At 37.0% G+C, this 288,358-nt stretch overlaps 1 protein-coding gene across 1 annotated transcript; it reads right to left on the reverse strand.

Moving 5' to 3' along the window:
• Window positions 1-47,221: 47,221 nt before the first annotated feature.
• Window positions 47,222-203,823, reverse strand: LOC131038050 (protein kinase and PP2C-like domain-containing protein). The gene is made up of 12 exons (XM_057970335.2): window positions 203,531-203,823; window positions 190,018-190,135; window positions 189,645-189,811; window positions 137,972-138,039; window positions 137,626-137,849; window positions 79,854-79,905; window positions 78,916-79,468; window positions 78,760-78,829; window positions 78,344-78,563; window positions 78,107-78,211; window positions 47,865-47,960; window positions 47,222-47,691 (listed from the first exon to the last, which is right to left on the reverse strand). Exons 1-12 carry the CDS (start codon window positions 203,643-203,645, stop codon window positions 47,497-47,499), a joined length of 1,983 nt encoding a protein of 660 aa, XP_057826318.2. The 5' UTR covers window positions 203,646-203,823; the 3' UTR covers window positions 47,222-47,496.
• Window positions 203,824-288,358: the final 84,535 nt, after the last annotated feature.

Below are 288,358 nucleotides of genomic sequence, written 5' to 3' on the forward strand. Positions count from 1 at the left end.
GAGACTAAGAAAGATAGTGGAAAGTGAAAATGTGAAGGTTGATGAGAACTATGGAAAAGAGATCAGAGAATGCAGATATGATGATGGTTAGCATGTTGATCTAATGCCTATTCAGACTGAAGAATTGAAGTAGAATGATCTGGTAAAGACAGTTAATCCGGATATTGCTTCTGCCGATGGAGAGGTACAGGAACCTAAAAATCAGAATACTCCAAGGTATGTAAGATTGAATCATTCTAAAAATTAGATTATTGGAGATGAAAATAAAGGTGTGATGACTAGAAGAAGGCTAGTTGCTAAAGAGGTATGTTTGATTTCTAAAATTGAACCTAAAGATGTTGTTGAAGCTTGCAAAGATGAAAACTGGATAAGGGCTATGGAAGAAGAATTGAATCAGTTTGAAAAGAATAACACATGGGAACTTGTGCCTAGACCTAAAGATAAGAATGTGATTGGTACTAAATGGGTATTCAGGAACAAATTGAATGAAGCCAGTGAAGTTGTCAGAAATAAAGAAACATTGGTATGCAAAGGATATTCACAAAAAGAAGGGATTGATTATGAGGAGACTTTTGCTCTGGTAGCTAGACTTGAAGCTATTATATTGTTGCTTGCATATGCTGCTTATAAATATTTCAAGGTATATCAGATGGATGCCAAGTCTTCCTTTCTGAATGGCGATCTTGAGGAAGAAGTCTGCATTGAGAAACCTGATGGATTTTCATTATCAGATGATGGAGACATGGTATTCAAACTGAAGAAATCTCTTTATGGACTGAAACAAGCCCCTAGAGCCTGGTACGAGTACTTGCTAAAACTAGGATTTAATAAAGGTACTATTGATAGTAATCTGTATTTTAAGATTGAGAATGATAACATATTGATTGTTGAAGTCTTTGTTGATGATATTATCTTTGGAGGAGATGATAAGTTGAGCATGAAGTTTATCGATGATATGCAGAAAGAATTTGAGATGTCTATGATAGGTGAGATGAAATTTTTCTTAGGTTTGTAGATTTCACAAACTGGAAAAGGTATTTTAATATATCAAACTAAATATGTGAAGGAATTGCTGAAGAAGTTTGGGTTAGAAGATTCTAAACTAGTTGGAACTCCTATGGTGTTTGGCTGCAAATTATCTAAAAATGATGAATCTCTGAAAGCTAATCAGACTTTGTACAGATATATGGTTGGTGGACTGCTATACTTGACTCAAACTAGTCCGGATATTTTGCATGTTGTGTGCATGGTTGCTAGATATCAAGCTTATCTGAAAGAGAGTCATGTCATTGTTGTATAGAGGATATTTAGATACTTGAAAGGAACCATGGATTATGGTTTGTGGTATCCGAGGAATGATGAATTCATGTTATGTGCTTACACCAATGCTAATTGGGTTGGTGATGTTGATGACTGGAAGAATACCTCTGGTGGTGCATTCTTTTTGGGTAAGAAATTGGTTTCATGGGCAAGTAAGAAACAAGATTCAATTTCCCTATCTACTACTGAAGCTGAGTACATTGTTGTTGCTAGTAACTGCACTCAGGTAGTTTGGATGAAGCAAATGTTGAAGGATATTAGAGTTATCTATGATGAGCCTACTGTCATATATTGTGATAATTCCAGTGCTATTAATATATCAAAGAATACGGTGCAACATTCAAAGACTAAACATATATCAATCAAATATCATTTCTTGAGAGAAAAAGTCAGTGAAGAGGAAGCGAAGCTGGAGTATGTGTCTACAAAGGAATAGATTGCTGATATTTTTACCAAGCCTTTGCCTGTAGATACATTTGTCTATTTGATAAACAAGTTAGGGGTATCTACCCCTCCTGATGAGAACTAGATGCATTGAGTTGCATCAATCTGGTGGACCTCACAGTCTTATCTTTTTGTCTGGATTGATGAGTTGGTGCTACTCCTCTGGTGGAGTAGTCTGTTGGTTTGGTTATTTGTTTAAGGGGGAGAGTTTGCGATCTTTGGCATTGCTGTCAAAGGGGGAGAGAGGCATGTGAAAAATTGTTCTATCTACCTGATCTTAGGGAGAGTTTGTTGGAGATTTTTTCTTTCTTTGCATTGATTGTTTTTCACATTCATATGTTGTCATCAATGCCAAAGGGGGAGATTGTTAGAAATTGTTGCTGCTAGGATATGTTGTTGTCATTGATGTCAACATATTCATGTGATTTACTACTCCGGTGTTTGCAAATTGGTTTATTGGGATCATGGTTTGGTGTATGGAGTATTTCTAGTGTCAACACATCTTTTTGTATTAGTTTTGGTGATCCAGGAATCTTAATTGATCATACCACATGATCTAGTTTGCAATTTGTTTTTCTGATCAATGCTTTGTAGAGTTCAGTATTTCCTCTAATATATTTTGGTCTGATCAGATCTTTAGCTGAGATTTTGGGAGATTGTTTTGGATGTTCTTGTATATCTTCATTTCATATGGTTTGTGATTTGGTGCTCCAGAAGTTATCTTTCTCTGTAACAATTGTTTTTATTTGAGTGTTTTTGAGTTTCAAATGTTAATCGATGAAGATTTGATAAGTGGTATATGAGATTGGTCATAGGTTCAAACCCCTCACTTGCGCTGGGGGGGGATTGTTGCAAGGTGTCTGCCCTTGGTCTCCTTGTGACGTGCAGCACAGTGCTTGGGTTTTTGGCATGGTCTAAGCGCTTCCTGTGGATTCTATAAGTCTAGTGGTTGTATCGGGCATTAATAGGTTTTGGTGAAACAACAACCACACTTGTAACATGTCAAGGAGCTAAATACAACTCAAACAAATATATCTAAGATAATCTTACATAGTACAAACAATCATGTTGTAAAAAAATGATCTAACTACCTAAATAGACATTTATGAATATTAATCCATATAATAAATTGAGGAGAAAGTGGAACATAAACAAAATACATAGTATACAAGGGAAAGAAAAATAATAAGATATGAGGAGAGGTTGATAGTGATTGCAAAAAAGAAAAAAGAAAAAAGGAAAAAAGAAAAAAGAAAAAAGAAAAAAGGTGGAGGTGGTAGTGACCTGCAAATATTAAAGATACTAGATAAGAAGTAGCAATGACCTACATAAACTAGATATTGGTTATGAGGTAGTAGTGATGTACAAAAACTCATAAACCTTGTTACTATGCCATTTCGTTGTGATGAGAAAGATAAGTTGAATGATTCCTCTCAAGGGTACATTCCTATCAACTCTTCCACTAAATCTAGTAACATGGTTGTTTTCAATAATCCCCTCTATGAGGAGATGTCTCCTTTTGAATCAAAAGATAAACCTTTTAATAGATATGATCATGCTTTGTTGGATGATGCTCTTGATGACTTTGTGGCTTTATCAAAATCTCTAAACAAGAACAAAACTTCTAAATTGGTTAACATGATAAACTTGAATGAGCATAAAAAGCCTCTCTTTGAAGTCCAAGGTGCTTATCCTTCTCCCACCTTTCAAGTTCCTAAATCACCTCTCCTTACTGTCCAAGGAGGGTATGGTCATGATTCCTTTATTAATCCAAATAAACCTATCATCACTGTGCAAGGAAGAAAACCTATAAGTCCTTATAATTATGCCAAGCAATTAACTAGAGAGAGTTATCATGCGGTTGCCCATACTTATCATACCAGAAATAATAGGCAGCCTAGTCCTCCTCCTGTTATTCCAGTTTCTCTTCTGAATCCTCAACCAATTCTTCCGCAAGCTCCACGTATTTCACAAGTTCTTAGTAAGGAATATGATCTCATAGAACAACTTAAAGTTACCCCTGCTAAGATATCCCTTTGGGATTTGATTCAAACTTCTTCCGCTCATCATGGAATGTTACAAGATGCCTTGAAAGATTTGAATGTTCCTCCACCGAATACATCTAGTAATATAGCATCTTTGGTTAACTCTGTGATGAATCCTAAAGCTCAAATTGTGTTTACCCAAGATGAGTTGCCTACTAGTGAAATTCAACATCAATATGATCCCTTGATGATTGTGGTTATCATGAAAGACACTTCTATAAGACGAACACTAGTAGATAATGGCTCTGGTCTTAATGTGTGTAGCATTAATCTTTTGCATAAGATGAATGTGGATACATCCCTAATTAAGCCAGACTCTCATCCTATTCGAGGCTTTGACAATGTGGCTAAGACTTCATTAGGTATTATCACCTTACCCCTCACAGTGGGGCCTGTTACTTTGCCTACTCCTATCCATGTTATGTCGGGAAATCTAACATACAACTTGCTATTAGGGAGACCTTGGATTCACAATATGCAAGCTATCCCCTCTACATTGCATAGACAAGTTAAATTTATCTATAACAATAAGCCATATACCTTGATAGGTGATACTAATTTTCAAGCTTGTTTGCAAACATCTACTTCCAGAGGGGGTTCTTCTAAGCCATCCTCGTCTAGTGATGACTCTTTAAACAAGATACCTATCGATGAATCCTCACTCTCTGATGATCAAAATTCTTTGGATGAGTCTGGAGCTCCTGAAGAAGACTCTTCTCGACTTGAAACTACACATTAGAAGGATTTTGATCTTGAGAAGGTTCTCGCAGAAGACGATTGGGGATCTCTTGATTTTAATCCCACCTTTGTAGGTGAATATAAGGTTCCTTCTAGGGAGCTTAAAGTTGAAAAGAAGGAAGAAGCTAAAAATCAATCAACACTACCTGAACCTATGAGTAATAACTTCATGGCCGCTTCTCAAACTTCTTCTCCCCGCACTTCCAATTCTGAAGGGTTTGATTCTTTGTCTTATGAAAAACCACCTTCTCTTTCTGAAATGGCTGATCGTTATGGTCGTGGTTTTCACATTTTTGCTAAGCATGGGTATCATGGAAATGGTTGTGGCACTCACGAACAAGGGATAAAGGTTCCTCTAGAGAATAATCTTCACAACTATGCCTTTGGACTTGGCTATAATCCCTGTAAGCGCACTAAAGCTTCTAGAAGACCATGTATTAGCGTTAATACTATTTATACATCTCTATCAATGCAACACCCCGAGTATATTAATGAAGATCCTTCGTGTGCCTGTGCTTTGGATGTTTTTCCTACCGATGATGCTTTAGCTGAGTTTTTAGGAGCATATGATACTCTTCCTCGTTATCATCACAATAGGGGACTCCCTTATTGTTTGAACACTGAAGCCTATTTTGGAAAAGAGATTGATAATGATGAGATTGTGAAAGAATTCCCTCAGTTAAAGGATACTCCTCAACAAAGTAATCTTCTCATAAGTGACACCACTAATGTTAAGATGGATCCTTGCAATGAAGAAAAAGTTATTAAAATTGGAAAATGTTTGGATGAAGAGGAACAAAAACAATATGAAGATTTATTGCGTGAATTCCCTGAGATCTTTGCTTGGACATACTCTGACATGCCTGGTATAGATCCTAAGATTGTTACCCATAATATTGTCTTAGTTCCTGATGCTAAGCCCGTGAAACAAAAGATTTGAAAAATGAATCCTAAGGTGGCTCTGCTTGTTAAGGCTGAGATTGAAAAGTTATTGGAGGCTGGATTTATCCGCCCTATTGATTATTCCCCATGGATTTCAAATATTGTTGCTGTGGCTAAACCAGATAATAAAATAAGAATGTGTACTGATTTCCGAGATTTAAATATGGCTTCTTTAAAAGATGATTTCCCTCTTCCAAACATTGACATGATAGTTGATTCTATGACAGGACATGCCTTGTTATCCTTCATGGATGGTTTTTCAGGATACAATCAAATTTACATTAACCCTCAAGATCAATTCAAAACTGCTTTCACCACTTCTTGGGGTACGTTTTGTTGGATAATGATGCCTTTTGGACTTAAAAATGTCGGTGCAACTTATCAATGAGCGATGACCCTTACCTTTCATGATTATATGCATAAGATTTTAGAGGATTATGTTGATGATATTTTGGCCAAATCCGTTCTTCGCATAGATCATATTAAAATCCTTCGTCAAATCTTTGAAAGAATTCGTAAATATCACATGCGCTTGAATCCCCAAAAATGTGTTTTTGGTGTGGATAGTGGAAAACTATTAGGATTCATAGTTTCGCATCGTGGGATTGAGGTGGATACTAAGAAAATAGATGCTATTGTCAACATACCACCTCCTAGAAATGTGTATCAACTCAAAAGCTTACAAGGAAAGATTCAAGCTATTCGTAGGTTTGTATCTCAACTTGCGGATCGTACTTTTCCTTTCACTCAACTTCTCAAAAAGAATATCACTTTTCAATGGAATGAAGATTGTCAGCAAGCATTTGAAGATTTAAAAATGTATTTGGCTAATCCTCCTATCCTTCAACCGGCCGAACCTTCTAAACCCACCCTTCTTTATACAGCTGCTTCCTCTCATGCTCTTGCAGCATTATTGGCACAACATGATAAAGATGGTAAGGAGTGTCCGGTTTATTATATAAGTCGTACCTTACTCAATTATGAGACCCGATATTCTGCGATAGAAAGACAATGCTTGGCCTTGGTGTTTGCGACTCAGAAATTGAGACATTATCTCTTAAATTCAGAAGTCCACGTCATGGTAAAGTTTGATCCGTTGAAGCATCTTTTCTCTAAAACTGATTTATCAGGATGCCTAGCTAAGTGGGTTATGATGTTAACTGAATTTGACCTTAAATTTGTTTCACAAAGGGCAATTAAAGGGCAAGCGTTGACTGATCACTTAGTTGAGGCCCCTTCACCTTTCTCCTTCCCTAACCCTGAGTCTTTTCCTGACGACTTCATCCTTTGTACAGAGAAAGATGAAACTTGGGAGTTATACTTTGATGGCTCTAAGTGTCGTACGGGATCGGGGGCAGGGGTTGTTTTGATTTCTCCTATGAAGAAGTCTATTCCCTTATCTTACCGTCTCAATTTCCTATGTACCAATAACATTGTTGAGTATGAGGCTCTTATAGCAGGAATAAAGGCAGCCTTGGCTTTGAATATAAAACACATACATATTTTTGGAGATTCTCAACTGATTATAAGACAAGTAACAGGTCTGTATCAAGCAAAACAAGACAAATTATCACAATATAAAGACCTTGCTATCTCTTTGTTACAAAAATTTGATTCTTACACCATAGAACCTGTTCCTCGAAAAGATAATCGACATGCCGACGCAATGGCATGTGTGGCTTCTCTTGTATCTTTAGAGGACCCTGTGGTTGATCTTAAATTCGTTATTCACAACCTCATTTCACCAGCTATTGTAGATGATTCCAGCCTGGTGACATGTTGCGACTTTATAGACTCAGATGAATGGTACTCGCATATCGTAAGATACTTGACCGATGGTACTTTTCCTAATTCTGCCAATAGGAACACCAGGGCTAGAGTTCGCAAGTTGTCTGCTAGGTATATCATTCTTTCTAATGTTCTTTACCGAAGGGGTTATAACGGTCTTCTCCTTCGCTATCTTAACAAATTGGAAATCCTTATTGCTCTTGAAGAGGCGCATTCAGGTGCCTGTGGGGGGCATTTTGGAGGTAAATCCTTGGTTCAAAGGTTGCTCCGTATGGGATATTATTGGCAAACTATGCAGCAGGATTCTTTTTCATTTGTTAAGAAATGTCATCAATGTCAACAACACAATAATTTGATTCATGCTCCTGCCCAAGAACTCCGTTCTCAGGTAGCCTCTTGGCCTTTCTCTGCATGGGGGTTGGATCTCATCGATAAAATCTCTCCTCCTTCATCTCAAGGACATACTTTCATTATAACCGCAACAGATTACTTTACAAAGTGGGTAGAAGCTGTTCCTCTTCGCTCTACTACTGCTGAAGTGATTTGTCGATTTCTTCTAGAAAACATTATTTCTCGATTCGGGATACCTTCCACTATAATCTCTGATAATGGGACATCATTTAAGAACAAGGACATGAAGAGATTTCTCAAGAAGTATCATATCAAACATTGATTTTCTACACCATACTATCCTCAATCAAATGGCCAAGCCGAATCATCCAATAAAATAATTGAACAAATTCTTCGCAAAACCGTGAATAAGCATGGTAAGGATTGGAGTACTCAGCTAATCTATGCTCTTTGGGCCTACCGAACGAGTGTACGAATTGCTACCGGAACTACACCTTATAATCTTGTTTATGGTGCTGATGCTATTATGCCTTTAGAATTAGAGATTCCATCACTTAGAGTTTCTCTCAAAGGTATAGTAGACAATGACTCTTACAGAGAACAAAGGCTTCAACAGCTTGAGATGCTTGATGAACAGCGTATAAATGCTCTTGAGCATATTCAAGCGTATCACAAAACTCTACAACGAAGCTATAATGATAAGGTTATTCAACGTTCCTTCTCAGTGGGTGACTTAGTGCTCTATGAGAATCAACGCAATGTGAATGCCTTACTTGAAGAAAAGGGAAAATTTAGTCCTAATTGGCTTGGACCGTACATTGTTATTGAAGATTATGGATCAGGTGCTTACAAAATAGCGGATGTAGACGGTACGCCTCTTAAAGACCCTATAAACGCTATGCATTTGCGCAGATACTATGCTTAATTCCTCATTCCTTATCACCCATCTATTTCCTTTTTCATTTCCTCAAAATTGGATAATATGTTAGCATATCTTTGTTAGAGCAAATAGAATTAAATGATGTTTTGTTTAATCTATGTTGCTTCGTTCCTGACAAGCGTGTTTCTTTACTTTATGATTTGTCTTGAATTCATTTATGTAAATTGCAAAAGATTTACATTTTTCATTGTGTTGACATATTATACAATATCTTTATGTGTTAAGTTGAATCGTGTCATGTTGTGTTTAAACTCAAATTAAATCACATTAGTTATATGATTCGTAGGCTTAATACATATTCTCTTCCTTATCATCAATGTAGTACTTGATCAAATATTTTAATTAAGTCACACATGTATCAATTTAATCATGGAGCATTGAGAAATCAATCACATGGAAATTAAATTCAGAATATACATGTACATCTACCAAATGTATTAACTTTAATCACAATACACATTGTTTAGGCATTAAAGATAACACGTTTGAGACAAAGAAGCATGTGTGTATATATATATATATATATATATATATATATATGTGGATCAATATACAAAGGTAGGTCACTATACATCCAAAATGTGACCTACCCTACATCATAAAATCATCTCGTATCCCTAGGGCTGGTGGCTAGAGAGTGACGACTAGAAGCTCCCTCCTGATCTGGCCGCGCAGGTGGACCCATAGGGGTATACTGTGATATAGATCGTGAATGGCTCCGAGAGGAACTCCTACGATCCCTATCCATAAGGATAGCATGATACGAGGTAGCCTCGGCCTGAGCTGATGCTAGATCACGCTGTGCCCGTTGAAGGTCCTCTAATAGAGCCCGCTCTCTCTCCCTCCATATCTCTACCTGTACTCGAAATGGGGAAAACAAATCATCATGCCGACCTGCGTTCCCTTGAGGTCTATAAGCAACCTGTGAGGAACTAGGGATTTGCGCCATCGTAGAGATATCCGTCACTGCTTGCTGGATCAGAGAACGCCACTCTTGCACATTAGCTGTAGTAGTAGAACAGATTTTGTGTTAGTACCATTTTATATCATCAAAACATCAATCAATCAATTTAAACCTACTATACCTGGATCTCCCTCACGCCAGTAGGGATCGTGATATGGTAGCATCTGTGACTGGGAACTACTAGGCTCCCCACACTCGAATGATCTGTGGGCAATGGGTACAGGTCTCCGTATCACCTCGTGTTCCCCCTTTTGGGGAATAACGGGAGGATCTAAGGCTACGGTATCATCCCCTGAATGATGGGGAGCTGCATCTGACTCCTCCTCATCATCTCTATCCTCATCTGCATCCTCATCCTCATCTGCATCCTCGTTCTCCTCATCATCATCTCTCTCCTCCTCCTCGTCATCCTCGTCCTCCTCCTCCTCGGCACTAGGCTGATCTCCTATGGGCGGATCAGGCTCTCCTACCTCCTCATGACCCTCTCCCTCCTCTGGCTCCTCCGACCTGGATCCCCGATCCTCATCTCGGTCTCCATGTCTCCATGGGCTTGGATGGCCTGTCGGGTGATCTGGTGGAAAGATAGGCCCTGGGTATGATCTCATAAACCATGAGAGATACCTGCGCTATGCCCCGGGGTCTGCAGCATAATCAGTGACCACATCCTGATCGGACCCCTCTATATCTGTGATCTCGATATCATCTATCGTGGGTCTCACTACTGCTCTGGGTCTGGGAAGGACTCGTGAGTGTCGAGTGTAGATGGGCACATCGGCTGGAACACACTGCTCTAGCCCAAACTGCCTCCGTACTCGGTCAAAGTAGAATGGGACTATGATGCGTGGCTATCGCCCTCTCAGTAGGCGGTTCCTCTGTAGGCATGCTAACTGTCTCTCCATCCCATCCCATCTGTGCATCCGCAGATATGGTCTCCACACGGTCACCTCAGCTGTCAATCTGTCAACCATCACTCTCCAATACAATAGATCTCCAAATCTCCACTCGCTGGTAAGTGGATAAGCAAATACCCTAGGTCGCTCGCTAGCCGCACTCATCGGATAGCCGACAGGCCTGGTGCATGTAAAGTGCTCAAATATCCACACCTGCAGAAGTGTGCATGTCATCAAGCTGCAACCCTGTCCGAAAACATACTCCTCGAGGTCGTGATAGAGATGTGCAAGCATACTCCGACCCCAGGCATATACTCTCCTGTGTCTCTCCATAGCCCTGATGCACCATGTGAGACCCCCATGCATGTGTGTACCTCGCCCATTAGGGCAGACAACTAGCGCAATGATGGCTATCATAAGACGTCTCATTAGGGGCACCTCTCTTGTAGGATGTAAGAGCCAGCTGACCATGATACGACCTCTCATCTCACTCGGCATGACTCTCCCTATGCAATATACCTGCTCCCTCTGATGATCCTCTACTGACCGATCGGTCGCATATGTCACGGTAGCTCCTCTGATCGGTAGGCAAAGAATGCGGTACACATCCTCAAGTGTCACCGTCATCTACCCTATTGGAAGCTGGAACGTGCATGTGTCAGGATCCCATCGCTCCATGAGTGCCATCAGCATCATGGGATGAAATCGAATGGCCGGCATAAGAATCATAGACCACAAACCTACTATCGACAATGTGTCTCTCTCTGCCTGAGTAAGTCGAGGAATCTGATCACGCAAACTGCGAAGAATCTGCCCCGTCGTGTGCTCTCTCATGTACGGAAGACCCTGCATCACAAAAACATAACTATAATCAGTACTCAATCATCAAAATCATTTATGCAAACTATCGAACATCGTATGCTAACCCTGACATCTCTCGTCAAGTCCTGATTGGGACCATGGCGCCCTGTCAGGGACCATGGTGCCCTGAAGGGACCATGGCACCCCACAGGGACCATGGTGCCCTGGGTGGGACCCAGGGTCAGATTCCAGGGCCCACAAACGATCACAGAAAGTCAAATGGAGAAAATCAAAAGTGAAGGTTCAGTCAACTCACCTCGTCTAGTAGCTCGTCGTCGATCACGGCCTGTCGCATGATCTCAATCCTCATGGGATGCTTCGATCGTCGTGAAGGCATGATGATGGCTATGTGGGCTCCACTGTAATGAACAGTACTCAGAATCAACAAAGTGACAAATGCAAATGTCACTTTCAAGGTATATACTTTCATTCCTTTACCTTTGCTTTCAAAACCCTAATTTTCCTCTATCACTCATTTCATCATAACTTGAGTTTCGGAGATGCGATTTTCGAACCGTTTGTTGCGTAGGAATCATATTTTCATTCCCCTACTCTCGGGATGTCCAAAAAGTGCTCTGATGAAGCCTTTTCAGTGAACATCCCTCATCAATACTCTCTTACACAATTTGTCATAAGTAAACATGTTACCCTGTTTCACCTCCCTAATAAGCAAGCCGAAACAGGGGGGGCATATAGCTACTCACAAATTTCATCACTTTCCTTAGTAAGCATTAGGTGATTTTGTGATCTAACATGTGTTTTGTAGGGTGCGGTTCCTAACTGTGTAGTGCAGATACCACTGGGGGCTTTGTCCGACAACTTATGGATATATCCTTTTTCAAATGATGTTTACTTTCTGTACTTTAGCTTGCATATGCACGTAGTACTCATATGACCGCTAAAGTGGGGGCTAAATGTAACATCATAAATTGTACGCACTTGCTAAAGCAGTACAATTTCACACCTAGTTTAGCACCCGCCTTGGCGCGGTTACATTTTGCATTGCATTTCCCCTTTAGCACTTAATTAATCAAATTAATTAGGTCTAAAGGTTCTATTTCATCATCTTCAACATCATAAAGTCGGGCCCTTTCATTAAAGCGTGCCCCTTTCATTTTATTCCTCCAATACATCATCTAATCAAAAACCCTAATTAGGCCCTATTCTGAGCTTGGGGGCTTGATTTCGGGGGTCAAAACATCTCGAAATCACCTATAACTTCGGGATTCTCTCTAAAATCATCATATCTGACGGCCCTCAAAATTTGGTGAAAAGTTGCGGGGACCATGGCGCCCGGAGTGCACACGGTCTCGGACATTTTTCTCGAAATTTTAGGAGCACGATCCAATCATAAAATAAAGCTTAACCCCAAGAAATTGGTGGGATATTTAATCTCTAGGTCGGCCAAAAGTTATAATTAAGACCTAGGGTTTCATACATAAGAGCTCTCTTTCTTCATTTGAAGGGATCCGAATTTTGTTTTCAGGAATCTCATATGTAGTGAAAGAGCAGATCTTTGAAGACTTCAACAACTTTCAACATCCCTCTATGAAGCATTTATCAAATCCATTCATCCATTTAGGGCTTGGAAGACATTGAAGAACAATAGGAGATTACCGACTGAAGATTGGCTTGTACCTTTCCCTTGGGGGTTGGGTATGATTTCATGTTGTTTTCATGTCTTTGCATAAGCTTCAATATATCATTTATCCATGCTTTAGATCACTTTGCATCTTGATTTAGAGCATTTACATTGTCATTTACAAGCAATTAGGGTTTACTTTCTAGGTTGCTCTAGTTTTCTTACTTGCATTTTAGATCTTGCACACACACAAGGTCTGCACACACATTACTTTTACAGTACAACTTGGCTATTCGTGGAGGTGGAAATCACCAAAGCGGGGGTTTGACTAAGGCAAAACCCTATATAGCCGCCCAAACACCTTTTTCAGATATAAGTGTAGATTTTGGGATTGAGACGACGCCGCAAGTTGCAGATCCGAAAGAAGCAGACGAAGACGGAATCACACCCCAAGTTTCAGAGCAGAAGACCAGGACAGGGGCGTGGGGCGCCCTGGTCCTGCCAGGACAGGGGCGCTAGGCACTTTGGTCCCTGGGACAGGGGCGCTGGGTGCCCTGGTCCTCCTGACAGACAGCATTTCAGACAGTTTTCCAGAGTGCAAAACAGCAGTTTCAGGTGCGGTTCCGGGACAGAATCAGGACAGTGGCGCCCGCGCCCCCGTCCCGAACATTTTCAGTCAAATTTTCACTCCGGGTACGCATCTGCATTCTTGTCTTGTCTTTGTGTTTACAGCTTTCCCTTGTTTAAGTTCAATTCTGCAATCTTGTTATTAGTTCATACTTGCATTTTAGGGTTAGGAATTGGACTTGCATAATCTTACCTTTCAATTACAACAAAGGAATAGAAACCCTAATAGGTAGCCCGTGGCTCTCTCTTTCACCAAAAAGAAGTAGCCAATTGTGCGATACCTCTAGGCTCTTTCGTATTCCGTAATGTGTGACAAAAGGTAGGACTAGGACATGTTAGCCTAGTCTCGCTTTTTCCCCCACACAAAGGGTTATAAAGGAGCCACTTGAGAATAGAGTTGGGCTATGACTATAATAAAGGTGCTAATGATAATATCAACAAAACAATAAAAATAAAAAATGGATAAAGGACTATTTAAAAGTGTTGATGTTATCAATTATTATTAGATAATAGCTCAATTGGACAAAACACTAGTGGAAGCTTAGAGTTCATAGGAAACACCAAGAAAGTAAACGTTACTAGCCCAAATGTACTTTATGTATGGAGGGGAAATACACATTTTCAATCAATACTATGTTATCATTTATTTCTAAAAATTATTAAAAAATAATCCCAACTTTCTAATTAGGGTTTAACCTAGATGATCTTTCACCACATGTTTCTAGGAGGTTGCAAATTGACATGGTTGTTGAAAATGACATATGTGCACAAAAAATGTCATATGTTACTAAAAATACCTCTTATTAAGTGCACTAGTTCCTCTTTTTCCTAACATTTGATGAAAGTTGTTATGTTGCATGTAATTGAACCATGCTAATGATCCATATAAAAAAGGTCATCCATGAATATATGAAGTGTCCCCATGCAATACGATCATTTATGCATGGTAAAGGTTGTAACATCTTGGTCATATTCTCCACATCATAGAGATGATCTAGAAAGGCCATGAAATACATTGATAATTATTAAGGTTCGTGTAGTGCCCCGCCAGAAACCCTAAAGGGAAACCACACTACAAGGCAACTAAAGGGTGAAATAATTTTTATTTTTTTTAAAAGATTAAGTGCATTAATTATCACATTGCACATTTAATATCACAAGTGGAAGTCTTAACAAAAGAAATCCTAAAGGGTTACCAATGAAGATTACTTCATAACTAAAACAAAATCATAAGGTTAATCCAATTATCCATCTAATTAGGGAAACTCAATTGCAATTAATTAAACCATACTCATAAAACTGATTTCCACATTGAAAGATTTAAAGCATTACAATATATTTACTTTCAAAGATTCATTTACACATAAGAATAAAGATAACTGAAATAACATACATTCAATTGAATTAAGATTACAATATTCAATAATTACACGAGTCCAATAGTACAAATGAAATACCTAAGTTACAATGCCAAGGTTACATAGTTTACTGATACAATGACCACATGGGTCTCAAATATACAATAATCACGAACATGAGCTGATACAAGAATCACGAACCAAGAAACACCAGTGAAGCCGATCCTCGCATGAAGGTATGAACAAAGATATCCGATGGGAAGTGGCACTACCACCCGACCATGTGATCCCAATTTGGAACCACCCCACCGTGCTAGGAGATAGCAGAAGACCCTCAAGCAAGCATAACAAGACAAGCATGACAGTACAACATGACTACACAAAACTCAAGTGACTCAACTCACAAAACACTAGTGACCCTAAAGAGAGAGTGTCATCACATGGCTTAAGATGGTTACCCTAGGTAGGTCTCCATAGGTCCCGACCCCCATCCTGGGTTATCTTGGTAACCTTTCCCGAACCCCTGGCTCCATCCAAGTATCACGCAGACCCTACCAACCCTTCGTGAAGACAAGATGGTAAGTTTGTCGTTCCAGGCCTTCCCACAACATCTTGAGCCCATACAAGCACTCAACCATGTGCGAGGTAGAATATCTTATTTAACATTACAACTACCCACTCCCTAATCATTTATTAGGTTATCACTTATTAACTGACTTTCGAAGGGTTATCCTGCCATCCTCTTCGGGTGCGGGCCCCGCTCGAAAGCGGGCCCCGCTCAAAAGCCACTCTCTCATAGGACACTAACAAGAATGGTTTCTCTACGAGAACCCTATAGCAAAACTGACAGCCATATCTAATCCTGACAAACTACAGGTGAAGGATACACAAATCAATAACCCAGGATTGACCATTTGGAACAAAACACACAATGGCTCACATCAACAGGGTTACACAACAACACCTAACCAAGGGGTATAAACAACCATTACGGCATGAGAACAACTCAAAAGCAGAGTTACAACGTAAATATGCTTTTACCAAAACTACTATTTATACTAGAGATCCTATAACAAATAATCTTTTTAAAACAATAAAAAGCATTTAATACTTACAAATACCAATATTCCAGAAAAATAGAAAATACAACTTTATTGATAAAAGAATAGTAGAGTTGTCATTTGTCCAATAAGGCTAAATTTAATCACATAAAAATTAACCCCCTAACATATATTCATGATTAAATAATAAAAGAATCTAATTATATGCTTTTATGAAGATAAAATAAATTTTGAATTATATATATATATATATATATATATATATATATATATATATATATATATATATATATATATATATATATATATATATTAAAACATAAACTAATTTCCACAATATTCTTTAATTCACAAATAATAAAATGCCATAGTTAAAAAAAAACATACACACAGACATATTTTTTTTATTAAACATAAAAAAATGAAAATCCGAATCAAACATTCTGGAGGAACGAAAAAAGGAAGGCAAATTAATTTATTTTTGCTTTGGTAGTTTTGCTACCTGTAAGGTAGCACTGCTAAGCTACCCCCCCACCCCACCCATATTTTTATATATATATATTTATTTAAATTTTTAAATTTATTTATTTATTTTAATAGAGATTAAGAAATCTCATCTCAACACTCTGAGAAAACAGAGTCTAATAAAATCACAGGGTTATATTTTTTTAATACATTTCTTTTTATAAAACTAAAGTCCAAACATAACATTTACTGGTAGAAAAATCTTACTAGAAGATTCAAATCTCTGAGACAGAAAAGAGATTGATAAAAAACCCAAATTCCTTTAAAAGGGAAAATCTTCTTACACAAACCATAAGGAATAATTTTAAACTAGATTTCTATTTTTTTTTTCACAAACAGGAAGAACACAATCAAACACACATGAAGAATTTATTTGGAACAAAAGAGGGTAAATTTGGCAAAATTTTGCCAACATAACCCCCTACAATTTCACAAATATCAAAGCTATATAAATACACATAAAGGAAATAAATAAAACATGAGAATCTCCATAGACAGAGATTGGAGATTCATCCTAAATTATTTATTTTTAAAAAACAAAACTAGGCAAAGGCTATCCAACCTGTGAAGCTTTCCTGGAAGATTCTTGTGGAAGAGCTCAACCCTGTAACCAGATTTCCAAGCCAAACCCTCTTACCAGCAATCCTCTGATTTTTATCTCTTCAACAAAAATAATGCATCCAAAAATAATTTCTCTCCAAAAATCTCCACCTCCTTCCCGTCAACTCACAGGAATAAAAAGTAAAATATATTTAACCTAAACTTTTAGGTTGAAAATCTTTTCCCCAAAAACATAATATTTAAAATAATAATAAAAAAATTTACTTTTCTAATTTTCAAAAAGTAAATGAAAAGTTATAAGCAACAATCGTTTCTTTTTGTTTTTCTTTTCTCATGCCAATTAATTAACTTTTCCAAAAAGAAATTAAGACAATAATTATACTCTATTTTATTTTATTTTTATTTTTATCTTTTTAAAATATAGAGCACAGTAAAATCAATTAATTTTATTTATTTTCCACTAAATTTAAATAAAATTATATTTCTAATATAATGTAATTTGCATACTAAATTTAATTACTTCATTTAATTAATTAAATCCATAATCATGAACACATAATAATGCAAAAAATTTATATATCAACTATGAAATGACGCCTTAAAATCAATTAAACAATCTAAATCACTAGGGCACACAAACTGAGCAAACCCATACAAAGACTCTGAAATAGTCAAACAAACAAAACTCAAAGGTCAAACAAATAGAAAGGACGACCAACTGACGACACTCACAAGAATGTAACTGGGGTAAAATTAGGGTCAACTACTATCTCCTCCACTCCCATCGGACAAATAAGGCACGCTTAGACCTGTGAAGCTAGGTGGAGATGATATCCCGTACCTACCCGGTACTTGTACCTGCAATATCCTGCATCATCGAACCACACATGTATATATACAAATATAGAATACACAGTACGCACACCGATGAAGGAGAAATGTTTTTTTTAGTCTCACCGGAGTGAGTGAAGGAAAATCATCCCCTCACATCCAATACACTTGCAAACACACAACATATAAATAGCACATCGCATATGTAAGGTAAAAGTGTCAGTCCATGACAATAATCCATAAAAATAACACTAATCACAAGTACTGAAATATGTAAATAAAGCATACATTGCATATCCAGTTAAAGCATGAAATAATATCAATAAGCCTAAATAACACATAGTAGTAATGTATCCACTGAAAGTAAACTGCAGTAAAATATGAGTCTAATAAGTTTGATCGAGGAGAGGTACTACAGTTCAGCCCAAATATCTTTCAATTTTGAATGATGACTCACCTAAAAATGATATTTTTGTTAGAAAATGTTGTTTTTGATTACGGGAAAAACAGGTTTTGAAGGGACCCTGAAACCCTTTACAAAAGAACCTTAAAAGATAAGAGCATTAAGAAACAAGACAGTACAGTCTACAAAAAAACCAACAAAGTACTAGGCAAAAACCAACACAAAAGCCCAATATAACTAGCAACATCTAGCCAAAACAAAAAATATACAAATTACTTAATGTTTTTAAGGGCATTAGCCAATGTTCCACTAATCCCTTGCATTTATTTGATATTATCCCTAAGCATTGAGATTTCCTTGGAAGAGGCCAAGACAACTTTTTTCATACTCACCCTCGTCCTTTTGGCCGCACCTCCAGGAGCACTATCCACATTCCCAGCCTCAATAGAATCATCATCAACATCAAGGTCCACAACAGGTTTGGAAGTGTTGGAGCCATCAAGGTATTTTGCAATTTCCTCCATATTCCTAGTCACAGAGTTGAGGATATCTAGAATCATAATTAGGAAGTTCTTCATGGTTGTCTTTCCTTCCTCTAGCTTGCTGATCTGAACTTCTAGCTTCTCCACTTTTTCATCCATAACCTTTTTCCACTGCTCCTGGTTACTTTCACCTTTCTGTCCCTGCTCTTCCTGCTGATTAACTATTTTTTCCATTTTATTAATTCTTTCATATACCCACCTATCAAAACCCAGACGAGCATCAGACTGATTCTTGAGCTTATCCAGAATAATCTCATCTATAGCTCTATCCTTTTCCCTTCTCGTATCCTCCTTATCCTTGTTCTGCTTAGTTTCCATTTCCCTTTCCTCCTTATTAATCTAGTTATCCTACTCCTCCATAGGTTGGTTGTTAAAATTACCAGTACTCGCGTTGTGGGTAGGGTTGTTCTGATCAGAATCATCCTCTGCTCCTCCTTCATCTTCCCCCACTTCCTCATCTTTCCATCTCTCCTCCCTGTCAGAATCATCAGTCTCCATCTCACTTCCTTCATTTCTCATATCCTCATAATCAACCTCTGTATCCTTTTATTTATCCATGTCCTCTTGAATTTTCTCCACAAAGGCTTTTTTAACCTTTTTACTCTATTTCAGTTCATCCTTACTGGGCCAAGATTCCTCAATTTTCCTCTTGCCTTTCCCCAGTGACACCGACAACCTTTTGTTTTCCTGAATTGCCAAAATCTTACAATGCTCATAAATGAGCAAAATAAGGCCATAATGTAGCACAAGAGAAGAGGGGTTCTTGTTCAATGACCGCGACAAAGACCTGAAAAGGTAATAGGGAAGAGAAATCCTCTTCTCATGCCTAAAGTGATTTAGAAGCACAAAGTGATAGGTATGGACCCTAGTGAAATGACCCTCCATAGTGATATACTCCATAATGGCATTAAGCACACAACCCCAAATTTTTTTAATATTAGACGCATCATAATACCCCCAGATGCTTTGCCTAATTTCGCTCTCTCCTTATCTTTGCACGGAAAGAGATTCACAACATTATTGGGCACTTTCAGGTCCTTAAAGAAATTGAGACCAGAATGGGGCATACCTGTGACCGTAGAGATGAGGTCCGCGTCTAGCTCGAATTTAACACCATGAATTTTGAAGGAGCCATTTTTCCAGTTTTCAGTCACTCTGGTAACCGCCAGGTTAACTCTGCTTTTGTCATAGTCCACCAGTTTTTCCATGAAATGCATCATGAAACCCTTCTCCATCTTTTTCCATACCTTAGGCATCTCCTGCCATCTGGAAATATTATCAAGTTCCTCTCTTCTAAGATCACCTCCCATTTTAGAATTCGTTCTGCAATTTCTCTACTTCTGCAACTTCAAAGCAATCTTCCAAATGACACTTGGCTTTTTGAAAGTACACACCCACAAAGTGTGTGAATTTTTTATATTCTTATTTAGCACTCTGCCCTTTAGACGAGCTAAAATTACCTTTCTAAAGATTTGATGATTAATCATTAATACTACCATGATTAACATGCGATCCTTCTTTCCCCATAATTATGTCCTTTCTAATGAGGTCTTTAATATTAAAATCAATATTATCTTCACCATTCCATATGCTTTGATTTTCGGAAATAATGCCAAGGTTAGCAAGACCGTCCGCTACGACATTTTTTTCCCTAAAAGCATGCTCAATAATAATTGATTTGAAGCTAGAAATAATTTCTCTGGCTTTAAAAATGATATTTTTGATAGACCACGAAGGCTCAACTTCACCCTTAAGGCATTTAATAATATTAAGAGAATCTCCCTCCAACCATAGATTATCATGATTGAGATTTTTAGCTATAATCAATATATTTAGGGCAGCTGAGGCTTCAACATAATGACTAGTTTGGTTACCCAAAGGGCCAGTAACAGCCACAAGGCAACTTACAACAAAATTTTTGACAATGCCCCCATAACCAACACTGTCAGGATTTCCCTTAGAGGCCCCATCAAAATTGGCCTTGATCTATCCCTGGGAAGGAAAGCACCAGAAAAGATCATCTCTACCTTTATCCTTGTTGTTTCTACTATTGGAAAGGTTCCATCTTTCATTAAAGTCTTCTTTAGTAGATAAACCAGTATCAATTCCATATAAGAATTCATGGATCCCTCTATAGATTTTATGCACCACCACTTTAGGGTTCGCACTTTTTTCCCTAAAATTTTTGTTGTTATGCTCCTTCCAGATGTTCCAGGTGACAATAGGGAGAATAAGTTTCCAAAGCTCAACATTCTTACAATTAGAACTAGGGCAATACCATTGTTGCCAGAACTCTTCTAGAGAGTTCGGGAAAACCTAGCTCAACTTCCACTTACTAAGAATAATATTCCAAATATCCTGACTAAAATTGCACTAGTAGAGGATATGGCAGGCAGACTCCTCCTCCCTGTAGAAAAGAGAGCATGTGTTAGGAAAAACAAATCCATGCTTAAAGAGATTATCAAGGGTTAGCACCTTATTTTGGATAAAAACCCAAAAGAAGATATTAATTTTGGGAGTCAACTTCTTTATCCACACTTTTGCCCACAAAGGGATCTCTTCCGAAACTTTGTAATGGATAGAAACCGTTGAAGACACAAAATATTTCCCATCAGAAGTTTCCTTCCAAATCAAAAAATCCTTAGAATGCTCCATAAAGATTTTGGAAGAAAGCAAGGTCTCCAAAAATTTTAATCCTGGACAAAACTGGCTAAACTCAATCCACTTCCCATTTCTCCAGTAGTCCCTAACAAAGTCTCCATACCTTCTTTTAAACCAGTATTTCCATTCATTAAGAATGGGGATTTCCTCCAGTGGTTTATCCATTAGCCATCTGTCCTCCCAGAATCTAATAATTCTCCCATTCCCTAGTTTCCACTTTCTTCCAGCAGTAGCCCAAACTTTGGCCATTTGAACAATGTTCCAAATTGCAGAACCTTTCACAAGAAAATATTTATCCATAAATTCTTCCTCAGACGGTTGCATGTTAAGGTATTTCTTTTTCCAAATAGAATTCTATTCCCTTTCCTCCCCTTTCATTCTCCAAATTTGTTTAGCTAACATGGCATTATTCATATTCATAATGTTCCTTATTCCCAGACCCCCAAAAGCCTTAGGAGTGCAAATATTGTTCCAAGCAATAAGGGGGATTCTATTTTTATCTTCCACTCCCGACCATGAGAATTTTATTTGAATTCTTTCAATGGCCTCAAAAAACTTCCTGGGGATTTTAAACAGACTAAGGGCATAGATAGGCATATTTTGAAGGGTAGCCTTAAGCATCGTCACCTTGCCCGCTTGGCTGAGGAGGGTTCCCTTCCACCCAACTAGTTTGGAATTGAATCTATCAACCAGCTTCATCCAGAAATTCTCTGAAGGCTTTAGGCATAGAGGAAGACCCAAATAAGTAGAAGGAAACTTATCAATTTTACATCCAAGGATCCTTTCAATCCTTCTTTGTCTATCCACAAGGGTATTGATGAAGAACAAAGAACTCTTGTCCCAATTTATTTTTTGACTAGAAGCAGCTTCATAGGAATCCATAACACTCTTCATATTTCTCGCTTCTCTTATGGTAGCTTGTCCCATGGTAATAGAGTCATCAACAAATTGTTCATGAGTACAGGTTAAGTTGGACGAGGAAGGCTTAAGGCCTTTGAGTTTCCCTTCCTCCACACTTCTCATAATAAATCTACCCAAACTTTCTACCAGAATAGTAAACAAAATAGGAGAGATAGGATCCCCCTATCTTAGACCTCTAGAACTTTTGAAGAAACTGGATGGAGTTCCATTAATAATAACTGCAGAAGAGGTAGTACCAGTCAACTGAGAACAAAGTTGTATCAACTTTTCTCCAAACCCAAAAGCTTTCATAATTCTGAAAAGGAATTGCCAATTCACTCTGTCATAGGCCTTGGACATGTCCAGCTTAAGAAAAAAGCCATGTTTTTTTGCTACAGTTAAAGAATGAATATTCTCATGCACTGAAATGATGGAATCCAGAACCTGTCTACCAGGGACAAAACCATTTTGCTAAGCCGAAATAATGCGAGGGAGGATATCTAGCATTCTAGAAGTGAGCACCTTAGATATTATCTTGTAAATAGAGTTACAAAGACTGATAGGTCTAAACTTATTGAGAGAATCAGCTCCAGGGATCTTAGGAATAAGGACGATAAAGGTAGCATTGAATTCTTTTAGAAGCCGCCTAGATCCAAAGAATTCTTTAACTCCATTACAAATATCAATTTCCACAATATGCCAAAAATTTTGAAAGAAGAACATAGGGAATCCATCTGAACCAGGAGACTTGTCTCCAAGAAAGGAAAACACAACCTTTTTGATCTCCTAATTCAAAGGGATTCGAGAGAGAGTTTTGTTGTCATCCTCATTTAAAATGGGAGGGATAGCTTGAGATAAAAGGTCTTGATTTTTGATATCCAGAGAGTCCACACCTCCCAAAAGATTACTAAAGAATTCCACAACTTCCTTTCTTATTTCATTTTCATTCGACAAAATCCCCCTATTGCTGGATAAACTGGATATCCTGTTGGTCACCCTATGCTTGAGAGAAGTCACTTGGAAAAACCAAGTGTTTTTATCACCTTCCTTCAAATACAATGCTCTTCATCTTTGTCTCCAAAAAGTTTCTTCATTAGAGATAATTTCATGGTATTTGGAGAGCAACCCATTTTCAACATTCCTCAAATCCTTAGAAAGACCTTCCACTTGAATTTTATCTTGAACTTCTTTAATATCTGTCTTAATATGATCTTTCATTTTAAAGATATCTCCAAAAGTCTCTTTATTCTAGATTTTGACTTTGGCTTTGATAATATTAAGCTTTTTGGCCACTCTAAATAAGGCAGTACCCTCAACTTCCGAATTCCACCATTCAGAAACAAAGTTTTCCAATGAAGGGTGGGACAACCAATATTTTTCAAATCTGAAAGGGAAATTACGCTTTGAGGAAGTAGAATTGGCAATGAAAGAGATAGGATAATGATCCAAACCAATCTTAATGATAGACGCCAAAGAACAATTATACTTAGAGAGTCAATCGGGAGAGATCAGGGATCTATCCAGCCTAACTTGAATGAGATCAAGGCCAGTTCTTCTATTGGTCCAAGTGTAATTAATCCCTTGGATATCCACATCCATCAAAGCTTGATCATTAATAAATTCCATAAGATCTTGTCTTCCCTCCAACTGCAAAGGAAGGCCTCCCATCTTTTCATCATCTTTTAAAGGGGTATTGAAATCTCCCATGATCATCCATCTTTTATTAGAAAAACTTTGTCTCTCTTTAGCCAGGCTCCTCCAAAATTTAGCTTTTCCAACTTTAGAATTAGGCACATAGATATTAGTGACAACCCAGACAAAGTTATCCTTAATATGCTCAAGTAAAACTAAGGTCCTATTAACCCCTGAAGCAATTTCCTTACCTTTAATAGAATTCTGATTCCAAAAGATAGTTGTACCTCTAGAGGCACCCTCCAAGCTTGTTCCAATTACCCCATTACTTTTGAAAATTCTAATTCTTTCCACTTTATCCTTGCACATCGTAGTTTCTTGAATAAGAACTACATCCGGTTTATGATCTCTAACAATATTACGCAACACATCCTGCTTGTGGGGGGCATTCAACCCTCTAATATTCCATGAAATTATCTTCATACTTTAATCGGGATAAGGTTGACTCAATGGAGCTCTGTGTTCCATCGGCATGGTTCTTCCAACTTTCTTGTTCCCTCTTATTCTTTAGAGAGGGTCTCCCCTAATTTTTGTTGTGACTTCTAGCATCTGCAACCTTCTTATTCTTGCTTCTGGTTGAAATACCTCCATTGGGTCCTCCATTATTTGACTTGCCTTCTTTAATACCGAAAATCCTAGGATTTCCCTCAAGACCCACCGTCTCCATGCTTTTAGGAGGAGTTTTGCATCAGGAGTTCAGGATCATATTTCTAGTCTGCTTAGGACTTCCATTGGTTAATAACAACAACGACCCAATTTTTGAGATATTACAGTCCTGCGCTTCATTAAAGTCTTCCTCATTTTCTTTATTATTAGATGAAGTTGAAGCATCACCATTGGAAAACTCTTCAACTTTACCCTGGATGATAGGATCAACCTTCAAATGCTCTGATTCAGTTTTTTGAACCAGTTCTTCGGTCCCATTCTCTTCCTCCTTGTTACTTCCTTTGTGACTATTAGAGTAGGCACGATAAGATTTTTCCTTGTTATTTTTCAAACCCTTCTTTTCCTTGTTTTCCATCTCGGTCACTTCCTTCTCAGGGACAACCTCTGAAGGTGGATCATCATTGTTCCCTTTCGTTTTCCATTTCTGCTTCAAGTTGCTATCAGTTTTACTATTCTTACCCTTCTTGGACGAACAAGATTTCACCCAATAACCCAACTTTTTACAATGAAAAAACACAAACAAGAGAGATTCATATTCAATCACTTGGGTCCATTTCCCCAGTTTAGACAAAATCTCAATAGATTGAGGCATATCCGTCATTTGATTAATATTAACACAAATACGAGCAAAAACCAACCTAGATTTGGCTGCAGTCATCGGGTCGATCGACAGAAGTTCACCGAATGATCCCGCAATCCCTTTAAAGGCCTCATCATTCTAGAACTCCAATGGAAGGCTAGGAAGACATGTCCACACAGGCACCGACACAAAAAAGGAATCATCCATAGGAAGGTTAGGAGCCCATTTCTGTAAAGCCAAAGTTGACTTGCCAAACATGCATGGCCCTTCACAGAGCACTTTGTTCATATATTCTTCATTATTAAAAGCAAAGGAGAAAAAACCCCTAGGCAAAGCCGCCACATCCACTTGACCTTTGAGAACCCATTTTCTCCTTAAAAAGTTCCTTACAACATCGATGTTAGGTCTAAAACCAACAAATTGTCCAACCAAAGTCATAGCTAATCCAGAAACAGTGAAATCAACCAGCTTATTTGGCACAGATATAGCGAAAACCCCTGTCGCCGGATCAGAAAGATTTTTAACTTCTGGAAGTCCAGATTGCACCAAAAGCCTGACTCCAAAAAGAGCCATCCATTTCTTTTCTTTACCTCTATCATGTGGGTCCCTAGTTTTGGAATCTTTATCTTCCACCGATTTGACTATGGCCTTGTCCCCGTCAGTACCCTGAGATGCCTGGGAACCTGCATGATCTCCAGCTCCAACCACAGAAAGACCGTCATCCCCATGAATTCCGCCATCCCCATGTTTGAAATTTGAATTTCCCGCTCGCTGCTCCCCTCCTCCCGCAAAGTGTTGTTTGTTGGAAAATGTTGTTATACAAACCATATTAGAAAATAAAAATTGAACAAGAAGTCCCTATTTATTGGAAAACATATTTTTTCACTATGATATATTTTTTTTAACGTTAATGCAACTCACTCAATGGACAATGACAAATGGCTGCAAGAATTAGAGAAATTATTATTGGACAAGCAAATTTCCTTTTCATTTAAGAGGATAATCTCCCTCATATGATGGATTTTTTAGACACTTAACCAAAAAGTACAAAAATAGGACAAAAAATGATTAAAAAAAGGAACACAAATAAACCTTGGATAGGCTCACACAAGACACTATGTAAGATTCCCTGGACAAAAGTAAGAAGAACAAAATAGAGAATACATAATGTATAACAACTAATGGAAACACATAAATTTTTTGATCCATGCGTAAAACATTGGCAAAAGAAAAAACATTTAACAATTGACCATTTCAACATTAAGGAAAAGTGAGGACTCAATTGCACATAAAAATATGAATAACATGTAATAAATAAAGAATATAATGACATCAAATTCTAGAAGTATTATTCTAATTTTAAAATTCTAGAGTACAAAGTCTCTTTCATTTTCTATACAACTAAACATGCAAGAGAAATACAAAGATACAATTATAAATTTAACATATGAAAAAAATAACCAATGAAGAATACAATGACACAACATTATAAATATTCTTCAAAATTTAAAGCACAAAGTCGTCTCACAATTTCTATTGATTATTATGTTGATTAAAAAAGTCCCTTGCAAATGATATTGTATATATAGTTCTCTTTCCACTAAATCATAATTACTTTATAACCACTTTTAAAAATAATAAATATATTTCATATTTTAAAATTTGTTTTTAAGTCATAGAAATGACAAATTACAATCTTGAAAAAGTACAATGAACAAATAGAACATAAGAAAAAGGAAACTTCATGTCTCTTTTGAAATGTTATTTTCATTTTCAACCACTTCAACAAGTTTTTTAGTATCTAAATCAAAGTCATCTTCATCATCATAATCATTTGGTACATAATCACTAGCATATGTGATTCACAAGTTTACACTTTACTTTTTATTTGTTTTTTTTAACATATAAGATTTTCAGAACATAAGAAAGATTGTCCAAAGGTTGTGATTGTTGAGGAAGAATAATCATATTTAAAATTGAGTATAATGGTAATTATAGTTTGAATGAAAAGTTGAAGGAATGACACTTTTGTTATCATTGGGATATTTCAAAAGGAGACATGAAGTTTCCTTTGGCTTTGTTCACAAGTTTACACTTTACTTTTTATCTGTTTCTTTTTACATATAAGATTTTCGGAACATAAGAAATATTGTCCAAAGGTTGTGATTGTTGAGGAGGAATAATCATATTTAAAATTGAGTATAATGGTAATTATTGTTTGAATGAGAAGTTGAAGGAATGCCACTTTTGTTATCATTGGGATATTTTAGATTCATCATTATTACTTTTTTAACATTTGGAGATGATAAATCTCAACTTGTTTTCTAGCATGAGGTCTAGCTAGTGTGTTTACCATGTTGTTCTTCAAGAAGCTTTCTCTAGCCAGGACTATAAATTTGAAACAAACATTTAAAGAAGTCAACAAATTTATCTTTTCAGTATTTAAATTATGTTATCTGTAACCTAAAATTCTCAAGTTATTAATTTTAATTTTGTATGGTATATATCTTTATTGGTTCATTCTTTGAAACATTCAAAGTATATCCTCTAATATAATCCCCCTTCAAGATAAAAAAAAATAATTAAATTATCAATTATACTTGCTTCTTTTTGTGTGACTTTAAGATCACATGTCTTGTTTTGTTTTAAAAATATTCTAACTTTCGGATCATATAGTGCAACAATAAACCTATAGAGTTGATTATCCAAATTTGGTTGATTAGCATGAGGAATCTATTTCAAAGTAAATATTGAATTGTTCCACAAATTCTCCTAGTTCACCTACACCAACTCCTAATTTGAACCTTTCTAGGAACCTAGTTTTAGCTTGTCCCAATTTCGGATGCACTCATCCTCTAAGTGGCAAAACCAATTAGCCATAAGTCTAGCAAAGGTTTCAATAAACAACTATACAAATACATTTTTTTAATTCTCCTAGAATTTTGTATGCCAATATAAATGCTAAAATATGATTTTCTAAATTTTACTAATTTTAGGAAGTTGTTTCGTGATCTTGAAATAAAATTTGCATATTGATTCAAGGCTAGAGGGCCAAAACACTTTCCTCATGGCATAGATGATTAACACCATGATGCAAATCTAAAAAATAGGGTAATGCATATATAAGTATTGACGATTGTGATGGAGCATATTTTAATAGGTTGACTGAGGTAAAACTAGAGCATCCAAGCTTGGATGGTCAATTATGACAAGTATGATAATTGCAAATGTTAAGAATATGCTAAAAATAGCCAAGCAGATTAAGGCCAAGAAGTTGGCATTAGAACTTGGACCCAAATTTGAAGGTCATACTTGTTATTTTGTTGATGGTTTTCCTAAACCATTATTATTTCCAACCTAAATTCTTGCCTATAAAATTGGTGTTGAGAGTTGTAGAATGTAGAGTTAATTTTGAGGTACCATTATGATGTTGGAATCACTCTAGTTTTGTATGTTGGTGACACTCTTGTGAAAGTTAGCTTTGCAAATGTATTATAATCTATTGATTCACTAAACAATACATTGAAATTATTTGGAGTCTAGGTTTTTTCTCCCAAAAGAGTTTTCCCAATGTACATGTGTCATGGTTATTATTTATTTCATATTTATATGTTTTTATATTTTTGTGATTCTAAAGATAGAAAAAATTGCATATTACTCTCATTAGATTAGTGTAGAAAGTGTTTTCACAAGCCTTGTTTCCTTTTAGTTGGCATAAGATCTTAATCACCTTTGATCCTAGTTTTTGGGTAGTCTAGATTTTTTCAACGAATCTTTGATTAAGTGTGAGCTTTTGATCTTATTGTAGAAAAAGATGGCAAGCATATCAAGAATTAAATGAAAATGGTCACACTAAATTTGAGTGGCAAAAAATTAATATTGATGATATGCTCATGGATAGAGATCTACATGTTGCAATATCCAATACAAGCAGACCAAAATTTGATGGACATAAAGGCTAAGGGTCTCACGAGACTCTATTTGGTGGATTCAATTTTACTAAATGTTCATGAAGAGACCATTGCAACAAACCTATGGGAATAGCTTAGTAAAATTTATCATGTTGAATTCCTGGTAAATAAAAGATTCCTAAGAAAAAAATTATACTCTTATAACGAAGGATGGTGGATCTACAGTTGATCATTTGAATTCCTTCAATATTTATTTTCTCAAATGAGCTTCATTGGAGTTAAAATAGAAGCGTGTTGAAAAAAGTAAAACACAAAACTAAACAGTAACTACATCATATTTGCATAGTCATACACACAAAAAGTAAAAATATTAAGAATTTCAAAGGTAGACATCTCTTTAAAAAAGGAATTCAAATTTTTCAAGACATATGGGACCCTTTAACTTTTAACTAGAAAACATGGCAGCAACTTAGGTCTCAATTCAGTCTTTCCTCAGAGCCCCAATCCAAGGAATCCAATAATTAGTTAAGTTTGAGTTGATAACTTCCTCAAATATTGGAAGTGGATCAACAATTAATTTTTTGGGGTTTTCTTTCTCAGGGTTGTGTATAAACAACTCATCTCGTCCATTCCCTTCTCCCACCAACTTAACCTCAAGTGGCACTACAAGTATAGTAGACAAAGATGGAACAAATTAAGCTCTTTGATTTGGAAATCAAAAGCTAATGCTTAAGCTCAATTGGTGGGATTGAAAAATTTTCCATATTAAAGTCCCTATTGGTAATCAACTTGCATTTATTTCACCCCCTTCAACCTAATCCTTCCATCTAAAAAATGAAACTATCAAACATGCTTTTTGGACTTACCCCCATGCTCAGCAGCTTTGGAACTTTCTCTTTTCCACTTCTCCTTCATTGTTTCCTCAAACTTGGTCTTGGACAACTGGTGTTGTTGGACTTTCCCCATATCATACCATTATTCCTTAGACCTTTAGACACATCATCCTTAAGAATCTTTGGAGATTCCATTGTTTGGTAGCCTTTTCTCACACTTTTCATTCTCTTCAATTGAGACCATGATTATATGTGCTAACTTATCTTTACAGATCCTTATTATTTATCTTGATATCAAAGATAATTTTGATCTCAAGAAGATCTTAGAGGATTTGTTGGTTTACCTCATAGCTTTAAGGAAAATTCTGAAATACCAAATTTTCAGAGTGGCAACAAGATTGGGCAACTTAAATACTACTGCAATGGTGCTTTGAAGGGTTGTTGAGTTGCTTCCAAAAACTACAACTGATATGGTTGAGATTGAGGATGCTTCTACGTGTTGAATCTTGGGTGAAACAATAGTTGGAGAAATCCTTATCTCCCTCCACAAATGTTTCACACAACAAGAAAATTTTAATGAAAAGCTATTGTAATTAGTTTTTTAAAAATCGATTGCTAAAAATACATAGTTTTGGTCAATGAATATGTCTCTGGAGAAATTTTACAATTCCTTCTTTGACCTAGAAGTAGTGTATAAAGGGAAGATGATGAATTATTTGGCTATAACAAAGTCAAGTCCAAATATTGAAAAAGAGTCTTCTAAGATGACCTATGGAGCCATGGAAATTTTGTGATACAAAAAAGTTTGGAACTATTCTAGATTATTTGTTACATACACATGCACATGCACACCCACATACACATACACATACACATACACATACACATTCACATACACATACACATACACAGACACAGACATAGACACAGACACAGACACATACACATACACATACACATACACATACACATACACATACACATACACATACACATACACATACACATACACATACACATACACACACACACACACACATACATACATACATACATACATACATACACAATTCATTCATTTTTGGATGATAGTTTACATTGCATGATATTACCACCCACACTTATCGACAACTAAATTTTATTGTATTTAGTAACCATAAACTAACCTATTGATTCGTTATCTAACTATTATCTACTTTATAAATTAACAACTACATAGTGATTTATTATTTAATATAATTTATACTTAACTATTGTTCTGATATTAATTTCATTAAAGGAGTCATATTAATTCATTGTTTTGTTATGTTCTTTTCTAGGTTCATGGGTCCACCTTGTGATGGCCATTAGGAGTACTAATACAAAGTTCAATATTGACAAGTTGGTTGGGTCATTACCTTTTGAAGAGATGCAAAGGAAGACTTCAAAAATGGCTAATTAGGCTCTTGCAATTTGTGGCAGATACAAAGGAAAAGGAGAAAAGAAAAAGACATGTCTTGATCCAATTTTTGTGGGATATATAAGTCTCTAAAGTCTAAGACATTATGTTGGAACTACAACAAGCCTACTCATTTCCAAAAGGATTATAACTAGGAGAAAAAAAATAAGAAAAATAAAAAGAATGATTCTAATGATGAATCTTATAGATCCTCCTAGGATTATGGTGATATCTTTGTCACAACCTTGGTTACATTTAATTCAATTAGGGTAAGTGTTCATTTAGGGTTAAGGTCAGGGTTTATTTAGGGTTACAATTTAATTAGGATTTTATTAAGGCTAGGGCTAGGGCTAGGAGTAGGATTTAATTAGGATTAGTAGAGTTCAATTAGGGTTAGGGTTTAGATTCAATAAGGGTTACAGTTATGGTTAGTATTTAATTAATGTTAGGGTTTGGATTTAATAATGATTAATGTTAGGGTTAGGGTTCAATTAGGGTTACAATTAGAGTTCAATAAGAGTAAGTATTCGCTTAGGCTTAAGGTCACAATTCATTTAGGGTTCAACTTGGCTTAGAGTTTTATGATAAATCTTGGGGTTAAGGTTCAAATAGGGTTAGGGTCAAGGTTACCATTAAACTAAGATTAGATTCAATAAGGATTCAATTAGACTAACAATTTTATTAGGATTTGATGTTAGGGTTATTATTTACTTAGGGTTAGGGTTCAATTATGGTTAGGGCTTGATTGGGTTTATGACCAGAGTTGGGCTTAGGTTTCAATTAAGATTATGATTCAAATAGAGTTACATATAAGGTTCATGTAGGGTTACTATTAAAATGAGGATTTTATTTCAATTAGGGTTAGGGTTACAGATTAATTAGAGTTAAATTTTGATTAGCATTTGATTTCTATTATGTTTAGGGTTCAAGTAGGGTTTTTGGATAAAGCTTGAAGACATTGTTATGTTCAAGGTTAGATTTAGGATGAAGATTATGATTTTTATTAGAATTGGCATTTGCATTAGGGTTATCTCTAAGATTATAATTATGATATAATTAGGGTTATGCTTATAGTTATTATTAGAGTTGATTTCTCAACCCCATAGTTCTTAAGATCACCTGCAATCAAACACCTACCATGAAACAAGAGAGAAGCAAATATCTATGGAGGCCAAAAGATTGTTGATCTAGAAAGATAAATCATATTAATTATCTAATGACTGAATGAATAATTACAAAGGGATCAATCCTTATAAAAGGAGATAAAAAAACCCTAATGCAACCCTAAAGAAACCCTAAAGGTATAATGTGTATTTAATAATTAGAATATTTATTAAATACCTACCATATTATTAAATATCTAAGTTTAGCTTAAGCGTAGAGTATAATAGACTAATAATTAAATAAATAATTATTAGCTAATACTTGACAACTCTAACACCCCCCCTTAAGATGAACTTAGGGAGAAGCTAAAAACTAAATGCATGAAGCATAATGCAACTACATGATGAAGGCAAATTTGGGTCTCGACAACAAGGCCTGATGAGGTACCCAATCACAACCAAATCTCTATGAACCGAAGAAATAGAGAAAACCTCATGGGAAAAAAATCTACTCCAAAAAGAGATGAAGACTAGTGAAGGACTGAAGAAGCCACCAAACTAGAGAATGTTCCAGAAAATAGGAACAAAGGATGAACATGAAGAGCACCATTGAAGCATGAAGCTACAAACACTATTGAAGAATAACTATCAATCTGAAGAACCTCCACTGAAATAGAAAATGATTAGGTAAATAAAACTGTAATCAACATGAGTGCCTTCAAATAACATTACTCGAATCAGACGACAAACAAAGGCAAACAACTGAACTCAAAGATACAGATGACAAAAAACACCAAAGTCTGAAGAGCTGATCAGTCGAAGATGGAAGGTTGCCTCCAAAAACAAGAATGAAAGAGTGTCCATATGGTAAATGATCCATCTCACCAAAATGCACGAGAACCCAGTTGCTGCATCCGCTTAGTACATATGAACAAATACTAAAAACATAGCTCACTCCAATGAACCAAGGAAGCATTAGCACCAACAATAGAATCACCCATAATGCTGACAAGGGAGAAGAGACATGTACACTGAAAGATAGTGCCAAAAAGAATTGGATGACGAAGAACCAGGAACATCGAGAGTGCACCAGAAAGTACAAACACATATAAAGGCTAGTGTCATGGAAGGAACACTCACTTGACACACATCATAAGGCTAATGTCATGGAAGGAACACTCGTGTAACAAAAGTAGATGGCAAACAAAGGCAAACATCAAACCCCCCCATAGAACTTTTTAATAGTTTGCGAGTACAATAAGGCACAAGATGTGCAAGATCCTAAGCATGCAAAGCATAGTAGCACTTTATCTCAATGCGTTTGCAAAATTTCATGCATGAAACAATCTTCCATGTGAAGATGTGAAGGGCCCATCAAAAAAAATTCTATAAATCACGAAAGATTGCATGCAAATAGTAAACCATGCCCATGCAGCATGCAAAAAATCACACTCTCTAAAAGTAGAATTGAATGGTCAATGCAAAAAAGCCACTAACAATCACATGCAAAGATGCGGCAAAATTTATTGGGTCGCTACTCCAATGGTAGGCCTCGTCAACTGCTTATAATTTTAGGTCGACACAGCAAAAAAATCACCACCCATAGCTGCTTCATCGACCTTGCAAACTCCCACATGCATGTGCTCCATGTAAGATAAAAAATCATGGCATGAAGGAAAAACGGTTATTAAAAGAGTGTGAGATGTTGCATAATGCATGCCCAAAATAGATGTCACCCATGCCAGCAATGAAGGAAGGTGGATGCAGCCAAAAAAGGCCGCTATCTCAGGAAAAAATAGCAATCGCCACCAGGGAATAAAGAGCTTCATTTGCCAAGCTAAGAAATAGTGCCTAAAGAAAAAATAACTCCCAGGCAAACAAATACCAAATCGACCAAACAAACTCCACCAAAGCATGTTGGGAAAAAAGATCCCGACTAGAGAATCTTTAGCAGAAAGAATGAACAACCCCTCACTGCAAAAGGAAGCCACTCCAACAAATGAACAACTCAATCAATGTCCAGTCACCAATCAACAAGAAAAACCATGGAGATAAGGGGTGGCTGATTAGAATGGAAGGCCAAAAGCTAGGAATATTGACAACCAAGCTAATAAGAGCTAGGCCCAAAAATAGCTAAGTCGCCAAACCATGTAGGCCACCAAGGAGAGGTCTCCACATGAGCTCCAAAAGAACTGAATCTCTAGCAAAAGTAAATTGTCGATGGATGCAGACAATGTGCTACAAAAATGGAAAAGATCACTGCCAAAATCTCCATTGAAAGACATCAGAGTGCATAAAAACCATTGTTCGTGCCATGAAAAGCATCTCCAACCAATAGGAAATTTTTTGTAAAAAATTCAATTTTCTAGATCTCTCAAAAACCAATCCATCACGATCCATCACTCCACTAATCTCGCCCAGCATGAAGTCAAGCACCAAAAATGCATGCAGAGAGGATACTATAAAATTCGATGTTGAAAAAGAGGTCGCTTGGAACAAAGAACAAAGTTGCAAAGACACCAATCAAATTGAGGGTCATCATGCAAGTAGACCATGCGCTAGGTTGAGAGCAAGCCGCAGATCCAAATAAAACTGTCCCAATGCATGGAATTGTTGCTTGTGAAGAGGTTCACATCCTCAAACTTGGGAAAGAGTGTTGACTCTTGATTGCCCTTGACGACAAAACAAAAGGGCGACATCTTGAAAGGCATGTTGATAAACCATTGGCATATTTTTATTAATAATGCTATCGTGCCTCATCTGCATATTATGGACTTCAAATGTTTTGAAATCCCATTTTATATTTTGGTTTCTTAAGTGGTAAAAGAAAAATAATAAACAACAATGTTTTATTTTGTTGCACAAACCCTAGAAGGTGCCACCATGGGTAATTTGAAGGCTATAACAATGATTTTTCTATTTCAGATTTTTACAGAGCAGTAAAAAATTGCAAAATGTTTTTTCTCTTTTGTAAAAAGAGATGAGTAGGAATAAAGAGTTTGATGGTTCTTTTTTTTTTTTTTTTACAGTCATGTAACTATTTTTTTTAAGATAACAAAAGTTTTACAAGGTTTTTATATGCTATAAACAAGAGATTCGTTGTTCATATGGATTTCAGTTTTCTGGAGCAGATTTATAACTATTTTTTAAATGTTAAACAAAAATCATGTTTCTGTTTAGAAACCCTAACTAATACAGTTACCCTATTTTGGAAGGTATATTTGGAAGGTTGTTTTTCGAACAGTTTTGATTTAAAAAAAAAACAGTTCATTTCAGTTTTGGAACTGATTTTACATCTTTGGGCATTTATACATATCATGGTCATGAGATTTCAAAAAAATGTGTGAATGTGAAGAAAAAAACAAGGCAGGGAAAATTGTGCGTTACTTGCTGTGATCAGTGAAAAAGATTGAAAGGGTTTTTCATTGCATATTGTGAAAACTCTGTTTTCACAAGTTCAGTGTGAATTTGATTTTGGAAATCAAGGGCAGAAAGGATTATTTTATTTCATACAAATAACAGAGTATACAGAGTATGTGATTTCTCTGCACTTTATAGCAGTATATTTGTAAAAGGAAATTGTTTCAGTTGTACTCGTATAATCTCAAAGTTGCACAAGTATATTTCTGTAATTATGATGTGGTTGTTGCTCCTTGAAGACAGTGTACAGAGTTGGTGCTCATTGTTATAATAAAAAGGATCTTTACGAGTGGTTTTTCTACCCCAAGAGGGTTTTCCACTCATGAAATCTTTGTGTCATGTGTCAAAAGTTTTCCATTAGTTTCATGCTCTGATATGTTGGATTATTTCATTTGTTTTGCATTGTGCTAATTCATACAATTGTTGTTTTATATCTGCAAGTTCCATGTTACTATGTCATTTATAAAATTAAATGTTATTTACTTCATTTCTGAAATTTCAACTTTGTTGATTTAAAGGCATTCTTTTTAGTTCATTAGTTTGATCATATCAGTATGTATACTTAAGAGAAACTATTTTGTTATGTTTGGTTTACATTCAACAAGGTTCTCTGTCAAAACTTCTTGTATGAGTTAAGTTCTTAGACTCTAATTCACCCCCCCCCTCTTAGAGTCAATTCACTTCCAACAAAGAGGTCATCTCAATTTGCTAGATACAAGGAGATCACAGAAGCCACTTTGAAAACTTCATTAAGGTTGGTGAAGAGTAACAAAATATCCCAAATGAGCGTGGTGTAATAAAAAAGCACAAATCGCTAGACACATTAAATCTCCAAACCTTACATGAAAAGATGGCAGTGAAGAGTGAACAGTGCATGCAATTCGGGACCCACGGCTAAAAGAAACCACTCCTCTAACCAAAAACCAATGCACATGAGCCAAATCCTTCAGATCAATAGAAGACTTGACCCCGCTCTCACAAGAAAGCCTCATAAAACAACAGTCCCCCAAGCTCGTAGAAAAAGTCACTATAGATATCTAAGAGGCTTCAAAGTCGATGCATGAAGACCATACGAGAAGGAAGTCGTGCATGTGAGAAGTTGATTGCATGGGTAAAGCTGAAACTCACCCCTTTAAAACAAAGAAGCTGCAATAGAATTGAAGAACAAATCACAGCTGTATCGCTACAATAATCACAAACTATATCTTAAAAGATGACAGGGAATTGCAGATTTGGCTTTGATACCATATTAGAGTTGATTGCTCAACCCCACAACTCTGAAACAAGATCACCTGCAATCAAACACCTACTATGAAACAAGAGAGAAGCAAATATCTATGGAGGCCAAAAGATTGTTGATCCAGAAAGATAAATCATATTGATTATCTAATGACTGAATGAATAATTATAAAGGGATCAATCCTTATAAAAGGAGATAAAAAAACCCTAATGCAACCCTAAAGAAACCCTAAAGGGATACTGTGTATTTAATTATAATAATAATTTTTAAATACCTACCATATTATTAAATGCCTAAGTTTAGCTTAAACATAGAGTATAATAGACTAATAATTAAATAAATAATTATTAGCTAATACATGAGAACTCTAACAGTTATAGTTAGGGTTAGGGTTTAATTAAGATTATGGTAACGGTTCAATTAGGGTTAGGTATAGGGTTAAATTAGGGTTAGGGTTAGAGTTTGATTAGGGTTATAATAGAGTTATTTATATACCATTATTATTGTTCATCTATATTTTATTGTGATCATTTATTCTCATTAAATAAATCCAATTTTGATAATCTTATAGTTATAATGAGAATTCAATTAATGTCTTACATGTTGCAAGTATAGATGCTACCAACGTATATATCTTTAGTAAATCTATATAAATAAATTGAGAGATGTCCTTCCCAAGGCGTCTATTCCACTTGTATATTACAAAATAGCGTAAAAAATAGATGCCTTGAGAAGGATATCTATCACCATATTTTATATAGATTCATTAAATATATATATGCTAGCATATTTTTTCTTGCATTGCCAAATGAGTTGTCTACAGCTCTTTTATTAAATGAATTGTGTCCATTTTTAAATTTTATATCCCAAATGAAAAATTAAATAATGAAAGCAATTTACACAAGTTTATACATAAAATTATAGCTTAATGTCATTTATAGGTTGTATATTTTGAGGAAATATAATCAAATCAACCTCCCATCATTTCTTATTGCATTATACTTGAAATGACATGCTAACTGTTGTCTTCTTACTTTATAGAGTTGAAAATAAGTTCATAATATAATTATTGTATTTTATGTCGATGGGATTTTTCTAAGGATCTCAAGTGTGGTTTTTTCTTTATATGTGCTTTTGGCCTTGTGTTGAGTGGCTCTTGAGATGATTTGAACCTGAGTTTATATTGTAACTCTTAAGATTCTATTCATATTCAAGTGATAAACAAATAAGCTAGTGGCTATCGAACTATATATTTTGCGCATCATACAAAGGAATTTTCAAAAATAATAAAGTTGTCTCCTTCGTATGATGTGCTATATATATCGTTGGATAGACATTGCCAATAAGCAAATAATATATATATATATGAATCCTATAAATTAGCGAGAAATATTAATTAATAATAGATCTATTTTCTTTTTGTCATACAACCAAATAGTCAATGAAATAAGGTTGGTTGTATTTTATAATTATATTGATAAATATTCTTTTAGTGAGGAGTATTAGGTGAAATACATATATTGATGATAGAGATTAAAGGGATTACTATCAAGTAAATCTTGACCATACAATGTGTACTGAAAACATGATATGGTATGGAATCTTGTCATGTTTTAGGAAAAGATTTTGATCTTACCTTATTACATTTTGTAAAATAAATATTATTTAAATAGTCATAAATGATGAGGAACCAATAAGATCTTGAGTTCAGATCTATTTCTCTAATCAATTCATTTATTTTTATATGGAGATAAGGGTTCTTTTGAGTCTTCACATTAATAAACACATTTTATTTAGCCAATTTTGTTGCATTTTGTCATCATTGAGAAAATGCATGAATAAAACATAATTGTTATTTTTGAATTAGTAGATGATGTCAAAACATATTAGTGTTTGTACTCTATGGAAAACTTATTCATGATTACCATATTTAGAAGAAATGCATAGTAAATAAGATAAAGCAATTTGAAAGAACATGCTTTTTTACAACTTTCATTATTGTTGTATTTAAGATTTTATTTCATAGATATGTTGTTGGGGAATTCATGATTGTTTGATCATATACACATGTCTCATATGTATTTGGATCAAAATTTATTAAATAAACATTGTTTTAAGATTATATTGCTTTGGGTTTCTAGTGTTGTGTGATTTCTTTTGGGATGTGATGAGGAGCGTTGTCGGGAGGTGGGGCTAGGGCTTGGGGGCCCTAGCTTTCTATTTGTTTCTTCTGCGCGTGGGGGCTTCTGGATCTTGGGGTCAGTGGTGTGGGGGACGAGGGTCCCTCCCTTTTTCCTTGTTTATTTCCTCTGTTAGCGTGAGGCTTGCGTTTGGGGTGTGGTGGAATGGTTGGGGCTTCAAAAAGCCTAGTGCCTGCTGGTGCGCATCCACCTTTGGGTTTCTTAGCAGATTTGCATGCACGGGTTTCAGATTCCTCTTTTGTGGGTGAGAGCTCTAAACTCAAGAAAGTGAATGCTTGTTTGCCAAGGAGTCACGATCGGCCAGTCCTAGTTATCTCTCCTGAATCGGTAGAGGAGGACTTTTATTATTGGAGCCAACATGTCTTAATTTGTAAGTTCTTTAGTATTTGTGTCCCTCTCTTGGCTTTGGAGTCTTGGATGCGTCGATCCTAGCAGATTGAGGGTGATTTTGAGATTTTGGTGGCCGAGAATGGCTATTTCTTGGTTGATTTTTCTTATGTTTCGGATAAAAATCGAGTCTTCGAAGGAGGGCCATAGTTTTATAATAATGTTGGCTTATTTATAAAGCCTTGGCATGGAGGATTTAATGTGGTAGAGGATTTGCCTTCATGGGTTACAGTGTGGGTACGTGTGCCATGGCTGTCGTTGGAATTTTGGTGGGAGGATATTCTCCAGCGAATTGTAGCTCTGTTGGGGAAGCTGACTGCCATTGCTCAGAATACTTTGGATAAAAAAGTATTTTGTTTTGCTCATATATGTATTGAGATTGATTTAAGCAAACCATTGCCAGATTCTTTGGAAATTTGTATTGGCAATGCTTCGCGGGTTCAACAGTTGGATTATGAGCCCCTCCCTTTTCGATGTCGTCTATGTCATGAGTATGGGCACCTTCAATGTCAATGTCCCCAGGCATCTAGAAAGGTTAGGGTTTCCTCTTCTCCTCCATTTGAGCCTTCAGTGGAGAAGGGTGCTAAAGGCAAATCGCCTATGGCTGAGGGGGGATCCGATAAGGATGTCTTTATTCATGTTAAGCCGAAGGCTAAGGGGAGGGAAGAGGGCCTTCAAGGATAGACAGAGTGATCCAAAATTCAATCGTTTTGAGGTCTTGGATAATTAGGCCTTGGAGGAGGGGATTCCTATTGAGATTTCATCTGGGGCTACTGGTATGGATACAGGGCTGGATCAGGCAATTGTGGTGAATGATAATTCTGGGATCTTGGAGAAGGGGTGTTTTGGGTTTTTTGCTGCTTCTGTTGCTTTAGACGATGATATTGTTTTTAGTGGACCTTGATAAGGAGGTGTTATCTTCAGCTCAAGTCCGGGGATCAGTTCCTGATCTGGGGGTGCTACAACGCCCTCTCAAGAAGGGGCATTTTGCTAATTCCTCTAAAGCTGGTCGTAAGAAGGATATGGACAAGATTAAACCTATTAGGGATTTGCTAGTGGAATTCGGGTCTATTAAGACCATTGATGCCCACTTTGCTCAACCATCATCATGATTATTCTTTCTTGGAATGCAAGGGGGTTGAATAGCACTTCTCGTCAGAAGGCTATTCAGGATTTGATTGTGGTTCATTCAACTGATATCTTTTGTGTTCAGGAGACTAAGCTTCAAGTAGACTTCATGCTTCAGTATGCTCCTCGTATTTGGTTTTCCGGTCAATGTCAATTTATTGGCTCCAAGGGAAGTTCTAGAGGTTTGGCTCTTTTTTGGGATCCATGTAAGGTTGTCCCTCGCTGGTGGATCTCCTGCCATTCCTCTATCTTTGTGGTAGCTTCTATTTTAGAATCCGGTGAGACTATTTTGATCAGTAATATTTATGCTTCGATTGACATTCGTGGAAAAATACAGCTTTGGGCCCATATCCGGTATGTTAGGTCTTGTGCGCCTTATCTACCTTGGATCTTAGCTAGATATTTCAATTCAGTTTTGTGTTTGGAGGAGAAACGAGGGGGGCTACCTAGGCTGGGTCCTACTTCAGATCTTTTTCGGGCAAACGTGGATACCCTTTCTCTTGTTGATGTTAAACCCTCTAATGGTATTTTTACTTGGACTAATAGAAGGAGTGGACTAGAAGCTATTTTTGAGCGGTTGGACAAATTTCTTGTCTCTGGTTTTTGGGTTGGGGGAAGCTTGGTCCCTTGCTCTGAGATTCTTGATTGGTGCGGCTCTAATCATTGGCCAATTAAGTTTCCAGCTTCTTCATTTCCAAATCCTAAGAATCCGCCTTTCAAATTTCAGCTTATGTGGCTTCGCGATTCTTCCTTGTATGATCTTGTAGCTCAATGGTAGCGGGATGGAGCCCATGTGTATGGTACAACTATATATTCTCTTGTCAAGAAGCTACAATATGTCAAGTATCATCTTAAGCGTTGGAATAGGTCATGTTTTGGCAATTTAAGGGCCAAGAAAAGGGAAGCACATGAGTGTCTTGCAGTTATTACTTGCCAGATTAGGGATCTGGTATTTTCAAAGGCTCTTGGGCATGCTGAGTCCCAGGCTCTGAAATTAGTGGAGGAGTGGGAGCTTTGTGAGGAGATATTTTGGAAACAAAAGGCTATAATTGATTGGCTTCAAGAGGGTGACAAGAATACTGCTTTTTTTCAACACTTTGTGCAGGCTCGACAAAATAAGTGTTATATCTCTTCTCTTGTTAATTCTGAGGGTGTTATGATTTCTTCGCAACAAGTTGTCCAGAGAGGCTCGTCAGTTCTACTCTGCTCTGTTTACGAAGGATTCTCCTCTTGCAGAGGCTGAGGAAGGTATGGTTCTTGCTTGTATTCCTTCTTTGATCTCTAATGATTTGAATGCTTCGCTTACTTGTTCGATTACTTTGTCTGAAGTGGAGGAGGTTGTGTTTGGAATGAATAAGGGGAAAGCCCCTGGCCCTGATGGTTTCCCTGTTGAATTTTTCTAAGAGTTTTGGGATATCGTGAAGCTGGATTTGTTAGAGGTTGTTCGAGAGTCTTTTCAGAATAAGAAAATGCTTTGTGCCTTGAATGCTACTTTTCTGATCCTTATTCCTAAGAAGGAAGGTGCTGATAGGCTTGAATTCTTTAGACCTATTGCGCTCTATAATGTGGCATACAAGATTATTACAAAATTGATTGCTGAGAGGCTTAAATCTTGTCTGCTAGTTATCATCTCTGAGGAGCAAGGTGGCTTTGTAGTGGGTTGTCAAATTTTGGATGGGGTGGTGGTTGTTTGTGAGGTCATTCATTCCATGACGATCTCTAAGGATAGATCTATGTTTATTAAGTTGGATATGACCAAAGCGTATGACAGAGTTAAATGGAGTTTTCTTCAGAAGATTCTGTTGGCTTTTGGGTTTTCTGCAGCTTTGGTGAGGTGGACTATGAGTTGTGTGACTTCTTCCTCTTTTTTAGTTATTGTGAATGGTGAACCTTCAGGGCTTTTTGGTGCTACCAGGGGTCTCCGTCAAGGGGACCTTCTCTCTCCTTATCTATTTATTATTATGGCGGAGTGGCTGGGTTGGTTTCTTAAATTCTAGGTTTCTGAGGGCTTGATTCATGGTTGGCAATGGAGGTTGGGTCTGCCAACGCTTTCTCATCTCCAGTTTGTGGATGACACCTCTCTCATGGGGTTGGCTCGTATTCGGGAAGTTGAATCCTTTAGGCAAGTTTTGGATTTCTACCTTCCTGCTTCGGGTCAGAAAGTGAATGAGCAAAACTCTTCTATTTTCTTCTTTAATACTCCTTAGGCTATCCAGCGGCGGATTGCAGCTATTTTGCGGTTTCAAATTGGGTCTCTTCCCTTTGTCTATTTGGGTATTCCTCTTGCCGTTGGCCACCAACCCAAGTCCTCCTGGCAGATGTTGCTTGATAATTTAAGGAAGAAGGTAACTCATTGGACTCATCGGTGTTGTCTACAGTTGCTAGAGTTACTCTTCTCAAATATGTTATCCAAGCCCTCCCCATCTATAGGTGCTTTGTTCAAGCGACCCCAATGTATTTCCTTAGGGAATTTGATGCTCTCTCTTGTCAATTTCTTTGGAGTGGCAATTTGTTGACTACTAAAAGGAGCCTTGTTAAGTGGCATTATGTGTGTAGACCGAAGCAAGAGTGTGGTCTTGGATTACGTTCTTCTCACTTGAATGGACAAGTTCTTGCTGCCAAGCTTTACTGGCATTGGTGTACTCATCAACACTAGTTATGGGCCTGTATTCTCAACCACAAATATCTTAGGGGGGTTTCTTCTTTTGAGTTTCCTCACTATCCTCTGGAGGGAAGCGGTTCTATGATTTGGCATACTCTGAAAGTGGGGGCTCAGTTGATTAAGCGTGCACTTTTTTGGATCTGTCATTCTGGGTCACATGCTCTTTTTTGGTTAGATTCTTTGGATGGTCACCCACCTATTCTCTCTTCTTGCCCTCACCTTCAGTCCCTTTGTGATGTTTTTACTGCGGCTGGTTGGGACATTGTTGAGCATTACAAGATTCTTGAGCATTGTGGTTTGGTTGTTACCTACCGCTGGAAGCATCCCTCTGAGTGGCCACCTGGGGGGTCTGAGGATGATAGGCACAAGCTTGCTCGACTTCTGGCTTCCCGTGCTTGTAATTCTTTGAGGGGCTCTGATGTTTTGGTTTGGGATGGTTCTGATGTGTCTGGGCAGTACTATGTGTGTGCTTGTTTTAAACAGCTGGATAGGCAGTTGTTTGGGGATATTGAGGTCCCGTGGTGGAAGCAAGTTTGACACAAGTTCTCTTGGCCCAAATGTAATTTCTTCATGTGGTTAGTGGCTCAAAACCAGTGTCTCACTTGGGATAATTTATGCAAGTGTGGTTTTAATGACCCCTCAATGTGTGTGCTATGTTGTGATGCTGAGGAGAGTGTCTCTCATCTCTTCTTTCAATGTTCTTATGCTAGGGAGATTTGACATTTTTGGTGGAGGGTGTGGAATATCCCCTGTAGGGATGTTTCCTCGTGGGCTGAGTTTGTGGATAGATGGGGCAGGGCCCCTGTTTCTACTTCCTTCCTTCAAGCTACTTGGGCTATTGGACCATCCTTCATTATCTGGAACCTTTGGTTAGAGAGAAATCGTCGAATTTTTCAGGATGTGCAGTTGGAGGCCCCTCGCTTGTGGTGGAGAATCTTGCATTCTCTGAGAGAAACTGTTGCGGCTAAGTGTGATATGACTGAATTGGTGGCTTCTTGTGATGTTGGGTGTTTTAATCATTTTCATCTACCTCCTCCACAATGACAGTTCATGCGCAATAGATGTAGACATCCCACTTTGAAGGTGAATAGGGAGGGAAGATGGTCTCCTCCACTTCAGGGAGTTCTAGAAATTAACACGAATGCTCTTCTCGTGGAAACCCCGGTCATGCTGGAATTGGTGGTATGGGTCGGGATAGTTTTGGAGATGTTCAGTTTATCTTTTTTGTGTATATGGGTCTTCATACTAATAATTTAATGGAGGCTCAGACCATTTTACTAGCTCTGGAGCATGCAAGTAAATTGGGGTGGCACATGATCATATGTGAGTCTGATTCTCAGGTTGTGATCAACTTGTTGAATAGGCGACATTTAGATGGGGTTAGTTGGCATTTGACTTTGATTGTTGATCAGATTCTCAACCTTTGTGCTTCTCTAGAGTCTGTTACTTTTACCCATATTCCTAGAGAATGAAATGGTGTTGTTGATTGTTTGGCCAAGTGTGCCTCTGATCATATTCATGATTGGAACGTAGTGGATTGGGGTCAGTTACCCCCAGATTTGTCTCAACAGTTGCTTCACTTAGTTGAGCTTGATAGGGCTATGTAATGCCCTTGCTTTGTTCTTCTTCTTGTTTTTAATAAATTTTTACGCCTCCTTTATGTTAAAGATTATATTGCTTCAAAAAAACCATGTTATAATTATAAACATATTATATGATATATCCATCTATTTAGACGTGTAAGAGTTTAGCATATAGACCCCACATCTACCATTTCTCATAAGTGTGAGACTAATTAAATTCTTTAACCATATAACCTATTCATTCAAGCATTACATAATAGGAAAATTACCAAGTAAATAACATATGATTTTTTTTACTAATCAAAAGGTACGAGAGAGATATATTATATAACAACATAGTCTAGTTATTCAATCATTATAAAATAGAAATTATAAGGAGATGGAATATGAATTTTTTCATGTATTTTTTTTTTTTAATGATTTATTATTGTAAAAATTGAATAATGTTATTCTATATTTAATTTCATAGTTGACATTTTTTATTTGTTTCGATTATAAAAAAAATATCTATTTATCTTTATCAAATTTTATCAGTTCTACCAAGGGCTTCAACATCTTGGATTCTAATGGAGATCTTATCTTTAAAGTGGATGTATACACCTTTTCTTCTATCCGCCTTATTCTTATGGATGCATAGGGCAAGCCACTTCTCACACTAAACCACAATGTATACACATTATTTTTGTATTACATTTTGCATATTTTTATTATTTAACTACTTATATGGTTTTATACCTTCTTTTGCACATTCTCAATATACACTAAGGATGGGAAAGCTATATTGGAGATAAGTTGGATGGTCAAAGACCCCTCTTCACTATCATGAAGTCTTTGATTATACCACCAAAAGAGTGCCTCCTTGAGTTTTCTTTGTTTCTTTCTTTACTATCTTTGCAAGAATAGGGTTTTTAATCTTCTAGTAAATGGATTTTGTGTAGGTAAAATGCAATTGTGACAAAACGGGGGCAATGCTCAATAGTGATGTTTTTGAACTATGTATTGATCTTAGGTTTGATCAACTTTTCATGATGGATTTGATTAGGGATTGAACAAATCTCCCTAATGACACTAACCTCCATGTGAGAGGATCACACAGAGAAAAAAATAACCACACCACCCTCCTTTATTGCCCAACACTAAAAGTGTGAGGCACTTTTCTCTAAATTTTCCACATTTGTACATTTCTTAACAATTAGTGGGCTGTGGTAATATTCATCAATAATTTGATAGTTAATAAATTAATCTCATTCTCAACTTTAATATTCTTTGATGTTGTACTAATTTTATTCTCAACATTAATATTCTTTAAAAATATTAAATAAGTGTATTAATTTTTGTTGTCAATTTCTGACCTCGAGATAAAAATACTACTTCTAGAAATATTTCTTTCATTTAGCCATTTCATGTTATTATACCAATCATAGTAGACTATGTAAAGAGGTTTTGTACACAAGATTTCCCACCTCTCTACACTCCTTAAACATCATGCTCTTTAACAACCAAATAGTAAATATCAATTTCACACTTCAGCCCCACCAAAACAATAGTAATTAATAAAGTCAATTTCTTTCCTAAATATTAAATAAACTAACTTTCACTAAAAGAGCTCAACTTATTGAAAAGTGCAAAGATTTAGATTCATCCTCTAGAGTTTGAAGTGTATGTACACTATCACCTACAAGAGTTTTTTTAGCTATTTTTAAATAGATTTTAATTTTAACTATTTTTCTACTACTTTGCAATAAGGATTGTATTTTGTTTCTACAAGGAATTATAGGTACATTAATGAGAATATTGGACAGCTTTTGACTAGTGAGATTTACCGTCACTAAGCCACTTACCCTTTATGAGGAAAACTTTCAAATTCTATCGAAAAATGTATTTCAATTCAAACACACCCTCTAAGGTACATTCATGTTGCGAACAGCTATGATACCAAATTCAAAGTTTCATACATAATATTTTATAATTCTAATCTAATAAATTTCAGATGGGATAAAATTTTAACTGTGATACATGATTTTCAATTTTCAATAAAAAATGTTTCACAAATTTATATCCTATTAACAATACATTTAATAAACTTCGTACATTTTATCAGTTTTAATACAATTAAAGATCGGACTAAACTTATCAGCATGGCCATTGAATCTATACACCCGTGTACAAGTTTTAATGGAACATAATATAAATAATATATAAAAAATGGGTGAGATGCGACCTCAAGAATAACATTTTTCCATGTTTAAAGGCCAACACATAGCTCATGGGAGCTGGGAAAAATTGATATCGAGTGTTCACTTAAAGACCAATCACATTCAATAGATGCGCTCCACAGTAGTGACTGGATTAAGAAAAACGACAATTACAGTGATGTTATCTTTACTACCTCTTGTTACAGCTTCTGTTGCAAGTCGTTTGGAACACATGCTAGGTTCTTTGACAGTGTCTTTGATAAGAGAAATGACATCTTCATTATTTAGTGTATCCCAAAGCCCATCACTTGCAATCACCTGAAAGATCAAAAGAAAATCATTATTAATGACTTGAGAACAGATTATGAAGAGTATTCAATTTTTTCTAAGCTTTAGTATCTTACACTTTCTTTTTCGTAAATAGCTCATGGATTTTCAGTATCTATCTCATAATTGCAATGAATGTTTAAGAAAAAGGCAAAAAAGATTACCAAGTATTCATCATCGGGCGATAATAAAGTTTCTGTGATTTCTGGCTCGGCAGTTACAGCCGGCTTCAGATCATCATCTCCGATAGAGCGAGTAACCTGAGATAAAATAGATGAAATAGTTCAAATTTTCATATTTAGCTTTGTGGAGAAGTTAGTTGATCTATAAATAGAATAATGTGTTGCTAATCTACATATTGACAGGATTAGAGATGCTGCAGTAATGCTATAATTGTGCACCAAGCTACTTCTAATTCTTATTTTTTAAAGTAAAAAAATAAATGAAATCTTATGTTGAAGAGCGAGATGGTCATCATCAATATCACTCATTAATGGATTCTAAAGGAGGTCAAAATGGAATATTATATGTTGTTTCAGAGATATTATGATCAAACTAAAGCTCTGAAAATGTCTTTACAAGTATTCATTGAAATTCAAGATTTCTTCATGTGCCTAGATCAGTGCTATACAATGTAAAAAATCTAAACATTCATGCTAGAAGGTGCGTGCTTAATTTAAAACTTGTTGAATGCAATTGCTGATTCCATTTCATTGTTGTGACAGAAGCCTCACTTAATAACAGATGTAGAGGTAAAGCCTAAAACAACTGTTTGTAAAGGAAAAAAGCCTGATAAACTCCATTACAAGATATTTTATTTAGGGAAATTCTTATGGGTGAAAAAGAAGCACGGTAAATATTTTCCTTATTGTATAAAATTCAATTGTTTGTCACCATAATAAGAAAAAATCATACTCAACCCTTAACATATATGAATATTAATAAATCTCAAAATAGTTTTACATTATGCATGAATCATACAAAAGATAAACATTAATACTTTAAAATATGAAGAAAAAAAATCTTAAATAACACTGAAAAAAGATTATTAATGCCATTCCAACTATTGAACATGGAAAATATACAACACTGTTTTCATAATAAACAGTTATTAGTCAAAAAGAAAATCATAGTAATCACTGTCGTGTGTACCCATGATGCGAAATTCTAAAATGCACTTTAAGATGACACATTTTCAAAACTGGAAGGTCTAGCAGATAGGTTGTTCTGGAAGATAAAATGCAGATCCTTGCGTTACATAAAGAAACAGCCTTCTCTTGTACCTCAAATTTCTTCTTACATGTTCATGCTCTAGTATCAAGTTCGTTTAAATTTCTGTTTACTCAAACATACATAGTTTGTTTATCCACCTGCAATATCAGTATTCGACATGTCTTCTACCTGAACTTCAATTCTAACTAGCAATATGTCTAATAACTACCCCCGATGACAACAAGAAAAACATTAGTAACATTCCACTTTCTAAAACCTCTCGAGATTTCAAAATTTTAGCATGACATCCCCCACCCCGTCTGACCAACCCAAACTCCCATTGTAGGGGAGAGGACCCAGTAGTTGAGCACCCTAATTTTGCGCTTCTCAAAATCCTACGTGCAAATTTCAAATCACTCCCAATTTTTTACAGTAGCTAATTTGGCAAGTCCCCTGCTTCTAACTAAGGTTTCAAGGCCACATCAACAAATATGATGCCCCACATCAGCATGCTTTTTTCCAAGGAATCCGAAACAGCCCCACAAAAAAGTGAGACCGATACTTGTGCAATAGTCATGTTTTATTGGTGTGCCAATGTGGCATCACATGATTCGTTGCTTTTTAGATCTAAGGGATACATTTCATTCAATTATGGGTAGTCATCATCAGCAATTACAATTTTAAAGTCACAACTATTGGTGCAATATTGTCAAAAAAAATAGGCATTAAATCAACAAGTGCAATCACAGCTATTGGAAGGCACTCAACTACTGGGTCCTCTCCCCTACTCCATACTTGTGCATGTTGATGAACATAAAGAGAAATTGACCTTTGGCCTCAAAATACTCAACGACATGATGAGTTTGAACAAAACAAATTGTCATTTGGATTTATATTTTTTTTAAATCCCTCAATCAACCAATGCAACATCAAATAATATATAGATTAAGAAATGGCCAAAAATTCATAGACCCAATGAAACGAACACAAGACCTAGCATCAAAATGAATAAAATATAATTACAAAAATTGAAGATTGCTTCAAAAAAGAATTTAAATAAAAATCAAATTATAAATGAAACCACATGTGAGCAAAATCTATCTCCAAGGAAGACAAAGTTGATGGAAACCATGGTTGGAGGTAGAAACGATGAAAGTCCAACATCCCCTTCAACCACCATGAAAGTGCCAATACAAATCCAACAATTTGCATTAGAGAATGGCCCAAACGAAGTGGGCTAGGTCGAACAATTTTGGGGATGTAAAGAATGTTCCCCAAAAACTTTCCTAATGGTCAAAGATCATCTAGGAGTAGAAAGGAAGAAGGGACAAATAAAATCAACTCAAAATTAGGACACTGGAAATGGAATGAGGATGGACTAGAAAATTTATGGGTTGGAATGGCGGGTGACACTATATTCACGAACATGAATGAGTAATGTTGGTCTATGCTTTGATTGCTTCGAAAACTAGATATTACTCCAACTCCAAGTATATAGAATGTCATTGCCATAGCATTTTGCCCACTCTCATTCTTCAAAAGCCTATTAATTCTATTCCTAAGAACTCAGTTCGCACAACTATTGCCAAGCTATAGAATCTTGTCTAAATGACTGTTAGCAATCTTCAAAACTCATTCTGCAATTTTGGAGCTCTCCAAAGTTCACTATACATGACTTTTGAAGTTACTTCTAAGGGCTTCAAAGAGGCTACCACTACATCCCTTATGCCCAAACTATTTCTCAAGCACTCAAAATAGTCTTTTGTTAGTGGCTTTGAAAAATGTCCACAAGCTGCTTCTCAGACTTTTTACAAAACTTTGATTTCACCATGTTCTACTAGCCCCCTTAATGACAGCCACTTTCAATGTTCTTGCTTTGTCCATGGAAGATTGGATTCTTCGTCAAGGCTATTGATGATATATTATCACAAAATATGGTTGACCTCCTTCCTATTCCTTTAAATCTGCTAAGATTCTCCATAGCTAAATAGCTTGACATGTTGCATTTGTTGCTGTATATTCAACTTCATCTGTGGAAAGGGAAAAATATGGATCGTTTCTTGGAAGCCCATGGAATGACTCTTGAACCCAAAGGGAACCCATATTCCGATGTGCTCTTTATATCATTTACACTTCTTGTCATATCACTATTATTATATCCAGGCAGCCCAGATTCAATTGCTGCAGTATAAAAAATACCATATCCCTTGGTGCCATTAACATACCTTAGGATTCTTTTGCCTACTTGCCAATGTGTCCTTTGGAGTCTCCGTAAATCTCGAAATTAGGCTTACTATGCGCATTATATCAGGCCTAGTTGCTATCAAATACATCAAAATTCAGACCAAATTTTTGTACAAAGTTGGATTCACATTGTTGCTGTAGTCTTCCTAAATTTCAGACCTATGGCTATTGGTGTTGGTGTAAGCATGATGTTCTACATTCTAGATCTCTTCAAAACATTTACTGCATATTTTGCTCGAGATATAAATATACAATGATCTATTTGTTTTATGTCTATGCCTAGAAAATACTTTAGCAGATCAAATCTCTTTTTATGGCCTCTTTGAAAGCACTGATGAGGAAATCATCATTTCCCATGAAAACTAAATCATCTACATACAAGACAAAAATAAAAATCTTAGCATCACTTGCCTTGATGTAAAGAGTGGGCTCATCATCACTTTTGCTAAATCAATTGCTCATCAAATATGACTCTATTCTATTCTACCATGCCCATAGTGCTTGCTTCAGTGCATAAAGAGCTTCCTTTAGCCTATAGACTTTGTTTTCTTGCTTTGGAACTTCATAATCAGGTGGTTGTTCCATGTACACTTCCTCTTTCAACACTCCTTTGTTACATCCCTCTTTCATGAATATTTTCATTTTTGCTTAAATTGCATAATTAGAGATATGATGATGTTTAGAAGTTATTGAGAACATCTGTTTGATGAATTTATGTAATGAATGATGTTAATTGAGCAATTATGCTTTGTTATATGGATACATCATAAGGTTAAAAGATTATTTCTAACTTCCTTTGTGTGTATAAGTGGATGCAAGAAATTTAATCACCCTCAGAGAAGGGAGGGGGAGCATCATCAAGGAGAGGAGTGTAGACATGGTAAAAGGTAATAGTTGCCATCATTGCCAAGATTCATGAGATAAGTAACCTTTTAGGACTTGTCAAGTTGTTCTAGAGTCGTTAGGGTAGAGTCAGTGTTATGTTATTAGTAACCTTTTAGGACTTGTCAAGTTGTTCTAGAGTTGTTAGGGTAGAGTCAGTGTTATGTTATTTTTATCGATAACATGTTTAACCTTGATGGTCAAGTCAAGTTCGTCTTCCCTATGAGCCAATGGGTAAAAACATCTTTATGATCATAATGTTTAAACAAAATTTTGGTAAAAGACTCAAGGAATAGTTGATCACAAGGTAAACGAAATTGGGAGCTCATTCCTTCAATGAATGTGATACCCAGCTGAGAGGGAACAATCACTACATTCAAATTCTATCAAATTAAATTGCAGGCATGTTTCATTACTATTTGACTATACTTTGTCGAGTTTTTATATGCATTTATCAATAGTTTTGTATCGATCTATACCTGCAATATGTCTTGCATAATGATTAAAACAATGTAATTATTTGTGGGCAGTCGCATAGACGACTTAGCTAGAAGAGTTGCATTTCATTTGTATGTATATATATATCTTGTATATGCAGAAGTAAATATAATCTTTCATGAAATTATTCCGTTTCAATAACTTAAGTATGAATAAGAGACACAATCTTTGTTTCTCCTAAGCATATAATATGCTGCATCAATCCATTAGTGTAATGTCCCCTACTTGGAAGCTATCATATTTTCAACAATTATTATACATTACTGAATGCATTACCAAGTTATTATGCCTTTTTACAATTAATTCTACATTTCATAATTCATCAGTGTTCCACAGGGACACATCTCCCCCCCAAAACCAAGTGTTTTCGAGACGAAGACGTTTCTTGGACGGGAGACGCATCCAAAACGTCTCTCTACCATCCCTTCACCACCGCCACATCTCTCAGCCACGGAAGAGACGTTTCTTCCATCTCAGTGCACGAGAGAGACGTCTCTAGGACAACTAGACGTCCCTTGACAAGGAAAGAGATGCCCAAGCCTCTCCCATGGCGGAAAGGCAAAAAAACATGTTTTTAAAATTTAAAAAAAAAAAATTGCATTGGTAAACGTAACCCTAAAACACTGATACGCTAATAAAAGAGACATTTAGTCTCATTTCAGTCATTTGCAACAACATAAAAGAATAAAACATCTGATTTTGCTTGGAAACCAAGGAGGTGGACTGCAAGTTGAATCAGCAAGCTTGGAAGAGGATTAGAGGATGCTTCTTCATTCTTGCTTCAAGATTCAAGGTAGGAATTTGTCATTCTTAATTCCTTAAAAAGAAAATTTGTTAATGGGTTAAATGTTTTGATTCAAGAACCAAATTGCAGACATTAGAAACAAAGAAATTTAGAAAAAAAAACTTAGAAACCAAAATTTTTTTGTTTGCTTGAAGTTGAATATTTAATTATCAGCATCATTAATAATGATGCTGATTATTAATATTCAACTTCAAGAAAACAAAAAAATTTAAATCTAGTTTTAGATACATTTTTAAGTTCTTTGGAAAAAAATAAAAATAGTTTGCTTAAAAAATTTCTGTTTTTTTTAACATTGTTTGTTGCAGCATCATTATCACTGTCAAAATGAGCTCTAACACCATGAGTGAAGACACAGATGTTGAGATTCATAGTGAAAATGAATCATCCGATGAACCTAGCACAAAATAAGTGGGGGCAAGTCAAACTGAAACAAGTTCTATTGGGAGTGGAAATTTCAACTGCCCTTCTGAAATCCTCAAAAAATGGGCCAAGGGTCCCTTTGATCCAAATCACCCTTAAAACAATTTGCATCTAAGGTACCAGCACAACCTGGGACAGCTGGGGGCACTAGAAAGTGGAAGTGCAACTTGTGTAATCTTGAATGGTTTGGCAGCATTACTAGAACTAATGCTCACTTCCTTCTTGTTAAGGCAAAGGTGTAGGAGTATGCGAGAAGGTGAATAAAAACTTGAAGTACAGGGCTGAAATGTTAAAGTTATGGGGCTGCAATGAAGATGAAGTGCCCAAGTCATGTACTTTGCCACACAGGAGTAGGGCTTATCACGTTTCTGCAGTTTCTTCTTCTAGTTTGCAAACTCAAAGGTCACCAATTTCATCCAGTTCAAGGGCAGTAGAGGCTAGGGGTAAACATAAGATGGCTAGTCCATCTTCACAACCATTGGCTGATTTATTTAATATGCAAGCAAAAGATGAGGCAGATGATGCTATTGGCAAACTCTTTTTTGCCAATGGCATTTCGTTCCACGTGACCCGCTCTCCTTATTATAAGGAAGTTGTGGCAAAGATAATAAGGGCAGGACCATCATATGTGCCACCTAGTGAGACTAAATTGAGGACAACAATCTTGGATCATCAAAACTATTCCAAGATTAATATTTTGATGAAGAAGACGAAGAGAACTTGGGTCTCAAGTGGTTGCAGCATAGCCATGGATGGGTTGACAGACATTAGGCATCGTCCACTCATCAATATCATGGTTACATCTACAACGGGCCCTTATATCCTTAGGGCTATTGATTGTTCAGGGCATACCAAGGATGCTCATTTTCAGATAGATGAGGCCCATGTATGTAAAGCAGTAGGGAAGATGATTGAGGCAGCCTATAGACATATTTGGTGGACTCCTTGTTGTGCGCATGCCATGAATAATGCACTTAAGTACATGGGTAAAATCTAGTGGATCAAATCAATTGTTAGTGATGCTAAAGATGTGCAGATGTTTATCTACAATCATCATACTTCACATGCACTCTTTAGGACCTTCTCCAAGAAGGAAATCCTAAAACCTGTAGAGGCTCGATATGCATCATAATTTATTCTCTTGGAGAGGATGCTTGAGTTGCAAGAGCCATTGCAACTAATGGTTATGACAGCAAAATGGAATAGGTGGCCTGCGTTGAAGACACAACAGGGGTTGAGGGTGAAGGAGGTGGTGAAGAATGATCTCTTTTGGACAGATGCCAAATATATTGTCTCCATCATTGCTCCAATCTTCACAATTATTAGATTTGGGATTCTAATGCACCTTCCCTAGCAAAGGTGTATGAGTGTATTGATTCTATGCTTGGTCAAATGAAGGTTGTTGTGCAAGAGAAGGACCCTACATTGCAATTCTACAATAAGCATATTCAGCCTATCATTCATCGTAGATGGGAGAAGCTCAACACTCCCTTACACATGGCTGCCTATGCATTGAACCCGAAATGGTACGTGCAAATGCCAGGCAGAGTTACACCTATTGAGGATCTTGAGGTGAAAGATGGTTTCATTAGTGCAGTTGACAAAATGTATGTTCCTACAGAGGCTAGCCAAATTCGTACTGAGTGGACAAAATTTGCCACTCTATGGGGATATTCAGAGGCAGCAAAGATAGATCTCGAGATTATGTCACAAGAGAACCCCAAGTTGTGGTGGACTATGCATGGGCCTAAATCTTCGATAACTACTCTAGCCATTCGTTTTTTGTCCCAGGTTTCTAGTTCTTCTGTTGCTAAGAGAAATTGGTCTACTTACAACTTCATCCACTCTATTAAGAGGAACAAGTTTATTTCTAGGAGGGCAGAGAAACTTGTGGCGGTACATAGTGCGTTGCATCTCATTGACCGCAACACATCTACGTACAAGGAGAGTCCAACAACTAGATGGGATGTAGAGCCAAAAAAGCCATCACAGATTGATGATGATGCTACAGAGATAGGGCTGGTTGGTACTGGTATAAATGAGCTTGAGGATTTGGGGTCCAGCAGTTCAAGTGATGAGGACATTGACGAGTTTGGCAAGGAGCTTGGGGATGATTAGAGTCATTAGACTCTACTTCTAGTGCTATAATGCTATTTACTATTTAGTATTTTGTTTTTGAGGTTTGAACTTTGAACATTGTTGAATCTTGATAACTTGATCAGTTGATTGTAATTTTGATGAACATTGGATCATGATTAAGATGATTATGGAAAATTCTTGTTCCAATGCCTATATTTGATATTTTGACATTTGTCATTTGAATACTAGACTCTAGTTATTATGTTATACATCTTTATCTTTTTAAAACTAATTTTTCAAGTACTATACCTATTATGTCAGCACCTCTCAACCCCCCCTCTGCCGTCCCCCTGATGTTCCCAAAATTAGGCCCCAAGTACCCTGGTGCCCCAGAGGAAACATCCCCAAACCCCGCGGAACTTTGTAATTCATAGCCATCTATATTATGATCTAACCTTGTTACTTACAAACCCTAAGGGAGGAAGGGGTGATTATGTTGCCAGGGCCCTGAGAAACCAAACTACGATAGGCTCCCTCAAGGTTTACGGATGTAGACCCTTACCCCATCTCGGGATTATACCCTCAAGGTTTACGAAATCTGATCCTTACACCATCTCAGGACTACCTAATTGGTTGGAATAAGACTGCCTTTCCCTACACACAAATCATTCTCATCCTCCATAGGTATTAGCAGAAGTCTAAGGACTGAGCTATATAGATAATAGTCTTTCATGTACTATGAATGTTTCTGAAATTGAGTATGACTGTCATACATATTGCAGTCTATATTAATATTACTACTAAATTCTGCATAAGAATATTATCAGGCTTCATATATTAAGCATACATATTCAGCACATCCCCATGCATACCACCAAGAATAAGGATGTTACTGCCTATAACTTAATAACAGTTCTGATCTGATCTGATGTGATCGATGGTGATGTCACTTGATGCTTTTGATTCCTTTCCTTTATATCTCTCAATGTGAGGGAGAGATCACACCTCTTCATCATGTATGCCCTTCAGCAAGAGACATATCCTTTCACCATTAGCACCCTTTGAACGAGTGCAACTCTTCATTATTTCTGCCCTTTGAAAGGGACACAACCTTCCGCAATCAGATCTGCACTTCTTATTTAAATCAGATTTGCATTTCTGATTCCCAAATTATCCCCCTCTCAAATGAGGTTCTCTTCTCCTTTTTATATCTCATGTTTGAGGGAGTCACAAATCTTCGTTCCATATCTTTTGATCATTCAATAACTTAATTAAATTTTAATTATATTTTATTATATTCTTTTTATATTTTTTTTTTGTTTTATTATTTTATTTTTCTTTTGAATTTTATTATTATTATTTACCATTAAATTCTATTTTAAAGTGGGGCATTACAATTAGACTGTAAGAAAACAGTGGCAATTGATCATAATCATGATATCAAACTTGAATATAAAGTCTACATCAATATACTTCTTTATGCCAAGCTGTTGTTAAGCCAAGAACGACATTCATGTTGATTGACATGTTTGATAAAGACCCATATGGGGTCAAACTGTGAATTGAAATAAGAAGATAACCTATGTTCTGCATTAACAACTCGTTGCAATTGAATATAAGAGGTTGATATACCAAGATTATATCAACGTAGTGAATCATAGCCAACTGATAAGGCTTGTAATGCCAATGATAAGTAATGTCTCAACTGATTATAGAACATTAAGGGAACATAGGATTAAAAGAATGTGTGAGAAAATAATGATAAGTGAAGACACATGCATGTATGAGCAAGGGATGCACATACATGCACTCATGTAATGTGCCAATGATGTGGGAAGACACATGCATGTATGTGCAAGGGATGCACATATATGTACACAAGCAATGTGCTAAGAAGCACCACTTGTATACATAGTTATTAATGTGAATGATTAATATGAATAATGATGAGAGTAGTAACTCTCGAATAGTCCTTTCCATGCATTATATATTAAAAGTGAAACTAACAGTTGACCTAAATGCATCCAATTCAGTCTGGAGTAACTTTCTCTAAGTAGTTGATCGAATGCAGTTTTAGCATGTAATAGTGGTTAAGTCCACCTAGTCAAGTCAACCAGAACTTGAGTAATGATGTAACAAGTCGAGTAGGGTGGTGAACATTGACAGCGTGTTAAATGTGCTTTGCAACTATATAAAACCTTTGGCCAAGGTGCCATAGTGTTCTGCATGTGGTGTCCGTTCACAAGAACCAGATACACTTCCCAGTCAGAAGGTCATACTAGTTAGGAGGTACCTATTGTATGTGACTGACTAGAATCGTGTAGGTTCTAAACAGCAAACTTAGATGACAATGAGACCTAGTCCTATGTTTGCACCCTCGTGAAGGGTAGGGCCATTTCCGTAAGGAAGGTGTGCAGGGAACAGCTAGGTCTGTGGTTGGAGTTAGAGCACCTTGATGATGCTCTCTCTCCAGCAAAATAAATCGAGACTTCTATGAGATTCCAAATTGGAAGGCAAAACATCAGTAAACTCTAACTCTTCTCATTTACTTATTGAATATTAATTCATGTTAGAAAGAAAGTTCAAGTTATCTATTTGCTAATGTAATTTATTTCAGCTAACGCTTTAATTTCATTTCATCTCATGATTCAAGATGGTAAGAAAAATTTCAAAAAAAATAAAAAAATTGATCTATGCAAAGTTGGTATTTTCTTTTTATGAAAATGACAAGTATTTTCCTTATGTTTTCTTTATGAATTAGTTAGCATTTTACGTGTGGTATTAGAGCTATTGGATTTAGTACTGAACCTAGGCGCTCGCCATCTAAACAGTTAGAATAGAAAATAGAAACAAAACTTGTCGATGTTTCACAACATGTGGATTCATCAAACATCACGGGAAAAGGTTTGAATACCGAGACCCAACGCCCATTGGTGGAACAAGATCAAATATGACTATTCTTGTTGTTCAATGCCCGTTGTCACAGAAACCATGGCCGAAGCTCTTATACGGCTTAGAAAGGAAAGGCGCAAATTGCCAACCTTGGATAAGAAAACAACTGAAATTTCTGCCATTCCTAAGCCAAACCAAAAGCCTAGAATCTATTGAAACCTCTTTTGGAAAGAGAATTGTAATGGAAGGTCAAAAAGACCACTAAGTCCCCAACCTGAGACAACAGGTTATCCCCTCCGATTGTGATGGGCAAGAAAAGCCAATCACTAGTGATGATAGTAGCTCTTAGATAGAGTTATTTTATTTGTAATAGCAATCAAAGATGTAGACATTTTGGTATGAGCATTATAAGTTAAATTTTTGTTGTGTAAAACCTACATTACCCAAGGATCAAGCCTAAATCCCCAATTCCCATCTTAGGGACGTTTCGGTGACTAGGGACGACCAAGGGACGTCCCCCCCATATACCTAAAAATTGCAATTTCACAAGAAACGTACCGAAAAATTTGGGGATGACAATGATTCTGAGAGGGGACATCCCCTTGTAGTTGGCATAAAATGCCTATTGTTATGTTTGGTAATATTTGTTATCTGGCAATGTATTAAGTGGGTTGTCACTCTCGGGTAGTTAATATGTCGGTTGGTTGATAGTTGTGTTCCTCTCATTAAGTGTCGAGTCCTTTAAATATGTTGTGTACTACCAAGGAAGGGAGTATGGAATAGGTGGGTCAATTGTAATCCTTGGCCGACCATCTCTAGTCTTCTTATTTGTAATAATTGCATGTACGAAATAAAGATATGTTTTCCTGTTGTGTCTGGTATGCATTATCATCTGTATTATTATTTCCTATACTTAATTTATCAGATATAGCAGCAAACATTTGGCGCTATTGTCTAAAAAGAAATCGAGTTATCCTTGAGTGATTAATGCCCGTAGACGCCAATAAAGGTGAGAAGAGGCCACAAGGTGGTCAAGACCAAGCGATTAGGTGAACCATTGACCCTCAGTTGGAGGGAGCACGGGGACGAGTCAGAGCCTGGAAGTACTTGAAGTGTTGGGATGTGTAATGTCCCCATTGTGGGATTTACCATAATTTAGTCATAAGACAACAATTCTAACATGAAGTGAGAATTATAAATACAATTTTATCAAATCTGAAAACATTTCATTTAAAATTCTAAGAATACTTTGGAAGATAAAACTTATCTTGATAGCCTTCCTCTGATTTGACAATGGTAAACATACTATAATATTGTCATATACGTGCTCATAATGACTGACTTGATATGTCTGATGTAAACTTTTATTCTTAAGTTTGCAGTGTCTGTTCTATTTGATATATGCTATTCTCATTTTCAATCGATGACGTTGTCTCAAATATTATACATTTGCAACCTATTTAGCCAAGTAGGTTGATGCTCACAAGAGCAGATCCAATAAAGGATAAGAGATAAATCAGTTTTTCCCTTTCCTTAATCACATCTCATCATGAATAATTGTTATTGCACTAATCACACCTTTCTGGCTGTCTTAAACCCTCTTAAACTGTTTATCTTGTATTATTGACCAACATGAAGAATGTATCCCTTCACCACAACCTTAATGCCCAAGTCTTCATCGCACCTTTTGAGTGAGTCAAGTACCGTCTTTTACTTAACTAACAATCCATTCGTTAAATGTTTTAATAATTACTTTATATGGCCGATTACAATAATTCCTTAGGCGGCATAATAGATATCTCTTTGGGTTGAGTTGACACCTAGTATGTATCAGACTTCCATCTATGTCTTGATGTCTTGCTTTGGTTTCATCCTTTAATGTGGATCATCAATATTGTATTTGATCCTTCTTATCAGCGATATGAGTCTTATAGTCTATTACTCTTGGAAGTATCGTTAGGAATCTTGCACAATTGGATTTGGAATTACTGATTATGATATTCGATCTTGTGACTTGTTATATTGCTTGTTCTTTTAGTAATAGTTCAAATCTTTAATTAAAGCTTATTCAATCGTATATTGACTCTTTAACCTTAGGTCTTAAACGGGGACATGACAGGATGCTGGAGGTGGACGTGTAGAGGACACCCACGTGATCAAGAGTGCAAAGCAAGCACTGGAACGTAGGAGTCAGAATAGTCCACCCAGGTTCGACACACCTGGAAGTACTCAGAGTGTTGGGGATGCTGGAGGTGGACTTGTAGAGGACGTGCGCGTGGCCAAGAGTGCAGGGAAAGCATTGGAACGTAGCGGTCCGAATAGTCCACCCAGGTTCGGCACGTAAGCAAGCGAGAAACCAATTTACATGAACTTGCCCCTCATCGAGGAACCAAGAATAGGGGGTTTGAGCCGAAGACTCTAGGGAGGAGAGAGTATAGAAACGAAGAAGGTGACCAAGGTGTAGAAGACGCAGAAGGTGGACGTGTAGAGAGCTCGTGTGTGGCCGAGAGTGCAAGAGAGGCACAGGAACGCGAACGAGAGCAGGACGGTCCAATCTGGTTGAATACACACAGTACTTTCAGAGTGAAAACAATGATGAACACCCAGGAGAAGCAGAAACTCCCTAAATTTACAAGGGATGGATCGGAGGATCTCGTACACCATTGCAAGACCTGCATAACAATATGGGAGGCGAATGGTCAAGATGACCAGGATTACTAGTTTAAGGCATTCCCCACCACCCTACGGGGAATTGCCATCAACTGGTATACAGATCTAGCAACTCAATACAAAGTATCATGAAATGAACTGAAGAAGACATTTCAAGAAGAGTTTAACTGTTGAGAGAGGACAATGAAACTGTTGCAAAAATTTACAACACTAGGCAAGATAAGAACGAGAACGTGCAAGCATACAATCGTAGGCTCAAAGAATTGATCAACAAGATGGAGAACCAGCCAGCCGATGGGTTGAAGAAGAGGTGTTTCATTGAACTACCTACACATTTAACTACATATGTTGGTTTTAACTACAACAAGTCTAGAAAACAATGGGATAGGTGCTGCAACATATCTGGGCAGCAAGCACAACTCAATTTCACAAACACCCAAAATGTGGTAATGCATATGAAAGTGATTATAGGTCTGCAACACTGAGATTTTCACTGAAATGAGAGGTAAATATGTCTGAGTCACTGCCAAAACCACTTAGAAATAATGAACAGCAGCCTGTTAATTAATTTCACAAACACTCAGAACTTGGTAGTGTGTAAAAAAGTTGTTGCGGGTCTGCAACATTGGACTTTTCGCTGATATGAAGGGCAAACAAGTCTGTATCATAGCCAAAAGCAATAAGAAATATGAATAACAACTTAGTGATCAATTTCACAAACACCCAGAACCTAGTAGTGCATAAAGAAGCGGTTGTAGTTCATAATGGTAATAGAATACTATCAAAATATCCTCCAACCAAAAAGAAACAATGAACTACTTGCGAAAAAGTGCTAGAATGATCAATGTCAAGTCTGGAAACCATTGTGCAAAGCTCAAACTTAATTGCAGGTCAAAACAACTACAAAATTTGTAATGTCCCTACTAGTTAGAGATCACTGTCCTGCAAAACAAATTGTTAGAATACAACATATATATATAACTTAATTTAACTTGCAATCTAACTTTAAAATTCTTAATTACATAATCATAATTTTCATCTAATAAAAAGGATAAAAATGCCATACGAAAGTATGTCCTTAGGCGGCCGTGAAGCTCGCCTTCTTGGAACCCCTTGGTTCCAAGCCCTCCAGGAAATCGAAGATGAGTTCGAATTCTGTCACACCCAAGCCATCCAAGGAAGACACTTGTCTATTCCTTGCCTTGGGTGATGCCTCCATCATCCAAGTCCTCAGAGGGAACCGGCCAGATCCGTCTCTTCTTGGTGAACTTAGTCAACCAAGCCATACATATGTATATAGGTATTCGGTATATATACTGCCCTTGGGATTTTCATAATCCATCCTTTAGACTAAGGGAGTTTCCTCCCTATAGCCTCCATCATGTAATCATATTCTTGCCATTCATTGATATACAACATTTCATAACAATTCATATTATCAATGTCATTATAATTCCTATTATCATTATTATATAAATTATAATCTTGTGACATACAACATTATGCTAAAATTCTGTACATACAACATTGTAATAATGATGACATAATTTTGTACATACATATTATAATAATTATGTCATAACTATTAAAAACACATTATAATAATAATGACATAACTATTAAAAACTACACGTATATTTATATGTGTGTGTGTGGCACACACATCCACACACATATATGTACCTGTGGCGCCTCTGTTGTTTCCTTCCTTTACTCTTACCTCTGTCTACACAGCAGTAACTCCTATCTTTTCCTATGTTCTCGAATATATTTTCCTATGTTCTGCATTTTCAACATTTTAATAATTTTCTTTTAATTCTTTAACTGCAGATCTGAATATTTATTTTATCTTCTATTCCTCACATCTTCACCACATCTACTCTTATACAGCACACCTTTTAATATGGTCTGTAGATTAAATATTTTTATCTGGTTGACTCCATACACACAACACATATGCACAGGTTGTCCTTTTTAAATCACAATTTCTGCATTACACATTATAACCTCACCTCACACATACCCTTATATATTCCTTTCTCTCCCCCTCGGAATAAGAAAAATAAAATATATATATATATCCCGTAACCTGAAAGGTTGCATCCCTTGACTATAAGAGACATGCATTTCCCTAATCGTGACTTTTCACATTTCACACAGATCGCATCTGATAATGATTATTGTATTCCCTTAATCATGATCGATATCATCATTTAAATGGAAATCGATGATCCATACTCAATGATTATTAATTGAGCCTTGACTATATACTTATCATTATCGTAGCTGTGTTTAAACACTTCATTATTATAACGATTCAAGTTGAGGATTCGTTGTTTGCCTTTAATCTTTAATAACTGCTTGGGTATTATGTTCTAGTTCGATTTGGTAGATGATGTTTTGTATTTACCTTTATCATTAGTATCGTGCCAATTCATTATTAATTTATTATTGATGAATATAATAACTTTCATTGCTATCAATATATGCCTGAACCGAAAAACGATTATATTCAATTTATGGAAGCATTGTTATCACCGGTTCTCCCTAATCATTATTTTGAGTCCTTGTTCCCTTGGGAGGCTCTTTCTTGTATACGATCTCTACCTAGCTGACTGTATTGCCACGTAGGAAGATTATGTGTCAATATGATTAATGACATTAATACCGTATTTGCCCTCACATAATATCAGAATCTCTTAAGAAATTATCGCAGACTATGGTCAACGGAGCTGGCCCCCTTAAAACAGTATTTGTGTAGCGTATCTTTTGTATGATGGGTCGTTCATGAGCCTTAGGCATTACACCCCATCTTCCCTCTTTGCTACGTAGTTTCCCTTGTGTTTTTGTTGCAAAGGCAGGCAGACAAATCTGACATGTGTGTCAGATTTGGTCTGCCACTGTGTTTCTTAAATAATTATTTAATAGTAATCAATATTAATTGCAAATTAATATTTATTTTAATAATTTATTATTATAGATATAAATGATTATTCATTATTGATAATAATAAATGGAGGATTAATCAATATTAAATAAGTGTATTGATATTTAATTTTTATGTTTATTCTTTTGTATTTCAATTGAATTATTATTTATTATTGAATATATAAATTATGTTGATAATATATGATATTTAAATCATGTTCATAAATAATATTTAATTAATGAATTTTAAATAATCATTCATTGGTAATTATTATATTAATTAATAATAATAACTTCTTCATTTAGGGTCTCTCTCTTCCTCTCCGTATATATGTAGCGATCCAGGAGGGGTCATGACAAAATTCATCAAACATCTTCCCAAAACATCAAAGAATGCCTCCCAACATTACCCAGCAGCAACATACACCACCAAATAGAAACAAAGGGGCCAAGAAATGCAACGAATCATAGCCAATAGATCACGCTAGATCTGCAAGAGGCACAACCTGTACTGGGCCGTACTTTTCAAGTTGGAAACCACTCATACTCCAAACTCACATGCTTGGGCTGGAAATGAACATCAATGTGAATGGCTAGTGTAGACTAATCAACACCATCAATATTGGTGGTCAAACAAGGGCATTAATTGAACACAAAAGTTATATGTTATGGTTATATAGTGTATATATGCATGCTTATCTATGTTTCCATATGAATATAATGTATATATGCATGTTTTATACATGTTTTCATATGAATATTTAAAACTTCCCTATATATTTTTTATTTTCCCTATATTTTATATAGCCACCCGCTTTGTCATCCCCCTAGCCATCCGCAAAATTAAAAACAATATCATACCGAAAACCCAGCTCCCTATCCCTCGTCATCCCCATCCCAAAAACTCGAGGTAATACCTTATGGTTATTTACTTTTCAGTTGTAAATGTAAAGAAATAAGAATCTAAAATAGAACATTCTTAAACATTTTCAAGGAAGAGAATGTCATAACCCCTCTTTGGACATTGGATTAAATAAATACGATAATTAAAACGTTTATTAATTAACATTTAATAATATTAAAAAATCGTCTCATTTATGAGACTTCACGATTTTCCTCTAATATATGATTATTAATGTTTATTATTTGTTATGACTATTATTTATTATTATTGTTTTATTTTAATGTAACGTTCATATTTCAATTATTAATATTATATTAACTATTAAAGAAATTTTACCATAAAATACTATTAAAACATAAAATAGATATATTGAATATATTACACTTATCATATAACGTGCTATTTAATAAATATAAAATATAACATAAATTGTCAAAATACATTATAAATAATATCATATTAATACGATACCATAAATAGAACCAATATTAAAATACAATACAAATTTTGATCAGATTATGGATAGCTGTTCAATTTCTACCAATGAATCTTAATTCAAAAGCTAATGTGTATTTAGTCTCTGATTTATGTGAGTTATTATTATTATTAATGTTTGTTTGATACTATTATTAATTTATTAATATTTATTAAAGTTTGTTTGATATTATTAGTAATTAATTAATATTTATTAATTAATTAATAATAAAGAATAAGTCAGCCTCCTTTAAATAGTGGTGACCCTTCCTTTAGTCACCACCCTCCCTTTCTCCTATAAAGCATCGAAAGGGAGGGGGCAACGGAAAGGAATAAGGGAATAAATTAGAGAAGAAGGGAATAACCAGAACTTGCACTTCATTGGAATAACCCAAGAAGTGTTCAAAGAGAGAAGAGTAAGGTGAGTGTGCTCAGCTGTACTTCCACCTAGTTATATTCATAATATGTACTTCTTCGCAAGTAAACGACTTACTCCATTTTATTTTTTATTCTTCCATTACATCACGCACAAAGTCAATTCCGTTTCCCTGTGAATTTGTCTACACACGTCAAACAGAATTCTGCGCAGAAGTGAAAACTTCGGAAAGAGTTCATTTTTATTCGCACGCAAACATAAATAATATCTGATGTGAATGGATTTATGGCTCTCAGATCACCACGTTACATAACAGAAATAGTTGTTTTAGGTTGTTGGTGAGGGTTATTGGTTATCAGTCTTATATTATTTACATTATAGGGTGAGCGCATTCTATCATCTCAATTTGCAAGGTATAAGGAAGTGATCTATCTCATTCCATGAGGATCGGAAGGAGGGAATGGGAATCCTTTTATCTCTTTATCCATATTTGAATTTGCTTAGATAGAGCGCTTGTCTGATTGGCAAATCGGGTTGTGGGCATCTAAATATACATTAGAGACAACACCATTATTGCTGCCAGAATACATATTCAGATTAGACACAGCCACTTCATCATTCTAAGCATCACCATCTTTGTTGAATACCCAAATTGTTATATCGAATATAGCAGCACCTTGTGATTGTTCAAGCATATCGACATAACAGACACAACACAAAATTACCATGCATTATCAGACCAGCAGGATAGCAAATATATTACGATCCTATCTTTGATCTGATAAATACATCAGAATTAATGTGAGAGGATCTTAATAATAAAACAGTGTTAAGTAAATTAATGCTGATTGGTGGAGAGAAGTTTTGGCTATCTATTCGATCCATAGCAGATTGCGTGGGCAGTCAAGGGAGGAAGTGAATTAAGAGGAGGCTACAGCAGATATTTATGTCCCATACATGATCAGATTTAATTATTCTATTTGACTCAAGCAGCACTCAGAAAACACATATTAATTGAGCATCATTTATAATTATCTTATGATGTGGAAGCTTGTTATAAAGGAAGGAACACCACGTGGGGAGTCTTTGTTTTGACAGAGATATCAGATTTGAGAAAAAGGGTTTTCAGTAGAAACTCAGGTTTATTAGTATTGAATTAAGTTTGCCAAGTGTTTTGTGGGCTCCACATAATAAATATTCACATGCCTATAATAAAAGAATTCTCATTCAATGTTTGCAGTAATTAGAAAAGGTTTGGAGATTTGGAGATTATTATTGTGTTTTAGTAGCAAGCTCCACTAAAAGGAATGGGACCCAATTGAAAGTCTTCTGAATATAGGTTGTGGCTCTTATTTTAACCCCACTTAAACCTTGGAGATTATTGTTTGGGATTTGAACAATCAGCATTACCAAAAGGTCAACAATGATCTAAGAGGAGTCAACAACATGTTGAAGATTGAAGATTTTTTGTTCGGGAAAATTATTTGTGTTTTCTTCATCCATTAATTGTGAGATATAAATCAGATGGTCTGAGGGGATGTCTACAATATAGTAACATATATTTCAAATAAGAGAATCTATCAAGATAAGTACCACTTTCCCAAACTAGCCTTAAAATTTTAAGTTGTATATTATAATGAAATATATCCAAAATTAATACAATTATATTTATAAATGTATTACAGTTCTCATATTAAGTTGGAATTATTGTTTCAGGACTAAATTACTGCAAATTCCAAAAGGGGACATTACAGAGAACTATAAATATGGACAACTCTAGAAATGATATTAGGGGATCTAAACCCACAGACACCCCCATGGCTAAGTTGGATCAAATTTTGACCATGATGAATCAAACTCAAGCTAGACTCATGAATATGGAACAATGGGTTATGAGTCGACATGAAACTGAGGAAGAACAAGAATCCCAGCCTAGGGAGATTCAATAGGCATGAAATACTACACATAGATAGCATTGAGGAGAACACTTAAAGCTCAAACTGAAGCTGAGATAAGGAAATAGTTGGCTCATGAGTTAACACATGATATGAAGAAGGTCACTCCACCATAATTCGAGGGCTCAATCCAAAGCCTGGTTGATGGAAATGGAGAAGTATTTTGAGATTAGAAACTATTCTGAAAACACCAAAGCAGTTTGAGGAGCCTTTCAACTATTCGAAGAGGCAACCACTTGGTGGGAATATAAAAAGGCTAAGCTAGGCCTAAAACCAACCCACATAACATGGAAGCAATTCGTGGGAATCTTTAGACAAAGATGGTTACCCCAACTATTCTTTGACCAAAAACTGATGGACTTTTAGAACCTCAAGCAAGGGGAGTTCTCGGTTAATGAGTACTGAGAGAAGTTAACACGATTGTTAAAATATGTACCTTAGTATCAAGAAGATGAAATATTTCGAATCTGGAAATTCATCATCGGTCTTAATAATCCCATCGACAAATCAATACACATCCTAGCACCTATCACTAAGGATAAGGTTTATGAGAAGGCAATGAGACAAGAACATCGGCTTAAAAGGTATGATGCTATTAAAGATAAGAGTCCAAAGAAGACTAGGCGAACTCAATCATCTCAACCTTTCAAAAAGAAGGGGAAAAAATATGAACCTGAAAAGAAGGGTGAGAAAGGATAAAATAGATAGGATAAGAAAGGAAATAATAATTCCAAAAAGGAAGGGGACATCTCTTTCAAGGGTACCGAAAGGAGAGGACAACCAAGAGTATGCTTTATATGTGGTGAAGATCATTATGCAAACCAATGTCCAACCAAGAATCAAGTTAGGCAACAGCAAAGAAATCCATTGCCATCTCAACAAACAACTTTTTAGCAAAGGATCCACACAACTTTAGATAACAAATAGGTAGAGTTTCAGATCATGCCAATTGAAACAAGTAGTATGTTATACGGAAGCCCAATAACTATTCTAATAGACACAGGTGCCACAAAATGTTTTATAGCACCCAAGTTATTAAGTAAGTTTACAAAATGGGCTGGTTATATGGCCAATTCTTGGACAGTAGAATATGCCAATCTGTCAAGAGCTCAGGTAGAGCAATGTTTGTTTGAAGTCAAGGTTGAACTTCCAGGATTTGCAACGGATGTCAATTTATATGTAGCACCCTAAGGTTCCTATGACATGATATTGGGAATGAACTGGTTATCGAAGCAAAGGGCTAAAGTAGATTGCTTTTCTAAAACTGTAGAATGTTTGGATTGTCTTGGAAACAAGGTGTATCTTCACAAAACTCAGAGAAAGGTTAAGGTGCAACAAATTTCTGCTACGAATTTGAAGCAAAGTTTGGGTGTCAAATGTTTTCAATTAGAATGGAAGAGGTAGGGGAACCATAGGAGGTTGTGTATCAAGATGAAATGATGATATATGAGTCATCCACTTCCAAAGGATTAGGGTTTGATGAGGCTAGCAAGCCAAAAGAATCGTTCATAGAAAATACCCTTACCTTCAAGCTTATCAAGATGTATTTTCCAAAGAATTACCAGGTCTACCATCGAAAAGAGTATTTGACTTTTCTATTGATTGGTGGTAGGATTTGAGCCTGTGTCTAAGGTACCTTATCGTATGACAACCATTGAGCTTATGGAATAAAACACAGTGACAAGAATTGAACAGCAAAGGGTTGATTCGACCTAGTGTGTTGCCTTAGGGAGCTCCAGTGATATTCATGAAGAAGAAAGATGGAACTTGTTGTGAGGTATTCACAGATCGCCCCATCGCAAATGGGGACCCCCACTTTTTTCCTGCTTTCTAGGGTAGTGTTAGAGTCCTTAGCTATTCGCCTTTGCATTAGAGAGGTATAGGTGGTCAAGAAGCCAGGAGTCAAGTGGATAGCCTTGTGTGAAGTGTGAAATGAGTTAGTTTGTAAAGGCTAGATATCATGAGAGTCAATCATGAGTGAAGAAGGATTGCTAGTTAGAGGGTCACTTCAAGTACTCCTCTTGAGGAGTGAACTTCACTTCATGTGCATCCCTTGTGGAACGAACTTCTTGTGCCTCTCCCATAGAGCGAAAATTTATCCTCAGACTACATGATGAGCATTGCACGATGCATCAAAATTGAGAGAGAGAGCAAAAGAGAACAAAGGTGAGTTAGAGCCTTCATTTCAGGAGCATGACCTCAAGAGCATACTTCATTACCATCACTTTTGAAGAGAATTTCCCTTAAGAGCCTTGTTTGGGTGTGAATTAGAGCATTTGAATGAAGAGAGTGAGCATGATTTTGATTTCAGATCACCTCAAGTGCTCCTTCTTTAGAGCAAACTTCACTTCATGTATCCTTTAATAGGAGCGAATTTCCCTTTTAAGCCTTCATGAGGTAAATTTGACATGTTTTTGTAGATAAAGACTTGAAAAACCTAAGGATTGAGTTGATCAAACAATGAAGTGATTGGAGAAAGTTTGTTTTGCTTTAAAATTCACTTCACCTTCAAGCCTAGGGGAGCGAACTTTACCTTCAAGCCCAGGGGAGCGAACTTCATGTTTGGAGGCAGGAGAGCGAACTTCATGTTTAGGTAGAGGGGAGCGAACTTCATCTTCAAGGGGAGGGGAGCAAACTTCATGTCTTAAGGTAGGAGAGCGAAATTCATGTGCAAGGTAGTGGACTGAATTTTACTTCATGAATTCCCAAGAGAGAGAGAGTTTCTTTCATATGCCTTGAGCTGATTCGATTTGGAGTAGAAAGCAAACTTCATCTCCAAGCCCCCAGAAGCGAACTTCAAGAATTGAGGTAGGGGAGCGAACTTCAAGAATTGAGGAAGGGGAGCGAACTTCATGTTTAGAGAAAGGAGAGCGAATTTCCCCTAAGAGCCTTGTTTGAGTGTGTGTTCAAGTTTGAGCGTTTGAATGAGATAACTTTAAAAAACCTAAAGATTGAATCAATAAAGCAACGAAGTGATTGAAGACAAGTTTGTTTGAAATTCACTTCATCTTCAAGCCCCCAAGAGGGAACCTCCTGTTTGGGCATAGGGGAGCGAATTTCATGTTTGGAAGTGGAAGAGAGAAGGATGTGAGAGCATTTACCTCAAGCTGATCCGATTTGGAGTTGAAAGATAACTTCATGAACTCAAGGAGGAGAGCGAACTTCAGGTCCAAGCATAGAGGAGCGAATTTGTACAAAACTGCTAATAGATCATTTCCTAGTGCTAATTTGATGCCTTAACATGCTTAGGAGAGAACAATTTTGAATTTAAGATGATGAAAGGCAAGTAAGAGGTTTACTTCATGATTTTGAAGGAGATGAGCGAACTTCATGTTTTGAAGAGATGAGCGAACTTCATGATTTGAAGGAGATGAGCGAACTTCATGTTTTGAAGTAGATGAGCGAACTTCATGTTTTGAAGGAGATGAGCAAACTTCAAGATTTAAGATGCAAGAGCGAACTTCACAAATCAAAACATGAGAGCGAACTTCATGTGCCTTGGTTTGAGAGTGAATTTCAAGAAAATGTCAACTAGGGCGAACTTCATGTGATGGCTGATAGGAGCGAACTTCATGAATCCAAGGAGGAGAGCGAACTTCATGAGTTGAGGTAGAGGAGCGAATTTGTCTCATTTGCCCAAAGTAACATGCAAAACTCCTAATAGGTCATTTCCTTAAATTGATTTGATGTCTGAACATGCCTAGGAGAGAACAATTTTGAATTTGAGATGATAAAGGACAAATTCAAAGATCACTTCATCTTCAAGCATAGGGGAGCGAATTTCCTTGATATTTCAATGCACTCTAAAGATTCACCAAACATTGCTTCAGCACCCAAAACAAAATTCAAATTTGATTAAGAAAAAGGGCAAGTCGGCCAGCAAGGGAAAATAAACTTAACTAAGCCAGGTTGGCCTACACAGGGAGAGACACAACCTTTCCTTTAAGCACCTATAAGAAGAATATCAAGATCATTCATTCAATCACCAATTCAAAATATTTCTCTCCTACAGCGAATCTGATCAGCAGATAGCGAATTTCACAAGCAAAGCAACAATTTCAATAACTTTGGCAACAAAGTTCATCAAGAAGAAGACAAATTAACTCAGCAAGGAAGCATATTGAGCGAATTTCATTGTAAAGATAGCAAATTCAGTCATCAAAAGGATTGATCTCCCCTAGATACACCTATAAGACCTGCAAGACATGAAAATTAGAGATCATATTAAGGTCTGTAAAAGCTATATGTCATGAGTATTTGATACCATACTTGTTTGTTTTGCAGATATGAAAGGAGGATGATACAAATTGCAAAGCAGCACCTTGAAGGAATGAGAGAGGGAAGATTGTAAGACTCCGCCATCATGCATGCTCAAGAAGAAAACTTCATCAAGCACAAGGGTATTAAGGAAGGAAGAATCTCAAGAACTCTCATCACACTAAGATGACATCAAAAAGGTCCAGATCTTGAAGCATAAGGGAGAGATTATACAATCATCTCAAAGCAGGATAAGCAAACAAGTATGGATGAATGATGCTTCCCATCATCACACCAAGCATCGAGCAAGCTTGTAATGTTAAGTATCAAATCTTCCAAGTCTACAAGCGAATTGAAGTAGCCTCCTAGTCAGCATCCTAGTCACTACCTCCACCAATCGACGGAGTTCTACATCAGCATGTCTAGATGCAATGTACCTAACCTCGTCTATGAAGGCACAAACTTCAAGGCACCTACCCCTATTATCTATTGGTCGAATATTTCAGAGGTGACATGTGTCAAAGTGTTGTAATTATTTCATTGGCCAGAATTGAGTTTGTTGTAACAAACCCTAATTAGGGTTTTCACTGTAAAATCTTAGCTGTTGATGGAGATTTGATCCTCACCGTTCATTGTAATGAGCTCTCAATATAAAGCTCAAGCTCCTCATTTTGTAAAGGTTAATAGTGATAGAACAATAGTACAAGGATAGATAGTTTTAGAGGAATAGAATAATGAATAGCAATTAGAGTAGAAGTTAGATTAGGAGAAGGCAAAGATTGCTGCCAAACCTTGTTGTAAAGAACAATTGATTTCATTGAAGTTATGGTGAATTTGATTTGTTACTTCAACAACTTGCATGATCTTTACTTCTCAATTTACTTTAATGTTGATTAGATTGAACGGAGGAATTTGTTAAATGCATTTGTGTGGAATCTGTTTAGTCCATACCACTAGCCTCTTGTTGATTGTAAGTGTGTCTTGTGTGGTCAACTGGAATGATATGAGCTTAACTTCAAATTGTTATGCGTCCATTGTTTATGCATTAACTTGAATGGTGATCAATGTTTGAAGGTAATGATTTGAACATCTTTGAAATGTCCTTAGAAGATTGCACTAAGCTTGTGTCAAATTGTTCAATTTGATGGTGCGACCTCGCCCAGTAGGATTCCATCTGATCATTCACCCATCATCTTACATTCTAGGTTTTAGAATAGACTCTCTCAACCCTTCATCTTTTGCCCTTTTCTTCAAATCAAGATAGTTTAGGATAAAAAGCATCACAAGATTGCAACATCAGATGATCAAGCTCCAGCGACTCAAGCATTCAACAATTTAACGTAAGACCCCTTGTGATACCAGCAATCACATCAACCAACTATGCTTATATACACGTCGTGACTCGACATACCAGAACCTTGGAGTTATCTCAAGTGATCCTTAAGCCAATCTTCAACATTTGAAAAGCTTTGTTCAAGAGAGGATAAGATACTTTTGGGTATTGTATTCTGTGTTCGCATGTGCGTAAAAAACACATCAACAAAACCCTACGTCTGTATATTAACTAGAGTTCCCAAACTCACCGCAAGTCAGGCGAGTTTGCCGAGTTGGCGAGTCGAGCCAAGCTCGGCGAGTTTTGACAACTCGTGACTCGGACTCGGCGATTTTTGCTCATAACTCACCTAACTCGGGCAAGTCAGGCGAGTTATGGTAAAGCTCATCGAGTCCAAGCTCCAGGACTCGCGCCGCGACATGTTAGACATGAGAGGCTGAGGCTGTGGCTATGGGAGAGGAGGATAGAGCACGATCCAACATAGGCACAACTGATGTTGATCATTGTGGCACCTCACAGGCGGAGACTATGGCTACTCAGTCATCCAGGACCTACCTTAGATGCCTTTGTAGGAGGCAGACAGACTACTCTGAGGCTGAGGATGAGCATGAGCTAGAGCTTCTATTTGATGAAGTTATAGTGTCTTTAAGCTTTATTCAATAATGGGTGCATGAAACAAGTTTTAAATCGTTAAAAATCTTTAAATTTCAAGGGTTTTTGTATTTTGCCGAGTCATTGCCGAGTTGTTGTCGAGTCATTGCTGAGTCGTTGTTGAATCATAGCCGAGTCATGAGTCGAGTTGGCCTTGCCGAGTCCGAGCCGAGTCCAAGTCTGGGAAATTTGATATTAACTATCGAATGCTTAACAAGGTCACTATAAGGAACAAGTATCCTCTACCATGTATCAATGATTTGTTTGATCAGATGCGTGGGGCTACAATATTCTTTAAGATAGACTTGTGGCTAGCATATCATCAACTAAGACTAAAAGAAGAAGACATCAATAAAACAACTTTTAGAATGTAGTGTGGGCATTACGAGTTTACAATTCTACCCTTTGGGCTCACCAAAGCCCCAAAAGCATTTATGAACCTTACAAACAATGTGTTCAGAGATTGCCTTGACAAATTTGTTATAGTATTTTTAGATGGCATCCTGATCTACTCCAAAAATGATGAAGAGCACTTCCAACATTTACAAATAGTTCTGCAACGACTTCAAGATCATAATTTGTAATAAAAATTATCTAAGTGTATCTTCTTCCAAAAGGAAGTACAATTCCTAGGGCACATCATCTTTGTTGAGAGTATAGCGGTAGATCCAGCTAAAAGCAAGGCCATACTAGAATGGCCAAAGTCGAAGAATATATAGGAAGTGAGAAGTTTCATGGGGTTGGCAAGATACTACAAGTTTGTAATGAGTTTCTCTTGAATAGACCACCCCATCACCACACTCCATAGAAAAGGAAAAAGGTTCGAATGGACTAAGAGATGTCAAAAGGCCTTTGAATATTTGAAGAAAAAGTTAACGTCAACACCCATCTTGAAAGTGCTAGATCTAGAAGGATATTTCGTGGTAGTTAAGATGCTTCAAGAGAAGAGCTAGGAGGGGTTGTCATACAGGATGGGCAAGTAATCTCCTATGAGTCAAGAAAGTTGAAAAACTATGAGCAAAACTATACACCTCATGATCTCAAGCTTGCAACAATTATGCATGCTCTTCGGATGTGGTGACATTACTTGTAAGGCAAGCCGTTCGAACTTGGATCAGATCATCAAGGGTTAAAATGCTTATTCACGCAACCCAATTTAAATGCTCATCAGAGAAGGTGTTTGGAATTGATTTCCAACTACGATTTTGAAATCAATTAAATTAAGGGAAAAGCAAACCGAGTGGTAGATGCCTTAAGCCGTTGAAGACACATATCTTCCATGGTTTCTATTTGAACAAACTTTAGGGCACGAGTCTTACAACAGCTAGAAATACTCAAGATCTAAGATATGCGGGGTTTAGTTTTGAGTCCGATGGCCTTCTAAGGTTTTGAGGCTACATGTACATACTTGAGTCTACAGAATTAAGAAAACTAGTTTGGAAAGAGGTGCATTCAGTGTTATATTCGAGACACCCAAGTGTTACCAAGCTATTAGTAGAAGTTAAACCACTTTACTTTTGGAAAGGAATGAAGAAGGATGCCACAAGATTTGTGGCAAGCTATATTGAATGCTATAGGGTGAAGGTAAAATACCAACACCCAGCACGGTTGCTACAATTTCATGTCATTGCAAATTGGAAATGGCAGATCATTAGTATGGACTTTGTTCAAGGTCTACCTATGTCAACGAATATACACAATTCCATATTAGTGATAGTAGATAGACTCACTAAGGTAGCTCACTTTAGTCCAAGTAACTTAATAGATGGAGCACCCTTAATAGCCTGTAAGTTCGTTTAGGAAATTTTCCGATTGCATGAAGATTATATTGGACAAAGATGCCAGGATGACATCAAGGTTCTGGCAAACCTTGTTTGCAGCTTTAGGAACCTAATTAAACATCAGTTCAACTTATCACCTCGAAACAGATGGTCAAATAGAAAGAGTAAACCAAGTCTTAGAAGATCTTCTAAGAATGTACTGCATGGATAAACAGTACAAGTGGGAGAATTACCTACCACTAGTGGAATTTACATATAATAATTCATACCAATCAACCATTAAGATAGCACCATTTGAGGCATTGTATGGAAGGAGGTATCAAACTCCTATTAGTTGGGATAAGCTAGAAGAGAGGATAAGTCTCAGTCCTAAGATGCTCTTAGAAATTGAGGAACAAGTTAAGCTGATCAGACAAAAGATTAGTAGAAGCTAACGATCAGCAGAAGAGCTATGCAGGTAGAAAGCGAATTCCAAAACAGTATGTGGTAGGAGAGTAAGTACTCCTAAGAATCAAACCTCAGAAAAGTTCAATCAAATTGGAAAGTCTTCTAAGCTAGCACCGAGATATGTGGGACCGTTCGAAGTCCTAGAAGTTGTCAATCCAATAGCTTATAGGATTGTTCTACCTCCATCTCTCGCCTGGGTGCATAATGTTTTTCATTTATCTTATTGAAGAAGTATATATCAAACTTTGACCACATGATTGAATGGAACTCCTTGCACATGCATAATGATTCAATACGTCTTGCATAATGATTAAAACAATGTAATCATTTGTGGCCAGTTGTATAGATGGCTTAGCTAGAAGAGTTGCATTTCAATTGTATATATATAATCAATAAAGAACACAAAATTGATAAAGAATTAGATGAATGAACACTTCATAGTTTCATGAAATAAAATTTAAATAGCTAAATTGCATATATAGATGTAATTTAGAAAGATGGATCTTGCCAATATTAGGCTTGACAGATTTGGTTACACAAATTCGTCTTGGTCTATGATTGTGTGCAATTTATAAAGTGGAATAAAATAAATTAGATAACTAAGTTATTATTAATATTTCCAGAATTATTGTGATATGTGTGTGAAATTGTGAATAGAGAAATTGTTTGACTACTGTTATTTTATAATTTGAGTTTTATGAGTGAATTCATAAGTTGCTATGCCTAGGACTTTGCATTAATAAAGATATATATTCCAAACCATATGCATAATTTAAGTGTGTCCTATATTAAGAATTTGGAAAAAACATTCAAAATGCCCAAGAAATTTGTAAGGAAACAAGTGTGAAGTTGTGAGTGGAGCAACAGTCATGGAGGATTGAATTGAAATGATGGAATTGAACCAGTTCACTCTCCCTGGACTAAGGGAAGGCTGGGAGTTTAGAACAAAGAGATCACAAAAGTATGAGGAACACACTTTTTTGGACTTCATTCTTGGCTGGAAGGAGACAAATCAGAGCAGAAAGCAAGAAGAACTAAGCTGAGACAATGGAAGAGATTCTAGAATTTCAAGAGTGTTTTTAGGAAGCTTTGAAAGGTAAAATTTGTTAAATTGTGTGTGATTTGGATTTGTAACCTGCATACATTTCTGAATGATTGAAAGGGAAAAAGAAATTGTTTAGCTATGGAATTTATAAAAATTCAGGATGCTGGATCTAGTGATTGGGAAGGGATTCTGAATGAGATCAAATTTGTTTATATGAAAATAACTTGAATAATTCTAGGGCATTATAACTATAGATTTTCACTAGTTTTCATTGGTTATTCCTTTCTTATTCTTCATTACACAGAGCTAGATGGTTTTTCTTAATAATAAGTTAAGATGTTTAAGTTACTCCCTTTAATTCAATGCAATGACCAAATTCATGTTAGACATAACATAAACGAACCACATCAAAATACTAAATGCATAGACATTGAATTTCACATCTTTTTGGATTGTACAAATGGAAGAAATGTCTCCTATCTAGTTGTTGCTTGTTAGAGAAAATTATCTTGTTTATGTATTTAATCTAAACAATTATTTTAAAAAATATTACCTGGAGAGCAGCTGAACCAACTCGCCAGGTATCTATTTGCCATCTAACCTGGCACCCGGCTTTAATGACTCGATCTCTTTCATCCACACAGCTTGCAACATGATCCTAGATAAATTTGAAATTCACAGCAGGTACACTTATGTTCATCACTGCAATAAATCCCAATCCACAGCAAACATTTGCTTTCATGTTATGTGGATTGTAGACTATAAGAAGAATTCCACAAAACATGCTCACCTTACTAAGAGCAACTGCATGACCATTCTTGCACAAAATTGTCCTACAGTCACCAGCATTTGCTACAAAGAGTCTGTTTTCTACAATCAAGGACACAGCAGCAGTGCAACCTGGGTGCCAATCCTTGGGTGTACCTTTTGTTGAACAACGTTGCAGCTCAAGTTCATTCCGAAACAAGATGTCTGTTTTGAGAAATGAATTTACCAGTGCCTCTGATGGGCTGCAATTGTCAATGTAGATCAATGAAGAGCTCTATCGAGAGGCAACTAGAAACATACAACCTTTTTCTAATAATTCCAAATTAATCAAGTAAAATATATTATCAAGTTACAGACTTTTAGCAAACCACCTTAGAAGATTGAAATTCTAAGCAAGAAAACAGGTTAATAACAGTTGAGTGAAGCAAAGATGCACACCTGTGGAATGGACCAGATGATTGCAAAAATCCTGGTATAGCTTGTGCTGCAAACTGGGCAGCTGGAGCACCTGAAATTAAGCCTACTGATCAGAGACATCTCATTATCATTGTCCAAGAAAGATTCAACTATATATGGATAGAATCTATAAACTACCTCGATGACCATCAAAGACCCCAAATGCAGAAACATATTTCTCATTTCCCAAATGAGGCAACAAAAAGTGTGTATCTTCCATTGTATCTCTTCTCCCACAAGTGGCAAATGAACCCCATGATAATGTTGGATAATACATTAACTGTCCAGGTGAAGGGTTAAGCCACTTATTAAGAGCAAATTCAGTATCAGTGCAAAGCTTTTGTGCACTAACTTCACCCTGAACTGACCAACTGACATCTACTTGTTTTTTATGGTTGTAGCAACTTGTGGCTGCATTAATATGATTTGATTCGAAAACACCACTGCTGTTTATATTCTCATTTTGAAGCACTTCATTTTTATATTGCAAAATAATTTCATCCAGGCTTTCAACCAAAGAATCAGCAGAAGGGCGCTGCTCAGGATTCCTATTCCAGCACTGTTCAATCAGTGACAATAGGCGGGATGGGACCCCTGAATTTTGGCTGGCAAGTACCGGACGCAGTCCCTCAGAAGTAATAGCTGATGTAAGCTGTTGTTCAGTGTAATTCATTTCAAGAACTGTATGAGCCTGTGAGCACAAAGCATTACCATGAACAATGTCAAATAACAAGTTATATTCTATAAGTATTTTAAGAAAGAACATATTATCTATCTATTTGAGGACATATACATATTTATGGTGAAGAGGAATCACCATCAGCATTTAGAAAAAAACAAATATGATCACCATTGAAATATTTTCAATACTACAACTTGTATTTTCATTTTAAGGATATTGTAAATCATGAGAAACTTTCAGGGGAACTGAGACACTGGAATCTAATTCTGTAAAAAGTTGATAAGGAATAAGCAAACCAATTCTCTATTAATTATGATATTATAGTAAAACTAATCACATGAATCATCTTTTCTAGTTTCCTATTGATAAAAGTCCTTCGCAACAAAACTTTTACCTGAGCCTCAGTCCGTCGATCTGTGTAAGGAACAACACCTGTAACAAGTTCACTGTTGCAGGGTAAAGGAATCAAACAGTCAGCTTTTTATTCAGCCCAAAAATGGCATGCTTAAGAAACAAAGATTATAGTTTTGTTTCTACTATTGCCCAATTCTCAATATATTGATTCCCTTTCATAAATACAGTCATTTTTTGCATTCATTCCACTTGTTTCATTTCCCTTGAGACAAGCATTGCATCGTAAATGACTAACTGCAAGAATCAATCACAATACAGTATAAAAAGCAAAATCTCATACAAGTAGCATTGACTGTAACTAAGGTGTATATTCATTGGCAAAGCATTTGCACTGAAAATAGCCATCCTATACACATTGAGGACTCAGTGGACCAGCCACTGGATACTTGATCCTTCGACAAAGGTTACTTGCAAACATACATTTCAACTAGAGCAACTGATTTCTTTATTGAAGAGTATTAATCTTACATAACATTATAAAACAAAAGGAATACATAAGATGGTAAATTTATAGCTACTTCAAATGAAAATTGGGGTCCTCTCCAAAGATGGGAAACACAAAACAACACACCAAATCCACCACTAATATCAAAGGAATCATTACCTTACTTAGAAGGTCCAGTCTGGATAAAACTGGGGAAGACAAATTCACTTCGAAACAGACAATTCTCCCTCATGAATGCTAGAGGTTGTTTCATTAAAAGAGGATTTACAGATGCATATCCATAGGAAAGGAATTTTTAGTATTTGAGCAGTGTTCTACCATTCCTTGCCATGCTTCCTAGTCATTCACAGATACCCCAACGTCACCCATTCAATGTAGAAGGACAATAAAGAGAGAAGAATGTTCTGAAGAAATCCAGCCTTAGAAGTTAGAACACCTATGCAATTTGATGATTCTAACAAATATGCCAAACTCTCAAATCATCCAACTCCACATATCCTATGATCTTGAACCATTCTGATGTAGACTGTCGATAAATAGGAGAGGATGTTCTATGAAACCCTTATTCTAGACTAAGCTAAGCTCCATTAGTCAGGCCAGATATATGAAATCTGTCTTTGCCTGCAAGAGTATGGTTGAGAAGTGATTGTCTTATTGTTATCTTAGAGCTTGGGAACAGAACTCCCTCCTAGTCAGTGTCTTTCTTGTGAAAATTGTGTAATGCCCTGTCCCCGAACTAAGAAGGGATCATCAATGGTAACAATATTTCAAAGGACGAATATGATCATACTCGGCTAAGGCGTGAATCAAAGTGATGGGAAGAATGATTGAATTAGATTAAATTAAAGATTTAAACTATTATTAATAGAAACAAGAATACAATGATCGGTTATATTAACTATAAGCCAATATATGGATGACTCGCTATCACTTATGAAATTAGTGATTTATCAGTTGAAGGACAAAGGCCTCAGCAAAGGTAACCCACGTGGGATCTCCATAAACTCAACAAGTCTACTGCAAGCATCATATCTAAATGTCATCAGCATAGCGGTGAATAACATGAGACATCGATTAGGTGAAAGATATCGATTGGAGGTAAACCTATAATGGACGACCATGAAAGTCATTGTGGCGCATGGAAACATCGACAACAACGACTGGGAGGCAGCAATAACAAATATACGATTAAGCTAAGGGGAGTGTAATCTACGAAATGAATCATGGCGGTATCAATTAGTAAGAAGACTAATCGTATGTGGGTAAGGGGACAACAATTAACAGATACGTAAATATTATCAGTGATATAATCAATGATCAGTGAGTGTGGGAAGACACGGAACTGTTTAGCAAGCATCGACTATTAAGAAGATTAATTATGGGATATAAAGTGACATTTAATTTCAAACAGCCAGATCACTTATTGGACACTGATTAGGAAGTCTAATCAATAAGCATAATCATCTTGAAGAGGTGCGATTGGTATGAGGAAGGGAGGCAATGGTGAATGGACATGACTTGTCATTCCCATTGCAACATATAAGAAGATATTCGAACTCATTTCAAGGAAAAAAGAATCGGAAAGTTATTTTCTGTATCTCTATAGTGCTCCCATGAACCAAGGGAAGAAACTGTATCAGGAACAGCATCATAGTTGCATGAACATAAATCTATATTAGGAAAAAGCAACCAAAGAATACTATTCAGATCGGATTTTGGTATTTTATTTCTTCTTCATATCCTTACGCATCTGCTCTTATCTGAGCATTGCCTTTGGTATTCCATTGTTACATTTAAGAAGCTATTAAGATCATCTTGCAGATTTATGTGGCCATATCAGGCATAACAGTAAAGATCAGATTGTCTGCACTAAGCATAATATATCTATAAGATCAATTCACTTAAGTATATATCTAATTAAGAAAGCAGTGGCATGGATGATAGTCATTATTCTTAACTTATTATTATTATCAACCAAATTACAAGTGTGAACCATTGTATTCTTACATTGTTCATCATAAGTATTATTGGTTAATTGAGGAAAGAAGTCTTTCGTACTTGATCCTAACAAGTTAATTGCCCCTATCTTAGAGGAAATAATTAAGGGGCCATTACAAATTAAAATGCATCCTAACTGATCATGAATGTACAATTTGGAATCAACATAAGAATGAGGAAGACAGACAATGCATGAAATACATAATGCTTGTATCAATATGAATTCTATCGACTCGGAATGAAAGTACAGCACAGATTTTTCATTTGATGATCCTTCTCATGCATGTTGTTTCTATTGAAATTCCCATTTATATAAACACATTTATCACGCTCCAAATGTAAAACCACCCATAAAGTTGCACTTGTTTTGATCAACTAAGTATAGGTCTAACAAAAATTTATCCGTTGATACAAACTCAAATTCAGACTATTGTCACTAAACCTCATCCAATTGAGTTATCCAATATCAAGATTGCATTGATATACGATCAAATAAGTCAAACATATCCAACTCTAAAATTGCTTCCTTTCTCTAGATATGTCCAAGTTGGATCCTGTTGTGACGTATTCACACATCCCCCCATTGCAAGTGGGGACCCCTACTTTTTTTCTTTTTGGGGTTTTCTTTCTAGGTTTTTAGGGTTTGTCTATTAGCCTTTGCATGCTGAGTGTTGCCAGAGGGATCACTAGGATGGCAGGCTCTCTTGAGCCAAGGTGAGTCCACGGGGCCCCAGAATTAGGGTTTCTTTGCGAGTCTTCCTTAGGGCTTGGTTTTGCTCTTGTTGCTAATTGTGTCTTGCTTGGTGAGTGAGTATCATCCTTGAAGGTCTGAGCTAGGTCAAGTTGGTGAGTGATGAAGTCTGGAATGTCATCCTGATCTTCAAATGCCCTGAAATTTGGCTAAGCCTAGAATGTCTTCCTGATCCTGAAATTTGACTAAGTCTGGAAAACTGAAGAATCCTCCAAAAACTAGATTTTGCATTATAACTCCTGGAGGTCCGAAACCACTCTCAAACATCCTAACAGTATAACTTAAAGTATAAGAACTTATACTTAAATGTTATATTCCATACATGAATCCTGACGAAGAGACCAAAATGTCAAATTTCGCTCCTGACCCTTCCAAAGTGTCCAAAGCGAAATTCTCCATAAGACATTCTACATTGCCCAAAGTCATGAACTAGCTCATTCCCAGGCATTTGTGAAGGCAAAACACTTATTTGGAGTGAAGAAATGTGAAAATGAAGTCAGGATTTGACCCCAAGGATGATTTTCGCTCCTGACCCTTCCAAAGGGTCCAGAGCGAAAATCCTTATAAACCTCATTTTCTCCCTTGTTTAGACCAACATTCTAGTTTTGAAGTGATGGAATGTGAAAATGTGAAGGATTTTGGCCTAGAACATGATTTTCGCTCTTGACCCTTCCAAAGGGTCCAGAGCGAAAATCCTTGTAAACCTCATTTTCTTCCTTGGTTTGGTTAACTTTTGGTGTTCTTGCCTTGAAAGGTGGTTGGACGCATGAAAAAATGAAGATTTTTTGCCTAAAGGATGAATTTCGCTCCTGACCCTTCCAAAGGGTCCAAAGCGAAATCCTTATTTTGACCCTCTATTTTGCCTTGAGCACTAGAAGGACCTTGTTTTGAGCTTATTTGGTGGTGGATTGCCTTGATTATGGTGAATGGAGGTTGGATAAATCAAGATTGAAGGAGAATTGAGACAATGGAATGTGAAATCAACCTAAATTGGAAATTTCGCTCCTGACCCTTCCAAAGGGTCCAGAGCGAAATTCCTAGATGGCACCCATTTCTTCCTTGTTTAGACCAGGATCTTAGTTTCTAAGGCATATTGTGAAAGTTTGGACATGTTCTTGCCTAAGGAAGTGATTGAAAGCATTGAAATGTGAGGGTTTTTGTCCAAGAATGAAATTTTGCTCCTAACCCTTCCAAAGGGTCCAAAGCGAAATTCTTTATTAATCTTATTTTTTACCTTGTTTGGGCTTAAAACCTTGTTCCTTGGTCTTGGAGGTGAATTGGAGTTGAAAGAATGAAGGAATATGCTAAAATCAAGAATTTCGCTCCTGACCCTTCCAAAGGGTCCAGAGCGAAATTCCTAGGATCACCTATTTTCCTTGCAAATCAAGTTAAGTTTTTTGGCTTTTTATGGCCTAGATAGGAGTGAGGCGGTGTATACCTGGTCTTGGAGGTGGATTGGAGTTGAAAGAATGAGGAAATAAACTCAAAACAAGAATTTCGCTCCTGACCCTTCCAAAGGGTCCAGAGCGAAATTCCCAAAACCCACCTACTCCTTTCATATTTGTGCCAAGCCAGGCCTAGACCAAGGTGGTAGAAGCCCTTAGGATTGCCCTTGAATGGATTGTTGCCTCCAAAAATGATGATTTTAGGCTAGAGGAAGAAATTCTCTCCTGACCCTTCCAGAGGGTCCAGGGCGGAATCCTTAATTTCACCCGACTTGCTCATGAGAAAGGTCAAAGCATGGATCCCTAGGCTTTGGAGGAAGGAAAACTATCATGTGTTTGCCTTGGGAAGAATTTTGGAGTAAACAAGTGATAGAATTATCCTGGAATGCAAAATTCGCTCCTGACCTTTCCAGAGGGTCCAGGGCGAAATTCTTATAGGGCCCATCCCTGGGAAGGATTTTGAGCGAACTTTATTTTGAGGTCTTCTTGTTGATGATTTAAGGTGGAAAATGCTTTGTTGAAATGAACATGTCATATGTACTTAATCACCTTTTGGTTTATTTTGCAGATGGAGAAAACCAAGCTAGGGCAAGGACGACTTCTTCCAGTCCATCATCATCAAGGACGACCACTTCCAGTCCAGCATCATCAAGGATGACCAATTCCAGTCCATCATTGTCAAGGACATTCCATAGGCAAAAAAGGAAGACTCGAGGTGTTCAAGGAATTGCCAGCTACCTCCAGAACCTTCACTTTGCCATACTAAGGAACCACAAGATGACAATGAAAGGCGTTGCCAGCATTTCAAGGAAAGGTACACCACCCATCCATCACGTCAAAGACAGAGGAGAATCAAATAAGGTCAGTGCAAGGGTCCATTGAAGAAGCAGATAGTCTCAGAAGAGTTAATCAAAGTTACCTTCTCAACATCATCAAATTCAACATCAACCAAGTTACAAGTGTCAGACAAGGTGGCATCCCAATCATCATTCCTCCAGTCGGATTGGTCCACCTCAACATGACCAGATTCAATGTACCTAATTTACCGGAGACTGCACAAACTTCGATGTACCTACCCCTGCTTCTTATTGGTCCTCACCCTTGGAATGTAATTTTCTCATTGGCTAGAGGAAGTTTGTTGTAACAAACCCTAATTAGGGTTTCTATCTTGTAATCCTAGCCATTGGTTCTAAGTCAATCAGAGCCGTCTATTTGTAAAGGGTTTCTCTATATAAGCCCTGGCTCCTCATTTTGTAAAGGTTAATAGCTAGCTAATAGTGAATAGTTGGTTAATAGTGGGTTGATAGAGAATAGATAGTAGTGAGTAGTCAGAGAATAGGAAATAGTTAGAGTAGAGTAGAAAGAGAAGGCAAAGATTGTTGCCAAGATATTGTTGTAAAGGACTTGTAAACTTCATTGAAGAAATGGTGAATTCTATGGGTCGCTTCAATAATTTGCATGGTCTCTATGCTTCTCAAATTTGATTTCATGTTATTAGATGAGTGGAAGAAATGTGTATGATCGATGGTGAAATATGTATATCCATACTACTAGCAGTTTGTTGATTGCAGACTTGCCTTGTGTAGTCAACTGGAATCATTCAGCTTAAGCTTAACTTCAATAGTCGCTTCTTCATTGATATGCATCAGCCTGATGGTGTCCATGCTTGTAGCGGTGATCTGAACATCATAAAGCTTTCCTCAGAAGATCGCACTAACCTTGTGGAGATGGTCCTGGGATGTCAAAGCAAGACTTAGTTAGAATTTCATCAAAGGTCATTCATTGCTCTTACATTCTTAGTATTAGAAATAGATCCCGTTTCAACCTTTCTCCTTTTTCCTTTTTTTCAAAATCAACGGCCAGTAAAATCTCACGTTCCAGCAATATCCAAAGCAAATCAGACGTTCAGGCAGTCAAACGTAAGTCCCCTTGTGATTCCAGCAAAATCACATCATACCACGAGAAGCTTATCCACACGTAGAGACCCTACATACAAGAACCTTGGAGTTGCCTCGATTGATCCTTCAGCGAGATCTTCAACAGTCGGGAAACTTTGTTCAAGAGAGGATAAGATACCTTGGTATTTTATTCTGTGTTCGCATGTGCATACAAAACACATCAACAGATCCCCCTACAACTAGAATGCATCTGATTTGACTTTACACAACTCAATCTTATTCAACATGATCATTGGCTTAGCCTACCTGGTCAAATGAATTCTAAATCACCATTCCTTTTATGTCCATAATAGACACAAGAAATAGATGAAGATAAAACATTCAATTTTTTTCTAACTCAAACATTCCAACCAAACACTAACTCAACTTCTGAGTTTTACCAAATACCAATCTGACTCACCTTCTAACATTTGATTAATACTATTAATTAGTCGATACAAACCTTTAGATGATGTTTAATCTATTCCTTGCTCCAAAATTCAATGATCAATTTACTGAAACTTTGTCATCAATCGCAGAATTTATTGGACCTCAAACTTTGTCACCAATTTACAAATCAAGACTTGATAAACACACTTGTGACATTGTTGAGTTGATATTTTTGAAAAAACTTTATACCTTCAATATGAAAAGAACAATTTTGCCAACATACAATTCTTCTTTTGATGGAGTGACTGTTCAGTGCACTCTTGTACATTCACTTTGCCTAATACTTCTATCTTCATACATGTAGATCACTACTTGATCATTTGTCCAAAAGTCAAGTGAACAACAATCTCAAATTCCTATAAAACCATTCTCCTGCTAAGATCTAACAAATCAATACGTTTTCAGAATTCTCAAATAACCTTTTCTAAAAATCTTTTGAGTGCCTTAATAATCAAGGCTTTAGCAATATGGGTATTTTGAGAAACCAAATAGCAAAATTTATTGAATGCACTCAACCTGCCACCACTTTTATGACTTTACGCAGGACAATTCTATGTAATGAATCTAGTGTCCCGATGTTCTTGTCATTCTCCATCGATAATGATATTAAACAAGATCATACACTCAACAATCCACACTTCCATCAACAGATCAACTCTAGCTACTTGGAATTCCTCCAATGTAATCAACATATAGACCAGCAAACACAAACTTGCAGTAATATATTGAATACTGCCAAAGTAGTTGTAATCCAAACAGAAAAATGCCTGTGTTCAAACTGAGCAAGAATAACCCCCCTTCAACTCGACTAATATGGAAAACAAACTCACCTACAATAGCCAAATATGTATGCATGCTTCACACAAGTTCTTGCAAAATGAAAGCCTTCAACAAATACCCACTTTGTTGGGTGTCTTAGACAGTTGCATCCAATCCTTACTGTTTAACTATGAACTATTGAGTTTCTTTACAAGCATTATTTCTTTGCAATTCCTATCCATGACATTCTCAATCATTGTCATGAAAACCTGCAAAATTCAACTTCTCACATACTCTTGTTCTAGATAATATTTATACATCAAATCTTCCCAAGACCAAAAATAACACCCAAAAAGCATCTCAAAAGTCAAAACAATATATTGCATAAGAAATTTAAGAGCAATGAGGAAGAGAGACTAGTTTGTAGTTAATATTGACCAATCTTAACTTACTAACACATATCTTAAAATGTGAACAACTGATTGTTTTTTATTAGATAAGCGCTTTTGACCAAAGCTATGAACCAAAAGAGGGTTTTGAAAGGGCCCTAAAACCTTGTACAATAAGAAAGCAACAGCAATGTGAGACTAAAACACAAAAACAAGAACCAACAACAAGAGACAAGAGACAACAAAGAAACTTGCTTAAGAACGAAAAGAGGCACCAAGAAAACAAAAAACAGCCCCGACATGATCATGGAGGTTTAAAACCAAACCTTGCCAAGTAAGTATGACGGGGAATCAAAGCTTGATCCTCAAGGCCAACTTGTCTTTTTTAGAAGAGAAACCAAATTCAACCAACACTTAGTCATTGATTCAGGCTTTCTCTTGTCCTTAAGAGTGGATCCCCTTGCATATCCCATAGGACTGACCACCAAAATGTGTGAAACCTTACTTTTATTCCTTATATCAGGTCGCTATTTGACAACATTCTGACACTATTTGACAACCACAAGAGGAAGTGTGGTGCCATTTTTCTGAATGTGGTGATTATCATTGGAACCTTGGTAGTGTTAGTTCACGTTTTATCATTCACCGAACATTAGAATAAAATATCCAAGGATACTCTATCCTCTCCTAAACAAAATCACTACGTGCCAAGATTGCGAGAAAGACCACAAGGCAACTCCAAGGTTTATATGTGTGAACAGGCGACTTTATGTCAGATAGCTACCTTGGCTATGTATGCTGAAATACAAGGGGGACTTACGCTTGACAACCATCATTCACAAGTTAGGACCTAGATGAATATAGCAATGAATACTCTCTTTTTTTTGTTTTTTTGGATTTTCAGATTTTGAACTTCCTCAAAAAAATGATAAAAGGATAAGGGTTCAGAAATTCTATGCTACTTCTAAGCTAATCCTATGAACTCAAGAGATGATAAAGGCTAGGTGAAACTAATAACGACACTTTGTTTCGCCACACTTGGACAACTATGCAAAGCGGCTGGCAATCTTCTGAGGTTGTGCTTAAGATTATTATACTTGTGAATAATACCATCAATCTAACAATATTTACTCCAAGTAAAGTTAAAGCATCCACATCATAATCTCAGGCTAACTTTACACATTGAACGAAAATCATCCATCCAAAGAAAGTATGAGCAGAGTTTGACCAATCTAAACTATCAAATCCTTCATTCATTTAACAGCTTTGAAAGCAAAATTTACTTTACACAAATCTATTCTATTCTATTCTATTGTTGAAGAAACTATGCAACCATGCAACTACTTAATAACAATAAGACTTCGAGGCAAACACTTGCACATGAACTTTTATTATTCAAGTAGCTCTAAGCAACAATTTCATAAATCTCTCCACAACAACAATGAAATGAGAGAATGGGAGTTTATATAGAGTTCTGAAAAATGAATGAATGGTCGAGATCAATCTAAGATCAACGGTTGAGATTGAGACAACACAACCCTAGATAGAGTTTCTAAAAAAGTGCATCCTTATCCTCGCAGGCAGTAGTGTGTTCAATGAATCTGGAAATAATTGAGTCGACCTCTTCCATGGTGACATGTTGATCCTGTATTCCCATTCATCCAAATCATCTGTGCAAGTGGAAAAAGCAATCTCCCACTCCAGCTCCTGTTTCTGGAAGGCATCTCGGATGGACAAGAACTCTGATGCCTTAACCAAATTTTGTTTCAAGACTGGTCCTGTGATGAGGAAGAAAATCTCCTGAACTCTGAGCTTTAGGCTTTCCAACTGCATATCACTTTCTCTAATTGTTTCTTTCTTGAGCACATTTGTAGCTACAAGGAAGATCTTATCCTAAATCTCTTTTATCTCCTCCTCGGCCTTAGCACTATTTGCCTTTACCTTCTCCAAAACTTCATTGCATGCAACTATTGTCCAATGCCTTGCATTAAAATCATAGGCAGCCCCTGCTGCAATTATCTCTTTGTTATTCAATTCCTGTTTATGCATGCCCTTCAATACTCTAAGGCATAAGATAATCCTGTCTTGAATGTCCTAGAGATTAGTCCATGCTTCTACCATGCTTGCAATTCTGGAGAGCAGGAAGGAAGTCTGCCCATATGTCAGTCTCAATTTGTCCACAAATGTTGTTGCTTCTTCTTTTCCATTTGCCATCCATTCTTTGGCTTCTCTTGTCATCGCCTTTTCTTCTTCTAAATTTCCAATTGTTTCTTGTGAAGAATTCAAGAGTAGAGGAATTGCTACATCGCACTGATTGAGTGGTTTAGTCAAGTACTGAATGTATTCCCTCAAGCGCTCAATTTCCCTTTTGTATTCTCTTTTCTTTCCAATTTCCTTGTCTAACCTCGCCCTCATGGAATCAACTGAATTATACAAGTCTTCCACCTCTTGACCTTTTGTCGTTGGTCCCAAGTCAATGGTAGTAATCTTATATTTCGAAGGAGTAATATCCTCCTTTGACTTGTCTACCTTTGGTACAACAATCTAAACTGTACGGTTGCCTGCTTCATCTCTTTGAATTGTGGAAAACTTTCATGCGGGCTTCTTTGCAGCGATCTTCCCTAGCCTGGCCAAGAAATCGGGCGTAACTTCTACTGGGGCTTTTATTTTCATTCTTTCTTTCAGCCAGTCAAGAACTGTAGGTTGTTCAACACCTTCCACTTCCTGATCATCCTCTTCAAATGGCATATCTTGGCCTCCTCGAAGAGCAGAAATCATTCCCTCCTGAAATTCATTGCCCAAAATATCCATTTCATTATCTAACTCCAATATTTTTGTGCCTATAGGAGATGGTTTTTCATTTTCTTGATGAACAGTCATCACATTTCCCTCATGGATTGGAGAAGGAATTTCTATTTCATCAAGGGGCTGATCCTCAATAATCATTAAGCTTTCCAAATTCCTGGATGTGGCGGAATGGGATGGCTCTGATCTCCATTTCTTCTGAGCAAGTTCCTCATTCACAACTTCCTTCCCTTTTGACCTTGAAAGGCCATCAATCGCTACCTTTCTTTTCTTTGAACTAATGCTTTCAACGGGCCTGGCAATTTCTTCATAGGAAGAGTATGATTCCATGATGCCCATCATATTATATGTGAGAGTTAAACCTGTTCGCTTCAGCACTTGGACCTGTTGTTCAACCCACCATCGCGAATATTTGACAATTGGCTGCATTAAGGTGGTTAAATCAGCTAGCTTTGGTTCTGACCATTTCACAGGAGAGAGAGGCTAGTTCTCATCATAGCACGACTGAGTGTATTCTCCATTGTCTTCCAACTGATCAGGTACTCGGAAGAGCTATGTTGTTCTAATCAAGCTTACTGGTAGTCTGGACCAAAGTCTTTTCCGAAATTCAAATTCATCCGTAGCATTTGCCCAAAAATCTTCCAAGTCAATTCTATGTCTATACTTCTCTTCGTTCACTGATCCAATGTTATTGTGAGGATCAAAATCAGCCCTGGATCGGTGGAGTGTGAACGGGTACCATTGCATTTCTAACCTAGCACTCTCAACTGCTTGTGCAGTTGGACAAGATTCTAGCATATTTCCAATGAAGAATGGAAAAGGAATAGCCCCCTTTTGTTTTTTCCTTTGGAAGACCTGGTATGTTTCTAACTGTCTAAGGACTTCAAGCAAGACCATCCTATTGGTGGGATAAATCGAAAGCCAATACGGACATCCGATAAACCCCTGAATTCTTATGTATGTAAATCTACGAAACTGGATAAACCAGGATCCATACTTGCTTATTAAACTTTTGGCTTCTAGAGTTAGCCTCTAATAGGTCCCTCCTTGCAGTATTTTGGTGATATACATCAAGAAAGAATCATTTGCTCTTCTGAAGTGGGCCTTTCCGCTCAGCTACAGCTGTGGATAGCAGTCATAGGACTTGAATTCATTTTCACCATTGCCAACTATGCCTCTGCAAATCAGTCCTGAATATCTAGTCTCTTGTTAATAGGTAGACAACGTAGGAGCTCATGTAGAAGGATTTTGTCCTTCCCGAATTTCTCAATTGCTCATCCAGGTTGTCACTTATTATTCAGGACCAATTGAACATCTTGACTCTGGAAGTGATCTCATCAATGAAATAGTACATCCATGTCTTGAATGGTGCACCTTGAGGGCTGCCCATTACTCTCTTCAGCAGTAAGATGAGATCACCATAGTCTTCCTTGAATTCAGTGCCGAATAAATTCTTTGGCACCTTCCTGAAACTGGGTCTTGGTTTTTCCAGCCATGACTTATTAATGTTTGTCATACAAAGTTCAGGCAGACTTTCATAAAGTTTCTTAGTTTCTTCCTTGGTTTTATATGAAGTTCTGTTATAATTCGGAATTTTGAAAGCTTCTTGAATGGCCAATTCTCCAAGATGAGCTAAGACTCTTCCATCTGGTGCAACAATTTCTCTCTTGGGCATTGTAGTGAATGGCACATTCAACCATTAGTTTTGCACATTCCATGGCTGGTGGAAATCCAGCTGCTTGGATGATGCCATTTCTCATCATCTGGTGAGCAATGGGTGTTGGCAAAAATCCATCCAACTCATACATCCTTTCTCTAAATTCTTTGAAATCTACGTGCTCGAGGTTGGTATTTGTGACATTCTTCCACTTGGAATTGATCTTTGATACTAGCTGCAATCCTTTACCTGGTGAACTTCATCTAAGATTTTCTCGAAGGTGCTCCCTTGGTAGTAATCAACCTGCGAAAAACATGAAAACTTAACATTACTTCTCGAGAAAATTCATAGTTTTAATTCTGATTTTGGACATTTTAACTCAGATATTTCACTTTCAGTCTGTTAAAAAGCTAAGATTCTGTGAAAAATCAGACTGAAAGTGGAAGAATTTGGCCAAGTATTGAGAAGTAAATGGTTTAGACAGAAGAAACCAGTCAGAAATATGAATTTCTTGATCCTTTGGGGTTCTCCCTGACTGATTTTGATGAAAATTGCTCTTAAATTCTGAAAATTCTGTCATAAACTCAGAAAAAACACTTTGTTCTTCCTTCCAACACTTAGAAAATTTTGCTTCAACTCAGAAATTTATCTGTCTTCCAGAATTCACCTTGAAAATTTCACTTTATCTTCAAAATTCACCTCCAAAACCTATCTTTCAAAACTTGAGAGAAGAAAATCCTTCAATCTTCAACCTTCAACTTGATAATGAATTTGAGAGTGATAGGTCGAATTAATATAGAGCTTGAGAGGTTCAATTTTAGGAGCTTTAAGTGTTTTTTTGTGTTTTTTTGTTTTTTTTTGTTTTAAATCTTCCAAAATGGAAAGTTTTATTTCTCTCTGAAGATTCTTTCTTAGCCAAAGTGTTGATGTGTTTTTTATGCACATGCGAACACAGAATAAAATACCCAAAAGTACCTTATCCTCTCTTGAACATAGTTACTCAAATGTTGAAGATTCGCTTAAGGATCACTTGAGATAACTCCAAGGTTCTAGTATGTCAGGTCACAACGTGTGGAAAAGCTCAATGATTTGATGTGATTATGCTAGAATCACAAGGGGACTTACATTGAATTGTTGAATGCTTAAACCGTTGGAACTTGATCATCTGATGTTGCAATCTGGTGATGCTTTTTATCCTAAACTAGCTTGATTAAAAAAATGGCAAAAGATGAAGGGTTGAGAGAGTCTATTATAAGGCCTAGAATGTAAGAAGATGGATGAATGATTAGATGGAATCCTATTGGGCAATTTCTCACCATCAACGGAACAATTTGACACAAGCTCAGTGCAATCTTCTAAGGTGCAATTAAGAGATGTTCAAATCAGTACCATCAAACATTGATCACCATTCAAGTTAATGCATAAACAATGGATGCATAACAATTTGAAGTTAAGCTCACATCATTCCAATTGACCACGCAAGGCACACTTACAATGAGCAAGAGGCTAGTGGTATGGACTAAACGAATTCCACACAAATACATTCAACAAATTCTTCCATTCAATCTAATCAACAATGAAAACAAATTGAAAAGTAAAGATCATGCAAGTTGTTGAAGTAACAAATCAAATTCACCATAACTTCAATGAAATCAATTGTTCTTTACAACAAGGCTTTGACAACAATCTTTGCCTTCTCCTAATCTAACTTCTGCACTAATTGTTCACTATTCTATTCTTCGAAAACTATCTATTCTTCTATTACTATTAACCTTTACAAATGAAGAGCTTGAGCCTTTTATAATGCTCTCAATACAATTCAATGCTCAGATTTTACAATGAAAACCCTAATTAGGGTTTGTTACAACAAACTCAATTTGGCCAATGAATTACAACACTTTAGCATAACCAATAGATAATAAGGGTAGGTGCCCCGAAGTTTGTGCCATCATGGGCAAGTCAGGTACATTCAATCAAGATGTGCTAATGTGGAACTCCTTATAGTGACTAGGATGATGACTAGGAATCCACCTTTTAACTTGTAGGCTTGATAGATCATCATGAAGGAATATTTCTTGATACTCAACATTATCCAGCTTCAACGATGATGATGATGATCTTCTAACTTTGATTAACTATTCTAAAGCTATTCTCTTAGGTGCAAGGTATAGATTTTGACTTCCTCTTAGTTTTAAAATATTGATGTTGTCTTGGAACGAACTCTTTGATGGCACAACTGCTTCTCTTCTTTGGAATTCCTTCTCTGTGACTCCTTTCATGTTGTTGGTGTTGTGGATCATGTCTTTGTGTAAGTGAATGCTTCTTGTGTAATCATCTTCTTGTGCTTTTCTATGAAGTTCTCTTGAGGATATCTTCTTTATATCTTAATCTTGATGTTGAAATTTGATCCTTGAGAAACTTGGTTCAATCCTCCTTCAATGTGATCCTCTTGATTTCTTTCTTCATCTCTTGCAAAACAAACAAATGAGCATCAAACACACATGATGTACCTTCTATATAGCCTCCCAGTTTGATATAATTATGTGATTTCATGTGGTTTGCAGTTTTAATAAGAGCATTTAGAGAGAATTCGCCTTCATGAAGGACCACTTTGAAGTTCGCTCTCACCTTGCTGCTCATGAAGTGATCTTTGAACTTGCTTTTAACCATTCATTGATGAAATCATGTCAACTAACCTAAGGGAAGGCCTATAGAAGAATTTCACTCTGGGAGTGGAACATATGAAGTTCGCTCCACAAGGTGAGCACATGAAGTAACCCTATAACTTACCCTTCATATTTTCAAAAATTGTTCTATCCTAAGCATGTTAAGACATCAAATCCGCTTAAGGAAATGACCTATTAGGAGTTTTGCATCTTATTTTGGGCAAATGAGACAAATTCGCTCCTCTACCTCAATTCATGAAGTTTGCTCCCCTCCTTGGATTCATGAAGTTCGCTCCTATGGGCTTAAACATGAAGTTTAGACATGGAGTTCGCTCTCCAAGGCAAGCACATTAAGTAATTCTTAAATCTTGCCTTTCATCTATTTAACACCAAAATTACTCTTTCCAAACATCAAATCAGCTCAAGGTAGTGGTCTTGTAAGCAATCTTGTAGGTTCGCCTTCAATTAGGGGCTCATGAAATTCACTCTACTTAGCTCCCATATGAGGTTCACTCCCCTCCTTGGATTCATGAAGTTTGTTCCCCCTGCTCAGTTTATGAAGTTCGCTCCCCCTGCTCAACTTATGAAGTTTGCTTCCCCTTTGATTTGTGAAGTTCACTCTTGTAGCTTAAATCATGAAGTTCGCTCTTCCATCTTAAATCATGAAGTTCACTCCTGTGTGCTTGAAGGTGAAGTTAGCTCCCCTCCTTTGATTCCTGAAGTTCGCTTCTCTCCCCTTGAAGATGAAGTTCGCTCCCCTCCTCCAATTTGTGAAGTTCGCTCCCCTTCTCCAATTCGTGAAGTTCGCTCCTATATGCTTGAACATGAAGTTTTCTTTCTACAAATCGAATCAGCTCGAGGCATATGTAAGAAATTCTCTCTTACTTGGCAATTCATGAAGTAAAATTCACTCCACTACCTTTGCACATGAAGTTCACTCTCCTATCTCAATTCATGTGTGCTTGAAGATGAAGTTCGCTCCCCTCCAATTTGTGAAGTTCGCTCCCCTTCTCCAATTTGTGAAGTTCGCTCCCCTTTGTCTATTCATGAAGTTCGCTCCCCTCTGCTCAAACATGAAGTTCGCTCTCCTATCTCAATTCATGTGTGCTTGAAGATGAAGTTCACTCCCCTCCTCCAATTTGTGAAGTTCGCCCCCCTCCTCCAATTTGTGACGTTCGCTCCCCTCTGTCTATTCATGAAGTTCACTCTCCTATGCTCAAACATGAAGTTTTCTCTCCCATGCTCAAACACGAAGTTCGCTTTCCTGAGGCCTTGGAGATGAAGTTAATTTCAAACGAACTCTTCTTCAATCACTTTGTTGCTTCATTAATTCAATCCTTAGGTTTTTAAAGTTATCTCATTCAAACGCTCAAACTCACACACACTCAAACAAGGCTCTTAGGGGAAATTCGCTCTCCTACCTCCAAACATGAAGTTCGCTCCCCCTAGCTCAAATCCTGAAGTTCGCTCTTCTACTTCAATTCTTGAAGTTCGCTCCTGGGGGGCTGGGAGATGAAGTGGATTGAAATTAAATACTACGTGTTTGCTCACTCACCTTGTTTCACTCTCTCCATTCAAACTTGCAAGATAAGGCTCATGAAACAACTTCGCTCTTAGTCAAGGGTATTCGAAGTGAATTTCGCTCCTCATGAGAAGCACTTGAAGCTTTCGCCTTTAACTTCGAGTACTAACAATCTTTCACACTCCTCAGTTAAACTCATGATTGACTCACATGAAATCTAGACTTTATGAACTTACTCATGTGATCTGGATGTTATGAAGGCTAACAAACTCACTCATTTCACACCTCACACAAGGCTATCCACCTAATTCCTGGCTTCCTGGCCTTCTATACCCTTCTAATGCAAAGGCTAATAGCTAAGGACTCAAACGCCATCCTAGAAAGTAGAAAAAAGTGGGGGTCCTCATTTGCAATGGGGCGATGTGTGAATACCTCACAACACAAAGAATCTTCTAGATCTTTCTTTCAAATTCTAGAATTTTCCAAGTGTTGAATTTTCGAAAATCTTTCCTAAGTGTTGAAATTATTTTGCCTTCAAAAATAATTCAAGTTTTGGAAAAATTTAAAAATATTCTGTGTCAAGCTTAATTTTCCCAGCGCGTTCAATTAATTGACCCTTGATTTCATGTGTTTCTTCGTCGAAATTATTATTCTTTCTTCATCATGGCTAGTTGGTCATCTTTATGTCTAATCTTTGAATCATAGGCGAACTCTCATCCTGTTTAGCGATCTTCACATATTCCATTTATGCCTAGGCGAACTTTGAAGGTCTAATGTCTTGCCAACTTGTCCTTGTGCAATTTACCTTGGCAAATTTTATTATTGAATTCATGAAGCTTCCACAGTCCATAATGTTTGATTTTGTTCTTCTGAATTCGACCGTGTAAATTTTTGCATTGCCAACGTTTCGGATCAAATACCATGATCCATCCTCAGGGAAAAAGAGCAAGTAATAGAGCAAGAGAGCAAAATATGAAGATGATAGCAGACCTAGAAGATTAAAAAGATGAAGGACCAAACACAAGGAAAGAGGCACGAAAGCCAAGAGGAGCCAAAAACAAATAAAAATAACACCAAAAAGAGACAAAAGATAGAAAAAACACGAGAAAAAAGTAATAAAACATAAAAAATAAAAAAGGAAGCAAAATAACCAAGAGGAGCAAGGAAGAACAAACTACTAAGAGAAAACCAAAAAGGAAAATATATATATATATATATATATATAACAATAACAATAACAACAACACACGGCTACATACACATGTGCATATAAGTGAACATGCATATATGTAAACAAAAAACACAAGGACACAAACAACTAAACAAACCTACTAACACACACAAAAATATATAAGAATAAAATGAATGCATATATATAAAAGAATGTATGTATATATGCACATGTATGTACCTTGGCAAATTCCTTCGGTTGTTGGGTGGTCCGCATCTTCGAAGTGATGCTAGGAGGCTATCCCATGGTTTCCCCTCAACTCTGGCCCAGCCTCGATGCATCTCCTCTCCTCAACAACCCAGGCGCTTGGTCTCTCCTATCCCGCGCATCCCCACCCCTTTTTCAACATCTCAACTTCGCCTCTCTCCCCCTTCGAGCTCCCTAGCGCAGCCTGCATCTCCTTGTGGGGGGCCCAGCCTACAGGTTGCATTGGCATCCTCCCTCTCCTCGCGTTCCCCCTTAGCTCTTCCGTCAACCTTGGTTGGCCTAGAGCATTCCCATCCCTTGTGCCCGTTCGATCCCGCGCTCTCCTAGCATCCCCTCCCGTTTGGCTGGTGCGACCCCCCCCGCTCTTTCATGTTCCTTCCTTCTTGCAGAGATTGGAGAGCTTTGGCATGCTTCAGCATCCCTTGGGATTCAACGGTCAACTGTAGGACTCTCTTTCTGATACGTTGCCCATCTCCTCTTGCTTGCAACGTTCTCCTTTCATTTATGGTGATTTGATTTCTTTTTCTGACCCAATCTCTCCTCGAGCCTCCAATCCGCCTCCTGCCATCTCCCCCCTCCCCACGGTCCAATCAGTGGCTAACTTGAGCATTAATTCTTCCCCATCTAATCTCAGCCTTGATCGTGGCCCCTCTTCAATCGTTGTGCCTTCTCATGTTGGCTCTTCCCTCTTGGATCCTGTGCCTTCCTTGCTTCCTCTGTCTTTTTCGTGTCCGGCCTCCACCTAGCTCGATCATCTTCCCTCACCTAATCTTCACCCGAGCTTGGTCCATAATTGGGAGGACAAGTTGGTGGTTAACCTCTCCAGCATTTATCTTGACCCTCTTTCATTCAATTTTTTAAAAAGAGGCCTTAGTTTTGCGATTTCCCCTTCTTCCATCCCTGTTTCTGATATTCTCATTGAGATTGAGAAGGCTGTCAGAACTCTCCCTGATGATGTGGCTAAACAAGTGAGACAAGATTGTGATGTTGCCCTTCGTCATGCTAGACCCCCCAAGAGCAATATCCCCAAGGCTGAGCTTCGTGCCTTTAAGAGCCTTGTTTTCAATAATGACCTCATCATTTCTAAAGTTGATAAATGGAATGCAACGGTCATCACGAACAAGGATGACTATGTGACCAAAATGCATGCCCTCTTATCAGATAGCAATAGTTATAGAAGATTGGAGTCTAACCCCATCTCCAAATTGTTAAAGAAAGTCAAATTGGCTATTGCCCACTCTTCCCCTGATGAGGCAATTAAAAAGAGCTTACTCCCTTCTACAGAGATAATCCCGCACATTTATGGAGTTCCCAAGATCCACAAAGCAGGTGTCCCCCTGAGACCCATAGTGGACACCATAGGCTCTCCAACCTACAAGCTCGCTGCCCACTTGGCTAAGCTCTTGTCCCCTCTTTTAGGTCGGTCTTTTTCTTTCATCAAGAATTCAGCCCACTTTGTTGATTTCATCCGCAACCAAAAACTTGATAGCAATGACCTATTGGTCAGCTTCGATGTGGTTTCTCTTTTCACCAAGGTGCCCATCCCGAAGACTATTGAGTTGGTCAGATGAAAGACCAACTATGAGGTTGCCAACCTGGTTGAGTTATGCCTTAGATCAACCTTCTTCTCATTCCAAGGTGTAGTTTATGAGCAGGTTGACGGGGTTGCTATGGGCTCTCCTCTCTCCCCGATTATGGCCAACCTTTTCATGGACCACTTTGAAAACATCGCTCTCCACTCCTTCCCTCTTAAACCAAAGTGGTGGAAGCGTTATGTTGACGACGCCAATGTTTGTTGCCCCCACAGTCGTGAGAAGCTGGAGGAGTTCCACTCTCATTTAAACAACATAGCCAACTGTATCTCCTTTACTAAAGAGGTTGAATCCAATGGCGAGCTTCCATTCCTGGACATCCTTCTCATTAAAAAACTTGATGGCTCTTTGGCCTGCCGCGTTTTTCGCAAAGCCACCCACACCGATTCTTATCTTCATTCTTCCTCTCATCACCTCCCTACCCAAAAAGCGGGTGTCCTCAAGAATTTGGCTTCTCATGCTTTTCTAATTTGTGATGCTGACAATATTGATCAAGAGATCACTCACCTTGTCAATGTCTTCACATTAAATGGCTACAAGAGGAAGCACATCATTAGGGCCATTAAGCAAGCCAAATCTTGGAATGCTTCTAATTCTAATCCTTCTCCTCCTCCCTCTCAACCTTTTTCTTGTGCCTCCTTGCCTTTTACTGAAGGCCTTTCCAACCAACTCGCCAAGATTCTCAAAAAAAGAGGCCTTTGTTGTTCCTTTAAAACTTTCGTAACCCTTAGGAATCACATTCCTCCTTCCAAAGACCCCAAAGACCTCTTTCTCAACACGGGTGTCTATTAAGTCACTTGTTCGTGTGGCACTCCTTACATCGGCGAGTCCGGTCGTTCTATTAGCACGAGAATCAAAGAACATTGTGCTGATATTAGACATGAACGGATCCTCAAATCGGCCCTTGCTGAGCACTCTTCCAAGACTAAACACCACATCCCCTTAGAAGACACCCAAATTGTTGTGATCGAGGACAACTACTTTAGAAGGAAGCTAAAAGAAGCCATTGAAATCCGCAATCACCCATCCAACCTCAATCGAGATGGGGGTTGGAATTTAAACTTCTCTTGGCTCCCCCTTCTTAACCATCTTAAAAAACCCCGTTCTCTCGCTCCTCTTGGTCCTGTTCCCCTTCTTGGGCTATCCCCTTGCCCTTCCCCTTGATTATTTGTCTCTTTTCCTCCTCTTTCGAGCTTTTTTTCTCTATTCTCCTCCTGTCGTCTCCATTCCTTGGCTCATTCCCTTCCTCTTCGTCGGGTGCTTTGTTCCCTTTGTTTCCCGTCTTCTGTTCTTTGTCGGTTGTTTTTGGCTAGTCGTTGGTCTTGTTGGTTTTCTTTGCCCTCTTTTTGTTTTTTGTTTTTATTGAGGCTTTGGTTTACATGCGCACACACACAGAAGTAATTTTATATAGAGGTAATTATTTTCTTTATATACATATACATACATATATATGTATATATGTATATATGTATACATATATGTATATATGTATATATATACTTATATATACATGTGTGTGTGAAAAATAATTACCTATATATTCTGATATATACACACTTGATGCACATTCGCATTGATGTATTTGCACAATACTCTTTCGTGCTTTTTGCATTTGTGTACTGTAGGGTATTTATATATAGATATATATATATATATATATATATATATATGAAAAGAATGTAGGTGTATACATTCTTTTATATATATGCATTCATTTTATTCTTATATATTTTTGTGTGTGTGTTGGTAGGTTTGTTTAGTTGTTTGTGTCCTTGTGTTTTTTGTTTACATATATGCATGTTCACTCATATGCACATATATGCATGTAGCCGTGTGTTGTTGTTATATATATATATATATATATATATATATATATATATATATATATATATATTCCTTTTTGGTTTTCTCTTAGTAGTTTGTTCTTCCTTGCTCCTCTTGGTTATTTTGCTTCCTTTTTTAATATTTATGTTTTATTTCTTTTTTCTCGTGTTTTTTTTTTGTCTTTTGTCTCTTGTTGGTGTTATTTTTATTTGTTTTTGGCTCCTCTTGGTTTCCGTGCCTCTTTCCTTGTGTTTGGTCCTTCATCTTTTTAATCTTCTAGGTCTGCTATCATCTTCATATTCTGCTCTCTTGCTCTATTACTTGCTCTATTACTTGCTCTTTTTCCCTGAGGATGGATCATGGTATTTGATCCAAAACGTTGGCAATGCAAAAATTTACACGGTCGAATCCAAAAGAACAAAATCAAAATTTTATTATCTTTATGTCTAAACCGAATGCCGTAGGCGAACTTGGCTAGTGTCTAGACTAGCAAAGTTTTGTGTGCTTTTAAATTTTTCTAACCTTTTCCAAGCTAGGCAAACTTTTCCATATACTTTAGGCTTAGGCGGACTTTAATGTTTGTTTGCCATGATTTCATATGCTTTGGGCAGAGTTGGAGAGCTTTAAGCCGTGTTGCTTTATGAGGGTGGACTTTGGAGGTCTCTTAGCCAATGTCGAACTTGGCATGCTTTATGCCATTCTTTTTGCTTTTATCTCCTTTATCTTTGTCAACTTTATTCTGCATAGGCGGACTTTGAAGGTCTTTAGACATGCTTTTTCTTTTTTTTCTTGGCCTAGACGGACTTTGAAGACCATTGGACAACCTCCTTGGGTGGACTTTGCCAAGGTCTTCCCATACATCTTTCTGGCCTTGGGCAGTCTTTAAGGACTTCAAGCCAAGGTGGACTTTACCAATATCTTGGACATGAAAAAACCTCTTGAGAGGACTTCATGATTCATGTGCCATCTTCTCTTGCTTTTCCTTACTTCCAAGGTGAACTTCAAATTTGTCAAGACATACTCCACTATCTTCCTAGGCGGACTTTACCCCTATATTGGCCATCTTCTCTTATGTCTTTGGCGGATTTTAGGCTTAATTGGAACTTCCTTGTGTTTAGCCATCTTAACATGCTGCAGATCAGACTTCATGCTCTTGTGGACATTCATCCTCTTGGCTAGGCAGACTTTGACCTCCTTTAGACATGGCGGACTTCAGCTCTCCTTGGCACAAGGCAGACTTTAACCTCCGTTGGACAAGGCGGACTTGGTGTTTACCTTGCCAAAGCAGACTTGACTTCATGTTGATCCCTCCTTCAACTACCAAGGCGGACTTTACCTCATGTTTGCACGTTCTTTCAGCTGCTAGGCGGAGTTTTCTATGTGTGTGGAAATTGGCATTCATACCTAGGCGGACTTTAACCTTCCTTGGAACAAGGCGGACTTTGCCTATGCTTTGGAACTTCTTTTCATATACCAAGGTGGACTTCATGCTCTATTGGAACTTCCTTTCTCACGCTTAAGGCCAACTTTGTCCATTGTTTGGACAGTCCAAGGGCGGACTTGAGGCTTGGTGAGACATTGCATGCTTGGGGAGGATTTTACCCCATGTTTAGACATCCCTTTCATGGTGGAGCTCGGAGTTCATCCTTCATGTGCCTTTGCCTTCCTTAGCTGCTGGGCGGACTTCACCCTTCCATCGGACATTGCGTTACTTAGTGCAGCTCGGACTTTGAAGTTCATCTGCCATGTCTAGACCTTGGGTAGAATTAATGGCCGGTCTTATGCACACGTCCAAACTATGGGCAAAGTTGATGGTTGCTAACTTGACATTGATTTGACCATAATTCATGTGCCATCCTTCAACCTTTCTTCTGTTGCCATGCTCATGTATTGATCTGCCATGTTAAAGTTTTGATCCTCTAGAACAAAACCCTAGCTCGGAGCTTTTTCCTTGCTTTTTACACTTAAGAGACATAATTTTTCGATTCTGAAGACCTGGGCACTGATGCCACAACCTATGGGACCCAACCCTAAGTCTACTTTCAAAAAAGAAAAAAAGAAAAAAGCAAGCCAAAAAAGTTGCTTCCCAGATTGATCCCATAGTGCCAAAAATTTTTAAAAAGCAAAAAAAGCAGAATTTCTAAAAATAGAAAGTTGCCAGAATTGACTCAAAGCAATTGCAATCCTCATCCTTCGGGCCTTCTAAGTGCTTTGGTGATGTCCAGACATTGATCGAAGCATGATTTCTCTTTTTGGCTCGGAGCGACCTTCAAAAATTCTAACTCTAAAACTCTCAGAACAAAGACTTGTGAAATTGCTGAGCTAAGACAAAACCCTAAGAAGCAAACTAAAAACAGGGGGTCCCCATTTGCAATGGGGCGATGTGTGAAATAGGTCACAACAGGTAGGAATGGGACAAGTGCCCATCTTTATGGCAATGCATGCAAATCTACGAGGACTCAATATTTTTTACTCCCAAACACCATATTGGATCAAAATTTTATAACATTTGGTAGCTCCCTATTTGTCTCAAAACAGACACAAAATATAGAAACTACCAAGTGTTTCATTAATTTTGTGACATTGTCAATAGATTAAAAACTAACCAAAACAATTGGCAATACCATGAATGACCTATTCGTCCCAATACTCTAAGTGGCGCCCTGGGAGCCTAACCCAAATAGGGACTAAGCCAAAATTTTCCTTGGTAGCATCAAAACCAATAGATCATTTTTCCAGACAAATGATTAACTTACCAAGGCACCAAGGACCTCCCTACAAAATTTTCATGTTTTCTAGTTTCCACCAAAGATAAGAAGGAAAATAAGAAAAAATCATTTGTCACAAAAGCCACCTGAATTTTACCAAGCACATGCCACCTTCTTCAAACCTAGCTTTAAACAACATCAATATATTCAAACAAAAGCCCAAAAAACCACCCAACGAGAGCATGACTCATATAGGCAGAAACATGGTCAACAACATTAGGAACTTTCGAAATATGCAGGAATTGTTCAAAATGGAATGAGCTTCACCCAAATAATGGTCAACAGAATGCAATGAAGAATTGGATTAGAATCCATACCCCAATTAACCAACAAAATTATCCCTAGTCCACACAACACCCCCCATCCAAGACCCTTGAGAGATGGGGCCAACCAAGAGCTAGAAAAGCCTAGGCAGAATAGGGACCCAAAGTTCTAGGATTAGCAAAGACAAGAGAAAGGGGAGACTCCTCGAAGGAGTGAAACCCTACACTAAATCTTTCAACCCTCAAACAAGGCCTCATCACAGACCCTAGCAGGGCTCTCACAAACACCCCCGTTAACAATTTGGTCAAAACTCAACACCAACAACTGACTTATCAAGTGCCAACACTTCCTAAGTATAAACCATGAACACCTAAGTATTCACAATTTCAACAACCATTTGGTCAACACCATTAGTGACCCAAGCAAGAACTAAGACCTAGGAAGACACCATGGAGAGGTCGACCAAGGGGGACCTTGAAAGGAATTGGGTAGAGGAAACAACCTTTGAGGGGAGAAGAAAACCTTTCTATAACCCCTAAATAGGAATACAGTCATCATGGATCTCCATAAAGTCCTTCCTAATGACCTTAGGATCAAGCCCTTGCAGCTTCAAAATAGCCTCTAAAAGCAAGTTGGGGAGCATTCCATCCTCCTCATTCCATTTGTGTGACCAAACATTTGCCTCTACACAATCAAAATCACACTCTACTTTACCATTGTCATAGGACTTCCCACCCACAAAGGAAATCTAAATTAAGTCTGAAGGTCCTAGTGAGAAACTTTTGCAAGTGAAACAACAAACCGCATCATCATACAAGTTATTCTCTAGACAAACCCAATGTGGGAAAACTCATCAACTTGAGGTTTTCACTCCATATATCAATTGTAAACTCAATAAGCTTACAAGCCAATTGCTCTGTTGTAACCTCCAAGAGCACTTTGGGGCTATTAAAACACCACTACAATACTCCATATAAGCTTTCTCTACTCTGCAACTTACTCAAAGAACCTTCATATACTTCCAATATTAAATTGGACTTAATAGTACAACTCTAGAAAATATTGTGAGCCCAATTGGCATATTTAAGCATACACTTGTTCATTAGAACAAGTAGAATATCCCAATCAACATTCCATCTCGATGATCAAGATGTGAAACATCGCATGTAATATCCCCAAATAGGTATAATAGAAAAAACAACAATATCTCCAAAAATAGGGCACAAAGAATTCTAAAATTTATTTGCATACAAGAAGATTCTTCAACAAACACAGATTTACATTCAGATTATTGATCTGATTTTTCTGCTCATATAAATAAATTTCTGAGAATAGAAAAAATACAGAAAATCACTCTAATTCTGCCCAAAAACTTCAGAAATGATTCACATTGACTTTTATTTTTTTGACAAGGTAATTAACAATATGCAGATTTAGATACAAATACCTCAGAAATGTCTTCAAACCCTAGCTATCCTTTTTAAACACCTAGAAAATTGGAACTAGGTCTTCAACTTGCCCTTGTTTCTATCTTCAATGATGCTTAGTAACATGAAGACGCTTTGCTGTAGTTAACCCGAGTCTAAACCTGATGCTTGAATTTCACCTTCAAAAATTGGCCTCCAAACCTGATAATGAATTGCATTTTTGAAAATAATGTGCTAGGGCATCACAAGCCAAAGCCCTTCCACCCAAACACACCCTTTTGACTAGGGTAAGCCCATATGTCTCTTTAAAACCAGGGATACTAAAAGGTTTCAGACCTTAAGCCAAAGATTATAGCAGCAATAGATAAAAGACTAATAACATAATGAGCCCTAAAAGAACCCAAGAATGTTATATAATAACTCCAAAAAAATGATTTAACCTTACCACTTGATCCACTATCAACTCAATCCAATGCTCCAACGAACCCTAAAACAAAGCCAATAAGCTCCTTAGAAACCCGCGTCCCCTTGGCATTTGCTTCTTAAAATCACTTGAAGTACATCTAAAGGGTGACAGCTTAAGTCTTTAGACTAGGAGTCACTTAAGTTGCATAAAGAGACCTGCTATCACCTACTATCACCAAAGGCCATATCCAAAAAATGATGGAGCATCATATTAAGGCTCTAAAAGGAGTCATCCAAATCGACATGTGATAGATGGTACTGTAGCAAATGCTCCCCCAAATGCAACCACCTGATCCAAACCTTTTGCTTCCTTGCTACATAGTTCCACAAGTAATCCCCAACCCATTTATTCATAATTTTTATCTGAACATACGTCTGAGGTTGATAAATAGTATTGGGGATCAAAATTTGTGCCAGCTAACCTGAACTGCTCCTTCCAAAAAGCATTGAGAAATCTACTATCCCTATCAATGACTATATTTCTTGGCAATCCATGGAGTTTGAACACCTCTTTGAAAAAGAGTTATGCAACTTGTGGTGCCTTATACTCCAAAGAGGTGGCAAAGAAATGTGCAAACTTGGTCAACTGATCCACTACTACAAAAATGCAATCTCTGTCTTGCACCTTCAATAGATCAATGGTAAAATCCATCAATACACTATCCCATTTCTACTATGAAATAGGCAGCGGCTAAAGCAAATCAGCTGGAAAAGTGTGTTTTGACTTGTTCTACTAACAAATCATGCATTCCCTGTAATGTCCCCAATATAATTAAATAATATTAATTATTGTATGGCCCTAAATTTAATAATAAAATCTGTCGGGCCCCCCTTTTTTATTTTATTAGTTATGTTTGTGTCGGCCCGTTTGTAACCCTTTGGGAAGTTTCCCAGAGCCCATATTTATGGCCAAGTCTGTCATAGTTGTAGGTATGCGATTTGGTATTTTCTCTTGTTTGTGTGAATTTCAGTCGGAGTTCTGTTACTCGCCATTTCGGAGGTGAAAGACCCTCCCTACTTGGTATTCGCAGTTTCAGTGGGATTCAACCCTCACCCTACTCTGCTCTATGTACTTGTTCTGGACCTTCTGGAAACTCATCATTGTTGAATCAAATAGCTTCATTTCTGGTATACATGCTTAATTAAGGATTCTTATCATTTGGAGGTCAATACTTGATATGCGCACAGAAGATCAACCCTTGAACCACCGAAGGTAGTCCATTGAACCACCGTACCACACGTTAGACCCCTCCCTCTAGGTCCACAGTACGGCTACTCCCTTTGCACGGCACCGTACGACTTCTCCCCGTACGGTCATTGCATCCCCACACCACCGTACGGTCACTCCATCCCCATACCACAGCACACCCCTTCACCATACGATCTGCCTTCTTCCCACCGTACGGCCTGCTTGGCTCCACCGTACGACCTACCACACACCACCGTACGGCCTGTTTCGCCCTTCGCACGGACCCTCACTCCACCGTACGGTCTTCACCCTGTACAACCCCCTCTTCCTACCACCGTACGGTCTATCCACTGTGCAATCGTCCTCTACCAATTCAACAGTCTTTGCCAGTTCACCGTACCGTCAGGGAACATTACATTCCCGAACATGTTGCAAGAAATCATCCTTGAGGCCCTTCCATGAGAAACTCTCCCTGACCTAACTATAAGTTTGGATGACTCTTAGAAACTTCTCCTTAAGCTTAGACTCAAGGACCAAATAAATTTTGTCTTTGTAGTAAACAACATCATCTACTACCTTATATCTATCATTCCAAATCTTCCCATCCATCACCTTGTATGCAAATGTATTTTTAGAATACTCAACCAAAAGGTAAGCCTTCCAATTAACTGAAAATTCTACTAGAGAACAAGAAGTGGGCTTCCTAGAGAGGGCATCCACAACAACATTCTTTTTGTCCTTAACATACTTTATGTTGAAATTATATGCCTATTCCTTGTTGACCCACTTTTGCTGCCTCTCATTCAAATCTTTCTACTCCAAAAAGTATTTCAAGCTATTATGATCTGTCCTGACCACAAATTTCCCACCTACTAAGTCTTGTCTAAATTTCGCCAATGCATGCATGATGAGGATCATTTCCTTCTCATAGATGGAGTAGAACCTTTATGTGTCTCTAAAGCTTTCGTCTCTCATACGCAATGGGGTGCTTGTTCTACATTAAGACTACACAAATCCCCTCACCCAAAGCATTGCATTCCGACACAAAGGGTTGAGAGAAATCTGGGAGCGCTAACATGGGACAAGGGCTCATCACCTTCTTAAGGGCTGAGAGAAATCTGGGAGCGCTAACATGGGACAAGGGCTCATCACCTTCTTAAGTCTGCCAAATGCTTGCTAAGCCTCCTCTATCCACTTGAACACCCCTTTCTTAGTGAGATCTATTAGTGGTGCACCCAACTGTGAAATCCCATTTACAAATCTCTAGTGATAACTACACAATCCAAAGAAACCTTGCAACTCTGTAAGTGTCCTCGATGGTGGCCAATCCAATATTGCTTGTATCTTTTCCTAATGTACCTGAACACCCTAAGCACTGATCACATGACCCAAGTATAAAATTTCCATCATGCCAAACTCACACTTGGAAACCTTAACATATAAAGATTGTTCTTCCCTAATGCTCAGTATCTCATCCAGATGTTTCAAATGTTCCTCCCAAGTCCTATTGTAAATAAGTATGTCATCAAAGAACACCAAAAGAAACTTCCACAACTATTTATTAAAGATATGGTTCATACAAGATTGGATGGAGGCAAGAGCATTGATCAACCCAAAAGGCATGACCAAAAATTCATAGTCCCAGTAGTGACACCGAAATGTTGTCTTGTGAATATCCTGCTCCCTCACTATGATCTGATGTTACCCCAATCTGAGATCAATCTTTGAGAAGTGCATTGATCCATGCAACTCATCTAATAACTCATTGATCCTAGGAATAGGGTATTTGTTTAAAATTGTCTTCTTATTCAAGGCACAGTAGTCAATACACATCAACATGGTCCTATCCTTCTTCACTAGGACAGCTGAAGAAGCAAATGGACTCTAACTAGGTCTAACGTGCCCCATGTCCAATAACTCTTAATGCTATCTCTATCTCCTCAAACTTATTAGAGTGCCTATAAGGAATAGTGATAATAGGCTTGGAGCCTTCTTCCAACTCAATAGTGTGCTCAAACCCTCTATTTAGAGGTCTACCCGAAGGAATCTCACCGAATACCAAACTGTGTTTGTCCAACACTTTTTGAATGTCCACATGATAATTATCAATGCTATCTTTAAGGACCTGTTGACGTGTTTTTTGTACACAATCATACACAGAATAAAATACCGACAGGCATCTTATCCTCTCTTGAGAAAATAGTCTCTAACTGCTGAAGATCTGCAAAAAGGATCAGTTAGATGGACTCCAAGGTTCTTTTAGTGGGGTCTCCACGTGTGGACAAGCTTTTAGTGGTATGATGTGATTTGCTGTTTCCTTCAAGGCTTCTTACGGATTCAATGGTTCGAAGATTTTACTAAACTAAAAGGAACTTTCAAAAAAATGGAAAAAGGACAGGGTTTAAGTAAATCTAATCTAGCCTAACCCTATGAACGACTTAGCATGAATGAGATTTGGCAAGACTCAACCAACTTCAATTTTGCCATAAGATAACAACTCAATTGAAATTAGTGCGATCTTCTAAGGTAATAATGGTGTTCAATGCATCAAAGACCAAGGACACTACTACGAAGGTACATATCCTAGATGCGAAAATGCTTGAAGGTTAAGGACTCAAAATGTTTTCCAGTCGACCACGCAAGGCGTTCCTACAATCAGCAAGAAGCTAGTGGTTTGGATAGCGGATCCTACCAAATATCAAATCTCACACTTAGTCTTTCAAATTAACAAACTACTTTGATTGAGCGTGATTCAAGTACATCCAACAACCATGAAGATAACTTAAGAGATTTGCAACAAAACACCATAACTTCAATATTTTATTGATTTCCAAGTCATCATATACAACAATTGCTTGAATTTCTCTCTTCAAGACTCAATCTTGCTACAAAATAAAAATTGCTTCTCTCACACTTATTCACTATTAACTCTATTCTTCTCTTACTCTATTACATCTATTCTATATCAAATGAAATGGAAAATGGGGGTATAAATAGCATCCCCAGTTACAATGAAAGGTCCAGATTGAAAGTAAATCAATGGACAAGATCATGACACCTAAACCCTAATTAGGGTTTGTTACAAATGACCTCCTTTTTACTGAACAATATTAAATACATAGCCAAATATTAAATTTGGCACAAAAATCTAGGAGGTATCAACCAATGAGAAATGAGATGTCATGTCATCTGTAACAACCTTTCATCTAGAATCTTATTCCCTTTCCAATTCTCTTTCTTAGCATATGCAATGAATTTTGCCACGATTCCTTCGATTTCTGTGCTTGGAATCTCGGGAAGATTCTTGATACTCTCTTCTAAGTGGATAACCTGATCAAATGCATCTAGAAGAGCTGCGTCCCAAGTAGGTTCAAGTTCCTTTGTTCTATCAATCAGGAGCATGGTGGCATACATCTGATCATACTGCTCATTTGTAACATCTGCGTCCTTGTGAAAGATGATCGTGATTCTATCCTCAAACTCTTGTAAATCCACATCTGTCTCGACCTCGATCCTTCTGCCAAGAATGGTACGAAGTACCTCAAATACTCTGTCCTGGATCGGATTGATCACCTCCTCAACTTGACCACATCTAACACTGATGTCCTCAAAGAGAACACTCTTTATATGGAGTAAGGTTGACCACTGAAACAAACTGTGAGAATCACCTTCCAAGATCCTCTCTTGTGCTAAAATTCTTCTGGATGTGTGTCTTATAACTTTCAAGACAGGAATGACAACGTCCTTGGTATGGGCAAATGCAGCTACTGTTGCCATCAATCTGTGGATTATCTCAAGAACTTGGATAGCCTGATGGGTGATCTTCGACATCCTTGTAACAAACTCAATGGCCACCGTGTGAGATCTATCCATCCAACCACATGTACGCTGGACCAGGTTCCTGAATCTTTCTGCCTCATTGATTGATTGAAGGGGCAATGCCTGCAATGGTGATCTAACTGGATCCTGACGTCCCAAAGGTTCATTGATGTGACTGAAATATGTCCTCCATGCACCGACCTCTCTCTCAAGCTTTCTATTCTTTTCTACTTCTTCTCTAAGCTTGTCCTTCAATGCCTCAAATGTGTCGGTGGCATCATCTAGAGTCTGCTCTGCTGTGGATGGTCCCAACTCAATAGTCTGTATATGATAGTCTTCTGCTAGGATCTCACCCTCATATTTGTCTGCCGCCGGTGTAGCTATCTGCAGTTTTCTAGATCCAGTCTCATCTCGAATCATCTTGGACATCTTTGTAGCCTTCTTCTTCTCTGTTGTCATATGTGAGCGTCCAACAAGGCTCTCTAGATCGATTGCACTGTCCTCGTCCTCAATTACGATCACCTTAGTCAATCTTTCCTTCAACCAATCTGGGATATTTGATCTTGTCTCTTGAACTTGAATTTCTTTGTGTACTACTTCTTCTTGTCTGGGAGGAGATGTTACTTCATTATCATTATCTAAATCATAGTCTTGGAGAGATCCATCGGATGAAACATGCTGTGCCTGTTCTTCCTCCTGTCTGTCATTCTGTACCATCGATTCCATGGATTCTTCCACTCGAACTGTTCTATCTTCTGGCCTGGAAGAAGTACCTGGTGTTTGATCTTTGTTAGCACCTTGCTTTTTCTTGGAAGGCTCTTTCTTTTCTGATCTTTCCTTTCTCTTTGAACCTCTCGAATGGAGATTGCCCTCACTGGCACATCGAAGGTTACCTTCACCTGAATTCCTAGGATTAGGATTGCCTTCACTAACACTGGCTCCACCTTCGGCTGGCTTTTCTTCCAAAGTAAAAGACATAGCTATGCCTTGTTCTCTCAACTTCTGATGCTGAACGTCTACCCATCTGCGAGTACAAGACAAGACTGGTGCCATCAAATCATCTAAATCCACGGCCTCGGGCTCATTCCAATTCAAACTTATTGTTTTGCTTTCTCTATCATATGAAGATTGGATGTGCCTGCCGTTGTCCTGAGCTTGGTCGGCTACTCTGTAAATCTTACATTTCCTGATGAAATCCAAAGGCAATCTAGAATGTATCTTTCGTTTCACTTCGAGATCATCTAGGAGATTCATCATAAAATCTTCAATCTGGTACTCATGTCTAAATCTTCTACCGACTGTCTCCTCTAAATGTCCATGAGGATCAAAACTATTCCTCCAAGCAAAAGATGAAAAAGGATACAAGGCTAACTCCTCTGCGTCATCCATGGCTAAGACATTAGGACATACCTCAACTGAATTACCCAAAATAATAGGTACCTGAACTCCATTCTGATGCCTGTGTCTGAATGCCTTCACATATGCTGCCAACTGCCTTGTTACTTCAAGTAACACAATTCTATCTGTAGGGTACCTCGGCAACATGTATGGAGGTAAAGGACATCCATACACTCTAATGTAACTGAACTTGGGAAACTGAATGAACCAAGCACCGTACCTCTTGATTAACTCCTGGGCATCCTGAGATAATCTGTTGTGAATCCCTCCTTGCAACGTCCTGGTGATGTTCATCGTGAAAGTATCATTGATTAACTTGTAGTTCTTCCCTGGTGGATGATGCAAGTAGGTATAGGATTCACAAACTCTGACCTCGTCGGGTCCTCTTCCAATCACTCCTCTGTGAGGTAGTCCTGCGTACTCAACGCTCCTGATTAAGGCATAGATGACGTATGAACTCATGTGGAAGGACTTAGTAGCCCTGAGTCTTCTCAACTGTACGTCTAAGCAATGGCTAATTATCCTAGCCCAATGTATTGTTCCCTTTCCTTGAACAATCACCTGGATGAAATAAAACATCCATTTCTCAAAATAGAAGGCATGAGGTGCTCCTGTAACTCTGTTGAGCATGGTAATCAAATCTCTGTACTCCTCTTGGAAATCAATCCGGTGTGGTATGTTCGGTACTTTGCTCAGACGGGGACGACTCTTGAGTAGCCAGTTCTTGTTGATTATGCTTAGACAAGCATCTGGATCATCATCGTACACTGATCTGCCCCCTTCAATGCTCTTGTATATCATGTCCCTGTGCTCTGGAAGATGGAAGGCTTCACTTATGGCCTCCTCTGAAAGGTACGCCAAAGTGTTTCCCTCATTGGACACAATTGTCCTGGACTGTGGATTGTAATGACGGGCACACTCGATCATCAATTCGTGGCACTGAATAGCAGGAGGAAAACCGGCCGCCTTGATAATGCCACTCTCTATTATTCTCCGGGCGACAGGTGATGGCTTGCCGATGTAAGGGACCTCTCGGAACTTCTTCGTGCTAAAGTTTCCCAAGTTTGTATCTCCAACGTTGCTCCACTTGGACACGATCTTGGTCTCCACTTCTTCGGTCTTCTGATCTTCTTTCATGAGAGCCGAGCGACTGGTGGATGCTCCCGCCTTTGGGGTCGCCATACCTACACAACATTTCATTATAAGAAATAGATTTTGCAATACATAACGTAGATAAGAGAGATAGATTTTAGGAAACCTCATGATAAGTCCCTAGAGTTATCATTTCCTAAAATACAACGATTGAGCTAAGAGATTTAAAATTCAAAATTTGAAATATGACGATGAATGAATAAAACAATAATAATAATAACACCATACCTCGATAGAGAGCTAACTCTAGAATGCAAAAACAAAATTTGCCTAGGCAAAATTGAGGTATAAAGATAATCTTCAATATGATCCCCTCAAATTTGATTTCGCCACCTCTGGAGAGAATGTGATCTTCAAATTCGCACAAATAAATCTCCAAGTCCTTAGCAAATTCGCCTTAGGCGTGGTCTTGGATGGATCTTCAAATTCGCTCTTGGTGTGGTCTTCGAATTCGCACCACCTTTGATCTTCAATGCAATTCGCACCTCCTCAAACACACTTCGCACGCCTCACACCACCTTGGGAATGTCTACGCCACCTTTAGTTTGAAGTCGCACCACCTTTGGAATGTCTTCGCCACCTTGGATAAATGAAACTCGCACTATATTCGCCTCTTGTCAACTCGCATGAAGGAAGGTAAAATAATGATGTAGAAAATGATAATTCTACCCCCCTTATATAGCGCTTGCATCCTTTACCCCTTAGGCCGACTTAATAAAAATAAAACCATTTTTTTAAATGATTTGCAATGACATAACAAGGCCGACCTCCATATATGAGCGCTCAAATCGATTTTTTATTAATTAAATAATTAACTATTAATGCCTTGCATTTTTTTTTTAATTGCAAATTTCGATTTTTAAATAAGGCAAAAAATAATTAATAAATGTTAACGCCATATTAAATGCCAATAAAAATGGATTTTCAATTTTTTAAATTGATTTAGCATTTAAAGAAAATTTGAATTGTTTAATTTGGCGCCAAAAATATGAAAATAAAGGGACGTACCTCATCGCTCTGGTCCTTTGAAGAGGGACAGGAGCGATCCATGATTTTGGTCTAGATTCTTGTTCAACTCCTTCATTTCCACGTCCCAAATCGATCATCTGGTGGTCCTTCGAACTTGGATTTCTTTTCTTGTGCGAGCAAATGCATCCCATGACCATTATCGCCCTGGTCCCTTGGAGAGGGACAGGAGCGATCTCCATGTTTTTGCTTGAAATTCTTCATTTTGGTACGATCCTTTCCTTGTATTATCTTCCAGATGCCATTTAGAACCTTGTGCGTCCTTGTCTTAACGTGATTTTCAAAAATATCATGTGTTTTGTCTAACATCGCCCTTGTCCCTTGGAGAGGGACAGGAGCGATCTCCATGTCTTCATGTTCATCTTGTATCTTTGACCTTCGAAATATCATTGCTTGTGTCCTTTGCGCTTATTCCCATTCGTTTTTATCATGTGTTTGGATGCATTAAAGGGACCATCGCCCTTGTCCCTTGGAGAGGGACAGGAGCGATCCATTATTTCTCATTAATCTTGGCGACTTTTAAACTTCGATCCTCTTTGCAATGTCCTCCAAATGTCGTCCTTCGCACTTCCTAACCTCGCCTCGCCTTGATCTTTGAAGGAACGGGAGTGTTTTAATAGTATCGCCTTGGTCCTTGTCCAAAGGACAGGAGCGATGGGAGACTTTTACCTCGATTAGCAATGTTTGGACGTTTAAAACTCTTGCAAATTATCTTCAAACGATGTCCTGGAGCATATGTAACCTTGCGTATCTTTGTCTTTACGTAAATCTTGCATGGATTAATCTAATATATCAATATCGCTCTAGTCCCTTCCTGAGGGACAGGAGCGAAGTTCATCATAATATGCTTGTTCTTGTTTGTACCAACTTGCAATTATCTTCATTGCGTGGAATGATGTCCTTTCGACCCTCTTGGTAACTTGAAACTTGTTTGCCTTTTGAAATTTACGCCATTATGTAGATATCGCTCTGGTCCCTTGGAGAGGGACAGGAGCGATCTAGGTCTTTAGAGTGCAAATCCTTCCATGTGATGACCTTTGCAACGTTGCGCTTGATGGAAATGCCTTGAAATGTCCTCGCCACCCTTCGTCCTGACTTGGATCGGCCTTGAACCTTGGAGGGACGACCTTGAACTCTGGAGGGACGTATCATCACCATTGTATCGCCCTGGTCCCTTGGAGAGGGACAGGAGCGATCCTTTCCTTGTGGCTTTCATCTCACTTTGCCATGCTCTAAGTTTATATTCAACGGATTCGTCCTTCTTCCCTCTATCCGCCCAAGCCTTGACATTGTTTGTAATTTTGCAAAAAAAAAGGCAATTATATCAAAAATCGCTCTGGTCCCTTCCTGAGGGACAGGAGCGAACTAGGCATTTAACACTGGTATGGACGTCCCAAAAATCTTCAATTCATATTCAATGTGCTCATCTCATGTTTTCCCTTGTTTTTGAACGTAAACTTGCCCCGACCCTTGTCTGGATTTTGCAAAATGAAGGAAATCGCTCTGGTCCCTGGGAGAGGGACGAGAGCTACAAGGTACCTCGCCCTGGTCCCTTGGAGAGGGACAGGAGCGATTTAGTCAATATAGGTCATTTTCCTTCGTTTTTTTGCATCTCAAATTATATTCATTTGGCAAAGTATCTTCCTTCGGACGTCCTCAAATCATTAAGTTTTCAAAATCTTGCAAGGACAAGGCGAAATTTGAATTGTAGCTCCGGTCCTTCACTGAGGGACAGGGGCGATTTTCCTCCTGGAGGCATGTCTGTGCTCATAAAAATCTTCAATTTATATTCAAATGAAAGATCTTGTCGTTCTCTATCACTTCAAACGTAAAATTTGTCCGGACCCTGCAAGAATGATGAGATATTTGAAAATGAGCTCCCGTCCTTCACTGAGGGACAGGAGCGATTTTGCTCCTACAGGCCAAAATAACAAGATTTTTCACATTTCCACACTTCACGAGGCGAAAACAAATCAATTCCAATACCTAGGATCAAAATTCAAAAAAGTCAAAATTTGGTCAAAATATTCAATCAGACAAAAATTCACATTGACGGTCAACACTTAGACAAGTTTAAGCTCTGCATGAACATTCCAATTGAAAATTAGACCATTTTGGCGAAATCATTGCATTCAAAATTTGCATTCTAGAAAAGAAAGCTCAAAAGCTCTCAAAAATGACTGGATTTTGGCTTGAAAAGGCAAAATTTAAAACCCTAAGGCTTAGCCCTAAATCCAGACAACTAACTGACTAACAAAACCCTAAAAACGAAAGCGAAAACAAGCGAAAAACAAGCAAAAAGAGGGGGTCCCCATTTGCGATGGGGCGATGTGTGAAATGGTCACAACAGGACCTTGGAAAAGATCAAGCAATGTCTTGCCCATGCCACATCACCATGTCTGAAAATACTCACCATTCTTTTTGCTGACACGATCCTAGGAGCATCATTGGACATACCCCTCAACACAATCTTCTTCCCAACCACTCTGAACTTCAATTCCATAGTCTGGTTTTGTGAATACTTTCCTAGTGAATGGAGCCACTAAATGCCCAATATTGCATTTGTATCTCCTAAGTCAACCACATAGAAAGCATCAATAACAATGTAATGCACAACTGAGGTACCAGCTGAATGCATGCCATATTAAAACCATCTACTACCATTACATTAAAGCCCTCAAAATCTTGTCTGTAATCCCCTCTTGCTACTAGTGCTAAGTCTATGAAATTGTGGGTTGTCCCACTGTCTACAAAAATAGTCACTCATTATCCTAGCAAGACTCCTTGCACTTTGAAACAATTAAACCAGTGTGTACTTCATAAGGTAGCAATAGCTCCACCCTTCACTCCCTTGGGTGAATGCTCCTCATCACTCATCTACTCATCGGAATCACTATGCTCGCTACCCTAGATTTGTTTTGCCTTCCCTTCTTTCTCACTATCAGATAGGACCTCAACCATAGGACACCTTGCCTTTCTCTAAACACTTGTGACCTGGTTCTTGAGGCTCCTTGCAACTGAAACATGGTTTCTTTCTGCAAAATTCATTACAAACCTCGTCATCCAATTTGTCTTTTTTGGGCCAATCTTTCTTAAAAGGCTTCTTATCCTTGTCTTTCTTGTGTGAGAATCTTTTTGACTAAAATTTACCTTTTGCAATTGAGGATTCCATATCTCTAGCCTTGTTAATGGCTTCATGTAATGTGGATGGACTAAGTGCCTATTCAACCCCTCAACAGATTTGACAATCCATCAATAAAAATTGCAATCAACCTCCTCTCTGAGATGTCAGTGACTAGAACCGATACCCTCTAGAATCAGCAATGTATGTCTCCACTGAACCCCAATGTTTAAGCTATGCTAGCTCCTTGAGAAGAATCTCGGGATCCTTTTCATCAAATATGATAATGAGTCTTTCAATGAACTCTAGGTAAGAGTCAATCCAAGCATGACCAAGTGTGACCATTCCCTGATGCCACTATTCCCCCATCCAAATGAATGGATGCATTCTTAATAGCCTTGTCCTACAACATGGTGTTAAGCTGAAAATAGGTGTCTAGCTTCTACACCCACGCACGAGTTGTAGTCTTTCCAAACCCATCATAGTAGGGAATGGTTAACTTGCCAGCCTTCCTCTACGAGTTGTTATTGTGTGATCTACCACCCCTATGAAGTATATGTTTCATCTGGCATCCATATAATCCCGGAAAGACTTCCCAGCCTAAAAACTCACATCTAAGTCCCTCCGATCTTGCAAAATTTGATCCTACAACTCCTATTCTGTAGGTTCATTATCAGCTGGTGGGTCCTAGGAAGAAAATTGGGCATAAGAGGTCTTGAATTAGTTGTTCCAGTACACTGATTTGCAGTTCTATTATTAATTAGTCTCCATGGCCATTATTGTTGGCATTAGATTGTCATTGATGTCAACAATTGAGAAGATGCAGTGGAGAGATCAGACATGTTACAGTGGAGAGTTCAGATTGATCTGCAGCATCGTATAACACACCGTGTTATATGCACAAGGAGATACAGGAGGAATGCATGAAGTGTGTCATTGTGACAAGAAAATGGACAAGGACACGAGCAATTGTGTTGAAAATGTATTGTGAGATCTGGTGTGACTCAGAAAAAGTTTGTTGCAGTTGTTAATAACACGAAGGTTATCAGAAAAAGTTTGTTGTAGTTGTAAATAACATGATGGTGATAGTGATCATGTGGGATAACACTGATGTGTGACGTAGATATCAATAACATGCAGGTTATGTTGCTCTCTCTTATCCCGCAGTATGATGGGCGTGGGTTGAATACCCTGCGAGATAACACTCAAGTGAAAAGAAGAGTGTTATTACCTTATCCCACGTTGTCAAAAGTGTTCAATGATGATCGTCTGGGATCAGAAAGCCAAAGTGGTCAAAGCGGGGAGTTGTTCCCTCTTATCCCACGGTCTAAAATGTGCACACAAAATGTCACGTGGGACAAGAAGCTGAAGGGAAGTTGGTGGATTCCCTTATCTTGCACAAGCTAAGGTGCACTTTAAATGTTGCGCGGGCTAACAAATGAAAGCATGTCATGGAGAAACCTTATCCCGAGTAGGTTAAGAGGCGCTCAGAATGTTGTGCAGGCTAACGTAGAAAAACAAGACGCTTGTCAAAAGAAGACAAAGGCTTATCCCGCGTAGGTGAAAAGACCATGCAAATGAGGTGTAGGCTAACAAAAAAAGAGGAAGGCTTGTTGAAGCTTATCCTGCGAGGCGTATAACATGAAGATCAGCCATAGTATGAAGAGCTTGATAGTCCACATGGATGTTGACCAAGCTTGACCCGACAATGTGGCATATACAGAGCGAATCAAAGGACACCTATCGAAAAGATGAAAGGATAGTTTGCCGATAGAAATGAAGATTGTGATCGACCTTGCGGCCATGTTTGCAAGCTGATAGTCTCAGAATCCAAGTGACGGTCAACCAAGTATGACCAGAAATGTTGAATGACATATTTGATGCCACGGATGCATGTTGATAGATGTAGAGGCTTACGTGGCAGCTGACCGACATTGACCAAGTGATGTGGATGCAAAAAATGAAGACAAGTGGTCCCCAAGTGGTCGATAATGAAATCCGATATGTAGAGGTCAGTGTTTGCAGAGATCTTAATAAGGTAGTATTCAATCTCCTCAGAGTAGGTCGATTGAGGATGAAGGATGCATTAATGGTGAACCTGTTTCAATCTGTTGATGGGCTTGAGATGATCAACAGTGGTTGGATCAGATCTGCTGGACAGATCAAGTTTGCTAAAAATAGCAACCTAGTGCAGAAGGTAAGTAGTACAGAGACCAAAAAGAAGAAAAAAGAGCAGGGTCATTCAATGCAGGTGGTCGATTCAAGGAGAGAAATCCAATCTACTGCAGACCGTATCCTTGAAGAGCAAATTGAGATTACTAAGTTTAGTAATCTATGTAGTGATCGACCTAAGGATAGATGAAACACATTTTAATGTATGCAGCCAGTCTGAAATCATTTTGCGGACAAAGAATAAGATCTTGTTGAAAAAGAGGGTTGATAGTGGGCAGAGCAATCTGATATGATTCGTTGGGAGTAGATGAGAAAGAGACATTAGTGAAACTAATGACATCTCTTGAAGTTGATAGTGTGAGAGATGTTATGTGTTGAAGTGAAGTGCACCACTGAACGAGATAGATAGAGTGAGTTAGAGTGTAAGTAGTTGCAGAAACAAAGTAGTGAGGGTTGTTGTAGCAACAGAAGACTGAGGACAGAGAGTAGTCTGAGATAGGTGAAGTTGAGGCAGAGTAAAGAAGACAAAAGAATATAGAACAAAGAAGAAGACAAAGAATTGTTTGTAGAGAACTGATAGGGTGTAATCCTCATAATCAAAGAGAGTCATTCTCAAGATATGAGAATTCTATAATGTTACAAATTTCATTTGTAACCTGGCTTTATCATTGTAAACCTGAATATTATTATAATTTCTCTGAGTGGGTGCTCAGAGAAGGGGTAGGTGCTCCTTTGAGTAGGTGCTCATAAAACTAGGGGTTGGTGCCCTAAACATTGTAAACTATTATTACTATGAGGCTGGATTGGAGCAGTAGACTTCAGCAGCTATTCTCACCGAGGTTTTTCCCACTTTGGGTTTTCCTCGTACATCTGGTGTTATGTGATGTGCTTTTGTGTGTGTGTGTGTTGTCAATTAATTTGCAGTAGTAGTATTAGCACATACAGTTAAAAAATTTCGAAATACACTGATTCACCCCCCCACCTTCTCAGTGTCCATTTGTGTTCTTCAATTGGTATCAAAGCCCTAGGTTCCCTCATAGTAAAAGGTTTCTCTGGCTTGGGTAGATCCTACTTAGTGAACACAATGGCTAGAAATGAATCCTCCTCTAAAGCACCTATTTTTTATGGTTCGAACTATGCCTTCTAGAGTAGAAGAATGGAAACTTACTTGTCCTCCTTAGACTTTGAAGTCTGGATGTCAGTAAAGAATGGTTACACTGTTCCTCAAGTTCCTCCTACAAACTCCGATGCTAAAAGGGAATATGAGAATAATGCTAAGCCTAAGAATGCAATCTTAAGTGGTTTGTCAGATACAGAATTTGTCAAAGTCATGCATTGCACATCAGCAAAAGAGACTTGGGACAAGCTGCAGAAGATATATGAAGGAGATACCAAAGTGAAAGAAGCCAAACTGCAAAATCTAAGAGCTCAATTTGAAAGTCTAAAAATGAAAGAAGAGAAGATCGCTAATTATCTGGAAAGAGTGGATGAGACTATGAGTGCTATAAGAGGACTTGGAGAGGAAGTCAAAGAAGAAGTTACTGTCAAAAAGGTTCTGAGATCATTAACTTCAAAGTATGATACAAAAGTCTCAGCTATTGAGGAAGCTAAAGACTTAACAACTTTCTCTATTGATAAATTGTCTGGCTCTCAGTCTGCCTATGAATGAGATCAATAAGTGTTGAACCTTCAAAGAGAGAAGTTGCCTTCAACATCACACAGAAAGGAAAAGAACAAGCCACAAATGAGGATGAAAATGATTCTGATGCTGTTGTAGCCAATTTTGTTAGGAAACTCAAAAGAGGCTCAAAAAAGTACAAAGGTATGTTGCCTTTCAAATGTTTCAACTATGGCAAGATTGGACATTTTGCATCTAAATGCCCTTATGGAGAAAAGGATGAAGATGGAAAGAAAACCATGAAGTCTTTTGGCAAGGAAAAGATGAAGAGCTCTTATAACCCAAGGAGAAGAAGTTTTAAGAATAAGAGCAATCTTTACACTTTTGAAGATGATGCCTCTGATGAAGAAAGTGTCTCTGAAGATTGCTGCAGTGAAGGTGAAAGAGAAGTTAATCTCTTTATGGCACAAGGAGAGTTATCTGATGAACATATTGTTGATGATGAAGAAGAGGAAATAGAAGCTAAAGTAGACCTTGAAGGTGAACTTGTGAGTGCACTAGAGGAACTTAGAAAAGTAAGAAGAGAATATAAAAAGCACAAGAATGTTGTTGCTAAAGAACAAGAGCTATTAAACAAATCTCTTGAGGAATCAAAGAAAACAATTTCTGATTTGAAGATTCAGTTGGAAGAAGCAAAGAGGATGTATGAAGTGACGAAGTCAGATTTAGAAAGAAAGGATAAAGAGTATCAACAGTTAGAAGAAGAAATTGTGAGTCTCAGAAAAGAAATTGAAAAGAAGAAAGATGAACTAAACATGAGGATTAAGTATGATGGCAGCACCAAAGCATTAGACAAAATGTTAAGCAGAAGCACAACAAGGACATCAATGGAGTTGGATTTGAAAATGGACAATGTTCTAACAGTAAAGAATTATCAAACAAGGAGATACTCTTCACCTCTTCAAGTGAAAGTGAAGTCAAACAAACCTTCATAATCAGCAAGCCCAACGACAAGAAGACATATGCTGCTGCTACAAAGAATCAATCAAGGAACCAGCATGTTGATCCTAAAAGAAAAGCTAATGTTGATAATGGAGGCTTCACAAAGGTCAAGGATACACGAAAGATGAGCTCAAGAAGACCGAACTATGTTGTTCCAAGGAGACAAATGAGAAACAACTTCAAGAATGATTGGTATGTACCTCAATTCCATGGCTACTGCTATAAATGTAATACTTATGGTCATAGAATTACAGAATGTAGGCTTATGCATAGGTCTCCTCCCAGTTTTGAAAGTAGAAATCAATTTGCTGCTCTTAGGGATATGAATGTTGTTTGTTATCATTGTAATGAGTATGGTCATAGGAGTTATGAATGTAAGAGAACTGTATCTTAGTCCTATAATAGATTTTCAAACTCATCATTCAATGTAAATATAAAATGCTATCATTGTCAAAACTTGGGCCACATTGCAAAACATTGTAAGCTTAGAACAGCTAAGCAAAAGAAGACAATGTCAACAGCTGAACCTAATGCAAAATTAGAATAGAATGAGATAGCAAAAAAGAAAAAAGAAACCAAACAAGTTTGGCCAGAAAAGGATAAAGATAAGGCTGAGTCAAGTTTGATTGTTCAAACTGCCCTACATGCTGAAAGGAAAAATTTGTGGGTAGTTGACAGTGGGTGTTCCAACCACATGACTGGTGATAAGAAGAAATTCATCAAATTAGAAGATTGGAATGGTGGTTTTGTGAGGTTTGGAGACAACCCTTCAATCAACATAAAAGGCAAGGGCACACTTAATATTGATGGCAAGCTGAAAGCTCATGATGTATATTATGTGAAAGGTCTGAAACACAATTTGCTAAGTGTGAGTCAAACGTGTGACAAAGGATATAAGTTCACATTTGATTCCAAGGGCTATGAAATTAGAAAAGAGAGCAGTAGTCAGCTTGTTGCTGAAGAAAAACGAACCGATGGAAATGTATATAATCTTAAGGAATGCTTTGAGTCTCAATGTATGATGGGACAAGTTGATGAGAGTTGGTTATGGCATAGAAGACTAGGCCACATCAATTTTGATAATCTTGTTAGGGTAAGCAAGAAAGGGTATGTAAGACACACCTCAAATTATTAAGCTAGCAAGCACCTTTTGTGATGAGTGTCAAAAAGGAAAACAAACCAAGGTCAGCTTCAAAACAAAAGAATATTCTACCATAAGGCCTTTAGATCTTGTGCATACAGATTTGTGTGGGCCTAAAAGAACAAGAGCCCTAAATGGAGAAAGATACTTCATGCTGCTCATAGATGACTTCTCAAGGATGATATGGGTTACCTTCTTGCAAGACAAATCACAAGCATTTGAGAGATTCAAGGTCTTCAAGAAAATGGTTCAGAAGGAGAGTGGTTACAAGCTAAAATGTCTGAGATTAGAAAATGTCTGAGATTAGACCGTGGAGGTGAGTTCACATCAAATGAGTTTGAAAACTACTGTGAGAGACATGGAATCAGAAGACAATATTCTACCCCTAGGACACCACAACAAAATGGTGTTGTGGAAAGGAAGAACATAACAGTCAAGGAGATGGCAAGGACAATGTTGAATGAAGCTAATATGCCTAATGTTTATTGGAAAGAGGTAGTTCACACTGCTGTATATACACTAAACAGAGTGCAATTAAGAGTAAACAGCAGAATGATACCTTATGAGTTATGGTATGATAGGAAACCATCAGTCAAGTATTTCAAGGTGTTTGGTAGCAAGTGCTTCATCAAAACAGATGAAGATGGATTAGGAAGTTTTGATTCAAGAAGTGATGAAGGTATCTTCTTGGGGTACTCTACTCACAACAAGGCCTACAAGTGTTTCAACAAAAGACTAAAGAAGGTAATTGAGAGTGTGTTGTACGAATCGCACACCCATCCCCATCTTGGACAGGGACCCCCCAGTTTGTGCCTTTCTATCCTTGCGGAAGAGGAAGGGGATATGAAGGGTCAAGTGCCGCTAAAACCAAATTCGGCCTCTAGGGCCATATTGCGAACTTAAAACTCCCCAATTCTTGCAAAGTCGCCTAAATGTGAAGAAAGAGTTAAAGCCTACAATGACGTTGAAATGCCGATTTTCGCCAAGGGATACAAAGGAGATAAAGAATGCAAAGTGTCAAAAAACTGACAAAACTCCTTCAAATCCTGAAATTCGCACTATGGGAGGAAATTACACGAGTTTCTAAAAATTGGCAAAATGGGTGAAATCCCCGAAATTCGCCAGTATTGGATAAAATACAAGAGGTAAAACTTGACAAACTCCTCCCATTCACCAGAAATCGCACAATGAGGGACAAGTGATAGTTGAAAAGTTTTTAAAATTTGCAAAACACCCTCAAAATGCCGAAAATCGCATTTTAGAGGGTAAAAGTGCGAAAGGGAAAGAAGTTTGCAAACCACTCCAAAATTCCGAAGTTTGCAAAAGTGCCCAAAATCCTGAAGTTTGCAAAAGTGCCCAAAATCCCGAAATTCACCATAAAGGGGTGAAAATGTCAGTTTTTAACACTTTCAAAAGTGCCCAAAATCCCGAAATTCACCCTAAAGGGATGAAAATGTCAAAGTTTTTAAAACTTTTAAAAGTGCCCAAAATCCCGAAATTCACCCTAAAGGGATGAAAATGTCAAAGTTTTTAAAACTTTCAAAAGTGCCCAAAATCCCGAAATTCACCATAAAGGGGTGAAAATGTCAAAGTTTTCAAAACTTTCAAAAGTGCCCAAAATCCCAAAATTCGCCATAAAGGGGCGAAAATGTTAAAGTTTTAAAAACCTTGCAATTGCTCTCAAACCCCCCAAAAATGTGAAAATAAAATAGTAAGGTGTTAACTTAAAGTTTGCGGAAATGCCATTTAGGCTGAATTTCGAAAACGTCTAAGAACTTTTTTAAAAACTTTTCAAACGCCCCTCTTGCCTGAAATTGCTAGGAACAACTAAATTCGCGAAAGGAGTAAAAGCGTTAAAACTTGGGTAATTTTCAAATGACCCTCCAGGCGTTAAATTTAATGTTTGTTAAATTAATTTAATTTTTCAAATTAATTTATTAATAGTTTGCAAGTCGCAGGACGCCATCGCAGAGAACTAGGCGAAGGCCTGAAAATGCAAATCGAAGAGGGATCGCAACCAAGGCCAAGCGCTGAAAGCTAGAGGAGAAAAGATGCAGTGCAAGATCAAAGCGATGAAGCATTGGGAAGCGTGTCACCCGGGCAACGAGTTAAAGTTCACCACCAAAGACCGAAGAACACTCTGAATGCAACAATCATGCATTCTCAGGAAAAGTACACAATTGGATTTAACTCCAGAAGTTCAGTGTATTTTAAAACTGAAACTGTTTTATTATAAAATTGCATGTGGGTCCCGCGCAAGATATTTTTGTGGACAGTTATATCCAACTTCCGAATTGACCGAATTAAAGCCAAATAGTGGCAGGTAGTTGGAATTGTGGTTGGTTGGATAATTGAGAATTGATTGGGCATGGGTTAAGGTTGTCAGCTTTTGGATGGCAGGCAGCAGCCCTTGGATGCAGTCAATCCTAGCCTCTGATTCAATATTGTAAAAACTATAAAAGGCAAAGGCCTTTCTTTTGTAAAGAGTTAGATGGTTAGATAGTTAGACAGTTAGAGAGAATTTTGTAGTTAGGATTTTGTAGTTGGATTTTAGAGTTAGAATAGGTTAGATTTTAAGCAGTAGCATAGAGATGCTGTAGAAATTGTTGTAATAGGCAGCTGAAATCAATATATAAACATTGATTTGGTGTTTATTGTCTTGTTTTCATCCTGTTTGCATGGTTTCTTTCAACATTTTAGATAGATCTTTCTGTTTTGGGTGTGCAGGTATTTGATAGATTCAAGCTCATACCATTGAGGATATACTGATTGTGTATCCTTTTGTATGGTTAACCTGAGCCTTTAATTGTACTTAGTTCAATTGCAGGTGTCCATCTGAGCTACACCAGAATTGGGTGCTTAGCCGTGCATCTCCAGTCTGAAAAATCTTCCAAGTCCCTTTGAAGATTGCACCATTCCTGCAAGGTTGTGAGCTATTCTGGCCAAGCAGGGATTGGTTATGTTGAATCCGTCTACCCGCATACCAATCTTGTTAGTTTTAGGTCTCCTAAACCCTTTCCTTTTGCTCTTTATTACGTAATTCGAGAATCGCAGCAGACCAGCTTGTTGCAAATCGTAAGTCCCCTTGTTCTCCCAGCAAATCACATCGACCACTGAGTAATCCCGCAGTCAAGACCTGACAATCAAAACCTTGAGGTCGTCCCCTTTGATCAATAAAACCAGCATTAGGGATTTCCTTATCTCAAGAGAGGATAGGATACTCAACGAGTACATTCTATTCTGCGTTGGCCGGATGAAGTTGCAAGTTCAACGATTTTAGACACGTCAACAGAGTGTACATGTGAAAATAGATGAAGATATACATAAAAGAAGGCAAAACTCAATTACTCAGACTGAACAACCATATGTTGAAGATGAAGATCAATCTGAGAGTGAACATGAAGAAAAAACACCTAGCAAAGCCCCAAACAGATATGTGCAAACGAATCACCCTGAGGATCAAATCATTGGAAACAAAAATGATGGTGTGCAAACTAGAAGGAAAGCTGGGAACACTGAGCAAGTAAACTTCTGCCTTATGACAGAGATGGAACCCAGGACATTTGATGAAGCCAACAAGAGTGAAGATTGGATGAAGGCAATGAAAGAGGAGTTGCGGCAGATAGAAAAGAACAAAACACGGGAATTAGTTCCTAGGCCAACCGACAAAAATGTCATTAGAACTAAATGGGTCTATAGGAACAAGATGAATGAAGAAGGCAAGGTAATAAGGAACAAGGCAAGGCTAGTATGCAAGGGATATGCTCAGATAGAGGGCATAGATTTTGAAGAAACCTTTGCACCAGTTGCAAGACTTGAAGCAATCAGAATGTTCTTGGCATTCTCAGCACATAAAAGATACAAAGTATATCAAATGGATGTCAAATCTGCATTCTTGAATGGTAATCTAGAAGAAAAGGTATACATAGAGCAACCTGAAGGCTTTCAGCTGCATGAAGATGACAACTTTGTTTGCAGATTGAAAAAGGCATTATATGGTTTAAAGCAGGCACCTAGAGCATGGTATTCTAGGTTGGATAAGTATCTCCATCAGCAAGGCTTCAAAAAAGGAAATGCTGACAGCAATTTATATATCAAAGTAGATGGAGACTACATGATAATAGTAGTGGTTTATGTAGATGATATCATCTTTGGAGGTAACAAAGATGTTCTATGCAAAGAATTTGCTGATCAGATGCAGTCAAAGTTTGAAATGTCCATGCTTGGAGAGTTGTCATATTTTCTTGGTTTGCAAATATTATAGCAGAATAAGAGCATATTCATCTCTCAAACCAAGTATGTCAAGGACATGTTAAAAAAGTTTCAAATGGAGGACAGCAAACTGGTCAATACCCCCATGGTGACAGGATGCAAGTTGAGCAAAGATGATGGGTCACCTAGCGTTGATCAGACCTTGTATAGGTCCATGATTGGAAGCCTGTTGTATCTCACAACTTCCAGGCCTGATATTGTGCAAGCAGTGTGCATGGTAGCTAGATTCCAAGATGCTCCAAAGCAATCACATGTAAATGTTGTTAAAAGAATTTTCAAGTATCTGCAAGGAACACTTACTTATGGCTTATGGTATTCAAAGAAAGGAGATTTCACTTTGCAAGCCTATACTGATGCTGATTGGGCAGGATGTGTAGATGACCGAAAAAACACCAGTGGTGGAGCTTTCTTCCTTGGAAATAGATTGGTCTCATGGCACACAAAGAAACAGGATTCTATTTCTTTGTCTACGGCTGAAGCTGAGTATATTGCAGCTGCCACATGTTGCTCACAGGTTTTGTGGATAAAACAGACCTTAAAAGACATTCAGGTATCATATTCAAATCCTATTGCTATTATGTGTGACAACTCAAGTGCAATCAATTAATAAAAAAACTCTGTCATGCATTCTAGGACAAAGCACATTGCAATCAAATATCATTTTCTTAGAGAAAAGGTTGCAGAGAAAGAAGTAAAAGTTGAATATGTTTATACTGGTGAGCAAATAGCTGATATCTTTACTAAGCCACTACCCAAAGATAGCTTTGAGTACTTGAGACGAAAATTGGGTGTTGTCTCACCCTCCTTCTGCACTTAAAGCATTGATTTGAGATCCGTGGTTTAGGGGGAGCATATTGTTTCTACACTTACCACCTTGAACCTCATGTACAGTCTCAGGGGGAGATCTGAATTTTTGCAAGCAGTATTGGTTCTGTTTTTTATATTGTAATAATGGTTCATCTAGCTACAGGCAGCGAAGGTCGAGAAGTTGTAAAGGAAATCTCTAATGTATTGCAGATGTGTCATGATTGAAATTGGAAGTTCCATTAATTGATATAGAACATTATAGGGGGTGTTCATGCACAGTTGACAGTTGGTCGCAACACCCTTTGCCATTGTTGTCAAAGGGGGAGAGAAGAAAGTGTGTTGACATCAATGCCAAAGGGGGAGATTGTTGGCATTAGACTGTCATTGATGTCAACAATTGAGAAGATGCAGTGGAGAGATCAAACATGTTATAGTGGAGAGTTCAGATTGATCTCCAGCACCGTATAACACACCGTGTTATATGCACAAGAAGATACAAGAGGAATGCATGAAGTGTCATTGGGACATGAAAATGGACGAGGACACAAGCAATTGTGTTGAAAATGTATTGTGAAATCTGGTCTAACTCAGAAAAACTTTGTTGTAGTTGTCAATAACACGAAGGTTATCAGAAAAAGTTTGTTGCAGTTGTAAATAACACGATGGTGATAGTGACCATGTGGGATAACACTGATGTGTGACAGAGATGTCAATAACATGCGGGTTATGTTACTCTCTCTTATCCCGCAGTATGATGGACATGGGTTGAATACCCCCAAGATAACACTCAAGTGAAAAGAACAGTGTTATTACCTTATCCCGCATTGTCAAAAGTGTTCAACGATGATCGTCCAGGATAAGAAAGTCAAAAGCGGTCAAAGCGGGGAGTTGTTCCCTCTTATCCCGCGATGTCAAATATGCACACAAAATGTCACATGGGACAAGAAGCTAAAGGGAAGTTGGTGGATTCCCTTATCCTGCACAAGCTAAGGTGCACTTTAAATGTTGTGTGGGCTAACAAATGAAAGCATGTCATGGAGAAACCTTATCCCAAGTAGGTTAAGAGACGCTCAAAATGTTGTGCGGGCTAACGTAGAAAAAGAAGACACTTGTCAAAGGAAGACAAAGGCTTATCCCGCGTAGGTGAAAAGACCATGCAAATGAGGTGCGGGCTAACAAAGAAAGAGAAAGGCTTGTTGAAGCTTATCTCGCGAGACGTATAACACGAAGATCAGCCACAGTATGAAGAGCTCCATAGTCCACATGGACGTTGACCAAGCTTGACCCGACAACGTCGCATGTACAGAGCGAATCAAAAGACACCTGTCAAAAAGATGAAAGGATAGTTTGCCGACAGAATTGAAGATTGTGATTGATCTTGCGGCCATGTTTGCAAGCCAATAGTCTCAGAAATCCACGTGGCGGTCAACCAAGTATGACCAGAAATGTTGAACAACAAATTTGATGCCACGGATGCATGTCGATAGATGTAGAGGCTTATGTGGCAACTGACCAACATTGACCAAGTGATGTGGATGCAGAAAATGAAGACAAGTGGTCCCCAAGTAGTCGATAAAGAAATCCGATATGTAGAGGTCAGTGCTTGCAGAGATCTTACTGAGGTAGTTGTCAATCTCCTCAATGTAGCCAATACCCCCTGAGTTTGTCCTTTTAAACCCCCTCTTTAGCACCTTGGCTCCTCTTGCGACTCCATTTCTTTCTTTGTTGGAGTGTTGTACATTTTCGCCTAGACTGCATTCGTAATCGCCCTCCACACTCCATTCTCCTACTAGACAAGGAAATGCAATGTGAGATCTTGCTTCCCAGTCAAGCGGTGTTCGAACTGCTCCTTTGTTACCTGAAATAGACAACATCCACAACTCTGAAGAAATCCTCAGATTCAATGTTCTTTTCATAAACTTTGAAAGAACCAAAATAAAATGAGAAGCATAAATTTTCAGCAACATTGTCCATAGCGATTTTGTAAGAGTTTCCAATGCTCCTAAAAGATGAATGTTCAATATTCATCCATGTTTCAAATACGAAATCTTCAAATATTGGATGCATGCTCTTGTAGGAGGAAATCCGGGCAATAAGTTTCTATGAACCTATAAATAGCATTTTGTTTTAAAGGATACTCAACAGTTTCGCCTAACCCTAGATTAGAGCAAAAAGTTAAAGATGGCAGGCATGAAAACAACAAAATTTTGAAGTTACAATAAAAGCCCTAAAATTTGTAAATGAATGAAAAAATTAAAAAATAGATAAGCATAGATCAGCTGATATTAGAGTGCATCAACAAGATCAAAGTAGGTGCATTACAAACATGCAAGTGAGTAAAATTTAAAATGAAGTCCAAATAAAGAGATCATAAAAGAATGAAATGGCATAAATTTTGCAGAAACCTTGTTGGTGGGCATTTCAGGACACAACAAAGCTTAGCAAGCAGATCAGATTATGCCCACTTTGTCATGGAGTAGGATATTCTGCCTGCAACTAATGGTGCAAACCTCTTCCTACGAATATGGAGCAAAACCTTAATGTTGATTGGTTAAACTTTGCTTGCCAAATCTTCTTTGGGCATATCTAGTAACGAATGATAAGGCTCCAATAAAGTCTCGCATTGCCTTGGGTGCTGCAAGAAAATATACTGCTGCACATTTTGGCATTAGGGATGGCTTAGAAAACAAAGACAAAAATTCATAAGCTGGGAAAAAAGCTTTAAAGGATAAAAACATAAAATCACTTCAATATGAAATGTTGCAGTTTGATGCAAAATGCAGATCATCTCGTGGGTACCCCTTGCTATTGTTGGTGTTGGTGGTGTAGAGGATTTGGGGGCAGCAGCATCGCATCTTCATCCAATCCCGCCTCCATCGCCATCACGCTCCCATGCAAAACTCAGTGAAGGTTTAGGCCGTACCATTTAGCTTTCCCTGAACCATCTTCCCCAAGTTTCAAATATATACCCATTTCTATAAGAAGCTTTACACTACGACTGGCCATGCTTTAAATATTTACGTTACTTCATGTCAGTGGCTCATAGTGCGCTGTCCTCTTCCACTGCCTGTCTGGGGATTCTGATAGAATTAAATACCTCTGCAGGCCACTACTCTGTCGGGTGAGACTTTCAACTAGAGAATGCACGTCAAAAAAAAATTTAAATGGTTTTTGTTTACGGACAACATTGATTCCATTGTAGATCGCCTATCGGCGAAATTAAATAGAAGTCAAAAAGATATAATAAAATATTATCTAGAAAACTGATATTTCTAGAATGACACCTAGGACCTAAGTAAACTTAGGTCATGTGAATAAGTCCCCTACTAGGAACTAGCTACAACAACTTACTAGGTACAAGACCTTATTCACACCAAGAAGTAGCACTCTTTGTAGAAGTGCACTACTTTGCATATTAGACTTCACACTATTTACCTCATATAGGTGTGTGCTTCATAAAGCGATTCAGGCTTCTTTGCTTACTTAACATAGTTGTGCCCTAAACAAAAGATTTCTAACCTTGTAATTTCCTTCATATTTCCTTCATATCATGCACAACTTTCAATGATATTCCAGTTTTGATCTTGTACTTCTTTCAGGCACACTCTTTGACATCATACAAGCCATTTTCTGATTTTGAAAATCTCCTTGTCAAAAGTGCACACCTTACAATACCATCTATTTGTTTTCAACACTCAAGGGTGCCCTTCATAAGATGTTGTTTGCCCTCTCGGGTAAACGGTTAAATGCAGAAAGTAAATGCACAGAACATAATGGAAATATATTAAATAACCAGCCTCTGTATTAATTCCACAGTCCATGTACAATAAGTGCTTATAACATTACATCTGACACGACTAACCTAATCATACTTCGAAGAAAAGGTACACAATATATAATACCCGAAGGGGTACGACACAACCGTCGCGACTCCAACTACCTACCCGTCGGCTAACTAACTGACCGCCGTAACTCATTATTACCGACGACAACATAAACATAATATAACAACATAACATAATGATTATTCCCGTCAACATCATCCCCCCAAGAAAAGAAGTTGACTCCGACGACTTAATACAAAATAGAGATGAACGACAGGAACTACTGACGCCAGTTGGGCCCGGATCTTATACACTTGCTGCATCCTCGCCTGAAAACCCTTTTTTGCTACCATCCGATGCTCAAGTGCAGATTTCACCAATATTGCTTCCTTTGCCATCACAGTCCTCCTGTGCCTAACCCAAACTTGTCTGCAAAACACGTTTTTCAGTCTCAGCTTCCACCAACTGCTACTCAATTAATACTATCTCCCTAGCCAATTTGTCCTCGATAGCCACCCGTGCTACTCTCCCGACATCCAACTCCTGGGTACGCTGAACTAAGTCTCACGCAACTATTGCCTCCAACCTGGTGGTCAGCTCCTCCCGAGCCCTCTGTGCATCCACCAAGGCAACCTCACGTCCAGCCGAGACATACTCTGAGTTCCTCAAAGCATACCAGTCATGCCTGGAGGTGGCCACAATCCGCTGGCACAAATGCTAGGAGACACCTCAAATCCTCCATCACACTCCCCAAAGGCTAAAAACTGAATTGAATAACTCCCTGGTGTCATACAACTGCGCGGACCTGCAATGCCTTCCCTCAAACTCTGTTTGTTCCCAACCTCCAAATCCATCTCCCTCTACGACTTATGGCTTCCCTGCCAATGCTTAGCTATGGGCTTCTTTCTCACAATACGGACAACCACAACACTTCCCGTGGTCTTCTGTAGCTCAAAATAAACTGGGGGTCTGGGGGCAACGCCCCCAGCGGGGTCGAGGGGCAGCGCCCCTCGCGGGGTCTGGGGCAGCGCCCCCGCCACCAACACCAATTTACACCCCTCAAAACCATACGAAAGTCCATGGCGCACTGCATTTCTGTGATATTTTAAGATGCCAAAAACCCTTCCTTTCCACTCTGAATTTCCAGTGTCTTGGCTTCAAACTCCAGCAAATCATTTTAAATCTGGCCGTCATCGTTTTTTTTTTTGGCACTGTAATGTCCCCGATGGCACCCCGGCCATACAACCTCCCTGTACGGTCAACAACAGCACTGGCACCTCCAATCGTGCAGCTGCTTGGTCTACCTATGGCGGTCGTTTTGCCCTTACGTGGCTGTGTGGATTGTGCGGGCTTGGTCTCTTTTTTTTTTTTTTCCTTTTGCAGCTGCTGCGCATTGGTGTGCGTAACCCTTGCTATGCGTGTTGATCGGACCGTGCGGTGCGTGGTCGGGCCGTGTGGTGCATCTTCCTCCTCCTTTATCCCTTGTTGTGCGGCAGTGTTCGGTGTTGTGCAGTGGTCGGGCTGTGCGGTGTGCGGTGCGGTGTCTTCTTCCTCCGCGGGGGGTTTTATTGCCAAGGTCGGGTTGTGCGGCGTTCGGTGCGGTGTGAGGTGGTGGGTTCATGTCTCGGCAACAACCTTCGGTGGCTCCCACCGCACGGTGTGACTACCGCACGATGGTGTCACCGTCGGTGGTTCCACCGCACGGTGGTGTCACCGTCGGTGGTTCCACCGCACAGTGGTGCCACCGCACGATGGTGTCACCGTCGGTGGTGTCACCGTCGGTGGTGTCACCGTCGGCCGCACGGTGGTGTCACCTTGGTCCCACCGTACGGTGGCCATTTTCCCTTCTGGTTCCACCGCACAGTGGTGCCACCGCACGGTGGTGTCACCGTCGGTGGTGTCACCGTCGGCCGCACGGTGGTGTCACCTTGGTCCCACCGTACGGTGGCCATTTTCCCTTCTTTTCTTTTTTTTTGACCGTACGGTCACTGTCGTACGACCGTGCGATTTTTTTTTTCAAATTTTTTTTTAATAAATTTTTGATCGTACGGTCGCCTGCCATACGACTGTACGTTTTTTTCTTTCTTCCAACCGTACGGTCATCTGCCGTACTGTGGGTTTTTTTTTTTTTTTTTTGAAATTGTCTAGAAAGTCTTCGGCTCGGATCCCCTATCTCTAGGATCGCCCTTCATCCTTCTTGGTTTTCCTCGCCCAAAAGTCTCCTTTTGTCCCGTGCCTCTCAAGTCGCCTGCCCGGCCTCTTAGGTCCCCTTACATCCTCTCGGGTCCCCCTTCGGGCTCTCGGGTGTCCGTCCAGCCTCTCGGGTCCCCTGTGCGCTTCGCGTGGTAGGGTTTCAATTTGGGCCCGTTGGTAGCAAGTCTATTTTCAATGGCCATCGAAAGACCTGGAACCACAAATTCTACAAGGACCACGACCTCCTTCCCATACATAAGAAGAAGAAGAATAATAAAGATTTTGAAGACTGCGGTCTTCCATACAGAGTTCCAATCGTGGCCAACACTCTTCGGATTATCTACGTCGCCAGGGTTTGGGGGCGTCTCCCTTCCAATATTCTTTGTATTCCGGCAGGTACACCTCTGTTGGTTGCTCTGGTTCCTCTACTTCGAGCCTATAGCTTTGGAACATTTTGTAATCCTCCATTTGCCAGTGGAAGAGCCCGTTAAGTGAGCATACCTCATCTTCAGAACATCCCTCCAATTCGAGCACCCCTTCACTGTTCGGCTCCATCGCGTTCTTGCCCTTGCTTTCATCGGGTAAACGGTTAAATGCAGAAAGTAAATGCACAGAACATAATGGAAATATATTAAATAACCAGCCTCTGTATTAATTCCACAGTCCATGTACAATAAGTGCTTATAACATTACATCTGACACGACTAACCTGATCATACTTCGAAGAAAAGGTACACAATATATAATACCCGAAGGGGTACGACACAACCGTCGCGACTCCAACTACCTACCCGTCGGCTAACTAACTGACCGCCGTAACTCATTATTACCGACGACAACATAAACATAATATAACAACATAACATAATGATTATTCCCGTCAACAGATGTTAGATGCTTTACACTTGAAACTGATCCCCCCATTCCTATGTGTACATCTAATAAGGTGATTTTCACATTTTTTTTTCATGAAATTCTATTTCATTCATGGAAGTGCACCCCAATACATGAAAGTAGGTGCTTGAAAACCTGAATCCATTCTCCTAAATCGGGTGTGTGTTTGATCTTTAGACTTAACAATTTTCTTCAATAGCTACATACTATCTCTGTCATGACAAATATCTTCAAGAGATTTGTTCCATGAGCCTGTGAACATTCAGAATAGGACAGTAAAGATGACAAGACGAAGCAAACCAGACAAGGCTTGAAAGGTGACTTGCATTTGGTAAAACAACAAATTTAAGCTTAAAATTTGACACAACACAAAAATTTCATACGGGTAGAAAAGAACAACGTTACACATCAAGAATAAGATTGCCAGGAAGGGATTTGTCTGAATCAAGATTCACACAAATCTTTGCATAGTTTAAGACTCTTATATATCAAGGAATATTAGTGGTGGCAATGTACTCTCCTATGACATTTCAGAATTTGTTTCAGATGGGAATATTATCAGCATTCACTGGGAAGCAATGGGAGGCACACCTAGATTGGGACAGTAGCAAGGAGCTCTTCTACTGGATTGAAACCGGGAACTGGTATTTCATGAAGAGCCCCATCTATTGCATAAAAATGCACCTTCAAAGGCTCAATCTTGTTCCTGCTCCAAAGCAAAAACTGTCATGATATAGCCATTGGACACAATAATGACTATAGTTCTGCCAGGCTCCTATTTTTCCTGCAATCAGAACTTTCAAGTTTTGGGACCAGGGAAAACTCCCTTAAAGCTTCAGATCACATCTTTTTCTTTTAGAGGCCAGCATCTAATTTCCATCTCATACATGGAGAATGAGGCTTTTGGCAGTCTCAAGATTGAGGTAGAAACCTCCCTTTTTGGTCTGAAAGTTTGACCTCATAATTGTTCTTTGAGCATGATAATAATGAAGTTGCTGCAAGATTTCCTCACAGTTCAGGGGTGTGTCTCTTTCTGAGGACAGGTCTGATGTGGATCATGGAGCAAAAATTTTCTCGTTTGAGGGAAGGCATGTCCAATCTAGATCTTCTGCTTACTTATAGACTTTCTGCCACTTTCTGCCAACCAACTTAGCTATCAATAGATTGTTATGGTATTTAGTGATGGTTTCATTCCCTCTCCATTTTCCAAGTTTTGGGTATTTTCTCTTCGACATCTTTGGTTTTTCCTCATTCACAAGAATAAAAGAGAAAAAGAGTAAAGACTGATTGATTAATCGATATACAATGGCTGCATTAGTATATTTGTATCATTGGTTCTGGTTAGGACAATTTCCTGTGATGGTAAACATTCATGAATTACAGTTCTATTGGCCAAAAAGTCTCATTGACCATAGAGTTCAAAGTTTATTTGGAGTTCTAATATGAAGGGAACAACACCACCGTTGATTTTGAAAATGCTATTTCCATACACTTATAATCAAATTGAATTCGATTCACTTACTTGATTGTGATTGCAAAACTATAAATATCAGACTTCTTGGTGTGTATTTCTTTTTTTAGTACTTCTGGTGCCATATAAATAAGTGTTCCGACCATTGTTCTTTTATGAAAACCCCCAGTTGGTTTTCCAGATGACTTCCAATTTTGTAAGGAGATAACCTCAAGATCTTTTTCATATGCTGCTAGCCCAAAGTCTGTAAGCTGTGCATCCATTTTGCTGTCAAGCTGTGAAAATCACATATGAGTTGCTTCAGCAAAGACAGTATTACACTGATGAAATATATTATTTAATAAAGAAAACAAATAAATATATTCCAGTGATTACAATGAGTAACAGAAACTCATACAAGAATATTTGCAGGTTTGACATCCCTATGGACAATTCCAATATTGTGAAGATACTGCAACACCTTAGCTGCAAAGAGCAATATAGATTTGTAAGTGTCTCTAGAGCAATCCTTAACACCTATCAGAATTTGAAGAGTACATCTTTGAAGCAAGTGCAAAGAAGTATTCCACTAAAAAGATATCTCACTAAAAAATTATCTTCAATTAATGATGATTATCATACAGTACACTCATCTCTCACGAAAAGTGAGGCCATTCCAAAATACATTCCTAATAACTCCTAAAGATGTGATAGATGAAGAATGTTAACCTATTTATAAGGATGTGAAATTATTTCACATAGTAAATTGAAATGACACATTATAAGGAAGTTGTGCAATAGATGAGAATAATCTGAAATTAGATTAATCCTTTTACACATTATGACGAGCCATACAGTTATATGACATGTGCACAACAGTGCAGACAGATGGAAGGAGCCAAAAAGGGTAAAAACAAATAGAATATAAAAGCAATCCTAATCTCCATGTACCCTCATGACCCACATATAGATAATAGGACTCCTCGAAAACCTAGGACATTAGAAATAATTCCTATTCTTTAACTTAATGATTATTTCAAGCAGCCCCGCATAAAAATCAATCCACTATCACTCACATTAAGATATTTTTTAACTCAGATTTCTCCCCCACTTAATTTTTTTTCATGAGAATATAATCTACCTGGTTCTTGGAATGTAAACCACCTAATCCAATTTATACCTGCTCTCTATTGAATTGATATTCTACCACACGCTTAGTCCTAAAATGAAACACAGCGTTCTTTGAAAGCTACATGAAACCTTGATTATCACAAAATGGTATTGTAGGATCATCCTGCACAAGCCCAAAGTAACTCAAATTTCTTCTCTCACAAAGTACCTCATTTGTAGCCAAAACTTCATTGTTGATCCTTGGGATCATTCAAATGGCTTGTATGACCATCATTGAGCCTTGCTAGAAATAGTTTTTACCTTCAATGATGACAAAGGAACAGTTTTGTTTCTTAATGCACTAAGAATTCACACAAAAACCAAAAGGAGGGGATAGCAAAATGTAGACCTCCCATCATCAATGTCACCAGCCCAATCAAAAGACACAGCCTCCAGCCGAGTTCTCTCCAAGACACAGCCTCAGCCAAGTGCTCTCCAAGACTCCACCAGACTCAGCTCAGAAGTCTAGTCAACTTGGCTTGGGCAGCTCAGAGACTTGCAAGTTTGGAAAGTTTTGTCGAGTACTCAATAAGTCTTCAAACTATGGTTCTATATATGAAAGTGTTGCAAAATTACATCATATTCAGACCTAGATACAAGCATGCCATACCATACTTACATTCCTAAGTAATAATGCGAAGGACCTAGATCATACATCTCAAGAACTTTGCAAAGCTAACTTTTAATATAGTCACTCTTACAAGGGCTTTCTATATTTTGATATAACCATCAATGTTAAATCTGTAAACACATTGAAAATCAATCCCGTTCTTGTTCAGAAGAAGTTCAACAAAATTCCAAGTGTCATTCTTCGAGATAAAATTAACTTATTCTTCCATGGATTCTTGTTATTGAGCCTCCTTATAAACTAAATACAGGAAATAATAATAGTAATACAGATGACAATGCATACTAGATACAGGAGTAAAATATATCTTTATTCACACATGAAATTATTACAAAGAAGAAGACTAGAGATGGTCGGCCAAGGATTACAATTGGTCTGACTCTATCCTACTACCTTCCTTGGTCATACACAACATATTTAAAGGACCCAACAGTTGCTAAGAGAAACACAATCGTCAATCAATCGACACATAACTACTCGAGAGTGACAACCCACATAATACAAATAATTAATACATTGGCAGATAACCAATATTTATCAAAAAGGCATTTTACGCCGACATCAGACCCCCCCAAAGAAAAAGTCATCTTCTAGATGACAAGTAAACTCAAGTGGAAGACCGACGACAAGAGTGTAGACAATGGCGTGTACTACACAACCCCAACTTGTAGTGTGCCTACCAAATCAAATGGGGGTCTAGGGGCAATGCCCACAGCGGGGTAAAGGGGCAGTGCCCACAGCGAGGTAAAGGGGCAGTGCCCACAGCAAGGGTCTAGGGGCAGCGCATCAAAAAATAGAGATCTTGCTGCTACCACCTACTTCTGACCACATATGACTTCCCTCACCTCACATACGGCTTGATACGCAACATGTACGTGTTGATGGTGTTCACGTATGGGTCGATGGTGTTCACATACGATTGTTGCGATAGTCCACGTATGGTCTTATAGTCCTCAATTTTGCCATACAATCCAATATCCTTGTATTGCTTACTTTGTTCATACACAATGCTTACTTTCGTGTACGACCTATGCTTTGCTCCATACGACACCTTTTTCTCATCGTACGGCCTGTCCAATTCAATTTGCAATGTCTTGGCGTACGGCTTCAAGCCATATAATCTGATCATCTCATGTCTATACAACTCATACAGTTTCCTTCTCTGCAAGTCGTGCGGTCTTCCAATTTTCTCCTTTGTAAAATTTACTAATCTTGTTCGGCCATTTCTCTTCTTGGTACGACATGGGGTATTTCCTTTCATACCACTAGTCTATTTGATCTTTGTACGACCTCCTCCCTACTTGCTCGTACGGTGTACTCACATACGGCCTTCTCTTGGTTCCGTACAAGTTCCTCACATACAACTCGCCTGGCACTTCATCTTCTTCCATGTACGATGTGTCATCATTGTTTCCTAGCACTTCATCTTCTTCCACGTATGGTGTGTCATCATTGTTTCCATATGACTCCTTGTATTTAGCCATGTACGGTCTCCTCTATACGACCCTTGTACCTAGCTTGCATGCAGTCCTTTCCTCAGCCCCGTATGACTCAACCATGTACAACTCCCCAATGTTGTGTTGGCCCACGTGCGAGCTCACATACGAATTTCCCTCCCCTCATCTGTACGGCTCACCTCCACTTCCATACGGCTTCCTCCAATTCTTCTTCTCCTTTGCGTATGACCTGACCCCGTACAACTCCCTTAAGCCTAACCCCATACGAAATGTTAGGACTTGGCTTGCGTACAAACTTTACACTTCCTCGATCTATAGCATGTTGCACTCGAGGTGAAAGACTTCATAGTCCTCCACCTACCAGTGAACTAATCCATTTAGTGAACTTGTCTCATCTTCAAAGTAGTCTTCCTGCTTGAGCACCCCTTCGTCATTAGGTTCCATTGTTTTACCTCCTTCATCCATACCTGACTCTTCATCTTTGAACTTTGATTCGAATGCCAAATCCTCACTCACCGCCTGCTTTCTCAAGTCGATGATGTGCTTCCTTCCTTTACTCTCAATCGAGAGTGTGTTCCGCTTCCAATTGTGGTCTACCTCAGCAGCAATCAACCATCCCCTCCCAAGGAGTGTATCGTACGCCTCCTTGCAACAAGATGATGACAAAGTCCAAGAGAAATTGTTGTGTCCCAATTGTTACTTTTTACACCATCAGCGTCTTGTTGTGCGAATCGCACACCCATCCCCGTCTTGGACAGGGACCCCCCGGTTTGTGCCTTTCTGTCTTTGCGGAAGAGGAAGGGGATATGAAGGTCTAAGTTAGGTCAAGTTGGTGAGTGATGGAGTCTGGAATGTCATCTTGATCTCCAAATGCCCTGAAATTTGGCTAAGTCTGGAATGTCCTGATCTTGAAATTTGGCTAAGTCTGGAATGTCCTAATCCTGAAATTTGACTGTTTGGAAAACTGAGGAATCCTCCAAAAACTAGAATTTGCAATATAACTCCTGGAGGTCTGAAACCACTCTCAAACATCCTGAAAGTATATATGGAATATAACTTAAAGTATAAGTCTTATCCTTAAATGTTATATTCCATAAAATGATCCTTCGGCGAGATCTTGACAAACTCGCCCAAGTGCCCAAGCTCGCACTTCTTGAGGAAAAAGTTGCAAAATGTCGAATTACGAACCCTGGGGCAAAAACTGGAAAATGTTGAAATGTTGCAAAAAGACCCTTTAGGTCCGAAAATCACTTAAGTTGCCCAATTTCGGACCCTAGGGCCGAAATTCGAAATTTTGATAAAGTTGCAAAAAAGTCCAAACACTCTGAAATTTGCAAAAGGTGGGTTTAGGTCTGAAATTCACTTAAGTTGACAAAACTGGCTAAAGGTCCGAAAAGTGAAAAAGTTGTAAAAAACCCCAAATGGTCCGAAAATGCTTTCTAAATCTTGCAAAAAGACCCTTATGGTCCGAAATTCACTTAAAACGCCCAATTTTGGACCCTGGGGCCGAAATTCAAAGTTGTGCAAATTTGCAAAAAGTGTTAAATGGTCCGAAAATGCCTCCAGTTCGCCAAAAGTTCAAAAACTCCGAAATTTACCTTGAGTCTGCGAAAAGGTGGCTAAGGTCCGAAGTTTTTAAATGAATTTGCAAAACATGTCTATGGTCCGAAGTCTTCTTAAGTTGCAGAGCATGCGCTAGGGTCCGAAAACTTTTCTAATTTGCAAAAGAAAACGCTAAAACTCTGAATTTACAAACATGTTTAATGCTCCGAAAATCTTCAAAATCCCAAAAGCGTGGAAAGGTCCGAATTTATCTTTAAAATCGCGAAATTGCCCAGAGGGCCAAATTTCAGACCCTAAGGGCAAAATAAAAACTTGTTGAAATTGGCAAAAAACAGGAAACATCCGAAGTTCGCAATTTCCTTGTGAGTGCCGAAAATCGCTAAAAAGGGAGTATTGCAAGAGAGTTAAGTTAAAGAGTTAAAAATTTGCAAAATCGCCAAAACCTCTCCAAGGTCCGAAATTTGCCATAGTGCCCAGAATCATGACGCACAAGCCCAAATATAGGGAATTCGAAATTGATAACCCGCCCCCCCATTCTCCGAAATTCACCAGAAAAGCACGAGTGTTAGGATTTTAAAATTTGCAAGAGCTCTTCAAACGTCCAGAATCGCGCTATAATAAGTTTTCAAAACGCCATAAACCCATTCAAAATGCCCAAGACTCCAAAGGTAAAATCACGCAGAAGTAAATCGCCCAAACACTATCAAGACCAAGGATCAGATTTCACATTTGAAGAGAAAGGAGAAGCATTTTCAAGATACATCTCACAAGCCAGACGTCGTAATTAGATTTAATATTTGTTAAATTAATTAATTAATTTTTCAAATTGATTTAATGAAATGAAATTGGTTGATTGATCGCAGGACATCATTGGAGAACCAGGAGAAGGCCTCAAACGCAAATCAAGGAAGGATCGCAATTCAAGGCCAGGCGCTGAAGACTGGAAAAGAAAAGATGCAAGAGCGCGAGAACAACCAAGCATTGGGAAGCGTGCCACCAGACCACAAAGATGAAGTCCACCGGCGAGATTGAAGGCAAAAAGCAAAAGAACACTCAGCCTATGCATTCTCAAGAAAGTGCACAGCTGGATTTAAGTCCATAAATTCAGTTTTAAAACTAAAACGGCTTTATTGTAAACTGCCTATGGGTCCCGCGCAAGATATTTTTTTGGATAACTATTCCCAACCACCAAGAAGATTGGATAGACCTGAATTAAAGCCAAAAAGTGGTAGGTAGTTGAGATAGTTGTTGGTTGGATAACTGAGAATTAATTTGGCATGGGTTAAAGCTGCCAGCTTCTGGAAGCCAGATTAGGACCCTTGGATGCAGTCCATCCTAGCCTTCAATTCAAAATTGTAATATCTATAAAAGGCAGAGGCCTTTCTTTTGTAAAGGGTTAGATAGTTAGATAGTTAGATGGTTAGATAGTTAGAGATTGTTAGAGAGTTAGATTTTAGAGTTAGAATAGGTTAGATTTTAAGCAGTATCATAGAGATGCTGCAGAAATTGTTGTAATAGGCAGCTAAAATCAATATATAAACATTGATTTGGTGTTTATTGTCTTGTTTTCATCCTGTTTGCATGGTTTCTCTCAGCATTTTAGATAGATCTTTCTATTTTGGGTGTGCAGGTATTTGATAGATTCAGGCTCATACCATTGAGGATATACTGATTGTGTATCCTTTTGTATGGTTAACCTGAGCCTTTAATTGTGCTTAGTTCAATTGCAGGTGTCCATTTGAGCTGCGCCAGAATTGAGTGCTTAGTCGTGCGTCTCCAGTCTAAAAATCTTCCAAGTCCCTTTGAAGATTGCACCGTTCTTGCAAGGTTGTGAGCTATTCTGGCCAAGCAGGAATTGGTTATGTTGAATCCGTCTACCCGCATACCCATGTTGTTAGTTTTAGATCTCCTAACCCTTTCCTTTTGCTCTTTGTTGCGTAATTTGAGAATCATAGCAAACCAATTTGTTGCAAATCGTAAGTCCCCTTGTGTTTCCAGCAAAACCACATCAAACCACTGAGTAGTCCTACAGTCAAGACCTGACAATCAAAACCTTGAGGTCGTCCCCTTTGATCAAATATAAAAAACAGCATTAGGGACTTCCTTATCTCAAGAGAGGATAGGATACTCAGCTGGTTATTCTATTCTGCATTGGCCGTATGGAGTTTGCAGCAATGCGATTTCAAACACGTCAACACGTCCCCAATGGCTTGATTCCATGTTGGTTGGCACCTATCAAGTCGAAGGTCAACAGCCAGAGTTTGGTTTTCTGAGGCATTTCCATGTGTCTTCTGGTAGTACTTTAATTCCCTAACCCCCGTCGACGATGGTGTTTCTCAACTTCTTCCCCATTATTTCCATCTCGACGATAGTCGACTTCCTCCCGATGCTAACCATCAACAACATTGGATCACTGGCCTCATTCCCTTTACATGGTGGTTTTCCTGACGGTTCCTCTTATGGCTTACATTGTTTCTAGCTGACTGTGTTGTCACTAACCGTGTTGGTAATAGCCACCCTTAGTTATAGCATAGTTTGAAGAAGATATATCACCTTGATCAGTATGGTTGTCCGTAGCACCTACCGAACTATGTTCTCTGACTCCAATCGTAATGGTGCACTTGCAGTTCCTTTGGAGGTTATTCGTTCCTTCACCAACACTTGTTCTACTTCTACTTTGGCTTCTCAAAGTCATTCCTTCTCCGTACATGGTTAGAGTACACCACCTTCTTTGTTTGCACTCTCGTGATTGCCAAAACTGCCTCATCTTGTTCCTCCACATCCAACATATTAATACCTTTTTGCTTCGGGCAATTGGTGTCTTCATGGTCACCTGGTCCACACCATTTGCACAATAATTGTACGTTGTCTTTCTTATTCTCACAATCTCTCGCAAAATGTCCCCATTTGCTACATTGTCTACACTATATAATAGGATGTCCTCGAGAGTTGTATTGTATTTAATTTCGCCCTCGTTGATTTCCATATTTGCCTAGCGATACATTATGTGGTTTCGATGGGCTAGACTCTCCCAATGTGGAGTACTTGAGTACTTCAAGTCTTCAAATTATATGGACACTCCTTTATTGAATGACCTATCACCTAGCAAATCTAACAAAACATCTTTTTAGGACAATTACCTTTCATTTGCCCCTCAATTTCGCACTCAGTACACCATAGTTCATTATATTCTTTATTGGTTCCTTTCTCGGCCTTTAATTCTTTCATCATTCTCAACATTGTCAGAGAATATCCTTGATTGATCCTCAATTACATAATACAATGTTTATATAGCTATAAATTAGCTATAAATGTGGAACTCAAGAGTTCCATATGAAACCAATTGATAACAAATATTGCCTAATATAAACTAACAACCTCTAACAAATTATAACAAATAAACGAATAAACAGATCAAACAAACCACACGTAAGGAAATGATGGAATATCCAACATTCCCCCCTTATTACATCATTGTTTTAAAGTACTAATAAGAAAACCCTAAAATGTTTCAAACTTCACTCGAGCAAGAGGCTTTGTGAAGATATCAGCGTGTTGTTCCTATGTGGAGCAGAATTGGAGCTGAATATTGTTTTGTTGAACATGTTCTCGTATGAAGTGACAGTCAACTTCAATATGCTCGGTCCGCTCATGAAAAACTAGATTACGAACAAGCTTGAGAACACTTTGATTGTCACAATAGAGGATTGTAGGTTGGTTTTGTGGTACACCCAATCCTTCCAATATGCAACGTAGCCAAACTGTTTCACAAACTGTTGCACTTGCTGCATGATATTCAACTTATGTTGAAGAACGAGCAATTGTGGGTTGCTTCTTACTTCTCCATGAAATAGGACCTTAACCTAGGAAGAAAGCAAATCCAAATGTGGATTTTCTATCATCAACAGAACCTGCATAGTTTGCATCTGTGTACCCTATCAAGAAGAATTGATCACTCCTTTTATATTCCAAACCATGATCCATTGTATCATGTATATACCTTAAGATCCTTTTTTGCTGCATTCCAATGGGACATTTTTGGTTCTTGCATGAATCTTGATAGATAATTAATAGCAAAACTAATGTTTGGTCTGGGGTAAGTCAAATAAATCAAACCTCCAATCTATCAATAGAGAGTTGCATTTACCTAAGGAGATGAATCAAATGTAGATAATTGCAAACCTAATTCCATAGGTGTAGACATGGGTTTGGAATCCACCATTCTGGACTTCTCAAGCAATGTCTTGGCATATTTTCTTTGTGATACAAAGATATGATGATTTGTTTGCAATAACTCTAAGCCTAAACAATAGTGCAGTAGCTCAAGATTTGTCATATCAAAAGCTTTCTTGAGATCATTCTTGGTTGTCTCAACCATTTCTTCTGAGCTGCTTGTGATAACTAAGTCATCAACATATACATTAATTATCACAATATCCCCCCCTTGATCCTTGAGGTAGAGATTTGGATCATATGGATGCCTACTAAAACCATGTTTTAACAAAAGTTCATCAATTTTGATATACTAGGCTCTAGGGGCCTGTTTGAGACCATATAGGGACTTAACAAGCTTGTGTACCTTTTCTTCTTTACCAGGTGCAATGTATCCCTCTAGTTGGGTCATATAGACCTCTTCCTTAAGGTCTCCATTGAGAAATGCAATTTTTACATCCATTTGATACAATTTCCATCCAAATTGGGCAGCTAAAGCAAAAATCATTCTAATAGTTTTAATTTTTGTAGTGGGAGCAAATGTTTCCTCGTAGTCTATTATTGTGACTCTATCCCTTCCTTTTGGGTATAACCCTTGGCTACAAGTCTAGCCATATATTGTCTATACTACCATTTGCCTTATATTTAGTTTTGAATATCCATTTACATACAATTGCTTTCTTACCGAGTGGTAAATCGGAAAGCTCCCAAGTGTTGTTTTTCATTATAGATTGATACTCTGCATCCATAGCCTCTTTCCAAGGCTTTGATTCAAGTGCTTCCTGAATTGTAGATGGTTCAAAATTACCAATAACTGAAGTCATCAAGGCAAAGTTTACCTCATTTCAAGCCATGCTGCGAGTCCTTGGACCTGAAGTGGAAGTGTCTGGGACTCCGTCTAGTTGTGCATCTCGAATGGTACTAGTATAGCATTGATTGACTATCAATGTTCCCATCATTCTTCCCATCCATGTTGAATATAGGAGCACTATCTAAAGTAGATGATGATGTGGGAGGAGAACTTACATCATTCTTCTCATCAAAAATTGCATCCCTACTAATGTATATCTTCTTTGTATTAGGATCCATAAGATGGTATGACTTAGATTCAGTTCTATATCCAAGAAGAATACATTGCAGTGATTTTTCATCTAGCTTCTTCCTTTTTTGTTTAGGAATACACATATAGGCAATGCATCCAAACACATGAAGATGTGAGATAGAAGGCTTTACCCCTATCCATGCTTCTTCTGGTGTGATGCCATCAAGGGCTTTGGTTGGTGCATGATTCAAAAGATAAGTTGTTGTGTGTATAGCTTCAGCCCAATATGCATGTTCGGGTTGAGAATCTTTCAACATACTGCGAACCATCTCCACAATGATGCAATTTCTTCGTCCTCCAGCACCATTTTGTTGAGGTGTGTATGTTGTAGTCAATTGACGACGAAATCCATGTTCCTTCAGATATGTGGAGAATTTTGTGCTGGTGTATTCCCCCCCTCGATCTAAGCGAAGTACACGAATACAATGATTTGTATCTTTCTCCACAAGAGTGTGAAATTCTTTGAAGTAGGAAAAAGCTTCATCTTTATGCTATAAACAATATACCCACATTTTCCTTGTGTGATCATCAACAAAAAGCTAAAAATACCTAAAATCAGTGTGACTAGGTGTCATTGGACCACACAGATTGGTATGCACCAATTGTAAAGGTTAGCTTGAACGATGCTCACTTGGATAGAAGGGTGCTCTATGTTGTTTTCCAGCAATACAACTAGAACAAACAACACTTGACTTCTCAAGTGACGGAAGCCCTTGGACCATGCTTTTCTTACTTAGTGTTAGCAAGTAACTAGTGCTCAAATGACCAAATTTGTGATGCCATAACATAGCTACATCACCATCCTTAGTCACCAAGGCTTGATGATTCGCAATTGTATCAAGCCTAAACATTTTTCCAATTTCATTTGCACTTGCAACAATCTTTTCATTTTTAGACTTATCTTTGATAAGACAAATCTTTTTATCCCAATTGCTATCAAACTCAATCCTAAAGTTGTGGTCAAGAAATCGATTAACAGAAAGGAGATTTTTGGTAAGCGCAAGCACATACAAGACATTAATAAGCCTACAACGATTGATGCCAACCTTCAAAGAGATGTCACCAATACCTTGATTTCATGGTTGTTATCATCTCCAAGAGTGACTATAACATGATGGGATTTCAATGTGAGAAACCACTCCTCCTGTCCAATCATGTGCATTGTAGCACCAGAGTCCACATACCATATTGAGGTTGATTGTGAACCATCTTCTGAAGTATGGAATGATAACACGTATTCCTCGTCCAGGGAATCATCTACTTCAGCAACATTGCTTTGTTGCTTTTGTTTGTTCTTCTGCTACCATCGGGGTTTGCCACTTTGTTTGGCTTCTTTTGATGTGATTTCTTGGATGATCCTTTGTTGAAGGAGTTATAACAACAAATTTTTACATCATGTCCAACTCTTTCACATATTGGACACTTCTTCAAAGGTCTGGATGAATTATCAGATTTGGGAGGTCCATTGAACTATTTCATAGGCTTCTTGCCTTTATGACGTGTAGTCATGGCATGATCATCCTAATCATGTTCCTGGCTGATAGATTCTTCTTTTTGGAGTAGATTTACTAGCTTCTCAAATGTGGGGGTCATCTCAGTGACATTCAAAGTTGTCACCTTGTATCTAGGTGGTAGTGCCCGTAGAACAATAGGCACCCAAATTGCATCCTCAGTCTTTTCTCCCAATGCTTGTAAGGAAGTTGTCAACTCTGCAATCGGGCGAACTCTGCACCATCCCTATAAAGCTTGGAGGTTGTTGCGGAGCATCAAATGCATTAAAGGGCACTTGCAACGCATCCTGAACAACCTAAGAGTTATTAGGTGCATTCCTCTTAATATTCAGTGTATTTTGTGGAATACTCCTCATCACATGAGCATCGTTTAATCTCCCTAATAAGGTATCCCAGATCTTTGGAATTCTCATTAATTCAAACAAAGGTAAGCTCACCTTAATCTTCTTGAATTCTTCTAACACATAAGAGATTAACCTCTTCAATTCCTCCCTAGGAGGATTCTCTTGCTATCTCTGCTTTGTCTGCTGAGTAGATGATTGTCCTCTTTCATTTTGAGAAACTGTTGTTTGTACTCTGGCAAAAATCTTGGAAGACTTGGAACATTACTCGCATTAGGATTCGAAGTTGAGAAATTATTCGAAGGAATAGATGACGTCAATGGGTCATGATTCCGATAATTTCTCTAGTATGCCTTTGGATTGGCATTTCCAGATGATTGTTGAAATGCCTGAACCTCACTTGTTCCTTCCACCAGAACACTATTGTAGAGTGGAGGAAAAACATCTCCATCCTTTACTAGAGGCTCATTAGGTGAAATTGGTGGATCTTGATATCCAGGGGCCTCCACAGGACCATTTGCTGATGCAAGCAAGAATCTCTGATTTCCCTGTGGTGACATGTAATCTTGAAACTTAGGCGGGAATCTGAAATCCTTTATGATTAAAGCTTGATCATATCTTTGTGTCGGGACTATCTCATATCCCAATGTTGAAGGATTCTCAAGAACTTCAGAATTCTTCATCTCCCTTCTGAAGATATCAGCAGCTACTTGGAAGTCACAACCTTGTAGCTGAGAGTGTTGATCAGTATTATGAAGTCTGCACCAACTTGACAAGGCGGCTTCTGCAAGGAACACTTTGTCTACCTATCTATTCTCGGAGGGTGGCGGATTATCCAGCGATGAAGGCACACCCCCATTGTTCAATGTTGTATTCCACATTCTTTTGTGGAATCCTTTATTATTATGAAAACCATGATTGTTATCTTGATGTCCAGAATTGTATCCTTGATGGTTTTCCTGGTGGCTAGGAGGATTATTTTGATATCCCATATTGGCACCTTGATGTGCTTGATAATTCCTCTACATGTTTTGCATTTGGCCGTTCTGATTTTTGAGATAAGTCGCCTCACTAGACAACATCTTCACTTGCTCAATCAGCTCCTTCATCTCATCTTTTTCTTCCTAAGTTATGGATGAGGAGGTTGTGTTTTGCAGATAAACCAGTTGTGGCGGTAGAACCTGTGACATTGGAACTCTTGGATGAGGCACCAATTGATTCGCATGAGCAGGAACTGGATTGATTGCATGGACATAATTTGTTGCGCTAACTTGTGCATAATAAGGTAGTGTCCCTGCGGCAATTGCTGGTTATCGGAAACCAATCTTGATGGCTTCGTTGTAGGCTGCCTTTAAATCATTTGGATTGGCCTGCTCAACAAACATGGAAGTAAAACAATCCAAAGCTACATAATAGATTTGTCTAGCTGCTTCATCATTTACATTATATGGCGTGCGCAGCCTGGAATAAGCCCTTTGAAATCTATTGTTAAAGGCACCAATTGGCTCGCATTCATGTCTTCTTACTTCAATGAACTGCCGATATATCTCTGTTGGAGAGATAGGCAACCTAAACTTTGTCAAGAATGTATCTTTTATCTGTTGCCATGTTGTAATCGAATCTACGGGCAGATTGATATACCAGTAGAATGCTTCTTCGCCTAATGAATATGGAAATAGTCTGCAGGCAACATCCTCATGTTGGATATCTCTATTCTGGAGAGTATCCTCAAATACGTTGATATGTTCCTCTGAAATGCAATTAACATCATTAACATAGAAATTGGAACAAAAATGTTTTGGTTTCTTACGCATATCATGATACGCAATGAAGGCTCCATGAGGAGAAGCACTTGCTGTACGCCAAGCCATTGCTTGAACCGGTTGTTGCTAAACAATTGTTGGTGCTGCTATTTGAACAGGTCCTTGCTGATTATTTGCATAAGTTGTTCCTTGCACTGGTCGCTAAGGTGGTGGAGTTTGAAGCAAACGGGTAAGATCTTCCACACTCGGTGAATCTTGACTTGTAGAAGCCTCCTTCCCATGTCTTGCCTTGGGAGCAAATACCAACTCTTGCAATTCCTTCGCTCCTGGAGTAAATCTCAAAATTCTTTGATGCCTCTTCGGTGATAAATTAATACGATCTAGCATGTATCTTCAAACTCAGCTTCTTAAAACACCAATGACGTGGAGAAAGTGGAGCAAGTGGAAATCTCTGGTTATGGAGCTCTCTTTCAATTGCTACTCCAATCTCAATAGCTTTCTCTCGCTCTTCTTGCAGCACAAGGCAGACTTCGTTATATTGAGCTAGACTTGTCTTTGATTTCCAGACAAGATTAGCTAGTCCTAAGATAATATCTTCTTGATGATCATTGAATCCCAAACTAGGTTGCAGAATAGGAGGTGAACCTCTAGCAAGCAGGCACCAACTTGAGTCATCTGAATAATCTTCCTTGAAAAACTGGTTTCTTCTTCAGTGAAAGTTCTTCAATGCGGCCCTCCTTCTAGTGCCAATTTTGTTGACGTGTTTTTTTATGACTACACCTAACACAAAATAAAGTTGCCCAACGGTCACTTTACTCTCTCTTGATCAAAGTTTAATTGAATGCAAAGATTGCAGTAAGTTCAAATGATTGACTCGAAGGTTTCGGTTATGCAATGGATGTGACTCAGTTGGCTTGATGTTATTTGTCGATAATCCAAGGGGACTTACGCACACTTGAAGAAGATTTTTACAATTTATGACTTTCAAGGAATTCAATCACAAATGATTTGTCAATGAAAAGCTCTCTTTTTAGGATTTTGACTTCGAAAATGTTGAAAGTAAAAAAGATTTAGAAAGGCTATGCTAAATCTAAGAACAAAGGAGACAATGATTGCTTGAATGAGATCAATCACACTTTGCTTCGCCAACTTCATACAACTGCACAAGGGCAATGCAATCTTCAAAGGTTGTGAAAAATATTTTCAGAACACCAATGAACATCATCAAAGAACAATGTCCACTCGATGATCGAAGTTAGGTTTCCACATAAAAAGGCTCAAACTAACCTTGCACTGTTAATAACAATCAGCTATTAACAAAAGGTATGAGCAAATATTTCACTACAAACAATATCATCAATCCCGTTCATCTAAGTGCTGAAAACAAATCTACTCTAAGTGAGGAAAGCAAGACAATGCAAGCTACAAAACAGGACAAGTATACACCTACAAAAGAACAATGTATTAAGTTTACTACTTCAATAGCTCTTCACAACAATTTTAGACAATCTCTCCTCCCTTTACAATTAAGGGGATCACCCCTTTATATAGGTCCCATGCCATGATTACATGCAAAACCCTAATTAGGGTTTGCCCTAAAAGATTACACACACATGATGCAACAAGGTGAGAATATTCATTAAATGCCCATCATACCTGTTGATGTGCGTTTTATGACTACGCCTAACATAGAATAAAGTTGCCCAATGGTCACTTTACTCTCCCTTGATCAAAGTTCAATTGTATGCTAAGATTGCAAATAAGTTCAAACAATTGACTCCAAGCTTTCGGTTATGCAATGGATGTGACTCAGTTGGCTTGAGGTGGTATGTCAGTAATCCGAGGGGACTTACGTTTGGACCATTCTTTCACTTCTTTGTTATGGCTGGAACTTCATCATTGAATATAGCAATTTTGTGATGCTTCTACTTTGAATGAACTGAACTGGAATGAACTGAAATTAAAGGGGAAAGGATTTGAAGGATCTGAATCTACTCCTAAGAGCAGTGATATCAATAGATAGTGCTCTAATGGACGAATTCCAAATAAACAAAATTTTGACTCGCCAAGATTAACTACAACTCCACAAGAACTGGTGCAATCTTCCAAGGATGTTGAAGGATTTTCACATCGAGAAAGTGCATGTGAATACCCAAAACGACGCAATCCAAACGACTATCCACAATCAAACTTAGCACAAATTTAGTGGCTCGGGCTAACTTTACACTGCAACTTATAATCAACAAGATGCAAAAAGTATGAACCGTGGAAATTCATCAAACACCATTACATTTTCCATTGATATCAAAGCACTACTCTACTTCTACTCTAAGTGAGGAAGGTGAAACCATGCAAGTTTTGAAAAATAACTTAAGTGAACACCATCAGAGAACAATGCATCACTGTTATTCTAAGTTACCGAATCGACCGAAAATCCTTGCGTATCCAGGTACGATACGTTTCTAAATCGGATTCGGATACAAACATCTGTAGAATCGGGCAGGATACGATATTCTTGAGGTGGATTCCTCTAGAATCATCAAGCAGCGTACTTGGCCGATTCCAACTCATACAAAGGGTTTTCACAACGATTCCAATGGTCAATAAAATTTTCATAGACTTTTCTTTAACCGTTTTACCATAAAATATATGACCACAACCCTAAACAATAATATTTTTCAATGTATTTTTGCAAGCAGTAGCAGATTAGCAAGACTTTGACGGCATGGTTTGCATGCATTTCACGGGAGAACAACTCTTTTGTTCAGGTCGCATTTAAACATTTCTCCCACCCTTGCCATCGGAATATCTATTGTCTTCCATTCGAACAAATTCAATGCCAGCAGTAGTCGATATGGGGTATCCACTCTTCCATCCATTTAAATAGCTTGTTGTCGAGATGGTCGGAGATTAAACCAAATGTGCATTTGACGAGAGTTTTTTCTTATCCTCCTTTTATTAAACTTACTCTATATAAGTTTTAACTTTAAATTTTGGTTTTTAATTTATTAAAATTTAATTAAATTTAATATCGTTTATTATTATTATTAAGTTTACAATTATTTTAATGAATTCTATTGTTCATTAAATTTAAACTTAAATTAGTTATATTAAATTATATTAATTAACATTTATTGTTAATTTTATTTATATTATTATCATACATGTGTTATTTTATGAATGACCTATTAAGAAGTATTTATATTAATACGTTTTGAAAAATAGCGATAGGAATATAGTTAAACTTTTATTTTGTTAATATTTATTATTAATATTTAACATGTTTAAAAAATAAATAATATCAAATAACTTTATATTAATATGGTATTAAGATTAATGTTTTTAAAATTATAAATTTAATATAATACATTGAAGTTTTAGGTATTAAATATGTATATATTTATGATTTCATATGTTTATTAAACAGGTGTACCCAAAACGTACCCAAAAAAAAAAAATGTCATACCCGCGTCCCGAAACTACATACCCATACCCATATCCGTACCCAATTCGGTAACTTAGTTGTTATTATCTCAAAACCCTTATTGCAACAATTTCATAAAAATCTCTCTGCTTACAAATGAAGGAGTCACCCCCTTATATAGGCTTCCAACCTTGTTTACATGCAAACCTTAATTAGGGTTTGACCCAAAAGATTCCACACGCATGATGCAACAAGGTGGGAATAAACATTAAATGCCCATCATGCCCACTTACAATAAATTCCTGCCTACTAAAAATGGCGACAATAAAGCATTAATTAACCATTACATTCAAAAAGTACCCACTATGCAATAAATGCACCCTCATGTAAAAGATTGCCCATTGTACAATAAACGCACCATCACCTACAAACTCACCCAATGTGCAATGAATGCACCATCACTTTCAAGAATATGGTAGCCACCATGCATTAAGTATGCCACTACTCAGTCAAGATGTCCACTAGCAATAAATGTGCCATCATGCTACCATGTACTCAATAGATTCTTACCATACAAATGTACCCCGCCATCATAGGCACTTTTATAATTTTTCGAGTTGTGCTTCATTAATACAGAATCTTGTCTTGGCATGTCACCAACTCATCCTTTACAAGAATCTTTCCATTCCGAGCTCATAAAAGACATTTTGGAATATTTTCCTGCCTTGAAAAAATTTTAACAATCTTTTCCACTTCTGAAGGGTTCCTGTATCCCTGGATTTTGGAGAGAAAATTCTTGGAGAGAGAAAAAAATTATTCGAGAAGAATTTTTTCGTGTTTTTGTGTTCATCATGCCTTGAGGGAGATTTTTTATCAAATTGCCACTTTTCCTATTTTTTACAAATTTTTCCATTTTAGGCTCCAAAATTCAAAAGAGAAAATTCTCTCTTGGCCAAATTTCCCTTCATCTTAAAATTTCTTCATGAATTTTGTTCCTTGGGCAAATTTTCCACCTTGTTTGGAATTCTATCTCAATTTCATCCTTGGGTGTGATTTCTTCGTTTCTTGGAATTCCGTCTTTAGTTTATCCTGGACGAAACTTCATCTTGGAGGAGGAATTGATGTTTTCCTTTGAGAATTCCTCCATTACCCCTCTCTAGCGCTCCTCTCCTAGACTGGGCACTGGAAACATGTGAAGGAGGAATTTTGGTTTGGGAAGAAAATTCCCCCACAACTCAATTTTGGTGCTCCTTCCTTGACCTTGATTCTACTTTACCCCTAAGGAAGGAATTTCTTCAATCCTTAGCCAAGTTTCACATTTTCCAAGAATTTTGTCCTGAAGAAAGGAATTTCCAACACTCGGTCAATTTTTAACTTTCCTAGAATTTCTTCATCTTGGGTGTAGTTTTCTCCTTGGGAAGGAATTTTTTATCAATTCATCACCTTTCCTATTTTTTAGGAATTTTTTCCATTTTAGCTCCAAAATTTAGGAGAGAAAATTCTCTTCCTTGATCAATTTTTTCCTTTATCTTGAAATTTCTTCATTCTGTAGTGAATTTCCATCCCTAAAAGAGGGTTTTCCAATTTTTTCCTTGCAATGGATTCTACTTTCAATTCATCCCTGAGAAAAATTTCATGTTGAGGGAAATCTTGAATTTCTTCCTTGACTTGATTTCTATGCCTTCCTTCCAATGTCAATTCTCTGTCTTGGAGGAATTTGACAATTCATGAACTTTCCTCCATGCCATGCATCTGGCGCTCGCCAACCTAACTTGGGCGTTGAAATGACCTTGTGGAGGATTTTGGCATTGAGAAATTTTTCTTGAATGACCCCATTATAGCGCTCTTACCAGGACTTGGGTGCCATTTAGGCATGCTGTAGGAATTTTGGTCATGGAGGAAAAATCTTCCATGACCCCATTCTGGCGCTAAATGTCTCTGCTTGGGCGCTGATTTGATGGTGTGGAGGAATTTTGGGCTCGAGGAAATTCCTCCACACCCCCTATTTGGTGCTCCGCCCCTATGCTTGAGCGCTAAACTCATGTAGTGTAGGATTTTTGGTCATGGAGGAAAATTCACTTTGGCACCCAATCTCCTTTTGGATGTATTTTCTAGGTGAAGGATTCTTGCTTGACTTTTCCAAACTTAGCCATTTTTGCACTTTCCAAATCGGGATGCCATTCTTAAACTAAGGTGATTTTCTCTGCCTTGGAAGACTTTCTCAAGCCTTTCCATTTCAAGGAGGAATTTCAAACAGCCATTTTGATCAACTGTTTGCTTTTTCATCTTTCCGGATTTAGACAAATATTCTCAGGATTGTTCAGTCTTCAGTGTCAAGACCCTTGCTTGCGAAGAACCTGTCAAAAATAGACTTACTAAAAATAGTAAGTACTTCAAAATGTCAGAATTAGGGCAAACCGGGGCAAGATAACACTTGCTAAAAATAGTAAGTTTGATTTTTGGCAAAATAAAGGCAATTTGGGAGGCAATGAAATTCCCTAAAAAATAGGAACTTTCTAAAAATAGAAAGTTGCTCAGAATTCACTCAAATTTCACTAGTAGTTTCCTTGAATGGTCCTGATTCCAGTGCAATATTCAATTTTTTCAAAACCCTAAAGAAAAGACCTCAAATCTAAGTCTAAAGGGTGAAACCCTAAAATAGATCAAACAAGTTCCAAACTTAGCCAAATTTTCTCAAACGACTTGCAAACTTGATCAAATTCACCCAAAACACTTGCAAACTGAGGAGACCGAAGAGACTGCTACGACAAGACCCAAAGAACCAAAACCAAAAGACCAAGAGGACCTAAAAAGTAGGGGGTCCCCATTTGCAACAGGGCGATGTGTGAAAACGTCACAACAATACCCACTAACAATAAATTCCTACATGCCCAAAATGGCATCCACTTGTGCATTAAATGCAACATTTTCCATCAAATCTTCCCAATACATCATAAATGCAATAAATATTCCTCCATGCAAAATCGCCCATGACTCCATAAATGCACCATCATCTCCCGAATGTGACGGCTACATGCAAAAAAATGCTCCACTACCTGCATGCGTTGACCCAACCACCACCTGGTCAAATATTCATGCCATGCATGCACCATTGTGTCAAAAGATTCTTGTCTAGAAATGGGTGACCATTATCTCGCTCATTAATGGCATATGCAACGAACCTGGCGATGACGGCCTCTAATTCTCCTACAGAAACACTTGGCACGCTTTCCATCCTAAATTCCATCAAGGCAATTTCTTCCTCACACTTGGAGAAAAGCTTCTCCCAATCTACCATCAACTCTTGTGTCTTCCGCATTGTGCTAGAGAACAAAGAAACACTTTCCGAGTGTGTCGTGGAAAATGAATCCACAAAGAAAAATTCATGCAATTTGTCCCTAAGGAAGTCCATCATCGAATCTTCTTCAGTTACCCTTTTGGAAAATAGTGCCTCAACTGCCTTAAGGATTTCTCCTTGTACTCTCCTGATTGAGTCTCTCAAGGAAGCAGACTCCCTGTTGAATCTTTCAAAATATTCTTTTCCAGTGCAGACGACATAAAACCATCGTGAGAAATCATAAACATCGTTCTCCTAGATGACTTTCCCGTCAATCAATGTTTGCCTGAAAATCTTCATTAGCTCTTTGAATGGCGGAATAGTTAAGTCTTGGTAAATGTGCACGTCCTCCCATGAACTATCCGCGACTTCCAACCTATTCAAGATTGTATGACTTCTAGAATGAAAACGAGCCAAGTTTTCAATGAATCCTCCTGCTAAAGTGAAAAAACCTTCCACCCACTCCTTAGAGCATTGAGCTCTTTTCCTAACTTCTTCAATGCCATCAATGGATTCCTTAGGAAGAGAGGAGGGAAGGACGAAGAACGGGTCTTCCTCTCTGAGTCGATGCTTGAAACTCCGCACATATTCAGTTTTCACTCTTCAACCTCTTGCACTTCGCTTTCATCTTCTTCATTTTCTCCTTCATGGCCAAGGAAGATTCTTCAAAATCTTCCACTACCTATGTTGTGGATGCACGCCCCAAATCAACTTCTCTAATCACATATTCGTTAGACGTGATCTCATTTCTATCTTTGTCTATCGTACGCTCAGCCAAGTGCAACATTCTGGATCCAGATTCATCACGTATGATCTTAGAAAATTTCCAGGTTGCCTTCTTTTCAACTAGTTTATCCATCCTGCTCAGAAGTCTTTCTAACTCTTGTGTTGGATCTATCTCTTCTTCTGAATCCCTTCTCATCCTTTCTCTAAGCCAATCAGGAGCAGCAGCTGGTTGATCATGAATTTTTGTGTGCCCTTGATCCTGCGAAACTTCCTTCATGTCTCCAAGAATTGTATCAATGAAAACATCCTATTCTTGTTGTTCTGTGCTGGGAGAAATTTCTTGCCTTTCAATTTCCGACAGAACAAGTCTGTGAGAAGTGCTAGCGCTAAGCAAATCCTATGCTGGAACACTGCCAAGAACATTATCCTAGGGCTGACTTCGTGAAATTTTCTGTGTAACATTTCTACTTCCTGCACACTAGAGGAACTAGTCAGCGATTGTGCTTCTTCCACCCTCGACTTTTTCTGCTAAGGCTCTTTCAACTGAACTTCTGGTTGGATTTCTGGCTGGGCATCTTTCCTCTTCCTGGGTCTAGACTTCTTAGGAACATTCATTTCTTTACTATGTCCAGCTCCTTCCTGCTGAACTTCTCCTTCTTCAACCTGGGTTTGCGATGATCCTTCTGAGCGTCACTGTGGGAATCCAAATTCCCCATCAATTGGTAACTAAGGTGCACGTTTCCTTCCCTTAGCGCCCTGATGTGCTGATCTACCCAATGCCTGGTAAATTTTAGAACTAGCCTAGCCAAAACTTCTAAATCATCAACTTTAGGTTCTAACTAGTCTGGAACCTAGATAGGTGTATCCTTCAACTTTTCAAATTCCAGTTGCGCAACATCCTCATCTTCCTTTACTTGATCTGGCACCTGAATTATTTCACTAATTCTAATCAAGTCAAGGGGCAATCTGAAAATCATTTTTTTCCTGATCTCAAGATCGTCCTTGGCATTTGCCCAAAAATCTTCCAAGTGAAATTTATGCCTGAACTTCATTTTCGCACCCATCCAGATTATCTTATATGGATCAAAGAAGGATTTGGACGTATGAAATGTCAAGTGGTAGAATTCCAATTCTTCCAAGGATTTTTCAGCAATCGCCAATGAAGGGCATAATTCTACATAGTCGCCCAGGACAATAGGGAATTCAATAGACAACTTCATTTTCTTTTTTTGAATCATGTCATAAGCAATCAATTGCCTAGTGAGCTCCAGTAACACCAATTTGTCCGTAGGATACCATGGAAGCTTGTGCGACTGAAAGGAAAATCCTTGGGCTCGGATATAAGTAAATGTTGGAAACTTAATGTACAAGGCCTCAAATTTTGTATCGGTGCTCTGGCCTCCAGCAACACCCTTGTGTGAAGTTCATTCTGCAATAGTCTAGTTAAGTACATGGTGAAAGTGTCATTCACTGATTTGAAAGAATTAGTGTTGTACAGATGCAGTTGGGGATAGCATTCATGGACCTTCAGCTGTCCTAGCCCACATCCCATGGGTCCTTTTCCTAGTAAGCCATCAAAGTTGCCCATCCTTGCGAACGAATAAATCACATACGAGCTCATGTAAAAGGATTGGGTACGTTTCTCCTTCAGATTCTTCAACTATTCATGTACATAATGGCTTATCAATCTTGCCCAATCTACTATCACATTGGTGTTGTTGTGTAGCTAGGTCGGATCCCTTCTAGGGCCAACCTAGTGCACAAAATGCCAAGTGGCCTGTCGGCCTTGGCATTTGGATATCTCAGTTGTATGAGTCTAATTTGGGGCAGGCCCTATTTGGGTGAACCACTTGTGTGTAACTTGTGATTAAGTTAAATGTAACTTGCAACTAAGGGAGACTCATATGTAACTTGTAATATATAGGTATGACCCTATCCTTGGTGCCAAAAGTATATGGCCGACTTGAGGTCTATTAGGAGGTATTGATTCATATATATGCAAGGTCATGATTGCATCAATAGATATGAATTCAATAACATGAAGGACATGTAGTGTGCTCGGGGGTGACGATAAGAGCTTATCGTCTATGGTTGGGAAGGCAACAAATCTGATGTTTGCCTGTGGTTGACGAGCATTGATGATATGATGAATCAATAAGGATCCAAACAACTACTAAGAGGAGGGGTGAATCAGTAGATAGAAAACAAACTAATCTTTCACCAAACTCAAAAATCAACTCATAAATCAATTACTGAACTAACCGGTTCAAACACTGAACAATAAACTACAACTGCACTATCAAGTTTACAGGTTGCCTGGAATACCAAAATAACAATGTAACAAATCTGAAACTATCAAACCTTTAACCAAAACATGAAAGTACTTTACCAACATATGTAATAGCACATTTCAGATTACTTCCTATCATCTTAACATATCTAAGTGGCTTTACCAGTTAAACAAATTAACCATATCAAAACATAACCACAAAAACCATTCACCACTTGACACAATTATTTTTGACGTGGAAACCCAAATGGGAAAAATCACGGTGGGGATGAACACCCACAAGTATTCTGAACTTTTCTGAAGTTCACCCTATTAGGAGCCAAGCCTGTTAAAGCTTTACAAAAATGTCATGTTAGGAACAAATCCAGTTAAGGACCACCTGGTTAAGGGATTGACTACAATACCCTATTGAAGGCAACACCCTGTTAGGAGTAGCCTTGATAGAAGATTTGAAAATCCAAGCTAATGGATCACCTGGTTAGAGGATTTAGAAAACACCAAGCCTGTTAAAGCTTACTCGGTTAAGGGATTTAACTGTTGTAATTGTTAGAGAACAGCAGGGTTTATGTTGATCTGGTAATATCACTACTCTACTTGATCAGATCCTTTTCATGCTCCTATCTGCCTTCAAAACATTCTGCAGATACTTTTGGTTCGACAATCAATCACACTGACACTTAACCAAAATTGCCAACACTACTACAAAACAACTCATTGACCTTATAAGCAAAACAATAGGTCGGTAACACATTACAAAACCTAAGATCTCATAGAGATTACAAACAAAAATTGGTTCAAACATGACCGTTGGATTACATAACAATCACTGCACATTGTCCTAGACAACCTCGATCGCTCCTTGATCATCGCTCATCGAATCCTATAACTCATCATGCGGTTTCCACTTATTGAAATGCACTCGCTCATTCCCAAGATAAAACAGTTATCTCTATGCGCCAAAAACCACTTTGAAACTCGTCATATGCAACATGCATATGTGGCATAATCATCTCCGGTCACCATTTGATCATAGATCAACACAAATCAACACAACCGATTCACCAAGCTCCATCGGTTAGGGTTTGGCATATCAACCGGTAGGGTTATCGGTTGATCTCACTGCTACAATAGTAATACCGGTTTCCATCACTGCTCAACTACCGGTTGCATTACTACATCACTACCGATTGCAATACAACTCCATTACCGGTCACAATTGACATCAATGACAACACTTGAACTTCATTAATGCAATCTTCATAAAATGCCAACAAGCACTACTATAAAATCAACAATTGGCATTCATAAATTTGCCAATAAAGAAGAACATCCACCTTTCAAAAGTGAAGGCATGCAGACATCCCATTATCCTATTCAACATCATTACCAAGTTCACGTATTCTTGCTTGAAATCAAAACTAGTGATCTGTTTAGGCATCTTTAAAATATGTGGTCTTGATTTCTACCTTCAGGTCTTGTTAATAAGCTTAGCACATCTTTCAACACCAACCTCATACATTGCTGCTGCTCTTTCCTTGAATCTGTAAGTCATGGAATGATAAAGCCGGAATTCCAAAAATTTTCTCCAATAGCTTTGGCGGTCAGGTTAGCCAGAGGCTTGCCATCTGACGTCAAAATCACTCTTCTTTCTTCATCATAGTGCTTTGCGCATTCCAAAATCAATTCTAGACATTGAATGGCCGGAGGGAATCCTGCAGCTGAAACAATTCCGCTCTTGACAAATTTAACAGCAATAGGTGATGGATTGCGTCCAGCTGTTCCAAAAATCCTGTGCCTGAAAGATCCTAGCTAGAAAGTTCCTGGGTTGGTGCCACTGATTTCCCTCCACTTGGAACTATCTTGGACTCCGGAAGAAATCCCTTCATCTCGTTCTTGATCTATGCTTGCTAGGAAGTAGCCGCAACCTTGCTGGATTCTGCCATTCCAACAAAACAAAGTGAATTAACATTAAAAATCTGCATAAGGAATTAAATAAGATAGGGGAGAAGAAATTCCAGCCAATAAATTCCTAATTAGGAATAAAAAAAAACCTCTGCAATCAAGAACTTCTTGAAAAGAAATAAAATTCTTCATTTCTGAATCTTTCTCCACCTCTCTCTGACTTCAAATTTCTCCAAATCGCGCATAAGAAATGAATTGTAATTCATCATTTAAATAGATTTTCTCCAACAAGTTGCTAAGTTGGCAAGAGGTTAAACTTAGCAGTTGCATTAAGAATGTGTCATACTTTCCTTAATAATTCGCCATGCAAATGGGTCCCACAATTATCATTGAGTTAAAAAATGGAATTTTCCATTATTTCTTAAGTTACACATCATAAGAATGAAATATTCCCTTTTGCATGTTGCCAACTCACCGATTTTTGAAAATCTTTCCATTTCGAATTCTAAAGGATATTTTCATAAGATTTTCCTTTCCATAGAGAATTTTGTCGATTTATCCACTTGTTCGGATTTGGAGAGAGAAAATTTTATCCAGGAAGAATTTTTGTGCTTTTTGAGTTCATCTTGTTCCAAGGAAACTTTTTCATCAATTTGTCACCTTTCCTAATTTTTTAGGAATTTTTGAAAATTGAGTTCTAGAGCTCAGGAGAGAGAAAACTCTCTAACTTGATCAATTTTATCTCTGCCTCGAAATTTCTTCAATTTAGCATGCTTGAGGATGATTTTTAATTTTCTTTCCTCATCCTTGGGCGTTGATCCACTGCCATGGAGGAATTTGGAAGTTGAGGAGAAATTCTTCCCTATACCCATTTTGGCACCTTGATGCACACTTGGGCAGAATTTCTTGCTTGTGGAGGAATTTTTCATAATTCATGCTTTCCTTCCTAATCTCCATTTAGTGCTTCCCCTCCGATTTGGGCACTAATTGCATGTAGTGGAGGAATTTTTGAAAAATAAATTGAATGAATGATTCAATAATCGGATGATTACATTGAACGATATACACACGTATATATAGAGGTTACAAGACGATGTTCTATAATTAGAACATAACGTTAAAGTAAAAGATTAAAGAGCTAAAAGCTAATTAACTAAAAAGAAAAAGCTAAATGCTAAATAAAGCTTAAAAGCTAAATGACCATTAAACAAGGAACTAAATATAGGTGACTAAAATATAATTAAATATTCTAATACCCTCCCTTAATGGTCATGCTATCTATCACACCAAGCTGCCCTCTAAATTTGAGAAACTTTGCCGGGCTCAAGGACTTGGTGAGGATATCTGCAATCTGATCTTTTGTAGGAATGTACTGTAGTATCACTGATCCATCTTCAACATGTTGGCGGATGAAATGACAATGAAGCTCCACATGCTTTGTCCGCTCATGGAAGACTGGATTTTTGGCTAATTTTAGAACCCCTTGATTATCACAAAACAAGGGAGTAGGTCCTGGTTGAGACATTTGCATGTCTGCAAGCATCCTACGTAGCCAAATTGCCTCACATGCTGCCTTAACAGTTCCCCGATACTCTGCTTCGGACGAGGAAAGAGCTATTGTCTGTTGCTTCTTGCTGGTCCATGTGACTGCACCTGTACCCAAGCTGAAAACATACCCAGAAGTTGACTTTCTGTCATCAACACAACCTGCCCAATCTGAGTCTGTGAAACCAACCAGCCTAGGATCTTTGCTTCTGTTGTACAGAATGCCAAAATCAGGAGTGCCCTTCACATATCTAAGCACATGCTTCGCTGCAACCCAATGTTCAACTTTTGGGGCTGACATGAAGCGAGAAATATAGCTCACAGCATAATTGATGTCAGGTCTAGTGGCGGTGAGATAGATGAGGCTGCCCACTAGTTGCCTGAATGAAGACTCGTCCACTACAAGTGAATCTGATTTGGCTGATAATTTGAGCCCTATCTCCATAGGTGTAGATGCAAGTTTACAATCTTGCATTCGAAACTTATCTAGTAGGCTCTTGGCATACTTTGACTGAGAAATGAATGTGGCTATCAGTCTGCCATAATGGAGAAGTCCCAAATCTGTCATATCAAAATGCTGACACAAATTCTGTTTGACCTACATGATCAGATGTGCTGCATTGCCAGGAATGATGAGATCATCAACATAGACTACTAGAAATAGAATATCATCACTAGTATGTTTGACATACAAATTGGAATCTGAAGGACTCCTCTGAAAGCCTTGATCAATCAAGTACTTATCAATTTTGATGTACCATGCACGAGGAGCCTGTTTGAGGCCATAGAGTGCTTTGACTAGTCTACATACCTAGTGTTCCTTACCGGCAACCTTGAAACCTGGAGGCTACGTCATGTAGACTTCTTCCTACAAATCGCCATTGAGAAAGGCACTCTTAACGTCCATTTGATGGACTTTCCATCCAAATTGAGCTGAGAGAGCGAGGACAAGCCTAATGGTACTCATCTTGGTTGTGAGAGCAAATGTCTCCTCATAGTCGATGCCCTCCTTCTGTGAAAACACTTTTGCCACCAACCGAGCCTTGTACTTATCAAGGCTCCCATCAGCTTTATACTTGACTTTAAACACCCATTTGCAGCCAATGGGCTTCTTTCCTGGAGGAAGATCGGACAATACCCAAGTGTTATTTTTCAGAAGACTATGTTGCTCCGCTGCCATGGCCTTTTCCCATTCAGGTGCACCTTTAGCCTCTGTATATGTTTGAGGCTCATAAATACTGTGAGTTTTGGCCATAAGAGCAAAATTAACTGTGTTTTGTTTTCTCTTACCTCTAACTGATCTACCCTCAATGAGCTCATCATCATGAAGATCACCAATGGTCTTGACCCACCACTTAGGCCAGAGAGTAGAAGTACCAACATTTGCTGCAGGATGAAGAGTGCCTGGAATATCTGGAGCAACCTCCTCTAGATGTGGATCGAGAAGATCCCGAGGAAAGTTAGGGGGTGCAATGTCATGCCTGGGAGACCCCACAACTTCAGAGTCAACTTAATCCCTCCCATCAGGTGGAACTAAGGGAAGACGAACACCCATACTTACAGCCTTTGGAGGGTGATCCTCAATGCTCAAAGCAGGAGAGGAAGGCTGAAAAGGCCCTCTTTCTTCATCAAATGCTACATCTCGACTAAATATGAGGTGATTAGTGTCTATATCAACCAGCCAATATGCCTTGTGGTTGTCACTGTAGCCGATGAACATCAATTTCTGACTCTTTGGATCCAGTTTGGTGCGCATGGCATCTGGATTCCAAACATAATCTGTAGAGCCAAAAACTTTCAAATGACTGATTTTGGGCTTCCTATCAGACCAAGCTTCCTCTGGAGTCATCTTCTTAACGGCCTTTGTGGGAGACCGGTTCAGAAGGTAGACTGCAATGAAGACCGCTTCCGCCCAAAAGTGTTTTGGAACATTTCTATGCTCCAACATAGACCGAGCCATCTCAGTGACTATACGGTTCCTGTGCTCAACAACATCGTTCTGTTGTGGGGTGTAAGGTGTGGTAAGTTGATGCTTAATGCCATGTGATGCACAAAAGTTGGTGAACTCTGTAGAACAAAATTCCCCTCCATTGTCGGACCGAAGAGTGACTATCTGATAGCTAGACTCTTTTTCCACTAAGGCCTTAAACGTTTGAAACATGATGAACACCTTTGATTTCTACTTAAGAAAATAAACCCACATGCGTCTACTAAAATCATCAACAAATAATAGAAAATACCTGCATCCAGTGACTGATGGAGTGTTCATGGGACCACAGATGTCTGCATGAACGAGTTGCAAGACCTTGGATGCTCTCCAAGCGTCTCCATCTGAAAACAGAGTCCTATGCTGCTTTCCAGCTTGACACGCTCCGCAAACTCCATGATTCTGAGTTTGAATCTCAGGTAATCCTACGACTAGATCCTCTCGAACCAACTGAGAGAGATAGTGGACATTGAGATGCCCATATCGCCGATGCCAAAGAGTGCTAATGGAAGCACTCCTAGCTGCCATGGCGAGCTCCTGAGAACCAAGAGAATCAACAAGTCTATAAAGACCATGATCCTCGATACCAACTGCAACTGTAGTGCGAGTCTCCCTGTCAACAATACTGCACTTGTGCAACCCGAAGATGACATCCAGCTGTGGTGAATGTTGCGTAATCTGACTGACTGACAGTAGATTAAGCTTCATTGGTAGTACAAAGTATGCATTGAGGAATATTAAATCCCTCCCACCAGATGAAATCTGAACGTTGCCCTTGTCGACAACAGTAGACTCTTCGCCTCCACCAAAGATCACTGAATCAATGAAAGGCATGTACTTTGTAAACCAATCCCGACGATGTGTGAAATGTCGAGAGGCTCCAGAGTCAATGTACCAGGTTGATGATTGAACATCATCAGAGGAGGTTTGGGCCATGAACGCATAGAAGGCAGATTCCTTCTAATCAGGATGCATGGCAGAATTGGCTTTCTGCTTGGACCCTCCCTGTTTGGATTGCTGGGATGCTATCAATTTTTGGCAATCTTTAACCAAATGGCCATATATATGACAGTAGGAACACTGTAAGCTCTTCTTTTTGGAAGACTGTTGAGATTGACCTTGACCTTGTCCTTTCTGCTGGAAGGACGGAGCTTTACCCTTGTACTTATGCGAAGCTGAGGCTGTGAAAGCCAGTTCAGTGGATGAACTAGCGTTGCTTCCAAACTGTTGCTTCCATTGATCCTGTTGTAGCAGCTTGTTGCAAAGATCAGGAAACTTCAAATCAACACTAGTAGAGGAGATATTGAGCGTATCAATGAAATGCTCGTAGGATCTGGGAAGGCTTTTCAGCGTGATCACTACCATATCCTCTTCCACCATGGTTCGGCCTATAGCTTCTAACTGATCACGGATGTCCTTGATCTTCGTAAGATGTGCCTAGATAGATGACTTCTCATCCATCATGATAGAAAACAACATATTCTTCAGAAAGAAAGCTCGGCTCTTGTTGGACGTTTCATGAAGATCCTTCAAAAGATCCCAGATCTCTTTTGTTGTTTTACCTGAAGGCACCTGTGGGAGTTGATCATCTGTGACGGAGAGTTTGATAAGCATGACAACCTCTCGATTCTTCACATCATGTTTGTCTTGATCATCACCTGTTGTTGTAGGACGAGATTCCTTGTCCAAAACAAGTTGATCAAGGCAACGATACTCAAAGATGGTAAGCATACATTGTTTCCAGGTGTTGTAGTTGCGGCCGTTGAACTTTTGACTGTGTTCCAACATGATGTTGGTTAATGATGCCATCACAGAAATCAAGGTTGATCAAGGTCAACTGAGTGAAAGCAAGAGACAGAAGAATGTGATTTTTAAAAAAATCAGAATAGAAGCAGCTACTGAAAAAACTGAAACCCTATAGGAGAATTCTGGCACGAATTTCAAGGTTTGGAAGAAACCCAAAAATTAAAATTTTCTACAAACTTAAAACAGCATAAATGGTACCCAAAGAAAAACAGCAAAAATCCCAACGTCCACAAAAATAGCAGAAATTGTGAACTGATTTTAAATTCCAAGGCAAATTTGCTGGCACAAAATTCGAGGTGCGAAAAACAAGGCACCCAAAAAAATCTGAGACCAACCCAAAAAAGCTCTCGAAAAACCACCAAGAATCTGAAAACAGAATGCAGATCTGATGGCTCAAAAATAGAGGCATGGAAAACGATGCACCCATAAAAATATGACGATGACCCAGTTGAGGTCTGAAAAACCCACCAAGAATCTGCAACCAGAACAAAATTTCAACTTGAACTGAAGGGTCAAAACCCTAGTTGAAAATTGTAGAAACCCTAGGAAAATTTTCAACCTATAAAAAAAAAATCTGCCCAAGAAGAGAAAAAAAAAACTGTTTTAAAAAAATCTCTTCAATAAAAACTTCGAAAAATTTTAATAACAAAAAATTTCAAAATTTTTAATTTCCATGCTCTGATACCATGAAAAATAAATTGAATGAATGATTCAATAATCGGATGATTACATTTAACAATATACACACGTATATATAGAGGTTACAAGACGATGTTCTATAATTAGAACATAACGTTAAAGTAAAAGATTAAAGAGCTAAAAGCTAATTAACTAAAAAGAAAAAGCTAAATGCTAAATAAAGCTTAAAAGCTAATTAACTAAAAAGCTAAATGACCATTAAACAAGGAACTAAATATAAGTGACTAAAATATAATTAAATATTCTAATAATTTTGGGTGTGGAGGAAATTTCCTCCACAACCCCTATTTGGCGCCCACTCACCATGCTTGAGCGCTAATCTTGCCATGTGGAGATTCTTGTCTTAGCCTTGCTTTCCTCCACCACCCTCATACAATTCTCTATACCCCTGACTGGGCGCTAATTCTATGCCTTGGAGGAATTTCACTTTTATCAACTTTTCCTTCCTCCATTCTAGCGCCCTAACTTGGAGTTGGGTGCTAAATTGACCTCCTGCAGGGTTTGCTTTTGGAAGGAAAAAATCCTTCATCACCTAGTTTTGGCACCATACTCCTGACTTGGGAGCTAGAATGGCCTCATAGAGGAACTCTATACATCTGAGAAGGTTTCCTTCACTACCCAAGTTTGGCGCTCATCCTCTAACTTGGGCGCTATTTCCATGTGGTAAAGAAATTTTGGTAAAATTTCTTCTGACCCTCACTTTGGAGCTCCCCCACCTGACTTGGGCGTTGTTTTGCTAGTGTGGAGGAATTTGGGTGTGGAAGAAAATTCCTCCACAACCCCATTTTAGTGCCCATGACCCATGGTTGGGTGCCAGATTGACCATCTGCAGGAATTTTGGTCATGGAGGAAAAATCCTCCATGAACACATTTTGGCGCCCAAGCATCTTTGGAATCCATTCACTGCCAAGGCAAGGATTTCATTGGACTTTGCCAGACTTGGCCATTTTTGCTCATTTCCAGATTGGGGGTGCCACTTTTGGATTGAAGTGGATTTTCGTGCCTTAGGAGGTTTTTCGATGCCTTTCCACTTCTGGAATGAATTCGAATGAATTCCACACTTAGCCATTCTTGATCAACTGTCTGCTTTTTCACAATTTCCAGATTTAGACAAATATTCAGGAATGCTCAATCCTCAATGTCAAGACCCCTGCCTGTGCTGAACCTGTCAATAATAGACTTACTAAAAATAGTAAACTTCAAAACATCAAAATTGGGGCAAATCAAGATAGGATGACACTTACTAAAAATAGAAAGTGCTAAAAATAGTAAGTTTGATTTTTGGCAAAATAAAGACAATCCGAGAGGCAATGAAATCCCTAAAAAATAGGGACTTTCTAAATATAGAAAGTTGCTCAAAATTCACTCAAATTTCACTAATAGGTTCTTTGAAGGGAATGTAATGTTCACTTTTTACAAAACCCTAAGGAAAAGACCTCAAATCTAAGTCTGAAAGGTGAAACCCTAAAATAGATCAAATGAGTTCTAGACAGCCAAATTTGCTCAAACAACTTGCAAACTTGATCAAATTCATCCCAAAACACTTGCAAACCGAGGAGATCGAAGAGACTGTTGCGAAAAGACCCAAAGAACAAAAACCAAAAGACCAAGAGGACGTAAAAAGTAGGGGGGTCCCCATTTGCAATGGGGTGATGTGTGATTAGGTCACAACAGGCCTAAATTGTTTTGAATTCTTCATCATTGCTACCTAATGTGCTCCCATCATCCTCGGTCTTCCTCTTCCCTCACGAGGACGTTTTGTTTTCATTCTTGAGGTCCATCGCTTGATTGTAAGCATTGGCATACGAGGACAAAGGCACTACTTACATCTTCTTGCACAATGAGGGGAACAATCCCTTAATGAACCACCTCTTCTTCAACCCATCAACTAGCTAGTTCTCCATCTTACTCAGCAACTCCTTGAGCCTACGATCATATGCCCATACGCTCTCATGCTTCCCTTGTTAAGTATTGTAGATTTCTACAATAATTTCGTTGTCATCTCTCAATAGTTTAAACTCTTCCTGAAATGCCTTCTTCAGTTCATTCCATGTCACCTTGTGTTGATTCGCCAGGTATGTATACCAATTGATGGCAATTTGTCATGTCCCCTTTCTAGAGTGGACATCGGAACAGAGGAGTTGGCCTATAATTGGAGTCTCGTAGGCTAGCAGAGGTTGATTGGGACTCATTCAGTGCATATAGTGATTGGATTTTGGCTTTACAGGCAGTTTGGAGCCAGTTTGGAGCAGTTCCTAGATTTTAGGGGGTATCCCTAAATTTTAGGAGGTCGTGACAGTTGCCAGTCGTGAGGTTATTCATGACCTTTTAGATGGTTTCAGTTTCAAAGAGATTGGGCTTGTTTCCTAAATTTTAGAAACATCCCTAGATTTTAGGGATGAGACTACCAGTGAATCCTTGATTTCCGACTTCAGTCACAGACAGGTGACAGGAAGATTTTAAGGTTTGTAATGTCAGTTGGGCATTTTGTGGCTATTTGGGTTATATTTTTAATATTTCCTAAGTTAGCGTTTAATAATTAAATAAGGCTAAGTTGTTAGCCATTTTGGAGTAATAAGGGGATTTTTGGTCTCATCTGGATGCGCATCCTATTGTGTGATAGCTCGTTGGAAAGATCTTGAAATTCTTTAAATCTTTCTCTTTGGTCTCAGGGCAATTCAGTGAGCGGATTTCTGTCTATGGGGAAAAAGGTCATTTTCTAGTAACATGACCACTTTAAAATAAGAAATTATAACATTTCCACTAGACCACGCCACTTGGAGACAATTAGGGTTCGATTTGCAATTGAGAGGGGTTATAAGGGGATAGGAGCTTCATTCTATGATTATCTTTTACACATTTTACATCTTGGATTTGAGATTTGGCTCTGGAAGAGCTTTTCAGCATCTGGGACGCCAACCCCAATGCCTTGCCTGTTTGGGACGTAGCCCCCAATACAGTGGTTTGGATTTGTTTGCAGCTATTAGCATCTTGGAGATTGTACGGCATTCTTTCTGGAGGTTCAGCAATTCTGACAGAGTTCAGCGTGGGGTTTGGGGTTTCTAACCAGTTGGGTGTACTTGGCAGCCGTACGGCTGTACCTGGCAGCCACTTTCCTTCCCACGTGCAGCACTTGGAGGGCTGGAATCTTGCCACAACTTCATTCCTAGTTATGTTACTCTTTCAGCATCCAGGTTGGAATTATTCCTGATTGTAATCTTCCTGAAATTATTGGAAATCTTCATCTGGTCAAATATTTGATTTTATATTCAGAAATCTGCCTTGAATCGAATTTGTTTTGGCTGTATATGAACTTCATTTTCAGTACTTTGTTCATGTACTTGTACTTCATTATTTACTTGTTGAAAAATCATCAAAATACAAAAAGAATTCAACCCTTCTGCAACTTCTGTCTATTTCTGAAAGAAAATATTAATAAGCAGGAAAAATCAATTTAAATAAATAAAAATTACAGCAGATTGGTAAAAGAGATCCATCAGGGATCTTTCAGTGGTATCAGAGCTTTGATCTTGCCAGCCTGTTGGGTGAAGATCAAGAGTTCTAATTCAGATTTGAGTTTAGTTTGGTTGAAAATCAAATTGAACATCATGACAGGGTTGTTTAGAAATAAACAAGCAGGGAAAGAATTTGAACAAACACCTTCAAGGAGTTCCAGACAGTCTAAGGGTACAACTCCTTCAACAAGTACAAGGAGAAGGTCTCCTGCCAAGACATTCAATGATATAGTTATGAACAACTATGATAAGTATTGCTCTCTTCCTAAAAAGATACGTGACCACCTTTCCTTCACACAATTCATGGGTGTACCAGTTGAAGATGACTTGATGTTTTCAAGTCCACGTCATCAACCAAGAACAAAACAAGAGTCAATTGAGAGCAAGGGAAGCAAAGGAAGAGGAGCAGATATGATGTTTACCAGTGAGATTGGTAGGAAACTATTTGAAGATTTTGAGAGACATGTAGATCCAATTGGTGCCTCTTTAGTTGGTTACAACGCTGTCCCATCATTTTTGGTGGAAGATGTGAAGGAAGAGTTTGTAACTTCAAGCAATACACAAGACATTCATGAGAGGTTTGATGAGTTTTCAGATTGCCCAAAGACTGATTTTGAATCAGCAATTGATGAAGAACATGAGGTTGAAATGGACAGCGTAAGTTTGGATTCATTTGTCACACTACTTCCTCTTCTCAATTGGGAAGACCATGAGGAAAGTCGAAATTTAATGGTGTGTAGTGAATCCAAAGATTTGTCACCACAGTATGATCATAATTCTGAAGTCCATAACAGCAGTGACATAACTTATCTCCCTCAAGATATGACAGCCTTTGGTCATGAAGAGAATAGAGATTTGCATTCTACATTTGCGGGTGCTTATGGTACAAGCATGGGTTATGCTGATGCAAATAATACAACTCACCATAAGTCTGATTTTGTGTACTTTGGGGCAGCTGATATAAAACATTGCCAAAAGTTGAACGAAGATTGGTTACATAGAGCTGCCCAAGCAAAAACGCTTGCTGCCCAAGCAAGACACCACCTCCAAAGAGTCAAAGAGCGTCACAATCGGTTAGATGATGCAAGGATACAAAGAGAATCATCCATTAGATCTTTATTTCTTCCAAGGGAAGAAAAGGACAGCGAAGATATATTGAATGGAAATAGAAATCAGTTTGATTTTCTGAGTTTGATCAGCAATTTTCCTTCATCTAATGAGTCAAATTTGAAACCTTGCATTGAGAACATTCAAGTTGGGAAGACTAGGTGTGAAGTTTATGAGTTGTTAGGTGGCATTCATAGTGGACCAGCCACTGAAGGTTTATCCATGTTGCAGAACAAAAACATCTACTATTCATTTGTGGACTTGTCACCTCTTTCATATGATAGGGCAGCGATGTACTTATTAATTGGTGACTCAGTTTTCTTAGATGTGATAGTGGGCTATGAAGATCAGCGTGTAAGAGACTATATTTGGTGCATGGCTAAACAATATATTTATTTGGCATCCTCCAATGAAGACATACTAACTTGTGGAGAAATTGGGCAAGTTGCAGCCGCTGATCAAAGGTTTTGGAGAGGTTTCCATCACACTTTGCTTGTTGGAAATTGTCTTATTGATGGGTCCATTTCAACATTGAAGATTGGTGGTATTTATGGTTTCACAGTGGCTATAGAGAGACACGGTATCGACGATGCCTCTTACTATCATTGTCTCTTCATGACAGATGGATGTGGATTTAGTTTTATTTGGGATCCAGGTGTTGATTCATTTGATACAGCATCTTATAGGGATTATAGTATGTTGCTCCAGATATTAAGATTATATGGCACTTATATCAGAGGAGAGCAGCAGGAGCAGTTTATGTCCTACAAGTGGTTTGTGTGGGATCATGGTATAGACATGTGTAGTACCTTTCTTTCGTGGATCCTACATGGGTTGCTTCACTTCAAATGTATAGATGTAGTCGTGGGTGTACAGTGGTTGTTGACACTTGGACGGTATGTTCGGAATATCATGAGGATGGAGCTGGAGTTTACCCAATATCCATCTCAGTTTATCGAGCAGAGTGGGATGACAATTGATCCACAGGTTGATTGTCATCAGATAGCTGACGTGGATGAGTTATGTGATGTTACTCCTAGTGAGTACTTTGAGCCAGTTGATGTGGCAGTTTCACCTGATTCTCTAGACAGGGTGATTGTTTCATTGTTGGTTGGTGATTACATATTTTTAGATGCCAGCCTGGACAGTGATGATTTTAGTCAGTATTATATATTGTCTAGTGAGTTGGCATTAGATCTTCCAGCACATCAACAATAGTGTGTGGCAGTTGTGTGTCACTTGTGTCAAATGGGGTCAGATCACAGAGGGTCTTCCATGGATTGGCATTCATTGGATATTATGACGGATGTTATGCATGTTGGTGATCATAGACACACTAGTGGTCTTGGCATTTATGGATATTTGATCTATGGAGATGATATAGTTTTCCATTGCTCACTTGAGGTATTCAACGGGAGCTATGCTTCGCTTTGGGACCCAGGCAGTGTTGATTTGACAGCACAGGTGCTTCAGCGTTTTGAGGAGCCATTCCAGACCGGGTTATTGCATGTTGTTTATATCAGAGATGAGCAGCAGTTACATGCAATGAATTGTTTACGTCTTATTTGGGATGGTGGAGGATTGGTGTTTCAATTGCTTGTGGGCAAGCAACTCCGAGAGGGGAGGCTTGTCATGTCCCCTTTCTAGAGTGGACATCGGAGACAGAGGAGTTGGCCTATAATTGGAGTCTCGTAGGCTAGCAGAGGTTGATTGGGACTCATTCAGTGCATATAGTGATTGGATTTTGGCTTTACAGGCAGTTTGGAGCCAGTTTGGAGCAGTTCCTAGATTTTAGGGGGTATCCCTAAATTTTAGGAGGTCGTGACAGTTGCCAGTCGTGAGGTTATTCATGACCTTTTAGATGGTTTCAGTTTCAAAGAGATTGGGCTTGTTTCCTAAATTTTAGGAACATCCCTAGATTTTAGGGATGAGACTACCAGTGAATCCTTGATTTCCGACTTCAGTCACAGACAGGTGACAGGAAGATTTTAGGGTTTGTAATGTCAGTTGGGCATTTTGTGGCTATTTGGGTTATATTTTTAATATTTCCTAAGTTAGCGTTTAATAATTAAATAAGGCTAAGTTGTTAGCCATTTTGGAGTAATAAGGGGATTTTTGGTCTCATCTGGATGCGCATCCTATTGTGTGATAGCTCGTTGGAAAGATCTTGAAATTCTTTAAATCTTTCTCTTTGGTCTCAGGGCAATTCAGTGAGGGGATTTCTGTCTATGGGGAAAAAGGTCATTTTCTAGTAACATGACCACTTTAAAATAAGAAATTATAACATTTCCACTAGACCACGCCACTTGGAGACAATTAGGGTTCGATTTGCAATTGAGAGGGGTTATAAGGGGATAGGAGCTTCATTCTATGATTATCTTTTACACATTTTACATCTTGGATTTGAGATTTGGCTCTGGAAGAGCTTTTCAGCATCTGGGACGCTGTTGTGACGTTTTCACACATCGCCCCATTGCAAATGGGGACCCATGTTTTTTTTGCTCGTTTTGCTCGTTTTCGCTTTGCTTTTTTTAGGGTTTTGTTAGTTTGTTAGTTGTCTGGATTTAGGGTCAAGCCTTAGGGTTTTAATTACCGTCTTTTCGGACCAGAATCCAGTCGGTTTTGGGAGCTTTTTGATTTTCCTTTTCTAGAATGCAAATTTTGAATGCAATGAATTCGCCAGAATGGTCTAATTTTCAATTGGAATGTTGATGCAGAGCTTAAATTTGTCTAAGTGTTGAAGATGAAATGTGAATTTTTGTCCAATTGAATATTTTTGACCAAATTTTGACATTTTTGATTTTTGATCCTAGGCATCTCAAATGATTTGTTTTCGCCTTGTGAAGTGTTAAAATGTGTAAAATCATGTTATTTTGGCCTGTAGGAGCAAAATCGCTCCTGTCCCTCAGTGAAGGACGGGAGCTCGTTTTCAAATATCTTACTATTCCTGCAGGGTCAAGATGAATTACGAATTGGAAGTGATGGAGAAAGGCGAGATCTTTCCATTGAATATAAATTGAAGATTTTCATGGGCACAGAAATGCCTCCAGGAGCAAAATCGCTCCTGTCCCTCAGTGAAGGACCGGAGCTTAAAATCAAATATTGCTTTGTCCTTGCAGGATTTTAACGTCTTGACGATGTGAAAAGGTCCAAAGAGGTACATTTTATCAAATGAATATAACTTGAAGTGCTGTCAGGGAGATCACATGGATAACCAAGTCCGGCTTGAGTGAGGTCCTGATCCTGAAATTTGGCTAAGTCTGGAATGCCCTGATCCTGAAATTTGACTAAGTCTGGAAACTGAAAAAACCTCCAAAAACTAGATTTTGCAATATAACTCCTGGAGGTCTGAAACCACTCTCAAACATCCTGAAAGTATATATGGAATATAACTTAAAGTATAAGAAAGAAGAAACATAGAAGGAAATGTCACTTATACTTAAATGTTATATTCCATTAAAATTATCCTGATAAAGAGTGCGAAAAGTCAAATTTCGCTCGTGTCCTTCTCCAAGGGTCCAGAGCGAAAAGCGCTCCTGTCCCTCTCCAAGGGACCAAGGCGAATCGCTCGTGTCCCTCACCAAGGGACCAGAGCGAAAATGCTTAGTTAGGCCATTCCTGACCTTGTTTGGACGAATCGAGACATCAAAGGCATGGTGAAGGACGAAATGAGCATGATAGAGCATCCAGACTTGATCAAAAACAATGAGATGATGAAGTTTTGCCTAGAGGGTCAAATTCGCTCCTGTCCCTCACTGAAGGACCAGAGCGAAATTCTTCATAAGGTACGATCTAGGCAAAGATCAAGCAAATTTTATGTTCGAAGGCAAGAAAGGAGGTCAATCGAACCCATTGAAGACAAATTGAAGATTATCAAACGTCAACAAAGGACCAAAATGCTTAAGTTCGCTCCTGTCCCTCAGGAAGGGACCAGAGCGATTTTTGTTGTAGATGATTTTCTCGCCAAATTTCAACCGATCTCAAGGCATGAATGAATGAAAGGAGGCATTGCGAATCCGTTGAATATAATTTTCGAAGGTGATGAAGTGAAATGAGGCCCACAAGAGCAAATTCGCTCCTGTCCCTCTCCAAGGGACCAGGGCGATATGATGATTATATTGCCGTCCCTCCAAGATCAGGACACTCCAAGGCGAAGAACAAGGTACCAAGGACGTTTCGAAGCATCTCCATCAAGCACAAAGTTACAAGGATCGCCACATTGAGGGATTTGCTCTAAAATATCCTAATTCGCTCCTGTCCCTCAGGAAGGGACCAGAGCGAAATTTCCATAAAGACCAAGATTTTGAAAGTTTAACAAGTATCAAGCCACCAATAGGAATCAAGGGACGTCATTTCACGCATTGAAGGTAATGGCAAGTTGAAGAACGCAAGGACAAGCTTAAAAACTTGAAGTTCGCTCCTGTCCCTCAGGAAGGGACTAGAGCGATATTGATTATATTGGCCAAGTCTCTCAAAATTTACGTCAAGCCAAGGTTTTGCAAGATGGTAAAAGGTCTAAGGCGTCTTTTGAAGGTGATATACCAAAGTGTTGAACGTTAAAATGCTACCAATTTGCACAAAGAGCCTATATCGCTCCTGTCCTTTGGACAAGGACCAAAGCGATTTTTACTAAAACACTCATGTTCCGTCAAAACCAAGACAAGGCAAAGATAGGCATGGTCAAGGACGTCCTTTGGAAGACAATGAATGAAGAACAAAGATCAAAAGTTTGCAAATTTGAGCCAGGACACTAGGATCGCTCCTGTCCCTCAGGAAGGGACCAGGGCGATATTACATCCAAAGGCACTCATTCACACATGCAAGTCAATCTAACTCAAAGGACCCAGCTAAAATGGCGATTTGGACGTAAGGATGAAGACCTTGGACGTAAAAATTGCAAGAATCATGACCAAATTGATGGATCGCTCCTGTCCCTCAGTCAGGGACCAAGGCGATGAGGTACGTATCTTCTCACTTTTTCATTTTGGCGCTTAAAACACATTTTTTAAATTTATTTAAATGCTAGAAAAAAAATCGATAATTAATTAAAAGCATTTAAATAGCGCATGGTATGTATTTATTAATTATTTTTTGCCTTTGTAAAAAATCGAAATTTATTAATTAAAAATAAAGGCATTTAATAATTAATTATTAATTTAATAAAAATCAAAAGGGAGCGCTTGGGTTTATTTTGTCAAGGTCGGCCTTTATTATTTATTTAAAAATCGTTTTAATTGCTATATTTTGCAAAAAGTCGGCCTAAGGTCAATATGAAGGTGAGCGCCTATAAAGGAAGGTGTTTATTTCATTTTCACATCATCATTTATCATCTCTCATATGCAACTTGGAGAAGGCGAAAGAGGAGCGAATTTCATACAAAGGAAGGGCGAAATTATCATTCAAGAAGAGGAGCGAATTCAATCAAAGGTGGTGCGAAACTACTATCCAAAGGAGAGGCGAACTTGAAGTTTCCATTTGAGCGAAGTTGCCTAGGACGTCAAAGACATATCAAAGATGGCGAAATTGCTAACTTGAAGAGGAAATCACGTCCAAGACTTGAAGGGTGGCGAAGTTGATAAGAGGAACGTTCTTTTGAAGATCACATCAAGACTATCGAATTTCAAATTTTGCCTAGGCGAATTCCTTTATTTTGCATTTTAGAGTTAAGCTCTCAAAGAGGTATGATGATATGGATTTATTGTTTTGATTTTGAACGTTGATCGTCATTGCCTTAATTTTGGAATTTTGTTTTGCCTTAGCTCAGTCTTTTTTAGGAAATGATTAATAAAGGACTTATCATTAAGTTTCCTAAAAAATTGCTCTCTAATTTATGTTATGTATTGCAAAATCATGGTACTAGTTTTGAAATGTTGTGTAGGCATCAAATGGAGGTCTCATCAAGGAAAATCAAGCCGGATCCAGGACGGTCTTCGCCAGGACGATCAAGCCAGGACATGGACGACCTTCTTTAGACTAACATCATCAAGGGCAATCCAGCGTTCCAAGGCGAGGTACATCATCCTGCACATCAAGGACAAAAGGAGTTAGAACAAGAGTTAATTAAAGATAGCCTCTCAACGACATCAAATTGAATATCTAGCAAGCTTCAAGTGTCAGATGAGGTGGCATCCCAGTCATCACTCCTCCAGTCAGTGAAGTTCACCTCAGCATGTCCAGATTCAATGTACTTAACTCATGGAAGGTGGCACAAACTTCGATGTACCTACCCCGGCTATCCATTGGTCGATTTTTCTAAAAGGGACATGTGTCCAAGCAATACAATTTTATCATTGGTCAAGCATTAAATGTTATGTAATGGTTGTAACAAACCCTAATTAGGGTTTTCATTGTAAAATCTTGGCCATTGATCTTGAACTGATCTAAGCCATCAAATTGTATTGTGGGCACTATATAAGCCCAGGCATTTCATTTTGTAAAGGAATTTTAGATGATTAGAGAGAGTTGTAAATAGTTGGAAGAGTTAGAATATAGTTGATAGAATAGCAATTAGAGTAGAATAGGAGGACAAGGCAAGAAATTGTTGCCATTGATTGTAAACAAACTCCATTTTCATTGAAGTAATGGTGAAATATGTCGTTTTCTTGCAATTTGCATGGTTTCTTGTTGAAGTCTTCAATCTTAGATGGTAGATAATTAGATGAATGGAGGAAATGTGATTGATTGATGGTGGAATTCGTACATCCATACTACTAGCAGTTTGTTGATTGCAGACTTGCCTTGCGTAGTCAACTGGAATCATTCAGCTTAAGCTCAATTTCAATTTGTCGCCTCTTCATTGATATGCATCAACTTGGATGGTATCTATGCCTGCGGTGATGATTTGAACATCATAAAGCTCCCTTAGAAGATCGCACTAGTCTTGTGTAGATGTTCCATTGATGTCAAAACAAGATCTAGTTAGAGTTTTGTCAAAAATCAAATCATTGCTCCTACATTCTTAGTATTAGGATTAGATCCTCTCTTCGCCCTTATCCTTTTTCCATTTTTTTTAATCTAAGTTAGTAAGAGCCTGTGTCCAGCAAAGCAGATCGGAAGTTCAATGTAAGTCCCCTTGTGATTCCAGCAAATCACATCATACCACTGGAGCTTGTCCACACGTGGAGACCCCACTAAAAGAACCTTGGAGTCTACCTAACTGATCCTTTACGCGAATCTTCAGCAGTTAGAGACTATTTTCTCAAGAGAGGATAAGATGCCTTTAGGTATTTTATTCTGTGTATGATTGTGTACAAAATACACGTCAACAGACGCCAACCCCAATGCCTTGCCTGTTTGGGACGTAGCCCCCAATACAGTGGTTTGGATTTGTTTGCAGCTATTAGCATCTTGGAGATTGTACGGCATTCTTTCTGGAGGTTCAGCAATTCTGACAGAGTTCAGCGTGGGGTTTGGGGTTTCTAACCAGTTGGGTGTACTTGGCAGCCGTACGGCTGTACCTGGCAGCCACTTTCCTTCCCACGTGCAGCACTTGGAGGGCTGGAATCTTGCCACAACTTCATTCCTAGTTATGTTACTCTTTCAGCATCCAGGTTGGAATTATTCCTGATTGTAATCTTCCTGAAATTATTGGAAATCTTCATCTGGTCAAATATTTGATTTTATATTCAGAAATCTGCCTTGAATCGAATTTGTTTTGGCTGTATATGAACTTCATTTTCAGTACTTTGTTCATGTACTTGTACTTCATTATTTACTTGTTGAAAAATCATCAAAATACAAAAAGAATTCAACCCTTCTGCAACTTCTGTCTATTTCTGAAAGAAAATATTAATAAGCAGGAAAAATCAATTTAAATAAATAAAAATTACAGCAGATTGGTAAAAGAGATCCATCAGGGATCTTTCACAATTCCCCATAGCATGGTAGAAAATGCCTTCAACCAGTAATCATGGTCGTCATGACCATTCGCCTCCCATATTGTTATTCAAGTCTTGCAATGGTGTACAAGATCCTTCGATCAATCCCCTATGAACTTTGGCAATTTTTTAACATTCAAACTTGTCGGAGGAGTTCCCATCTTTCTCACCTGCTTAATCCCTTGTGTGTGAAACTTGGGTGGATTGTTTCAACCGCTATGTTACGGTGCTTTCCCTACACTCTCGACCACACAAGCGTCCTCTACACGTCCCCCTCCAATGTCCCCAACACTCTGGGTGCTTCTTGTTGTCCCAATTTTTGGATTTTCAAAAAATTGACAACCCCTATGAATTTTTACTCAAAATGTGTCGTTTTTGTCTCTAAAGCATGTTTCACGAGGTGAAAAACTTATTTTTTAATGCCAAATCATCAGGGGGTGCATTTGCCATTGTTGTCCAAGTTTTAGTTGGTTTTTGCCTTCATTTTCCTAGCTTTCTATGCAATTTCGGGTTTCATATCAGTCACTACAAGTAGGAACTTTTAGATGTCATTGCAAGTAAAGTCACTACAAGTGGTAGGAACTTTAGAATGACATTACAAGTCAATGCACTTACTTGTAATTTACACTCTAAGACCCGATTACAAGTTAGTTCATTGTTTTAATTGTCAAGTTACTTTCAATTCGGGTTTTTGAAGCATCATTACAAGTTGTATTATAACACTTGCAATTGGGTCTTGAAGACCCGACTGCAACTAAAGTCTCTTTGGTGGTGCATTTTTGTCAAGTCGGATTTTACGTCCATAATTGCAAGTGTGAAGGTATAAGTTTTCATTCTAAGTTTATTTACTTGCAGTCAGGTCTCTAGAGATTGATTGCAAGTCTCTTTATGCCTTCTTTCTTGCAAGTTATCTCTACTTGTAATCGGGTCTCCCAGACCCGATTGCAAGCATATTACATGAATGTTTGGATGTGTTGCACTTGTATTTTGATCTTGCAACCACGCTTGCAAGCTTATACTTACCCTGCCCTAGTAAACCTTGCACTTGCAATCAGTTTACACAACCCCGATTGCAAGTATAAGTATTGGAGTCTTTCCATTGCAAGTTATCTCTACTTGTAATCGGATCTCCCAGACCCAATTGCAAGCATATTACATGAATGTTTGGATGTGTTGCACTTGTATTTTGATCTTGCAACCACGCTTGCAAGCTTATACTTACCCTGCCCTAGTAAACCTTGCACTTGCAATCAGTTTACACAACCCCGATTGCAAGCATATTACATGAATGTTTGGATGTGTTGCACTTGTATTTTGATCTTGCAACCACGCTTGCAAGCTTATACTTACCCTGCCCTAGTAAACCTTGCACTTGCAATCAGTTTACACAACCCCGATTGCAAGTATAAGTATTGGAGTCTTTCCATTGCAAGTTATCTCTACTTTTAATCGGGTCTCCCAGACCCGATTGCAAGCATATTACATGAATGTTTGGATGTGTTGCACTTGTATTTTGATCTTGCAACCACGCTTGCAAGCTTATACTTACCCTGCCCTAGTAAACCTTGCACTTGCAATCAGTTTACACAACCCCGATTGCAAGCATATTACATGAATGTTTGGATGTGTTGCACTTGTATTTTGATCTTGCAACCACGCTTGCAAGCTTATACTTACCCTGCCCTAGTAAACCTTGCACTTGCAATCAGTTTACACAACCCCGATTGCAAGTATAAGTATTGGAGTCTTTCCAAGTATAAGTTTTCATTCTAAGTTTATTTACTTGCAGTCAGGTCTCTAGAGATTGATTGCAAGTCTCTTTATGCCTTCTTTCTTGCAAGTTATCTCTACTTGTAATCGGGTCTCCCAGACCCGATTGCAAGCATATTACATGAATGTTTGGATGTGTTGCACTTGTATTTTGATCTTGCAACCACGCTTGCAAGCTTATACTTACCCTGCCCTAGTAAACCTTGCACTTGCAATCAGTTTACACAACCCCGATTGCAAGCATATTACATGAATGTTTGGATGTGTTGCACTTGTATTTTGATCTTGCAACCACGCTTGCAAGCTTATACTTACCCTGCCCTAGTAAACCTTGCACTTGCAATCAGTTTACACAACCCCGATTGCAAGTATAAGTATTGGAGTCTTTCCAAGTATAAGTTTTCATTCTAAGTTTATTTACTTGCAGTCAGGTCTCTAGAGATTGATTGCAAGTCTCTTTATGCCTTCTTTCTTGCAAGTTATCTCTACTTGTAATCGGGTCTCCCAGACCCGATTGCAAGCATATTACATGAATGTTTGGATGTGTTGCACTTGTATTTTGATCTTGCAACCACGCTTGCAAGCTTATACTTACCCTGCCCTAGTAAACCTTGCACTTGCAATCAGTTTACACAACCCCGATTGCAAGTATAAGTATTGGAGTCTTTCCATTTATGCCCACCGTTTTCTTATTGCAAGCTCATCCCTTCCATTTATTTGCAGCCGATTACCAATAATGGCTATTGTTGTTGTTTCCTCTTTATTATGCCCTCATGTTTCATTTCGGGTTTTGAAAGGGTGATTGCAAGTTCATTATCCATGGCTTTCATTACTTGCAGTCAGGTCTCTGAGACCGATTGCAAGTGATTTCAAAAGTTTTAAAACATTGCTTGCCTCCACAAAATTCCCATGTTCTAAAGACAGATTATGAAGGCTTTCCCACAAGATTGCAAGCTTATACCCAATCAAAATGCTTACTTGCAATCGGGTCTTCAAGACCCGATTACAAGTGGAAGTGTAAAAGTTTTCCCCTACATTGCACTCGCATTCCACCTCCCAAGATTCGAAATTGGTCCAAAATGCACTCAAAAACAATTGAAAATGAGTCTCTAGGATCCAATTACAAGTGCAAACTTATATTTTCCTATTATGCATATGAAGTTGCATGCTCATTCTCCATAACAAGTCAATGCTCTTGTTTTTCCACACATGTAATGCAGTCCTCAAAACCCGAAATTCACTTGTGAGCCCATTTTTGCATCAATTTATCCCTTTCCCTTGTCAGTCTTGTTTGCACACACGATCTATCAAACCAACAAATCAAGGCATGGGCATTGTTTTATAACAATTTCATCTTGAATAAGGTGTTATGGGTTCTTCATCAGTGAACAAAAGAAGAAGAGTTACAACAGTAATTCATGGGGCAGCCCAAGGGTCAATAATCCTCATGAAGTCATATGTAAATAGAAGTCATCCAGTGACAAAGTGAATCAAGCATGGAGAAAGAATACAACGAAGAGAAGAATTTCTCTACTGAAGAAACCGTACTACCCCAAGCATGTGATAAGGTTGACATTCGCTGGCCAAGGACACAAAGACTATCAAGGGTGCAAATTCTTGTTTCGATTCAAGATGCCATTCCCAAACCTGAGTACTTCAATCACGGAGTGTCTTATAATAGCATGGAGATCAAACAGAGGATGATGTAAATAGAGTTGTGTCTCTAGATACTTAGTTTCAATAATCATTTGTTATTTCATTTTGACAAATCACATGTAATGACAGAAATTGTAATTGCAGGAAATCATATCACTTGCAAAGTTGTAACTTGTAATTACATGTAATCAAATTGCAAGTCGAAATGCAATAGGACTTGCAATGTTGAATAAGTCATAGTTAGTTAGTTGTGGAATAAGTCTCAGTTGGTTAGACTATGATATTGCTATCAGGGTTCAACTGTGTAGTTTTTTTAGTCAAACTCATTGACCCATGGTTAGACTTCTCCCACATTTTGCTCTCAAACCCTCTCCTATATATAGATGAGGGTGCTCTATGTCATTTTTTATCATCTTTTGGCAATGCAACGAAATTTTGTCAGTTTGTATGTGCACTCTAAGACTTTGAGCTTAGATGTAAATCAAATTGCTTTCAATAAAAGAGGCAAGTTGTGTTGAGACTTTGTGCCAATTCAAGTTGTTATGTGACGACATTTTCTGGAATTGATTGTTATTTTTGTTTTATTGTTCAAGATGGATTTAAATTTAATCTTGCAGACTTTGAGCTGCTAATTGTATTTAGAGTCATAGGTTTGGTTTTCAAACTTGGTCTTGCAGACTTTGAGCTGCTTATCACGTTTGAAGCTAGTGTAGAAAGCTCAAGTAAGGAGATAACTTGTAGACTTTGTGCTGCTTTTATTTTTAAGACTCGTGCATGAGGTGAAGTGCATCATATAGACAGACTTTGAGTTGTTGTGTGTTGTACACTGTTATCACTTTGAGAAGGTTGATAAGACAGTAGGAGTGCCGAAGACTTTGTTCTTTCATTTCTATTTTCCCATCCCGAGGAAGTGACAGAAATATTTGTGCTTTCATGGAAACTTTGGTTCCCTTTATGTTCTAGAAATCCTACAAAAAGTTTCATTTCTGTATTTACTGTTGTTGCTATAACTTCTTTTCTGAAATAAGAGAAAAAATATCGTCTATTCTAAAGAAAGAAGAATAAGATGTCATCCCACCCAAATTAGATTAGTGTTAGTAGTAGTAAAGGGGGAGCCTTCCCTAAATTAAGAGAGTTTTATACTCACACACTGTGGCTGAAACCAAAATTTTGCACATCTTTCTAGGTGTACAAAATTTTCAACCAACACTTCTAGGCTCTGGCTCATCCCTGCGCTCCCTTCGGCCGAGGGTCGGTAAATCGGATCCTCCAAATCTCAATTCCCCTGAGATGGATAGACAACGGAATTTGTCTGAGTTCAAGATTTCCCTCTTCATACTCCTCATCCGACGTTAACTGTACGAACGGATGGTCTAATCATCCAACTGGATTTTCCTCAAATGTTTCTCATAATCTTCTTCTTCGTTCTCTTTGTTCTACAATCCTTAAAGATTGCCTAATCACTTGGTCTTGGCCACCCTGTGGCCTCTTCTCACCTTTATTGGGGTCTTAGGGCATGAATCACTCAAGGCTAACCCGATTTCCTTCAAGGCAATGGCGCCATATGTTTACTACTATATTTGATAAACTAAATACAAGAAATAATAATACAGATGACAATGCATACCAAATACAAAAGTAAAATATATCTTTATTCACACATGAAATTATTACAAAGAAGACGACCAGAGATGGTCGGCCAAGGATTACAATTGATCCAGCTCTATCCTACTACCTTCCTTAGCCGTACACAACATATTTAAAGGACCCGATAGTTGCCAAGAGGAACACAACCATCAACCAACAAACACATAACTACCCAAGAGTGACAACCCACATAATACAAATAATTAATACATTGGCAGATTACAAATATTATCGAAAAGGCATTTTATGCTAACTACACTTACATTGTTAAAACTAAACGCATGGTTGATTTTATGCATACTTTTGTAAAAGAGCTTCATCAACATTTGAGTCTATCATGGATTGCAAATACCATTTTGGAAACTTTGGTTTTTGAGGAGAAATAAAGGAAAGAAGATAATCTATTTTCACTTATCACTTCAGTTTTGTTTTCACTTACTTTACGAGATTACAATGATTTGCATTTGCTATTTGCAATGGGTACAATCTCATCTTAAAACTAAGCATCCCTACAAATTGATATGTTGTGCTCAAAAGGATTTGAGAGCCTATCTACTTTTGAATCATTACCATACTTAGAATCTAAATTGTGTCTTCTTTCACTAAGAATAGGTACATATGCAGTTTATCAAAAAAAATGATTATTGCTAAGCGCTTCCTACCAATCCATGCTTCTTCAGGAGTTGCATTTTGCACCACTTTATTAGGACTTCTCTTTAACAAGTAAGAAATTATGTTAAATAGCTTCACCCAAAAAACTAGAAGGCATATTTTTAGCTTTCAACATACTTGTAGGGATCAACACAAAGCCTATCAATACCAAACCTGTGTTGTCATCATCACTCTAGGTGATCAGTCCTATAGAATACTAATGTTGGCTCCTACAAAAAAACGTTGACCAATGTGAATAAGTTTGTACTTTTTTATCAGCATCAAGATAAATATTTGCTTTCTACACCCCAAAATGAGAACAAATCGCTTTTGGAAGAAAATTGACACCCATAGGATGAGATCCAGTGGTTGTGAAACAGCCTTACTTATGTCATGAAACAAATTACTCAAATGCAAGAGAATTTTTCCAAATCCAAAAACAGTGTGGTTGAAGAATCGTGTTATGGAGAGGAAAGATGGAATCAAACTACAACAGATACATGAACACTTGGCTGCTAAGGAAGAAATGTTGATTGATTGGAAAATAAAATGTGACAAGCTGCAAAGGAATCAGAACTTACAAAAGATGCTTAAACAAAAACAAATGAGAGCATGTCAAATCTTCTTGGATTTTGGCACTTTGATTGCCCTTCAGATTTATTTGATAATTTTGAATAATTTACCAGATAAATTGGTTTCATGTTGTTGGAGAACTAAGATATATAGGACAAGGTTTTGGCAAAGATTGTCAAGAAATTTAAAAATGTACTGAGGCAAAAATGAGGTACAAGAATATTGATCTTGGGCCCATCGGGGAATCTCCTCAACCCCCATGGGGGTACATGTTTATAAATCAGAAGGGGGAAAAACAACAAGTTCATTCAAAGAAAATACTATAAATTAGCAATAACAATTCCAAAAGTCAAATTCATTGCAAGTAAAATTGTAAATCATGTTTAGAAATCTGTTATTACATGCTAGAAGCATTGGACTAATTTACATTCTTAGAAAAAAGAAAAAGAAAAATAACCTAAAAACCAAAATTTTCTCAAATATCTTCTTCTAATCCACTATAAAATCCTTTCAAATCTCTCTCAAGGATGCTCAACTATTGTGTGAGCTATATCTGTAGGCATATAGGGTTAAATAGGCAAAAAAAACATCATTTTCAGTGTCTTTTCCAAGTTCCAAGCATGTTCTCACCAAGTTTCAGTGAATAATTGTGCGATTTTCCCCCTATGACTCACTTAAAACTCACTCACAGACCTGCAAGTTTACATGTTGAATACTTGCCCACCAAAGATTTCTGAGAGTACTCAGTGCCTTGCCAAGTATTCTACAAGTCTATGATCTATGATTCATTTTATATTGTTGTGTCTCTATATAACTGCTATTTCTCCTATAGCTACCTATCCTTTGCTCTTCATGCAAAAGCCACCCCCCAATTCCTTGAAATGAATATTTTCTCTCCCTGTTGCACATGCGGTTATAAACATGTGGCTCTTTGAACATTTCAACTATGCACAATTAAGTGCATACAATTCCTCATGCAGTAACAACCTTGGAAATATGCTTTATCTTCATTTAAAGTTTTTTTCTTAAATTTTTCTTGCAAATGGGGAATTAATACATCCACAATGGAAAGACAATGAGCAGAAGCTTCTTGGTCCTTTTCTTCCCATAAGAGACAACTTTAGATTTAGCTTCTTTTGGCTTATTTCTTCCCCTCCAACAATCATTTTGAGCTTCTTCAATGCCAAAATGATACAAATCTTAATGTCCAAAATGACAAAAAAAATCCCACTAAGTTTGCTAGGATCAGAAAAAATGTAACCAGAAACGCTAACACTTTGACACTTTAGATTCACTGCCCGAGTAGTTATAAGCTGATTAACTATCAGCATGTAAACAATTGCATTTTGTCCTTTAATATAATAATCGTTTGCTCAAAAAAAAGTAAACAAATAGAACATCAGGAAAGAAGAACAAATGAAATGTTACAGGCTGATTAACTATTAGCATGTGAACAATTGCATTTTATCCTTTAACATGATAATCCTTTGCCAAAAAAAACAGAATGAATAGAACATCAGGAAAGAAGAAAGAATGAAAAGTTATTTAATCAGTTTAACATGTCATCATAGTTTCCCACTAAAATCCATTGACCAACTAGGTTTGTATACAAGAAATATATTGGTTCAAATATCAATGGGAAGTGGTATTACTGAAATGTCATGGAAGTTGCCTGTACCTTAGTATTTGATGAGACACAATGGAATATGGAAATTTTCACAAGCAAGAAAAGTAAATTCAACTTGTAACATGCTTATATGCAAAACTTTGTATAAATGCGTGAACAACTGCAAGACATCAATACAAGGAAAAGTGTGTCAAGAAAATAAAACCTAGCTGCAGTGATATTGCCAATATTTTCTCCACAGATGGATTCCATTCTTGTGCATGCAAAGCTTCAGCCAAATTATCATTCTCGTAGAAAGGAAAGAAGAACAGGTAGTTGGGTGGCCTTGCATGTGCTGCCAACAATGTTACTATGCCTGGATGATCGAGCTTGCTACTCAAGGTAAATAGGGACAGCAGAAAATGTGTTAATATTTCCTTATGTAAATAACCAGTGAATTATATTATAATAAGGAAAACAATCCCAAATATAGAAGAAAGAAACTGTATTCATTTCCAAGAATGCAAATAATTAATAAATAAATAAAATAGAGTTATTTCTAAATTAGCAAAACCATGAATAGTAATTTAATAACCAACCATAACATTTGCAATTCTTTATGAAAACGGTTCAGATCATCTGTAGTAGATAAGATGGGTTTTTTGGCTGCCACTCTCTTGCCTTCCAATCTTGCTTCGTAGACAATGCTTTCAGCACCTGAAAAAATGGGCAACAGCTAGCACTTTGAAGAGTATACAAACAATACAGTGAAAAGAATAATTAATGGACTTTGATATATTCCTTTATTATTTACAACCAAAGGGGCTTTTTATAACAGAATTACATATGTTGCACACTAAATAAGATAAGCTACTTCGAAAGGCTTTCCTCAAGGCTCATCATGAACATTAAAACTACTCCAACTTTGCTGAGACTTAAAAAGAAAAATCAACGGCAGTTTGAAAAGAGAGTGGTTGCTTGCAAAAGTACTTGTCATTCATTAAATGTATGAACCTGAACTACAGAAATCTCAATATAAGAAGAATGTACTGGAATTTTAGCATTCTATATTGAACTTGCATCTTATAAGCAAGACTTACGGATACAGAGTTCATAATCAATCAAGAATGAAGTGAATGACTCAATAAACAAGAATTTACTTATGGCCCGTCTACTTTTGTTTCTCTTAAGCCTTTACGAATCTATAATTTACAACTTATGTCCTAAAATCTAAATGGGACATGATATTTAATATTTATCATTAATGTAAAAAGATAAATGAAGGGCTTAGATGGTGGTCAAACTGCATAACTAGACCTTCAAGTGGATTTGTATCTCAGACAAATCTGGAAATGCTACTACAACCTTAGAAGCATAACTTAGGATGGGATTTGACTTAGCAAGCTAGAAAAATAAATGTAATTTAATTACTAAGAATTTAACTGGAAAAAGTCTAGAAAGTTTTAAAAAAGGTTGCTCTTCCATCCAACATGGCCCAAAAAGATTTTCGTTTTTTTGTTTTCTAAAACTAGGGCAAGGATTCGGGGGTAGTGTCACTATGGAACTCTAAAGGCAACACCCCTAGCAAGGTCGAGGGGCAACCCAAATTAAAGCGTCTAAGAGCACACAAACTGTCATGGCACATGCCATTCTTTATAATTTTATTGCTTTCAATCATCTTGCAAAAGTCTTCCAAACCCTACAAAAAATGCTTGACTTTCTTGCTTTTAGGTTTAAGCATTTTCAATTTTTTATGCTTTTTTCCTAGTTTTCATAGACTTGGCCAAGTGTACCAATCAGACCTGGCCAATCTAGCCAAACTCATCAAGTACCTGACGCACAAGTCCCAACGCCTCATTTTGACCTGCTCACCTCAAGACTCATTGAGTTTAGGTGAGTCCTAGCAAGTCTTCTAAAACTGTTCCTAGGGTATAAACAAACTCTAGCTCCATGATGGAATGTTGATCCTAATGATGCCACACAAATTGATGAGGAGGCACAAAAGGGATTAGTTGGGGTTCCGTAAGATGACACGGTCCCTTATATTGGGAGTGACTTGGATTCAAACTTTGATTTTGATTTAGGCAAAGATGTGGTAGAGGCATAGAAATTATAGATCTAGTTGTGTCCATTTTGTAGTTGTAGTCTTTTCTCCTTTTCATTTGTTGTAGGTGAACATTGATAATGAAAAATCAAATGATTAGCCATTGAAATGTCATTAATTTGTATGTTTACTCATGCAAATTCTCAATTCAGCCTTAATGTTTCACAATACAGTTATATAATGAATTTGGTGAAAGCCTTGTCATATGAATATTTGAAATTTCCTCAACTTTTAAATTTTCTTTATTTCATATTGCCATCCCCTAAACAATGGCCTCCTGAAAAAGCTGCCCTGAAAAATATATCCACCCATCCCCTACCATCCCCCTCCCAAAAACTTAGTGGAACATAGGATAAAAGTAAAAATTGCTACAATAGGTTGCAACTTCATTCTTCAAGTGTTATCTTTATTGTTAATGAGAAAGAGAGTTTCATTGTCATGTCCCCTTTTCAAAAAAAGGACAGTGAGAAGACCTCTACCCTATCCCCGTTTCACATAGGTAAAGGGTAAAGCAAGAGAAATAATTTATAACTAAGTTACCGGGTTCGCCCTTGGACCCCCCTGGTACCGGTCCTGGTTTGAACGGGTTCCTGGTTCGGGTCCGGTTCGAACTAGGTTTGACCAGGGTTCGAAAAACCCAGAGGTGGTTCGTCCCTAGCCGAACCCAGTCGAACCCGGGCAGACCCAGGTCAAACCCGGGTGGCTAGGCAGCCCAAAAAAGAAAAATATATGCAAAGTTTAATTTTTTTTTGAATTACGCCTTCTAAAAAGTGAAACTTATAACCTAAAAGTGACTTCTAAAACATTATATTCACTCATTTCACATCATTTGTGTTGCAAACAAAAGTTTTATGAGAGCAGGTTGAAGAAAGGGTGAACAAAATTTGGCTTCCAAGATGTTGTGACCATTTCACACATCGCCCCATTGCAAATGGGGACCCCTGCTTTTTGCTTTCTAGGGTTTGTTTTTTAGGTCTTTTAGGGTTTTGTCAGTTAGCCTTTGCATTTTGAGTGTCGCCATGGGGATCACCTGGATAGCAGGTTCTGCTTGAGTGAGGTCAATTTGGCCAAGTCTGAATGTCCTGGTCCTGAAATTTGGCTAAGTCTGAAAGTCCTGATCCTGAAATTTGGCTAAGTCTGGAATGTCCTGATCCTGAAATTTGACTAAGTCTGGAAACTGAAAAACCTCCAAAAACTAGATTTTGCAATATAACTCCTGGAGGTCTGAAACCACTCTCAAACATCCTGAAAGTATATATGGAATATAACTTAAAGTATAAGTGACATTTTCTTATACTGAAATGTTATATTCCATAAAATTATCCTGACAGAGAGTTCAAAAGGTCAAATCTCGCTCCTGACCCTCAGAGAGGGCCCACAGCGAGATTTTGATTTCCTTCATTTTGCAATGAAAAGGGACCAAGTTTTGATCATAAATGGAAAATAAAGGACTTTCTCCACCCGCCTGAAGAGGTTTTGACCTGAAATGATGAAGGACCTTGTGGAGATTACAAAAATCGCTCCTGACCCTCAAAGAGGGCCCACAGCGAGAAATCTTATAAGGGTCATTGCTAGCCTTATTTGGTCGATTTGAGAGGTCAAGAGCATGATGAAGGATAGAATGAACATAATGAGGTATCTAGACTTGATCAAAGATGATAAATTGAAGGAGTTTTGCCCAAGAAAGGAAAAATCGCTCCTGACCCTCAGAGAGGGCCCACAGCGATTTTCTTTGTGTGCACATTTTTGGACCTTTCTTGGACATGAATTTTTATTCATAGCAAAGAACAAGACGATATCTCCCTTGGCAAAGTGATTTTTAGATGAAAAGTGAAACATTTTGGTCCAGGTAGCAAAAATTGCTCCGGACCCTCAGAGAGGATCCACAGCGAGATTTTCAAATATGCATTATTCTTGCAAGATCAAAGTGATTTTATGATTGGAGGGGATGAAGGAAAGCATGTTCTATCCGTTGAATATAACTTGGAGGATCAACACAAGGAGAAATCAACCCAAAATGAAAAAATCGCTCCTGACCCTCACTGAAGGCCCACGGCGAGAAATCGCTCCGGACCCTCAAAGAGGGCCCATAGCGAGAAACCTAAAATGGGAAATTTTCATCCAAATTTGAGGAAAGCTAAGGTTAGGCATGGGTTAGAAATGATATTTGAAAAGCCTTGAAGTGAAAAGAAATCGTTGAGAATCAATATTTTGAAGGCAACTACAAAAATCGCTACAGACCCTCAGAGAGGGCCCATAGCGATTTTCCAGTTTTCTCTCCTTTGTTTGAAGAATTGAGACAAAATCTTGCTTGGACGGGAGGAGGACATGATATGTTATGCCTTGGAGGTGATTTGAAGATTAAAAGATAAAGGAATTTGCCTAGAACCAAAAAATCGCTCCGGATCCTCACTGAAGGCCCACAGCGAGATTTTCAAAAAATGCATGTTTTCTTCAAAATGGTGCTAAGGCAAGGTTAGGATAAGGGGAAGAAACCTCCAAAAGCGTGATGAATATTATTTTGCCTTTGAAACTTGATGATTTTGGTCAGAAAATGAAAAGTTGCTCCGGACCCTCAGTGAAGGCCCACAGCGAAAAATCGCTCTAGACCCTCAGAGAGGGCCCATAGCGATATTGTTGAAAATCCTCATTTTACCTTGCAACAACAAAGCGAATTTGGTTGGAGTGGATAAATGAAGGATGTTGCTTAATGACGAATGAAGTTTCAATGAAAAATGACGAAGAATCAAGCCTAAAATCAAAAAGTCGCTCCTGACCCTCAGAGAGGGCCCATAGCGATTTTTCAGGATCCTCTCCTTTGTTTGAGGAATTGAGACCAAATCTTGTGTGGATAGGAAGAAGAGATGATATTTTATGTCTTGGAAGCAATTTGGAATCCAAAAGATGAAGGATTAAGAGCAAGATTGAAAAATCGCTCCTGACCTTCACTGAAGGTCCAGGGCGAAATTGGTGATATCTTCATTTTTACATTATTGAGCGTTGATATTCCTTAAAATCCACCAAGTTGCTAACTTTGAGGCCTTTGGAAAGGCTAAATCAAATTCGCATTAAATTAAAGGCATTTTAATTTAATAAATTAATTTTTAGGCCTTGAAATAATTAAAAATCCACTTTGGAGGCATTAAAATTAATTTTCAAATTTTAAATGAAGGTGAGCGCTCAAATACATTTATTTGCTTTTGCAAGCAAGTCGGCCTTCTTTTGAGGGGGATTTTATTTCATTTTCATTTCCCTTTTGGCAAGTCGGCCTTGGAGAGAAGAGAGGTGAGCGCTCTATATATTGGAGGGGTTTGTTTCATATTTCAAATCATTCATTCATCCTTTTTCAAGTGCAAAGTTGAAGTGCGAATTGGAGGAGCGAAATCTGGCTTGCTTGGAGCAAATTTCTTTCAAGTATTGAAGGCTAGAAGGAAGTGGAGTTTATTCTTTTCCAAGCTAAAGGAGGCACAATTTGTTCTAGAGATGGCTTTGATCTACACTTTGCCTAGCGAAATTCATCTATTTTTGCATCATTTCTTAGAGTTTAATACTCAAGAGGAGGTATGGCAAAATCATCCTAGCATCCTTGTTCAAGGTTTGATTTTTGGGCACTTTTTTTAGAAAAGTCTAAGTATTGCATGGTTAATTAGGAAATGATAACTCTAGATTTATCATGGAGTTTCCTAATTAAAATCTTAAATCTTCCTTTTAAGTTTAATTTCTACACTTCAAGATATAATGCTAATTGTGAAATGTTGTGTAGGTGTCAAAGATGGCAACTCCAAAGCCCAGAGGATCTACAAGTCGGCAGGCTCTCATCAAAGAAGATCCGGTCCAGGACAAAGATGATCTCCTCCAGCTCAGTATCAACAAAGACGGCCTTCTTCGGACTAACATCATCAAGGGCGACCTCTTCCAATCCAGCATTCCAAGACGAGATACATCAATCATCCTGCACATCAAAGACAAAAGAAGTTAGAGCAAGGATTCGTTGAAGAAGCAAATGGTTTCAGAAGAGTTAATTAAAGCTAGCTTCTCAGCATCATCGAATTGAATATCTACCAAGTTCCAAGTGTCAGACGAGTTGGCATCCTAGTCATCACTTCTCCAATCAGTGTGGTCCACCTCAGCATGTCCAGATTCAATGTACCTAACTCATGGGAGGTGGCACAAACTTCGATGTACCTACCCCAGCTATCCATTGGTTGAATTTTCCAAAGAAGACATGTGTCCAATTAATACAATTTTATCATTGGTCAAGCATTAAATGTTATGTAATGGTTGTAACAAACCCTAATTAGGGTTTTCATTATTGAATCTTGGCCATTGATCTCAAATTGATCTTAGCCATCGAATTGTATTGTGAGCACTATATAAGCCCGGCTCTTCATTTTGTAAAGGCAGTTAGAGAGGAGTTAGTGAATAGAGAATAGTTAGAATAGTGAATTAGTCAGTTGATAGAATAGCAATTAGAGTAGAGTAGAGAGAAAAGGCAAAGATTGTTGCCAAGATGTTGTTGTAAAAGACTTGTAAAACTTCATTGAAGAAATGGTGAAATTTATGGGTCGATTCGACAATTTGCATGGTCTCTATACTTCTCATATTTGATTTCATGTTATTAGATGAGTGGAAGAAATGTGCTTGATTGATGGTGAAATTTGTATATCCATACTACTAGCAGTTTGTTGATTGCAGACTTGCCTTGTGTAGTCAACTAGAATCATTCAGCTTAAGCTTAACTTCAATTGTCGCTTCATCATTGATATGCATCAGCCTGATGGTGTCTATGCCTGTAATGATGATTTGAACATCATAAAGCTTTCCTTCGAAGATCGCACTAACCTTGTGGAGATGGTCCTGTGATGTCAAAACAAGACTTAGTTAGAATTTCATCAAAGATCATTCATTGCTCCTACATTCTTAGTATTAGGATTAGATCCTTTCCTCGCCCTCATCTTTTTTCCTTTTTTCAAATCAAAGCTAGTAAAAACCTGTGTTCCAGCAATATTCAAAGCAAATCAGACGTTCAGTCATCAAGTGTAAGTCCCCTTGTGATTCCAGCAAATCCCATCATACCATAGAGAGCTTATCCACACGTAGAGATCCTACAACGAAGAACCTTGAAGTCACCCTGATTAATCCTTTTCGCGATATCTTCAGCATTCAGAGGCTTTACTCAAGAGAGGATAAGGTACCCTTGGGTATTTTATTCTGTGTTTGATAGTGTACAAAATACACGTCAACACAAGATCAGAGAGGAGTTGAAGACTGATTTTTGAAGCTTCAACAAGTGTTGCAGCATCATTTTCATACATTTTCAAGCTTCCATTGGTTGCAAGAGGTAGGTTTTTTTAACATTTTTTTCCAACTATTTTTGTTTCACAAATTGTCAAACATGAAACTTGAATTTTTTTTCATTATTTAGTTTTTGTTTTTTAATATGTTTATATTATTTCTTGCCATAGGAACTAGAATGGCATCTAAATCTTCCTCCATTGGCAATGAACAAATAATTGCAAAACAAAGAAATGATCCAAATTCTCCCTTATGGAAGTATGTTGACATTATAAAACAACTTCCAGGAGGTGGGGGATTCTGTTGGAGATGCCAAGGATGTGGTATTGAACGTAATAGTTCATATTATCAGGTGGTAGGCCATTTGTGTGAAATAAAAGGAAGAAGCATCAAAAAATGCCCTGGAAAATATGGTAAACCTATGCCAGATGAGACGGTGATGAAATATATTAGGGAGCATGAGGCGGCAGAAGAGAGAGAAGCCCGTAGATTGAACCAAACCGCATCAAAGAAAACAAGGGGAATGCAAGCCCCTTCTAATGCCAGTATTTTAGTAGAAGACCACCCCTTATTTGCCACAAATGAACCTCAAAGTGAACCACCCTTGACACGTAAAAGAACAAAGGGGCCTTTAGAAACCACATTCCAAAATGAGAGTAGAGACAATGCTGACGAAGATATAGTAAGGTGCATTTATGCAAATGGGTTGTCTTTCAATGTTGTTCGCTCCCCATATTGGAAGCAAATGATAAAAAGTGTTAATGAGACTCCAAGAGGGTATAAGGGCCCCGGTTATGAGAAGGTACATGGAACATTATTGGAGAAAGAGGTGAAGAGGGTTGAAGATGCATTGAAACCCATAAGAGATTCATGGGTTGAGATAGGTGTAACAATTGTTTCAGATGGGTGGAAAGATGCTAAAAACCGTCCCTTGATCAATGTCATAGCGGTGTCCCCTAAAGAGGCAATGTTTTTGAAAGCTGTGGATTGTGAAAGCCAAATAAAAGATGGCCAATTTATTGCAGAAATTCTCATCTCCGCCATTGAGTCAGTGGGACCCCGCAATGTTGTCCAAGTCATAACGAACAATGCAAAAAATTGTAGAGCTGCTGGTTTGTTGGTTGAGCAACGCTATGATCACATCTTTTGGACACCTTCTGCGATACATTCACTCAATCTTATGCTACAAAGGATTGGGCAAAACATAAAATGGATCAAAGATGTGTATGCAGAGGTTGAGGACATCCAGATGTTCATCACAAACCACCACATGTCTCAAGGGATTTTTAGAACCTATTCGAATTTGGAGCTATTGAAGGTAAGTGAAATAGTAATTTAATTTTACATTTTCTGATTTTTTTAATTTTCAATGTTCATAATATCATTGTGTAAGCTATATTGTGTATTCTTCTTTAAAGTTTGGCTTTATTTTTTAATCATTTGGCATTAATTTGTGTTATAGGTTGCTGAGACCCGTTTTGCATCAAACACAATCGTCTTAAGACGACTTGTGAAAGTTAGAGTGGCACTATGCAATATGGTGATCAGCACCAATTGGACTGTATGGAAGCAGAGTAGCACTGAGAGGGCAGAAAAAAATAGGGAGAGAATATTGAATGAGAAATGATGGGATCTTGTTACATATCTCCTAAGTATCACTGAGCCCATCATGAGCATGATTCGCTATACAGACATGGATAGGCCTTGCATAGTTGAGATTTATGATGGCATTGACTCAATGCTTGAAAAAATAAAGGTCACTATAAATGAAAAAGAGAATGACCCCCAGGAGAAATTCTTCAAAGAACTGGAAGCAATTATTGTAGAAAGGTGGAATAAGATGACCACTCCTTTGCATCTTCTTGCCTATGCCTTGACACCTAAGTACTATAGCAATCAGTTTCTTGATAAACCAGGAAGGATTCCACCATGGAGAGACCTAGAAGTATCCGATGGGTACAAGGCAGCATTTCTTAGACTATATCCTGATGATGATTTGAGAGATGTTGTTACAAATGAGTTCATAGAATTCGCAAATGGGAATGGTCTAAATGTTGATGCACTTTGTCATAGATCCAAGAAGGATGCTCATAGCTGGTGGTACTTCCATGGCACATGCTTCCAACACCTACAACCCCTCACTATAAAAGTTTTATCACAAGTAAGTTTAATTAATTAAAATTTTAAATTTACAAGTTTTAGTTTATTTATAGTTTACTTTGTCTTCATAGGTTGCTAGTAATTTTATTTTTATTAATGTATAACTTTAATTGTTTACTTCGTCTTCAAAGGTTGCTAGTTCATCTGCTTCAGAAAGAAATTGGAGCACATACTCTTTCATCCACTCAGTAAAGCACAATAGGCTGCTATCAAAAAGAGCGGAGAATTTAGTATATGTGCATTCCAACCTACGTCTTCTTTCACACAAACAACATGACTACACACAAGGGGAAACGAGGATGTGGGATATAGAGCCAGAGCATATTGATTTGGATGCTCCTGCTTCTCAACTTCTTGCATTGACACTTGATGACTCGGAAATCGAGCCAACTTATAGTGCAAGTGCAAGTGGCATTGGCTCATCTAATGTCAATGTCAATGAGGAGGAGGAGGAGGATGAATTAGATGATCCATTTGATGATTAAACTTTATATTGTTGAAAGTTGAAACAATGATACTTGAAAATTTTGTCATTAAACTTGATGTATATGATGTTATTATGGTATCATCATGATGCTATGATTACAAGCTTATGTTTGTTTTGTTGTTTATATGATGCTATGTGACATGCAAATTTTAATTCATGCTTATAGGCTTCACAAATATCAAAATGTATATATATATATAAAAAAAATTACATGTTTTTGTACTAACGAACCCAACCCCTTTTCAAAATTTTGCCGTACCGGCGTACCGGGTTCTTCAAACCCGAACCGGTAACTTAGATTTATAATATTATTTAAGTTGGACAAAGTAATTTTAATTTACAAGGAAAACTATATTATTATTAAAATAAAAGGTGTTTAAACACTAATAAAATAAAAAATTGTTTTTAATGCTTATAAAAATTGGGCCCCATTTGGAGCATCACAAAAGGAGGGTGCTTGGATTTATTTGAGCGTCTCATATCTTGTCATCATTTTGCCATTCAATTTCCAAAATTTGCACTTTGTGTTCAATTGTGCATTCAAAGATGAAAACCTTGGCTGATTGGAGATCTTGAAGGACAAAAAAACCTCTTGAATATTTTCACTACCAGATTTGGAGACAAAAACCCTCATCTCCTTTGAGACAATTCCATCCAAGAGTTGCATGTGAGCTGATTTTGATCAATTCCAAATTTGGGTGTTTGTGATTTGAAGGACTTCATTGCTAATATCAGAATTATTTGTTTGTTCCATCATCATTCCGTGACTAGATCTTAGTGCCACTGTTTTGGAGGAGCTGCCATGATGCCATCAACTTATATCAATGTTTGAGGGATTTTGGACAATTTGCAAGATGTCCATCATTGTTTGTTCCAGCACCAGCCACAAAAGTAGGTTATTTACTATTTGTGATTGTTATTATTGTCGATCACCTTTATTTGGGGCCTGTACCTTCATTGTTGGGAGTTCTGGAGTGCTCTTTGACATCATTTATTGCTGCAACCAACATTTCTAGCCATTATTTGGGAATGTCATCACTTGGGAGGGAAAATCTTCTTTATTTATTGCTGTTTTGTCACTATTCCAATCAATATCTGGGTGTGCCAGCATTGGAGGACAAATCCACATCATTTTGAGCAAGTTGTATCAGCATCTACTGTTGTTTGTAGGCATACATAGGTCTGTTAACAGTATTTTTGGAGGATCTTTGGCTTCTGGATGGCCTCTTTTCAACAGTTTCCAGCTGCCACATCAATTTTCTAGGTCACTCACCTTGTCATTGCTTTTTTTACAACATTATTTTAATTATATCCAGTCGCCAATCTTGCTAATCATTCACCATCCAAGGTTTCCTTTGACATCTGGCAGCTGTACATTGATCATTTTCAGTCAAGATCAATTGTCGTAAGTCTGAAATTGTGTTTCAATTATCGCAAATCAAATAAAATCAGTTTTAAGATGGTTACAAGTTTATATTTGATTTCAGATCCAAGTGTATTTGATACCGTATAGTCTTATAGTTGATGAGTATTTGCATTTTGAGGGTCATTATTTTCCTTTCTAAACGGCATTTGCACTTGATGTTTTGGGGATAAACTATTTAGATTTGAGCACAATTGCACGTCATAGGGTTTCATATTGACTGTTCAATTCATACCAATCATAAATCAGCTAATATAATTGAGGTAATTTGATATCTATGAGTTGGATACATTATATTTGATGCATTTGAAGTTGTACTCTGGTCATTGAGGGTTTGACAAGAAGTTTCCATCTGTTTGTTTCTATTTTTGGTTTATTGTTTCTATTTTGTGTTACAAATTGAAAAAATTAAAAAAAAAATCACATTACATTCGAGAGTTCAAAGAATAAATGGATCGATTCTGAACCTATGTTGTTTCATTTTGATCTTATAACAACCAAGGGGAGGCTGCCCCTCCTATCTTATAATGCTTGTTAAATGTGATATTTTGGGTTATTTTTTTCATTAAAATTAATCTCATTAAGCTTTCAAATGGTGGCTTCAATCATTCTCATTAGTCTGTCCTGATAAGGACTCACATTTGAAATCCAAGTATCATATATCCATTTGTGAGATATGGAGACCCGATCAGAAATCCAAGGAAAATAGAATTTCTTCTTAGTATTCAATTTAATGATTGTTTCAAAGAATGTCTATGTTTTTATATGATCTAAGACTACTTTTAGGGAGTTATGTGGTAGAATGAACCAGGTTCTCTATATTATTTGTAAGTCATGGCAGCTTCTGTAGTGTAGTATAATATAGATATATTAATTTTGTGGGATATTTCTGTACGTAGGAGTATTTTTTATATTCAAGCCATCACTTGAACAACTATTTTGTATAAGCAGTCATTTCTCTAATTTCTATGCACGTTAGTGATAACGTACATGACAAAGAACCTACAGAGCACACAAGCATCTTTAAGAATTTGTTAATGTGGGGAAGGAACAGAAATTTTTTAAGATCAACCACTTTGGACTTTTCACACTCTATCCTCTTTACCAATTTGCAAAGCTTTTATCACATTACTAAATTAAGACCCCAGAAATGGTTATTGGTATTTCTTCCATTTACCATTCATATATTTTTTCATTTTGTATTACACAATAAATATAATAGTATCATATTGTGTGGCACGTTTTTGAAAACCTAATATGGATTTAACAATGTTTAACAAATAGTAAAGTTCATAAATTTAATCGCCAATACAGCCAACTTCTATGCATTTTCTTCATGTTTAACAGGAATCTGATAAAGGCATTGGACAAGATACTGAATTGGAAACATGTTTGACTGATTCTTGACAATCTTAGAAGGGTATATATACTCTATAATCCTACCGAATTCGTTTCTGAATAGATTGAATACTTTCAATAGTTATTTGTATTTAGTGACTGCAATATTTTCATGCACTGATGTAATGCCTCGATAAATGCCCAATTTGATTCAAGGTAATGTTTTACTGATGGCGCAAAGACAGCCCTCAGAATGTCTTAATGTTATATTTAGCAAACTTAGTAGAAACATAAGAATAGGATACTTGTTTATACTTTCTTGCATGACCTATACGTGTTCCTGAGAGGTCATATCATGCGTAGCATTCAGGTGCAACATGTGATTCTACTCTTAGGGCTCCCCAAAACCCATAAAATGCTGATGCTCCACTATTTATGTCCAGCAGTAAGTTAAAATGATACTGCTACAATTAGTTTTTCAGAAATTTGTGCTTGCATTTGAGAAAGACTTCATATTTACGCAAGGGGTGGCCAACAAAGAGAAATTGATTTTATCTTCATGTATGATCTTATTCTTCCAAGAATTTCCAATATGCAAGGGAAAAACTTGGACACGGCCAAATTGAAAAGCATTTGAATTTTTACTTTATATAATTGAGCTAGTTGCCTGTGTTTCTCACGTGCCAGAAATTCCTGGGCGTAACCTGTATTGGATCATCCATCCCCTCTTTGTTAGCAATATTCTCTATTTCTACTCCTTGACAATACAAGGCATACTTTCAATACTGGATCCTACATCACTTGCAATTAATTGGACCAGGAATGCTCCCACCGAGAAAGGACCTTTTTCAAATCTGTCCTTCTACCCATGGTAGACTCCTCGGACACAAATAAATATACCATGATCAAATTTATCGAATTTGTCCAGCACAGATATTTTGATTATCCCTGGACAAACTTTCCAGATGAGTAGAGACAAAGAAAGTGGGCTCTAGACAAAAGCACTTGGAATTCTCCTATGCTGGCTTAAATCCGAAAACTATTTTATTCTTGTATGTATTTAATTGGATTATATTAGTTTGTACTTGTGTTGTGGTTAGCTGGGCTTGCAGTTAGGGTAAAATTCGTGATCAGATTACCTAGTGAATAAAGTTTCCAAGAAGAATTAGACTCTCGCGAAATGAAAATTCACACGCAAGCCGTGGTCACATTATACCGTAAGAGTAAGGAGAAGTCAGGCATGTAAGCATTCATTGAATTGTAAGTGTAGTGTCAAGTGAGATTTACATGGAATTAGTTGATTACCTTTTGCGATCTGAGAGAGCAAAGCAAATGAGGAGGTTGGAAGTGTAACGCGAATACGGGAACTGGAGCAGCATCCCCTCACACACGTTTTATCTGCCTCTGCTGTCATCCCCATCTTCTCAACACACTCCACTTGAGATTTGATTTCTCAGCTAGTTAATTGTTTCCATTTGAGCAACGGCATGCCTGACCTGGATCATGCATGCCTGACCTGGATCATGCATGCCAGCAAAATTAATTATGGAGCAATGGCATGCCTGACCCGGGTCATGCATGTTAGCAAAATAACCTGTGACTGCAGCCCTTCAATGTCTCCACTTTTGTTATTTACTGATTCTTTTATTAAAAAAATCTGAGTTTTGTGTCACTTAATTCATTCATTATTAAGAGAATTATAATGCATTAAAATATTTTTTTTAAATCAACAATTATACACATTTGTTACATATATTAGTTAAATGAATCTTGCAAAATTGTCTTTTATATTAGGACATTTCCAATTTATGCTATATTATTGTATCAATAGTACTTGTTGTTATATTGTTTTCAAACTTTGAATAAAATTGTTAAATAAATTTATGAGACATGATTAAGGAATTAAGTGGGAAGTTAGCACCTTTTTCTCTTATCAAAGCAAATTTTAATATTGCTATTTAATACCACCAAGTCTTCTTATAGATATAAATACATGCAATAAGATCTATAGTTGTCTCTCAAACCACAAAAGAAGTTCAACACTACAAACCCAAATTTCACAAAGTACAATTGTCTCAGTCTATTTGTTTTAGGCCGAGTAAAAAATACGGGGTAATAATCATTTGTTACAATGTTTTCATTCTCCTCTTATTTATCTTCATGGTACCTATAATGCCCAAAAAACAACCCAAGTAAGACTCACTAAGACAACCAATAAAATTTATTTATGTCGGAACCGATGACTAGAAAGGATATGAATAGTGGATGACAAATTTAACCAAAGCAATGAACGGTCATGAGGGTGAATTGAAGATGCAAAGCAATGTTAACCAATTTGAACATGAAGTGACTCAAAGGTTCCATGGGTAGGAATTTGCATAGCCAACATGTGATTAACACGGGGTTTGATTAGGGTTAGGCTTCAATCTTATGAACCCTCTAATTGAACTAGGGTTGAAATTTTAATTGTGATAGCAATTTCCAAACAAGGAAAATAGCATGATATCAAAAATAGCATTTATTATATATAACATAGAGAATACATTTAAATGGAGTCATTAAAATAGTAATGTATTATTGTTCATCTTATAACTTATTAATTATTATATCTCAACTATCTTAAACATCAGTAAATAGTTATGTTATATCATATATATTATATTATATTATATTATATTGGAATAGAGTTGAATTTATTTGTAATTGGGGTGAGAATCTCATGTGGCTTTGCTTTAGATGCTTCAATTTGAGCTGAATAAGGACCATAGTTTTGAAACAATGGTAACTTCAAGGGATTTCCAATACATTTTTGGGTTCCAAATCCCAAAAGTAAGGCATTTATTTTCAAAACAAATTTGAAGTAAGAAAAGAAAGGTTGCCCACAAGTTATTGCTAAAATTGTAGCAGTTGGAACTAATGTTCTCTTGTTGGAGAGAAAAAGGATTCAGAGTTACATTGCCCCTCATGTGAGGCCCCTCTTAGAATGTTAGGGGCCTTCATACCCCTAATAGGCATAAGTTGACTAGAAACAAACTCTTTGTCAATTAGCCAAAAAAAATTCTTCTCCAAGAAATAAAGCTCTATGACAAGGATGTCCTTTTACTTTTATTCCCATGAAAAAATTGGCAAGGCATAGCAATGGATGTGTTTAATGACTCATTAGGTACCTATATTTTTTGGAATCTAACTTCTTCGAAGGTTTTGCTCATAGGTAAATTATCCTAACTAGATATGTTGTCCTTTCAAGTCTTTTAGGGCAAACACTTTTTTGTTCAATATTTATACATCTCCTATCCAAAAGAAAAAGGTTTGGGAAGACCTAGATCATAGTAATTAGTGCTTCTAAGGGATTTAAAAATTACTCTGGGGTCAATTCAATTCTTTTCTTAAAGTAGAGTCCATAAATGAGGTGGAGTGGATTGTAACACTCGATTAGGAGTTGATTTTAGACCTAAATCTTGGTCAAAAAGTAATCTTTTGGATACAAACCTTAAAGAATTTACCTTCACTTGAACAATAGAAGAAATGATTTTTTTTACATTATAGAGAGGATAGGTATTTCCCCTCATGACTTTAGGAAATATGTCTTTAGGATTCTTTTATTCTTCTAGTGGCATGTTCAAACCACCTTTCCCTACAATTGGTGGTTTAGATGAATGCACCCCTCTATGTTCTCCTTTCGAAATTGAGATTTTGTAGATTCAATATAAGGATATACACAATGTCATGATCTCTTGGTGGTATTAATATCCTTATTGTGACAGAACCCTTATGTTCTAATTCTTAAAGAAAAATCGATGTGTTAAGAAGTTTTTCTTTTAGTGAAATGGGGAGGTTTTCATATGTTTTGTGAAGAATATAGCCAAGAAAAGTTTTTCTATTCTATATTCAAGAATGTATGATGACCTCAAGAAGAATATTCTAGATTATTGGTACCATAGGAATATTGTTTGTTGAAGGAAAAATCTTCTAAAATTAAAAATCTTGTGGTTAAAGGATTCTAGTCAAGGAAAAAGAAATACAAAGTATTTTCATTCTGTGACTAGTGAGAAGACAAGCTAATATGATAACATCAACTCATAGATCTCTAATAGCATGTGATTGGAGTCTTGAGAGGATATTGTGGCTAAAGTGGCATCCTTCTTTGCAAATTTATTCAAAGTTGAGGTTCAAGTGGAATACTAGGTCTCTAGCTTTATTTTGGTTGAAACGCCCATTCTTATGAACCCCCAATTGAACTAGGGCTAAAATTATTAGTTCTTAAAGGAATCTATTTGTTAAGTATCCATTGTTGTCAATTGCTATGTGGTGAAGAATGACTAGTGCTAGGAGCTCTATATAGAGATAAATAATTTGGCTTCTCTCACATAAACTACAAAGTAGAGGAACAACCTTGTTACCTTCTTTGTATTTGTTCCATCAACTTAGAGGGTCTACTTCAAGTGTCTTTTCCATTGTTTCTTGGATTTTGACCCAACCCTCTTGTTAATCATTGTCAAGTTTTTATTTATGAATTCAACCAAGCCATTGTCCTGTAGATATTAATTTGGTGATACTCTAAAGCATATTCCATTCTAATAAGAAAATTGGGTGATAGTCGTCCCTATGAATGCCTTGGCATTATTCATGATCATGGTCTCAAGAGTGTCAAATCCTAGGATTACATCTTCTAAGAAATTAATCATCATAGCCTTTGAAGCATTTTTCAAGGCTTTAACTTCAACCCACCTTGTGAAGTAGTATGTTGTTATGAAGATTAACTTATGGCCAATATTGTATGGTTGATTGATAACATCAATGAAATTTAGGCGCCACATGGTGAATGACTAGTCTACAAAGATTGGATTTAGTGGTAAAGGTGTATTTCTCTTATTGTGATGTATAATTGATAGTTTAGACAACTATATACTAGTTTGTGCACATCTATGAATAACTATAGCTATTATTAGTTTTTCAACATGATCTCAAATGGTAGTGGTTTGGGTAGAGAAGTGCACATTTGATTGTCCATAATTAAATTCCTTGAGGCTAGTTCAAACTTTATTTTGTTCAACACATTTTAGGAGAATTTCAATATTATTTTATCAAAAGATAACTCATTGGATGAATTTATAGCAAGTGGCCTAAATTTTGTGTGCTTTTCTATATATAGGAACCAACTCCTAGTATAGGCATATTTCAACATATGTTTAATATTAATCTTATTGTGATGAAAATAATAATGAACATTCTTTAAATGATTCAAGTGATGTAATTGTAGCGTCCTAAAATTGCACCCCTTGCAATTTTTTATCGCATTTGCGTTTGTGCCCCTTGGCCTAATCAGAGACCTGATTATGCTCATACAAGTCAAAAATATCATCTAGCTCAAAGTTCACTTCACATGCTACCTTGATCTTGCCCCAAAATAGGGTAGGACAAGGGCATGGCGTCATGGTCCTCCTTAATGAGGACCCATTTTGGACCCCCTAACCCATCTCAAATTTGAGTGAGAAAAACCCCTCCATGTTAGCTCATGTCGAAAAAATAGTCAATTAATCCGACAGGTAGGTATATAAAGAGGATTTCCCTCTCATTTTAATGATCCCACAATAATTAGATGACATCCAAGAGATTAAGAATTCAATCATTCAAGAGCAACTGGGCATTTTCAATCTTCCTTCAAACTTTGGAGCAGCAATAGAGTCAATATGATAGGGAGGTAGTGCAAGTGGGTTGCCCAATAGGCTTGTATGTTATTAGGTGATAGGTCCTTGCTGGTTTCAAAGTGGAATCACAAAAAATCAAAGTGCAAGAGGTTTAATAACAACCAAGCAACTCTCCTTGATCCACCTCCCTAAATCCAACTCTTCTTGGTTGCTCAAGGGCTTCAAATCCATTGTTTTTGTCTCCCTCTCTAGTGCTACAAAACCAACTTATGGAGTCTTCCACACCAAATATGTTAAATGTATGCAAGGACAACTTGTATCAACTGGACTTGATGGGTTTTAGGCTTTACATTCCCCATTTGTGTACCCGATTTGTCAAAAACCCAATTTTAGGCCTAAATCGGGCTACTAGGAATTAGCCCTCCTTTTGGGGTTTTGTGCTCACCCTGCTCCAGCGATGGAATTCCAAACAAAATAAAGTTGATATTCGGACACCCTTTTGGGAGTTCTTGAACATTTTCCAAGTTTAGGGGTCCCTAAGGCCTTCTTCGTGACTGTCCCAAAAATGGGCATAAAAAGAGGGTTTTGGTAGGGTTTGTTGGCAAAATCAAATTTTAAGCTTGAGACCCTCCATATGACACAAGAACACTTAGTTCTACCATGCTATTGACTAACCAGGCCACAATCAAGAATATTTAAACCTCAAAGGATGGAGAACAAGATTTTTACAAAATGCACATAAGGAAAGTGCAACATTTGACAACTTTTCATTCTTGCCTTCTACAAACACAACTTTTGCATGAATACCAATTACAATTTGAAGCATGTGAACATGACCATCATTAGTGACAAGAAGGAATCATATTAGCCCTGCACAAAAGGAATTAGGCAATTACAAAACAACAAGTAGTTCACTGTCAAGTTAATTATGACTGCATTTTGCCCTCTCACTGCCTTTTCACTTTGGACCTGCACTTCACACTATTATAACTCCTTTCCAAGGTCTGTTTTGTGCTTTCTTAACAATTCTCTGCCTTTTGATGCTTGGTGTCCTTCATACCTACCATTTTGAAGAGGGAGATTACATATACAACCTCAAAACAAATGTAAAAATCAGTCCTAGATGACTATGACAGCCTGCTGGGCGTTTACCATTTTGCCTAAAGAGATCATTGATTGATCTTGGCATTCACAATACCCATGGGCAGGGTTTACACCACTCCTTGTTCTTTTTTTCAAACAAACAAAGATTATACAAGGTTTACACACACCAATAAATGGTGGAGAGCAAACAAAAAAAGGAAAAACTACTACCAAATAGTGACTCACTGTTTTGGTTTACAATTCACAAAACTGAAACATGTAACCCTCCTTGTCATGGCTTAGAAAGCCTCTTTGCTTGCACATATCACTTGGACATCAAGGCAGGTCTGTCCACCAAATGAATGCAATTGCTATGGAAGAGCAAAGCATCAAACTTCTACAAGACCCTACCCAAATGACACACTTGCCTAGGGCTCCATGGCCACAAAACTCCTTGCACCTGCACTCTTGAAACCAAAACATGTATTTACATAATTTACAAATTGACCAACTAGTTCTTGAGAAGCCATGAACATTTTAGGACTTCAAGAAGCCAAGTTGGTCAAGCATCCTTGCCAAATTCCTAGACAAGACAGTGAAACTATCAAATCAAACTAATTTTGCTACAAACTCAAAACTTGATGAAATTAAATGACACCAAAGGGAGAAGTTTAAGATAACATAGTAGAAACTAAAAATGCAAGAATAGTACGGCCAAGTACAACAGGTGTACGGACTGTTGTTCACATGAAGTTAGAAACTAGGGAAAAACAAGGTAAAATGAGTGCAAACTTTCAAAATGTTTAATAACTCTGATTGATCAACCCTTACAATAGTTCAAATAGGAGAATAAATACCACTCCAAGTTGGTTAGTCTCCTATACGGACAGGTACATGTCCAAGAACACTAAATTTGACATTTTGATGCCTAAATGACAACTTTTGATGCCTAGAAGGTGTAAGGTTGATCTCAAAGCCTACAAAACACCTAAGAACACTACTCACACCTACAAACCAAACAAAAAACATGTCTAGACATTTTCAAAACAAAAACACATTAAAAACTCACTTTTTACAACATTTTGCCAGGCAACTCCAAAACTAGCAATTTTGAGCAAAAGATGAAAACAGGAAACCAAAACCACACAATGAGTTCAAAACTCATCCAAACAACTTAAAACAACACAAAAACAACTTAATCAACCTTTCCAACTCAAAGCTAATAAAAATCAAACTTACTCTCAAACCTATGTTGAAAATGAGGCCTAGGTGCTCTTGCACCACAATATTTCAAGCATTGAAGAGGAGATGATCATTCTAATTCATGAAGTCTTAATTCCACGTGGAGGTAAGCAAAACTTCACAAGGAGGTATAAGTATTTCATTTTCAGTCAATTCAACATCCCCTCAAAGAGGAGGATTTCTACTTTCATTCATTTCACTTACATTATTTCAACCACTTGGTTAATTCCAAAATTGGGGTTTGACCTAAAGGCAAGCCCCTATTCCCAACACATTTCCCTTTCCTTTGGTGTGTAAAAAATAGGTGTGTTGTTGTAACTCTCAGGATTAACTTCAGACACAGAGATGGAAAAACCCTTTTTGGCGACTGGAAATATCGGAGGACCAAGAGGGGGCGGCTTGGTCCCTGCTACTTTTGGCAGTTTTAGCGGAGTAGCTCCGAATCATCTCATACTTCTTAGATCTAGGTGCACGATGTAATCCCGACTTTACAACTCACTGTTTTCTCAGATTTTGCTTCATTCCTTGCATTTAATCCTAATTCAACTAGTCAACTTACAAAAGAGGGTCAAACACATTCCACTTCAATCAATCTACTTAGTGTTCAGTCCTAATCTGATTAATGACTGAATCTAGTGGATTCCCCCCCTCTTTTGAGTGTAAATTCCTCCAAGTGAAAATTGACTTAGTGATTTCTCTCTTCCACATGGTGAATTTGCTAAGCCCAAAATTTTCCACTTTATAGTAACTAATAAAGTGTAATTTGAGATGTCGAGCATAAAGCAACTTACTAAGAGGAGTATGAGACAACCTCAAAATATGTTGCCTCTCTTAAAAGAGGATTTTTTAAATGGTTTTGCATGGTGGGAGTTGGATACTTGAAAGATTGTGAAGTGGGAAGCCTTATTAAAAGCCTCTTGTTCTAGAGCTCAAACTTGTTCTCCTTCCTAGAACATCTACTAATTCTTTATTATGATATGTCTGGTGTATATTCTCATTTACTTTCTTTTATCCTTTGTTTATTTTGGTGGGATCATCCTTGTTTATTTTTGATAAATATTATGGTGGTTTTGCTTAGTGCAAAGCTCATATTGGGTTGCTTTAGCTACACCATATGTTATGTGATGGTTTATTCTAAATCTCGAGTATGCCTTTGAACATAGTGATATTGCTATATTTTTCTTGGATTGATAAATGCTTTAATGCGTTGTTGATAAGTTTTATAGAAGGTTTAGTTACTTCTATCTCCTTTGGTTAAACCTCTTTTCATGAATCCATTTATTTTTTCTTACTAATATTTATAGATAGTTACTTCTATCTCCTTCGGTTCAACCTCTTCATTATATGATATTGGCATGAGGCATTTTGTGAACATTATTACTAATGGGCACTTTTTTATTTGAATTAATTTCATGGTATTTGAGTTCTTCAACCAATGAATGTGGCTTTATGGCTAGTGTCCTTATGATAATCCATACTCCATATGTGTATCTATATTATCACTAGTATCATCTTAAAATTTTAGTGCACTTTACTCTTTCTCTTAGGTGCATAGAGTTTGTTGTTATGTTCTTAGTCAAGTTAGTGTGATTTGCTTCTTACTTGTGAGAGGATGGAACTAGCTTGTTTGTAATTGGTTCTTTAATGTAAAGAGTTTTTATTTCAAAATATTGGAGTTTGTTTATGTGGATGTGGTTTTTTTTGCTAAACATGGACTATGAAACTATGGATTTGCTTCCCAATGGATGTGTGACCCTATGAAACTATGGAGTTACCTTTTGTGGCTTATGATGGTCTTCGAAGAAATTAAAATTCTTTGTGAGAAAGATAGCTTCATATTAATTATAACAAACATGTGAGTCAAATTAATAATTGAAACTAATCATGAAAAAGATAGCTTCATATTAATTACAATAAAAATGTGAGTCGAATTAATAATTGTTTGAGACATTTGAGGATATTTTGACTCTTAGGTGAGTTCTAATTGATTCAAATCAAACCTTAGTAGTTTTGTTGTTTAATTCTCATAGTTTGGGGTTGTTGTCTTGTGCTTAAGAGGATTTTGTAGAGTTGCAATTGTTGTGTGTGTGTATGTGTGCGAGCGATGGCATGTGAGTGTGTGAGTGTGTGTGTGTGTGTGTGTGTGTGTGTGTGTGTGTGTGTGTGTGTGTGTGTGTGTGTGTGTGTGTGTGTGTGTGTGTGTGTGTGTGTGTGTGCACAAATGTTATGCAGTATGTATGTTGATTTCATCTTTGAAATTTTGGACTATAATGATACAATATCCAAGAAATTGACTCATTAATTATTTTTGTTGAACATTAATGGGCATTGTTTGGTTTCTCTAAAACTTAGATGTTATATTGGTTTCATTTGTAGCTATAAAAATTCGATCATTTTCTTTTTCTTAATGGATTTATGGTTTGCCCTTTAAAGATGTGTCCAAGATGACATTTTGTGTTTGCTACAAATCTAATTTAAGGGGTATGTTAGTTTGTGTATGCTTATTTGATGTAAACTTGTTTTATCACAACTCTTGAGTTAGTACATGTGTATATAATAGCTTGACTTATCAAACCTCTAAGTTGTTGAGGTTTCTATATCTATTTAATACCAAATTGTTGTTTTCCTAAGAACTATTCATTATCAAACCCAACCAAATACTAGCTTATGGTGTCTTAAGATCCAAATCCATTTAGGCCTAACTTTGTACATTATATCCATGAAGGATAGATTTTATATGTTAGATTCACTATGGTTTTTTATACTAATAAAAGGTTGGCATTAATCATAAACATCCAAAGTTAAGTGACTTAACATACATATGCAATGATTGTGCCTCATTCAAACCACCATGGTTATTCATGTTGTGATATTTTGGTATGTTGTCCAAATCATTCATACTTTGGATTATCCACTCTTTTTTCTCTATATTATTTTATCTTAGCTTCTTAGTAACTTCCTCCCATAACAAATACAATGTCCTTACAATGGGACACTCTATTGTATTCTGAACCATTGAAGAGGTGGTAATATGTTAGAGCGAACTATGATCCTTTTGAATCAGTCATCAAATGACCACGAAGTTTGGTGAATTTGTTGTCCTCAAATATCGACTTTTTTAAAAATTTAAGTCCATCCAATTGAATCCTTGTGGTCACCTTCACTCCTAGAAGGTCGTTTGAGCATTTCAATCTATTTATAAAAGTTCTACCATTTAAATTGTATTGAGTTGAATGTTATTAAATGTTGATCTCAATCACAAGTGATTTGGAACAAAATTTAGTCATCTTAAAGTATCACAATATTTTCGAGTTGAATCATAAACCCTTATGCTCCTATAATTCTTATAAAAATATTTAAATGTTTAATCAAATAAAAATTATTTATAGAAACACAAATTTTTAATGTAATTTAATAGGTTTTCTATTTCATCATTGCATTCTTGTAATTCATATTTGTGTGAAGTCACAAGAAAACTTTTTAAAAATGACAAGTTTTAAAGATGGTGGAGAATTTTTCATCCACAAATCCATTTTACCTACCCAATAAGGGAGTGTGAGCCTTAGGTTGAAACCTCTTCGGATAAGAGCCAAAGACTAAGGGATATCCATTCTACCAAATTTGTCTGGAACAATAATCTCGACCTCATCCCTTACCAGATAAAAATTTTGATATGTAAAATAATATGCAAAGGTAGTTAAAGAGGTGGAGCATTTTGGTCCTTATCAAGAGAAAGTCGAGACTCATACCTGTTTGTAATTTTTGAAAGTGAAATTCTAGTAAAAAACCAGAGTAATGCTTTAGGTGGGGTTTCTATTTACATTTGCAAGTGAAGGGCCCAATATAATTCATAAGTTGCAAAGATTTGGACTTTGTATGCAATCTTGTAAATCACTGCAAAGGCATGATTTAGTGAACTAGTTCATAACTCTCACTTTCTAAGAAGTGCAGGAAAAGAATAAATAGCAAGGTTGTGTTATAGTTTCTTGAATGTTGTGCAATAGAAGAACAACACTATAAAATATTTAGATCTATTGCAAGAACCTTCACATAACAAATTGATGGCAACAATTAGCTCTTTCAAAATTAATAGATGGCTAAATAGGAGATTGTTTTTTTTCTAAACGGCACAAGAGTTCACTTTATGCTTAACTTTGTAGGTGGTTCTCACAAGAATATTCATTTGGGGTACAAGTTCAAGAAGGCTTGAAGAATCTGCATAGTTTTGTGAAATGACCTCCCTACTAAGTGTATTTAGTAGATACAAAGGTCTTAATAAGAGGAACATTCAAGGGAGACTAAGGATATTTATAAGTATAAACTATCATGTATGTTGAGGAAGTTGAGTTTTCATCCAATTTTATGGGTCCAAATGGATTTCATTGCCAAACTCCTCATTGTCCTACAAGATAATATTTTTATGTTACATGTAAGAAGATTTTGGTCTGTAAGAAGGAGGATATATTTGTTAGACTTGTGTGAATAATATTGTCATTGATGTCAAACCACTCATCCAGTTATGTACCCGACAGTGTATACAGGCCCAAATATTAGTCCGGACGTCATGGATGTTATGCAAAGTGTTGTGGTTATGTATGTGCAGTTCAGGTGTTGTGATTTTTGATTAGAAGTTATTATGCAGCATGGACAACTTTGGATGATGACCTTTTTAGGTCCCATTGAGTTCCCATTGACCCCAGTATCTCGGTGTTAGGAATTCTGGTTGATCCCAGTATCAGTTATGTGTCTCGATGTCAGCAGTTAGCAGCTTTGTTATCTATCAAAAGTATCTCTTAGAGTTTTGTGATTACAGTTTCCTTGGTACGTGTGGAGTCTACATCTTGGAGATATTGAGCTTAATCTTATGGCGATAGGTCTGTTATCTATTAGAATCAGATATTATTGAGAGGGTGGGGGTGAATCAGTGATCTACCAAATTTTAAAACCACCACAAACCTATTCTTTATCCATCGGTTAGTAATGCATAACATATAAGAACATAAACCTGCAACAATAAGTATACAAATCCACAACACTAGAATTTTTACATGGAAACCTAGAAAGGGAAAAACCATGGTGGGGCAGGAACCCACAATATTCATATATTATGGTCAAGAGTACATAAATATTACATAGATGGGGAATGCACTTGCATTCAGACTCACTACCTAGAGCTCACTGCTCAAATAAGTTGCCAAGAGGGATACAACCCTCAAGGAAGTCTCATTGACTTACAATTTGTTTACAATGAGAAATTACAATGAAATGAACTCTTAAACAACATCTGACTATGCAAGATGAGTTTCGGTTAGGCTCTGAATCTCTGACTGTCTCTGCTCTGCTAAATACTTTGTCTCTAGTCTCAATCAACTACCGGTTGGTTTGATAGAAAAATGTGCACGTGAAATTGCACCCAATCACACCAAAATGTATCACCACACATCTAACACACTAAAAATTAATCGCCAAAATAATCTTATATATCCGGTCTTGCCACAAAAAACTATCTCCTTCAAGTCGACTTCAATAAGTGTAATGTGTAGATCAAGTCGACTCCAATCTCGAACACACCATAGCACCAGACTAAAATATTATAACCACGCACTTCCTAAAGGTCTTTCATATCATCAAGATCACAAAAATAATCACCAAAAACATTGTAATCACTAGAGATCATTCCAGATCAAAGCATTACTCAAATACCCTGTTTTACCCTATTTTGTTGGTTAACAGTCTACCAGTTACCTCCATCTTCCGAATAAGATGAGTCATGATTGCTGAATCAAACCACCATGAAGAGTTGACATCAATGACAACCCTAAACAAATAATCAACCACTAGAAGTCTCCTGAAATCTTTAGATGAGTGTCAATTACCAACAATCTCCCCCTTTAGCATTAATGGCAAAACCTATGAAAAATGGCTAAGTGTTGAAACCTGTACAACCAGATGAATGAATAAAATAAATCCAAGGAATACAAGAATTCTAAGGCTCCCCCTTAGATCAACAATCCATGAATCTACAATACACCTGACTGTACATCCCATACATATAATCAGTCTGTACACTGTACATTTTTTACCTCATCTCTCTCCCTTTGACAACAATGCCAAAGATAGGGTGTGCACCAAAATTGCCTATACATACATATATATACACTCACCGGAGGATTAAATCTATACATGCTTCAATATATCAGCATATGCCATCTTTAAGAACCCAATATATGTGTTCCATCCTTCTCGCAACTTCTCCAAAATTGAAACAAAACCATTCAAAACATAGGCATGAAACTCTATAGCTGCAATCTCAATAGGAGAATCCTGAGATATTCTGAATGCAATCCATTTTATGATATACTAAGGTGTCCAACCGGGGACCAATTAAGTTCTGGAGTTCACCTGTTCACCTGATCATTCTCTCTTTCTCCTTTTCAAAATTCCTAATCTACTCAGTGATGTTCAAAATTTGTCCCTCAATACTGTCGATTAAATTGGCTATGGGATCATAGGCCTGAGAAATCTGAGCTAACTGCCCTTTACAATTCTCTATTTGCTTGTCTATCTCAGTAGTAAAATTGGTCAAAATTAGATAAGACTTGTAAATTTTACCACCTTCCACTAAGGCCTCATCAACCAGTTTCAACTCTTTATCTAATTGTGCCTTATCATTATTAATCATTTGCAAAAATGTTTGAATTTTAGCATCCTTAAACTTTTCCATAGCTTGTCAGACTAATGCTTTAGATAAAGAATCAAATTTGGTGAATATATGATAAATTAAATTGTGAAGCTTACCGAATGAACTGGTTCTTGCATCAAGTTGCAGATCCGGTACCACATGTTCCAGAACTTTAACATATTTTTCAATGAGTTTTTTCTCTTCTGATTCCGATTGTGCTAACTCTTGATTGTCTTGCGCTTGAAGAGAAGCAACAACTATCATTCTCTCGGTCAGATACATTTGAGTGAAGGGTCTATCAAAATTGATAATGAATTGTGGAAAACTCCCTAGGCTTTGGGTTTTGGCAGTGTCAATTGTCACAAGTACCGAAGTCTCCAATCCCTTACCCTTGTCTTTGTCCAGTTCACCCTATTTCACCTCTTCTTTCTTTTCTGCCTCAATAGGTCCGGATTTAACTTCTGTAGGTGCCACTTGTGCACCAGTTTCACCACTTGGTGCACCATCCTCTACCTCTATTGGTTTGTCATTATCTTTTGTAGGCTCAACCTTATCAGAATGTAAAACTTGTTGTTCACCAACATCCTAAGTATCCTCTTCTATATTTACATTATATGTCGAAGGATCTTCTAACTGAGTGGCAGTATCTACAAGTCGATTCTCAATAAGAATTTTTTTCCAGATTTCACTGGTTTCTCTCCTTATTTCTTCAACTATGTCAACCATCAAACTATTAACTCTGTGCTTTCTTCAGAATTCCTTTTTATTTGCTAACAAAATTAATCTGTCAACTTCTTCTATAGTGATATTGGTGCACTGATTAACCAATTCACTCTCCTTTATTTCCATATCCATTTGGCTACCAGACTTTCTCCTAGCATCAATTAGGTTGTACAAATCTTTGGGAAGATATTTTTCTAACTCAATTAATGCCTTACTAAATACATCCATATACAAAATTATTGCCTCCTCAATTTTCCTCTGATCTTTATCATCCATATTTACATAATATATAGGGATATTCTTTAAATTTCCATCTTTAATAATCTCATCAATTAATTCCTGAGTAGATAATGGAGGAATAATATGATACTCTACTTTGGAAGATTTCATCTTATCGGATTTTAAGGCCTCATCCAGATCAGACTTTGTCTTCTTTCCTTTCTTGGGCTGGCCTACTGGTTTAGGTTCAAATCTAGCCTTCTTCTTCTTCTGCACAACCTTCTCACCACCAAATTGAGGTTTCTAGATCACTCTAGAAAAATCACCTTTCTTCGGTGCCTTGTGAATTTTTGAATCGGATTATGTCTCTAATTGCACTAAAGTGACAACCACATACTCTCTCTGGGTCTTCTTCTTCTTCCTCAAAACACCTTTTCCCTTTACTGATACACCAGAGGGTTCAACTTTAGCAGTAGGTGTCTTCACTAGAGCGAGAGAAGGTCTTCTTACCTTTATTTTAACAGGAGCAGATGCAGTCTTTTGTTTCTTTTATTTTTCAGCTGCATCCCTTGCTTCCCTAGTAGCCTTGACTCTCTCCCTGGGATGGCCTTTCTCTACAAGAACATCTTCAACAATCTTCACCACCTTCCTCCTCCTTGTCGGTTCAGTGAATTAGGAGTGTAACTCCATTCACTTCTCTTTACAGGTTCTTAACCTCTCCTCCTTGGTGTCTTCTAGAGAAATTAGCAAGTGTTGTGCATATGCTTCCAAGGTAGCCTCATCGACCTCATACCCCATTGGCATTATCCAAACAGTCTGGGGTTGAACTTATTCCATCAGACATTCATCATTATTCACCATAAAGCATATTGTCCCCTCATATTTCTTAACAATTTCTTTGGGGATTTGCACTCTTTGCTTCATTTTATCCTGGAAAGTTTTGAAGAAAGCCCATAGTGCAGCATTCTGATTGTCCTGGTTGCCAAGACTATCAAGTCCTTGCTTTATCTATTGCGCAACTGATATTTCATAAGCCCACTTGACTCTGTTGATTCTTGGAATTTGGTTCTTGAAGTATAGGGCCAAACAAATAATCAAAGATCCAAATTTGAAAACATGTTTTTTATCTAGTTTAATCTTCTTCAAATTTATCAACAACTCCTCCAACAACACACTGCATAGGTCATAATGACCATCTTCCTTAACCATTTTGTAAGAAGCATGAATTGTGGTGCCAGAAAATAAATTCAATCTATTGGATTGATACACCTTATAACTAATCATCATAGCAACAAATTTAACATCATCTTATTTTATTGTACTGATCTTCATTGATCTTCCATCAAATTTTGCATCAGTTAGTTTGTTCATGGTAGGGTTTGTAACGTTTCGTAACCCTGACTTCTCACCAGTTTGATTCAAATAGGTAACTCCCTTAATTGCTTCAACAATGATCTTGTAAGGTTTGTCCAGCCATATAAATTCAGTGTGGATCCTGCTCAACACATATCTAACCCACTCCTTCTCATCAAAAGTCAGAAAATTCACAAATTGGGTGAAACCCTTTCTTTTCAGTTGTGCAAATTCCGACTTAGGATTGCCAATGTCATCCATGATTTTATCAATATATAGGTCCAAAATATCTTTCGAGTTGGTTTCTTCAATTTCATAGTGATTATAAGCTTGAACATCATCAACATGCAGAACTCCATACAGAACGAAATAAAATGCTCCAACCGGGTTTTCCTCCATGGACTTGTAGGGGTGTTTGTTGAATACAGGATGAGTCATGTCCTTAACCTCAACCACCAATGGAGTAGCAATGGAAGATGCAGATTCCATTTTAGAAATCTTAGAAAAACAGACTCAGAAAAATGCCCTTCGAGAAATACCTTAACCAACTGTCGGATTCCCTAGATCGCTTTGTCGGGTTGCTTTAAGCTCTTTGATCGCCTTGTTCTTCAACTTGAAAACACTATTCGCAAAGTGAAGAATGATTCTCATAATTGTCATTTTAACTTTGCAAACCCTAATTTCACTTTGAAATAAATGCACCTCAAATATCAACCGGATGCTCTATTCAACTACCGGATGTCGCAATCAACCATCTGAGTTCCGTATATTGGCTGCCATCTGTAATTCATCCACTACAGATCTCATCAAGGGGTACTTCAAGATTTGCATTGGTTTTCCTCCCCCTAAGGCCAAAATCCCTAGTTAAGTGATGAAGATTCTACACCGGATTCAGGTACAGATCCATTATCTACCTTATATTCATCCTTCTTTACTTACATCTTCTTATGTTGATCTCGAATCTCTTCAACCTTTGCCTTTACCTTCTCATTTTATTTATTCTTGTCTACCAAAGCACTATTCTTGCTTCTGCAGTACTTTGCAATGTGACTGGTTTTGTTGCATGCTTTGCAAACAACATTATTCTTCATAGGTCTAAAGTTCATTTAGTTTTGTCTTTTCCTGCACTGATTAGAGATATGTCCAAACATTCCATAGGCATAGAATCTTTTGTTCTGAAAGTTATTCATCAAACTCTACACACATTTGACTTGTGTCCAAAATTATTGCATATGAAACATTGTTCATATTGTTCATCATATTGTTATTGTTCATCATTCCATTATTCATCCTACTTCTGCACTAACTTGCCATATGACCAAATTTGTTGCAACTAAAACATCTACCATTAAATTTATGAGCATTAGGTTGTCTTACCAGAGGATTCTTGTTCTTCTTCTGATCAGGTTTAACATTGCTTTGTCCAAATCTAGAGGATTCACCTTTCTCATATCCTAGACCTCACATATCCTTTCCATGTCTTTGACTTTCTAGCATCTTATCAAGTCTTGTTGAACTAGCTTTGAATTTGTCTTTGTATTCATTGGCAGTAGCAAGTTCATCCCTCAAGGTAACAACTTGTCGTTCAAGCTCTTGACCATTATTCCTTGATTGTGTCAACTCAAGCTTCAATTGATCATTCTCATAGGTAAGCCTGAAGCATTCATTAGCTCTTTCCTTCAGTTATTGTGCTAGATTCTCCTCATTCTTCTTTTGGTCCTCAATCTCCTTAGTCAGTCTCATCACAATCGATTGCATCTCATTCTTCAAGGCAACATTCTCTCTCTCAAGCTTGTTAACCTCATCAACTTTGTCCTGGTATTCCATGATCTAATATTCTTTCTCCTTCAGCTTGTCCATTAATTCCTTCCTCTTTTCTTTGTAGATATTTGCTTGATCCTTCAGTTCATTGATGAATTCATCAGATGCATTCAGATTCTTCTTCAAGGTACATACATCACTTCAGCAACATTAAGATCCTTAAGTGCCACATTGAGTTGTCTCTAGAAATTGGAATCCATTGAATCAATCTCTCAGATCTTCCTCAAGCGGTTAAGCTTCCTTAGAGGAACTAGGCTCTGATACCAATTGTTAGAATCAAAGATCACTGAGAGGGGGGGTTGAATTAGTGATCTACCAAAAGTTAAAACCACCACAAACTTATTCTTTATCCACTGACTAGCAATGAATAACAGATAAGAACATAACATGCAACAATAAGTATACAAATCCACAACACTAAATTTTTTACGTGGAAACCCGGAAAGGAAAAAACCACGGTGGGGTTGGAACCCATAATATTCATATATTATGGCCAGGAGTACATAAATATTACATAGATGGGGAATGCACTTGCATTCAGGCTCACTTCCTAGAGCTCACTGCTCAAATAATTTGCTCGGAGCGCTACAACCCTGGAAGTCTCATTGACTTACAATTTGTTTACAATGAAATGAAATCTTAAACAATATTTGACTATGCAAGATGAGTTTCAGTTAGGCTCTGAATCTCTGACTGTCTCTGCTCTACTAAATACTTTGTCTCTGGTCTCAATCGACTACTGGTTGGTCTGATAGAAAAATGCACACATGAAACTGCGCTCAATTGCACCAAAATGGATCACCACACATCTAACACACCGAAAATCAATCGCCAAAATGATCTTATATATCTAGTCTTGACACAAAAACAATCTCCTTCAAGTCGGCTTCAATAAGTGTAACGTGTAGATCAAGTCGGCTCCAATCTCGAACACACTATAGCACCGAACTAAAATATTATAACCACACGCTTCCTAAAGGTCTTTCATATCCTTGCGATCACAAAAATAATCACCAAAAACACTGTAATCATCTGAGATCATTCTGGATCAAAGCATTACTCAAATACCCTGTTTTACCCTATTTTTTCGGTTAACTGTCTACCAGTTACCTCCATCTTTCGGATAAGAAAGATGAGTCACAACTATCTGATCAAACCACCATGAATATTTGACATCAATGACAACCTTAAACAAATAGTTAGCCACCAGAAGTCTTCTAAAATCATCGGATGAGTGTTAATTGCCAACATTCTCTTGGGTCTGGATGACCCTTGCCCTTTTCTAGTAATCACTATATATGCTTTGGTAATTGGAAGTATGTAAAGGAATTATGTAGGAGTATTGAGGAGGTTGACATGAGCATATTGATAACGTATTGGGCTTGGGTGACACACTATTTTGTATTTGTACCCTTCGGTGTGTGTGTGTGTGTGTGTGTGTGTGTGTGTGTGTGTGTGTGTGTGTGTGTGTGTGTGTATAAAATTGGTGAACTCACAATACTGGTTCCCACTTTTTGGCCAACTTTGACACTTAGATAAACATTTTGAAAAAAAACCTTCACTTTCCGACACCTATAACTTTTAAACCATTAGGAATTTGAAGATGATGTAAACTATTGATTTGTAACATCTTGTCTACAGATTCTAAATATATTTTTTTCAAACTTTTTTGAAGAAAATTGTATTGATTTTTCTATCTCCCTTGAAAAGTATTTTTTTACAGCAAACAACATTTTTTAAGAGTGATGTGCATCCCAGAATGCATAACTTTTTTTTATAAATTATAAAAACTTAATTCTTTCGAATTTTGGTTTGTAACATCAATACCCAGTGCATGCAATTGGTTTGATAGTGATATGTTGAATATTTTTCATTTTATTAAATTTTCAAGTTGGACTGATTATAATTTAGACATAGGTGTACATTTGAACACATAACTTATTCTACACACACACACACATATGTATCGAAATTCAATTTATTTATTTTTGTTAGAAAGATGACATCAATACCTAGTGCATAGATACTTTTTAGATTTTTTTCAAATTAGTTTACTATTTTTCCCAATGCATTGAACAAAAAAGTTCATGTTTGGTGAAGAACCTATGTTTGGTAAAATTAAAAAAACAAGTTTATATTAAACTCAATATGTAATAAAATTATAGTCATTGGAAAGCTTGCTTCGAGGACTACCATATTACATTTTGGGTTGTCAAGGTTGTTCCATTTGAGACTTCAACCAAAGGTTTGAAGGCAAAAAATCTGTAGAAATTTGTATAAAGTTTCAGAGAAATGTAAAAAAGGGGGTTTGAATGAACCCCCCTAAATACCTTCGAAAGAAGGGGGGTTCAAATGAACCCGCCCAATATAATTAAAAATTGACAAAAAAACAACTGTTAAAGGGGGTTCACTTGAAAGAGGGAGTTCAAGCGAAGTGGGGGGTTCAAGCAAACCCCAAAAGGTAGTTCGTTTCAAAACCCCTAATATGAACGAACACCTAGAGAATTTTTTTTCCCACCATTGCATTTTTCCTTCGTAGGTGAAAGTGGGAACCATTATTGTGAACTCACCCATATGTTCATGAGTGATGAATGAAGACAAGTGAATTGATCAAGAGTATGTGTGTGTGATGTGCAGAAGATAGTTGGCAGTGAAAGAAGTAGTGTATGTGAGAGTTGCAGAGAGTGAAGGTAATTAGTAGTGCAGTAGTCATTTACTGGACCTACTGCGGAGCAGTGGTGGAGAGATATCTAACCGGATCTTCTGTAAATTCTGAGATTTATAATATGAACTTAACTTGGAACTAATCTCATGCATTTGGATATGCAAACTTTCTCAGTTCAACCCTTTCAATTGCAATGAGCATTCCGACAGTTAGCCATTTCTTTTTTTTATCTATAGTGAGCAGTCTGATAGTGAGCCATTTTTGTAATCTGGTAGTGAGCCACCTATTTGTAAACACAACTATAACTAGTTATATTTCCCTAAGAGTTAACACTCTCCATGGTTTTTTCCATTTTGGGTTTTCCACGTACAAATTCTGGTGTTTATCTTGTGTTTGTGTTCTTCTTGTTTAGTCTGCATTAAATATTTTAATTCAGTCAAGTTTGTTTGATATTTTGAGGATAGCTTCAATTGGTAAAAGTTTATTGTTTTAATTAAGTGGGAATACCGATTCACCCCCCCCTCTCAGTATTCCAGTGCTTTAAACTTGATCAGCAATTGGTATCAGAGCTTTGGTCCCTTGCTAGGAAAGCCTAACCACTTGAGGGAGATCCGTGTTGGTTGAGCCATGATACCTATATACTTGGATGAAGAATTTCAGATGGATGAAGAATTGAAGACAACTCTCAAAGATTTGGAAAGTGTTGAATCAGAAAATGAAGAACTGAAGGAGAATTTGTTGATAGCAAATGAATGTGTACAAAAGTTGAGAGAGAAAAACCAGAAATTCAAGTTGAGACATAAGGAGGTTAACAATCAGCTAAATCAAGTGAATAAAACCATCAAAGACCTGATGCATAAGAGGAAAAGGATAAGACAGAGCAGTTCCTGAAAGAGACATTAAAGTTGAAATCTGAAGAATGTGAAAAGATTGAGAAATAAGTGAAGAATCCCAAGGCGAAGAACAAGATCCTTGACATCAACAAGCTCTTGGAAGATTTGATCAGCATGTAGCATGTCAAGTCAGACAAAACCAGACTTGGTTTCCAAACCGGTGTGCCTAGATCAAAATGTTAAAGAAGAAAATAAGGAAGTCAAAACCGATTCAGAGAAGAAGTCAAAAGATGAGAAGAAATCTCGGAATCAAAAATCAAATGCAAGAAGAATACCTATCTGACAACCCAATGCACAAAGGTACCCATCCTTTAATGGGTATTGTTTTAAATGTAATAAATTTGTACACAAGGTAGTGAACTGTAGAAGCATTCAATGTTATAGTTGCAAGATGTTTGGACATAAGACAAGCCTTTGTAGGAATCATGTTGTGAATCAAAATTATAACCCGGTTGTTTTAAACAAGAAGAGTTATAACTTTCAAGTATATTGTTACAATTGCAATATCTATGGACACAAGGCCAATCAATGCAGTTATAGATCTCATCCAGTATGATTTGAGAAGAATTTTGCTAGTTGTTTCAAGTGAAATTAGCTCGGACATTATGCTAACCAATGCAAGAAAGTAAATGAGGAAAACTTTGTTCAAAAGAGTGCAATGAAGAATGATGAATCAAAGAAGAAGGAAAACTTGGTCTAGAGAAAGAAGAATGAGAATAAAGGAAGTGAGCTTGATGTACTGAAATTCGGTGCAGACACCTCTTCCTCCAAAAATTAAGTTTAGAGCTTCGGGTCAGGGGTGTTGGCATTCTGATACTGTTTTGTATGACTGATAAATGGTATGGTTGTCATTGTTGGCAACATCATCTCCTTAGTCTTCACAGTCCATCGACAGTGAGTAGACTGGTAAGGAGTGAGTAGACCAGCAAGTAGTGAGTAGACCGACAAGTAGTGAGTAGACCAACAAACAGTAAGAAGATCGGGTAGTAGTGAGTAGATCAGCACAGAAGAGGTTCACTGGCTAAGCAAAGAATAGACTGGTATACAAGAGGAAATCGGCTAGACAGGTTTTGATCAGTACACCGGAAGAGTTAGTAACTGACAAACTGGTAATGTTCAATTACATCCAGCTAAATCAGGAGTCTTCTCCAGTCAATCGATAGACTTATCAGAATGTTTGACTATATTGACAGAGATTCCTGCATGATTTCAGAGGCGCAATTTAAGGCCTGGCAATGGAATTTTGAAAGGTATGTTTTGGAGGGAAAGTTGTCGATAGACTAAAGGGTCTATAAATACACATATCTCATTCTTGAGATGGTTGTTGTTGAGGTGAATGAAGATAATGTGAAAGTGGAGATAGGGGAAGTTTAAGAGACTGCAGAGACGAATGACAGAAGACTGGTAGAGTGGAGTTTCATAGAGTGGTGACTCAAGTGACAGAGGACCAGTAGTGTGATATTCAAGGATCAACAAATCGACAAAAGGCAAAGTTAATAGTGCATTCAAGAAATCAGAGCTGTGTAGAATAGACACAACCAATGCAGATCTAATGTGGTTCTTCAGTGTGATCTGATCAGGCTAATGAGTAGCAGTTTTAGCATATCATTCTTCTGTTGCTTTCTAACAACTACAACATAAATCCCTTAACCGGGTGGACTTTGATAGGTCCCATTGTAAAAATCCCTTAACGGGGTGACATCTTGATTGATGTTCTAATTCCTTTAACTGGGCTACCTTTAACAACGTAAAGGCACTAACCATCCTTGATCAAAATCCCTTAACCGAGTGGCACCTAACAGTGTCTTTGTAATCTCCTAACAGGGATGGCTCTTAACTGGGCGTACTCCAGAAGAGTACAAATTTTGTGAGTTCCTACTCACACCGTGGTTTTTTCACTATTGGGTTTCCACAAGATAAATCTGTGTGTCATTGTGTATGTTTTCATGTATGCTTAATCTTCTGCAGTAAATGTTTACATTAATGAATGATAAATTAGTTCAAACTTAAAGTAAAAGTTTCAATTGGTTAAAACCGATAAAGTGTTGATTCACCCCTTCCCTCTCAGCATCGGTTGGGATTAACAATTGGTATCAGAGCTCAGTTCCTCTAAAGTGAAGCTTGACAACTTGAGGATAAAGATCATGGAAGAGTACCAGTATCAGAAGAAGATTCATGAAGCTAATGAAATCATTGCTTAGCTGAAAGAGAGACTGAGAAAATCTCCTTCAAAAAGGAAGGAATTAGCTCAACAACTAAATGAGAGTCAGGATATCATAGATCAACTCTCTGAACATAGTGGATCTGAAGAAGCTAAAGAAGCTGAAGAAGCAGTCTCAGGACTCATGGAAAAGAACAAGAAGTTGACCGAAGAAATTACTCATCTCAAAAGAGAACATGAAGGTCAGGCCCTGAGAATGACTGAGATACTAAAAGCTAGCAGAAGTGTTGATGAAAGAAAAAGGGAGGCAGAAGAAGAACTGTCAAAAGCTGAAAGAGCCAGGAGGCTTGTTGAAGATGCCCTGAGAGAAAATGATGCAATCATGATTGAGAAAGATGAAGAAATTCGAGTTCTCACTCAGGAGAATGAATACATACACAAACATCTGAATTAAAATGCAAAAGAAAAGGAGAAGTTGATGAAAGAGATTGAACAACTCAAGAGTGAATTGAAAACTGAGAATGAGAGAAATGAGAAGCTGAGAAAGTTCAATGAAAGCTTTGAGAAGGTAGATAAATAGTTGAAAGCTCAGAGAAGAACGAAGGATACAACCGACCTTGGTTACCTCAGTTCAGGTCCTATGGAAACTGGAGAATCATCTAAATCCAAAAAGATGAAGGATGATAAAAGAAACCATCCAGAAGAAAAAGGTATGAAGTCTTCCAAATTCTCTTGTAATCATTGTGGTAAATCTGTTCATAAGACCAATGACTGTAGAAATAAACCGGTTAGTCAAAAGAAGACTTTCACCTTTGATGGTTATTGTCATAATTGTCATAAGTATGGCCACACTGCTCATGAGTGTAGATCTCAATCTAGTAGTATGTCAAATAGAAGAAGAATTCATGGACAATGCTTCACATGCAACAAGTTTGGACATAGATTTTACGAATGCAAGTTCAAGACAAATGTATAAAGATCATCGTTCAAACCGGTCAGTCCTAACAAAAGGAGTAATTAGTTGAATGCCACCTGTTCCACGTGTGGTAATTTTGGTCATGTTGCAGGAAACTTCATAATGAGAATGAGCTAGAGAAACAATTCAGGACCATGGAGGACAACTAATGCATGAGCTGATCCTACAACCGGTCTGTAGACAAGAACCGGTTTAGCAAGAAGAAAGAGAAAAATGACCCGAAAGGAAAGAAGACAACTAAAGAAATAAGAAATGAAATGAAAAAGACATGGATCAAGAAGGATGAAGGAAAAGAAGGACAAGGACATTATGAGACCAAGTCATCATCCATCGGTGATGACAGTTCCTCTTCTAACTAGGCATACTGATGCCTAGGGGTAGTACATATGGTAAGATCACTTTTGAACCCCCTTAACAAATATAAGGATGTGTTTATCTGCATAGTTGTTATGCATAAAATTTGGTCTAAAATCTCTTAATATAAATTTGTCTTGTGAGTTATTTATTTGTGTATCAGTATCGGCAACAAATAATCGGTAAAGTCAAATCGATGTACTTTAAGTTGTGAGTTTCAAAACTAACCGGTGGATCATTGCACCGATAAATATCAATGGATAAATAAGGAAATGTTAGCACATTTTCATTTACACTGACTTCTTGTCAACTTTCTTGAGCTCCTGTGTGATCAAAGGCAATTTGAAACTTGCTAAGATTTGTTTGTGTGGAAAATTCAAGAAGAGCGATAGTGGTGTTTGGTAATCCCTAGGAAAGGGTTTTCAACCACGTCTGAGAAAAGATTGTTTGAAGGTCATCATGGCAATGCCGATATCGACTCCTATGTTGGTTGAAGCTATCAAGGAACCCCAACCCAAGTTCAAGTTGCACCCGATGAAAGCCGGTGAAATCGACAAGACCAGTGCTTTATCATCTGTACCCTCCGGTGTATTGTTGGTAGAAGATATTTGCTCCTACATTCATTGCAAGATCAAAGAACTTGGAGATAAGTTCATTCGAAATGAGTTTAATGGGTTATGTGACAATGATAAATTAAAAGCAAAATTTCTACCTCTGAAGACCAAGGGTTTGGCTAATGTTGTTGACTTTCCTAATCAGTTTCATGGTGACTGGGTTAGATATGTACTGAACAAGGTTCATGATCAATTTATTTGGCTGGAAGGTCATACACCAATCAAGATCACAAAGGAGGTGATTCGAAAAGTGACAGGGTTCAGTGCAACTAGTGAAGCATTAACCCTAAGAACGATTTCATCAACTGAAGTCACCTGGTTAACCAAATCTTAGTGTGATAGTAGAGCAATGACAATCACCCATATCGAGGATGCCGAAGTAATATTTTCCTCTGCAGTGTTGGGATACAGGGTCTATCAATCAAATCAGATGAATAGTGTGCTGAGCGGTGCCATCCATGCTGGATATCGAATTATCAAAGAAGATGCAACACATGATATATGTGAGATGATTCAAAATCAATTCATGGTGAACATGGAAAGAATAAAGAAGCACAAGAAGTAGTCTTTCGAATATGGCTCACTATTGGTATGTATATTTTTATATGTGCAAAAATATTTTCCTGGTAAGGGTAGTATAGTATGGTCACAGGAGAAGCCTATCATGGTTCAGATAGGTGAAATGATTAGGGATTTGGGAAATAAATTTGGGGAAGCAATGTGGGGATATTTTAAGGAATTCCAAATTAGGATGCACAAGAGAGAAAGAATTCCAACCAGAATAGTGCAGAAATACAAAGACAACATTTGTTTTCTTGTAGACACAGATTGTATTATTCAAGCAGTTCGACCCATAACTTTTTGGGTTCCACCTATGGGCTATGAGATTGTAGCAGATCTTGTTAAGATTCATATCAATATGCTTCTGTCTAAACCGGTAGACTCGAATGCAAAGAGGTTTGGAACATATGAGGAGGCAAGCTCTAAAATTAAACTGGAACTTCAAGTGCCTATCATAAAAAGAAAAGTAAGGAAAATGATTGATACCCTTGATAAGAAATATGGAGGTGAAGCATCTAGTGCCACTACTGTTGGTATTTTGGATATGTTGATATGGTTTTGTCATTGATGTCAACACTTATCAGCACTTGGAAACCTTTGATTATGTTCACCGGCAAGTCAGTGACTTATGCACAGTCATCGATATTTAGTTCGCCGGTGGGTTATATTGTTCATCGGCACTTGGAATGACTTGGAGACTACTTGGTTATGTCGAAAGACATTGTTTGGACACTTTGTCATGATGATTTGTTCATTTGTCTATTCGGGTTTGCATATTTGTTGTTGTCGATAAATAGGTCTAGGTTATGCACCAACAAGCATATCTATTCCGGGTCAGCACGACACGTTATGAAGATGATTTGTTATTATTGTAAATGCATTAAGCCGACATGATGCATCAGATATTGATTCATTTGTAAATGATTTTATTGTAATATCTTTAGTGAGCCGACCTACTCAATTGGTCTTAGGTTATGGTATAAATGTAAGATCTCATTTGTGAGATTGATATGGGACTGGAAAAATGATTGTAATAAGGTATATGCAAAAATAAGCAGAGATATACATGCAAACATCATTCAAGATTGAAGGAAGGTTTAAAGAAGGCATATTAGAGCTAAACCGGTACTGAATCCAACATATGAAGATGCTATTTTGTGCAGTACATTATCATTGGATTTAACCATCCAATTGTAGTCAGTGTGACTCCCATTTTGTGATTGAGCAGTGAGCTCTAGGTAACTGGCCTTTCTGCATGTGCAGACTCCATATTGTACACACATACTATCTGCAGTAGTATCATCTGATTGTGGGTAAGGCTTCCCACCATGGTTTTTCCCCTTATAGGGTTTCCACATACAAATATCTATGTTATGTGTTGTGGATATTATTGTCTTTCTGTTTCATGCATTAATCTTTACCGATACTACAATTAACTGATAAAATTGTCTATCAGCATAAAGTTTGTTTTACCGGTATTAAGCATTAAGTTTTGGTTAAGTTAATTTTGGATTGAATTTATTGGAGAAAGAACCGATTCACCCCCCCCCCCCGCTCAGTTGTCTCGGGGACCTAAAAACTACCTCCACTGATGTCAATGTGCAAACAGGGGTCACACCTGCTAAAGATGAATAATCAATAGGTGGAAAGAAGAAAGTGACAAAGACAAAACTTAAGGGGATTGCAACAACCAATCCTGCAACATACTCAAAGGAAAAGGATCTAAGTACTCTGATATCCTCACCAAGTAAATATAGACCAGTAGGAGTGACTTACACGAAAAAGAAAAATAGTGATCCAAAGATTAAAAAGGATGAGAAAGAAGGTGATATCAGTGACGCCTTATCAAAGGTGGAAATAAAGGAGGTTAGAAGAAGTGGGAGGAACAAAGCTCCAATAGTTGATGAGTTGGTGCATGGGATCAAAGAGTTTGGAGGTCTGGGCGGTGTTGGAAGGAGATATTCCATCAGTAACGAAGAAGACAAAAGGAAAATTGAGGATGCCTTGATCTGGAACTTGCACAATTTTTGTAGGACTCCTAGTGAATTATATGGCATTATCCTATCAGACTTGCTAGATAAAATGGAAGGGAGATGGAAGACAACTCTAGTTACTGACAAGGAACTCAAAATAAAAGAACTCATGGAAGTGCAACATGACTTAGACTTTGATCAACCTTCATTGGTGGCTGAAACATGCATTTAACATTTCAAAATAAGGAATAGAACTGGGAGAGTGGCAGTAGGAGAAGTGGGAGAAGTACATGTTGAAGGTGTTACCTTGTGGAAGAAAATTATGAGCCATCAAAAGAACGCTGAAGAAGAAATTGAAAAAGAAATAAAATAGGACAAAGGTACAGTTGTCCTTGACAAAGGAAAAGCTAGGGAAAAAAACTCCACTGAAGAATTTGATAATTTCACAGTTGAGGACATCATAGGAAATGTCGTGTCAAACATCCCCAATTTGACAAAGGGTATCAAACAACTGGTTCATACTTCACCGGTGAAGGAAGCTGATAAAACTAAGCTTTTCGGTCAAGATGAAGTGCTAGTTGAAGACATTCCTTATGAGGATACACCTTACAAAACCTTATTGACACCAAATCCTATTCTCTCTCAAGAAGGAAAAGTGGAAGAAAAGAAGACAGAGAAATAGAAGAAAGAAGAGGAAGGAAAAGAGGAAGAGAAGAAAGCAAAGTCCGGAAAAGAGGAAGAGAAGAAAACTGAGGAAGGAAAAAAGAAAGAAAAGAAAGCAGAGGAAGGAAAAGAGGAAGAGAAGAAAGAAGATGAAGGAAAGGGGGAAGAGAAGAAATCAGAGGAAGGAAAAGAGGAAGAGAAGAAAGCAAAGGAAGGAAAAGAGGAAGAGGAGAAAATAAAGGATAACATAGTAGTGATGAATACCCCTCCGGCAAGGAGGAAGTTAGACTTACACAATGAAAGTGAAAAGAAAAAGGTAAGAATCATCACAACAACTAGATTAGAAGTTGAGAATGTAGGAAAGGAATAAGGAATAGAGGAGGAAGAAGAAGGTGACTCGGTCATTGATGTAAAGAAAATGACCCCCAAGCAATTGATGAAAGTCTCAGAAAAACTGAGAATCCAAGCTGAAAAGGTAAAACTAAGAGAAAAGAAAAAGAAGGCAAGAATCCTCACTTCTGCCAAAACAATTCTCTCTGATCTCATCATAGACATTGTAGTTGATGATACTGCACTCATTATTGATCAGTTGGATACTCTGGTTAAAGCAATCAGTTTAGAGGCAACCGATCTCGAGAAGGTTGCAGTAAGGCAATATGAAACAAAGCGAGAAGATAACCTAATGGAGCAGATAACAGTTGGAAAAGTTGCTCTTTCCACCAGAACAGAAGAAGTTAAAGATATACTGTAGCAAGTTGGTCAACTACTAATAAAATCTTCAAATTTTCTTGCTTTAATCAAAGAGTTAGAAGATAAAAGAAATTAGATTCAAAAGGAGATTCAAGATCTGGTAAGATCTTTTGATCCTCTTATCAGTTCAACATCAACCTTTACTGAAAAAGTCAAAATGCTCAATCATAAAATCAGAAGGTTGAAAGATGAAGAAGACAAAATAAGTCTTAGTTTGTTAGAGATTCAGTGCTATTTAGCACCAATTATTGATTTCATGCAACTGAACATTATTGAAGTAGACCACCTAATAAATGCACTTGACTGTAAGACAAATGATGATATGGAGGTCTTCATTACAATATTACATGTCCACTTCACCGCCATGAAACAAATTCAATCTTCATGGGAATCTTCCTTGAAAGTGGCTCAAAAAAACTTTAAAGAGATTTTTTCTTTATTTTGACAAAAAAATTTTGGATAGTCTTTGCCATTGATGGCAAAAGGGGGAATTTTGGAATCTTGTCAGGAACAGGGGCCAAGCCAGCATAATTTTGTAGCGGTTTGTAGTATTTGCCACCAATGCCAAAGGGGGAGTTTGTTGGCATTTTGATATTGTTTTGTATGACCGGTAATGGTATGGTTGTCATTGTTGGCAACATCATCTCCTTAGTCTTCATAGTCCATTGACAATGAGTAGACCGATAAGCAGTGAGTAGACCAACAAGCAGTGAGTAGATCGACAAGCAGTGAGTAGACCGTTAAATAGTAAGGAGATCAGGTAGCAGTGGGTAGATTGGCACATAAGAGGTTCACTAGCTAAGCAAAGAACATACTGGTATACAAGAGGAAATCGACTAGATAGGTTTTGATCGGTACACCGGAAGAGTCAATAACCGACAGACTAGTAATGTTCAGTTACATCCAGCTAAATCAGGAGTCTTCTCCAGTCAACCGACGGACTTATCGACATGTTCGACTATATTGACAGATATTCTTGCATGATTTCAAAGGCGTAATTTAAGGCCTGACAACAAAATTTTGAAAGGTCTTTGTAATCTCCTAATAGGGATGGCTCTTAACTGGGTGTACTTCAGAAGAGTACAAATTTTGTGAGTTCCTACTCACACCGTGGTTTTCTCCCTATTGGGTTTCCATAAGATAAATCTGTGTGTCATCGTGAATCTTTTCATGTATGCTTAATCTTTTGCAGTAAATGTTTACATTAATGAATGATAAATTAGTTCAAACTTAAAGTAAAAGTTTCAATTGGTTAAAACCGGTAAAGTGTTGATTCACCCCTCCCCTCTTAGCACCGGTTGGGATTAACAAGGGGGAGTTTTGATCGGAAAGAAAAATCTTCTAGCCTCCTTGTCTGAATGGTTCATGTCACTAATCCAACATGAAAGTGTTTGAGTGGTATCTGCTAATTAGAGGAATCATGATGACATCACTGAAACAATAGGTCTTGGTAGCAAAACCCTAATGAAGCATCTTTAGTAAGATAAGTATAAGTTCTTGAGTTCATTTCTTTCATATCAGTTATATTTACTTGAGATCATTGTGAATAGTAAAGAAGTAATCAAGGAAGGAAAAATGAGCGTCAGAGGATCTAGTAGCGAAGAATTTCAGATTATGGACAAAGTGCTTCTGGATGAGTTTAGTTCGGAGAAGATTAGAGTTGTTAAAGAAGGTTTGAAGGATGATGAATTATAAAGGTTCAAAGTGTTAGAAGGTAAAGGTCTGAATCTGTGGACTAAATTCCCTTGGTTCGACAATGCAAAGGTAGTCATAGTAATCCTTAGTCATGTGCGAGATAACTACATCGTATTAGATAAACCCTATCCAATTACGAATGAAATCATTTCTAAGATCATCGGCTTGTGCGACAATGGAGAAGTTCGAGAAAAGAAATCCATTTTGAACAAGGAAGTGGAAGCCCTAATCAACATGAAGGGTGATTAGCAAGCTCTTATCATCAATACAATCATCAACCCTGTAGTGAGGTATGTTGCCTATGGCATATCTTACAAAGTCTATTTCAAAAATAGGGAAGGAGTCACCTCGGCGATTGCAGTATATACGACATATATGTTTGTGATGGAGAATAGATCATTTTACTTGTGTGAATTATTGAAAGAATTGTTGTTAAAAAATATCAAGATGACAAAAGAGAAGAATTATGCTTTCCGGTATGGGTCATTGCTTGTGAGTTTAGTCATGTACTGTTTAGAATCTCTTTCAACAAAAGATAATGTCATTTGGGAATTTGGTGTGCTAATTGCAAGACAAATATTTAGATATATAAACAGTTTGGATAACAAAGAGGAGATTCGCAATAATTAATTCAAATCATTTGTAGATTTGTGGAGAGTTGGCCCGATTTCCATTTCTTTCTTCCAGTTCTTTAGAATCATCTTCCAGAAAGAAGAAAAGGAGATAGTCTATTCCCGTTGGTGTTTTAGAGTCAAAGAAAAGCAAGATAGAAGATGTGATAATTGATGATCCAGAATGCCCTGCAGCCAGAGGAGTTTCAGAAGTGAATGAGTAGGAAGCTAGAGACTCAGATGATGAGTCTAATCTGTTAAATTTGGTTGTTAGTGTAGATGGAATTCAAAAGATTGGTGTGAAATAGCTGACCTCGGCCGAGTCAGATAGAATTGAGAGCTTTTTGATTAAGCACCTGATCCAAAACAATATTAGTCTAGAAGATGTCAGTAATTTACTTCTGGTATCATTGATTGAGATCCTGAAAGAAAGAACGTATGAGTAGTCAACTGAAGAAAAAGGCCTGGATATGCAAAGTCTGCCGAATGAATATGCTATTTCTCAAAAGTACTTGTCAAATTGCATAGAGGATTTGAGAGATTGTATCTGCAGTGCTAACAGAATCTATATATATTATATCTCTTGGTTGGCAATAGTTGTGAAGCACAAAGGTAGAATTGATGCTATTGAAGCCAAAATGACAAGTCTAGGTAAATCTTTTGATTTTCTGAATGATAAGGATGGTGAGAAAAGGAAAATAGTTAATTCTCTTTAGGGTAAGCTTCTTCTGTCGCAAAGGCAAAAATAATACTTTGTGAGCATGTTTTGGAAAGTTAAGGAGATTGTGGAAGCTAAGATAGAACACTTTTCAGTTTTTCTTGAGAACATAGTAGAGTATGAACAAAATCCAACTACTCTAGATAAATTTTCAAAATCTGTTGATTTGCTGGTTGAGTGTAGAAGCCTTTCAGTGAGTATAAAATTGGCTATACATTCTTGGGAAGTCCTTTTATAACTAAAGGAGAAGTAAAATCTTATATTTCTGTAGAAGAGCAGCTGAAATTTTCTTTGTGTAAGATATACATTTTTGGCATCCTTTGTCCTTGATGTCAAAAAGGGGGAGAAAGGAAAAATAATATGAGTTCAAGGATTATGTTTTTGAGGAATTGCATGAGTAAGGGGAGTTGGCGCAGTCATGTTTTGAATATGTTTTGCCATCAATGAAAAAGGGGTAGATTGTTAGACTTGTGTGAATGATATTGTCATTGATGTCAAACCAATCATTTGGTTATATATCAGACAGTGTATGTAGGCCCGAATATCAGTCTGAACATCATGGATGTTATGGATGTCATGGAAAGTGTTGTGGTTATGTATGTGTAGTTCAGGTGTTGCAGTTTTTAATTAGAAGTTATTATGCATCATGGACAAGTTTGGATGATGACCTTTTCAGGTCCCATTGAGTTCACATTGACTCCAGTATCCTGGTGTTAGGAATTCTTGTTGATCTTGGTATGAGTTATGTGTCCTAGTGTTAGCAGTTAACTCAAATCTGGTATCTATCAGAAGTATCTCTTCGAGTTTTGTGATTGTGTTTTCCTCGGTACGTGTGGACTCTACATCTTGGAGATATTGAGATTAATCTTATGGCAATAGGCCTGTCTCTTGGGTCTAGATGACCCTTGCCATTTTCTAGTAATCATAGTATATGCTTTAGTAATCGGAAGTATGTAACGGAATTGTGTAGAAGTATTGAGAAGGCCGACATGAGCTTATTGATAATGTGTTGGGCTTGGCCGACACACTATTTTGTATTTGTACCCTTCGGTATATATATGTTCATGAGTGATGAATGAATACAAGTGAATTGATCAAGAGTGAGTGAGTGTGATTTGTGGAAGATAGTTGACAGTGAAAGAAGTAGTGTATGTGAGAGTTCCAAACAGTGAAGGTAATCAGTAGTGCAGTAGTCCTTTACCGGACCTACTGCGGAGCAACGATGGAAAGATATCTAACTAGATCTTCTGTAAAGTCCGAGATTTGTAATATGAGATTAACTTGGAACTGATCTCATGCATTTGGAGATGCAAACTTTCTCAGTTCAACCCTTTCAATTGTAGTGAGCATTTCAGTAGTTCGCTGTTTCTTTTTGTATCTGTAGTGAGCAGTCTAATAGTAAGTTGTTTTTGTAATTTGGCAGTGAGCCACCTATTTGTTAACACAACTATAACTAGTTATATTTTCCTGAGAGTTAACACTCTTTGTGGTTTTCCCATTGTGGGTTTTCCACGTACAAATTTTGGTGTTTATCTTGTGGTTGTGTTCTTCTTGTTTATTCCCCATTAATTTTTTTAATTCAGTCAAGTCTGTTTGATATTTTGAGGATAGCTTCAATTGGTAAAAACTTTATTATTTTAATTAAGTGGGAATATTGATTCACCCCCCCTCTTAGTATTTCAGTGCTTTCAACCTGATCAACAATATTGAGTATCATGTAGGTCCATTATTGCCAATTCAAATATGGATAATGAGGTTAGAGATTAGATTTTATGGGCCAAATGTATTTCATTGTCAAACTCCTCATTCTCCTACAAGAATATCTCTTTATGTTACATGTAAGAAGAGTTTGGCCCGTGAGAGGTAGGATATATTGAGTATATGTAGGTCCATTATTGCCAATTCAAATATGGATAATGAGGTTAGAGATCAGATTTCATGGGCCCAAATGTATTTCATTGTCAAACACCTGATTCTCCTACAAGGATATCTTTTTATGTTACATGTAGGAAGAGTTTGGCATGTAAGAGGAAGGGTATATTGAGTATCATGTAGGTTCATTATTGCCAATTCAAATATGTATAATGATGTTAGAGATGAATTGGGGATTCATATACAATTTGCAATACTGAAGTGTTTGAATTTCAACAAAGGTATTTGTCAATAAGGATGAGGGTTGTAACATATATAAGAGGTATATTGGTCAAACTTTAGGAATAAGACTTGCTCATGGTTTTGTCAAAGTTATTGACTATATACATGAAAGTATGAATAAAGTTATAGTGCATTAGAATTACTTAGTTAAGAGGATTCCTTTTTACTATTACATGAATCCATTTTTGTAACAACCCTACAAAAGTGGTTAGAATTTATTTATTTATATGTAAATATTATATTAATATATAAATTGTTCAAATAATATCAAATAAGAACATCATGATGAATATTAATTATTATATATATCTTTACAATACTATAAGTACAAACAAGTATATCTCAATATAATCAATTCTATAATGGTTCAATTAGTATAATGTCTCAATATAGCATACAATGATTATATTAGGCTATTAGTCGATTTGCCACATGCACATGCAGTCTATACAATTAAAAATAGTAATAAATGTTTCTTCAACTAGAATCATCAAAATTATCCCTATAAGTTTCTACTAATATTCAGGAAAGCATTGAATAGTTAGGAAAATGGTGTCTTAACCTTGCAATCGTAAATGGTGGATATTTTGTGTCATTGTTTTTCCCTAGAAAGAAACCATATTTTATGAGGACATTGTATTATGGTTGTGTATTGTGATGTATTCTAAGAGTTTGAGAGTTGTTGAGTTGCTTCTTAATCTTCGATGGTGATATTCTTGTGAGAAGCTTCATCTGCAAGTATATTGTAATTCGTACAATATATTAGATGACTTTTGGAATGTGGAGTTTTTATCCCAAAAGGGTTTTCCCCACATAAATCACTAAGTTGTGGTATGCATGCTATTTTTGTTCATTTCTATTAATTTTTTGTAATTGTTGTAAAGATCTATAAAGGTTTGCATAACCCTCCTCTCAAGGTTAGTGTAGGAAGTTGTTCCACTAACTTAACTTCCTTTCAAAAACCACCATTAGAGGAAATCTATTTTCTCCCCAACTATTTAAAAAACTATCCATCCATAATCCAATAGTATGATACATTATGACACTAATAATTATATTGATTAGTTCATTCATTTGTTATCACATAGGTATACACACAAAAACCACGGATCCAAAATACATTATCACATGCAAATAAATTTGCAAGACGCATTCACAATAACACATATATACCTAGCAATCATACCAAGACAACCAAGATCACATAACAATTTTAACAACACATAATTCCTAGCATCAAATACCTCAAAAAAGATAAATGTGACAAACAAGAACAAAACACCCAAACTAAAACCAATAGTAACGAAATCCCAAAACACCCATCCTAAGGCCCCATACAACATGATGTCAACTCCAAATACTAGTAAAGACCTGTACGAAAACCTTGCATAAATAAGATAGCTTGAATATAGCAATGCACATGCATGCCACCCCTAATGGAAATCAGGTATACCACAAGTGGGTTATAAGTATTTTTTGGAGATTTTATATTTGTTGTGATTTTAAAGGGAGCTTTAAATTCTAAAGCACACAATCTATGAATATCCCACCCAATTTAGAGCATTAGAGCTTATGCAATGTGATTCTATGAAAAGAAGAGAAACTACAATCCCAAATTAAATCCTCATGGTCTTAATTTAAGAGAAGATAATCTTCAAATGTTTGGACATTGGAGAAGATAAAGTGATGTCAAATGTGACTATCCTTAATAAAACTCAATTATTCTCAATCCGATATAATCCTAGACCTTATTAGTAAACAAGGTAGTCATAATCTTGTAACATGGCCTATAGTTGTAGAGAAGCATGCAATACACATACTAATATACCAAAGACAATATCTATTAGGATTAAACCATAACAAAGATAGTACAACACTAACAATAGCTAAAATTACACATAATATTTTTTTATAACCACCCTAAACTACTCCATATGTAAATAAATCATATAGAAAATTATCTACTATATTATATCTCCCTAAAATAAAAATCTATGTATTAGTAAATATTCTAGAACTATGTGCAACTTTTAATACTTTGACAAGTCAAACTATATTGCACTTCAAGGAAACTAATGGACTTTAGGGTCTATGGTGAAGCTAAATAAAAATAGTACACTTTGGGGACTTTAGACGAATCAAACGACATCAATACAAGTTTTAGATACTATTAGAGGAAAAAGATAAAACTCTCCTTAAATGTAGCATAAAGGTTAATTGATCTTGAAATGACACACTGTTAAGTGCACTATTTTAAACTACGATTTAAATGTATGCAATTTTATACTAAGCTAGATGCACATTAAGATTATATCAAAGCAACTTGCATGCACTTATATGCAATCTAAGGGTACTTAAGTTTATTTCCAACTGACCAAATTTTAATTGTACGCCACTAATGAGTCACCACTAATGAGTCAGGAGAGAAAATACTAAATGATAATTGAAACTAGATTAGTTGATGCAATCAAATTGAGTAAATTTTGTGTTATAATGTCAAAAACTAAGAGAATTTGGTAACAAAGGCACCTGGACTGAAGTATGACAATTATCTAGGAAAAGTGTTGGAAACTAGATTTTGGAGCTTTTGGTGCAATGTTGGGTCAAAATGCATTTAAGTGGTAGCCTTGATCAAAGATGGAGGGTAGTAGGAAAGAAATGCCCAAAAGTGGATAGCTAATAGGAAGGCCAAGAACTATTAGGAAAATTAATACTAGTTAATTGGTGAAATTATACAATTTTTAGAGTTCCTTAAGGTCTATCTTTTACATCTTGTATTGATAAAATTATGACAAATAAACATCATATGAACACTAATAAACAAAAATATTTGAAATGCCAATACGTGAGTTGTTCAAAATGAATATAAGAGATGTAATAATAGAGAAATTTCAATTAATAAATGGACTGACAAAGACATGTAATAATATCATAGTTCCATGGAGTTTCCTAATGAGGTGATAAGGGAATGGGTTTCGGAGATGGGGGGCCAAGGGCCTAATTTTGGGGATGAAAAGGGGACGACAATAGGGATAGTATAAATAGTACTTGAAAAATTAGTTATAAAAATATGTATAGGGAATAAATATAAGAATTTTTAAAATTATAAACAAATTAAAAAAATTGGCATATTTATTACTAAGTAAACTAGTAAACTAGTAAACTAATAAAACTTCTAAACAGTAAAGTTGTAAACACATTGCAATAATTTCATTAAATATTTTAAATTTGAAGTGAATATTAGCAATGAGAATGTGGAATTCAAAATTTCATAATGATGATTATAATGACAAAGGTTGAAAATAACAAATGGCTTGAAGTGATACCTCTAATCATCCACAAATTCCTCATTACTAGAATGTTGGACTCCACATGCACATGCTCCACCAAATGAATAATAACCAATCATATCTATGTAGCATCATCATCAATATATGTTGTATACTCTAGCTCCACATCACATCATGATTTTGGACTCTCCTTCCATGTAAATGTGTTGCAATCAATGAGATGCAAGGAACTACGCATAACCACAAGCTTATCTACCCTTTTAGAGATAATAATGTTCTTTTTAATGGAGTGCATGAAGCTATAAGTATATCAATTCATCTCAAGAAAAGTTGCAATAATGTGAAATTAAGTTGAAAATTAAATATGAAGTACATGCAAATGATAATTCTGAAATCAAACCAAAGTGAACCTCACACAAAGCATGTAAAAGGAATTCAAAACAAACAAATAACACAAAAATTAAAGCTATATTACCAAAGAACTCCAATTTGTGAGGTCTAATGATTAGTTTCGAATAAGGATCCTCTTGCATAAAAGGTACCTATTTTGATAGAATATACTTAGTTTAAAATGTGATGATAAAATGGATGGGAATATGCCTCAATTTATGGATTTTGGGAGAGGCAATAACTAGTGGAGATATGACACAAAGATCAATTGATGGTAGAGGATGAATGAGAGGATATCCCTTAGATTAAGAAGATAATGGACTGCTATGATGGAAGTTGTTGTAATGTGAAGTACAAGATGCATTTATCAAATTAATTAATTAGTTGCAACCTTTAGGTATATAAGGGACATGTGTACACTTAGGTGTCCTCTATTCATGGAAGTTGGTGGAGAGAATCTAGGCATAATTGTTTTAGCCATGTGTGAGGTGGAAAATAGGTATAAATAATAATAATGTTTATTTATGTGATATAGAAAAAGTGACTAATTAAATCAATTATTTTTTTAAATCAGTAGGGGACATCAATCGAAGGGGTTTTGGCTAGGTGATTTAATTATTTGGTCAATTATGACAAGGTTGTACGAGGAAAATATTTAGGTGTTTATAATAGAAACCTTGGATAGGAAATGAATGGATAAAGAGCTGGTCAAATAAGTAGGCCCATGCATAGTTAACCACAAAATTGGGTTCTCCTATGTTATGGTCTCCTTATTTATCTTGGCCTCTTCAAAATAACCCTTAAGAGTGGTAGATTTTGTCCACTCACTATGAACGATTTTGGAATTTGAAGAAGATCATACATATTTTGGATAGCCTTCATGAACCCTATTTTTACCTCAACACCCTATATGGTTGTAATCCTACTAAGCCTTTATATTTACCACTTCAAGTTCAATGCATAAGCAACCATGTGCAAGGGATTTGTGAGATTCTCCCATATTTGATGAATGATTGATTAACTATGTTTACTGTATAAATATAATGTTAGGTCTTTGTGTCACAAATAGCTTTCATTTAGTCAATCATAGAATCAATGCACACTCATATACCTCTTCAAAGCTAGGCGCAATGCTATCCCTATATCTAATCACTTTGCATATTAAAGTAATGATGGAGATAATATGTTTATCATCACCCCAAAAAACACCACTTTTCACCACATCCTTCACCCTCTTGCCTTGCTTTATCTTGGGCTCAAGCCTTCAATTATATTTAAATGTCATAATCATTAGTTGTAATGTCTCTTGCAACTCAAAAATATTTTGAGAAGAGAATAAAATACAATGCATATTTATTTTTTACATGTTTCAAGATTCCTTATTAGATAAGGTCGTGAAGGGTGCATGTAAAGTGTAGTGGTTTTATATAAAAATCCGCACATCTCTAGCATAATTAAAAATTATTTGGATCTAATCAATTTTCTCCATGTCCTTGAGTGCATTATTCATGACATGCACATAATGAGGAGACTGCCAGATATGTCTATAATCTACCTCAATTAACTTCTCTATAGCTTTTCACATATTGACCACTTTGTCACTACTTGGACCATATTTTATGCCCTAACCTTCTCTATGAATACTTCGAGGATCTAAAACTAAAAAAATGGCATCCTTGTAATAATCTAAATAATCAACAACCCTAAGAAAATAAAAGAACTTGATATAAATAACCATGATATCGATGAGTGGATAATGCATAATGTACATCCACCCATCCATGATTATGTTGCATCCACTTGTGACCTAATAATCCTTCATTTTTTCCATTAGAATATTAATCTTGAAATAGTTCTTATCCAATAATGTGATCCTCAATTTAGTCTCCCCTATTGGTACATATGATGGTCTTTCCCTTGTTATCTTTTCAACCACTTCCTTATAATAAGAAGAGTGAGATACATGGAATGAAATTCCATTGACATAGAAGAATTTTTTAATTTCATCATTTGCCTCATCCTTCAGTTGCACATTGAATAATTTTGCTAGTTGGCGATTTGAAGTATCACTTGTCAACATGTGTTTCCCCTTACCCTTTACTACCCCTAATTTAGAAGAAATTGTCCGAATATGTGCAAAGAAAACCTTTTTCCTTGATGACTTCTCAACCTTAGTGACAAAAGAAAATGTAAGAGAATTTTCTTCGCTACTATCCCATAGCTTACTTATCTCAGTCCTATATTTGAATTATTTTGCGAACTTCTCACGTATATCTACACCTTTTCCTTGGATGTGAAGGATGCAGTCATTAACTCAAGTAATGTTACCTCAATATTCAAGCTCACAAAAATGGCACTTCCACAACCTAGTTCCTCTAGATGCCGTAGAATGTATTTGTAATTTCATTGCAAATTGTCTTAGAGGAGACTTATGATAAAAGAGACCTTTAACATATTTTTTTAGTACTTTGGAAGGGCAACTAATATTTGCACTCCCAATGGAACTAGTGTTTTTACCCCTCTTTTGTGTTTGTACTTTCATTAGGTGCATAATTGAATCCAGTTTCTCTTTCAACTTCTTCAACTTGTTTAGGCTTAACCTCATCCTCGTGCTATGAGAACTCATACTCATAGTGACACTGCACTAAACGATATAAAATTTATGAGCTTATAATTTTAAAATCAAAATCCAAATCATACATAATGCAAGGGATTAAGACACAAAAAATTTCTTACTTCGGGTTGCATGAAGTAGAGACATAGAGGATTCATAAAAGTTAACTCCTAATTTGAAAATATAAAAATATTGAACATCTAAAAGTTAAAATATAAAATATTTTAAATGCTATTACATTATAATTGAAAAAATCAAAATTTGATCATAATTCATTAATATTATTCATTGAATCATTTGCAACACTAAAATAATGAATATAAAAATTGAAATTGAAAATTTCAATATTGTAAACTAGTATTATTAATGAATGAAACCAATTTAGAAAAAAAAAAAAAAACTAGTTACAGAAGAACTAGAAGCCTACCTTGAGGGTTAAATTTATAATTATTTGAGTCAATGGTGGATTGGTGTCACTCTTCCTCTTGCTCTTCCTCAATTTTAATGCTTTCACTCTCACCCTTACACCTTGTATCTCTCACTCTTAGAACTTGTTTAACAATTTATAGTGAGTTGAAATGAGGCTTAAAGGCATATTTATAAGGTTTTTAAAGTATTTATTAATTGGGTGGACCAGTTGCCCATTAAGATTCGATACAAGGGCACAAATTCTAAAAAAAATGTGTTTGAATTACTTTTTTATAGATTTGTGTTGTAGGGGACACTTGGATTTGTTTCTAAGACACTCAAGGGACTCCTAAGAGTCCCTTTGAAGTCTCAAGGAAATCTCAATGTTCCCTATAGGTCCTAAAAAAGGGGACATCCCAAAAATGTTCCCTCTTAGAGGGGTACATCCCAAAACATCCCTAGGGTTGTGGATATATCAGTGGGATGGTGAGGAGACATCCTCCCAAGTCACCACATCCTAGAGATGTCCCCATTCAAGAAACATGGGATTTTGGGTGGATGTCTCCCCATGGTATACTAGATCATATAAGATGTGTAGATCTCATGAAGGAGGCATGCCAGTAATATAAAAAATAATATAGATCTCACATAACACAAGATATATTCATTATCAAAGAGGCCTTAATATCCAATATATGCAAAAATAGAATAAATCGTTGAGGTAGGGTAACATCGTTCAATACTCTATGAAAAAATTCACTCCATGCTATATCTCTAAGAGATCCCAATTAAAATATCATAATCCACACATACACTTACAATAATAATCACCTTTATTATATAGACCCTCATAATAATACAATAGAGGGGTAATCATTGTCCTCCATAGTATTATTTTTTCTCTCTATGTGATAGATGTTTTGGTTGCAAATTATTTTATAGGATCCATGGGTTTCAACAATTAACTCCAACATGATATCATATCTCCAAGTCTATACTTTACTATCCTATTTTCAATATTTTTAGCCTTGAGTTAAAAAATAGTGCATCATGGACCTAATGGACCTTTGTCCAAAAGGTCTAAAACCCCTTAGATCAACTTTTACTTAATCAAAATCAAAGATTGAAATTATTTGAGGTATTTTTTGGTAGGGAATATATTTTAAAGCATTGAAATTTGTAAAATCCTACCATTTTATATGAATCCATACACTATATGACATCGTACAATCATCTGCACAAAAAATTGACTCCTACTTGTGCAAATTTTTTACTCCTCTATGTTGGTTTTTTGTCATTCATATGATATGGTGATGGGATAGTTTTTAATTGCAATGGTATTTTCAACTTCCATGGCAATAATTTCTAAATCTAGTAGGGTTTTTTTTCTCTTTTTGAAGTGTCACTAATTTTCATTGTGTTGGCAAGAGACACTGCATGTATGTTGAGATGTTGTCATTGATGACAAATCATATCAAATTTGGCATATGTAGTTCATTTTTTCATCATTCTGGAAGATTGATTGAAGGTTGATCAAATATTGGCGAGGTTCGATGAGTAGAACAATGTATCTGTAAGAGTGTACAGTGTTTTGATTAGCGGATTATTTTGGTTAAGTATTTTTCTTTGTGGATCTATTAGATGTATTATGGATATGTAATTTACCTTATTCTAGGTTTGTGGCCTTCGGTGTTAAGTTTTGTGTTGGTTGGTAAGATCTAGTAGATTGGTTTTGGTAAAGACAGTGGCTATCGGTGGTAACGTGTGGAAATGCATTATGCAGATCTTGCAGATCGATTTTGGTGAGTGTTTATGTGTTCGAGGTTGATGAACCGACATATGGAAAGCGTGTGGAAATTTTGTTTTGGTTCGTATGGTTGTTTTTGGATTGGATTGAGCCGACATGGGTAACACGTTTCATATTGCATGTTATGCATTTTTGGGCCGACTTGGTGGTGACCTAAATTGGTGATGTGGATATATAAGACAAATTTATTTGATCATTTTGAATATCAATGGTTTTTTGTGAATCATGTGCAAGTGATTATGCACAGTTTCACATGTGCATGGTGAAGATTTGAGCTCCAATGTGATGTAGAATATTAAAATAGAGTAGTATTGCAGAGAAGAGTAAGAATATGTGTTTTGTGCTTAATCAGGACTATGCTCAGGCATTTGTCGATGCTATCTCATATTTAAAACCTAATTGTGATCTTCAATAATCATTTTGTAAGGCAGTGAGCCTTCCGAGATTGTAGCCCTTACTTGTAATTTGAGTAGTGAGCTCTATGTAGTGTGCCTAAATGCATGTGCATTCCCCTTATGTCATAGTTTTTTACTTTTAATAGAGTATATTAATATTGTGGGTTTGAATCACATCATGGTTTTTCCCTTAATCGGGTTTCCACGTAAAAATCTTGGTGTTATGGTGTTGTTGATCTTTGCTATGTGTTTCTCTAGTTTAATTTTCTTCATAAGCATTAAGTGGTTAAGGGATCAGATTGACAAAGTAAAAAATTGTAGAACACTAATTCACCCCCCCCTCTCAGTGTTCCTTGACTCCATCACATTGATTGTTGTTTTTCCCTACTTGTATTTTATCATCGTGAGGTCTTTACCTGGTGGTAGGGAATAGATTTTAAAGCATTGAAATTTGTAAAATCCTACAATTATATATGAATCCATACACTATATGACATTGTAGGATCCTCTGCACAAAAAATTGACTCCTACTTGTGCATATTTTTTACTCCTCTATGTTGGGATTTTGTCATTCATATAATATGGTGATGGGATAGTTTTTAATTGCAATGGCATTTTCAACTTCTATGGCAATATTTTTCTAAATCTGGGTTTTTTTTTTCTTTTTGAAGTGTCACTAATTTTCATTGATTGTTGTTTTTCCCTTTTTTTTAATCAACATGAGGTATTTGTCTGGTGGTAGGTACTACAACCACTTTAGCACATGCATCCCCACTTCAATGATGCCTATTTCTTCCTAGCGACTTGTGTTTTGTGGGGCATCTAATCTACCACATATATAGACAATTAAAACTCTTTCTATTGACATTTTTTTAATTGCATGCCACCCTCTACATACCTTAAACACATTCTCAACAAGGAATTTTTCGTGGTGAATCTTCACCAACTTGTGACTAGTGCATGTCAAACATATTGAAATTAGTAAATATATTGCTCATCATAGGGTGGCCAAATTTATTGAATTCTATGAATTATCGGCCCAATGCATTTGAATTTTCCATCAATTTATTTTATCAATAATATGTAATTAATATTTTTTCAATAGCAACTACGCGTTTTCAATGTTGTAATTAATATTTTTGCCTAGATTATCAAATGCATGTATCAATTCACCAACATATTCACCAATAGTATACTTTTTTTGTTATGTGTGTGGACCCATTTCGCTAAAAGTAATAAATTTTAATACATTGTAGGACTCATTTCATCTATGGCCTTAAAATTTGATTGTCTAGGAGGACCCATTTCGTCAATACTATTATAACTCCATGCTAATCACAGGTCTATAATCACCTTAAAAATTACAACCTATGGTTTATCTTGAGCTTTGATTTTCCCATTTACATGTATCATTTTTTCATCATGTGGGAATCACCAAATTTTTACTATAGCATTAACAATCTTGCTAAAATGGCCACATTTTTATAATATCATTTAAAAATCTCATGAAATTTGACAAATATGGTTTGATATAAATACAATCAAAACTCTAATTTTTTTGATAAATTTTATTCGAATGTAAGCTCTTGATTCAGATCAAAGTCAAGTTGCAACTACAGGCATTGTTATGTTAGGGAATCAGTGAAAACCTAAAGGTAAGTGATCATTTCTACCAAAAGGTAATTAGCCATTCTACCTAAAGGTAAGTGACCTTTCTATTATAATGTTATAAGATTATTTATCTTTGCCATTTTTAGTTCATTAATACAAATTATTTAGTAGGGAGATATCTAGGGCCCAAGGATCAAATTTTATTTCATGAGATATGTTGAGTATGAATAAGACTCTTTAAAGTGATGAAGAGAGGCCATCAAAACACAAAATCATAATGTTATACTTTTACAATGTTGATAGTCCATGAAATGGAGCTACAACGTTAGCGGTTGCCCCAAATATTAATGAAGGACATATCTTAGGGGAAGATCAAAATGAGTTAATTGACTCATATGCTAATACCACAAAATATTTTCCAAGGGATACTCATGGTATTCAAAATGAGTTAATTGACTTGGATTAAAATGCCACAAATGATGGTTTTGTAAGTGCATAGAAGGAGAAAACAAAGGCCAAATTAAAAATAGGGCATGAGTCGGATATGACAAGGAATTTTTAGATTTATTGGGTGTAAAAGTTTCAATGAACTAGTGGCGAATGCAAACAAAAATTAACCTCCAAAAAAATGCAAATGTAATATTTGTAGTTGGAAATATAATAGGGACATGAAGTTGCAACTAAAACTAGACACTACAAAAAAAGTGTGTCGATAAAGTTCATGAAAAAAAATACTGAAAGGAACAATCAAAGATAAGATGGATAACAAAGGAAAAACATCTTCATGTTAAGTATTCCACCAAATATGATGAGCATATGCAAAGAAAAGTGAATCTTACTGAATGTGGAAATTCAATTGAAGTTCAATTTGGAAAGATCATGACGGAAACAAACAAGACCAAAAGTGTTCGATTGAGTGTTGTTTTTCATATTTTGACCAAAGGGCATTCTATGATAGACTACCCTGAATATAATAGTATCACGTATCTTTTATGGATTTTCTTAAATTTTCTTAGACACATTGGTCAATAAAAAGTGGACGAGAATGGGAAAGTTGTCTTGCTGAGGTGGAAAAACTAGATGTACAAGAAAAATAAAAGAGTCAATCATTATCGCATTATTTTTAGATGAAGTTACAATAGTAGATAATACTTCTTGGGTATGTATGCATGTGTATACTATACAGAAACATGTCCTCCAATCTTTTTTACTCTATGTTGTTAAAATGAAGAAGATCCCACATCACAAAATTTATTGTAACTAGTTAAGAAATCTTTGAATGAAATTGGTGATATGAACGACCTAACAATTGCCTAAAAGTTGGTATGTAGGAGCTAATAGAACTACAATGGTGTAAGGACATAGTAATGATCTTTGAAAAAATATACAAAATACTTCACCATATATTATTTTTATTCATCGCATGGTCCATAGAATGAATTTAACATTTAAAATTGTGAAAAAGTTTGATTTTGTAGTTAAAGTTGAAAATCTAGTTCATAAGCTCTACTCATACTTCTAATGAAGTCCCAAATGATTTGTAAAATTTTAAAAAAATTCTAAGGGAATAATTGTAGGAAACAAGCTTCTTAAGGATGTTGATACCAAATGGATCTCCTTGCTTGGGCCAACACAATGAGTTTTTTCAAAATTCTAATCCTTGATTAGACTAATGTACAGACATCATGACTCAAGTGACAAAGCTCCAAACCTTTTACATAGATTGTGATGTAGATACACTCTTAACTTTATCTAGTATTCTCTCCATTCTAGATGAAATGAACATGCTTGTGAAAAATACCGTGAATGAACTATGTATATTTTATACTATACTAGACTACATAAAATGACATGCCTAACCCTTGATTAGTCTATATCTATTACAACAAGCATTGATACGTTCAAAATTTAATAGTTAGTAATTGATGTCAAATGTGGACAATCATACTATTTTTTATAGTTTAATTCAAGAAAAGAGTTGTGTGTCCTTGTACGTTGATCTAAGATAAAAATGCATCATTGTACCATGATCGTTGTTAGGTGCTCAACTAGATTGAGAGAAGTAACTATTACAAGGGAAGATTTTAACGACATTCTTAGGTTTGTAAGTACTACTTTAAAGAGTATTGTGAGATTTGTTTCCTTAGATATTATAGATCAATTCCCCCAAGAACTGTTGGCAACAATGCAACAAACTGAGAGGGGGGTGAATCGGTTTGCTAAAAAACTTACTGACCCTTAAACCACAAAACATTTATGATAATAAATAGTTAAAGCATGAAACAACACCACATCAATAACAAACATAACACCAATATTTTTGACGTGAAAAACCCGGTTAAGGGAAAAAGCACGGTGGGAACCTACCCACAATGAGATAATACCCTGTTAGGAGTAAATGTGAATACTACAATGGGGAATGCACATGCATTCAAGCACACTATCTAGAGCTCACTGGTCAAATAAAAAACCCAGAAAGGCTACAACCTTTAGGAAAGGCTCTCTGCCTTACAAGAAGTCTCACTGACTCACAAAAATATTCGGATTGTACAATCCAGATCATATGAACTATGAAAGTAGCATCTTCATATGCTTGAGTACAGTTTCAGTTAAGCACATACTCTACTCTACAACACTTCTCTTCTCCTTCACACTTTTGAAAGATCAAATCTCTTGTTTGCACATACAACTCGATCATACACAATCTTAAAGATCACAGATACTCACAGACATGCATCTTACATGATTATTACATTTATTTATATAAACCCCAAACCCATGAAATATAGAGCAGCTAAACCCTCAATACAAATTATAAAATAATAACCTCACACGCTACAATAATACATGTGGAGCAAAACAATGTTGGCTAAGACATAGTCTAGACCCAAATCAACACCGCAAACATGCAACACCTCCAACAATTACACCTCAATCATCCACAACACGCTACAACCACCAAGAATTTTGCATAGCACGAAGTACATCACCGAACAAGGAAAATATTCAATAACGCACACAATAATCAATGTGGGCCACCAATATGCATAGAACATGATCTAAAGATATTCACAAGAAACATGAATTGCACCACAACAACTGTAACAAATCAGATTACCAGAATCATCATCATCTCTTTATCGGAGCTCAAGAACACCATCATAACTGACTATCAACCTAATAGATTTGCTTGTGGATTTCCAAATCATTAACCACTCAAACTGAGGACACACAAAAATGTCCATAACACATCCCACACATCCACAACTAAAGATATAGCAATTTTGGAGCAATATGGAGCACAAACTAGAATATCAAATAACATGCACAACTGAATAACATCCTTGATATTGGATCTCATAACTTGACCACAACATCATGCAGACCTCTGCAAATGGGAATGAACCATCTATAGACAACATACCAAAAACCCTTTGAACCACATCAACTCATCTACAACACACAAGCTAAACCAACTCATTCAACCATACCACAACACTGGAATACACAGAAGAATATGTTAACAAAACTTCCCAACAATCTCCTCATCAACAATCTCCACATATGTTGACATCAATGACAGCATATCATCCAATGTCCAACAATCTCCCCCTTTGGAATTGATGGCAACATATGAATGTGAAAAAAAATCAATGCAAAGAAAGAAATCAACTCCCTCAAAATCACAAGGATCAGCTCCCTTAACTCAAATCTCATCATGCTCTACTCTTTGATTTTTTCACATGCTTCTCTCCCCCTTTGGCATCAATGACAAAGGCTCATGAATCACAATTTTCTCCCCTTGAATTAGCTTCACAAATCTGAACATCTGAACCACCAACACGGACTACTCCCCCTAAGTAGCAGCCTCACTCATCAATCCAGAGCATAAAATATCTCTGTGTAGTTCACCGGACTTATGCAAATCCATGCATCTTAGTTATCATCAAGAGGGGAAATTACCCCTAACTTCTCTCTAAGATACTCAAAGGTATCTTTAGGCAAATGCCTCATAAAGATATCTGCAATCTGTTCCTTTGTAGATATATACTCCAATCTGACTTCTTTCTCATTCACCTTCTCTCTCAAGAAATGAAACTTGATTGATATATGCTTTGTCTTTGAATGCAACATCAGATTCTTTGAAATATTGATAGCACTTTAATTGTCATAAGATATAGCAATAGGCTCATCATAAATAACTCCTATATCTTTCAACATCCACTTCATCCAAATTACCCGAGTACAATTGCTAGTAGCAACAATGTATTCAACTTCTTCAATAGATAAGGAAATAACATTTTGCTTCTTACTTGCCCAAGAGACCAACTTCTTTCCCAAAAATAATGCACCACCTGTAGTACTTTTCCAGTCATCAACATCACCCGCCTAATCAACATCTGTAAAGGCACTCAATATAAAGTTATCATTCTTAGAATACCACAAACCAAAATCAACTGTTCCTTTCAAATATCTGAATATCCTTTTTATAGTAGTAACATGAGATTCCTTAGGATCATATTAAAATCTAGCAACATGACACACAACATTAGTTATATCAGGTCTAGTCTAAGTCAAATACATCAAACTACCAATCATAGATCTATACCTAGTCTTATTAGCTTTCGGGGAGTTGTCATCTTTTGTCAGCTTACATTGTCACCATAGGTGTACCAATAGGTTTAGAATCTTCAAGACCAAATTTTGTCAACAATTCTTTCACATATTTAGATTGAGATATGAAAATACCTTTATCCAACTGAGTAATTTGCAATCCCAAAAAGAATTTCATTTCACCAATCATAGACATCTCAAATTCATTATGCATCTCTTCAGCAAATTTCTTACATAGGCAATCATTTCCTCAAAAGATAATGTCATCAATAAAAACTTCAATAATCAAAATGTTATTCTGATCAATCTTGAAATAAAAATGATTGTCAGCAGTACGTTTATTGAATCCAAGCTTCATCAAATACTTATCCAATCTGGCATACCAGGCTCTAGGGTCTTGCTTCAATCCATACAATGCTTTCTTCAACCAGCAAACCATGTCCTTTTCATCCGTCAGCTAAAATCCATCTGGTTGCTCAATGTAGACTTCTTCCAATTCACCATTAAGAAAGGCTGATTTGACATCCATCTGATAAACCTTGAAATATTTGTGAGCAACATAGGCAAGAAATAATCTAACAAATTCAATTCTAGCTACCAGAGAAAAAGTCTCCTCATAATTAATTCCTTTCATCTATGAATAACCTTTACAAACAAGTCTAGCTTTATTTCAGACAACTTCACTCTGTTCATTCAACTTATTATGGAATACCCATTTAGTTTCAATTACATTTTTATCCTTAGGTCTAGGAACAAGAATCCATGTATTATTTTTCTCAATCTGATTCAATTCTTCTTCCATAGATTTAATCCAATTTTTATCTTTTCATGCTTCATCAACATTCTTAGGTTCAATCTTAAAAATCAGACAAATTTCTTCTGCAAGTCTTCTCCTAGTCATCACTCTTTTATTCTTATCACCAATAATTTGATTTTCTGAATGACTCAATCTCACATACCTGGGAGTTTTAGGATTTTATTGAATTTCAATTTCATGAACTCCTTTTGCATTAGCATCTGCACCTTCATTCTCAGGCTTCTTTGGAGCAATCTGAACTTGACTCTGGGTCTGCACTAGCTTTCCTTTATTTGAACTAGCATCCTGATCATCAAAATCATATTCGCAAGATCTAATCTATCTCACATTACCTTCATCAACCTTCACATTAGCACTTTCAACCATCTTTCTCAATATTTTATTATAACACTGGTAGGCCTTACTTTTAGTAGAGTAACCAAGAAATATTCCTTCATCACATATAGCATCAAACTTTCCAAGATCTTCATCTCTTTTGATATAGAATTTACTACCAAAAAATCTAAAATATCTAACAGTAGGAGCATGACCAAACCATAACTCATAAGGAGTCTTACCAGTATCACCTTTGACATTTATGTGGTCAAGAGTGTATAATACAGTACTCACAACTTCTCTCCAAAATACATGCATAACACTTCCTTCAATCATCATGGTTATGACAACTTCTTGCATTGTTTCGTTCTTCCTCTCTACAACACCATTCTGCTGTGGTGTCCTAGGAGTAGATAACTATCTCTTAACTCCACACACTCTTCACAATATACATTAAACTCACCAGAAGTGAATTCTCCACCTCTATCAAATCTCAAACACTTTAGCTTCAGTCTAGTCTTAGTTTCAACTCTAGCCTTGATAATCTTGAACTTCTCTAATGCTTCAGACTTCTCCCTTAAGATGGTAACCCATATCATCCTTGAATAATCATCAATCAACAACATGAAATACCTATCACCCTGCAAGCTTCTTACTCTAGAAGGATCACACAGATCAATATGCACAAGATCCAACAGTCAATTAGAATTATACTATTTGCTCTTATAAGTAACTCTTGTCTGCTTCCCTAATTGACATTCCTTACATAGTAAATTAGAAGGCTATATTAACTTTGGTAGATCTCTCACTGCTTGAGTAGAACTTATCTTAACCATGCAATCAAAATTTACATGACACATCCTTTTGTGCCATAACCATCTTTCATCAATCTAAGCAATGTTACCCCTATTTTTGCACATATTTAATTTTCCTCATGATTCCTTTTAAGAAAAAATAGAGTATATTAATTGCAATCCCATCGATAGTTTCTTGAATCATTATTGCTTCGTTATAAATTCTCCTTGTTTTGATCTTTATATGTTGAAGTGTCATTTTTGAACTCTTCGCTTGAACCTGTATGTTCTTTCATTAGTTCATTGGTTCAAGGTTCATCCTGTGTATGTATGTGTCGGGTCTTTGTTAAATTAAGTTTGAGGTGTGCAGGATAAATCTCAATGGCGAACAAACTTGAACCGTTGAACCCTTCATCTTAGTTCAAAGGTTCACACGTTCAAAGTTCATGGAACAAACAAACAAATGGTGGGTAGTAAATGGATGGAAAAGGTTGAGGAAAGGAATAATATTCTGGGAATCTCGAGAACTTAAAATTTTTTAAAAAAAGTTTCCGTAAACAAAAGCAATCATTATGTGGTAAGCGCCTTGAGTGGAGTGATTTGTAATTAATGCAAGTGTCAAAATTATGTCATTTCAACATAAACTTAGCACAAGTGGATTTGATATTTGAAGTATGGTACTCATAAAGCCGAATTTTAAGCTATTTATAGACTTCAAATGATTTGTTTCATCATTAAGAAGCTAAATTTAGAAAGATAAGAGTTTGGCATTGGAGATAATTAGCTCTGTTCTCCAGGCTTAGCAGGAATTCAATTGTATGAAAGGTGAGTTCCAAAATTTCTTGTCATCTCTGTAATTTCTTTGCCTCAGAAGAAAATTGGTTGAATTTCCTTCTTTTGCTTTAGTAGGGTATATCACTTTAATTTGTATTTGTGCAAATCTCCGCAATGAGGCTTATGTTCCCTAAGTTAGGGTTGAGTTATGGTCTTATATGTTCCCTACCTGAATTTGGGGATACTTCATTAGCATAGGCTAGTCTTGAAGATTTTCTAGAAAGAGCTAAAAATCCAAAAGATTCCCCAATGATGGAGAAAATTGTAAATAGCGGGCTTATAGAAGTTGTTGCTTTTCCCATAGTTGTGCAATGCCCTGAATTGGTGCTAGAATGTATGAATAGATATGACCTAAAACACAGATTCATTAGGTCTATAGATGGAGGTGTGTTGTTGAATATCAATAGGGAAACTATAATGGTTGTAATGAAAATTCCCCCGAAAGAACCCTATGAAGACTGGACAATAACCTCATCACATGACTTGTTCTTTGAGAAAAGGGCCACATACAGAAGTGTGATTGCTAGAAATTGGTTGTTGAAATTTCAAAAAGGAGGTTCAAGGTTTTCTAAGCCATTAATAAGAGAACACCTAATTAGATAAGTCAGGGATATTATAGTTTTGTTGCACAAGGCAAAGGGTAGTCAACAAGCATTTTTTTGGGAAGATTGGATGTAGTTCTTCATCCAAGTGCTTTTAGAAGGTGGAAGTTATTTGGACTAGGCAGAACTTTTTGCAGAAAGACCTCATGAAGGTCTAAGCAATTGCCTTGGAAACAAAAACTTCTATATGTCTTCATATTTGTTTTATTGTTTGTCTTGTATAAGACCTTGGCCAAGACTGTATCATGAACCATGGGTTGAAGAAATGAAGATTTATGCCTACCATCCTCACTTGCAGTTGCAAAGATGCCATGAGAACTTTAGGAGGGTGACTGATGTATTTACAAGTAGACTGGTTCATGAGTTGCAGGGAAATGTGAACAAAAAGGTTGTCAGATGAGGCCATGCAATTGATAAGTACATTTGGCAACTATTTCATTCAGTTTCCTTGGTTTACATATATACGAGTGGGAGGAAATGAAGGCAAACCATTCAGATTGCCGCGGTATGCATTAGACCACTTTGTGTTAATAGAAATTTGTAGGCAATTAGCCCACATTGAGAAAATAATAGTAGCAAAGCAAGATTCATGAGTTTCTTTTCCTGTTGAGTTAGGGCATTATATTTGCAAATCAGATTCTGATGCATTGAACCTGGAAGTGGATTTCAAAAAACTCAACTTGTAGTATTATGTAGACCGCACAAATTTTGATAGTAAAGGGTATACATAGACTCATTTGAGCCTTAGGCCTGGTTTTTCTCATATTCCTCAGTTAGAAGATTTCTGGAAAGACTACTATGATGAGTTTGCGGTCAGAAAAAGAATGTGGTCTAGGTTCATGGTAAAACAAATTGTTACTATGTAGTTAGAAATGAATGTTTCTGAGATAACAAAAGAAAGAGAGAATGATGTAATAGACCCACAATACGCTGAAAAGGTTCAAGGTCATCCTATCCTCGAGATACATTGGAAAAAAGATGAAGAGGATCAGCTCCGATACATGACATTTCCTATAATCCGAAGGACTGAAAAATGGTTGAGGGAACAAAGGATTGGGAAAAATATTACCAAAGATCCTCCTTCACAAGCCCCAATTATTTCATCTAATGAATATGTTCAATCTTGTGGTGCAGGTGCTATTAGAATTAAGATTGAAGGTGCAACTAGCAAGAAATCAAAGAAATCCCTTGTAAGCCAATTACCTGCTCATGCCACTCGTTCCAGGAGTAAAAGAAGAGGAAGTCAAGATAATACTGAGGCGGTTGATTTAGAGGCATCTCAAGAGGGTGAAAACACAATGGAAGAGTTCAATCAAGGACCACCAGCTGTGGAGATTATTGATACAAAAAAATCACTTGAGGAGGTTACAGACCCTACAAATATAATGGTGGTGATGAATGTGACACATGGACAAGTTCCTACATATAGAAGTGCAGCAACTAGTGCCCCTCAATGGCTGGAAACTTCTTTCAGTAGAAAAAAGAGGATTGTAGTACCAACCTCAATTCCAATTGAAGATATGGTGAGCGAGTATCTAGGAAGGACTCCTAAGTCCAAGAAATTGAAGACTATTTCAAGAATGGATTTGATCTGGATACAGGAAAATGGATAGAAGAAGTAGCTCGCCCTGTGACAAATAAAGAAGTGGAGAACCCTACAACCAAGGATTTTACTATTGAAAAGATCAATCTTGGGACTTCTTCAAGAGCCACATACGTGCATCACTTAGAATCTTCCACCAAGAAGATCATTACTAGAACCTAGAAAGATGAAAAGGATAAACAGGAATTGAAGCAGACATTAAAGCTGATGGCCGAATACATTGATGCTATCCATAATCCTAGTCCTCAACCAATCTCTCAACTACCTATATCCTTTGATCCTAAATCCCTAGTCAACCAAAAAATGTTGAGTCATATTCAAAGAAGCAAAATGATAACTAAAGTGTTTTTGGATTGGTTGGAAGGAATAATCCAGGCAGGTACAGGCTATATCAAGGATTTGAGTAAAGTGTATGATGATGTTGTTGTGGTAATTAAATAACTGGAAACAAAGATGGCCTCATGGAAGAAAGAGGAAGCCAAATGGTTAACAGTAGTTGCTTAGATGAGTGAAGTCCAAAAATATGGCATAATGAGATTTCTGGCAAAGAAGGCAGTGCCTGGGTTAGATGATAATGTGTTGTATGTGTGTAGAAAGAACATAGAATGACAGAAATCGATTGTGAGACAAAGGAACGAGGAATCTGCCAAGCTACTGAAGGAGTTAAATGAACTCATTCTATCGATGCAAAATAATCTTAAATGTATTTGTGTGAAATGCTTAAAAGATGATGATAAATCCATTAAAGATATAGATAATATAATTCAATCTTTCAAAGAAAAGATTGATTATATAAAAGAGGAAAAACTGTTAACAACAGAAGATTTCTCTGGGACAACAAAAATAGAATCTTTGTTAACTCTTTGCATTGGCCACCTAGACAATCATGCGAGTAAAGTGATGCAAGTTAGGTGGGATAAGGAGGTTTGGAGACAACAAATTACCCACATTGTGCTTTCTAACTTTGCAGTTATTTAAAGCTTCTGCATAGCCCATGTGGAATGGAAACGTGTCCTTGCTATAACATAGACCCAGTGCGGTCATTCTGCATCAAAACATCAACCCTGATCATGGCAACACATTTTGGCCTCTGTTTTAGTTTTTCTGAATATGTTTCTGAGTAGTTTAGTTATGCAAAAACTGATTTTTACTTTAAGGTAGAGTTAAGTAACTCTATGTTTCAAAGATAGTTGGCCTATGTTGGCTATTTATATGTTTTAAAATGACTTTGAAAAGGTCCGAGAATTTTTGGGGGCTCATAGACTTAGTAGTAATATTTTGATATATGGTGTTTTGAATAAGACCTTTTATCTGTGAATAGAATGAATGGATGGTTATTGTAGGCTTAAATTTGTGTGTTTGAGTTCATGAGAATAAATTTCTGTGTGAATTTACTTTTCAACGTAATACTTGTTCATTGCTTTTGAGATTCATCCTATATCTTGGTGGTGTTGATTGGTTTATGAGCTCATTTCTAATTAATTTTATCAGAAGTTAAACATAGTTTGTGTGCTTTGTTTGTTGTGATCAATTTGATAAAACATTACATTCATGACATGTTTATGTGTGGATGGTAGTTTGTCTTTAGTACTTTCTGGTTAAAAGTATGTTCATAAGTTTATTTTCTGTTTAACTCATTCATTGAATATCATAAAGGGAGTTGTACCTCAATTCAGAGGAAAACTAGTTATAATTTACCCAATTGATTGGTTAGCGATTTGATCCTTAAAAAAGGGGTTACAGAGTCAGATACACAAATCACTATTGAGGAGAAATATGTTAACCAACAAGCAATCAAACAACTTTTACCACCAGCATTAAAGTGAAAGATATTACCTTTAGTCTTTGTCCTTGATGCAGTCTCAATTTCGAAGCTACTCAAGATCTCACATTTTCCATTCTTGAATTGCAACTTATATCCCTTATCAACCATGTGACCAACACTCAAAATATTATGCTTTAAACCTTCAACATACGACACATCATCAATATTATGCTTACCATCAAGAGAAATAGAACCTCTACCATGGATTACACAAGCTTTGTTATCACCAAATCATACTATACCACCATCATACCTTTCAAATTTTACAAATTTACTTTTATCACCTGTCATATGATGAGAGAAACCACTATCAATTACCCATTCATCTTTCTCCTCAACTTTAGCAACTAAAGATTTCTCCTCATTAATGCAGCTTGTAGAATTTATAGTTACAAGATCATCTTCCTTGATAAAAACAAACACAAATTTTTCTCATGAATTTCCCTTATTTGACTCATCGTTTTTCACACCTTCATCAACAACATAATAACACTTCTTTTGATATTTAGGCTTATATGACTTAAATGGCTTCGTAGGATTTCTATCTCTTTCTGAACACCTTGATGCAAAATGTCCTATCTTATTACATGAAAAACATTTAAGAGGTAACTTCCCTTCATACTTACCGACACCTTTAGGCAATCTCCTTGCAATGAGTGCTTCAAGCTCCTCAAGATCTCTTTCTTCATATTCCATTTCTTTTATCTCTTTCTCATATCTAGATACTCTTGTAGAACTTTCTCTCGGATCATATCTCTTCTTCCTAGAAACAATAGCTTTGAATGCAAATTCAGTCTTAAGAAGAGAGTCTCCAAACTAACTTAGCTCAAAAACAAGTTTACCAATCATCATGTCTCTTGTCACATTTTTCATAGTCCATATCTCATCAATAGCATCACCTTTATGTTTGTAAGCAGGAGGCAAGGATCTCAACACTTTAGCAACAATCTCATTTTTTTCTAAAAATCCACTGGCGCATCTGATTCCACACACAAGCTCATTCACTTTCTGCATAAAAGAGGTAATGTTCTCATGTTCACTCATCTTCAAGTTCTCATATTTACCCTTCAAGCTCTGTAACTTAGCAATCTTCACATGAATATCACCTTCATGCAAGGTCTCAAATTTTATCCAGATCTCATGAGTTGTCTCTAAGTCCATCACATTAATCATCTCAGAATCTGACAAGGCACTCAGAAAAGATTCCTTAGCTCTAATATTCAATTTTTCTTCCTTTATCTCATCTAGAGTAGTAGGACCATTATGTGGAACATTATATACATTCTTAGTAATCTTCTAGTATTATTCTCCAATGCATCTAAAATGACATTGCATCCGACTTTTCCAGAGAGTGTAGTTTGTTCCATCAAATCTTGGACTATCCTTCTTGAAAGAGAAGGTTGCCATCCTAGATCTCCTAAAGTGGTCAAGCTTCTTCCAGAAGATCTAGCTCTAATACCAATTGTTGTCAATAATGCAACAAACTGAGAGGGAGGGGGTGAATCAGTTTGCACAAAAACTTACTGTAACTTAAACCACAAAATAGATTTGATAATAAACAATTAAAGCATGAAACAACACCACATCAATAACACACATAACACCAATATTTTTGACATGGAAAACCCGGTTAATGGAAAAACCATGGTGGGAACCTACCCACAATGAGATAATACCTTGTTAGGAGTAAATGTGAATATTACAATGGAGAATGCACATGCATTCATGCACACTGCTCAAATCAAAAACCCAGAAATGCTACAACCTTTAAGGAAGGCTCACTTCCTTACAGGAAGTCTCACTAACTTACAAAAAAAATTGGACTACAATCTGAATCATATGAACTATGAAAATAAGCTTCTCCATATGCATGAGTACAGTTTCAGTTAAGCACATTGTCCGCTCTACAACACTTCTCTTCTCCTTTATACTTCTGAAAGATCAAATCACTTGTTTGCACATACAACTCAGTCATACACAATCTTAAAGCTCGTAGACACTCACAAACATGCATCTTATATGATTATTACACTTATCTATATAAACCCTCAACCCATGAAATATAGGTTGGCTAAACCTGTTGGCATTTCAGTAGAAAGGAGATTGTTGATATTCATTAAGCATATTGAGAAGGTTGTTGAAGATCATTTGATATAACTGAAGAAGGATGATAACTATCTTTATAACATTATTTTGTCATTGATGTCAAGAAATTGATTTTCTGATTCAGTATGAAGTTGCCATATCTTGAGAAGATTGATTTGAAGAGAATTAAGATGTCGGTAAAAGAAACAGAAAGAATCTGATGAATAAGGGGAGAAATAAGATATTCAATGGGCAACTATTACCGAGTTAGACAATGATGAGATCATGATGCTTGGATTGTTTTGATATCCTACATATGTTGCTGATTGTAAGGTTAATACTATACTATGTCACCGATCAAAGAACCTAGTCAGTAAACCCTAAGGTTATCAATATCGGTTAATGAAGGCGGAATGTCTACCAAGTAAAGTTTAGTATTTACTGAGTTGCAACCGAGTTATGACATATCGCATTGGATGGATAAAAGCATTATTTAATGAAGGACAATGATTAGCTGGAGATGTATAAATGATTGGTATGCCATGCATGAAGTTTGTTAAGGATCTATGGCAAAGGAAAATCGACAGGAAGATCTACAGCTCAGATTGAACCGCAATAACCTTGTGCAAGTTCCAAGAAAGGAATGCAAGTCCCAAGGCAAGGTAAAACATTTTCAGATCGAAAAGATACAATGAACCTAGTCAAGTTTGAAGATCTGATGGCTAAAATTGATCATGGGAAATGTGATCAAGGAGATTAAGCGGTTAGCAATTGTTTATAAATAAAGAATTGTTGATAAACAATGTATGCGGGCAAGTGTAAGCACAGGGATGCTACATAGTGATTACCGAGCACAGAAGCTTGAAAACCTGTTTGAATAACAGAGTAGGGAGCCTAGTAGAGGGACAAGATAAGTCCTATGACAAGATTGTTTTGAGCAAATAAGAATCTTCTTTAGCATTTTAGATGTGAAGTTGCAGATATATTTTTATTACTGTTATTTTGTAAGTGATAGAAAATCTCTTAACCGAGTGGACTTAACAGTCTTATTTGTAAACCCTCTAGCAAGGTAACATTCTAAATGAGTGTTTGAAATCCTTTGACAAGGTCACTTCTAACAAAGTGAAGATCCTAATAGATCTGAGGGAAATCCCTCAACTGGGTCACATCTAGCAATATGTTTGTAATCTTTAACAGGATTTGATTTTAACTGAGCATACTCTAGAAGAGTATATTTCTTAGTGGGTCCGAAATCCCACAGTGGTTTTTCCCTATTTGGGTTTCCACGTTAAATCTAGTGCTATATGTGTTATAATGATTATGTGTTTATGAGTTAGCATGTTTAGCAGTTTTTGGTTATATTGTTGAAGTATAAGTTACCGAGGTTGAATCTGTTGATTTTATGGAAGATTAAGTTTGTATGATTCACCCCCCCGTCTCATATTGTTAGCTATTCGCATCTGTACTTTACATTTAGTATCAGAACTTACAAATGGTATCAGAGCTCTGGACTCTAGAAGAAAAGTTTAAAGGTGCTTGAGGCAAAGATCCGAAGATGTATAAAAGGGATGCACCAAAGCTAAACAAGTCAAGTTTCTCCACATGGAAGAAAAGGATGAAGCTGCATTTATTAGGAATTCGAGAATATACAACATATTATCTGGAGAATGATTACATTGCACCGAGCACCAACCCGATGACCTTGGAAGAGATAAAGGCAAAGCAAGAACATATTCAAGCTATGATTGAAATAACATCAAAATTGATCGACTCAGAGTTTAATGATCTAGAAGGCTTTAATGATGCAAAAGCAATGTGGAATAAGCTTATATCTGTGTATGGCAGTGATGAACATGTTCAAAGAGCAAAACTAGATAGTCTAAGAGGACAACTTGAATCCATGAGAATGAATGAAGGTGAGAACATAACCCAATACAGTACAAGGCTAAAGGAGATTGTCAATCAAATTAAAGGAGCATGAGGGACTATTGAAGAAAAGCATGTAACAAGTAAGTTGTTGAGAACCCTTCTACCTGCTTATGCTATTCGAGTCTCTGCAATCAATGAATTGAGGTCTGTACCTAACATGCCAGTTTCTTTGGATGCTACTATTGGTAAGCTACATGCATTTGAGTCAAGTAATTTTGATAACAGTGGGTCTTCAATAAATAAAGTAGAATCTCCATTCAGTTCTTTTTATATTGGTGAAACTGATGATTACAATGATAGAATGAGTAAGTACTCTGAAGGGAGTCACAGTGGAGCAAGTAAAAGATTTTGTAAGAACATGGAAGAAGTACACAAAGTGTATAAGGAAATCAAGAGGCAAGAAGAGTTTGAAGCATTCCAGAAGGTTACCGAGAGGAAAAGGTAAGTATAAAGGGAAGCTACCTTTAAAATGTTTCAATTGTGATAAAATAGGACATATGGCTTCTAACTGTCCTGACAAAGAATCTAGTGAAAAGAGAGAAGACCGAGTTAACAGACAGAAAGACAACCAATACAGAGGACACTGAGACTTCAGAAGGAGAGACAAAAAGACATGTCTAGTAGCTGATGAGGAATCCAACGATGATAAATCTATTGAAACTGATACTGAGGAAGTTGTTTATGTGGCTATTAAAGATCGATCTGATGAAGAAAGGTTTGAAGAAAAAACCCTAATAACTCACATAAATAATAATGATTCTTGGATCATAGACAGTGGATGCTCACATCACATGACAGGTGATAAACACAAGTTTGTTAAATTAGAAGACTATGATGGAGGCTATGTAAGATTTGGTAATGATGCACCATGTCCGGTGAAAGGTAAAGGATCTATAACACTTCTTGACAATGCTAAATATGATGATGTATACTGGGTTGAAGGTTTGAAATATAATTTGTTGAGTGTAGCATAGCTAAACAATACGGGATACCGAATAGAATTTCAGAAAGGAATTGTCAAAGTTCATGACAAGCATGGAAAGTTAGCTACTACCGGGACACAAACAAAAGGTAATTCATTTCATCTTGACTCAACTCGGAACAAGTGTCTTTATGCTAAGATAGATGATACCTGGTTATGGCATAAAAGGTTTTGTCATGTAAATTTTGATAATCTAATCAAAATAAGTAAGAAGCACCGAGTAAGAGGTCTATCGAGTCTGGAAAAACCTGAGAATGCTATGTGCCGAGGATGCCAGATGGGTAAGATGACAAGATCAAGGTTTACAAGTAAGTCTTACACTTCTAAAGGAATTTTAGATCTAGTACACACTGATCTTTGTGGTCCCATGAAAGTTAAAAGTTATTATGGTGATAAATATTTCATATTATTTGTGGATAATTACTCAAGCATGATGTTAGTTATGTTTTTAAAAGAAAAATCAGAAGCTTTTCAATTGTTTAAATGGTACAAGGCAAGAGTTGAAAATGAAATAGGAAGACAACTGAAATGTCTTAGATCTGATAGAGGAGGAGAATTCACTTTTGATGAATTTAACTTATTCTGCAACGATCATGGTATAAAAAGGCAAGTATCTGCACCGAGAACACCTCAGCAAAATGGGATAGCCGAGAGAAGAAACAGATCAATTGTGGATTGTGCCAGAACCCTGATGATAGAAAAAAGGGTACCTCAAACATTTTGGAGAGAAACAATCAGCACTATAGTTTACACCCTGAACCGAGTTCAACTGAAGAAAGGAACTATGAAGACACCATATGAGATTTGGTATGACAAGAAACCTAATGTAAGTTATTTTAAAATCTTTGGAAGTAGATGCTATGTTCACAAAGATGACAGAAATGGAAAGTTTGATCAGAAAAGTGAAGAAGGAACATTTCTTGGTTATTCTTCTAGAAGTAAAGCATTTAAATGTCTGATCAAATCATCTAACAAAATAGTGGAAAGTGCAAATGTGAAAATTGATGAATTTGAAGAAAGAAATGATGAAGGAAATTCCAAAGAACCAGAAGATTATGAAGAATTTGTTTATGTTCAACCGAGAAGTCCTACCGAGAAAGCTGCTGAAGAAAATGAAGATAATGTCCAGTTACCGAGTGATGAAGAAGATCATACAGAACCTACTAAGCAAATATTTGCCAAATATGTCAGAAGACATCATGCATCAAGTCAGATTATAGGAGATAAGGATGATCCAGTGATGACAAGGAACAAATTGAGACAGAACACATGTCTGATATCTGAATTTGAACCGAGAATAGTAAAAGAGGCATTTAACAGTGAAGATTGGGTAAATGCTATGATAGAAGAGATTGATCAAATCAAGAAGAATGACACATGGACACTGATCCCAAGACCAAAGGACAAAAATGTAATTGGTACAAAGTGGATTTTCAGAAACAAGCTAAATGAAAAAGGTGAGGTCATTCGAAACAAAGCAATACTAGTTTGCAAAGGTTATGCTCAAGAAGAAGAAATAGATTATGGTGAGACTTTTGCACCTATGGCTAGACTTGAGGGAGTAAGAACATTGTTGGCATATGCTGCTTTCAAAAATTTCAAGGTATATCAAATGGATGTTAAATCTGTATTTTTGAATGGTATACTAGAAGAAGAAGTTTACATTGAACAACCTAAAGGATTTGTTGAAGACAAGAGTAAAGATCAGGTATGTAAACTAAACAAAGCTTTATATGGTCTGAAACAAGCACCTAGAGCATGATATGAGAGTCTGCACTCTTACTTAATCAAGATTGGTTTCATAAGGACAAGTGAAAACAACAATATGTACATGAAGAATGATGAGGACAATGGAATACTGATCTCAACCATATTTGTTGATGATATTATATTTTATGGGAATGACTCTCTATGCAAGAATTTTGGAAATGAAATGTGCAAAGAATTTGAGATGTCACAAATCGGTGAGATAAAGTATTTTATAGGTTTACAGATACTGCAAATAAAAGATGAGATTTTCATTACTCAATCCAAGTACATAAAGGAAATCTTGAAGAAATTTGGAATGGAGGATTCTAAACTAGTAAGTACTCCTATGCTTACCAACTGTAAACTATCAAAGAATGATGAATCTGCATCTATTGATGAGACACTTTACCGATCTATGATTGGAAAGTTGCAATATGTTGTGCACAGTAAATTGGATATAGCACATGCAGTAGGTATTGTTGCAAGATTCTCTGCAGATCCCAAGGAAACCCATATGACAACAATCAAGAGAATTTTCAGATACTTGAGAGGCACTGAAGATTATGGCTTAATATATGAAAAGAAGAATGATTTTGATTTAAAAGTTTATACTGATACTAATTGGGCAGGGAACATAGATGACATGAAAAGCACAAGTGGTGGAGCTTTCTTTTTAGGAGAAAGACTAGTGAGTTGGCTTAGTAAGAAACAAGGATGTATTTCACAGTCAATAGCAGAAGTTGAATATGTTGTTGCAGCATTAAATTGTACCAATATAGCATGGATCAAACAACTGTTGGAACGTATAAATGAGAAAGTTACCGAGACAGTAACTATATTCTGTGATAATACTAGTGCCATTAACATTTCAAAGAATCCAGTAATGCACTCTAAGACAAAGCATACATCTATAAAGTATCATTATCTCAGAGAAGAAGTTCAAGAAAAGAAAGTTGTGCTGGAATATATCAGTTCAAAGGAGTAATTAGCAGACATCTTCACAAAGCCACTGCCAAGGGACACTTTTGAGTATCTCAGAAGCAAGTTAGGGGTCCTACCCCTATCTTCTACTTACTGACAAAGTTCGGTGAAAGCATCAATTCGATGAATCTACATAATATTATGTGTGGATTGATGTTGATTTATGCACTTTAGAAGGTTTTCTAAAGGTGTGCAAGAAATAGTGAATAGAGACAAGTTGCTCTGACCGAGACTGAGATGATACATAGCAAGGCAAATCACTTCACAGAGGAAGAAATCATGATTTAGTTCTTTTACTTTTTGACATTGTTGTCAAAGGGGGAGAAGACTAAATGGTTTACTGAATGGAAAAACCCTAAATGATGAAAATAATAGAAGACTAATGACAGGGGGAGAAGATTACTGAAAAATAAAGAAGACTAAATGCAAGACAACAACTCAGAAACCTAATGAAAAAGGGAGAAGACTTCAGAAGATTTTAACAGCTCAAGGATAACAGGAGAAGTCTAACAACAATCAAAATCCTAATCAATTTGAATATCTTGTTAGTATTACCATTTAAAAGTTGGTTTTGCCATCAATGCCAAAGGGGAAGATTGTTGGCATTTTAGTAGAAAGGAGATTGTTGATATTCATTAAGGATATTGAGAAGGTTGTTGAAGATTATTTGATATAACTGAAGAAGGATGATAACTATCTTTATAACATTATTTTGTCATTGATGTCAAGAAATTGATTTTCTGATTTAGTATGATGTTGCCATATATTGAGAAGATTGATTTGAAGAGAATTAAGATGTCGGTAAAAGACACAGAAAGAATGTGATGAATAAGGGGAGAAATAAGATATTCAATGGGCAACTATTACCGAGTTAGACAATGATGAGATAATGATGTTTAGATTGTTTTGATATCCTACATATGTTGTTGATTGTAAGGTTAATACTATACTATGTCACTGAGCAAAGAACCTAGTCGGTAAACCCTAAGGAACCTAGTTGGTAAACCCAAAGGTTATCGATATCGGTTAATGAAGACGGAATGTCTACTGAGTAAAGTTTAGTATTTACCGAGTTGCAACCGAGTTATGACAGATCGCATTGGATGGATAAAAGCATTATTTAATGAAGGACAATGATTAGCTGGAGATGTATAAATGATTGGTATGCTGTGCATGAAGTTTGTTAAGGATCTATGGCAAAGGAAAATCGGCAAGAAGATCTACAGCTCAGATTGAACTGTAATAACCTTGTGCAAGTTCCAAGAAAGGAATGCACGTCCCAAGGCAAGGTAAAACATTTTCAGATCGAAAAGATACATTGAACCTAGTCAAGTTTGAAGATCTGATGGCTAAGATTGATCATGGGAAATGTGATCAAGGAGATTAAGCGGTTAGCAATTGTTTATAAATAAAGAATTGTTGATAAACAATGTATGCGGGCAAGTGTAAGCACAGGGATGCTACATAGTGATTACCAAGCATAGAAGCTTGAAGACCTATTTGAATAACATAGTAGGGAGCCCAACAGAGGGACAAGATAAGTCCTATGACAAGATTGTTTTGAGCAAATAAGAATCTTCTTTAGCATTTTAGATGTGAAGTTGCAGATATATTTTTATTACTGTTATTTTGTAAGTGACAGAAAATCTCTTAACCGAGTGGACTTAATAGTCTTATTTGTAAACCCCCTAGCAAGGTAACATTCTAAATGAGTGTTTGAAATCCTTTGACAAGGTCACTTCTAACAAAGTGAAGATCCTAACAGATCTGAGGGAAATCCCTTAACCGAGTCACATTTAGCAATGTGTTTGTAATCTTTAACAGGATTTGCTTTTAACTGAGCATACTCTAGAAGAATATATTTCTTAGTGGGTCCGAAATCCCACAGTGGTTTTTCCCTATTTGGGTTTCCATGTTAAATCTGGTGTTATATGTGTTATGATGATTATGTGTTTATGAGTTAGCATGTTTAGCAGTTTTTGGTTATATTGTTGAAGTATAAGTTACCGAGGTTGAATCTGTTGATTTTATGGAAGATTAATTTTGTATGATTCACCCCCCCCCTCTCATCTTGTTAGCTATTGGCATTTGTACTTTACATTTAGTATCAGAACTTACAAAACCATCAACACAAATTACAGAATAATAACCTCACATGCTACAACAATACATGCAGACCAAAACAATATCGGTTAAGACATAGTCTGGACCCAAATCAACACTGCAAACACGCAACACCTCCAATAATTATGCCTCGATCATCAGTAACACGCTACAACCACCAAGAATGTCGCATACCATGAAGTACATCACCGAACAAGGAAAATCTTCAATAACGTGCACAATAATCAATGCGAACCACCAATATGCATATAACATGATCTAGAGATATTCACTTGCACGACAAAAATCATAACAACTCTAATTACCAGAATCATCATCATCTCTCTACCAGAGCTCAAGAACACCATCATAAATAACTGTCAAACTAAAAGATTTGCTTGTGGAACACAAACTAAGGACACACATCAACGTCCAAAATACATCCCACACATCTACAACTATAGATATAGCAATTTCAGAGAAATGCATAGCACAAACCATAATATTGAATAATAAGAACAACTGAATAACATCCTCGATACCAGATCTCATAACTCGATCACAACATCATGTAGACCTCTGCAAATGGGAATGGGCCATCTACAAACAACATACCAAAAACCCTTTGAACCGCATCATCTCATTTGCAACACACAAGATAAACTAACTCATTCAACCATACTGCAACACTGGAATACACAAAAGAATATGTTAACAAAACTTCCCAACAATCTCCTCATCAACAATCTCCACATATGTTGACATCAATGACAAAATTCAACCAATGTCCAACAAAAACAACTAGTAGAAGCCATGTATATCATGCATTCTAATTATTGGATCAAGTGTCAAGCAAGTGATTTACTTTAGTCCTAGGGAGTTAAAGTAGTTAAGCTTATAAATGGGATGAAAGAAATAATGGATTGAAAGGACCATCTTTTGTATTTTTCTCTACTTTCTAGTATCATAGTTGTGTTAAGATAACTGGTGGACAACTGAGAGGGGAGGGGGTGTGAATCAATTGTCAATAGATTATAAAACTTTAAGCACACAATACCTTTTACCAGAATGCATAAACCAAATATCGGAATAGCAAATATAACAATTAAGCATAAACATAAATCACAAAACAATTACCAACCATCCATAACACATAACATCATGATTTGTATGTGGAAAACCCGGTAAAGGGAAAAACCACGGTGGGAAGCCTACCCATAGTCAGATAATACTTCTACAACAAGTATGTGATTACAATAAAAGGGGCCTGCACATGTAGGAAGGCCAACAACCTAGAGCGCACTGCTCATCACAAAAGGAGCCTCATTGACTACAAAATAAATTCAGACTACAATATGGAAAGATAATTGAATTGCAAGAATAGCATCTCCTATGCCTGAGTACAAGACCGGTTAAGCTCAATACCAGAGGTCTTAAACCTCTTTGACAAACCCAATTTGATCGCCTATGATCTACCAAAACCTCTACATATGATTACAACTTTATTCACACACAAAGAATCTCATAACACACATACCATGATCTACAAAGATATATTACATCATATTTATACCAACTTGGGACCTAAACAATTAGGTCGTCCACCTAAAAGAAAATACAATAGATCCGTTACATAATCCTGCAATGATAAACCAAGTTTGCCTAAGACCAAAAAAATATAAACCAAACAATAAATCCAACCGATGATGCATTGGGAGCATCAACCAACACGTCACATAAACCGGTCCATAACCTAACCGAATAACCACCAAACCCAAAATAGGTCGCTATAAGCCAAATGAAACACCATGAACAACTAGAACATGAACATGATAACCATTAGCATACTAATAACCTTCTAGAAGCCACACCGACACCACTTATCAGATTAATCAAAATATCTTCATCAAAGCACTGTCGGTAAAACCCTTACTGGTAACCAAAAGGCTTACTAGAACATATGATAGCATCCAGATCATCAAATCCTGAACCGACTGAATGTGATACACATCAGGAACACATGAATAACCAATCCAAACCAATTCCAACAACCGGACCAAAACCAGAGACAAATCTCAAGATCAACATGATAATCCAACCACTCTACCAGAAGTCGGTAGACAACAAAACAACTAGTGTTGACATCAATGACAAACATCAATGCAACACATAATCAATTCCTCCAAATTGCCAACAAGTTGAATCTTTGTAGCTGACTCTCATGACTGAATGATTACATATACGAAGCATCATTTAAGAACTAATTATATTCAGTCATTTAAAATAGTGAGTGCACTTGTCCAAATCAAGGCACACTTGAGGTACAATGTGTAACTCATAATTAGTTTAATAAAATCATTGTGATTTTATTGGTGTTTAGTTTATTCAGCAATATAAGTTTACTGGTTCTTGTAACAATTAATTAATTGTGCATTGTGTGTATATATTTAGCTAATTTTATTTATTTATCTCTTTGTCATTTTTAGTTATAATTATCATTAGTCATAATTGTGAATTTTAGTTAAGCAACTTTGTTTATGTTTTTCAGACATTTACTAGTTTAGTAATTCTTCAAACTACATTAATATTTTTTTGTTAATTTGATAATATAACATAAATTTGAGTACTTCCTAGCATATACATGTGGTACAAACTTCACCTTAAGTTCACGAACTTGGTTGAAAATTAAATGTACTCTATAACAATTGACGGTTTCTTAGTTTATGATAACCTTATCCCTCAGTTGTAGAGCAGGACCATATAGGCTCGAATAATTAGATGATATAGGAGAGAAAATAGTTTTTGATTAAGAGTAAAATAGGTTTTGAAAGGACCCCAAACCTTGTACAAATATTTTTTAACTAGGATTTGAAACCCACTAATAGAACACTACTAAAAGATAGAACACATGCAGACAACAACCAATCAACGACAAGACAAACTTAGGTTTTGAAGGACACCTGAAACCCTATACAAATAACACAAGTAGGTTTTGAAGGGAACCTGGAATCCTTTACAAAAAGAAGGTAGAGAAAAAAGATAGAAACTAAACCATTGTGGAATCCTTCTAACCACCATGAGAACCCTTAACCAGGGAAAGAGAAGAAAGAGAGGTCAAGTTATGCTTCGAAAAAACCTCTTTGCCTACACTTCACAACTACCTAAAAAATATCATCCTAAGAATGTAAAATTGACAGAAGTAGCCACAAAAAACACATTCTCATCCCTTGAATCATCATCAAAATCATAAACCATTCCCATGCAATATTCTCAAGATGAGCAGTTTTCAACCAAGTCACATCATTATGATGAGATTTCTAACAATCAAGTACAAGGTGATTAGTAGAAAAACATCTCCTACAGTGAAAAGGGAGACCCTCATAATCAAGAATATGAGACCAAGGTCAATCCCCAACCTTCAAGATGACCTCTCCAAACAGCTCTTTTGAGGTATCCATGTCCACAAGAATGCGATAAAACATAGGATGATCAAAGACTAAAGAAGAAGCGCCAACCATAAAAATCCTATCAATAGTGTTTCCAATAGACTTAAAGAAAGACTTATCCCAATACTATAGAGGCAAATTTGGAAGTTTAAACCGAGTAGGAAAAACACTAATAGATTTAGAAAGAGGGTTGAAAGAAGGTAACCAAGGCCTAAGGGAAAGTGAATTCTTAATCCACAACCAAGCATCACCTTCCAACACCCAAGCCTTATCATTCTTAGATTGAAAGGCTACCACAAAAAATCCCTAATAATAAGATAAAGTGCAATCCTAATATCAATAATGGGCCTCGAAGAATATGAAATCCAACTATTCAAATATAGAAGGGAAGGTCAAAAACCATTAAACCTACATATAAGAGAAACATTAGAGAATTAGTCTTCATTCTCTAATATCACCTTTCCATAAATAATAGTCAAGGCACAAGAAGAAGAACACAAGGGTTTGCACGTATGAGAGGGATGAGTAGGAGGATTTTTACCATCAGAAGCACCAACCACCTTAGCATAGGAAATAGATAGTGGAGAAGAGGTAGGATCATCCACACGTAGTGAACCAAACCTTAAGATATCCGATGCAATAGGGATACAACCATTTGCAAGCAACAAACCAGCTTGCAACAACCCAACAATAGTCATTGATGATGAACCAACAACATGAAACAAGCCATTAGTTGAAGGAAAGAAAGCAACCAATGGGACCAAAACCAAGATGTGGTGAACCAACATCAATTATTGACCTTAAACCAACAACACGAAGAGACAATGAACATGCACCCAACGGGTTCAAACTAGCCAATGATAAACCAACAAAAAACATCATTGGCAAACTAATAGTGTGCAAACCATTAACAAATGGAAAACAAGTAGCCAACAATAGATAGACTACAACCATGGGGTTTCAATAGAGAGTGAGAAAGCCATTAAAAAAAATCTAAGAACTTAGGAGAGTAGATAGTTATTTTGCATCATCACTACATTTAAACACTACAATTTGTATTTTTTCACACCTCACCTCTTGCTCTACACAATCGCTTCCATGAATTTGATATTTCCCATTGTTGGATATTGTTGGTCATTGTTGCTGCTAGGATATGTTGTTGTCATTGATGTCAACATATTCCTGTGATTTGTTCCTATTGACAATTGACACTCAATTGGTTGGTTTCACTATGTTGTCATTGATGGAAACATGGTATCTTATTCTGGCTTCATGTTTTGGTCTAGTTGTGTACCAATAGGCACTTCACAGACACTACACCGACATCGGCATGATAGAAGGATTTCTTTGGTTACCAGAAATGAAGGCCGACATGGTTTAGAATAAGGTTATCGATATTGGAGGCTAACATCTCTTGAATCCGGCATCAACAATTGTTTTTAATATTCATGTATTTATGTTATCTAGTCGACATGTATATTAATATTGTAATTATCTTTGTAAGCCGACATAAGGCATGATAAATTGTATAGGGTATATAGGTCAGTTGGATTAGGTCATTTTGTGAGATGTGAGATTATGGATATATATGTGGATGTGAAAGAATGCAAATATGTATTAGGAAGGATATACAAAATATATCAGAGAGATCATGTATGTGAAGATATTTATGTAAGGGTTATTCTGGTAAAAGGTTTAGGGTTTCAGACTGAAACAAACAAAGCTTAACCGGAACTGTATTCAGGCATAGGAGATGCTATCTTTTGAAGTTCAACACTTCTTCGGATTGTAGTCTGGATTTGTATGTAGTCCAGTGAGGCTCCTTTTGTGATTGAACAGTGTGCTCTAGGCTTTAAGCCTTCCTGCAAGTGCAAGCCCCTATATTTTGTAATATCTCTTCATATGGCTAGTGGATTGATATTGTGAGTCACAAATCCCACCGTGGTTTTTCCTCTTTGAGGTTTTCCACGTATAATTATGTGTGTCATGGTGTTTATTTATGTGATTGGCTTATTGGTTGCTTTACTTATTTCAATTCTGTATGTACCGGTATACCGGTTGGTGTATGCATGCTTTAATAAGGTTAAAATTGATCATATTAGTAGAACACTGATTCACCCCTCCTCTCAGTATTCTTGGATTCCAATAATTAGTATCAGAGCCTTGTGCCTTGGAGGAAGTTTAACAACTTGAGGGAGATCCTGAATCCAGAATCCATGGACATTGGTTTGGAAATGCAACTTGAGATGACACTTGAAGATTATGATGCCAAAAGGTTGAAGAATTTAAAGCTACAAAATAAATTGAATTCTGCTCAGAAATTCATTCTTGTCCTACAAGAGAAGTTGTCATCTATTCAAGCTAGGAGGAAGGAACTTTTCCAAAATCAGGATGATGATGAAGAGAAAGATGCACTTAAGGAACAGTGTCAGAAACCGAGTCAGGAGAATATGGTCATGAAAAGTGAAATGCAAGCTATAACTATGAGAATGTATAAGGAGATTGAGGACTGGAAGAAAAAGGAAGAAAATCTTGTTGTATCTTTGAAGAACAAATTTAAAGAATGTAGTAGGTTGGTTCATGAGAATGATATGTTGAGAACTAATTTAGTACAATCCCAGAGTAATGAACACGAGATTGAGAGACAAATGATAATTCTGAGAGATGATCTAATTACTGCAAGTGAGTATAAAGAGAAATTCAAGATTAGTTCAACACAACTAGATGAGTTATTGAAGAGACAAAGGCAAAATGAAGATTCTTGTGGACTTGGATTTGAGCAAGGATAGAGTTCCGGTACTGCTAATGAAGATCAAAACCATAAAGCATCGGTAAGGCAGTTCAATGCTTATAAATTTAATGGTATATGTTTTGTTTGCAATAAATTTGGTCACATGGCTAGGCAATGTCGAAACAAAGCAAATCAGAACCCTGATTCTACTCCCGGTCAATGTTCTAAATGTAATAAGTATGGTCATAAGAAAGAGGATTGTAGAATGAATGTTAAATGTTGTGCAAGTGGAAAATTTGGACATATGGCTAATCAGTGCATGTCAACCAATTATATCGGTTTTAGCAAAGCAATTCAAAAGAACAATGTTATATGTTATGTATGTAATGAGGTTGGATATATTGCTAAATTTTGTAGAAGCAGAAATCCACCGGTTGTTAATGGAGGATCAAATGAGAAAGGGAAAGAGAAGGTTAATGAAATCCGATAAGATCATACCCAAATATGGGTCAGGAAGACTGAAGATCAATCAACAGATGAGAATGCACTGGTTACTTATCTGGCAGAAGAGGTTGCTCCTACACCGACATGAAGCTCATCCGGTAACTAAGGAAGATGCCTCAGGGGTAGGCAAAATTCATGCAGATGCTGCATATGCCTAGGGAAGAGGTTCTGGAAGATGTTCCAGACATTGGAGATGCTTATCCGACATGGATATGTTTTGTTCAAGATCTGGTATCTTTCACCGGAAGTCATTGATGTCAATGAAAGATTACGGTTTTACTTGGAGGATATAAGGTTGAATCTACATCATTTTTTATCACCTTACATTCAATGTGATTAAGAGCGATTCAGAGCGATTAAAGGCGATTTAGTGCGATTAGATATCTTCTTTAGCGATTTCACCAGCGACTGGAAGAATTTGTTAGGGTTTCACTAGAAGCGATTAATGGGTACTTATCTTTAATAATGCAAGCGAGATCATCATCTATTCCTATCTTTGTTGCAAACCCAACTGTTGTTGAGGTCAAGGACCGTCCCAAGCCAATTTTCAAGCGGTATCCACATGTGGCTACCCTGGAAGATTCGGTTGGAGCATTTTCCTGTGTTCTAGAAGGAGATGTGTATGTCGAATATGTTAGGGCATACATACAGTGTCACATTGAGGATTTGAGGACATATAATATAAAGAGCATGTACATGAGCGAGATTATGGGAGATTTTGGAAAGATCAAACCTGAATACAAGCACATTGAAGACTTAGGATTTACCGACATTCTAGACATTCCAAAATTCGAAGATGAAATAGTTAGGTATGTTTTAAGAAGAGTACATGGAGATTTTATCTAGTTAGATAGACCTTACAAGATCACCAAGGAAGCCATTAGGGCTCTCACCGGTTTACCACAGGTTAGGCAACGTCCAAATAAGAAGGTTTCTAATGATTATGTCAATAAAATCATCGACACAACTTCAGACAGGAGATCTATGAGAATAAGCACTATTACTAACACATACATCAGATTCAGTAGCATGATCATCGGTTATAAGGTAACTCAGTCAAACCGACAGAATTCTGTTTCTAGCTCCTGCATTTTCGCAGCTTATAAGATGATGAGAGAAAATGAGAAAGTGGATCTATGTGGCTAGATGTTAGATGAACTATTGATAAACCTAGGAAACATTAAAGGTGAAAAGAAAGGAAATTTTCGGTATGGAAACTTGATTGTTTGTTTAATGCTATTTTTCATGAATGAGACTCCTGGTTTTGGGAAGAGACAATGGGCATTTGATATCCCGGTAGGGAGGCAACTAAAACAATCAATTGCTACATTAGGTAGTCAGAGATATGACAAAGTATGGGGACATTTTAAAGCATTCCAGAAGGATATGAAATGTAGAGAAAGGGTTCCTAAGAATGTTGTTGAGAAATACTCAACTGACATATGCTTCATCGTGAAGAAAGATGAAATACTTATGGAAGCGGTTAAACCCCGGAAGATCTGGATTGAGGAAATGGGCTATGAAGTTGATGGATAGATTTTAGATGCTTATGCAAAAATGTTGATTGATGCACTTTTTGATGAGGTTGAGAAGCCCTGTGGTACTGCAAAATAGAAGACACAAGAGGTTGAAACAGAGTTCAACCGGAAGAAGAGAGAGAAGCAGGAAGGAAAGGCAAGTAAGTTTATTGAAAAGGTCTCACAAGACATTAAAGCATTGATTGATGTTGTCCCAAAGAAAGGCAAGAAGAGGAAAGAACCGAAAGTGTTCATTGATTCTATTACAATAGAGTCTACATCTGAGGATGACACACCCCTATCTTTCAAAAGGGTTATAAGGAAGAAAATAGAAGAAACCAAGGTAGAAGCTAAAAAGAAACTGGTTAGGAAAGTTACATTCAAGTTACTATCACAGAAACAAGCACCAAAAGTAACACCTTCAACTCCATCTGGTACTGCAAGAAGGAAGAAGAAGGTTGTCATTGATCAGACATTTCAATCTGGTAATTTACTATCATTCCACAAAAAACTTGTGCAGAATTAGTTGATTAAATAACTAAGGATGGCATGCTAGAGAATGTACAGTTTTACTATGACCGTTTAGAGAAGGATGAACAAAGAGAGGTAGAGGAAACAATATTGTTATATTTGGATATTTATAAGAAAGTCTTGATAGAAATTGAAGACCAAATAACGACATAATTATATGATAGGTTAGATGCTAGGAGACTATCAGCAATGCAAGAAGACAAGCACATAAAAATTCAAGAGTTGTTATCTGTTTGTGTTTCTATTACTCCAGATGAGATGGATAGGACACTTGAGGTTGCAGATAGAAAAGTCTCTAACAACAAACATAGAATAACTAGTATGATTCTAGGAAGGGTAAATGAGATAATCAAGGAGACCCACAAGGCATGGGTTAAGTTATTTGAAACGAGGTTTCTTTACTTCATTGGAATCAAATATAGACACTGTAGACACCTCAGTTGAAGGAAAAGGAAAGGGTATTATGGGTACTTCACCCTCAATTTTGAAAAACATTAAGATAGTGGAAGTTAAGCCCCCAATAGATACAAATGTGTATGCAAATGTTGAGACACTGGCAAATACAAAGAGTGTAAAGGTTGATAATGTACAAGATACTAATGTTGAGGACAACAGTCCTTTGGATACAAATGTACAGGTTGAGGTTACAGTTCCTACAGAGAAACCGACAGTTATAGAGACTACACCAAGTGGCGAAGCCACCGGTGCAAGTGAGGAAGCTATAAAGGATAAAACATTAGAGGAGAAGAAAGAGGAATCCGACAGGGAACTGATAGTAGGTCCATCATTGTTATCAATTGATACCTCATAGGTTGTAAAGAAAAACATAACCGAGATGAGTCCTATTGAACTCATGATGATGGCTACACAAAAATTGATGAAGGAGGGATCTATGGATAAAGGGATTATTGATCAGTCTATCACTGTTTTACATAGACTAGTCCCAGATTGCAAGATTGATAGAGAAGTGAGCCCATCCAGCAAGATGAAGACAATTACTAAGAAAATTTCAAAGGATTTTCAATCCTTGCAATAGATTTCAAACCGATAAGCACTAGAGAGGTTCACATAGGCCAAAAGAGTTGCATTTGATCAGATGATTGAGTCTGAGAGGAAGAAAATTGATGAAAAGTTGAAAGTAATGGACAATTCTTTAAAGCAGTGTACAAATATATACGGAGTATGTTGTAATACATATGTACTTACAGTTAATGTGGATAAGAAGATTAAGGAATTTTAGGAGAAAATTGCAGGTATAGCCAATTCTTTTGATGGATTGAATTCATTGACTACATCCATTGATGGTCAAATTTTGGTTTTGGAAGCCCAAATTTCTGTTCTTGAGAAAGAAAAAGACAAAATCATAAGAAGAGCCAGAAGTCTTAGAGGCTTGGTGAGTCCAACCAGTGTACATAAGGAGTGTATGGATATGGTTGGTAAGCCCACACTGACAGAGCTAAGTGAGAAAGAGTCATTTGCTATGATTCTAAATGGACTTGTATCTATTTCCAACACTTTCAAAATTGGTTGGGATACTTATCTTGAGCTATTGGAGAAGGCATATCCAGAAATTTTCAAATTTGTTAAGCTCCGGTAATGTATTTTTGGGATACTCATTGTACAGTTTTGGATTTTTGGTACTTTTTGGAATTTTTGATGGCATTGATGTCAAAGGGGGAGTGATATGGATGTGAAAATAAAAAAGGGAGTTGTATACATTAGAGGGAGATATGGAGTATGGAGTATTTTTTATTATGATCATAGATGGAGCAGGTTCAGGATGAAACCGACAGATGAAACCTTGACCATTTTTCACATGAGTGTTGCCATCAATGCCAAAGGGGGATATTGTTGGCAATTGACACTCAATTGGTTGGTTTCACTATGTTTTCATTGATGGCAACATGGTATCTTATTTTGACTTCATGTTTTGGTTCAGTTGTCTACCGATAGGCACTTCACAAACACTACACCGACACCAACGCTGATAGGATAGATGGATTTCTTTGGTTACTGACAATACCGACTGACATGGTTTAGAATAAGGTTATTGGTATTGGAGGCCGACATCTCTTGGATCTGGCATCGGCAATTGTTTTTGATATTCATGTATTTATGTTATCTAGCTGACTGATGGACTTGAAAAGCACTGAGAGGGGGGGGGGGGTGAATCGGTGACACCAAATTTAATACTACTTCAAACACTAATCGGTAGATGAACTGAACAAAGCATTTAAACACAATGCATGCAATCCATAAAGATATAACAACATCCACAAAAAGCAATGCATCCACCATAACACAAGTATACGTGGAAAACCCAAATAGGTAAAAACCATGGTGAGATGAGACTCACAAGTTAACTATCTGCAGTAATAGATAACTGACCGATTAAGGTCTACAAAGTGCTCTGCTAGGAGCGAATCTTGTTAGAGATCCCAAAGCTTGATTAGAAGCTTATACCTTGTTAAGAGTAGTACCCTGTTAGGAGTAACCTTGGTGGAGGATTTTAGAATCCAACCTAATGGATCACCCTGTTAGAGGATTTATAAATTGAAGCCTGTTAGAGCTTACCCAGTTAAGGGATTTGACTTTGTTGTAATGGTTAGAAAACAACAAGAATGATTTGATCTGTTCTGAGTAGCACAATACTTGCTTGATCAGATCCTTCTAAGTACATTCAACATTGCTCTTCAAAAATATTTCACTCTTCATGCATACCATCAGTTATTCTCTCTTATTTTTGTTTTATAGAGATGTCGATATATATAGACATTCAAATTTCATGTTGGCTTAGGAAATCATAACACAATTTCCTAGGAGCAATGTATCTGGACAAGTGACCATAACTCATCACAAAAATTATCGTCAAGTAGTCGGTGTTGGTAACTCATCACAAAAATTACTGCTAAGTAGTCGGTGCTCGTAACTCATCACAAAAATCAACAAATACCGGTTGGAACAATCAATACCGGTTTGAATAAAATATGTGAACTGTTCTCTGCTTGATCTACAACTTGATCTTCATTTTGATGCCGACTTAGTATGACCATAGGTTGTCTCTTGTGCACATACCGGTTGACACAAAGTACCGGTTAGAGATAAACTTCTAACATACCGGTTAACAGTGTAAACAATTGAAGTTACATTGGTAGTCAATACATTCATATGTGTGTGTGAGAGTGTTTCATCAATGACAACAAGTGATGAATACATTACAATCATCATCAAGCCAACAACTGACATGTATATTGATATTGTAATTATATTTGTAAGCCGACATAAGGCATGATAAATTGTATAGGGTATATAGGTCAGTTGGATTAGATCATTTTGTGAGATGTGAGATTTATGGATATATATATATATATATATATATATATATATATATATATATATATATATATATATATATGTGGATGTGAAAGGATGCAAATATGTATTAGGAAGGAGATGCGAAATATATTAGAGAGATAATGTATGTGAAGATATTTATGTAAGGGTTATCCCAGTAAAAGGTTTAGGGTTTCAAACTGGAATAAACAGAGCTTAACCAAAACTGTATTCAAGCATAGGAGATGCTATCTTTTGCAGTTCAACACTTCTCAAGATTGTAGTATGGATTTGTATGTAGTCAGTGAGGCTCCTTTTGTGATTGAGCAATGTGCTCTAGGCTGTTAGCCTTCCTGCAAGTGCAAACCCCTATATTTTATATTATCTCTTCATATGGCTAGTGGAAATTGATATTGTGGGTCACAAATCCCACTGTGGTTTTTCCTCTTTAAGGTTTTCAACGTTAATTTTGTGTGTCATGGTGTTTATTTATGTGATTGGCTTATTGGTTGCTTTACTTCTTTCAATTCTATATGTACCGGTATACTAGTTGGTGTATGCATGTTTTAATAAGGTTAAAATTGATCATACCAGTAGAACATTGATTCACCCCCCCTCTCAGTGTTCTTGGATTCCAACAGTTTTGGTGTGTGCAGATTGAGAAGATCTTATGATCCCGTTTTGAAGTTTTGTTTTGCAACTTTGGTGCTTTGCTGACTTCAATATTTTCTCTAGTATATTTTGGTGTGATCAAATATTGAGCTGATATTGTTTGGGATGGTCTTGTTTATCTTCATTTCAAATAGATCATGATTTGGTGCTCCACAATTTATCTTTCTTCGTGACACTTGTCAATTGGATGTATTCTTGAGTTTTAGACGTTGATAGATGAAGATTTGATAAGTGGTGTTGGTGCAGCTGTTTCTGATGATTCTAATGTGCTTACTGGTGTTTCCTAGTCCTGTCCTATTGGTTTTGATGTTCCGTATTAATTGATGTGCGAGTTTTTGGTGGTTTTCATGAACCGGTGACGATCTTCGTGTTATGCGGTTTTCCTAGTGGTGTAGCGTGTTGTGGTTGATCTTGGCATGATTTCTGATGGAGCTGAGCGTTTGGGAATTTTAATTAGGTTCATTTTATGTTATGTAAATCATTATATTGGTCCGGTGATCGATCTTTGTATCGTGTGATGTAATTTTGTATTTGTGAGTTGAGGGTTTAGCCGACCTTGTTGTCAAGGTTGATGGTTTGTATATATAGGTGATATATTCATGTAATTTAGGTGTTGAGATTGTGTCTGAATTATCAAAGAGTAGTTTATGTGTGAACAAGGATTCATCCTTTGAAATTGTGATTGTGGAGAGATTGGTGTTGCTGAGCAGACAACTGTGCTTAACCGAAACTGTAATAAGGCATTTGGAGATGTTATTCTTTTAGATCATTTCTTCCGGATTGTAGTCTGAATCTTGTTGTAATTCAGTGAGACTTCCCTGAGGGTTTTAGTCTTTTAGGTCTTTATATTTTGAGGAGTGAGCTCTAGGTAGTGTGCCTGAATGCATGTGCATTCCCCATTGTAATATTTTCACATACTACTGCAAAGTATCATCTTACTGTGGGTAGGTCCCCATTGTAGTTTTTCCCTTTATCGGGTTTTCCATGTCAAAATCTTGGTGTTGTGTGTTGTGCTTTCAATTTTCTTATCTTTATTATTACTGCAGTTTATCAAATCTGTTTTTGTAGTTAAGTTTGTAGAATCGGTGAAAACTGATTCACCCCCCCTCTCAATTTTCCTCCTCTTTGTTGCTAACACCCATTTGGTGATTGGATTTGTGTGTATATATTTTGAATGATATATATTATTATAATTCTTTTATAATACATTTATATAGTAATTTTAATTCAAAGAATTAGAAAGCTTTATATATAGAGATATAAAGTTATAAATTTTTTTTTTTTTTAAATCTTTAAATAAAATTATAGTTGTAAAGAATGTTTTAAATAAATTAAAACTTCAATTAAAGTAATTCCTTATATGTTCAAGATTATAGTTTATATGAATTTATTATTTATTATTTTTAATTAATTAATTAACTTTTCAATAGTAGAAAATTATATAACATATTTTTATATATGTGTAATATTTTAATTAATTATTTCATCTAAATATTATTTTTTAAAATTTTCACTCAAACTATTAAATCTAATTAAAGATTTAAATTATTAATTTTGTATTAATTCTACTTTATGTATCAGTCATTTATAATACCATTTATAGGGTGAGGATGTGGATGTTCATGATATTTTCAAGGGTGGCGACATGTGTGTGTTTGAACGTTTTTATTTTCGGTCCTTCATGGGTTGTGGCATGCTTGTAACTTTTTAAATTTGTAGTATGATCCTGGGTATTATTATTTGTTAAAGTTTGGTACTGCATCATTGGCCGCCTTGTGTGAGTTTTTCGGCCATGGCAGATTTGGTTTTATGCGATGATCATTGTTTGGGGGTGGCGTCCTCTCCTTCTGGATTTTCATTTATGGTTGTCAGTTTTAGGGTTGTTAACCCGTGTGAAATGTTTAAATCATGGAAGTTTGTAATGGATATTTTGCATTGCTATTCTCGTCATTATGGTAAGTTAAGGGCAGTTTTTTCATTTATATTTTCATGTGTTATCATGTTTTATTATGAGTTAAGCATCATTTTATGTTTTATGCTTCTGCGGTTTTTTCTTGAGCTTTTCCTCCTGCAAATGTCGTCTTCTCTGACCGCCGGGACATACACTGTGTTTCTAGAAGCTGAGATATTGGAGGAAGAGAATGTGGATAATTCTGTCAATTTTGGTAAGGTCTTTAATTTTTTTTCTCCTGCGGTGGATTTTGAATTCCGTAGACTTCTGGGGTATCAATGGTTGGAAATTTGCCCTCATATTTCTTATGTTGAGCTTCTGTCTCAGATTGTTACAATTTGTTATGATGTTTTACTTGATTATGATTTGGTCTGCCTCTTGGTTTCCACGTTCATTTTTCTGACAGTATGTAATTAGGACTTGGTTTCTTCTGCATTGGTTGTTTATCGTTTTGATGTGGGGTCCTTTTATTATGGTGGGTTTCTTCCTCGTCATAAGCTCATGGTTAATGGTTGGTCTGGTCAATTATTGCATGAATTAAGAATGGGGTTGATATGTGATACCATGGAAGATACAAGGGCTTCTATGGATTTTCTGTTGTATCTGGCTCTTGATCAGTATGTGGATAAAGCTTGGATCATTTTTGAGGCCTTGCACTTGTTGATCACTTTGGGCTTTTTGTTCTCTACTCCTGCCTGTTTGGCAATTCCACTAAGGGTTATTCCTCCTCCGCTCTCAGCCCATGATCCTCCAGAGGAGAGCACTAGTTCTTGGTTCTTGTATATATGATTGTTTTTTGGAGTTGGTGGTATGGTTTTTTTTGATGTAGATTTGGAGGTTCTTTGGCTACTGTTATGTTTGAGTGTTTCCATATGGTTTTTGGCAGGAGCTACTACATCACTATTATCTCCTTGGTGGTCCTTCATGTAAATTTGATGGCATTTTGTTCAACCCTTCATTTGGTGGCAGTCTGGTTTTTTGTAAATGTCCTATGGGACCCTTGTATAATTTTTAAAGGTAGGGGGATGGGTGATCTGATTGGACAGTAACAAATGATGTAAGGGTAGTATCTAGTTTTTATTTTTTTGAAGGCTTGCGGGTTCTTTCCCACCGGTATGCCTTTTTTGAACCCGATGTAAACATTTATATGAATAATATATAAGTTTTAGTGGGTTCTCCACTTTTATCAAAAAAAAAAAACTCTATTAAGATTTCTCCATTAAATTTATATAATTTCAATTATAAATTCAAAGTAAAATACCTTTTAAAGAGGATGTACTTTCAACTCAAGTGGGTAAAAATGATTTAAATATGTTGGAGTTTGGTCTCTTTTAAGAAATTTGACCTCACCAATGTGCCAATACTTCTCCTACAATGGACTTTGAGGATAAAATCAAAAGAGAAGTAGTTGAAATGAATCTTTTTCATTAAGAAGGGTTCTATCAATAATTTCAAAGGGTTCTAATTGAGCCTCTCTAAACTTCACAAATGCATCATAGACACATAGCACCCCATTTTGAATGGTGATATTCAAATATACCCTTGTGCACATGAATTTTCAATGGTGGTTTTTGACAGCATTTGGGATCAAAATACTATTCTATGTGATTATTAATGGAGCTCATTTTCTTGTGCTTAAATCGTGGAATCCATACTTCAACCCCACTTATGAATCTTTTACTACTACTCCCATATGGGTACGAATCTTGAATCTTCCACTCTAATTTTGGTTTGAGTCTTTCTTTGAGGCTATTAGCAATGCATGGAATTTGTTGGGTGTTGATGAGGGTTCCTCCAATTATGTTCATACTACATATGCTCGCATTTTGGTCAATCTAAATATTATGAAAAGTATTTTAGTAGATATTTCTCTCAATACTCCAAATCAATGTTGGAATCAAATTTTGGATTATGAGGATTTACCCTTCCGCTATCATAGATGTTTTAGCACAACTATATTATTGCACAATGTTCTAACCGTAAAATTGACAGCTAGGCCACTTAGTAGAGAGAAATTTCCCTCCCTCATTACTTTGTGTAAAAGGAAGATTTAATTTCTTCAAGATCAAAAAACTCAAATGGTTCAAAATGGAACTCCTCAAATGAAGTCCATTTTGATCTGTAATCTACACCAAGGGTTGTTGAAGGATTGTCTCCTTCTAGGAGGGAAATCTTTAAGAATTCAAATTTAAAGGTCTCCATAACTAAAGAAGAGATATTAATATAGCCAAACGATTAAAAAATTATGTCCCTTGGGAAAGAAAAATTAATAGCCCAATAAAATCTAATGAAGTTGTGGATGTTGGGGCTACAAATGGAAATCGAACAATTGTGGAAAGGAAAGAAAAAGTATGGGGTACCCTTCAACATGCATATTTTCTCCCACACCAAATGTGGTGCTAAGACTTGGAATTATTTGATAGAATTTAAGGATAAATTAGTGGATTCTTGTGCTTCATAAATGCATCCCATTAATGGGTCTAATAGAAATCACGTGCTAAAGAAATTTTAGGTACTCCTATGGAATCACCATTTCAAACTTTCTAATTTTTGTTTTACTAATTAATATATGGGGTATGACTCTCTAATGTCAAGTTTACTAGTAAAAAAGTATATGACTAATAATTTATTTGTATAAAATAATTATTAATATTAAGAGATAATATTCAATAGCATAAAATTGTTATAATAAATCTCTCATTTACAACATGTCAATATTAACATAGTGTGGTGTTTAAATTATGGTGATGTGCTTCTTGACACAAAGTTTCAAACCCCATCAAGATGTTATTGTTGATTTTTACTATTGGGGATGAGGTCCCTATTTGTGACTTCGTTGGTACATAGCTATGCATTTACCATTTAAAAATAAATCTACCATTAACAACTAACAACTAATTGCATAGATTAGTTTTAAAATAAAAAGCTAAAAGAAATAACTAAAACAGTGATATTATTTTATACCCATCTTTAAATAAAACGAAATATGAATTAGTTTAATCACATAAAGTCCTTAATTTTAATCATAACTCAATTTTTTTATTATGTAAATTACATTATTCTTTTATTTTCATCTATTATAATATATCTCGTATTTATCATATCTTATTTAAATTATAACATATGTTTTTTATTAAGGTACGAAAGAATTTGAAAGGGTTCGAACCCTTACACAAAAGCACAAAAAAGATAAAAAGAAGTAAGAAACAAGGATCCCAACCCTATAAGGGTTGCCAAAAGATTGAGTGAAATAGGACCAAACAAAGCTTAAATATTAGATAAATAACACAACCAAGAGAAAAAGGAATAGTTGAAACCAAGTTGCCAAACAAGGCTACAAACAAATGAGAAAGCTTGGACCACCAAGGTCCCTCTTGGACAATCACAAGTCTAGATTGAGTTGACCTTTCACCCACCACTTGAGCATGAGTTTCAAAAATCAAAATCAAAAAGATCTTTCTTCCTTCTAATAATTATAGTCCCAACAATATTATCATCCAAATTCTCATAAAAAGGGGAAGCAAGGAGAAACCTCATAGAGATTTTGTCAGCACGCAAAGAGGGAGTAATAGAATGTTGAGACGAAAGGTGACCTTCCACCACATGAAAAATCTAGAGCTAGCCCAAAGCTAAGGACATATCAAGCTATAAGCACAAGGTAGGAAGTTCCCCACTAGGATCCATTGAGCATATTAAGGTCACACCAAAAGCTGAAGACTCGGCATCATCTTGAGAGGAATCATTTGATAGAAAATCAAGAGCATGAATAATCAAGTGACCTTCATTAGCATTCTTCCACCAAGTAACATATGTGTATATATATGTAAGATTTTAATTAATTATTTCAACTAAATATTAAATTTCAACTCAAACTATTCGATCTAATTAAATCCTTAAACTATAAAATAAAATTTTAAGATTAACCTATTAAATTTCTCCAAAGACTATAATTAAATACTAAAACAAGTTTGCCTTATTTCAAATAAAATTTCTTCAAAAATAATATAAAAAATTATCTAAATTTTAAATTTAAATTTATAATCTATATGAAATTTGAATTTTACTATTAAATAAATTTTTAAGATTAAGCTATTAAGTTTCTCCAAAGACTATATTTAAATACTAAATTTTTTTTAACTTA

This window comes from Cryptomeria japonica, chromosome 2 (assembly GCF_030272615.1).
Source record: "Cryptomeria japonica chromosome 2, Sugi_1.0, whole genome shotgun sequence".
NCBI lineage: Eukaryota > Viridiplantae > Streptophyta > Pinopsida > Cupressales > Cupressaceae > Cryptomeria > Cryptomeria japonica.

What these genes read in the sequence shown, in the direction of transcription:
- LOC131038050 (XM_057970335.2), bottom strand. Translation starts at nt 203,645, where the DNA reads ATGGGGATGACAGCAGAGGCAGATAAAACGTGTGTGAGGGGATGCTGC. An exon ending in GCTCTCTCAGATCGCAAAAG is followed by an intron (nt 190,136 to 203,530) that starts GTAATCAACTAA and finishes CCATTTTTTCAG; the next exon opens with GTGCTGAAAGCATTGTCTAC. An exon ending in CGCCCGATGATGAATACTTG is followed by an intron (nt 47,692 to 47,864) that starts GTAATCTTTTTT and finishes TTGATCTTTCAG; the next exon opens with GTGATTGCAAGTGATGGGCT.